The 216,191-nt window shown below is 52.9% G+C and overlaps 25 protein-coding genes, 2 long non-coding RNA genes and 1 pseudogene across 46 annotated transcripts; 15 read left to right on the top strand and 13 right to left on the bottom strand.

The window, feature by feature from the left end:
* The first annotated feature begins 14,510 nt into the window (after positions 1-14,510).
* Positions 14,511-56,176, top strand: LOC128086801 (uncharacterized). Its single transcript, XR_008209533.1, has 3 exons — positions 14,511-14,767; positions 15,069-15,203; positions 53,733-56,176. It is a non-coding gene; the product is annotated as an uncharacterized LOC128086801 (long non-coding RNA).
* A 10,414-nt stretch (positions 56,177-66,590) lies between these two features.
* On the top strand, positions 66,591-69,456 carry LOC128086800 (uncharacterized). Its single transcript, XR_008209532.1, has 3 exons — positions 66,591-66,996; positions 67,383-67,516; positions 68,161-69,456. It is a non-coding gene; the product is annotated as an uncharacterized LOC128086800 (long non-coding RNA).
* Positions 69,457-74,513: 5,057 nt separating this feature from the next.
* Positions 74,514-87,537, top strand: LOC128086789 (proto-oncogene Mas-like). The gene is given in 3 exon segments (XM_052695741.1): positions 74,514-77,086; positions 77,088-79,750; positions 87,440-87,537. Coding segments are annotated over 2 exon segments (1,020 nt in total). The 5' UTR covers positions 74,514-77,054; the 3' UTR covers positions 78,076-79,750; positions 87,440-87,537.
* Positions 82,643-84,892, bottom strand: LOC128086792 (proto-oncogene Mas-like; annotated as a pseudogene).
* On the bottom strand, positions 85,921-92,342 carry LOC128086791 (mas-related G-protein coupled receptor member B4-like). The gene is made up of 3 exons (XM_052695743.1): positions 92,264-92,342; positions 89,351-92,214; positions 85,921-88,827 (listed from the first exon to the last, which is right to left on the bottom strand). Exon 3 carries the CDS (start codon positions 88,789-88,791, stop codon positions 87,802-87,804), a length of 990 nt encoding a protein of 329 aa, XP_052551703.1. The 5' UTR covers positions 88,792-88,827; positions 89,351-92,214; positions 92,264-92,342; the 3' UTR covers positions 85,921-87,801.
* Positions 92,343-93,372: 1,030 nt separating this feature from the next.
* LOC128086786 (mas-related G-protein coupled receptor member H-like) lies at positions 93,373-95,296 on the top strand. The gene is made up of 2 exons (XM_052695736.1): positions 93,373-93,597; positions 93,802-95,296. Exons 1-2 carry the CDS (start codon positions 93,523-93,525, stop codon positions 94,771-94,773), a joined length of 1,047 nt encoding a protein of 348 aa, XP_052551696.1. The 5' UTR covers positions 93,373-93,522; the 3' UTR covers positions 94,774-95,296.
* A 574-nt stretch (positions 95,297-95,870) lies between these two features.
* Positions 95,871-97,030, bottom strand: LOC128086793 (proto-oncogene Mas-like). Its single transcript, XM_052695745.1, has one exon. The coding sequence runs from the start codon at positions 96,990-96,992 to the stop codon at positions 96,075-96,077; it is 918 nt and encodes a 305-aa protein (XP_052551705.1). The 5' UTR covers positions 96,993-97,030; the 3' UTR covers positions 95,871-96,074.
* An 886-nt stretch (positions 97,031-97,916) lies between these two features.
* Positions 97,917-99,257, top strand: RHOD (ras homolog family member D). Of its 2 annotated transcripts, XM_052695749.1 has the most exons (5): positions 97,918-98,140; positions 98,226-98,313; positions 98,439-98,548; positions 98,743-98,847; positions 98,921-99,257. In XM_052695749.1, exons 1-5 carry the CDS (start codon positions 97,997-97,999, stop codon positions 99,086-99,088), a joined length of 615 nt encoding a protein of 204 aa, XP_052551709.1. In that variant the 5' UTR covers positions 97,918-97,996; the 3' UTR covers positions 99,089-99,257. The 2 variants fall into 2 exon arrangements, with proteins under 2 accessions (XP_052551710.1, XP_052551709.1); XM_052695750.1 differs by having other exon boundaries at positions 97,917-98,140; positions 98,845-99,090.
* A 374-nt stretch (positions 99,258-99,631) lies between these two features.
* Positions 99,632-133,106, top strand: KDM2A (lysine demethylase 2A). Of its 2 annotated transcripts, XM_052695708.1 has the most exons (23): positions 99,632-99,728; positions 100,057-100,084; positions 100,728-100,832; positions 110,135-110,273; positions 111,381-111,459; positions 112,754-112,800; positions 113,169-113,347; positions 114,706-114,812; positions 115,421-115,514; positions 117,940-118,093; positions 119,509-119,624; positions 120,395-120,521; positions 121,755-122,170; positions 126,527-126,610; positions 127,059-127,325; positions 127,521-127,652; positions 127,738-127,827; positions 128,088-128,288; positions 128,644-129,356; positions 130,329-130,492; positions 130,783-130,941; positions 131,058-131,273; positions 131,365-133,106. In XM_052695708.1, the coding sequence occupies exons 1-23, from the start codon at positions 99,709-99,711 to the stop codon at positions 131,544-131,546; spliced, it is 3,819 nt and encodes a 1,272-aa protein (XP_052551668.1). In that variant the 5' UTR covers positions 99,632-99,708; the 3' UTR covers positions 131,547-133,106. The 2 variants fall into 2 exon arrangements, with proteins under 2 accessions (XP_052551668.1, XP_052551669.1); XM_052695709.1 differs by lacking the exon at positions 128,088-128,288.
* A 377-nt stretch (positions 133,107-133,483) lies between these two features.
* On the top strand, positions 133,484-138,288 carry GRK2 (G protein-coupled receptor kinase 2). 3 transcript variants are annotated; one of them, XM_052695714.1, is made up of 21 exons: positions 133,484-133,651; positions 133,818-133,894; positions 134,161-134,234; positions 134,432-134,533; positions 134,632-134,706; positions 134,874-134,935; positions 135,180-135,231; positions 135,380-135,471; positions 135,706-135,805; positions 135,890-135,968; positions 136,052-136,182; positions 136,413-136,507; positions 136,581-136,688; positions 136,764-136,830; positions 136,912-137,012; positions 137,098-137,164; positions 137,236-137,331; positions 137,406-137,568; positions 137,678-137,814; positions 137,883-137,993; positions 138,096-138,288. In XM_052695714.1, exons 1-21 carry the CDS (start codon positions 133,539-133,541, stop codon positions 138,255-138,257), a joined length of 2,064 nt encoding a protein of 687 aa, XP_052551674.1. In that variant the 5' UTR covers positions 133,484-133,538; the 3' UTR covers positions 138,258-138,288. The 3 variants fall into 3 exon arrangements, with proteins under 3 accessions (XP_052551674.1, XP_052551675.1, XP_052551673.1); XM_052695713.1 differs by having other exon boundaries at positions 133,485-133,651; positions 137,880-137,993; XM_052695715.1 differs by lacking the exons at positions 136,764-136,830; positions 136,912-137,012 and having other exon boundaries at positions 137,880-137,993.
* An 867-nt stretch (positions 138,289-139,155) lies between these two features.
* Positions 139,156-143,486, top strand: ANKRD13D (ankyrin repeat domain 13D). 6 transcript variants are annotated; one of them, XM_052695716.1, is made up of 15 exons: positions 139,156-139,352; positions 139,760-139,895; positions 139,965-140,089; positions 140,476-140,521; positions 140,622-140,765; positions 140,888-141,110; positions 141,187-141,267; positions 141,561-141,642; positions 141,726-141,787; positions 141,862-141,984; positions 142,061-142,218; positions 142,285-142,416; positions 142,734-142,897; positions 142,979-143,058; positions 143,154-143,486. In XM_052695716.1, exons 1-15 carry the CDS (start codon positions 139,263-139,265, stop codon positions 143,359-143,361), a joined length of 1,854 nt encoding a protein of 617 aa, XP_052551676.1. In that variant the 5' UTR covers positions 139,156-139,262; the 3' UTR covers positions 143,362-143,486. The 6 variants fall into 6 exon arrangements, with proteins under 6 accessions (XP_052551676.1, XP_052551677.1, XP_052551678.1 ...); XM_052695717.1 differs by having other exon boundaries at positions 141,187-141,253; positions 141,862-141,992; XM_052695718.1 differs by having other exon boundaries at positions 140,921-141,110.
* Positions 143,487-143,612: 126 nt separating this feature from the next.
* SSH3 (slingshot protein phosphatase 3) lies at positions 143,613-147,631 on the top strand. 2 transcript variants are annotated; one of them, XM_052695723.1, is made up of 13 exons: positions 143,613-143,791; positions 144,084-144,121; positions 144,195-144,348; positions 144,815-144,933; positions 144,998-145,069; positions 145,159-145,224; positions 145,446-145,713; positions 145,786-145,914; positions 145,982-146,028; positions 146,105-146,251; positions 146,537-146,737; positions 146,897-147,140; positions 147,230-147,631. In XM_052695723.1, the coding sequence occupies exons 1-13, from the start codon at positions 143,738-143,740 to the stop codon at positions 147,500-147,502; spliced, it is 1,812 nt and encodes a 603-aa protein (XP_052551683.1). In that variant the 5' UTR covers positions 143,613-143,737; the 3' UTR covers positions 147,503-147,631. The 2 variants fall into 2 exon arrangements, with proteins under 2 accessions (XP_052551683.1, XP_052551684.1); XM_052695724.1 differs by having other exon boundaries at positions 147,246-147,631.
* A 279-nt stretch (positions 147,632-147,910) lies between these two features.
* Positions 147,911-148,912, bottom strand: POLD4 (DNA polymerase delta 4, accessory subunit). The gene is made up of 4 exons (XM_052695755.1): positions 148,653-148,912; positions 148,295-148,568; positions 148,110-148,221; positions 147,911-148,038 (listed from the first exon to the last, which is right to left on the bottom strand). Exons 2-4 carry the CDS (start codon positions 148,563-148,565, stop codon positions 148,014-148,016), a joined length of 408 nt encoding a protein of 135 aa, XP_052551715.1. The 5' UTR covers positions 148,566-148,568; positions 148,653-148,912; the 3' UTR covers positions 147,911-148,013.
* A 126-nt stretch (positions 148,913-149,038) lies between these two features.
* Positions 149,039-151,004, bottom strand: GLYATL3 (glycine-N-acyltransferase like 3). Its single transcript, XM_052695746.1, has 6 exons — positions 150,914-151,004; positions 150,771-150,852; positions 150,458-150,565; positions 150,265-150,385; positions 149,984-150,104; positions 149,039-149,508 (listed from the first exon to the last, which is right to left on the bottom strand). Exons 2-6 carry the CDS (start codon positions 150,846-150,848, stop codon positions 149,088-149,090), a joined length of 849 nt encoding a protein of 282 aa, XP_052551706.1. The 5' UTR covers positions 150,849-150,852; positions 150,914-151,004; the 3' UTR covers positions 149,039-149,087.
* A 423-nt stretch (positions 151,005-151,427) lies between these two features.
* Positions 151,428-154,843, bottom strand: CLCF1 (cardiotrophin like cytokine factor 1). The gene is made up of 2 exons (XM_052695747.1): positions 154,547-154,843; positions 151,428-153,401 (listed from the first exon to the last, which is right to left on the bottom strand). Exons 1-2 carry the CDS (start codon positions 154,841-154,843, stop codon positions 152,910-152,912), a joined length of 789 nt encoding a protein of 262 aa, XP_052551707.1. The 3' UTR covers positions 151,428-152,909.
* Positions 154,844-162,197: 7,354 nt separating this feature from the next.
* RAD9A (RAD9 checkpoint clamp component A) lies at positions 162,198-164,427 on the top strand. 3 transcript variants are annotated; one of them, XM_052695738.1, is made up of 11 exons: positions 162,198-162,336; positions 162,407-162,477; positions 162,554-162,673; positions 162,748-162,862; positions 162,932-163,031; positions 163,099-163,208; positions 163,277-163,383; positions 163,457-163,521; positions 163,601-163,705; positions 163,816-164,020; positions 164,100-164,427. In XM_052695738.1, exons 1-11 carry the CDS (start codon positions 162,303-162,305, stop codon positions 164,196-164,198), a joined length of 1,131 nt encoding a protein of 376 aa, XP_052551698.1. In that variant the 5' UTR covers positions 162,198-162,302; the 3' UTR covers positions 164,199-164,427. The 3 variants fall into 3 exon arrangements, with proteins under 3 accessions (XP_052551698.1, XP_052551699.1, XP_052551700.1); XM_052695739.1 differs by having other exon boundaries at positions 163,819-164,020; XM_052695740.1 differs by having other exon boundaries at positions 162,554-162,661.
* On the bottom strand, positions 164,272-166,639 carry PPP1CA (protein phosphatase 1 catalytic subunit alpha). Its single transcript, XM_052695742.1, has 7 exons — positions 166,499-166,639; positions 165,963-166,094; positions 165,651-165,881; positions 165,257-165,361; positions 164,956-165,179; positions 164,652-164,786; positions 164,272-164,572 (listed from the first exon to the last, which is right to left on the bottom strand). The coding sequence occupies exons 1-7, from the start codon at positions 166,551-166,553 to the stop codon at positions 164,462-164,464; spliced, it is 993 nt and encodes a 330-aa protein (XP_052551702.1). The 5' UTR covers positions 166,554-166,639; the 3' UTR covers positions 164,272-164,461.
* Positions 166,640-167,525: 886 nt separating this feature from the next.
* Positions 167,526-174,346, top strand: CARNS1 (carnosine synthase 1). 2 transcript variants are annotated; one of them, XM_052695710.1, is made up of 10 exons: positions 167,526-167,624; positions 167,989-168,009; positions 168,290-168,521; positions 169,173-169,262; positions 169,353-169,831; positions 170,077-170,257; positions 170,523-170,608; positions 170,869-171,100; positions 171,182-171,453; positions 172,022-174,346. In XM_052695710.1, exons 2-10 carry the CDS (start codon positions 168,007-168,009, stop codon positions 173,237-173,239), a joined length of 2,793 nt encoding a protein of 930 aa, XP_052551670.1. In that variant the 5' UTR covers positions 167,526-167,624; positions 167,989-168,006; the 3' UTR covers positions 173,240-174,346. The 2 variants fall into 2 exon arrangements, with proteins under 2 accessions (XP_052551670.1, XP_052551671.1); XM_052695711.1 differs by having other exon boundaries at positions 167,549-167,658.
* A 239-nt stretch (positions 174,347-174,585) lies between these two features.
* RPS6KB2 (ribosomal protein S6 kinase B2) lies at positions 174,586-177,727 on the top strand. 4 transcript variants are annotated; one of them, XM_052695733.1, is made up of 15 exons: positions 174,586-174,776; positions 175,295-175,329; positions 175,409-175,529; positions 175,612-175,680; positions 175,774-175,921; positions 175,989-176,046; positions 176,158-176,258; positions 176,329-176,419; positions 176,494-176,584; positions 176,662-176,769; positions 176,853-176,915; positions 176,991-177,068; positions 177,149-177,253; positions 177,327-177,442; positions 177,515-177,727. In XM_052695733.1, the coding sequence occupies exons 1-15, from the start codon at positions 174,705-174,707 to the stop codon at positions 177,663-177,665; spliced, it is 1,407 nt and encodes a 468-aa protein (XP_052551693.1). In that variant the 5' UTR covers positions 174,586-174,704; the 3' UTR covers positions 177,666-177,727. The 4 variants fall into 4 exon arrangements, with proteins under 4 accessions (XP_052551693.1, XP_052551694.1, XP_052551692.1 ...); XM_052695734.1 differs by having other exon boundaries at positions 174,587-174,776; positions 177,146-177,253; positions 177,387-177,442; XM_052695732.1 differs by having other exon boundaries at positions 174,588-174,776; positions 177,146-177,253.
* On the bottom strand, positions 177,722-178,762 carry PTPRCAP (protein tyrosine phosphatase receptor type C associated protein). Its single transcript, XM_052695754.1, has 2 exons — positions 178,666-178,762; positions 177,722-178,316 (listed from the first exon to the last, which is right to left on the bottom strand). Exons 1-2 carry the CDS (start codon positions 178,666-178,668, stop codon positions 177,825-177,827), a joined length of 495 nt encoding a protein of 164 aa, XP_052551714.1. The 5' UTR covers positions 178,669-178,762; the 3' UTR covers positions 177,722-177,824.
* Positions 178,763-179,115: 353 nt separating this feature from the next.
* CORO1B (coronin 1B) lies at positions 179,116-183,607 on the bottom strand. Its single transcript, XM_052695730.1, has 10 exons — positions 183,267-183,607; positions 182,796-182,918; positions 182,590-182,719; positions 182,332-182,513; positions 181,308-181,427; positions 181,133-181,237; positions 180,921-181,066; positions 180,773-180,830; positions 179,922-180,215; positions 179,116-179,697 (listed from the first exon to the last, which is right to left on the bottom strand). The coding sequence occupies exons 1-10, from the start codon at positions 183,465-183,467 to the stop codon at positions 179,572-179,574; spliced, it is 1,485 nt and encodes a 494-aa protein (XP_052551690.1). The 5' UTR covers positions 183,468-183,607; the 3' UTR covers positions 179,116-179,571.
* A 1,137-nt stretch (positions 183,608-184,744) lies between these two features.
* CABP4 (calcium binding protein 4) lies at positions 184,745-188,863 on the top strand. The gene is made up of 6 exons (XM_052695748.1): positions 184,745-186,575; positions 187,098-187,128; positions 187,771-187,914; positions 188,010-188,119; positions 188,460-188,607; positions 188,698-188,863. The coding sequence occupies exons 1-6, from the start codon at positions 186,333-186,335 to the stop codon at positions 188,724-188,726; spliced, it is 705 nt and encodes a 234-aa protein (XP_052551708.1). The 5' UTR covers positions 184,745-186,332; the 3' UTR covers positions 188,727-188,863.
* A 528-nt stretch (positions 188,864-189,391) lies between these two features.
* Positions 189,392-195,366, bottom strand: OSBP (oxysterol binding protein). Its single transcript, XM_052695576.1, has 14 exons — positions 195,059-195,366; positions 193,557-193,765; positions 192,613-192,860; positions 192,340-192,538; positions 192,014-192,116; positions 191,887-191,941; positions 191,665-191,796; positions 191,339-191,584; positions 191,144-191,264; positions 190,959-191,062; positions 190,768-190,863; positions 190,513-190,694; positions 190,215-190,435; positions 189,392-190,146 (listed from the first exon to the last, which is right to left on the bottom strand). Exons 1-14 carry the CDS (start codon positions 195,364-195,366, stop codon positions 190,004-190,006), a joined length of 2,367 nt encoding a protein of 788 aa, XP_052551536.1. The 3' UTR covers positions 189,392-190,003.
* A 401-nt stretch (positions 195,367-195,767) lies between these two features.
* PATL1 (PAT1 homolog 1, processing body mRNA decay factor) lies at positions 195,768-200,939 on the bottom strand. 3 transcript variants are annotated; one of them, XM_052695165.1, is made up of 17 exons: positions 200,852-200,939; positions 200,443-200,554; positions 200,063-200,352; positions 199,252-199,446; positions 199,072-199,167; positions 198,872-198,961; positions 198,572-198,780; positions 198,420-198,503; positions 198,082-198,265; positions 197,765-197,879; positions 197,579-197,676; positions 197,446-197,505; positions 197,207-197,355; positions 196,941-197,100; positions 196,663-196,818; positions 196,497-196,588; positions 195,768-196,416 (listed from the first exon to the last, which is right to left on the bottom strand). In XM_052695165.1, the coding sequence occupies exons 1-17, from the start codon at positions 200,864-200,866 to the stop codon at positions 196,263-196,265; spliced, it is 2,259 nt and encodes a 752-aa protein (XP_052551125.1). In that variant the 5' UTR covers positions 200,867-200,939; the 3' UTR covers positions 195,768-196,262. The 3 variants fall into 3 exon arrangements, with proteins under 3 accessions (XP_052551125.1, XP_052551124.1, XP_052551126.1); XM_052695164.1 differs by having other exon boundaries at positions 199,066-199,167; XM_052695166.1 differs by lacking the exons at positions 200,443-200,554; positions 200,852-200,939 and having other exon boundaries at positions 199,066-199,167; positions 199,252-199,492; positions 200,063-200,230.
* Positions 200,865-205,242, top strand: STX3 (syntaxin 3). The gene is made up of 11 exons (XM_052695577.1): positions 200,865-200,988; positions 201,627-201,850; positions 202,483-202,563; positions 202,638-202,737; positions 202,848-202,922; positions 203,005-203,072; positions 204,128-204,236; positions 204,317-204,390; positions 204,465-204,599; positions 204,929-205,039; positions 205,165-205,242. The coding sequence occupies exons 1-11, from the start codon at positions 200,865-200,867 to the stop codon at positions 205,240-205,242; spliced, it is 1,179 nt and encodes a 392-aa protein (XP_052551537.1).
* A 1,057-nt stretch (positions 205,243-206,299) lies between these two features.
* MRPL16 (mitochondrial ribosomal protein L16) lies at positions 206,300-207,476 on the bottom strand. The gene is made up of 4 exons (XM_052695215.1): positions 207,348-207,476; positions 207,165-207,230; positions 206,916-207,064; positions 206,300-206,833 (listed from the first exon to the last, which is right to left on the bottom strand). The coding sequence occupies exons 1-4, from the start codon at positions 207,427-207,429 to the stop codon at positions 206,348-206,350; spliced, it is 783 nt and encodes a 260-aa protein (XP_052551175.1). The 5' UTR covers positions 207,430-207,476; the 3' UTR covers positions 206,300-206,347.
* Positions 207,477-207,852: 376 nt separating this feature from the next.
* Positions 207,853-209,880, bottom strand: CBLIF (cobalamin binding intrinsic factor). The gene is made up of 7 exons (XM_052695579.1): positions 209,733-209,880; positions 209,462-209,605; positions 209,236-209,379; positions 208,745-209,155; positions 208,201-208,348; positions 207,986-208,104; positions 207,853-207,914 (listed from the first exon to the last, which is right to left on the bottom strand). The coding sequence occupies exons 1-7, from the start codon at positions 209,878-209,880 to the stop codon at positions 207,853-207,855; spliced, it is 1,176 nt and encodes a 391-aa protein (XP_052551539.1).
* Positions 209,881-211,960: 2,080 nt separating this feature from the next.
* LOC128085672 (membrane-spanning 4-domains subfamily A member 12-like) lies at positions 211,961-214,377 on the top strand. 2 transcript variants are annotated; one of them, XM_052693390.1, is made up of 7 exons: positions 211,961-212,094; positions 212,623-212,742; positions 212,878-212,934; positions 213,245-213,376; positions 213,690-213,803; positions 213,887-213,970; positions 214,050-214,377. In XM_052693390.1, the coding sequence occupies exons 1-7, from the start codon at positions 212,005-212,007 to the stop codon at positions 214,068-214,070; spliced, it is 618 nt and encodes a 205-aa protein (XP_052549350.1). In that variant the 5' UTR covers positions 211,961-212,004; the 3' UTR covers positions 214,071-214,377. The 2 variants fall into 2 exon arrangements, with proteins under 2 accessions (XP_052549350.1, XP_052549352.1); XM_052693392.1 differs by having other exon boundaries at positions 211,973-212,094; positions 212,623-212,734; positions 213,887-214,377.
* Positions 214,378-216,191: the final 1,814 nt, after the last annotated feature.

Genomic DNA, 216,191 nt, shown 5'->3' on the forward strand with positions numbered 1-216,191 from the left:
TCCAATTAAGTATGTTTGTACTTTCTCATTTGCAACCTTACCTTAGAGATGATTGCAGGTTTTAATTAAATACTGGTTAGCTTTACAAGTGGCGTTTGCATAGGCAAACCTTAAGTGAAAGTAATGCCTCAGTCTTTCTCTGTTGCTGTGCTAGGCTAGTTTATTATACAAGCTAGTTTGTGGTAGAGACTTATCTGCTCAATGTAGAACTGAATATATCTGACCAAAGCCTGCAGATGGACAGCTGACATGACAAGTGCTCACTGGCAATAACAAAGCCAGCAGATGTCTGAACAGTATTGTTCTTTATTGAATTTTGAGACTGCAGAAGACTAGAGGGCAGATGCAAAGTGAGGTAGAGGTCACCTGAAAATTCTGAGTGGTAATACAATTTTTGTCTTCATTAGAATATAAGATGTTCTATGGGAACATTATGAAAAGCATGATTCTTCCAGATCTAATTATGCTCACAGCTATAATGGTTTTCTCTGAAGTTAGTTTTTTACTGGTGGAAATGGAAATTACACTTTGAAAGTCTCAATAAAGATGTTAATAAATTCAGTTTTCAAAGCCATTTCAGCTAGGACATATCTCTCCCTTTGTGAAAAAGCAATGTGCTGGATATCGCTTGGCTACAGCCTTTGAATTATGACTACTGTCTACAGCAGAGAAGGTTTGATAGCAGGTATCAGAAGTAGAAGCAATGCATTTGGATCCAGAGATGGATCTAATTTGAGCTGCACATCTCCTCTAGTAAGCATCCGTGAATCAGCATGCGCTCCAGTTTGAAGTAATCTTAAGAAGCTGCTATAATCACTTCAGTTGAACATTTGGCTTAATTTTCCCTGAGATGTGAGACTGTGAGGCTTCTGGAGATTTGAGGATAAATGAGGAATTTACTAGTCTGTGATAAACTGTTCACTGTTCTGAAAGAAATTTGGAAAGAAATTCTTTCATGTGTTGTGATTTTGTGTGCGTGTGTTTTATCTAAGGGCAGCAAGGAAATTAATTACTGAAGAGAATATCCAGCTGTTTACAAAATACATCAGCATTTTTTCCATGAATGACTTGGGAATCTGAATTTAGCAACTATCTATTTACTAGCATCTATTTAGCAACTTGTGATGAAATTAGGACAAACTTCAGTGCTTCTTTTTTTTGTTGACTTATTAGGTAGGATTGTTTGCAAAGATTCAAGGGATGAATCTCTCTCTTAAATAATGAAGAAACACATCTAGTGCTTGTCGATGTAGTTCAATAAGGAGCTTTGGAGACAGAAATCCTCTACTTATTCAGAGCATGTGTTGAAAGCAGCCTAAGCTCCTCGTGGTCTATATAATATTTTGATCTGGAGGGCTTACTACAAGTATTAGTGCGCTTGCACTCACCTTTGTGTTCGTTCATTGCAGAGCCTTTGCAAGGAAATGTCTGAGGTTTAGCATTCACTTAGGACCAGAAAGGTGACAGCTAAGGAATGGACTGGAGGGATGAGTACTTCCCAGACAGACAACTCAAATGCTTTTAGATAATGACTTGCAAGAATACCTGGGGGGATTGGTGTTGTTGATGAGAGCTGTATTTTTATCACTAGCAGTATCGCTTCACTCATCTGATGATAAAAGGTTTTAAGAGCAGTCAGAAAGCTTAAAAACACAAGTTGCAGAACTTACATCTGGAAACTGAACTTATTTTTGCTGCTCTCAGAGAACAAATTCATTCTGAGCCTTCTTTGCTGTCGGCAGGGATTGCTAGGGCCTGTCTTTGAACACATGCAGTTTATAAGTGTTTTCAACACCTTGGGATTTTTACTTTCTCACTGCACTTAACTGAAATTTGCAAATGGATTTAGAAGTCATTGGAGTCATGCAGTTTCAGTGCGTAAATCTCGTTTCCTGATCTGGCTCAGAAACAAATTTGCCTGTAACTTAAGAGGAAAAAAATTCAGTGGGAGAAGGATTTTATTTAACAGTTTAGTAGAAAATATCAGCTGAGTCTGACTAATTTAAATGACAGGAGAAATGATTATTACTGTAACAAATACTGTTGCTCATGTAGATCTCCATTTGTTCGACAACGTCCAAGTCTTTGTTCAACTTCAGAAGTACAAACTGCTTTACTGGGAAGTATAAAAACAGCTGCAAGTATAGTCAGTGTGTTGAAAAGGTAGCAGCAGTGGGAATATGCCAAAGAACAACTGGGAAGAGTTGTCTTGTTCTGTCTGAGCTTAAATCTAATTCAAGATGTAATACCTTAACACCTTTTTATTGCTCTTTCTGTCTTTGGAAATGGTGGCTAGGAGGAGAATTTTATGCAATTTAAAAAGTCTTCGAAGAATTTCAGTGAGACTTGTGCAATGATTTTTGTTTTAATTAATTAAAATTAAAATTAATTAATGCCAAGACAGTTTTACACTCATAATGATACCGAAAATAGAAAGGAAAGCTGAAGCACAGTTATTCTGATTCTTATACTCAAAAAGTATAAGAACTAATTAAATAATTGATCTCTATATCTAAGAATTTCTGTACATTTCTAGTAGCAGTGCTCTACTGCTTTATGGTGCTTACAATGACAGTTTTATGGAAGGCTGTTGTGCCTCTCCAGATGAAATTTTTCTTTATTGGTAACAGGCATAATACGGCTTTGTATCTGTTGTCAGAGACTGGGGCCATCTGAGTACAGCATGTTTCTATTGAATTGTGTACCTAGAAGTCCAGTTGACTTTGATTGGTAGAGACAGGGATCTAGAGCAGTTCGAAAGCATTACTAAAGAACTGCTAACAGTGCTGCTTTTAACTCCCCATCTCAGGCTATGAATGCATAGCAGGACTCAAGCCAATTGGAAAGTGCTTGCATGATTTTGCTAGAGGACAGATGCATGCTCTGTTAGATTACAGAATCCCTGTAGTATGCATTGATTTTCTTTCAAAGCAAAGGCTGATCTCTAAGTCAAATGGGTTCTGAATCTAAAAACTGCTTGTCTTCCATATACAATATTTCTTTTCTTTGGGCTTCTTGAAAATCCCCTTTCAATTTTTCCTGTGTGTTATCTGAAAATCCCTAAAATGCTGAGGGCTTTTTATGCTTTCCTCTTTCTTGTGTAGTGACGTTCCAGGCTGGGATTGAGCTTTCATAATATTTTGAAGGATTAAGCCTTGGTGTCTTGCTGAAACCATCTGACTGAAATTCTTCAGCGTGTGCATATCTCCTTATATATGAAAAATACAGCAGAGCAGTGACTGCAACATGATATTGGTGGAATATCTTTAAACATTATTCATTTGTATGCACTTTCTAATTTTATGTTTTCTCCTATATGTTCCTTACTGTGGCTTTTGTTACTGACAGTAAGTATCTGTAGTATTCTCAAAGGTGGTTGGTTCATTTAGTTTTATTAACCTGAAGCAGACGGGCAAGTATTTGCAGCACAATTATATCTCAGATGTTTGAAATTTTCATAAAATAGGAGTTGCCTTATTCTTCGCACACTACTTATCTTACATTTAGGCAAAAAAAATGTATTTCTTGTATTACTGTAATGCTAAAATTGCATGGATTTGTGGAGATGAACTGTAAAAAAGGTGCAGGGGAAATTTTGCTATTGGTCACTTTGTAAAATTAAAAGGGTTTAAAGTGGAAAAAACTCATCAGACTCCTTTTGGGAAACTCCAGCAGAGTCACTTTGAATACAGAGAAAAAGAAAACCCACAAAGTATGATGCAAGGATAATAGAACCCTGCACTACACCAGATGCCTTCACATGGCTCAGTATATGCATAACACAAGCTATTCTTTCCTTGGCATCATCCTTAGAACTAGAGATTCTGTAAAATCCGTCTAATCTCATCCCCCCATACCTGCATTTTGTCTGGAATGCCACGGGGTATGGATATTTTCTGGAAATAGAGATATATCTATGAATAGCTGATGGAAACCTTTCTGGTGAGTAAGAGGCACCATTTCTTAAATTATTTTTTCTGCGTAATAGATGTATGCATCATCACAAGGCCATGATTTGTTTTTGTGAGTTCCTTGTAGTGATGTAATCATGGATTTTTCTTGCTAGAAGAAAGAAGAAACAAATATTGACCTTGTTGTTACACAGAGATATGTACTTAGAAGAGCTTGACTTAAAAAAAAAAAAAAAAAAACCACAAAAAAAAGAAAAGCTATGAGCTCTCCTAAGTGTGTTGCAAAGCTTTTAAGAATAATCAAGCATTTAAAAGTTATTTAACATTTGGTAAGCTATATCTATTATTCATGGGGGTAAAATGAATAAGTAATATCAAATGACAGAAGATTGTTGAATTTTGCCAGTAAAAATACCCACTGTATTGATGGAGACTGCTGTTACCTCACATCATGGTGAGGTAAGAATCTTACAAATTAGGCAAAAAAAGGTTCTGCATTAAAACACAGTCGTCTTTGTTGAATTTGAAGTTGTAGTGATTGTTTAGGGAAAGCACATTTAAAATGAATGTGAAAATTATTTCAACGCAGGAGGATGACTGCCTCTTGTTCAGTAGCAGCTGAATCAGCACACAGTGCTGATAAAGTTAGCTAACATTCACAGGTGTAGTGCTTGCATTACTAAATCCTTGTAGTACTGCATACTCCTTGTAGCTTTGGACAAATGCATGGTGCTGTTTTTGCCAAACATTTAGTTCTGTGGAAATGATGAGAAAGACACTGCTCCTGAAATAAGCAATGCTGAATACTTGTGCTTGACCCTTGACACTGGTATTATTTGTCACTCCGGGACCTGTTCGTTAAGTGTCTGCATGGGCATTGGGTCGCTGTGGTGTGGTCCTAATTATCATCCAGCTCGTCTTCGCGTTTGCCCACCTGATTTTAATCTTCTCCGATATAGCTGGTGGGTTGAGACCTCTGGGTATTGTACTTAATCAAACAGAACTCATCAACAGTCTTTTTTATATAAATCTTCAGAGGCTAGTTGTTGATTGATTGCTGGAAAAGCAACACACGTTTGCTTCCAAATAGTTCAAAGACAAATAAAAAACAGCACAAAAAAAGGACATTTTTTTATATTTGGGGCTATAGTTGAGCAAAATCTGTTTTTTTAGCTGTTAGTCCAGCATTCCTGGGCTCCAGTGTTTCTTCACATCACAGAAGAAGAGTCCTAGCTGTGCAGCTGTCAGCTCTTTCTTTATACCATAGCCCCGTTACTGGGCACAACAAAAGCAGAGACAGCAGCAGTGCTTTCAAAACTGGTACCAAGTCAACAAGTGTAAAACACATTGCTGTTTGTGTCTTCTGAGTACAAGAAATACACTCTGCTGCACTTCCTCCATCACTCATTGAGTATTTCCATTATCAGAACAAGTGTTCTGAGCAAGCCAGTAATAACAGTACTTACATTAATAACCTTGAAGTGTTTGTGTATGTGTGTACATATATATTCCTAGGTTCCACTTGCAAGTTAGCAAGGTAGGAGATAGAGAGGTTAAATCTCCACATGTCACTAAGAATACGAGAAGCAGCCCACAAGGATGAGGGGTATAACTTCTTTAGGTAAGGGAGGTTTCTGCAATAGAGGAAGTCTGTGCAGGAGGGACAGGGTTATGTGAACAGCAACAACATCAACAAAAAAAAGCACAAGGCAGGAGAAAATATAAGTGAGAAACACAGACAGAATGAAGATGAGTCGCAAAGCTTTTCTTTTGTTCCCCCCACTCATCTCCAAATATATATAGAATGAGAAATCCTGCTAGAGGGTAAGGTTGATAGATGGTCAAGGTGCAGAAGGAGCACACAGAGAAAATAAGCCCACTGCAAAAACTTAATCTTCATTTTTTACTTCTGTGTTCTTCACCCAACATAATTAAGCAGTAGAAGTACAGTACAGTGACATAAATTCTGAAAGCTTACACAGCTCTCAAGTCCAGATTGAACAAATTAATAGTAGATGAACTTACTGAGGGCTAAACACAAAGATGTTCTCTGTCTCAGAAACTATCTGAGCTAACGCTGTCAGGATGCTGAGAGAGCACATCACAGCGTGTTGAATAACTTTCTTGCCTATTTATTGAGTATCCAGTTTTAGCTTTGTTTTCTGCTTCTTTTTCTGAGAGCTCTGTGAAGCTTCAGTACGTGTCTTCTGTACCCTTTGTTGGGAAAGGCACTGCAATTCCTGGTAGTTTTCAATGGAAGGACAGGGGGCAGTGGCTGCAAAAGGTGGGCTGCGCTGCACCTAGCTGAGTATGTAGGCATACTGCAATCTTTCTTATCTGAGTTACAGCAGTGCTGTGCTGTCTATCTGAAATTGAAAAAGCAACATTGCCTAGTTTATTGATTAGTTAGAGGGTAAATCTGACATAAGACTTGACACTCTCCTTTTCTGACAATATTTCAGTTTGTGTCTTCTGACTGAGACCTATTCAGTTGAAAACTTTTTGCTATTGCTATTGCAATTCTTCTCCGGTTTTGTGCCAGTCTAATGTAACTGATTTCCATGGCATCACATCAGTCTTACATCAGTGTAACTGCTTACAAATTCTAAAACACATTTTCAAATATATTCCCAATTGCCTTACTACTAGTAGTAATTACCTTACTACTGGGAGATGGCAATATTTGAAATGTTGATGCTAAATTATTTAATGCTGGGCAGGCCTTTTGAAATGTTTATGCATGTCTAGCGTATCACAAGTTGGAGGGTGTGAATTGCAAATGAAACTCTGCTGTTAGGCTTTTTCCTACTGTTTACATTGGTTATTGTAGCAAAGGAACTAAGTGATGAAATTATGCAATGTTAATCTATTCATTTGATAGCTGCCTTCTGGTAGCTGAGCTCATGAGTAAGGAACAACATCCAAGAGCAAACTTCTGAGAATTCTTTGCTTACGTGTTTGTATGTATCCAAAACCAAAAATAAGATTTTAAGATTTAGTGTTTTCAGTGTATCTGACCTTATAAGATGTGTAGTGGGAATTTGTAACTCGCAGTGACTTCGGTTTTTTAATCTAATAATTGTTCTGCATCTAAAGAAAGGAAATAATATTGTTCTCCATCTTGCAAAAAGTGTATTGAAGTGCAGAAAGACCGAAGAGGCAAACCCTCAAAGTTATTTATGCACCCATGCAGGGTAGAGAATTTCCTGCATTGTTTGGATCACGTTTGGCCTAGGTTTGAGCCAGGGCCATCAAATGTTCTCCCTTTTATTGTTCAAGTTAATACTTGATATTCGCTGATGCATATCTTCAGCTCAGTAAGTGGCTTTAGGCTAGTCTATTCTTATTCACTCATTGGTAATTTCCTTCTAAAATCCTTGTCCTAGATTGTCTTCTACACTTCAGTAACTGCAAATTGAGAAAAAAAAAAATTCTCTCAACTAAAACTATTCTTTCAACTCAGCTTTTAGTTACGGTCTCATCTGAGGTATGGTTACTGTCTCAGTGACTACTGACAAACCATTTCAGTGTAGTGTCAAATAGATTAATATAAATCACGGCCAACAGTGGCTCAACCTAACTTGTTTCAGCACAGAAATAGACCCTGTTGATTCAATCAGTTCTGATGAATGCAGTTAAGGAAACTGTTCTTACCATTAGGCCATGAATTTTTTCAGGCTTTCCTGCTGCTCTATTCTGCTCTGCAGAAATGTTAATATGACGGAGCCCAAGCGCACAAGAAGTGGGCTGCCTTCTGCTCTGAGCTCATGGGGGTTTCCAGGCATGCTCAGAGAGTCACCATGCTGGTTGCTGGTGTGGTTGAATGGCAAATCAGTTGGCAAATATGGAGTAATTAAGAGTTAAAAAATTAAACATTCACTTTACTAAGTTAGTATGAATAGTGATAAGTGGTTGAGCTGGAGGTTGTCAGTGATGGAACTATTCACCTATGCTAAACATAAGAATGAATTATGTATTTTTATTAATACGTAATGAATGTCACTATTAAATATGAAAATTAAAAGCTTAGCTAGGGAAATAGTAATTTTGTAATCTTCAAGCCCGTTTAGAGGGAATATTTTATGAATGTTTGCTACAGAGTGAAATTCTAAAAAAAGAAGTAATATTTAAAAAAAAACCCCAGCAACTGTAGACTTGGTACAGAATATAAATACCTTGGGAAGCAAGGCTTTTGTCCAGAGCAATTTATAATTTCTTGCTTGGAGGTGAAATGCTTTCTCTTTTACTAATATACATAATATATAGTTAATCCTCCCTTTTTAGTTATGTTAGTTGTGGACTTGATTGACCACAAGATTTTTCTAATGTCATGAGGAACACAAAGCAAATAAAAATGCAGAAGTACAATGCAACCTTCACTGCGTACCTAAACATTTTAGCACTTGGCTTTGCATCTCTAGTCATCATTTTTCAGCTTACTGTATTTCATTGACTTTTCGAAAGCGTGTTCAGGGAAACAGTTTCAAATTCAACAGAAAACACAGAGATTTGTCAGTGGAGGCTGAAAAATGTTAAAGTCATTTCAGAAATGTGTGCATTTTCAGCAAAGTATCACATCAGGTTTCATTCTCTGTGATGTTTTGGAGATGAGAGATGGGTGGGTGTTCACACAGACAACAAGATATCTGGGGTTTTATCTCTCCAGGTGCTGGACAGAATGAATTCTTACACATACACATCTCAGCTCCATGTAGGCTGATTGTGAATGGTATGATAAAAAGCAATTAGGGTTACTTTAATTAGTTTTGCTAGGGGATTTCATAAAGTTCAGGTCAGAAAAGAAGATATTATTGAGAGAAGATAAATGTAGAAGATTGTAATTCCATCTTTTGCTAATGTAGATTATTAAAGGTGAAGGCAAAGAATACAGTTACTGTACTTAGCTTCTTACTGAGCAACCAGAGGGAGGTCTTGTCTGTTGCTGAATATTTTGTACTTTTAAAATATAGTAAGTGTTTTATGTCTTACTATGTAGAGAGTTTGACAGATGGCTGAAATTGCATCACTGATAATAAGCGGGTTTAAATATGGTACAGTGGCTTGGGATTACATTCAGGTTTGCTATATCTCAAACTAAGAATGAAACAAAACCAATAGCAGCAAAAACAACTAAACAAATCTGTTACTTGAGATGCTTGTGTTTGGGTCACAAGGCGTGCTTCATAGTTGTGCAAGTTAGTTTTCTGATTGTGCAGACCAACCATTAGTCCTGGAGAACTGCCACGTGTGCTCTAATTGCAGCTCTGTAAGAAAACTTCCCTTCCAGCCTGTTATTTTTTTTCTCCGTTCCTTACCTACCGAGAACCACTTCTTGAGACAGGTACTGGCTGTTAGCCAAGCAGCTATGGTCTCAGTGCAAGCTGCTGTGTCACCATACCGCTGATCTTTTTCTCAGCAGAAACCTTGCTTAGTTTGACATCCACAACCACAGCAAAAGAGATACGAGATAGTTAAAATCTGACAGTGTTACCTGCAGAGAGCATGGAAATGACCATAACACATCACTGTGGCCCAGCTCCTGTTCAGCTAGGAGCTCTCTGGTGCGCGTCTCTCTTGAATTTGAAATGCCATGCAGATGGAAGCTGCACGCTCAGAGCACTTTGCTAGTGCAGAGCCCAAAGGGGAGCATGACTGAATGTGAAAGCAGGATACACAGGTATAAGGACAGAGGTCCAACATCACAAGCCTAAATGTTGGAGTTTTTCACTCAAATTTGAGTTAACCTTGGGATGTATCTCAGTGACTACTGTGAAGCTGCTAGGTGTACTGATTGTTTGTGGGCTCAGATAGATTCTTTTTCTTTTTAGTAAGAGCTTTGCTTCTGGGCAGTCTTTGAAAAGCCAAATGCGCAACCAGTGTCCAACTTCATCCCTCAGAAAATGTTGTTATCTATTTCTTTTTTTTTGTTTGTTTGCAGTTGAAAAAAACAATTTTCTTATGCTGCCCTTTACTATGGGGTTGCACAAACCATCCAGTGTGTAAATTCCAAATACGTGATGCTAAGTACTACAAGATAATTCAGAATGTTCCATTAATTTCCATTGCTGAAAACAGTCCGAAAAATTTCTAATGCAATTATTTGTCTTTCTAACTCGTGCATCACAACATACTTCTTAGTGCTTTTTTTGGTCACTCTCTTCCAATTTTAAGAAACATGTATCACACAATAGTAATTTATCATGTATTTTGCAACCGGCCTACACTGGGGAATTTACTTCAGTCTGTTCAAAGCAGGGTCTTCTATTATTTCTTTCATTACCCTATGCTGGTCTGTTGTTCGTTTCCTATATGTGATATTTAATTGTAGTAATGATAGTAAGTCTATAAGGAGTGTAAGCAGGAACAGGTTAACTGGGAGGACAACAAAAAAGTTGTCTGAGCAGCTAGGGATAAGATTAGGAAAGCTAAAACCCAGATAGAAGTAAATCCAGGCAGGGGCATAAAGGGAACAAGAAGAAATTCTGCAACTTTATCAGTGATAAAAGGAAGGTCGGGGAAGATGTGCGCCCTCTCTGGAAGGAAACTGGAGATCCGGTCACAAGGGATATGGAGAAAAATAAGGTGCTCAAAGACTTCTTTCCCTAAGTCTTCACTGGCATGGACTCTAACCACACTGCCTAAAGTGCAGAAAGCAAATGTAACAAGTGGGAGGTAGAAGATCTGCCCTCTGTAAGTGAAGATCAGGCTCGAGACCACCAGAAAAATCTGAAGGTGCATAAGTGCTTGGGACTTAGTGAGATCCATTCACACGTTCTGAGGGAACTGGTGGATGAAGTTGCCACGCCACCATCCATCTTATTGGAACGGTCATGGCAGTTTTGTGAAGTTTCCACTGACTGGAAAAGGGGAAACTTAAGTCCCATTTTCAAGAAGGGGAAAAAAAAAAAAAAAAGATCCAGGGAACTGCAGGCCAGTTGGTTTCACCTCTGTGCCTGTTAAGATTGTGGAGCAGATCCTCCTGAGGGCCCTTCTAAGGCACATGGAAAATAGAGATGAGATGATTAGCAGTAAACAATGGCTTCTCCAAGGGCAAGTCAAGCCTAACAAATCTGGAGGCCTTTTATGATGGAATTACAGCATCAGTGGATAAAGGAAGAGCAACTGATATCATCTACCTGGACATGTCCAAAGCTTTTAACGCTGTCCCACATGACATCCTGGTCACCAAATTGGAAAAAAAAAAAATGGATTTGATGGGTAGACCACTTACTGGATAAGGAATTGGCTGGATGGTCACACTCAGAGAGTTGCAGTCAACAGCTCAGTGTCCAGGTGAAGACTGGTGACGAGTGGCATTGCTAAGGGATTGGTGCTGGGACCAGTGCTATTTAACATTTTTGTGAGTCATGTGGACAGTGGGATGGAATGCATCCTCAGCAAGTTTGCAGATGGCACCAAGCTGAGTGGTACAGCTGACAAGCTAGAGGAAAGGGATGCAGAGGAAATAGTGCTCTCCTGAAAGGAAAGTTACAGAGAAACTTCCTTGACATTAGAAAAGTTGATCCCAAGCCTTCTTTCAAAGAGACAGCTCCTCAAGAATGATAACCAGCCATAAGGGAGAACTTAGATTTTTCATTTTTTTTTTTCCTTGTAAAACATTATTTTTATTTTGAATTGTGAAGACCACAAGTTAAAAATGTGGTACTTCAATGCTTTTTTTTTTTTCCTTTGTAACAATCCAATTGCCTGCCACAGTATTTGCAAATTTGTAAGTTGATGCAACATCAACTCCTTGAAACACTGAATAAGATCAGATAGCATTCAGATTGGTTAGAGAGCCTCCAAAACAATTAAACTTGTGATACTGTTATTGAGGAGATTTTAATTAATAGCATTTTGTTAATAGAGGCCACGTGTGAGTTGTTACTGATTAAAGTCCTAGCAGATCTCTGTAGCTGAAGATTTGGGAAAGCTCAAAACATACAACTTCCAGTAAGCATGGTAAAAATGGACTCAAAGTGGATTATTAGCACAAGTGATAGCATTTTGAGTCAATTTTAGCACAAGTAATATATATCTTTGAGATGTTCATTATCTCAAGCTGATTGGGCTTGAAATGTACCAATTCTGTATGAAATAAGTGTATTAAGCAGAGGAAATGAAGATTCACATATGTGGGACAAACACAGACGTTATGAACAAAAGACCTTGGAAATAAGTAAACGAGCTTGACAGCTACTTGCACCAGATGTAAACATGCATGAGGTACCTGACCAGTACATGTGCCCAAGAGGCTGTTGCTTGGCTATAAAAGGTTGTGAGCACCTGCAATAAAGGTCTTTGTTCTGCACCAGCAATGAAGTCTGTGACCCTCCTGCCACACACCTATATTGTGTGACATAAACATACATGTGTGCATCTATCTAATACAATCATGAGATAAACTTATACTTCACAGCCTGGCAGGAGTCTCCTCTTACTGATATGAACATAAAATATCCTCTTAACGTTGTATGATTTTCTCAGTCCATTCAATTTGGTGCAAGTCCAAAAGCAGCAGGGGCACTGCTGACCTTGATGCTCCAACAGAGATATGAGTGATCTGAAGCAATAAAGCGGCTCAGCAAGAGGAGCCACAGTATTCAGTTCCCTGCTCCTTAAAAATAACTTCTTGTTATTGTTTTATGGACCTTTTGTCAGGAGGGAGCCGCTATCCTAGCAGAACCTTGAGAAGAGTGCACACTTCAAGGTGTAGGTTTTTCTCATCTTCACATTCAATTTAGACACACTGCCTCATGGATTCAGGACGTGAGTCATCGCATGCACCTGGCACAGTTTATTTTTAGGGCAGAAAAGCAACTAAAGCTTCTGCCAAATATTTCCTTGAGTCTTCAGGGCCTTTTCTGTTGCTCATCTGCTACATGTTAACTTTCAATCCCTAAAGGACATACAGAGTCGTGTCTACAGATATGAAGACACTGCCCAATATTCTTGATAATTATTGTTTCACTTCCAAAGAAAGGTGTTCTTGTGGGCTGTGACTGGGTGTAACGGGGCAAGGCAGAAATACCCAGCACAAGGGTTAGCAATGGGGGTGGGACAGGCATTTGGGGAGCTCACGGGGCAGCGGGGCGGTCGCGTGTATGGGCATAAAACGCCTTGTTGAGCAGCATTACATTGGCACTCGCTCTTGACACTGTGTGTGTGACAGCGTGTGGCCCTGATCGGGGGGATCAGATGGACGGGGGGCGGTTTAGTCTGCAGGGTAACGTAGGTTGCTGCTGCAGTTATCTTCCTGCTGGTGTTTGTATATCGTGAAACTCGAGAGCGTAAGTTATTGGCTGAAAGCATATGACAAAACGTCATTCGCATGTAGTCGTAATCTCTCTTCTGGAAAACAGTTCAAGATTTCAATGTTTCACAACCCATTTGAGATCTGGTATTTTGTTCTAATTCTTTGCTGGCCACTTAAGTTGCCTTATTATAGAATTTATTACAAACTCAGCTAAGGATAAAGCCTTAATCTTGTGGTAATGTTGATTCCTCCATTCCTCATTAAATTCTTTTATGTCTACAAACACGCTCAAGTCTGCTCCCGCATCATTTCTTTGCATTCCTTGGAAATTTAGTATGCAGTGTGGTCTTCAATAAGAAGAAAACCTGTAAGGAAATGGCTATATCAAGTCACAGAATGACTGGTCTGGTCCTAGAGAAAGCAAGTTAAGCTCTTGGGAGACTTTCACGATCATATGAGCAAAGAATGGAACAGAGGAAGATATTTGCTTCTTAGTACCTCAAAGAGATTGCCAAACCCAATGTGAAAAATGTTAAGAACAAAGTGAAAATGGTGCCATTTCTGAGGGTGATGGAAAGGTCTTGGTGATGTTATCAAGATTACCAAAACCAATGTGCTTTTCTTCATGTGCATTCTTCCTATGTAGCTGCAGCTGCCCATCTCATACAAATCCTGTAATCGTTGCCATAGAATTTCAAGTACAGTATCAAGCTGTTATCCGCTAAGCATTAATATCAGAAGCAATGTAATTGTGTGCTGCTTCATCAGTGGATGATCGCATAGAGCTGATCACAGAATGTGATTATGGACCTATGTTCTTGCTGCCCAGCTGCTGTTTGAATCAAATAATATTTTCCAGTTGTTTGTAAAAGCTTGAGATTTCACATTAGTAGAAATGGAACATTAATAATAAAATCAGTAACAACTACAGAAGGACAGTGTGAAAAACTGTAACTGAATATTCTTGCCCCAGATATTGCTATCATCTGAGCTTTTAGGGTGCTGTGTAGATGAGTGCAATGGATTCTCTTTCCATATAGCTCAGCATCCAAGTTTACTTGCTTCAATGGGAATAGGACTAAACTCTTTGATAACAGAATTTCCTGAGGAAGAATAGCACAGCACAGTCACGGTCAAATCTAGTAATTTTTCTGCTCTAATCATCTTATGCCTCAAAGAGGCACTTACACCCCATGGGGCTGATATTTACATAATTGTAATTTATTGGGTAAAGATTTTTGTAAGGTAAAGAAACATCAAAGTGTTTGTCTTCTTGCTTGATGGCCGAGGATCGCTGCTTCGGAGCTGGTGCGGCTAGAAGCGCGGCGGCTGACCGCGAGGTCCGGGGGGATACAGGGATCCCCGACAGAGGGCAGCTCTCGGCCGGGCAGTTCTCGCGAGAGCGGCCTCGGCGGCCTCGGCTCTGCATCCACGCTCCCTCGCCTAGAAAGGGCCTCCGGGAAGGCAGCGAGCCGTCACACGACACGGAGGTGTGTGAGAATGTGAGAAACACCTCGGCTAATTTATAGAGGAGAAACAGTAAGGCGCTCCTGCACGGGACTCCCCAGCAAGGACGGCTGTTATCGCTCTGGGGTGAGTGGTAAGTGCGCGGGCTCCTGTTAACGACCCGCCACGGGGCCAGGGCAGAGCCTGCACTGCCGGCAGCAGGCCGGGTGATCAGGCACACCTCATTAACACTGTTTAGTAGCGTTACTGTGCCTGCTGGTTTGCGATGGCAAACTGATTGGTGGTGCCGGTCACTATTGGTCCCGAGATGTTGGCATGTAGCTGAGGCACCACATGGAGCATCTCACCCCCCCACTGCCTTGTAAATAGGTGGGAGAAGGGAAATGGCAGGCTGATGGTGCTGCAGTGAGCCTCCTGTCCTCTCTTCCCTCTAGCAACAATTTGGGAAAGGAGGAGGAGTGAAAATGGGTACCGGCTCGATGAAGTGGGCATCCCCCATCCTGACCATCCTCGGCTCCCCAGATGCCTCTGTGCAATAGGGTTGAAGACCTAGAACTCAAGAGAGAGAGGTGAGTGGGGGTATGGAGGGAGGTTCACCTGTTAGGTTGCCTCGGGTAAAGGAGTCGACCCTGCGCCTCAAGACTGCCGCCACCCGGAAGGTGGAGTGCACCCTCAGCAATTTGCTGACGACACCAAGCTGAGTGGTGCGGTTGGCACGGTGGAAGGAAGGGATGCCATTCAGAGGGACCTCGAGAGGCTGGAAAGGTGGGCCTGGGTGAACCTGATGAGGTTCAACACGGCAAAGTGCAGAGTTTTGCACTTGGGCCGGAGGAATCCCAGGCATCCACGCAGACTGGAAGGAGCGGTGCTTGAGAGCAGCCCTGCGGAGAAGGACCTGGGGGTCCTGATGGATGAAAAGCTTAACATGAGCCAGCAGTGTGCTCTTGGGGCTTGGAAGGCAAATGGTATCCTGGGCTCCATCAGAAGAGGGGTGGCCAGCAGGGACAGGGAGGTGATCGTCCCCCTCTACTCTGCTCTTGTGAGGCCCCATCTGCAGTACTGCGTCCAGGTCTGGAGCCCCCAGTGCAGGAAAGACTGGGAGCTGTTGGAGAGGGTCCAGAGGAGAGCCACAAAGATGATGAGGGGACTGGAGCACCTCCCCTATGAAGACAGGCTGAGGGAGCTGGGCTTGTTCAGCCTGGAGAAAAGAAGGCTGTGGGGTGACCTCATTGCAGCCTTTTAGTACCTAAAGGGGAATCAAAGGGTTGATAACTGCAGGACAAGGGGAAATGGTTTTAAGTTGAGGGAGGGGAGATTTGGGTTGGATGTCAGGGGGAAATTCTTCACAGAGAGAGTGGTGAGGTGCTGGAACAGCTGCCCAGAGAGGTTGTGGATGCCCCATCCCTGGAGGTGTTCAAGGCCAGATTGGAGGGGCCCTGGGTAGCCTGGTCTGGTATTAAATGTGGAGGTTGGTGGCCCTGCATGTGGCAGGGGGTTGGAGATTCATGATGCTTGAGGTCCCTTCCAACCCTGGCCATTCTGTGATTCTGGTACCTTAATAGTTTTGAACATCATATGCAAAGGAAAGGTAAAGGAAAATATATTTTTGGAGTAATTAGGGAGAAATCACACACAATATTTGAAATCATATAGGCTGTATGACTGTTTTTAAAGGAATGCAGTCAGCATTTTGTGATGAGTACTTATCATCAGTGCTGGTATTGGACATGGCTATAGGGCTTGAGTATCTGATTAAAATAATTGGCTATGTGCTTGAGCAGCATGTTTATACTAACTTTACAGGGAGCTAATGCTGATGTGAAGAAGAGCTTTCCATAGCATTAGATTTTTCTCTGAAGAGTAATGTAGGGCATTGTAACTTGAGTTATTATGCCACAGAATGTACGCTCTGGAGAAATGCCGGTTGTTTATTGGTTACCTTGGGCTGTTATAACTTCTGACTGTACTTCATTTCAGTACTTAAGCATAAGCTTGTTTATTTAACACTTTCACACATTTTCTGTGCAAATTCTTGGTATCCTTTTTGTTTGTCTCGGGTAAACTTAATTCAAATGAACCATTGATGTAGCTCTCTGCAGTTTGTCATACTATGATCTCAAACTTCATTAAAGGCATGCATTACTTGAGCTTAATTGATTAAGCTTCTTATAGACATGGGAAGAACTGTGTTTTTGCTTCATGCAGGAAGAGGCAAAATATTGAAGGCCAGGCTTAGGAAATGAAGCAGGAAAGATTCTGAAACTAAAACCATGGCTGTTCTCCTTCAGTGCTTGTTACAGCTTCTGGTCTTGGATTTTCTGTATTTTTCAGAACATAAGTAAGAAAAGTGAGGATGTCTTAAGGGCTTCATGTTTTGTTTCAGTAATGGGAGGGAAGGCTGTTGGGAAGCAGTGTCTTTGAGTAGATCAGCTGATGCAGCTGAGGGATTAGCAGGAGGCTTGCACAACGCAAGCACATGACAAAAATGAGCACAAGGATGTCTTGAGGAGCAGGAGCTGGGAGCAGCTTCCTAAATGTACTCCATCTGAAACTGAAATCCTAGCTTATATGGATTAAATATGCAATATTAAAAATAGCTAAGAGACCCGAACTTTTTATGGTTCATATGCAAGTGGAGTAAAAATCCACACAGATTTGTATAGTTTCAATGATTTTTTTTTTTTTTTTTCTAAAATACTGAAGGGAGAGCTTTAGATAGAAGATACACTTGATAACTTCAGATTCTGAATTAATGAAAAGAATAAAAAAATATGTATAAGCACTAAATGCTGAACTTAATTTCATTTATTTTATCAATTGAAAACAGCTCTCAGGCTCACGCACAAAAAAATTGCCCATAGGGTGTTGTATCCAAAAGGTGATTTCCCATTTAAAAAATCCTCTCAGTGAAAATTCCTGTTTTTTCTCTTAGTAGTGCTAGCAGTAATCACCATCCTCACTTCTAGTATCTCCATGGCTTGCAGCAAATGACAAATTCTCAATGGTTCTCAAGTATTTTGTCAATTAAATGTTATAGTTAAGCAGTTCCACACACATGAAATACAGAGCATGAATGCATCATATATGAATACGGACCTGCTGAAGTCTGTTCTAAGAGAAGATGTAAAAATAAGTTTGTCTGACAGAAATAGCCATGCAAAGCACTGCTCTAGGTTGTGATCCATCACAAGCTGTAATATGTCGGTCTCTATTGACTGTTGTCAGGGGTTAAAATGAGTTCTTATAAGGTTGCTGTTTGTCAGACATTTATGCTCACATCTTCCACTAGGTTTTACAGCTGCAGGAGGTTCGGAAGCAAAGCATTTGAGTTTAGCAACCAAACCCCGAGGGAAGATTAGTATTAAGCATAGACAGTGTGAGAATTCAGATGGTGCTGGGATGAGGTGGACTGTATCGGAAATGCTACTGAGAGATTTACAGGCCTGGCCGTGCTGCGTGCTCAGGAAGGAGACACATTATTTGAAAATGTTTTGGTTGCACATTCTGGCAGCCCCCTGCCTGCTCACAGCCCAAACAAATTCTCTGGCTTCTGATGCTCAAAGTTTGGCAGTTTTCTGTGGAGTTTCTTCCCTGTGCTACCAGCCATCTCTGACCACTGCGTTGTTTTGGTACTACTCACTGAGATGCTGAGTTTTAAATCTTTTTCTTCACTTTCAGAATCTTAATGTGACATTTTTCCAAGATTCTTTGTTCCCTTTGTATGACTGACTGAATCACATTCAGGGAAGCTGCTGTTGCTGAAGGAGTTTCTGGGAAAGAATCCCTTTAGAGATCCTCAATGCTTTTATGCCCTTTGGGTTCCCATGCTAAAACATCCTCTCCACTAGCACTTAAAAATGGGGTTGCCTGTGTGTGGGGAAAATACTGGGGAAAAAGGCAAAAAAAACCTGTACAGTTCACTGCTTGCTCATTACTATGGGAGGGGGTATCTTTTAACATCTATTATAGCAGTACATTAATTATCACTTATATCACTGTCTTCTGACCTATTTCATTTCTGATAACCTCTAATTCAGTTTTCTAATGAAACATCACAACCCTTTGACTTCAAATGGTTGAAGTTGTTACTTTTCCCCTGCCCGCCGTACTTTCTTGTTGAGTGTCCCTACTTGGAGGTGTCTTGGCAGGCCCCAAAAAGGGTGCATGACTGCCATGGGTACAGCAGCACCAGCTGCAAAGGTGATCAGCTGGCAGTGGGGGCAACAGAAACAATGGGCAAATGTCCAATTTCATACAAGTGCAAGTTGTCATCCTGCAGCTTTGGTCAGCTGTGCGTATACTGCCAGTTATTTCTGTGCCTCCTCCAGGTGTGAGCTTATATAACTTTGAATAGCTTTGTTCATTATTTATAGGAAAGGGTTTTTTCACTTAATGATTCCCTTTAATGTCAGGTTGTTTTAGAAACTGTAAAAACAGTGATAGTTATTGAGGTCTAAGTTTGCAAATCATAGGGAGGTATTAGTTAAAGAGCTGAGGAATTAAATGACGACCCAGGTGAACTGTGGTGTATTTGTCTATTCAGATATTAAGAAATAAACAAGTGGACAGTTGCAGACACTTTTAAAATGGGAAATGAGCTCAAAGTTAAGTACTCTGGAGGGAGCAGTGTTAAACTAAACGTGCTGCAAAAAATGCAGGCGTTGTGCTCAGTGGTGGAGCAACTGGCAGTTCCTGAAAGCACAGATCAGAGCAGCAGTCAGAGAATTGCAGTGGTATTGACCAGAGCAGTGCGCCCGATTTTCCTTGCATAAGTAGGAGGGCACCTATGCTGCACATGGAATTAGTAGAGAAAAGGTTGGTGTTTCTGAGGGAGCTGTTGAGGTAGGCTGTCTTTGTAATGTAACTCTGAATGAATCAAAATAACCTCATTTACCTTAATCAATTTGAAAAGAGGATAAATTATTTCAAGGACAGGGTTCATTGTGTTTATTCACACAGTAGTGCTCCTTTGCACAGCAGGCTATTAAACAGGCTGTAATTCAGCACTCCTTTACACATTTTTCATTCTATCTTTGTAGGAGATTCTAGGGGTTATACAGCAAGGAAGCAGATTTAAAGCTAGCTTGATATGGGATTCAGCTTTCTCTGATGTTACACGGGAATTGTTTTTTTTTTCAAGCAATCCTTATTTCTAGTGGAATGGACAGGACAGAAGAACACATTCATTTGCACTGTCAAGGGATTTTGTTGCCAGTAGGAATGAAAATGTTCACAGGTGTCAAGTGTCACATAATAAAAATGTGAGAATGATTTCCCTATGGGAACTTCCCCAGGTCCTGGTTTTTCAAAAAGAGAGCAACTGTGGACCTCCTGTTTCCCCCACTTCTCATTTTGTGTGTAGGATGCAGAATTGCCAGCGAGTGGAGCAGGGAGAATTTGGAGGACTTTATAAACAGAGGCATTACAACGTGATGGCATACCTTTGTTTTTTTCCCAGCTGGAGAACCTTCCCCTGGAGAGGGCTGAAAGCAGTGGTGCTGTGCAGAGGCTAGCTTTAAGTGCCCTCTGGCACTGTGGAAATCTCCAAGATGAAATTCAAGGCAGCTCTATCATGTCTGCTTTGTGTCATTCATTGTTCAAGCAGAAGTTGAAGGATCAGGTTTTATGAAGGGGACTGACCCATGATTCAAAAGATGCGATTTCTAATTGTAGGTTGGCTATAAACTTCAAGCAAGTCCTTTTTATTTGACTTTTCCTGTATCTTCTGCTTGGTTAATTAGTATGGTAAGCTCCTGGGGCCAAGCATGAATTATTGCTATCAGCACACAGCATGTCTGGCTCAGTATGGCTTCAGCCTCAGAGATCTCTTGGTGCAGTTGTAATGTGAATAATACTGCCTTCAGCATAATAGCTTTTCTGAGATGCCTTGAAGATGGCTCGTGCTAGGCCCAAGATATGCTTGAGAGGCTTAATAACATCTAACGTGCAATCAGGATTGCATCACTGGGAGATTTTTAAATCTTATTGAATGGCTCTGTGGATGCTTTCAGAAGCAGTAAAAGTCAGTCCATGTCATCCTGTATTAAAGAAGAGGAAAAACAATCCAAGCTCTGCCTTTGCTGCATCTACTGAAATCGAGTCCAGCATAATGAGGTGACAGTCTGCTGTATGTCTTCTCGTCCACTTACACACTTTTCAGAGAGTCCTAAGGAAGGAGGAGGAGAGTTTTCCACTTGTATGATTCTGGCATTAACTGGATCTAGGAGAAGACAGGAAAGAAGTGTGTTTTCAGAAATACAGTTATTGTGGCCAGTAGTTGTCCAAAATAGTTTGGTTTGTGTTACTTAGGGTAATTACGTGTAGAATTGGCAAGGTAGCTAGCTTTGTGTATAACTGACTACTTGGAAACTAACTTTCAGCAGTGTGATCTGAGATGATCATGTATGCAAGTAGCAACTTAGCAAACTATGATATCAAACAAATGGAATAAACAAAATGATACCAGACACTCAGACTTAATAATTTTATTTCCTTGTAACATTTCTGTTAGGCGATGCATTGCTATGTCAGTATGGCAGCATCACAAGTAGCTATGACAACTTATTACAGTACCAACTGCTGTGCCTTTAATACTTGTTGCTACTCAATCTTAAGCATTACGTAAAGCAAAAGATTATCTAGGGGTTATTAGTGGGGGGGAAATCGTACAAGGACTTTGTATGAGCTCTTCTGCACAATGAGATCACCTGAGACAGTTCTTGATGGCCCAGTTGATGTTTGTGTTCAAGTAATGTTGTTAGTCTTGATGCTTGTAAGTATGCAAGAAAATAACTGCCTGCTGTCACTCAGTGTTGTCAAAGAAAGCACTGTTACTTCTGTAGAGTTTGACATCAACCACTTTCCTTTTGCCTTGTAGTTTTCTATTTCAGGAATTGTACTGCTTGAATGTCTATTTTGAAGTACAGAATGGGTGCTTCCTGGAGGATGTTGACTCAATATTGCGATAAGAGTAGACTGCTGTAAAAAAAATGGTCTCAAATTTTAGAGTGGAGTTCTTTGTATTTGCTGGATCTTATAGAATTAATCTAAACTCGAGTGGTGCTTGTGAGATGTGTAGTTGCTAATACACTAAAACTGTGTGAACACACATGGCTGCTTATGGCCTTTTCCTTCACCTGACCTGCTGCTCCTCCAGCAGATCTGGAGAGACAGATGCAAAGACGTAGGCTTGACGTTTGTGGGAAATGAGATGGTGGTCATTTGCTAGCAAGCTGAAGGCCACGAGCTGTTAAAAAACCCTTTTGTGTTTGTGTTTGTGAGAAAACAGTGCACTTGGTCTCATTACATAGGAACTTTAAACACATAGAAAAGCTAAAGAGCTGCAGCGGGAGTCCAAGCATCTGGAAAGTATGTTGCTAAGTGAATGTGATAAATGATAAAATTGTTTAGAAGAGAAAGTAGGGAAGAGTTAATTAAAGCAAATATGCCAGATCGTTGGTGAATAACTGGTAGGGCTGTAGATAGCTTCTGATGTAGAAGAGTTCTGTATCTCAATAGGAACTGTCTTATCTGACAGTCACTACACCAACCAGGCTGAAATCGAGGGCATGGGAAGAGAAGTTACGCGCATGTAGAAGAGCAGTGCTGACGCTGCGGTGAAGAAATGACCGTAGTAACAAATCAAAGAATATCAAACACAGTGAATAATCTGCAAAGAGAATACTGATACACAGGCAAGCCTAAGCCAAAGAGCATAACCATACCTTTGTAAATCTGGAGGAATACTAGTTTGTGTCACAGCTGGTAGTTTATTTTGTTGAACATGCATTTTAATTCCTTATTTTACAGAGGGTCAGATTTATTCATCTGTTTGTACTTTAGCCAGGATTCCCTCAATCTGATAATCCTTCATATTTGTGTAACATCTTAATCACTTTCATGCTATAATATTTTGAGTGTGCAGAGGATTATAATTTAAAGTGATGAACAAGCAGCTGGAACAGAGAATTCTGTAATAGAAATGCTATACATTACTTTTTACTACCTTTAATCTCAGGTTCTTCATTACTTCGGTGATACTGACAGTGATTATGAAGCATGGGGAGAGAGGACTCTTGCAGGGCAGTTGTGGTGAAATGGCAATGTATGGTCTGTCAGTCCTTGCTCAGAATAATGCCTGCTGGCCCATAGCACCTCCTAAATACAGTTCAGCTTCTGTATTGAGCAAACAGCAACAGAGAGTATCCATAATGTATCAGAAGAATTATGCAAGAATTAATCGTTTTTTAAATACAGTGAGCTTATTTCTCATACAGTAGTTACTGCAGTTTAAAATCTCTTTGCAAACTGGTTGTTGAATAAAGAAAATGATGTTGAATCCTCTTTCCAGGAGAGCACTTTCGGGCCAGGCACTGGACAGGTCAGACAGTGAAAAGCTGCTCTCAGACCTTTTAACCGGTACAGTTAACTACAGGCGTTTGTTCCTCTGAGGAAACTCTGTAGATCTCAGTTATCTGATGTCAGACTAGATTAGTAACATTTGGTCTATTGCAAATGTCTAAGCTCTTTTGTGACTAATGTAACAATAGATGCTTCATGCCGTCACGCAATAGCATTAAAAAAAATGGCTTCTGGGCACTTCTGAAAACTTAGTGGAAATTCTGTGTCTCACGATGCTACTGGAACAAGAAGAGGATGGCACTTCAGCAAAGCATTTCAAAGCATGGAAATGGACATCCCTGGGACCACAGTTAGACCCAAAGGAGTTATTTAGGACAAATAATTAATTAACCAAAAGATGCTTAGCTCGTTAACCAAAAACCATTTATACTGAACTAATGGGAATCACAGTTCTGGGTCAAATGTGCAAAATTGTTTTTGAGGTGTTGTCTTTTAACTCAAATTCTTAATGTGAAAGGAGGGATAAACTAAATTAAATGTAATTTTGGATTCAAGTACTGCATTTTAAATGGAATTCATTTTTTAGTGGAGAAAATGGGAATATTTCCAGTGGTAAGATGACATTTTTCCATGCTTTGTCTTTGGCCACAGAACCGTAAGCAGCATTTGTGTAGAAGTCAGTTCTCAGCACCACGTCAGTGAGTGCCATACAGCTCCAGATGCTGACTGATGTGGGATGAGGAGCCCTGGCCGCCGGCCCATCCCATGCCTGCACCCTGCTGTTCCCAAGCCCTTCCCACTGCTGCTCTCCTTGCTACTCCACTGTGGCTGTGATTTCTGCCATGCTGCTAGTGCTGACCCCATGTCTCAGGGGAAGCCTGTGGCAGTGATGGAGGCAGAACTGGCAGTGCCAGCTGCCACTGAGCTGGTGGCAGGAGCTGGCAGTCTGAGTGGTTCGCATTACAGTAGATAATACAGTAGATAGTGCTTAATCCTCTAGGTCCTTTCATTCGTTGCTAGATTCTCCTGAAGGAGACTGTGAGAGCAGTAACATTTCAAGGACTTTGCCTTCAGAGAGAGGCAACTATTTAGAACTCAATCTGAAAATATCTGCTCAGCGTATGTGCAGAGTTAACCTCCTTTAGCATGCTGAGAGAAGAAGCATCAGCAGCATTTGCCAAAAGCCTCCTAAGGGAAGTAATTTTCAGTGCAAAGTGGTCTTCTTCAGTTGCACACTGAGCAATGCTAAAATGGAATTACGCTTCCAACTGATTTCTGCAGTTGTTCTCCATTCTGATAACATGGGTACTCTGAGTTCTGTGTAAGCTGGTTATCTGCTCCTTGGGCAGCTCTTCTGTTTGCCCTGATATAAAGCTTTAGTTTCCCAGAGATGTTGATGGTATTGTATTGCATCAGGAGGAAATTGCATTGGCTGAGATGAGGCTTGGTTTCAACATGCAGGGTTCGTTCAATAATTGCTCCTGGTTTCAAGAAAGAAAATGAGGATACATGGAGTCAGACGTACAGCTGTTTGACTGTGACTCTATATGTACCATTTAGGCATAATCGATGAGTTTGTCATTTACATAAAAAGGCCATAATACATTGCAGTGTTCAAATACAGCTGTTTTGAGCCCCTGCTGGCTGCAGTGTGTGCAATTCTGACTCTTCCTGGAGAACTATGCATTTGGAAAGTGAATGGTAGTGATTAAATTTACCTACCTCTCATCAGTGTACAGCAACGATGATTCAAGTACTGTCCACAAAATGTGTCACATGCTGCACGTATTGATATATTTCTTCTGCAGAAAACTGTTTGGTTTTGCCCAGATTGTTTTTGTTGGATTTTTTTGGTTGGTTTAATTTTGTTTTGTTCTTTCCTTAATACTACTTAGATTTTTCACTGCCAACAGATTGAATTTATTTTATATTTTGTTTCAGAAAAAGAAATGGTAGGAGAAGAAATTACATCCTGATGAGCTTTAGTTCCTCTGAGTGGCTCGGAAAGCAGGAGAAAACTCTCGATTTTTGTCTCCAAGCGATTCCCAGGTAGCATTGAATTATTCAAGTGATTGTGCTGCTGGCTTCCATCACACTCCGTCAGAAGTGAACTTGGTGGCAGAGATGTGTAATTTGCAGAGGTATAATTAACTAGACATTTAGCTGCTTCACCAGGGGGTTAAGAAAACAGAAGGCCAGACTGACAGTTGGTCAGTGGATTGCTATAGCTGCATGGCTGAAGAGTTTCTGGTGTCCAGAGAGCTCATTCATTCAGGCAGGATTTGGTCACCTCCACTTGCCGCCCTCTTGTTCATTACCTCATTATTTGAAGAGAGCATAGGCTTCCACCAACAGATAGGTCTGGGATAGCCAACAGCTCTTAGCGCTGCCTCATTTTGTACAAACCCTAATCCCTCTCCCCTCGAGGGAAGAATCTGTCACTCTCTCCATTAGGAGAAATTTATACTGCTTTGTTATTAGCTTCTGTCCTCCCTTGCGTTTTATGCTGAAGGGATAATAGGGTTCTGTATTACGAAATCTCCTTCCATTATTTATCAAAACAACCACATCCTGGCATGACTTTGCTTTTCCCTGTGGTGAGACTTCTGAGCCAAAACTTAATAAATGCATCTTGCACGAGCGCTATTTTATCCAAAGTGCTCTGTATCACTGGACTCCAGAGTTGTGAAGCACCTGCTGTGCCTTACATACCTAGCACGTATGTGTGTAAGCTGTCTATGGGTATGCTAAGAATTTACTGAACATAACAAGTTACTATCAACAGAGTGACTTTAAAGTGTCCAGAGATCCAACTCTCTGCTAAAATGAGAAGTGCAATTGAAGAGTAAATTTCTGTGCCGTCTGCTGAAGATGGGTACCTTTGGTATGGCTTTTAGAGGCCTGCCCAGAGTGTGGTTTTCAAAAATTGACTAGAGTGGCAGTGGAATCCCTTCGAAATATCTGCTTGGTGATTTGAGCTTTACCTTAGGAAGTGAAATTGCACCAGTTTCACCCTGAGATGTTTGAAGCCCACACTTTACCACCTCTTGGAGGAGGATGTGCAGTGAGGGAGGAGGATTGGGGAAGGCATTCTCTATTGCTACTGTTGATACTATAATTATGCCAAGACAAATTCAAAAGACCACACGGGAAAAATACAAGGGCTGCTCTGAAAGTAATGCTTTCTATTGTATGATGTTGGCCTATGCTGTCAGAGGCAGATGTTCATGGATACTGATGGTAGTAGAGGTTGAACCTCCCCAACAATGTTCCGTTCCATTTTGTTGCTGTGTGACAGATGGCAGCAGAAGGGCATTCTGACAGAATGGTGTCTGACATGGAAGTCTGGATGAAGCAGAGGAGTGTCATTGAATTCTTCCAAATGGAAAGAATTGCATCCATTGCCATTTGTCAACTCTGGCTGAACACTTATGGAAACTAAACAGTGGATGTGAGCACAGCGAGGCAATGAGTGCTATGTTTCAGCAGTGGTGACAGAGTGAAATTAAAAATATTGCTCTTGATTAATTTTCTTGGTAGCAGAGCTTACCCTAACCTTTAAAGAATATTTGATTTCTGTCTGCTTCTTCAGAGTTTCTAGTAGGAGGCAGTATGGTCAGTACCTAGTTTTTACATTAAACTGTCTTTTATTTATAGATAGATCATCAATAGGTTGCATTTACAAAACTACTGCAGTGTTGCACATTGTCAAGATATTGGGAACTATGTCTAAGGCTAAAGTTCTGCTTAAGGAAATAATAAATACTATTTCTAATGATAAGCCTAAAGGCATGAGGCTGTTTCTCTGAAGCAGAAAACTGTATTTGAAATTGCTCCTGTAATAACCAGCTAAGAATCTAGTTTTCCAGAGATTCCCATGAGACAGATATTTTTAATAAATTCTTCCAAAAAAAAATAAAAAATTTGCCCAAGACCTGCTTTTCAGGGGATGTAATATAATGTGAAGATCTGTAATTTAGCTACTGAATTACAGAACTTTGCATAAGAGATGACATCGTACCTTCTTGCAACCTTAATCCAACCTTTTGTAAATTACAGAAATCATCTTTGACAACTTACATAGTACTTCTGTTCAGATGTAAAATGCTATTTCTCTTTATTTTCATGAAAGTTTCTCTTTAATTTTCTTTTCCTACTACCTCCTTTGTGATCTTGTATGTGGTAGGCATAATATGTGAGCATCAGATAGGTACAGTTCCTCCGTGGGTAATAAATAGGGGAAGAGAGGAAAATAATCTTGCCTCATGGCTGAAGAGATTTTCCCAGCAGACAGAAATGTGTCAGTCTATTGCAGTTTTCTTCAGCGTCCCGTGTGAAAATGTTATATTGCCACAAGTGAGAGAATGTTCTGAGAAGCTTAGTCTTCCTCTTCACTTGTCTCCATCTCTGCCCCACTGGGCACTGGGATAGGTTTGGCTGCTGTACCTTGCAGTAGATGCTGTCTCCAGACTTCTTGTGAAGGCTTGCCTACCCTGCAGCAAAGGCCGGTCCTCTTGGGTCGTGGTGTTACAGGCTTGGTAGTATTGCAGTGGTGGAGTTCAAGAGCCATCTAGCACTAGGATTATGTTTTTATAAAGGTCTTGGTTAATGCACGGATGGCCTCTGGTCAGATTGAAATGCAGCAAGTGATTTGTAGTAGAGGGAATCCGTGATAAAGCCAAACCCAACTTTTGGAGATAAAATGCTTATTTATTCCTTATTTTCATCTCAGTGTGTATTAAGGTCCCCTGCTCAGAGGCAGGTGGGATGAGGGAACACACCCCAGTTATGACATGAGGCATAAGGCAGTACTTTTCTTACGGCACAGTATTTTGACAGACATTTACTTGAGGAAAAGAAAAATAAGAAAGAAAAAAGAAATAGCTTCTACACACGTTAGAATTGGTGGCAGACACTGTGCTAAAAGGATTTCTGGATTACCCGTGGCGGAAAAGGAAGGACTTGCTGAAAGCAGGTAGGGAAAAGAAGTAATTTCCTGAAAGTTTACTGCAATTGGTGTGGGCTCGTGCTCCTCTGGCACTGCTGCTGTGGCCTCATCAAGCAGCAGCACAGTGTAGTTGGATGAGCCACTAAGGTCAGCAAGAGCAGCCTCTGCAGGCTGCCAGCAGCCCACCTAGGGGTGAATTGCAGATGCAAAGCAAGCCAACCTAATGCATTTCAGACCATAAAATATACTGGCATGACTGATAATGTTAGTAAATCATTTTGTCACTACTGATTTTTTTTGTTGTTGTTGTTCACAACAATCACAGCCAGATTTAATGTGAGAATGAATGCAGAAAGCTACAAGTAATAACCTGTGGAATCACAGAGCAGCTGAACTTGTGTGAATGCTAGATTTATGTGATTGGAGTATAAGACAGTTTGGGAATGACCAGAACAAAAGGTCTCATTATTTTTTCTTATCTGTAAATGTTTAGCCATCCTGTTCTTAAGGGAAATACTCCATATTTGCACTCTCTGTCTCTGTGCTTGTGGACAGAATGTTACGTAAATACTGACTGAAGCATGCTTTTTTCAGTCTCTGTATTCCCTTCAAATTCTGTTTGGTTTTTTTTTTCATGAAAATGAAAACAACTATAAAACATCATGTTTATTGCTTTCCATAGTTGTGAAAAACTTTTCAGAAAACCCCTTCTTGACAAGTAATTAAAAATTGACTAACTCATCCTTTTTGAAAGCATCTTTGTGTCTCATTTCTGAGTTTAATGAGCGTGACTTCAAACTAATTCAAGATTGAACATCTACCTTTACTGCTGAGAGTTGTCAGCAGCCGCCCTGGAGAGCCATTTGGTTCATTTAGCAGGCAGAAACCTTTCAGAGTCTGTGCCAAGGCCTCTGTCCTGCTCCTGGCCAAGGTAATGAAGAACGCAGGTTTGAAACTCGACCATACAGGTGTCTGTTAGTACTTGCTATGCATGTTTGGAAGGAGCTGTTTCACACCAATTTTTGAGGTATATCACTTGTTCCAGTCCATCTGTATCCAGCCTTTTGCAGGTAGATGAATACATTGCCTATTCTTCACAATTCTTCCTATCAGCTTCCCTTATACAGTGCGTGTGCACTTCAACCCATGTCTTAAACTCAAAGGAAAGCCAAAAGAATTCAGCAAATGGGCAAGACAGGTTTTTTCATTGGTTTAATTATCTGATGTTGTTTTGCTTGCAGAGGTATTTAATTTAAGCTTTACTGCAGTATGTTGGCCCTTGTTAATATATGGCACTTTACATAGATCCCCCCTGAAACTGCTACGAGCCTAGCTGGGTATGCTGAGCAGCTTGCTTCTTTAACACGCATGATACTGCTGCATCTGCTGATTTGTGTGACAGTGGGTGGGTACAAGCTGCTCACTGTGCTGCTCTGCAGGGTCATGCACAGTGATTTGAAGAAGCTTGGCATGGACTTCCAGTGGGCAATTTTACATGCCTAGCGTGCTCCAAAAGGGGTTCCACAAAACTTTGAGTGTATTACAGATGCGATCAATATAGGAAAAGATTTTTCCCCTTCTTCCCTCTTTTGAGTTGAATTTCAGACAGATGTAGGCTTAACAGTGTCTGTTACTTAGTCTCTGAATCTACCATCTGGGAGACCAGTGGGGAGGTGTGCATGCTCCTCCATAGTCACTGCTGGCTGGCTTTACTCTGCTGATGTCACAAGGATAAGTGTTTCAGTTTCCTGTTTTGTTTTGGTTGTGTTGGCTCCTGCACTTGCAGTGACAAGTGAACATGGCCAACTCCAGATAAGAGGTAGCACCTTCATTATAATTTCTGATTTACAGTGGGCTCACCAGATACAGATATTCTCGTATAAAGTCATTATTAATTACGCTGTTCACTTGAAGTCACTTTGCATCTTTAGCTGGAATATAACCTTTTGTAGTTGTTGACCCTGATCCAAAAATTAGATTCTGATTTGGATGCATTTGGATTCTGATTTATCAACACACATTTTGCATCTCTTTGGGTCCCTGCTCTAAATATATGCACGGGAAGCTAAGATCTGTCAAACATAAGCAGCACTGAGTGTTACAGCCTGGGGATAATATTCTACAGCATGTTAAAACCCAAGATGCCACTTCTCAGTGAGGACAGAACCCAGTTCTCATGTTATTTTCTTGTTGCATAGGGAAGGCTGCTTGAGTGTTGTGGAGAAAGTAGCACAGTTTGCTGCCCGCACATTGCTCCCTGTCCTTGTTACCTGCTGCTGGCACTGGGGGATGCCAAGGACAGGGGTAGATGGATTTAAGATCTGATGGAGAACTGTTATCATAGTGCACTCGTGTGATTGCATATGTGACAGAAAACAGTAATTCCTTTCTGTTCTTCATTACTGCATAATGAATCGTGTTTATTTCTAATTTTCCATTACAGCTGTATATTGAAATTAACTGTAAAAAAAATGGAATATATACATTAGTCTGTATAGAGCTGAATGTTTGTAGTATTTACTGAATTTGTACCATTAGCAATGTGCTCATTCATAACTTTTTAATGTTTTGATATATAAAATAGTTTGAGTAGATTGGTTTTACTTTTTTCTTCACCTGTAGATTTACTTCCTGCTTAATTTTATCTGTGTGGCTCAAACAGACTAAACTTAGAGTTTTAAACTTAGAATTTTAGTTCAGGAAAAACAATGTGTATGAGGTGCTTATGTGTACACTGCATCCTGTGAATGCTGTGGGCTTTCTGCTGTGGGTCTTCCAGCAGCATCTTCTTGCTCTTTGTTTTGCTTTCACACTGACTGTGGCTGCATGCCACGTCTGGGGCCTTTCACGCAAATCACTGGCAGAAGTAAACTCTTTGAGGGGGTTTATGGAGTCTTTTGTGCTCCTTGTTGAGAGCAAATGGAATCAGATAATCTTATTTGTTTCTGGGACGGAAAATATTTGAGCACTTAATTAAGAAGGGTGTTTTCAAGGATTGCAGTCGGGAATATAATTTATATAGTAGTGTACCTAGCCATAAGATAAACTCTCTGCTGATTATGAAGACTTGTTATGGCATTTACTTGCTTTCTATCCAATGGATTGGTAGTGGAAATGTACTGAATACGCGTGTTAGAATATAAAAGGCTTGCTTTAGAAAGTAGAGAGAGAGACATACATCGTGATCATGATCACTGCAGCAATAAAGAAATCTTCCTGGCAAGAGAACTCTGTGTCGTGTGACTAACTCGCAACACGGCAGTGCCTGAAGTCTGTTCTGTAAAAAGTTCTTACTTTAATTGCTACCCAGAACAAAACCCTTTACTTGTATAGACAGTTCACAGTTGCCTTTGCCAAAAAAATACTGCGCTGTTTGTCACTGAAGTTAAATGTTTGCCTTGAGTAAACTGTAAATTGTAAACTGTTACAATAAATTGTGGGTTACTGCAAGATTTCTTCCAGGCAATTGGCTTCTATTATATAGAATAAGCACATGCTAATTTGTATTTTATATATAAACACGTAGAAAGACTTACAGCAGTCAGACTGTTCACAATATGATTCCCACTTGCACTAGGACTCCTACTACTAAACTCTTAGTTGAAGGGAAAAGTTTATGCAGTGCAATTGGACAGAAATGTTCAGCCAGCAGGCATCCAACACCTGCAAGTCAGGAAGAGGAGCATGGTGGATGTACTCCTGGTGCAGAGACCTTGAGCAGACCTATGAGTGGGAGACGTCATGGAACCTGCCTCCCACCTGAATACTCACAAGTGGGGTTCACAACCCCAGAGTTCCTAGGGCCAGATCCTTATGTCCTCATTATGGCATGGTTGTCCCTTTGTATGCAACAGGAACAGATTTCTCTGATGACTAAGGGAAAAATGAATTGCTCCTCCATAACAAAATGGAGCAAAATACAAACGGCAAAAACATTGCAGATATTTTTCCAGATGGCCTGACTTAGATGTGCTTTTCAGCACCAGTCCTTTGGGGGTTCATTATGACGAACCTAACAGAATTTCCTGGGTCTAGGTGGTACCATGTTCATACAAATTATTCCCAAAAGATTGCACCAGTTTCAGCCAGACAGTCAGGTATTCATTGTGTGTTCGTCCTTGAAATCAAGTTGGCTGCTCTTAATCAAGTTTTATGTTCAGTCCATTACTTTTCCAATTATCAGCAACATTTCCAATAAACTTTGATAAAAAGACTGACAATCCACATAGATCAAAGAGAATCATATCAATATTCTTTTAAAAATACAGGCTGGAAAGCCCATATATGCCACGCATCTGACAGCACTCATCTTCCAGTTTTGCAAAATTTTACTCATGCTATAGAAGTAAAAATTTTTGGTTTTTTTAATAAATGAATGGAAAATTCCATTTTTTTCCCCCTAATTTAGTTATGTTTTCATGTATTGTGAGCTATCATCTCTTCAATAATGGGAAGATTTTTTGTTTTTTTTTTTTGAGCAATCATTCCAAGAGCTGCCTTGTACTTGAGTGTCCTGTGAACATTCTCTTGGATCTCAAGTGGGAAGAAAGCCAATCAGACATATATTAAAATGGTGACCTGCAGAAGGGCAAAGAGCACCCTGCCACTGCCATGTTCTCTAATCATTATGTTCTCTTTTTCCTCCACAGAATATGAAAAAACTGCTTGAACAGAAAGCAGAATCCCAAGTCAGACACTCTTCAAGCAATTCTGTTTCCATGGTTCTCTTAGCAGAATTTGAAGAAAACATTTCTAAACTAAAAGCAAACTGACTGACCTAAAATATCAATGCACTTACCACTGTTGGATTTAAATAGTGAAATTATGCAGACATTTTTAGTATTTAGGCAAATTAGTAAACACTAAAAATGCCAGCAATAACACCAGTTCTTGTCCTGTTTACATTCTGTGTTTGAAATCCTGTGTAACCTTTCTGAAACCCTTCAGAAAATGGAAGTGATCTGAGTTGAGCTTCCATTTCCGCAGTGAGCAGTCAGGTTATATGTCTGCTTCTGCTTGTTCCAGCCTGCAGGTACTGCTTCATTTATCATTCTACAAAACTCTTGAAGTAAGATCAGTCCTTTTTACGTGTACAGAAGTTTCATTTTTGACAAGCTATTCAATTGCTAGGCCATTTATGCTTTATTTATTCATAAAGAGAAGTAATCACTCCCAAAATGGCTACTGCTTGACAGCAACATTGATATTTCATCAAAGAGACATTCTATTTCTTCCCTTCCTCAGTACACATTGGCTCAACTAAGAGTCAAGAATTCATGAGCTCTACTCTTCAGTCACAAAATATTTTTCTCTGAAGTTTCCCATTTGTAAAATGAATTCTTCCCTTTTCCATAAGAGTAAAAAAGCAGACAGTAACGATTTTCAGCTGCGTTTTTAATAGTGAGAAGTATTGTATAAAATTTATTTTTATGATTTAATGTTGTCATAAGTGGATAAGCAAAATATTTTTTTAAAGCTGTAACTCACACATGTTCCACTAGAGTATTAGTACATCCAAACCTGTGCATAAGATGGTGTGTGTAAACAGTGAACTCTACTTATGACAATAAATACTTTTACTTTTTTCATTCAATTTCATTCTAAATCTTAGTCTAAGGATTTTTTAAATTCTATGCTTAATTTTTATGTAATCGTTTTGACAGCCATTGTATTATCTGATGTCCTCATTGACAAATAATGTCATATTTCAAAATAGCTTAGAGAGCTCTTGTTTTCTATTGCACTGTGTGCTGGTTGTGCCTGGTGTGAAGCAGTGGAGCGATACAGTGACCTGCTGATCTGCTATTGAAAAAAATGAAACTTTGCATCCTGCAGACAGTTGCAGTAACATGTTGTGTGTCTGAGGTGGTAAGCAGAGATCTGTGAAGCTATACCCATGCCTAGCCAGCTCTGTCTCTTTGTCCACAAGTCTTCTGCATCCAGTCACTGCTTTTTGCTAAGCCTCACTTGGGACAAGTTTTGCTGTTATTTTAGTGAGGGCTTTTCCTGGAGATAGGACTTGTGGCAGAAAACTCTTAGGGACAGTTAAGGTTTCCATGAATCTGGTCTTTGATTTGTTTGTGCCAAGTACCTTGATTGCCTGCAAGTCCTGAGAAACTTCTTCCTGAAATGACAGTCAGAGTTACAGGAGTTGGATCTGTGCAACAGACAGCTGCCCAAACAGCAGTGAGGGGAGCGCTCCATTCTTAAGTAATGTCTTGAAATGGAGTAAACAGAATTCATTGTACATCTGAACAAAAGCAAAGGACTCCACAATACAAATTATTTACATGAATATATTTACAAATACATTAATACATTAGTCTTATATGTATATATTAACAAAAATAGTAGGAGTACATAAGGGCTGGAATCAGGAAAATGGCTTATAAAATAGTGGGTCATTCAACTCAATAGTGGGTCATACTAATGCGGAGTCCATTCCAAGTCTCTGTCCATCACAGATTTATGAAATAATGATAATAAAGTAACAATAAATTAAATATGTATATATCCTAGCAGTGATTTGAGTACCAGGCCATATGCTGGAGATCTTTCCCTAAATTCCCAGGGTTGTACAAGTCACAGTCCTTTTTGTTTTGCTTTACAAAAGGCTGGAGCTTAAAATCTCACAGAGTGGGTTTCACTGAGGGCAAGGTATTCTGATTTAATACTAGCACTGCTATAATACCCAGGTGCTGTAGTCACATTTAGCCTGTTACTCTATACTGCATGTACGTGTTTGTATGTGTGCTTATATATAAGCAAAAAAAAAATGCCCTCAAAATGGGATTACTCTATGAAACCCTAAGCGAGAAATATTACCCCTTACATGCCTCTAAGTGCTGAGGATAAAGCTGCTCAAGTACTCCAACCCCAAATTAAGTGTGAACATGTTTCTCAAACTGTGATACTTAAGCAGATATGTCACTGTGTATTTTTATTCTTCTAAGGCAAAACAGTGTCAGACCACCAGTTTAATTTGGAAGGTGTAATTTACAAGATGATAAGATACTTTCCCTGTATCATTCATATTTGCATCAAATGTGCTGCCTTATTTCTCATGGATCCTCTCTGTATAAGTATTCTATTCGTAATAGCAAGAAAAGAACAAGTGCATATGGCACAGATGTAAATGAAGAAATTACACAGAAACTTAGTCTGTAGACTGACTGTAACAGAAATTTGGGAAGTTTCAAACATCATAGTTTTATTTTCTCACTGCAGGGTGGTGATACATACATTGCTATCCAGAACTGATAAAAGAGAGCTTGTTTTATAAAAATCACCTGATCAGTAATATCATCACCTTTAAGCAACTGAATGGCCATATGAGCAATCCCTCTTATACGAAATGACTACAAAGAGTGCTTAGCTTCATTTACATTTCAAACAGGCTGACCTTAATATACTATCCATCTCATCTGAAAAAAAAAGGCAACCAATGATTGCAGTGTTATTGAAATATGTATCAGAATGCCAACATCAGGGTGTGTCATAGGATCAGGGGTTGCAGTCAAATGTGGGGTGAGGCACTGTTTTTTTTTTTGGGCGAGAATGTTTTTTGGGGAGTGCCACTGAAAGCAGGTTTCCTGTTGTATGTGCTGCCTGGATGCTTGCTAAGTAGCAAGTCCCACTTCTGTAAAGGCAGATGTGTGTGCACAACATCATTCATCAAACTGCTTTGGCAACAGGCAAAGTGCAGCTGATAAGTCACTGCAAATGAATTAACTTTTGATTATATATAATCATATATAATCCTAATATTTGTGTCCCTCAAGTCCTTTTTTGTGAAGCTGGAAAGTCAACTTCATCTTTTGTCTTCACTAGCTGGGGTGGAAGCTTGGTTTTCCTACTGATCATAAAGCGAGCTGAATCCACAGAGATTGTTCACCCCATCAAAAACAAACAAATGCAACAGTTCTGTTCTGTACATACATTATATGGCATTATTTTTTTGTCCTGACCCACAAAAAAAGCCATAAAGCTTCCAGTGTGCAATGCCTAATTCAGTGTTTCACCTCTTGGAGCTCCAATCTGGTGGTCCAGGGCATGCAAGAAAATGGCTGCAAGAAACGTATCTGTGCAGTTCCTTAACTGTTTTTCAGAAGGAATGCTAGAATATGTTTAAAAATTTAATAAATCTCTCTGGCTTTACAATATCATAAATATTTCTGTAGACTGCTACCTTGATGATCATAATGAAATATTTTACATGAGCGTATTCAGTCAAGATCAAATTTTTCTTTAATGAGAAATCATTATAATAATTGTTAATGTTACTAAAGCTACAGGAACATTAATTATTGTTTTCCATTAAGAGTTGTCTATTTAAAGCTGATAATGTGCTTTACATATGTACATTTGTGCATATTGCACTGCGCTGCTCTGCTCTTCCCCGTGGTTCTTTTTCCAGCTTGTTGATTTGCATACTATGCTTTTGGAGGAGTGATTTTTCCTTCCAGCTATGGGTGCCTAAAGTAAACAAGGCACCCATCTTGTTTGGGGATCATATTTTATTCAGTAGAGATGATGAATATGAACTGGAGCGAAGGAACAACTTGGTGCTGTGCCAACAGGCGTGTTTAACCTAGGAAAGGTTTGCGTAGAGTACTTTTCACACACTCCTCAAGTCTGTTTAAAATGATGGGAAGCTGTTGTGTTCATTTATTCATTTTAAGGAGGCTCTTCCCTCTGAAATCAGCTTCTGATTAACAGCACATGAAGATGGAGCTGCTGTTGCTTGTTTACTCCCTACATGGTCTTATAAATAATAATAATTATTATTATATAGAGATTATGTAAAGACTAGATGCATTTCCCCACAGCAATATGAACACTGACTCTGGAAAGCTTTTTCTGCTAGACCAGAAACATGCAATTTAGTTGTAGCCTCAGAGGTAAACACTGGTATTAGAGCAGTACTCCGAAGGCATAATTAAGTGCTTTTGTGGCTCTGTGCTTCATCGATGTAGGCTCAACAATCGCTGTGGAGCTCTGATCATGAAGAGAAAAGCTTTCTCACCATGAGAAATTCTGTGTTTAAAATAATGTGAATCATGCTGCACTGAAGGTTAATGCAATGGGCTTCTGTTTAAATGGCATTCTTCCACATACAGAAGTTTGAATTACAATGATTTTTTGGTTAAGCTAAATTCAGCTGTCTGAAATACCTGTCAAAACATGGCATGTAACATTATACAAGTGGATATCTATACTTCCTCAAGCAGAAGAAAAGTTTCTTTCCTCCGCCTAGAGGGAATGCAGGGTAGGAAGCAAAGCTAGAGGAATTGAGTGAGTGAAAGGAGCATTCAGGTAGGAGACAGGAGTTCATTTCTGCGTAAATATAAACATATCTGACAATGTATTATTGTACCTGGAGCTAAATCTTACACAGAAAAATATGTCAGGCATCTTGGAAAACTGAAAAACAAGGATTGTCGTGATTTGCAGTGCCAGTTCCTGGTCTTTTTGGGATGCATATAGGGTAAATTACTCCTGGTACAGGTTCTTTTCAGAGAATCTGAAGGCAATACATGTCTTATTCACATGTTGTTAGGGATTTATAAGCAGCTGAAGAGCGTCTTTTAACTTTTGTGGTTGAAAAGCACAGAAATAGAAGATCTTGTACAGCTATTGCATTAGCCTGCCCTTTTTAATCTCAAACATCTTTGTTCTATAGAGACTAATAATGTACTGAGAGTGGAGTTTGATTCTTAAAGTCATTATGCAAGGTGGTGTGTATGAGGAAAGAGTGATCCTAGACATATAAAAAATACACGAGAATAAAGCCAAAACACTATTTTATAGAATGGCCTGGGTTGAAAAGGACCACAATGCTCATCCAGTTTCAACTCCCCTGCTATGTGCAGAGTCACCAACCACCAGACCAGGCTGCCCAGAGCCACATCCAGCCTAGCCTTGAATGCCTCCAGGGCTGGGATTGGGGTTAGGGTTAGAGTACCTGAAGGGAGCCTACAAACAGGAGGGGAGTCAACTCTTTGAAAGGGTTGATAACTGCAGGACAAGGGGAAATGGCTTTAAGTTGAGGGAGGGAAGATTTGGGTTGGATGGCAGGGGGAAGTTCTTCACAGAAAGAGTGGTGAGGTGCTGGAACAGCTGCCCAGAGAGACTCTGGATGCCCCATCCCTGGAGGTGTTCAAGGCCAGATTGGACGGGGCCCTGGGCTGCCTGATGTAGTATTAAATGTGGAGGTTGATGGCCCTGCATGTGGCAGGGGGTTGGAGATTCATGATCCTTGAGGTCCCTTCCAACCCTGGCCATTCTGTGATTCTGTGATTTTTTTTTTTTTTCAGAAAATTATATATGTTATTAAATATTAAATTAAAAATTGAGCATATGTTGCATAAATTTACCATTTTTCTTCCTTCAAGTTGTAGCAGTACTGCTTTTTGGCCGGAGCTCTGGATGCTAGGCTGTCATGCACAATACAGACCTTCAGCCAGTGTTTTAAAACGAGCCCAGAAGCCGCGGAGAATTCTTCAAAACTGGATTTTTTTCCTCTGCTTTCAGGGTTTCAAAAAGCAATTTTGTGGGCAATTGAATAGCACTTCTTATTGCTGATCTCATTTCCTTGAACTCAGTCGTCACAAATATTTGTTAGTCTTTGTATTTGCAGATAACAATGAGCTCTTTGTCTGCAGGTGGGTGGGAAAAGAGCTGCCTCAGTCAGCGTGCTGCTGAAGATGCAGATATTTCCTTGAAGACAGCACATTTGTCACACACGTTAACTACATCCTCCTGCCAGGAGCACCCATTGGAATTAAACCACACCTTGTTCTGAAGGTGGTTTTTGCATTCCTTACAAAATTTCACTTGACTGAAAATTTCCTTGAAAGTGTTGTGCACCTCTCGAGGGCAGGATTTGCTGCAACAGCTGATGTGAATACTGTTATTACACTGAAGCATTCGGTGTGAGTGCATCTGTATGGGCATCAGGAAAGCTTCCTGTGTACCTCAGAGTGGTAGCAGAAACAAGTGTGTGTTTGTTAAAACAAAAAAGGAAACAAACCGAAGGCCCGAGGTGATGATTTGAGAATATCTCACAGGGGTAGGCACTACAGGGAATTCTAACTCGAATTCCTTCTCTGATCAGATAGCTGCTCTGAATGCACCAGGCTTCCTTGATGGATAACTTCCTCTGTGGGAGTCCAGAGCTGTTCTCCAGCCCATGCTTGCTTCCCGAATTGAGCTCACAAAGCACCATGAGAATAAGCTTGGTAAAAGGGTTGGATGAGGGAGTGTGTGCTCCAAGGGACCACAGAGTGTTAACTGTCTTTCTCAACTCTCAAGAGCTGTGTTACGTTTTGCCTTTGGTAATCGAAAGGCAAGTTTTTATGCATGCAGAACCCACTTTGTGAAAAAAATGAGCAGTTGGATTTCTATCAAATATTTTTTCCAGAATACATTATTTCTTACTGACTGCTTTATGAGTTGAAGGATGCTGTATCTTCAGAATGGAATAAAACTTTACTTTTGACACTTACACAGCATATGATGAAGTGCTGGAAAACAGTTGTTTAATTCTGGATCCTGTGTTTTCCATCGAAGGCACAATGTTTAACACCATCTATCTTCAGTAGCATCTGCTAGTAACTCCTAAGCTCTTCTTACAGAATACTGCAACATATGTTTTCAAAGCCAATCAACCTCTGAAAATGTAGGAGATGCCAGAATTACAGACATTCCTACCAAGCAGAGAGTGACTTTCACCTCCTCTTTCCCATTTTGGCAGAAGTATTCCCATGTTTGTTGGGTTCTATGAAAGCTGCCCCATCTTTTCTTCAGTCTTCTGAAACCAATGGCTGTTAAACACTGCAGAGCTTCTTCTAGGGCTTATGATTCAACGATTGGATGGACCTGCTCCCCTGAAATTATTTTCAATTATGCAACTTTAATTACTGTATTTATTTGTTACGTAGTATTTCACAGTGTGACAAACAGCAGTGATGAGAGAAGGCCATTTTTTTCTTTGTAAGTCTGACTTCATGTGCTGCTTCCATCCCCTGGGAGGTCTTTCAACATAGAGATCGTCTAATTTAGGTTGGACTGAATAAATGTCGATTTCCTGCATCTCAGTAGTGACAAAGGCAGCTAAAATCTGTGACTGTTTGAAATTGTACCTTATTTCTACTAGGGATGGAGAATTTAATTAAATTGTTTAGCAGATGAAGCTCTTTAGGTAAAATGAATGACTTTAGCTAATACTGCTCTTCTGAGATGGAAGAGAACAAGTAAATTGAGAGACATAGTGTGTAATCTCATCATTTCCATAAACTAAAGTCTTTCATGATTTGCTTGGTGAAATTATTTGTGTGGGAGTATGTGCACAACAAGAATATTTCAGTCAAGTGTGCTATTTAGTTGTTAGAGGCATTATTACTTGTGATCTTGACCAGAATGATGGATGCAGTCAAAAGGGTTAAGCTGAAGCTACTATTATATGATCCACTTATCAGGATCAAGTTGCACTGGAAATAAGGATAGCTGGAAATAACTGGAAATGAGTAGAAAGTGTTAAGTGCTGTGCGCTTGAACATATTTATTAAAATAATCTAACAAACATGCTTTCTGTTGCTCTGTCAGGGTCATTTTTGCTACATCTTCTTTGAGCAGTTGGGAAAACAGGATGCTTAGCACTGGTAGTGTCATGTTAGATTAACTGAGCAGCAGAGTGAACAAAATGTATAGGAGTGTATGTTATATTACAGAGATACTTCAGCAAAGACTGCCCATACAGTCTATAGATTTGACTACCTGAAGTCTATTAATGCAGTCTTGGATTAAAATTATCTGTAGAATAGGAGGAGAAGGACCACTATTACTTGGGAAACAGGACCAGAGTTAGATAAAGAAAGTTCTGCTATTTACCAGGATTTTCATATAGTTGTATAATGGTATGAAAGTAAAAAGTTTTACAGGTTCATATATTCTCTTTTATCACAACCCCTTCCTCCCTTGCCTCTGCAGCATCTGACTTCTTTGCAACAGTAGACAATTTTACCATGGGCAATGGAAAGCAAAGTAGATGGGTGTAATTCTGCATATATGCTACAAGTCATATGTACAGAGACATATTTTATCTGGGATTTAAGGCATCAGAAGAATATTTTACCTGCCACACTAGATAATGTTCTTTTATTGCAGAGAACTCAGCTTTTTCTTCAGCAATTCCTAGGTATCTTCAGAATTGCATTCTTTCCTTACTGATACTGTTCTATGAAAGCAACTCTCCCTTCTGCCTACTCTTTTTCAAGAGAAGCATAAATTGTGGCTCTGCTTTTAGGGCACTTAATCTTTCCATTTAAGCATGTGTTGCATTTGAAGAGTATGAGATTATTCTCTCCTTTCCCCTCTGATCACATCAGTGGTGGGATAAAAGCCCTCGTCTTGTATGAAAGCTAGTTTTGTTTCATTGACAATGACAAGCGCCACATTTACAGCAGTTTGTTGCATGAAATCACACAAAAATTATATGTAATGTAGATTTATTCTGATCTTAGACATGCCAGATCAGATCTGAGGAGAGGTGTCATTGGTTGAGACATCTTTTTGTCACAGTTCCATTGTCTGAAAGCAAAATCACCTCCTTCATTCCAGCTCACACTGAGCGTTTTCTCTGGCATTATTTGTTTTGTAGTATTTTACCTTTAGATTTATTGTTTGCTCATAATTTAACATGAATGTAATATATGTAAGACTGAGGTACAGTCCGAACTAAAGCTTGGCAAAAGATGGGGAGAGTCTGGACAGAAATGTGCGGGGTAGGGAAAGGGAGAGGTCGAGGCTCAGAGGAAGCCTCTGCTTCTTGGTCTCAGCTAACAAAGTAGTGAGCCTTTGCTGGTTTTATTCTGCTGGAAAAGCAGAATGTTGCTGCAGGGAATTCCCATTTGTTTTTGAGAATATGTTTTCTGCCCTGTCCTTCATGGGAAGTGAAGCAAGGATAAACAGTTTGAGCAGAGGAGATATTTCTGTTTTCTTGGAGTAACCCAAATGAAAATTGCCTGCATGACATGGCAGACAAAAAATGCTGTGCTTTATCCACCTAGGAATTAGAACCTGTGTCAGGAGTCGTAAGAGGTTTCCTGTTACCATTTGTGTACAGGAGTAATAGTTTGGACTTAGAACTTGTGAAAAGTTATGTGATATTTTAATATCTTTATCAAAGGACACTGTGGAACAAGTTGATCGTTGCTGGTTTTCCTCTGGTCAGGAGAGTTATGCCATGGATTAGGATAAGAGGGAATGGTTTTAAGCCTAAGGAGGAAAGGTTTAAATTAGATGTCAGGGGGAAGTTCTTCACAGAGAGAGTGGTGAGGTGCTGGAACAGCTGCCCAGAGAGACTCTGGATGCCCCGTCCCAGGAGGTGTTCAGGGCCAGGTTGGATGGAGCCCTGGGCAGCCTGGTCTAGTACCGGACCTGGAGGTTGGTGGCCCTGTAACAGGGGAGGGTTGGGGTTAGAACTTGATGATCCTTGGAGTCCATTCCAACCCAACCCGTTCTGTGATTTTTCTCTTAGCTTACTGGAATACTGAGGCAGTAAGAAGCTTTTAAACTAAACAATCATGCAAACCTAAAGTCATGAGCAACGCTGACAGTCAAACATCCTCCGGAAGAGAATGTACTATCAGAGCAATATTCCCACCTGGCCTATCCTCTCTCTGAAGAGCACAAAGAAGCACTTCCTCCGCAAAAATAAATGAACAAGCAAACAACAACACAAACACCTGAGGACCTATAAATTAAAGCATATGTCATGAAAAGTCTTCTTACTACTAGCTGTTCATAGAACTGACTGGATTAGAATCTGAATACTTGTTTAAAGCAGAGACTTAATTTTATCGCCAGCCCTTCTAGGACCAGGTTTAATTTCAGAGACCTCCATATCCATGCCCAAACAGATGGAAGGGAGCAAACAGCACCGGGCTAAGAATGCATGGATGACACTGCTGCATGGATAGTTGTGGAGGCATGGGAATGCAGTGCAGGAAAGTAGGCAATCAAAACCAACAAAAGCAATTCCTACCAGTGCTTGCTGAAGAATGACATGGGCCCATTCTTCATGGTTTGCATGACTGTGACTCCTTACAGTGGGTGGCCTACATCGTTAAGTGCATACAACATGCACTGTTCAGCACACTCTCAGCCATCATTATCATCAGCTTCATTTCAAAGTATTCATCATTCTTGGGAGCACTGGTATTGTAATGATGAAACATTGTGTAGTTGGGCCTGGATCTCACACTGAAATAGCAGAGCTGCAAATTTTTCAGCTAATACATAAAATAATCGACCTAATAAAATCAGGTAGCATTAATAATGCTGACAAAAATATGAATAAACTCTGGGATGGAACAAGGACTGGACTACCCCTTCTTGTATTTGGATAGAATATTATGGGTATTCGTGTCTGTAACTTTCTATTGTTAAAGCAATTTCCAGGTGTGTATTAAAGCATTTCAGCAGTAAGGAAGAAGTGGTATTCAAAATAAAACTAGAATTTGACTTCATTTCTCCCCCTTTTCTCTTTCATAGCCCCCAAAACTAACGCCAGTGTAGAAGTAGATTACAGGAGATTATATTGCTGCCTTTGGAACTGTTAGATATATATGAGATCAGTGAGTCTTGGCATCGTTTGGTTTTCTGTTTGCTTGCAACATCAAACCATTACTGTATGAATTATATACCCAACATAATAAAACAAAGAATTTCTAGAAACGTTCAGTCAGATTTGTGATTAACAGCTCTGCTTTTAGAAACTTCTGAAAATATCTGAGTCATCTTTGTTTTTGCCTGTCAAATTACTGGCACATGGAGGATACTAATGATTACATTTATTATGCATTTCCTCTGTTTTCTCCCACTGTTTAATTTGTTTTGTCACTTCCTTGGCTTCCATTATATTTAATCCCTTTTATTGTTTCTTTCTAACTTTATAGCCAACTAAAACATTAGATTATGGCTGTGGACATCTGGCACAGGCGGTCTAAATCCTGGCTGCAGGGCATGTATGGGGAGTGGAGAGCAGGAAGGCTTGCGCTCAGACAAAAGGCTGCTGAGCACCTCCAGGGAAACGTCTCCCTCCATCCAACCTTATGTAGTGCCAACCCTTTTCCTGGGCACCAGGAAGAGCAGGACAGGGAGCCATGCCTCAGCTGTGTTTTTCCCTCTTTGGACATGCTGTCCTTTCACTTACAGATGCACAATTCAGTGTCCTTCCCATCCTTATACAAGGCAATTTAAGTGGTTCTGATGAGAAGAACCTCTTAACGTCAGGAGAAGGGGCAGAGATTGTACTTTTTTAAGATGTCCTATTAAATGCTCGTGCAGGTTTGGCCTTCTGGCAGGTGATGGTGGCTGCGAATTTAGATACAGCCTTTTATTGTACGTTCAGGGCATTGTGCATTCAAGGCTGCAAGGAAAAGTTGACACAAGATGCTGATATTTCCTCAAAAAACATTTGTGTTTTATGATGTAGGTTTGGAAAAAGAAAAAGCCCTCACATACCTTATTTTAAAATTGGGATTCATGTTTTTGCTACTGTGAGGTTTGTTCAGTGAAATAGAGTCTTATTGAATAGGGGAAGAAGCATGTTTGCTTTTTTGCTCTGATTCTGCCAGCTGTCCTCAGTTAACACCAAGAAAGTTGAGTTACAATCAGCCACATGTATTATATCATTATGTGCTTCCTGCTCACTTTATTGCAGCCAGAGGTCCCCTCAGTTTCCCAAGGCTCCTGGATCAATTGATGTTTCTCTAAGGATTTAAATAAAAGAATTTAAGAGAGTACTGATGAGTTGCCCAGACAGAAAAGAAGCTTCAAGGAATGCTTATTTCTTCTCTTTGGCAGACTGATATATTGTTCTCAAAATCAATTGGTGATGTGACTTTATCACAGAGTCATGCAGCATGTTCTGACTGAGGGTACTGAACTATATTATGAGAAGAATCCCAAGGTTTTTTTCTAGAGAAAACACAAAAACTACCTTGAAAGCACACTTTATTTCTTGGTAAGATTCCTGACAGCATGTATTTTTCCAGTTCTGAACAGTAGCATTCTTTAAGTTTTTTTGGAGGAAGGGTTGGAGTATGTTCTGCTCTGCCTGGCTGAGCTAGCAGTAGTTTAAAATTGCCAATATGTGGCAACATCTTCTGCCAGTAATCTGTTTGCACTGAATTAACAGGGAATATTCTCTGTCAGGAAAAACAAAGTAAAATGCAGCTGTGCGTAGCATTACAATGCCTCAGAATTGAAATGCTCAACAGAGTCGTTCACGTTCCTGTTCAGATGCCATTGTTGTTAGAGATGCTGGAGTAGATGAATCAGACAGCTATCAGACAGGGTGTTTGTTAGTATGCGAGATACATTTGACTTTTATATAACTGTTCTGCATGCTGGACGCTGTCTGCCACGTGTCTGATGGAGCCGTAACAAATCATACCGTGACAAGCTCAGTTTAAGCCTATTTGTGCTGCCCACCTTTGTTTCTGTCCCCACGTAGTAGCATCCAGCCCCTCAACTCCTTTCATTTGAAGCCAGAGTGGTGTGCTGAGCACAGCTGCACTGAACAAACAGCTGCACCAGCAAAACTGGCCAAAAACAAGCTGTGGAAGGCACAATCTTTGGGCCACCGTCCTTTTTTTTACCACTCAACATTCTATGGTATTAAACTTGGGGGGAGCTATTTAGCAACTAGTTATGTTGATCATTGATGACATTAACAGTTGCAACTCTTCCAAAATGAAGTCCATGCTGTGTATAAATCCTTCCTTCTGTGTTAAAATTACACCTGATCTTGAGTAGCTAAGAGGTTTCTGCTGGCTTTGACATCTTGTCACGGGGTTATCCCTAGACATAAGTCCATGACAGGGGGGCACAGGCAGCAGAAAAGTCACCAAACCACAACATATCTGCAGGAACTCAACAGGGAAAGTACCCAAAAGCCAGAAGAGATGGTTTCACATGCAACAGCAAATCAAACAGTGATTCGGTCTTCTGAGAAAACACAACGGGACAAAAAGATACAGTTTCAGAAAATGAAATCATGGAAGTATCCACTAAGTGCATGTTTACAAACCAGCACTTTGAGGACTGCAGCCAAATTTGTTCTGACCTGTAGGTGCCGAAGTCTTTCTTCTAGTGCATTGGATGATACAGTGGGAAAAAATGTGTAATGGCAAGCATGTGTTTGGATTCTTAAAAGTAAATAGCGTTGTTCATACTCGTAAAGCATTAAACCACTCTGAGGGTGTGATTGTCAGAGGGCAGGTCTTACATGGGAACTTGCAGCAACTTTTCCCTTAAATACTGAGAACATTTTCCATCTTTTGTTCTTCTTTCCCTTTTGGTGATTTTTAATGCTTCCATGAATATCAGATGAAGTCTGCTTAAGTGGCAGACATTTGTAACGTGTGTAGGGACAAATGGGGAGTAGCATGATTGTTAATTGCAAGGCCCTGGGCATGGAGTCAGAGTGCGCTGTCTGCCGAACAGGCTTCCACAGATTGCTTGATAACGATATTAAGATTGATTTCATAGAGCTGCTCTTGTAAGTGATGTGAGCTGACCTACTTTTAAAGGGGGTTAATTTGCAATTTCGCTGTAGCAGATAGAGATATTGGTTTTGTAATGCAATTTACTAAAAGGATTCAAAACATGCACAACTTTAGCCCTCTTTTTGGAAGAAAGTATCATCAGTTTGCATTGTCGATCCTCTTTTCTGCAGAAGGAAATAACTTCGGGGGAGATGATGTTTTCAGACATTGTTACTGAAGCATTGCCTGGAGAACAGGAAGGGTGTAAAGACCCATCGCACTGAGCGACATGCTGTAGGACACTGCCTGATGCAGCCTGCTGCCCTAAATGAAAAGCTGGAGGAGAAATGATGCGTCCTTTCCAAATGAGGCACAGAGGCAGAGAGCGATGGTCCTCACAGTGATTTCTGCTCTGCAGCCCAACTTGAAAGATAGCTGGGAGCCTGGCAGCCCTTCACAGCAGTCAGAGCACCGTGACCTGCTGTGATCTGACATGAGCGCCCCATCCCATAGCAAGCAGCCTCTGAAATCCAGGCAGGGTCTAATATGCTTCTGGAAGAAGGGGTTAATTCAAGGAAAATAATGAATTAATTTAAATGAATTTTTGAGGAAGTAATGAAACACAAAAATAAGCTATCTGTTTTAACTAGAGATATGCTCTGTGCCATCAGCTCTCTTTCTGTTGTTTATTTCTTGTAATTGTTATTTTAGCTATAATTAGACAACGAAGAAAGATCTCTGCAGCAGGATAGAAATGGCTGAGTTGTCCTCAGTTAGAGAAGTCAGTCTGGTTTTGGTTACTATAGAAATGAGGAGCTCTAAAACATGCACCTGGGAGTGAGCAGGACTTCAAGAAAGCAGATGATGGATTGTGCATGCAGTTAAGCACATCCTGCTAGTAGAAGATGGGAGTGCAAAGCTCCAGGCCCACTTTTTCTGCTGCCGTAGAACAACTGCTAGGCCTCAGCTGGTTGAAAAACAGAAAGGGACAAGCTTGTATTGCCCACCAGTCCTGTTATGTCCAAAATGTAAACCTCAGTGGGAAATGGAGCATTTGGAAGGCACGTTACCATGGCTGGGAGTTGTATGTCATGTATGTATACTCACAAAATGAGTAAACAAGCTCTCAAAAATGTGTCACTGCTTAATGATGTGCATTGCATTCTTTGTACATTCTAATTGAAAATGCAACATTCATATCTTAATTAGTAGAGCAGTGCCTGTTGTAGGTGGGAGTTAGTTTGGTAAATGTTACTTGCAATAATATGGCTTTTTCACACTCTCAGTGACAGCTGACATTTTGATTTTTATTCTAATTGGCGAAAACAAAAATAAAAATTGTTGTAACATCTCCTCTTTTTGATAAGAATGTGAAATGTTCTGCTTTGTTAGAGTGAACCACACTAAAATACGTTTTTTTTCCTAATGCATCAAAACAGCCAGATTACTTCTTTATTTACCTGTCAAACTGCTTTAATTGTAGAATGTATCACAGTGTGAAAAAGGAGAAAAAGAGCTCACGGAAAATTAAACGAAACATTTTATATCTTTAAACTCCAGTGAAAATATTCCTAAATTTGTACTTCGCTCAGTGTTCAAGGCAGTCGGTGGCACTGGGCATGTAGGTTCTGCACTGGGCTGGCTTTGGTTATTTCGTATTTTCTAAAGAAAAACCGTCTTTGTTGGCTTCGAGTGCCATCTGGTGGGCTGCAGGTTTATTTATCCGGGTATGTAATGTTTGTGGAAAGAGACTGCAGTCCTGTATGCGTAGCCACACACAAATCTATCAGTATTGCTTTCTGATTTACGCTGACTTACACACCCATCCAAGGGTGTTTATGCTCATTTCTGGCACTTAAGGTAGATACAAATTAGGGCTTAATGCAAGTTATACATAAGTAAAGCAGAAGTAGACTGTATGACAAAAGTTTGTCTTCTTGTTCAATGGAGATTTCTGAGACAGAACGTAAATGTGACCAGGAGGCCCAGGTGGCCAAGAAGGCCAATGACATCCTGGCTTGTATCAGCAATGGTGTTGGTGAGCAGGACTAGGGAAGTCATCCTGCCCCTGTACTCAGCACTGGTGAGGTACTTTAACAAGCACTGTGTTCAGTTTTGGGCACCGCAGTACAGAAAGGACATGGAGGTGCTGGAGCAGATCCAAAGAAGGGCAACAAGGCTGGGGAAGGGCTTGGAGAATGTGCCCTATGAGGAGAGACTGAAGGACTGGGGCTGTTTAGCCTGCAGGAGGCTGAGGGGAGACCTTACTGCTGTCTTCCAGTACCTGGAAGGTGATCACAGCAGAGCAGAGTTGGTCTCTTCTTACTGGTGGCAGCTGACAGGATGAGGAGAAATGGCCTCAAGTTATGCCAGGGCAGATATAGGTTGGATATCAGGAAGAACTTCTTTACAGAAAGGGTTGTTAAGCACTGGAATAGGCTCCCCAGGGATGTGGTTGAATCACCATCCCTGAATGTGTTTAAAAACCGTCTGGATGTGGTGCTCAGGGACATGGTGTAGCAGAGGGCTGTTAGAGGTAAGGTAGAATAGCTGGGTTGCGGTTGGATTTTATGATCTTGAACATCTTTTCCAACCTGAGCAACTCTATGATTCTATGACCCCATAACCATTCTAAGTCCATCCCATATCCACAGCCCATCCCATACATATCCCATTTCCTAAAATCCCATCCCGTATACATTCCATTTCGATATCCCCACACCCCACATCCCAATCCCACATCTGTGAGAAAGGCTGCAAGTCAGAAATTCCAGATGAGGGAGAAATCCTAGTGATAGCAGGCAAGTTTATTCATTATTGCAGTGGCGGGCGCACGCCCCCTATCGGCAAACGAGGAATTGTGCACCGGTCAGCGAAATGCATTCTGTTGCATAGCCCAGACCCAACGCAGGTCATGCTCTCCTGGTGCTCGCTCGTTGGTTGAGCGTCTCAGACTCACAATCTCCCTGATGCTGTGGCTATGATACATTTCCATATGAGGTCTGTTACCAAGCTGTTTGTTTGTAGGTTGGTTTTGGTTTTTTTTATGGAGGTAGGAGGGCAGTGTTTCCAAAAGTTCATATTGGTGTTGCTTTCACAAATAAAGCCTTGCTGAGTTCTTGCTGTACAGGTGCTGACATCAACTGTCTGCCATTTCTTAGCTTCACGATAGGCCCATTCTCAGCATTCAGTAGGGTACAGAACAAACTCATTGTGCTGTATACCAAGGGCAATTATGGGATATATAGTGTATACTGATGCTTGGGCTATGGTCATCACAAATGCTGTGACTGAATCTTGTATTGGGTCATAGGCAAAATTAACCAAATTCCACCAAGACTGGAACCTTCTTTTAAAGTCATTAGCATTGTTCCAAATGATCTTTTGAATCTCCGTGGATAAAGTACCTGCTTCTCCTTCCCTCATCAATGCAGACACCATTCTCTGTATCCATAATTGAGCCTGTATGCCACTCAAAGCCATAGAGATGTTTGTCTGAAGTGTACCTAATCCTTCAGCCATCAACTGATGATCTTGGGCGTTAAATTCTTCCCACTGAGGCAATATATGACCATTGATTATTTCCCAGTGCCGAAAGAGAGGAGTCTGTGGGATGTTCATTCCCCTGCTGTTGAACACAGGCCTTACACTAAGTGTAAGTGGTGATAGAACTGGTACGTGGCTGTTTTCTAAATAAGTCAAAATAAATGGTCAATATTAGTAAATCCTTGGTAAATCCACTCAGAGTTCTCACTGTTGCCTCCTGTTTTTTTTCTTTTTCTTTTTTTTCTTTTTTTTTTTAATCTGCTACTACGGTCCTGTTAAGCAGGTGCCACTCCTGGCTGCTTACTCCAAGAATAAGAGCCGTGAAACTTGTCCCTGCAAGTTTAAGTTACCACCATCCTGTGCTTCAGCTGGAAATCGCCGCTGCTTATTTGGCTTGAGCTCGGGTCCTCCACAGCTGTGTAAACTTGTGAGACCAGCTCTTCAATCATGTTGTGAATTTACCTAAACCCACTTTCAGTTCAGTTCAGTTCAGTTCAGTTCAGTTCAGTTAATGTATTTGGGTTTGTGTTGCAATGTTCAGTTAGTTACTTCTGCTCACTCCCAACAGGGCAGAGCAGACAGAACCTTCTAGCATATTTCTAGCACATTGCTAATAGTCTTTGCTCCCTCATGCTTCCTCAAAGTAATTCTGGCTCCTCCTCTTTTTCCAGTCCCTGTGCATGGATAGTTACTCACAGAGTGCAACGTGTTCCACTGCAGGTCAGTGTGCACCAGTGCAGGCTCAGCATATTGCCTCATTTGCTATTGCACTGCTTGACTTTGTCTCATAGCCACATTGGTATTCCAGCCCAGGAATGGAAGGATTGCACTCGTGAACAGTGCATGCTTTGTCCATTCAAACCTTCAGTCATCTAGAAGCTTCTGTCTGGGGAACTTCAAAAATGCAAGGGCGGAATCCTTGCAGATTTCTTTTCTGTAAAATGCTGAAGTTTGTGCTTCAAGAATAGGTCGTACCCTTACCCAAGCTGTGCAACTGAACAGAGCTTCTCCACAGTGGAGCAGATGTGGTTGGCACTGTGGTGTGAATGTTGTGGGACGGCATCGCTGTATCCCAAAGAATCTACAGCTATGTCATCTTCTTAAATTCTAATGTAATTAGAAATTGAAACTGAGAGTGAATTTGTGAATAATCTGCTCTGCATCCTGATGGAGAGTCAGTTCTCCAACCCATGGTGTTCAGCCCCAGGCAAACCTCTCACGTTCTTCCGTGTAACTAGCAGAACACATAACTCAGCTCTAAGACACATACTGCACAAGTTCTCTTAGCATCCTTCACATGTCTGGCATATCAAACAGCCTTTTGCAGTCTGATATGAACAGCTATTCATTTATTTAGATTTGGGATTAATAACGGTGGAAGAAAGCATTTGGTGAATTTTATAGGACAGTTTCAGTATTAAGAAAAATAAATACCAGGCTTTATATCTTCATGCAAAACAGCTGAGGAGATTTGATAATATTATGATAATTCTGGCTTTTAAAAGTTTAAGTTCTGTAACCAAAGCTGTGGATTTCATTTACATACATGAGACTACGAAACCTATGTCAAAATGTGTCTTGTCACTGGTGAGTGGAATTTTAGGAGTTACTGTTCAAAATGTTCTTTCATCAGCTTCAGCACTGCAATGAATGCATGCATTGACCATATTTAAGTGGGGGGAAAAAGTGACTATTCTCAATAACTGGAATATTCGTATGAACTTTTATGTTAAACATTATTTGATATGCTCTTTCAGAAACAAAACCATGAAGATTGAGTCCAACAGATCCTTGCTATGAAGGCAATATGATTTTCTGTAAATACAGTGTTGATGTGTGCTTAAAAGGTTGTACTGTTACAGGGAGACACTTGAAATCTAAGGAAATAAGCAGAAGACAGAGCCTTGTGTAGTCTGACTTTGTGAGATGTCAGGTAGCATGTGAAGTGTCTCAATTTTTTCATTTGGCTAACGATACTGAGGCACATAGCAACACTCAAGGAGTGATAGACACACTGGAGTGAGGTCACAGTTGTGGAAGCTGTGATAAGGTTACAGTGCCACTGCTACACTGCTATCTATTATCTAGAGCAAGTGATAAAATACACTTACAAGTGATAAGGGATACACTCTACCAGAACAGATTTGTGACCATGCATCACTGAGACAAAGGTGCACTCCAAGAGAGCTAATCTTGACAGTTTATTCTGTTCTGCAGGCAGGTGTTCCACTTGGGCAGTGCGGTGTGCAAATGGAAAACACCCTTTGGATCCCAAGAAGAATTATTATAATAAGCAAGAGAGAATCTGTGATGGGTGAGAGAGGAAAAGTGCACTTTGAAGCAGGGGACGCCCTGCTGGCAATGCCTATCGCATCCACCGCCAGCATGTTCTTTCTGCCTCCTTTTCCACAGCTTGTTGTTTCTCTAGGGTCGATAGGTAATGGTGCCCCTAGTGATGGTCTAGCACATTTGCCCGCTCATATTGATTCCATCTGACATGCAACTTCATAAAGTTGTACAACCATTAATTTCCTATTAGCCCAAAGGCATGGTCGTGAGCACTCTAAAAGCATTTGTTGTACAAATTTTAGTGATCATTCAAAATCAATATATCAGAATATGCGAAAGTTGAAGAGTTTTTCCCAACCAGCTACATATTAACACAGAACTCAGGGATTTATTTCCAGGCTGCGGAAACTTGGGCTGCAGGTGAAACGTGTTTGTCCTTTTGAGTAGGTTAACAGCATTTCTTGTCATTAAGCTATGTTTGCCTTGTCTCCTTTCTCACGTTTAGCTTTGACAAGCTCTAAGAAAGGAAATATATACCTGTTTGCAGCTGTTGCACATAGTGTTTTTTAAGATATTGCTTGCTTGAACAGGGAAAGTGCCTGTGAGAGTCTTAACTCTTAATCTCAGGTGGTTATTCATACTGTTGGAAATACTCAAAATAATTTATGAGGACGGTATCTCTGATAAAGCAGATTTTATTCGCAGTTGCAATGGCGGGCCTCCTGCAAGCAGGAGAGCACCCAGAAAACAGCGTACATCTTTTATTCCCTATTGCCTGATGCTTATCTCTTTCTCCCCTAGTTCCTCGCTGGCTGTATGTAAATCTGTAATTAATTAACTAACTTGTTTCACACTTGATCGTTGTTCTGTGGATATCTGCTTGTCCTCCCTTCCACAAAGATAAGCTCGGAAGGACAGGGGGGAGTATCTTGATGCCTGTCTGTCACGTAACAATCTTCTCGTGGAGTGAGACAGTCCAGCCTTGTGGAGAGGCCCCAACTTCTCTGATGTTTGCTAACTCTGTTTTTCTTTTGCTGGGAGTTTCTTATCCTAACAGAGCAGCTCTACAATATGTTTCCTAATCCCTAACCCTATACTCACATTGTTTGGAACATTTAACAACTATTACAGTCTTGCAAGAAAGAATGAATCACATAATTCAGTAATAATGTTTCTAAAACATGCTGCTAACATAGACAGTATTTCTACTTCTTAGATGAACTATTTCTACGGATAAGGTACAGAATACAAATAAATTATGTTCTACTTCTTCAAACCAATTGCCCTTTTTAATATCTAATGCAGAAACAACATTCCATTCCCACAATATCTAAGTGTGTTGTGTTCAGTTACTCAAATACGTGGATAAGAATGTATTTGTGTGTGCTTTTTTTTCTCAGGCATCAGAAGAATACAGTGTTTAACACTACTCCTGTGAAAGCAGAAAGCTTGGAGGATCTCTGGGAAAACCTGATTTTTAAGCCCCTAAATGCCCTCAAGTAAACATCTCAGAAAGTTTGTCTCATCGAGGGAAAGCAAAAAATACCTCATTTGTTCATGTGGGAGAAGGAAGCACTCATGACGTTACGATCTGGAATACCAATAACCAAAAATCTTAAACCATAACATCAGTTAACAAGCCCAACTGCGTCATGAGCTTGACAGGCCACACAACACCTTTGAGGCGTTGCTGCTGATTCTTCAGCGGGGCTTGGAAAAGTTTACCTACACATCGCTCTGCCTCCCTGAAGACATACGAGCCCATGGCATCTCCTTCATCCTCAGCTACCACTACTGGGATGATGAGATGATCCTCTGGGAGGCCATCAAGAGATGGACTGGAGGATTCAGCAACAATCACTTATGGCTCTGGGGACATCCTGCAGCCTCACTGTCCCTCTTCCTACAACAGGTTTGTCTCCAGGATGGTGGCTTCCTACAATACAGACAATGCAGCGGTGCAAGGTGATGTGTAGCTGCAGGCCTGGGTGATGGATATCTTCACCAATGGTTTCTGGGCCAGACATCCTCAGGTACCATTCCATAGCCCAGTGGGCTCCCGGAGGCTCCTAGGTGTCCCCAGGGCCAGTGGGGGTGCCTTGGATGGGGCCCTGGTGGCTCTTTGCCCCCTGCTGTTCAGGCATCCCCTTCTTGCTGAAGACGGTGGCAGATCTCAACCAGTTTCTTAACCATGCTGATGTTCATTGCTCAGCACAGCATGCAGCTGTCAACAGTGGACAGGTGGGAAAGGACCAGGGAATGTGGCAGGGCACGTTTAATGACATGGTGAGGTTCAACGTAGTACAATATGTTGTTCCAGAAGTAAAAGAACTCTACAACTGGCTTGAAGTTGACTTTCACCCACTCAAGTTATGTAGCCGTGTCAGCAAGGTACTGAACTGGCTGAAAGACCAAGCTGAAAAGGAACCTGAACTGCAGCTGTATGTTCCTCACCTGCAAAACAATACCATTCTTCGTCTTTTGCAGCAGGTGGCCCAGATCTATCCAAGCACTGAAGTGCAGATGTGCACTTCAGGAATCCCCATCTGCCCCGTTCTGGGCAGTTACTCCCTGCTGACCTCTGCACACTGGAGGGAAGTCTCCTACCGATGCCATGGAGGACATCTGTGTCTACCTGCTCTTTATGACAGTGTTCCCTGTTTGTCCCAGTCTGCACTGAAGGGACAACCTTGTCCAGTGCCTTCGTGCACTGAAGAAATTGTCCCCATCTGAAACTTCTGTGCAAGAGTACGGTCCTCTTTTCATGCTGGGGGGACCATCTGTCCCCCACTTACACTGGAAGCACATCCTTCTCATGCACCACTGGGACATCCCCATTGCATGCCAGAGAACCGTTTCACCTCTGTGTTGGAGAGACGTCCCCAGCTCACTTCAGGACAATGTCCTCATCCAACCCGTCCCCACGCCAAATGGATGGCCCTACCCATCCCCTCTGTTGTCTGCAAACTTTCTGCCCACAGTATGACATGGATGCCTTCCTACCCAATGCACCACCTTCCATGCGCCACCCGCCACCAGAGGAGAAGGGAAAGACCTTGCTTCAGCACTTCCTGGACACTCTCCCTGAAGTCAACACCACTGCCAACATCCTGGTGGTTCTCATCCCCCTCAGCTCCCACCTGGAAGACATTGTGAGCCTTCCTCACCACTTGGGTACACCCCAGCCCAGACGGTGGTCACCATTGCCCTGCTGATGCCAGGTGGCTTGAGGCAACCACGCCATGTGCCTGAACTTGACAGAGTCCCCATTCTTTTCTCCCTCCAGAGGCTCCTGGGGCATTATCCAGAGGAGCGTTTCACAGAGGCAGAACCCCGGTGGCTCATCAGGGCCTCCCAGAGAGAATTGGAAGACGTCCCCAAATGCATTGAAGAGAGAAACTTCAAGGCTGAGCTGAGATACAATTACATAAATCCCCAGGAAATCAAGAACAGTACCCCTATCCGAGCTCCCAGCCACACCTGGCAGCCCTAATACCTGAACACAAGCATGCCCAGCTTCCAAAACCAGGATACCCTCAGCACCTAGCACGTATAAGCACTCAGAACTAAGAACCTCTAGCACCCAGCTACCAGCACACGTTGTATTCAGTGCACACAATACACAGAACTTGGCACCTCCAACACTCTTCACACCCAGCAACTGCACCTCACACCAATGCACCTCACAATCCAGTATCCAAAACCCAAACATCCCCAGGACTCAGCATTCTCTGCACCAAGAGCTCAGCACCCACCTCATGTTCACCCTCAGAAGCCCCAGCGTGTGAGCAGCCAGCATGCCCAGCACACAAAATTAGGCACCCCCAGCACCCTCTTCTTCAATAAATGTCATCTGTGAGTCAAACTCTCCATGTGCTGTTTCAAGTGCAAGTGTCTGACCACTTTGGGGCTAACCAAAAGATAAAGCGTATTACTTAAGGACATTGTTCAAATGCCTCTTGACCACTGACAGGCACAAGGCATCGACCAGCTCTTTAGGAAGCATGTTCCAGTGGTGATCACCATTACAGTAAAAACATTTTTCTTAATTATAGAAGCATAGAAAGGTTTGGGTTGGAAGGGACACCTGCTATAGGCAGTGACACCTCCCACTAGACTGGGCTGCTCACAGACCGATGCCTTGAACATGGTGTTCACCCTTGGCGTGACCTTATGGCAATCCCGTGTTATCTCTTACTGGCTGGGCTCTTGGTGCCTCTGTTGCCAAGAATTGGGCCACATTCATATCCAATGAAGTGTGGCCTCGAACACCTCCAGGGAGGGGGCATCCACAACCCCTCTGGGCAACCTGTTCCAATATCTCACCATCCTCACGGTAACAAATTTCTTCCTAATGTCTAGCCTAAATCAATCCACTTCCAGTTTAACGCCATTTCCTCTTGTCTTTGTCGCTACACACCCTTATGAAAGGTCCCTCACCAGCTTTCCTGCAGGACCCCTTCAGGTTGTGCAAGGCTGTTACAAGGTCTGCCTGGAGCCTTCTCTTAATGTCTAATCTGAAACTCCTCCAGCACAACTTTGCGTTCTATCGCTGGTTAACAGGAAGAAAAGATCCACACACATTATGCATCCATAATCTCCTTGCTCAGCCCCAACCTCAAGGAATGAGGATCTGTGACACCAAGTGGGCCACCATTAACCCTGTCAATCACGTGTGAGTCAGGAACAGTGAGTGAGCCAGTCTCACAGAAGGCACAGCTCTCCATCACTAAAGGAGTTCTGCAAGTTTGTTGGCTTGACTGTGAGCATTGAGACCTGAGGGAGATGTAGGTGCAGATTGTCCCTGTGCCCTGTGGTCCTTTTTGAGGCAGTTCTTTGTGCTGGAAAAGGAGTTTCATCTGCATTCTGTGCCCCAGACAGCATCTGCAGCCTGATGAGGAAGTCAAGTCCCGATGGGTAAAAGATCCTGGGGTTTCACTGTGCCACAAGAAAACTGCCATTGCCTCTCCTGGGCACAGTTGGGGTTGTAGCACAGGAGATGGCGTAGGGTGTTGAGGAGTTGGGCCCTACAGCTGGAGCCCTCTGATTTCTTGCCTGCAGCAAAGCTGGAAGGCACAGCAACCTGAGCCAGGACTGCAGCTGGACATAGCATTATGGCAAGGGGCTGGCATTCATTGGATATGAATGTGGCCCAGTTCTTGGCAACAGAGGCACCAAGAGCCCAGCCAGTAAGAGATAACACGGGATTGCCATAAAGTTATGCCAAGGGTGAACACAGTGCACTACAGAGAGAAGAGCCATGCTGGAGACACGGGTGGGAAGGGGCTCCTGTATAATCAACGAGTATACTAATGTATAATCAACAAGCATACAGAGAAGTTAGGCTGGTCTTTAAAGAGTGTATAACTGGAAAGATGATCACGTTGGAAAGGGATAATCAGAATGAATGGAAAGCTTATCCGTGTCCCGGGCTTACAGAAAAAAACACCAAGAGGAGCAGTCTCCAGAGAGAGATCCTTCCTCAGTGCCAGTCATCCCTTAAATGGGGTCTAGGAGAGATGCAGCCAGGCTCCACTCCTTCCAGTCACACAGATGGATTGCCTTCCCCTGTGCTCCCACGGCTGACTCATTGCTTGCCTCAGGTGATCAGTCAGAGGTTCAGGCCATGATTCAATAGTTCCCATACAGCTCCCTTCCACTGATCATGGAGTGGATTGAGATTGGACCTATGATTGGAAGAGGGACGTAGCAGGGTGACTTGGGACTCAAGGACAGATGGTGACATGAGAGAGACAGCGCTCCTGCAGAAGGGATGTGCAAGCTTGTAGGAGGGAAATGGTGCACCCCCATGATGCTAAGGTGAGGCCTGTTACTTAGCAAGGGCCATGGAAATGTTATCTCTCATGGATGTAAGTGGCATGAGAGAAGCTCCCATGGGTCCAATTTGGGCACGCTGTCCCCAGTAAGATCCAGCCTACAAACAGACTGTAGCACGCCCTGAGTCCTGGGCCTCTTTCAGCTTCTGGCACCAACAGCTGTATGGGAAGATGTGTGGGTGGAGAGGCATTGGCTCAGTGACCTCAGATGAGACAGAACCCACAGTGTGTGGGGTTTCTGCCAGTCCCAATTCCCCCCAGACTGGCACCTTTTATAAAAATCTCGTAGCCCTCGACTGCAGTGTTCCACTTGTATGACAAGAGAAATAATATAGACAAAAATCAAGGAAAAATGTTCTTAACATTTTCTGTTACACCCTGTTGCATAAGATTGTTAAGTACCTTGTTGATGCTTTCCAAGTAGTTTCCTCACTACAACCTTGAGCTCCTGGTTCCTCATGCTGTAGATGAGAGGGTTCAGTGCTGGAGGCACTGTGAGTACAGAACTGCCAAGACCAGGTCCGGAAGAAGAGATAGAGGCTTTGGGCTTTGGGCAAGCAATCGTGTCAGTGATAACAGAAAGGGAGACAACAGCCAAGGTGAGGGAGGTACATGGAAAAGGCTTTGTGCTGTCCGTGCTGAAAGGGCATCCTTGACACAATCCTTGAGATCTGCACATAAGACACCACAGTGAAAACAAAATACCCAAATGCTGAAGAGGCAATAAAAATAAGAAGCCACACTTCCCTGAGTAAAGCGTCTGTGCAGGAGAGCTTGAGGATCTGGAGGATTTCACAGAAGAACTGGCCCAGAGCATTGCCTTGGCAGATGGAGAACTAACTTACATGAGCAATGTGCAACATGGCATTGAGAAGCACCCAGCACCAGGCAGCTTCTGCCATGGCAGCACAAGCTCTGCTGTCCAGGAGGGTGCTGTAGTGCAGGGATTTGCAGATAGCAACATAGCAGTCCTAGGCCATAATGGTGAGAAGGGAATCCTCTGTCCTGTATGGGAACTGTTAAATCACAGGCAGAATCAGTGATGGAGTGCATGATGAAGGGGCATAGCCATCTCAGGGAGCACAGGTGGAAGCAATTCACTGGTGTAACAAGAAGGGGAGAAGCCTGTCTCCTCCCTAACCTTATTTAAGGGTTGGCCATGGCAAGAGAAGGAGATTATCTCCTTTGGAGTGTTTGGTGAGCCTCAGTTCTTGGAAAGGGGTAAGCAATTCCTTCTTTATTATCAGATTGTGACCTCTACCTTGCTTAGGTGATCTTAAACTGGTTTAAAGTAACTGTATTTGCTATCATCTTTCTCTGTGTGTCCAAAAAGGAGTTGCTTATGATTTTGAGAGCAACGTCAGAGATGCAGCCCATGTTGAGGATGAGGAGGAAGTACATGGGAGTGTGCAGGCAGTGGTTGCAGGCTGTGGCTGCGACAAAGAGGCTGTTGCTCAGGAGGGCAGCCAGGTGGATGTCCAGGAAGAACTAGAAGTTGAGGAGCTGCAGCTCCCTTGTGTCTGTAAATGCCAGGAGGAAGAACTCAATGATGGCACTTCTGTTGGTCATTGCTGCCTCTGTTCATAGAGATTGCCAGAGGAAGAAAATAAGAAAAAGATCAGACAAGCTTCTCTGAGGGCGAGACAGGGAAGCTGACCCACAAGGGCTCTTGGACACTGCAAAAATCCTTAGAAATGGGCTACAAGAGCTCTGGCTCTGGATCACACAGCTTTGAGAGTAGAGGATGACAAGGTGCTTCCAGACCTTCTGTCATGACAGAAACTGTGCTGGGTAGTAAGGGAGAAATTCATGAACTGAATGCAGTTGTATGGAGAGTCACCAAGATTGTTAAGGCTAGAAAACTTGTATTTGAGAAGAGACTGAGAGCACTGGGCTTTTCCTGTCTGGAGGGTAAAAGGTCTGCATGGAACACTCAGCAGCACTGCATCCTTCCCATGTGGAAGGTTGTGGAAGGTTAATATACATGATACAAAACATAAGGAGAAGAGGCAATGGGCTGCTATATGTTTCTATGGAGAAATTTTTCTAGCACTAAAACTAAAGTTACTGAGTCAAAACTTCATTTTCCTTCTAAACCACGATTCATTTTTTTTGTCTGTTTTGCAGTTCCAAATTGAACCACTTTTGCTTGTGTGTGTACCTAATGGAGCAGTTCTAAAAAAACCAAAAAACTAAAGACCTGATTTTTAGGTGAGTGATGCTATCAGAGAGAAAGTAAATCCCTGGTGATCAGTGGATGCACTTCTAGGATCCAGATGGATGTTGTTTCTCTTTCTTACAACCCAAAGGAATCTAGGAAGATGTGTCATTTGCTACACTAAACGTAACTCATGGTAGTAATTTATATGGTAATTCCAGATGAGATAAATTAACACGCAGCACCTCTTCGCTGGTAAACTGGAACACAGTGGTGTGAATATCATCATGAATTCCATTCATATGAGACACTGAGAAACATCGTAAAAACAAGTGACAAATACTCCTTTTGGCTCATCTGTTCTCAGTCGTATAGAAGCTTCCTTCCTTCTTGAAAGGGACCAAAATCAGGCCTTCACATACACTAACAAACACTTAAGCAGAAATAAAAAGCACGTGGTGCTTTAAATCACAGCATCACTTGGGAAGTTATTCAGGTGAAGTACAGTGGAAGCAACACAGAAAAACTCACTGCAACAAGCAAATAATTACTGGTCATATACAGTAGTCTGTATTCCCAGGAAATCTGACTGTCATATTTCTGCTTTCTACATCCAATTAGAATGCCTATGAGACAGGAAAAAAATTGTTTAACTGGAGCTCTAAGTAAGTAATGAGTTCAAACTTAGCAGCAAAAGGAAATTCAGACAGAATGGTTTGTGTTGGAAGAGCCCTTTAAAGATGGGCAAGCACTGGCAAAATTGCTAGGCTGGATGCAAGACTGTCTCTTTGTCCATAAGGCTTTATAAATATGTGCTGGGGTGTATCTGTGGGGAATGCTCTTGTCTCGTTCTGGTGCCTGAAATCTCACCTATGTATGATATGGCGAGAAGAACTTCAGCAGCAGCTCCTCTGCTGAACTACATGTCTGTCCTGCAATGGTTTACAGATCTTCAGCAGGAATAAACGCAGTTGGTCTAGTTTTTCCTCCGTGCACTGCTGCCAGGACTCCACCATACAACAGAGAGCTATTGCATCCAGACCTATGGGAGGAATTGCAAGTGCAGCCTCCTAAATTGATGCAACGCCCCTTTCTCTGACTGAAAGCTCGACAGTCACCCCTTCTGCCGCTGAAGAGCCACTGGAGGGCGATGCTGCATGCCGAATTTGTGCTGCAGGGAGCTGTAAATGAATGCTTAACCACGACGCAATGTAGTGTAGGAATCCTAGAGCCGAGCTGGGCAGCAGGGAGTGTGTGTGTGTTGTGTGAGACCTTGTGAGTGGCAGAACGAGTGCAATGCTTGTAACGGCTATGTCTGACGTTCTGCTCCGTGCCAGGCACCAGAACCACCCGTGGCTGCCTGCTACCCGTGGAAAGGCAGCTGCATTACAAGGAATGCGTGCACATACAGGCACCTTCAAGGAGAGGTCTGCATCCTGTCTGAAGCTTACAGGGTAGGATGCATTGGCCCGTCGAGGTGGCAGTCGTGCGGTGCCAGTGAGAGCAGCTCGCGCTCTCCACGTCTGGTCCCTAGGTGTGTCCCTGAGCCCATTGCAGGGATGCTCGTAGCTGCACTACTGTAAGTAGAAGCACAGGACAGCATGTCCTGTTTTCTGTTTAGTGAGATCACTTGTGATGCCGTTGGCACGAGGCCACAGACATCTCTGTTTGCAAATATGATACTACCAACTCCAGGATGTAATGCCTGTGATGCATACGTGCCGCTCTCGTGTACCATGTGGAAATGCAGTCTTCAAACTCCTCTGAACATCTCTGCTTACTACTAGCTTCCTCAGCTGTGTGTGTGTCATGCTATTATTGAAATCAGTTTCAGTAATGATATGCTTCCCAAGGCCTAGGGAATTGTACAAAAGTGCTTTATAAGACTCTGCATACACTGGCCAGTGAAATATCTTGTGCAGTAATTGCAGCAATTCTGAAATGTTGCTCAGGCAATAAAAAAAATAGGACTCAAGTCCCAGTGCCTGTACTTGAAATGTTGCTTGTAGAAAAGATATAACTCAGCCTCGAGGTAAAATTCCAGTTTCCCAAGTAGTTTTCCTTACCTTGTAACGCCTGAAAGCAGTCTGGAAATAAGTGGGTGGTGGAAATCCCTCAGAGGTCACGGTCTCGTACATCCAAGCTGTTGGTTATACTGTTGGTTATACACAGTACAGTAGAAACTCGTTATTGTGAATCTTATTCATGTGCAATGTTACGCTCTCAACTACGTTCTCTCTTATAAAATTCAGAATTAGGAATTCCAAAATATTGAGCTGTGTTTGCCAGGATCTGGGAATAAGGAACGGCCACCAGGGCTCTGCAGAACAGGAGCCCTGGGACAGTTCTGAATTGGCCTTATCTTCCCCCAAAAACATTTCCCAGGTTAGGAAATTTGAGAGCTATTTGTCTAAATAATAATTGTCTAAATAATAATGAAGTTTAAACAGCTTTGGAACCAGCTCTGAACAGTGACGTGAAGCTAGCACTGCTTGACCTATAGCTTTCCAATAAAAAGGATTAGTCGAGAATCTCTTCACTTTTCTTGGATTTAACTAAGGCATTGTAGAGATCCCTCTAGTTTCCACAGGACATTTTTCCTTTGAGGCAGTGTCTCACTGTCCCCTATGTTAGGAGCATACAGCTGGGCATTATCAGCTGCTAATTTCAAGGAGAGAAAGCTTGGGGCTCTGATGTGCAGTGGAGCCAATTTAAGCACATGTAAACTCATGTGCTAAGCTGCATCACAGCTGTTTGCCAGACACCAATTTTATAACTGCATCTACTGAGACCTTATTAAAATCATCCCAAGTAGTTTCCCAGAGAGACAAACTAATGATATTAAGTAGTTTGCCTTGGGTCGCAGGCTACAGAAAACTGAATGGAATTTACACTTGACTTGACAAAAATCAGAGTGGTTATTTCTGATAGATGTAGTAATTTGTTTTGTGTTTCCTCTTAGCAATGAGATGTAGCAGACATTTCCTCTGGAAGAAATGTGGAGTTTGTTTGTTTGTTTTAAGTAGGAAATGTTTCAAGATTGCAGTTCAAAGACACAACTAAAATTCAGCACTGGTTCTCTTGGCATCATTATCATCATTCAGGAATTTTCAGTCATTCCCTTATAGTTACCAGCTTCACGTGCCTGTTTTGCACAGTTCTTCACTTCTGCCTCCCAGTAGAAACCATTCTTTTACATAAGAAATACATTAAACACCTGGAGACAAAACTTGACAATCTCACACTGAACTTAGATGTCCATCACTGACAGTCTGTTGAACTGTCATGAACTGAATGTAAGTCAAGATGGACTTACATTTAAAAAGGACTTCCACAGTAAGATAGTTGAAATGTGACAGTATACATTTTGGAGCAGATCCGGGCCCCACAGTTGCCACAAACAAACAGGTCAAGTAGTTTTACAATTCCTGGGGTTTGCTCTGCAGCCTCATGACATAAGGTGTAATAGAAGACCAAGACTTGAATTTTCTTGATGGCTTCAGAAAGCCAAACAACAACTCAGACTGAAAGCACTGTTGACAAGGAAAGTCACTCAACCTGGGCACGCATGCACCTGCTTACCAGCCTAAGTGTCTCTCATTGTGTCCAGTGTGTTAACCTGCCCACTTTGGTCTCCCTGCAGTAATGCCCTCCGACCACTTGCCTTCAGCAGCAGATTAACAGCGGCACCGAAACGCCCATGACTTCAAAACAGGAGGATCCTGGCTCTTGCCATCCTGTGGGAGGCAAAGGAAGGTGGTTATTGAAGCGGGTTGGGGAAGGAAGAGCTGCCTCCCCAGCCTGGCAGTTGTGCCCTGGTTCTCCTGTCTCTTTGATATGAGTGCTAAGTCCCAGCTCCTCAGGGTTGTCTCCTGATACAAGATACAGAATCACAAAATCTTGAGATTTGAGATGGGAAGGGACCTCCTGAGACCACACAGTCCTCTGTACCTGTTCAAACAGGGCCAGCCAGAGTTGATTGCCCAGGAGTGTGTCCAGAGAAGGGCAGCAAAGCTGTGCAGGGTCTGGAGCACAAAGTTGATGAGGAGTGGCTGCGACTATTCAGTCTGAACGGTGTGGACTGGCTCTTGGCCTGGATGTCATGAGCAGCAACACAGAGATAATGGTAGCAACAAGCAGAATGTGCTACAGAAACCTGAGGCTGATATTTGTTTGTTCCAGGCAGTAACACAGGGAGGTGTTCAGAGGCTGCAAAGAGGATGTCATCACCTGGCCTTGGCAGACTCGTACAAGTTTGCAAGGGGACAATTTTCCTCCTAGGCTTATTGTCATCCCCATCCCAAGACTTCCTGAGAGTCCTTTGGTTTTACCCTAAGGCTCACCCTTAGTTCCACGCAGATATGTGGACATCCTTCCTACAGGCTAATACTGGGGGAATAATTACTTTCCCTATTATTTTCAGCTGATAAATCTTGTGTGTTTCAAGTTTGGTGTGATGGACATAAGTGCAAAATTATAGATCATCTGGTTAAATTCCTCCCATTTTGCATTTGGCATCATTCTTCCTTTTTTAAAAAGCCAAGGACTTATTGTGCTGTAGCATCCAGTGGCAAGTTCAGCACAAAGCACTGCCAGCACTGAGATAGAATCTGGGGCAGGTATGCCAAGTTTCTATGCCTTTATGTCAGCCAACCAACGTTTGCAAGCTGATTTCACTGTGAGGATAGAGGAGCTGCCTGTCTCCAACAGTGCAGAGGGAGCTTACTTCAGACAACATTAGTACATGTCACTGATAGATGGCACCTATTTAGGGTGTCTTCACACAAGTGAAGCTGTTTAGACAGTTTCTGTATTTCAGCATCTATTTTTAATATCATCAGTTATATATAACTGTGTTATATTTTGTTAATACCTGACATGAAATTAATTGCTGGTAATCTTCTGTTGTGTTGGACAATGCTATATCATTGCACTGTGCTGTATCTTCATTTGGTGACAAAAAGCTATCAGGCATATTCTGTTCGAATATGAACAGAATATATATCTGAGAGTGAATCTTCCTATAAGCCTCAGCAACAGGCTGCCCTAGGTTACTCTAATTATGGATAAATGCGTTGATTTCTCACCCAAAGATGCACCAGAAGTGAGTCCATCTGATCTTACCATTCTGAATTTCCTTAGTGGCCAAAAAAAACCCCACTTCTCAGGCACTGATCGTCTTTTAGAATAGACACAGTCGTACCCTAGAATCAGATGTACAACAGCAGTGAAGTTAACTTATTTCTGAGATCAGATACCTTACATCGCCAGCATGGATGGAGAACAAAAATGCACACCTTGTCCTTCAAACTGGGGGATCCAGGAGGCAGAATAAAGGCAAACAGACCCTGCTGCTTTCTCATGTGCCCTGAAATGCTGACTGTGTCAGCTATGGCCATGCTACTCTGCTGCTCTGCTGGTCTTCGATATCTGATTCTAACATTAAAAAGAAACTGCTCTTGCTTCTTGTGAGAGGGAACTTATTTTTCTACGCCTTAAACGTTAGTGGTGAAAGACCTGTTTCCTATTTCTTCTTTATGATGGAAAGTCAGATATTCCCTCATATGCAACCCTTAATTCTGCCATAGCGCTGGGTTTCAACACAGGCACAGTTGCTTGTTTTCCAAATGGGGAAATAACCTCAATGTTCATTTCAGAAATTCTGGTGTGACACAAGCAGAGTTGGTGCATAACTGCCCGTAGACCTTTCTAACAAGGACTGGGTTACTCTGGGCTTCCTTTAAAGACCTTTGGCCTCCTGGTGTCTGTACATACACTTAGAAGTTACGCTGTTAGCCTGATGCAAGCCTTTTTGGAGTTTTGTTGTAGCTGCTTTTAATCCGTGCTGAGAATACGAGAATATTTTTATGAGAAATAGATGAGCATTACAGATCCATCCACGGAAAAGCAAAGGTTAGACAACAAGAAAGGCAAAGACTGACAAAGGCCACAGTTGTTAACGTCTTTCTGCTTTGTAGCTCAAGGAGCAGAATGCTGCATGCCTTCAGAAGTCCTGCGTGTTTCTTAATGAGCAGTGGCACCATTGCATAATGCTGGTTCACTTTTTCCAAGCACTGTTCCAAGGCTGCTGAATGTTTCCCACTTCAGCTTACATGATTGTTATTTGGACCCTACTGTATCCTACAACACAATTCCTTTTCTCTTGGAGTTTCATCCCAGACATCTGAGAGTGGTCCACGTTGTCATTCACTCAGTGCTTCACAAGGTTCAATAAATAATCCCATCACATCTCTATACTTATGAGCCTGGTCCTCCTGCCTTCTCTTTGGGGGTGCAAAGAAGGATGCTCTAAATGGCATCAGAAACCACAACTATAATTGGAAAGCTCTGTGAATAGCAACACACTTAAAAATACCTCATCTGTCTTGCAGACTAAGGGGACCTAAAGCATGTAACGCAGACAGGGGTACCAATGAAACCAATGAAGAAATGAAGGTTTGGTAAACTAGTGAACTGGATCTAAATATCATCTGCATTTTAAGTATTGCCCATGTTGGATTCCAGCTCTGTTTCCATGCCCCGGCCTGCCAGCAGTCTGTAGGAAGGCAACCCCATGCATCCTGCAAACCCAGCTTGTCTCAAGAGAATCTGCAGCCGTGCCACAGCTTCCACATGGATTCCTTCTCCTCTTTGTTACTCAGGGTGTAGGTGAGTGTATTCACAACTGGGCAGAAGACAATGAAGGCAATGCAGATCACACCAACATACTGGTTGGAGGAGAAGCAAGAGAAGGGGAAGGTTGGGAAGCTGGACATGAGCCGGCACTGTCCCCACAGTCTTGTGAATAACTGGAAATATACAGCCATGCTTTCCATTCTGTTGGAGTAATTTGAGAAGGGGTTTCAAGATTGTTTCAAAAATAAATAAATAAATAAATAAAATCATTTTGGGGGGTTTGTGATATTTGTGATTCTGTTTTCAGTGGACGTAAATAAATTACCTGTGAACTCTCAAATGTAGTACTGAGCTGCAATCAGGTTATTCAACTCAGAAAAAAAATCTGCTCATGTCTTTTTGCTTGCTTGTTTCTGGAGGCCAAATTGTAGATGTCAGCACAGTGGATGGTGCATTTCAGCAGTGGATGTGGTGATAGATTTTGGTGCAGATTTTAAGGAGTGCGGCCTGAAGCAAAAGAAAATTTGCTGGCAAAAATGCATACATAATGATGGTGAGTATGATGAAAAACAGTGTTTTGTAGCTGAGAACATGCTCTATTAAACAGGGCTATTGTGCTCCTTGTACCTGTTGTAGTTTCCATGGAAATAAACAGAAGGCATTACTTTCACTGCAACAAATGTATATGCAGCCCAAAAAACAGTTCTTATTCACTCGGTGTGGCTCAGGCAAGCCTAAAGATTGGCAAGACCTGCATCAGTGAATGCACAAAGCCTCCCATCCAAGAAGCTGTCAGTAGCCAGCCACAGCCATGTTTATTCATAACACTGGTGTAGTGAAGAGAATTGTCTGTAGCAACGCAACTGCCACAAGCCATCACTGTGACAAGGAAGGACTTGGTGGAGCCAAAGAAATGGCCAGTAAACAACTGAGCAATGCAACCCATAAGATATGGTCTTCTTATCAAGAACATGGCATAAATGATTTGAGAGCTATTATAGTAGAATAATTTACGTCTCTAAAAGACAAGTAGTTTCAGAAGTACATGGGAGAATCCAGCTGGTCTTTATGGTGATGATAAGCAGGTTTCCAGAAAGGTAGTGGAATAGAAGGCTAGGAAGAACAAGAAGTACACTTCTGTTACTGTCTTATTTTGTGTGAGTCACCACTCCATTGTGTTGTTTTTGTTCTCCACAGATACCAAGCAGACAGGACCTGAAGCAATGAAAAGAGCTGCCAGCTGTGGCACTGGGCATGGAATGTTATCTGTACCCGTTAATACTCATCACTAGTATTCTAAATATTAATCATATTTCCTTTCGGGGGGGAGGGGGCAAGCATTTTCCCTTTTAAATCAATCCTTCACTTAAGGAGCAGCAGCAACTATCCAACTCAAAATGTTATTGAAGTGTATCATAAAAAGCTCCGATTCTTGGCAATGCCAGGCCAAACATTCCCAGGTAAGCCAATAGTCACATACAGAAAGAGGAATGGAACTCACTCAACTGGTGAAGGGGCTCTCTGGCTGTGCAGCACTCCTTCATGGGAAGCAGCACAGGTCCAAGAGATGCCCTACCTTCGGTAGCTGGCCTCATGTGAGCACAGGATGGCTCTGCGTGGGGCCAGCCCTTCTGGTCACTTGGGGACCACAGATGCAAACAAGGTGACCCTGGGCCATCCACGGCCCTTCACCAGGTGCTCCATCACCACTTCCAGCTGTGACCAAACAGTTCCCCTACTTAAAGGCCTTTTTCCAGTTAATAAAATGGGCCTCACAAAAGTCGAGTGACACAACTACCTGTTTTTGAAGGTGGCACAGAACAAAATAACAACATTAGGAAACTTAACACGATTTATCAGTCTTCAAGAGTTCACCTGCTGCTGCTCCTCCAATGACCTCCTCTGACCACTTCGGGTGTTTTCACCTAAATAGCCCAGCTGCAAGTTACTGCTCAGATGTCACGAGAGCAGTCTACCTCTCTGCCAATTTTAAAGACTGTGGTGGCTAAAATGAACAACCTGACTCTATCTGTATTTCTCCTTCTGCAAGAACCAACTTGAAGGAGCATCTGCAAGAACAACTTTCTATCACAAATGGGGAAATCGTAGCAGAAATAAGTAAATCACAAAGGAGGAGAACAAGGCTGGCAGGAATAATGAGGTCCTAGAGGCATACGAAGATTTTCAGAAGTCATCAGTGGACAAGGAGCTAAAAATTGTCCAGTGGATTGCTATTAGAGCAGTCTGTGGTGGGTGATATTGGAGTGATCATCCAGACTATGTTGCACTGTGCATGCGTTGGACTCCTGGCTTTTTTTTTGGGGTGGGCTTTTAGTGCTGTTCAGGTAGAAAGACTTTATTTACTGAATGTCTTCTGGAAGCATTTCTGATTCAAAGTTTATTTCTGATTCACAGTTGGCCATTTACAAGAATTTTATTCACCCTAACTTTTCCATCAAATGCTCCTGAAGTAAAGTGGTGTCTTCTTCATGACATGAGTTAAAATTTCTTATTAACTTACCATTGCATATTGACAGTACAAATAAGTGTCACAACTGTGCTGTGGACTATTATCCCTTAGACATCTGGTCTGTACAAGTTTGTAAGGAAAAAAAAAAGAAGCAAAGCGGGAAATCATTCCAAAATTTTAGAAAGGCTTGTGGTAAGTCCTCTCTTCTTAGCAAGTGTTTTTGCTCAGACAGTGCAAAGCACACACAGGAGCTGCTGCTTAGCCCCTTAGAATCTTATAAGAGTCTTATCAGTGTGTAGAGGAGTCTAGTTCCATTTTCAGTGACGCTTCCTGCAAGGTACAGACTTTTGTCCAAAAGGACCCGAAAGTGAAATATCCAGAGAAATCCTGGTGTCCATCCCAAAGCATACGAAAAGAAATGTTTATTATAAGCCCTAGTTTGGGCTAGGAATACTTTGTAACCTTAAATCTTACTTATGTCATGTTAAGGTGCTACGTTGCTATAGCTCATCACTTTGTGACAGCCTTGACTGGTCCTGTGCTGGTTTGGTCTTTCATCCTGACATTTCTTCTCTCCCCTCCTGTAGTAGTAGATTTGCCAGCTGTTCCTCTGCACAATATGCTTCTTCCCTTGCAGAGGTGTGCAAACGTGGCCCTGCTGGAGTAACAAGTATCTTGTCTATGGGAATAGCTTCCAAGCTCCATTTTCCACTGCCATATTACGTTGTGTCTCCAGTGCCTTCCTCAGTGGCTACTTCATTTGTAGTTCATACTGCTGACAACATGTCTTCCACTGGATCTGTGGCTCTGTATCTATCTATACATTAAGATAAAGAATCTGACCTAGAGCTGAAGGGCAGAAGTGATGGTTGGAAGGATGGCATCAGAAGTACACGAGGTACAGCAGAAAAGACTTGTTGCACTGCAGAGGAAGAGAAAAAGCCTTCCTACTGATTATCTGCCTCAGTAAATGACCCAGCTGGCACCCAGTATCAGGGTATTCATTGATAACCCATGGATTCAAGATCCCACAGTGTGATTCTTACAACAAGATTCACACAGTGGGATTGCTGCGAGCAGAAAGGGGCCTCCTTCAGTGTGACTCCTCCTAGCAGCAGATCACGGAGTTGCAGAATTGTAGGGATTGGAAGGGAGCTCTGTTGGTCACAGAGTCCAACTGCCCTGCTAAAGCATGTTCCTGAGTAGGTCACACAGGCCATATGGATCTGGGCTATGTCCAGAGGAAGAGACTCCATAGCCCCTGTGGGCAGCGAGTTCCAGCGCTGTCAGTGACCTCCGTTCTCTATTCCCCAGCTGAATGACTGACAGAGGAGGTGGGATGTCTGCCTGGGAGAGCTCTAACAGATGGGATGTTCAACCTGGACGGCATTTTTGGCATTTTTGATAGTGTTTATTTATTTGCTGGTGTTTCAGTTGGTGCTCGGGAGCCCTAGGCTGGGGCCTCTGCTCATTGGCAAGAGAACAGGAAGGAAATGTCAACTTGTCATAGAATTTACAATGTCCTTCAAATCAAAAGATGAACCTTCAGTGTGAGCTAGCAACAAGCTTTTACATGAAAGTGATTTTGGGGGGTAATTCTTAGAAAATAAAGTACTGTGAGAGTTGCTTGATTTTCTCTGTTCTTTGGAAACCATCGTTCTATACCCTTCCCTTTTCACTTCCCACTTTTCCACTCCACAGCTTTCTCATGGCACTTTTTTCTCATTGCTTCTCATTAGGAATGAATTCCTTTGCACTGCTTGCATTCCCCGTGCTCATCAGTTGGGTAGCCATATGAAAAGCACCGCCTGTGTGCATGGCATAATAAAGATACGTGATTCATCACTGATGTCATTAATGATAATGAATTCTATACCAGAAGTGCACGCAGGCTATGAAATATGTGGGATTGCTATTAAGCTACAAAGTGATTGCTTTCCAATATATATTTTTTTTCCCTAGGTATTTAATCCTCCTTGAAGGAAACTTCATTTAGAGTAACTGTAAGTGTATTGAGAAAGGAGTGCTCTGTGCTCCCTTTCTCCATCCTGGCCCTCCAGGATTTTGAAGGACTATGGTTGTTGTGCTGAAGCAAGGCCAGTGTGCTCATCTCAGTCACAACCAGGACACAGAATGGATCATGCATTCTCTCATACCTTCTCTCACTTTAGACCAAGTGAATACAGTACGTGCCAAAATAGCATCTTCAAGAGTACTTGGAAATATTACTTGGAATGCTGATTTGTTTTATAGTTAAAAATAATCTTTGAATTGATGTTTAGAGGGGAAATTAAGCTACTCCAGGAAAAAAAAAAAAAGTCTCTCTTATGTGTATACATCTTGAAAAAAATTGCAGTGTCATGGGCTAATGAATGGTGTCAGGGAAGCTGTATGCCATGGAGAAAACAGCAAACAATTTGTTTAGTCATGTATGAGTTCAGTATTTATCTTGTGTTAAATCTCAGCAGTGCTACCTGGTGAGGAAGGAAGAATGAAAGGATCATTTCAAAGAGTCTGTTCCAGCACGGTGTGAAGTGTTTCATGGTGTGAAATGCTTTCTTATGCACTCTGGAGGATATTACCACATGTTCACACCTGCTGGATGAAACTTATCTGGATGGTTGTTGGTATAGAACTCCCTATGAGCAGGAAGGCTAAATTGGAGGCCTTCACAGCACCCTTTCTTTTTCCACTGCCCAGAAAGCAGTACATCTTCGCAGTATTTAACCAAAAGTAGGCACTCTTAAAAGTAAATTATCAGTTATGTAGGATGCATTTTAGTTTGATGACGTTCTCAGGTCAACTGCTGTTAATATTCACCATTGCAAGTCTTGGCCAATGAATCCAGCATCAGTTCTCCCTGATATTGTGCAGGTGATCTCTGAGCAGAGAATGATGTGAAATTATACAGCTTATTCAAATTCTGTAGCACGTACTTAAATTTACAGCATAACCAGAAACTCCTGTGTGGGCCAAAAAAAGCCACCATCAGAGATCAAGCATCCCCAGGAAACACTGAAATGGAGAAAACCCAAGATTACTCTCAAACCCGCAAACTAGAGAGGAAGTGGGGAAAGTAAGGGACTTTTCTTGTGCCTACAGTTGTACTAACAGTAGGAGAAAAATATTCAAGCAGAGTAAAATTTGCATGGATACTTCTTTTTCTAGTGTATATCTAGGGGGAAAAAAAGATCACTAAGAACAACATGATATCGATTTCTAATCAAATTGTTGTATCTCCCTTCCTGCTTCTCTCCTTCTCTCTTCTTTTAACTTATCACTCACGCGGGTTTTCTACAGAAAACAGGACAAAAACAGTGCAACAGGCTGCCCTGTATGCAGTGGAAAAGAAACAAATGGACTTCATCCAAGCCAGAGCAGAACTGGAAACAGACACCACCAGTCCCACTGGCAAAGCAATGAATGATTCAGAAGAGAGCGAGCAAAAGAAAAACTAACGAGGAAAACACTGTGTGTTCTGTTGAAATGTCTTGAGTGCTGAGAAGCATGAGATGAGGAAGAGATGTGATCGTGATGGTGAGCAGGGGGAAACTGAAACAAGAAACAGAAGGCATGAGGTTGGAGTCTGTGCAATCAGAAGTGCCTGAGGAGCGGTGAAGGACTGAGCCAAAAGACAGAAGTGGCAGGTAATACCGTGGAGTTTGAAGCTGCATGTGAGGAGTTGATGACATCGGGAGCAGGTTTTGAGTGCTAAGGGCATCACTCCAGAGAGTCTGCCATTGTGGTTCTGAAGGTGTGGTGAGGCTATGGAGGTCGGATGGACCCTCCTCCAGGGGAGGTTGTGTGAAGCAGCGGGGACCAAACTAGAGGCTGGGGGTCAGAAGAGTGATGGGTGTGTTAATGAAAATGTGATGTTTGGCAGTGTGCCCTTGGAGAATGACAAGCTGTGCAGAGGGAAGTTGTGAAATGAGCAGCAGGCGTTATAGAAGGTGACTGACAATTTCTCAACCTGTGTTCCCCAGAGCAGTAGTAAGGCGTTTGCTGCACGGACTGAAAGTGCAGTATTTTGAGGATTCAAATGGGAAATGAAGCACTGGTGCATAAGGCTAAGTATGATTTTGGACAGACAGTTCTTGCTTTCATAGTTTGTCAGACTCGATGGAGAAAGGAGAATTGGTAAAAAAAATCATTTCCAAAGCCATGACAGTGACAGGTTCCGTGCAGAGGGAAAGGGGAAGAAGTTCATATCTAAGTAACCACAAACAACTAAGAAGATGTTTCCCCAAGAGAATGATTGGCTGGTTCTCAGCACATTGAACAGACACGGCTTTTTAGGCAGTGTTTAAATAGCCCAGTGCTGCAGTGCAGACATGAGCGGTAACACAAGTGTTGTATCTGGACCACACGGCATAGAATTCAGGTTGTAATTTTCCCTGGCACCAGGGAATTTTCCCACACCAGGTGGCTGCTGCAAACCAGTCACCGAAGTTCCAAAGAATCCACAAAAAGGTGAGAAATTCCTAAATTTCTCCTTTGCCCTTGTCTAATTTTGTCTTTGCCCTTGCGCTCTGTCTGATGCTTTTTATCATGCTTCTGGAGAAGTGGTAATGAGAAGGGAGGGGAAAAAATGGCAGAGAGGAAATCAAACGTTTCCCCTCTCCTGCTGGTTAGAAACTGACTGTAGGTGTGTGATTGTCTTCGTTATTTTCACAATGGGAAAAGCCTCATTCTGGGAATACCTTTCCATGAATAAGTGCTATCATATTGCTATAAATGCATCTCTGTAAAAGAAGAGGCTCTATTCAAAGACATTAGCAGCTTTCATCTTAGATGATCACTTAAGATTAGCAGAGAAAACACAAGTGCATAACTTTGTGTTCTTGGTCTTTGCGGTATCTTTCCTGACTGACATCTGCCACAAGACCTGCATGCTGCTCAGCACGTAAACCACAGGCAGGATGCCTAATCCCAAGAAAGAAAAAGATCACCTAGACTCTGCTAGCTGTTGTTTGATTCAGGCTTCCATTAACAAATTACACAGAATAGAATAGAGATGTGAGAACTGTAAGTGACTTTTTGGATGTTCTTTCCCCCAGTCAAAGAAGGATGTCTTAATTTCCATAACAGCAGAGTGCAAAATTACTGATGTTTTTTCATCTGGAGATAGAGAGGAAATCCACGATGTTAGGAGGCCACGTCTTTCCATTTGCATGCTATGGATGATCGGGGAGGGGGCAGCTTTGGTAGTGCTGCTGGTCAGGCAGTTTGTGCCCTCTCCAGGTAAGGAAAGCAGATTTCTTTCTCAGGGGTGTTCCACACGGGGCTGACAGACCTGCTGCAAAACGCACTGTGCTAAAACAGAGGTTCTGTGCTTTAGATTGTGCTTTTTGTTTTCCACAATCCCTTTCAGTACATACTTAAACTCTTTCTTCAGAGACCATGGATCTCTAAAGTCCTCCCACTGGAAGCACAGGATGTCATACACATAGATGAGGATGGCAATATCCAGCGTCCTGCAGAAGAATACTGTGCAGTGCCTGCTTCCCTGCTTCCAGAAAGTACTAAAGGTTTCAAATCCTGCAAGCTGTGGCAAAGATCAGCCTCCTTTGGCTGTCTTGTGCACACACTGAGCCCCTCATTGAAGGTGGCACTCTGCGTTTGCTGTCAGCAAAGATAGGCAGCTGACTGCATGACTCCCCAAGACACCTATCTTGAGACTACATACATGACTCCTGGAGGTGTTTATCAACCTCGATTAATTCAAATGGAAAATTTCGGGGTTGTTTTAAATGAGATATTTGTATTTCTAATAGAGAATGCTAGGTGTAATGGCCCCAGCAGAAATCCCAACCAAGCATTGCTGGTGTTTGTGCCTGCTACAGAATAATGCAGCGAGATTGCGTCCTCTACCCAGGCCATCAGCTGGGTGAAGAATCCTTCTGCAGCATGCATTTATCTCACCTCTGTTCTCCACACAGTACTGAAGGCAATGTGTCTGGAGTGGTAAGATGAAACGAAAATGATTTTGTTCATCAATCACACTTTGCCTGTGTAGGTAGTGTGCAAGGTGGCATTTTACAAAGAGGGAAGAGGCCGTTTGTGACAGTCCAATGATTCACTTTTTCCCGAACCTCGCCACTTTGACTTGTTCCTCTCTTGCTGCTGTCTTTCAATGCACTTCTCTACCTTCCTGTGTCTGATTTAAGAGCTGGTGGAGATAAAGAAAAAAAGCAGCAATATTTGGGTTGGGGGTTGGTTGGTTTGGTTTGTCGGTTTTGGTGCTTTTGGTGTTTTGCAAGATTTTCATTCAGATCCCAGTATCATGGGGGAAGGAGTAGGGTGAAAAGCCCCAAGGAATGGGGTGAAATAAATTGTTAAGCCATAATCTCAATTTGAGCTGGCACAGAAAACCAACGACCTCCTGGGATGCATCAAAATCAGCATGCCCTGCAGGGGGAGGGATTCTCCCTCTCTGACCTCTCTGACAGCGCTGCCAGGGCACTGTGTTCAGCACTGGGCCCTCAGCTGGACCAAGGTCTTGGGCCAAGTCCAGAGGAGGGCCACGAGGATGCTCAGAGTGCTGGAGCACCTATCCTATGGAGACAGGCTGAGGAAGAGCAAGGCTTGTTCAACCTGAAGAGAAGACTCCGGGGAGACCTTGCTGCTGTCTTCCAGTACTTCTTATAAGTAGCTTATAAGCAGGAGAAGGACTGACTTTTCACATGGGCAGATAGTGATAGGACAAAGGGGAATTGCTCTAAACTAAAAGATAGGAAATTTATGTTAGATGTGAGAAATCCTTAGCACAGAGGGTGGTGAGGCCCTGGCACAGAATGCACAGAGAGACTGTGGATGCCCCATCCCTGGAGGTGCCCAAGGCCAGGCTAGATGGTGCCCTGCACAGCCTAAGCTGGTGGAGTGCAGCCAGCCCATGGGCAGGGGTTGTGGCTGGGGGGGCTTTGAGGTCCCTTCCAACCCAACCATTCTGTGGTTCTGTGATTCTACGAATTCCTGTGAGTGTCACAGTGTCCTGTGAGGGTCAGGTGCTTTGTCCCATGTGTGGTTCTTACCATTTCTCTAAGAAAATTAAAGGCTGACTCTGTCAGGCCGAACTGCTGATTGTTGATACCCACAGCCCAAGGGGTCAACCCTGTTACAATGAACTACACCTTGTTAAAATCAGAATCAGTCATCTACAATATAGTAGTCTCTACCATGTTTTTTGTGCATTATGCATAGGGCAAACCTCAATGAGCTGTAACACTGCTTAAAGTTGTATGTAGACTGCCTGCAACTTTTACACACTTCTGACAAAACTTATCTCACCTAATCCTACCAGCATGATGCTAAGACACGTGTGCCATATTTGTGAACACTGGGTTCTTCTTTTACTCAGGCAACAAAAAGAGGTACTTTTCAGGCACGATTAACCTGAGATGCTCCTGCTCTTTTTAAAAAAGCATGTTTTCCACTGTAAAAAGGCCTCAGAAGTGAATTAAAACAAAGGAGTGACAAACGTGGTTTAAATTTTCCTACGTGCTGTATAGAATTTGGCCTGAAATACAACATTTTGAGAAGTAAAACTCTGCCCTCTCTCCCTCTGCCATCTAGCTCTGGCTACAGAGAACTGGGATGAATCCAGAAACACCATCGGGTTATCATGAGGGAAACTCACCAGTTACCACCTCTTTCCTCTCTGCCCGCAGGTGTGTGCAAATTCACCCAACATGAGTACTTCGACTCCACCATTCTTCCTCCCAGACACAGACAACCAGGTCCAAGGAGCTAATCACAGCAGCGCTGCAGGAAAGCCAGAGCCATCATATGCCGTTCTCAAGTTCATGGAGAGCTTCTGCCTCATCAGTGCCACCTGTGGGATGGTGGGAAATGGCGTGGTTCTATGGTACCTTGGCTTCTGCATCCGCAGAAACCACTTCACTGTCTACATCCTAAACCTGGCTGCTGCTGACTTTGGCTATCTCCTCTGCATCGCCATCGAGAGCATCCAGTATCTGATGCAGTTCAACGTAGGAGTGCAGTTTGGGATATTCCTCTTCCTGGATCTTTTCATGTACGGGACCGGCTTGTATCTCCTGACAGCCATCAGCATCGAAAGGTGCCTCTCCGTCCTCTGCCCAATCTGGTGCCGAAGCCACCGCCCAAAGCACTTGTCTGCCATCATCTCCGGCTCGCTCTGGGGCCTTTCTCTGCTACTGAACACGGCTGGCTATATTCTGTGCTCCATCCGCCCCTCCGGCAGCTGCTGGATGCTGCTCATTGCCATTGGCGTCTTGGATTTCCTGGTCTGCACACCCCTCATGGTGTTCTTCAGCCTGACCCTCTTCCTCAGAGTCAAGTGCAGCTCCCAGAACTTCCGAACAGGACGGCTCTTCACCGTCATCATGCTCACCGTGCTCTTCTTCCTCATTTTTGCCGTGCCTCTCAGCGTCCTCATCCTCTTTGACTTCTTGGGCTACAAATTCCTCTATTCCCCCGAGATCGGCTTTGTGCTGTCCTGTGTGAACAGCACTCTCAACCCTGTCATTTACTTCCTTGTGGGGAGCTACAGGGACCGGAGGATCAAGTTCACCCTCAGGCTGGCGTTCCAAAGGGCCTTTGAAGATTCGGCAGATGACAAAGAGGAACGGGATACCCGAGACACAATAACTATGTCCTCCTAACACCCTTCTGTGCCCACTCAGCAGCAGTGCTCTGGAGATGAGAGGTGATTGCTCACAGGGCTGAAGAACTCTGAGGTACTGCTGGAGGTCCGTCCCACCCAACCTTAGCAGTCTCCATTCTGAACACCTGCCCTCTCACCAGTTACTTGAGGCTCTGCCCACATTAGGACTGCATTTCTTCTCAGCAGCTATTAAATGATAAGGCGAAATGCCTTGGTGGCTGCGTTTCATCACAGGAATCCTGCTCAGTTTACCACTCAATATTAAGTTCTGTTTCTCAGAGCATTAATATTCAGTCGCTTTTTTTTACACAAATCTCTGAAGATGAGGGCGGATCTATGATCTTCCTGTTGAAATCAGAAAAGAGATTCCCAGAAGAGAGTCCAACTCCATTAATTTTAACTATTTGCACATCAGCAACATATGCAATCTTTGTGACTTGTACGGTGAATGATTCTTTGCTTTCTAATGTGAGCATTTCAAATAGTGAAATGCTTCATGTTCTGGAAATCTCTGTTAATTAGTTAATAGTTATTAGTTAATAGGAGCGTTTCACACTGTGGGTGTAATGTAGTAGAAAAGAGCTCCATCCCCTTCCAATTTGCCTTGCAACTCCATGCACTGTGTTGCATGCACTGTTTTCTTGCATTTCAAGTAAATACAGAGTCAGAGTTGTGTATCATTTTAGCTTTCTCCAACACAGCACAAAAGTACCTGCATTTAACTGCAGCAAGAATTTGTTATTTCTTCCCTTCCCAGACAATAAGAACATGGCATCCAACACGTCTTGACCTACTGGAAGAAATAAGTTCAAAGAAAAGAAAAAAAATAATAAAACAGAAAATGGAAGATAAGTACATATCAGAAATTTGCAAGAAATTCTTTTCAGCCCCAATGACTGGACACATAAGATGTGATTGTTTGAAATGTTAGACTATTACTCCACACAAGATTTGCTCTTTTAACCTAACTCAATAGAATAAGATAATACAAGACATTTTCTATGAGAAAGCTTGCTGATTTCCTCTTCGTACTCTCATCTGCAATTAGTTTCTTGAGGGAAGCTGCATTCTTGTACTGTCTATTCCCTTTTCTCTGTTCATTTGCCTTTTTTTTAAATACTGAAAAAATACCACTTAAAAATAGTGGTCACCCCAGCATCTGTGGTTGCTTTTTACTTCCTCTTCACAGTTTTTGAAAGCCGAAAAATTGAGTCTCGTTTCTATTATTCTTTAATTTTTAATGAGATTTTTCTGCATCATACACATAGTTGATTCAGACTAGGCCTATGTCATCAGTTGTTTTTAGTGAGATTTTCTTTGCTTCTGGCTTCTACTGATGGGGGGAAGAGACCGTCCATTTATCTGAAAGCATGTTAAAATGTATTCTTTTTAATATCTGTAATGATTTTATCACTGGGAGAGAAGAGGCTCAGCTCATTTCCTTTATTATTAAAAATGTTTCAAGGCTTTTTTTTTTTTTTTTTAATGGAAAACAAGCTCTATTAAAAGCTAAATGTTTGTCTTCTCAGAAGAAGCCATCAACTGATGAAAATCTATGGAACGTACGCTGTGAAAAACTTTCCATCCTGGTTGTCCCTACATGTACCCATCATGAAGACAAGCGCCGTGCAGAGCAAACACACCTTCTGGCTTTTCCCTTGGATGTTTAAAAGGTGACACTTGTATGTAGATGACAACTGCAGGCACCCATGTGTGATGTGAGACAGGCATTCTCAGAGGTGGCATCTGCAGATATTTGCAGTGCTTTCTTGTGGTCCAGAAGTCAGCAATGAAATGGACATCCTTGGCAGGATTTTCCACCCTGAACTAGCACAGTGGAAAGCATAACAGTGCCACAGGAAGGAAGGGGAAGCAGGCAGGGAGAAGGCTGTGTTGTGCTGTTGGAAGGAGGAGAGTCAGAATCAGCTAACTGGGAGTGGGAGGAGAGGCAATACCTCTAGACAGTTTTCTTTTGCACTGTTTAGGGGTTTCGTAAGCTCACAGCGAAGTGATGTCTCACAACCCACAGAGCAACTTGGGATCAGATGAAAAGGAGAGCAGGGGAGGTAAAACAGTGCAAACAGGCTTGCTGGTGAGAACGTTTCAAAAACCCCACCTCAGGCCCTACAAGTTGTATGCTTTAAAAGCTTAACATGGTCACTCAGCCCTACCCAGACTGGAGACAGCATTTCAAAGTGTCTGCAGGCAAGAAGTCATGTATAAAAGAATTGTCAGCTTGACATCAAACTCTGCTTGATTTTAACTAATAGAGATGACAAAGTCAAGTAATGACATCACAAAATGTGGGTCAGATCTGCTCAAAGGCGATCACTGAATGTGAAAGAGGAGGAAGACCATTGCTTCCTCGTAGTATGGCACCTGGAGGGTGACCTGTCCCTCTGGGGCCAACACCTATCCATCCCACAACTTGCACAGACACGTTGTTAGAACTCTCTCTTCCTCACCCCATCGGGATGAGCCATTGGTTCTTGTGGGGTGCAGTGAAATTACTGGGTCAAATCCTGAGCCAGTGGTTGAGCACCAGGTGAAAAGGCCTGGCTAAGCCAGGGAGCTCAGGTGCAAACAGTGCACCTGAGTGACTGGAGGACTGAAAGCCTGGATCCACCCCTCCTCACCTTCATTTAAGGGCTGGCAGTGGAGAGAGTAGCATCTCTCTGCATAGAGATTGTATTTCTCTTGAGCTATCACTGGTTGTTGGAAGGGGTGAGCCAATCTTCCTTCTTTATTACCTGTTATTGCTCTGTGGTGCCTGTGTCTCATTTGAAGGCACTGTCATCACCTTCTTTTGCTGTACATGGTGTCAGTGACAGTATGTGGGGTGGGACGCTGCACAGGAAGTGCATTTTGGAGGAAAAGTTGGGAAAATGTATACTTTCTCTTAGATAATCTAATCCCTGTCAAATCTGATTTCAGAAGAAAGACAAAATGAAACAAATTCCATTCCTCTGAGAATTTCTTCTATCTCTTCTTAGCTGCTTGTTTATACATCCCTAGCTTAAGAGCATTTGGCCCTAGTACAAGTGCATAGAAAGCCTTCCAAAGATTCAAGATGTATACCAGCACAGCACTAGTGATGGAATTTCTGGGAGGTGATTTGCTCCCCACCTGATCTAAGAGCAACCAGAGCAGAAACGTGGCTTTGCCTCATGACATAGAAGAACCCCTTTCTCAGTTGCTTCTGACTTCACCCCATCCTATTCCACGCAATAAACACATTCCTTCCTGTCAGAACCTGCTCTGCTGTGCTGGTACTAAAGAACACACATTGAAACCTGAAGATAGAAACATCTTCACCTTCCCAAAAATCCAATGGGATAAATTAGAAACTAAGTGAAAGACAGCCTGAAGCAAATTACAGATGCCAGATTCTTTGAGAGCTCAATTCAGCTGCACAGGTAAGCACTTGAGAGCTAAGTTGACCAATTCCTCACCATCTACATGGCACCATCTACATCACTGGTGCTCTGTCTCCCTGTTGTACCATTTTCTGTCTCCTCTCATAGGCATACATGCACGCACAGTCACTGTGCAGCCACGCCTGCCCATCTCCTATAATTCTAAGTAGCAACATTCCACTTACTTTTCTTTCTTTTCTGTTAGGTTGTCTTATTCTTTTTCCTCTGCACTTATTCCACACTTGGCTGATTCCCATCTCTCCAAATTCTTGCATGATTTTGTCCTCTCCTCAGCATCTTACGTCATGCTGGCTGTTAAGTATATGCCCCTCAAAAGCCAGCTGTCCAAGGCCCTGAAGCCTGGGAATGACCAACATGCCAAGCTTCTTCATGCCCTCTTCTTAGATGAGTCTGCTGCCTTCCTGGGGGTCAGGTGAGGAATATCACCAGGAGACTACCTAGCCTGGTAAAACCAGCAGACCACGTCCCCTTACTGCTTTTCCATATAGGGAGAGATGTGGATCAAGGGCTATCAAAAGGGACTTCGTGGCCTTGGAATGACAGCTGAAGGAGTTTAATGCGTAGATCATCCATTCTTCTCTGCCTCCTGTGTTGGGTAAGGAAATGGAAACCAATTAAAGGACCTTATCTTTAAATTCCTGGCTTCATGGCTGGTGCCATCATAAGAACTCTGGTATTCTTGATAACCAAATGGCCTATGTGGCACCAGGAATGCTCAACATTGCACAACATGTGGGAGAGGAAATAATGTGTAAATGACTGTCAAAGGCAGCACTAAGGATAAGGCAAATCATAATGAGAAGACACAAAGGGAAGAATGAAAACAAGAGATGAAGACCGAGCCAGGTGAATAATTTTTTTATATTAGATACAGGAAAAACCTTCAAGTCACTGTGGGGTGAAAAATGTCAGAAAAGTGAATTTTCTTCTATAGCAGCTGATTCCAGCTATGTTAGTCTAGTATTTAATAGCTGTTCTAGATCTCTGGAGTGAATAATACAAGGTCCAGAGATACTTTCTCTTTATACCTAGATTCGATTAGGCAGATATAGATGCTCCCAGAGAACCACAAACACTTATTTATTGACCAAAGGGAACAAGAATTTATTATACTGGGATGAGGGGAAGGGCTGAAAATGGGGCTTTACCTATTAGAGATTCTTGTCTCACCAAATCTTATTCATCTGAACCATGGGGACAATTCACTGGGGTTTTTTTCTCCTTTCACATGCTCTGTTTCTCCCTCTCTTCTTCCTCATCTCTCTCTCTCCTTCTCTCTCCCTCCCTTCCATCCCCTAAATTGTTACCCCATGTCTTCTTCTCTACCCCGCTTCTCTACCCTTGTTTCCCACTCTGATCCATTGATTTGCCCATTTGTGCAATCCTTTTCGAAGAACCCTTCCTTGCTTGAACAGCAGAGATGTCCTGCGATCCCCCAGGGATTACATGCCATACTCTCCCTCAGCGGATTGTCGCAAAGACCATGAAACTCACTTGCTGACCACAAGGAATCAGAGTTTATTCACAGGACCAGGGCAAGAAGAGTCATTCCCTTGGGGAATACAGCCCATACACGGCACAGCCTGGCTGGGCAGCACTGGCAGCACCTTGCCACACACCCTCCCATCAAGCTCCAGCTGTGTCACCCCAGCAGCCCACAGACTGCCAGTGAGGCTCTGCATCTCCAGGCCTCCTCACCAGCAGTGTTTCACACCATGGTCTCAGCCACTCAGTCCTCAGGTGCAGGGCTCCCCTCCTCACTGGTCGCTTTCTCTTCAAACACTCTGCACAGGGCAGCGGTCACTGAGCACGGGGAGCAACGCTGCCAGCAGCGGCACACCAGGAAGTAAATGACAGGATTGATGCTGCTGTTCAGCATCGCCAGCAGCAGAGAGATGCCTCTGGGAAACAATTGCAGTCTATCTGCAAGGTTCCACACTGAAAGGAATAATGAAAACGAAGAAAAAGATCACGTTGATCAGGACAGCAATATGGTTTCCCTGGGTGCCATCTCCAAAAATTGCACTGGAGTTTGATGAACAGGGACAGGTTGGAAATCAACATCATCAATGAAAAAGCCACACATATTGCAACAGATACAGCTCCAAACGTTTTCATGTGTTCTTCACCAAAGTTAAAGCTAAGATACATGAAGGAAACCAAAGACCCAGTGAAAGACCACAGCAGCCCACTCACGATGCCTGCCAAGTGCTTTGGCTGACGGCATCGATACCAAATGGGGGAGAGGACAGAGACACACCGCTCCACACTGATGGCAGTAAGGAGACCCAGGCTGCCGAGATCAAAGTGGCATAAAAATCCAACTGCGATATAAATTTTCATGTAGGAAAAAAATGTCGAAAAAGAGAGAACAGATGGTTAAGCTCAAAGCTAACAACACGAGCAGAGCAAAGAGGAGGAGCAGAGAGAAGTCAGCAGTGGCCAGGTTTAGAGTGTAAACAGTGGATTCTTCTTCACATGAAAGAACAGGAGTCGCATGACTATCGTGTTATCCACAAGTCCACAGAAAGAAATCTCCATTCAGACACCTAAATTGACCTTATATTCATAATTCAGCGTGAAGCATTCTGACGTGGTGTTTTCACAAGAGTCTGTGTACCCAGAAATGGTGTAGTTCAGCACAAAGCCTGCTGACGTGGTCTCTGCCGTGGTGAAGCTCCTGCTCTGGGGCATGCCTCATCCCTCTCCCGCCACCTCCTATGGAAGATGAGAAAGGGGAGGCAAGTGAGGGGCATCGGAGCTCCCAACACTTGCCATCCCTGCCCACGTTCCTTCATCAGCCCCAGGCCAGGCTGGGCAGGACCCCAACCCCCGCCGTGCCCTTGGACAGCCTCCAACTCCATCCCTGGCCAGGCAGCATCTCCCACCTGCCCGAGCCCAGCCTCCAACTCACTGCTCATCACAGGGCCAGGTCTGCCATGCGATAAGAGCTGCCAGAACACCCCACTTTACTTCATCCTGCAGAGCAGACCTGTGCCGAGAGGCTGTGTCAGGAAGCTCACCCACCTCACAAACTTGTCACACTGCTGTCACCCCCTTCCTTTTCCTCTTCCCATCCACAGCTTTGCCTTGCCACGTGGGGATTGCTGGTTGTTGGTGTGTGCACCCACTGGTGGAAGACTTTCTCCTGCTTTCTTGGGGGCAGAGTTCTGGCATACTTTCTGGTGTGTACTGCAGTTAGATATAGTCACAAAACAACAGAAGAAAAGTCCTGCTGAGCCAAGGGCAAGCAGAGTCTTCTGCTTGGAGGTTAAGGAAGAGGAGCATAGTGCCAAGGACAGACAATGCAGGCTGGGCTGTCCGAGCAGAGAGTGAGAGGTCTGTGAAAGACACATCCCAGCCCAGGAAGATCTAGGGCTGGATTTGCAGATCAATGTGTTACATGCCAGAACAGTGGACTATGCTGAACATCACAGCACATTAACTTGTCCAATTTGAGGCCCTCTGATTCCCCCTTCCATGGTCCTGAAGGCAGCAGCTGGCCTTTATCCTGACCCCTTCCATTCACCCCGACTACAGGGCCATGAGCTTCAGGTAGTGTTAGGTCAGAGTACCCAGGCTTTGGCTGAGCTGTGAAAGAGCTGTACCTGCCTCAACCCCCACCTCCACCTCCATTCACTGTCTTGCTCTAGCCTTGTTTCAAGTCTACCTGTGGTCTCAGGACCGGCTCTCCTCGGAGAGACTCTGGACCAGGTTCCTTACTATGTGTTCAGTATGTGAAATCAGAAGATCTCCTTGGAGGATCTCATTACTGGGGATGACAAACAGGCAATAACTCTCAAAAAAAGGATTCAGAAGATGGAAAACGCATGAGAGAGAATGTAAGCCATGAGGACGACAATGCGAAAGGATGAGACTGTGAGAGAGGAGCCATTTAAATGAATAAAAGCACAGTTGCAGCACGCTGTACCCAACAAAACATAATCTCATGCATGTTAAGAGCGCAATTAGATGCATGGGCAAAGCCCCGGTGCTGTTATATATTTGAACACTAGTGATTTCTCAAAGCAAGCTGAGACAAGAGCCGGCCTCTGCCTGCTTGGCTGCTGCTGAGAAGGTTCTGCTGGCATCCCAGGTGCAGGGTGTGGGTGTGATGGAGCCTGGGGGCCAGGAAAAGGGCTGGCATGGCTGGGAGTGGTTCCACACCTGTGGAACGATGAGTAGAAGGAGCATTATGGCCACAGGATGCTAGAGACTTCTGAGGGCTTTCTGCTATTTTGCCCCTGCTGTTAATGGTTCCTTGCTCAGCTTACTTTCACTGTTCCACCTTCCTCTTGCCAGGCCTCATCCCCACCATCCCCTTGGCGAAACAGGCTGTAAAGCTACAGCAAAGTAGCAGATGAGAGAGCTGGGGAATTCTTCCATCACCACACCACCATCACAGCAGAACACTGAATGCCACAGGAAGATGAAGGTGGAGGACATAATGGGATTGCTGGAGGTGCCCAAGGCTAGGCTGGACGGGGCCCTGGGCAGCCTGAGCTGGTGGGGGGGCAACCAGTGCATGGCAGGAGTTGGGGTTGGGGGGCAGCTTGTCGCAGTTTTCTCTGTTGACAACCAGGTTTCATAAGAAGCAACCTAAATCATTATCTGATTTGAAATGAACTTCTACCAGAACTCTGGCTGTCTGCTTTCTTTAAGGCATCTTTAACAGCCTTTGTTTTATAGCAGTAAAGTAATGTTCTTTTAGTACACCTTATAATTCCCATGGTTTTGTTCCTAAAGTAAGGCAAAGGGAATACACAAGTAACTCAGCCACGATTTCAGTGCCACATTAAAGGATCCCATGGAGAAGTCACTTTAGCAGCCTTCATGCCCCAGGCTGGGCAGAGTTGTGTCCCTCTTAGGCATTAGGAAGGGTGCTGCTGGATGCCATTCCCAGAGGATGGAGATATGGGAATGGCATAGGGGAAGGATATGTCAGAGGGAAGAGATATGTCAGCATTCCTGCTGTGACACAGTGCCTGCTTCTCCTCCCCTGCCTCTGTCATTACAAATAAACCTCCATCAACTGTAGGCACAGCTCCTTGCCCTGACAGCAAAAGAAGCTATGTACCTTTACCAGAACAGAGAACAAGGTGACAGTGATCGGTCAGAAGTATATATATATACTTATATACATATATGTATATATAAAGATATATATATATATGTAGCTTGTTGCCTAAGGTGCCTACTAGTGGGAAAAAGAACAAATAAAAACAGGAGACATCGTTCAGAAAGTTTTGAATGCAGCTAAACAGGTTTGATTTGCAAATCAAAAATCCTGCTGGCCTTTCCCAGAGTCGTTTTGCATGGATAACATTTTTTAAATCATGATTTCTGTATGAGTTGCTCAAAAAAGCCCTGGTGTTTCCAGATATTTTCAGGCAGTCAGGTGTGGAGATAAGGCATTGTGCTCCAGGAGTGGTTACCTGCCTGGCAGGGTTCCTCGGGGCTGGCAGCAGAGATTGTGTCCCTGTGATGGGAAGAGGGCTCTGCTGCAGAGGGGCACCTGTTTCACTTGGCCTGTCTTTGGATGAGACAAGCCGCGTCCTCAAACACTCATATCTGCATAGCTTGGGGTCTACAGGTCTTACTCACATGCAGAGAGCTTCACAGCTGGTGGCTGCATAAAGAAAGCTTTACTTTGCTCCTGAGCCTCTGCCTGGAGAAGATCCTCTGCCAGGATCTGCTCTGATGGACCAGGCTTCCCCAGGCATGTGCAACGCACCCCAGCCAACCAATGACATTTTACAAACAGCAAATGCTGTGCAAGTATGTCCCATAAGTAATTTAATGTAATTCAGTAGTGTGGAGTAGGTAATGTAAGTATGTTACATTCTTTTCATGCTCTTAGCTGCGAGGAGAGTGTCTTTGCAGGAAAGCAGCTCCAAGGATTTAAAGACATGTTTCTCTTTTCAGCATGTCCACAAAAGCTTTGTCCAAAGAGCTGGAAACATCCCAAAGGAGCCTTCATGCTGCTGGTGTAGAGGTTCTTTTGCCTCACTTGTCTGTTCAAGAGCTGAATGGGAGGTCTCCACACAGTCTTTGCACACACAATGGAGATGCAAGCAGAAGAGTTTTGCCCAGACCCTCATACCCAGCAGTACTCAACCCTTCAGCAGAAGCCCCAAGGCAAAGCACCATGAGGAACTGAGAGCCTCTGTGGCTCTGCTTTAGTAGCCCACAGAGTAGCGCAAGCTCCTTTTGAAACAGACACAGCTCAGCCCTGCTGGATAGGCCAGATTCAAACCAAAAGATTCCAAGCAAAAGGTTCAAATGGATTAAACATCCATTTCCACTGTGCTTTCTTGGGAAGCTTCACCTACGTTTTCTGGCTCCATTACCTCTTCAAAAGCTCTCTGGCAAGCAGCCCTCACGGAGACTGTGAACTTCTTCATACAGCACCCAGCAAGAAAGTAAAGGACAGGTTTAATACTGCTGTTCATACATGCGAATAGGAGAGAGGTGCCAAAAGCAAGAGCCGAAAAATCAAACAGCCTTAGCAACAGCCAGTAAGCGAAGTCAGCAGTGAAGAAGGGGAAGGAGATGACAGCAAGCAAGACCGCAATGCAGAGCTTCCTCGGCGGATATTGCCATGAGCAGCAGAAGAGCTTAGCAAAGAGGGCTAAACCAGAAAGAATTAGGATAAGCACCGACAAGAGGTAGCTGAAGACAAAGGCAATTAGCATCAGTGGGGAGAAATAGAGGGTCACAGTGAGCAAGAGGGCAAGGGCCCAGAGCAGGGCACACAGGAGTGCTGGCAAGCACCAGGAGCTCTGGCAAGGGCAGAGGGGCTGTGGGAGGGCAGACAGGCAGGTCCTGGCACCCAGGGCTGCCGTGAGGTAGACACCAGAGATGAAAGCAAAGGTGATGGCCATGTTCAACACTGTCATCACGTCCTGTGAGGCCAGACTGTGACAAAAGCTCTGTGGGCCATAAAATATTATGAGGGCAATGACAATGGAGAACAGGAAGGTGAAGTCGGCCATGGCCAGGTTGAAGATGTAGATGGTGATGAAGTTCCTGCGGACGCGGGTTCTGAGTAGCCAGAGGATGGCCCCGTTGCCCACCAGCCCACAGAGGCAGATGAGCACTGTGACAGGGACTTTGCTCAAAGCACTGGCTTCACAGTGTGTCCAGTCATAGTCGTCCTCATAGGAGCCAGCTTGCCTCAGCAGCCCGTGGTGCCAAGCTCTGCTGTAAGCTATCGTGCTGGGCTGGCTCCAGCAAGCAGGGCTGGCTCTTCCTGCGGTGGGGAGCGGTATGCTCATTGTGAAACCGTGCTGCTCCAGCTTCCTCTCACACAGCTGGAGGGATGAGAGACAGAGATGTGTTAGAAAATCTGATGACCCCTTGTAGAAGGATTTTCAGCTCGTTGTAACTGTGCCCTACCTTTCACGTGGAGGAGCACAAAGAGAAATGAGAGACAGAAGGGGCGGAAGGGGGTTGAGAGGAGTGGATATGACATTCCTTGCACAGGAGTGCATATGAGGCGAGGAGTGAAAGCAAGGGAGATGCCTTCTTCCTGGCTCTGGATGAGACAGGTCTGAAGGAGGGCAATAACAAGATGATGGGATTGTCCCTGGAGATGTCAAAGAGAGAGGGGGCTTGGGGGTGGATCTGATATGGACTCTCAGGTGTGATAATACCTGTTGCTGGGTTCCTTCAGTAAGTCAACCATGTCTGTATTCCCCTACCACCTTTTACCACCAGATTTGTAGCTCCCAATATCCTTCTCCATTCAGATATGATGCAAATTGATCAACCTATTCAAAACCAACGAAGGGAGACACTGATTAGGCTGAAAAAAGTAACCCAGAGAAGTCTGACCTTTCCTGTCGCAGCCTGGAGATCTTCACAGGAGCAGATGTGCTGCAGACTCAGATCATCTTGCCAGCTGTTACACCCACAATGGGATCTTCACACGAGGTTTCCCCAAACTCTCATTTGGAAACTGGACACAAGCACGTCCTGGAGAGCCTGTGCAGCGCCCATCAGCATTTTTCTTAGGTCCTTCCACAAAGCATATTTGTCACATTCTCAGGGATTCTCGAAAAAAAGGATAAAAAAGAAAACTATTTCATTGTATTTGATGGCATCAGGGTTCTGGTAATAATCGTCATACAGGAAATGACTAATAGATCTCAGAAGCCAGACCTATGGGAGAAGCGGATTGTCTCTCCATCAGGTTCCTCTTTCATTTTACTTTAAAGCAACCCTGTTCCTAAAATGGCCATATCTTTGAACTGGAGGAGCCTGTTCAGGAGGTGATCTTTAGGATCCTGTGCTACAATCTTGGCATTGCTGCAGAACTTTTGTCTGATTCCAAACTAGGTGTGCCACAACTTCACAGTGACATTTGGCACTTCCCAACAGCATTCTGCTGTGTGCACAGGAGCTAACCAAGGCTTCCCAGGACAGCAAAGTTCAGTGAGATGAGCCCTGCTCAGGGTGGCTGCAATGCTTGTGAAATTCAGAGAGTTCCTGCTGCACTGGAGAGCGTGCATGGCTTTCTGCTGACATCTCTCCCTCTCTCCCTCCTGGGTGCTGCCTTTGCCTCCCCAGCTACAGAACTCCCTTGCCAAGTGGATCCTTTCAAGTGCAAGCAGATGATCAGAAGGCAGGCTCCAAGGAAAGGCTGCATAATGCTGTGCACATCCTGCTCACTGCCCTATATACACACGTGTTCTGCCAAAGAGCAGACTGTCAGCCTTTCTGTCTGTCTGTCCTCCGTCCAGCTGACACAGTGCTGATCACAGGCACTTGTTTCTTTGCCTGTTCCCTCTTGCCTCCCTGGATAAACCCTGTGATGGTGTAAAGATTTGGTTGCTGAATGATGCTGCCAGCTCTGGTCAGGCTGAGGGAGATGGGCTTCCTCTGCCAGTGGTGCAGGCAGACACCAAGCCAGATGGAGCTGAAAATGTCCCTTATGTCCCTCTCCGTCCTTTCCTCTGGAATTGTGAGGATGAAGGCATCGGATGCTCTGCTTCTGTAGTTCCTAACCAGCATGTAAAGAGCTGAATTAATGCTGCTGTTGATGGAGGCCAGCAGCAGGCAGATGTCAAATATGAAATCAGTGTAGACAAAGAAGTTGAGGAAGAAGTGTACACTAAGTGGGATGGCAAAGAGTAGGAAGAAGAAAACAGTGAGGAAGATCACAGAATAGAATCATAGAATAACTTGGGTTAGAAGGGACCTCAAAGATCATCTTGTTCTAACTTCCATGATAGGTCAGGGTCACCAAGATGACAGCGTACGGCCTCTCTTAAACGGTTCTTCCATGAACTAAACCTAAGCTTAATGGCAGGATCACTCTGTTCCACCATAAAGGGGCCAAAAAAGCAGAAACTGAGAAAACACAAAGTTGCCAGAACAACTCAGCAGCCTTTGGAGTGACCCAAGTCTCACATGAAGTACACAAGCATGGAGAGCACACAGATGAGGGCCCAGAGCACATTGCACTTGGAGGCAAGGAACACTGACATGCACAAGAGGAAGCAGGCATCCACAACAGCCATATTCAGGGTGTAGGCAGAAAAGGAATTCCTCTGCATGTGAAAGCTGAGAAGCCAAAGGATGGCCCACACAGGCTGAAGAGCAGTGTGATGCTAGCGGTGACATTTGGGGAAAATGGGCTGGAAAGCATCTGATTCCATTGGATCCCATTGTATCCATCCCCACAGTCCCTATAAGTGGTGAGGCCGTGGTGTTAGGATGTGGGTCCCTCCTACTCCTTGCAGTCTCCTCATCTGGGGAAAGGGAAGAGATGAAAGGGAAAGCAGTGACTCCCAGTGCTGTGCTCCTCTGGTTATTCAGTCTGTGGGGTTGTGGGGTCTTCGAAAGCCACCAAAACCTGGGCCTGAGCCCCTGCCCTGGCTGGCCCTGCTGGGACAGGAGTTGGGGCAGGTGACCTAGAGGTGTCTCTAGCCTCAGCTGGAGATTTTGTGATCCTTCTCCTCACTGCTCCACATCCCCAAGGTTCACTGAGGGTCCCCTCCCTATGAACATCCCAAGAGAAGGACCAAGAATGAGGTGCCTGCACCCCTGCAGGGCTGGTGGGAAAGGCTTGGTGGAGTCACTGTCCCTGGAGATATTCAAGAAGTGTGGAAATGTGGCACAGAGGGACATGGTGTAGTGGGTATGGCAGGGATGGGTTGGGGTTGGACCTGGGGATGGCAGTGGTCTTTTCTGGCCATAGTAATTCTATGATTCTATGAGTTGTGGGGATGGGTTAACAATTGGATATGATGACCTTAGAGGTCTTTTCCAGCATTAATGGTTCTATGATTCCATGATTATATGTCTACCCTGTAGGACTCCAGGTTTGCTTTGCTTCCTTGTTTATAGCAACATGTCCCTGCATCAGAAAGCTCCCAGCCCAGCAGTACCATCGGGCACCTTTCCTTGGACAACCCCACCTTCACACCTCTGCTAAAAGGCTGACAGCAAGCCCAGGGAGAAACAAAGAGCAGAAAGCAAAGCTGGAGTCTGATGTTTACCGTCTCTTCCACATCCAGAGCCAGCTGGACAAAACTCCAAATCACAGGAACTTATGAATGAACTGAATTTAATTAATCCAAATTCCTCTTGCTGCAATATCCGGTGCACTCTGGGGGTGGCTTCTGCAGGACCTCCATCACTCACACTCCTCCACCTGCAGCAGCACCTGGTTGAGACCATCTCACTGTGAGAACCTGGGACGAAGCTCTGAAGGATTCCAGCAGAGCCATAGCAAGCAGAGACCCTTTCCCCTCGGGCTGCTTAGGTAGCCCAAGTGAAGTTCAAGGATCTTCATGCAGAGCTCTGCTTTGGCTATGTGAGCAGCTGTGCTGCCAAATCTTGCAGCAGTCTCTGTTACTGTCTCTGAACCTCTCATATCCCTACCCAGATGTTCCTCCCCTGACCACAAGCCCCTCCACCCCGCCCGCTCCCAATTCCCCTCGGCACATTCCCAGCCCCATCTTGGCTGTGGAGGAGCACACAGAGCACAGCGGTGCCAGCAAGAGGCTGGAGGCTTTTCCATGTGCCTGATTCTGGTTTGCTTTATGAGGGCAAAAATGGACATCTGGAGGAAAGCTCCATGTTGGCTGCAAAACCTTACCAATTCCCCTGAGAATTCTCCTTTTCCAAAAGGGAAAAGCTAAATGCCTACAAGATAAAATGCACTTCCTCCAGCCTACAGCAAAACTTCTTGTGCCTCCAGCTGTCTGAAATTAAGCTCCAGAAATCCTGTCCCTTTTTGTTTTCTTTCAAGAAAAGTCTATGCAGAGAATTCCAACAGAGCACAGCGCCAGAGAAGGCATTCTTCTGAGTACCTGTGTCATTAAGGGGCACTATCAATAACCAATGGGATCTGTGAAGTGCTGCTTGGTTGCTGTCAATTGTTAGTGTCTGAATTAGACCAACAACAAACAGTCATTCTTCGTTCCCCTCTGGTGGTGTATTTCTGCAGAGATATTTCCCAACAATCCTCCTGCTCTTCCGAGAAGACCTTCTAAGAAGTGCTCCACCACCCTGCCAGACTCACAGGCATCACCATCACTGCCAGTATCACCAACATTGCCAGCATCACAGCAGTAACAGCCCTATGAGGAATAGTGAAATGTGAAGCAGAAGGAAGGGTCTCATAGCTGTCAGTCACAGTGCAGAAAGAAGTGCCTTGAATCAGAAATTCCTGAGGAGCAATTCACAAATGTCTGTTTTCATGGTTTCTGGCAAAAGCCACTTCCTTTGTGGGAAGACAAAAAGGAAAAAAAAAAAAAAAAAGGCCAAGATAAATAAAAACAAGGAAGCAGAGCTCTGACGCAGTGGTGATTACAAAACGTTTCTTGACACTGTCGGGACTCTGCTGTGGCTGGGGGAGCTGGTGTGCATGGCACAGAGGAGCCAAGGTGAACAGCCAAGGAGAAACCAGAGACATTCAAGGGACTGGGGAACGTTCTTCATTGTACGAGTGGCCTGAGGGGATCTGCTTCAGGATACGGCTCCAAAGGGCGCGTGAGATGCTGAGACTGACACCAGTCTGCCCAAGCATGGATGGAAAGGCAGCCCTACGCAGCAGCTTCATAAAACTTACAGTTAAGTGCAATGTTTTCCCTCGTCCTTTCCCATTCTCCTTTGCTCACTCCCTCTCTGCTCTCTCGGGGACCACAAGAACTTCAGGGCTCTTCCTCTGCATTGCAGCAGCCCCTGGCAGTGCCCTGCCCTCTCTCTTCCCTGTGCCTCCGCTCTTCTCCCCACCCATCTCTCAGGGTCCCACTGTTGCCCCGCTCTGCCCACAGCCGGGACCACCTCATGCCATGGAACCCAGCCACGCCACCCCGTCCCCTGCATTGCCGATGGCTGCTGGAGAGAACACGTGTGAGATGGATGTCTTTGATGCGGCTGTGGATGGGGCCACGCTGCTCATCAGCCTGTGTGGGCTGGTGGGTAACGGGGCCGTCTTCTGGTTGCTCAGCTGCCGCATCCGCAGGAACCCCGTCACCGTCTATGTCCTCAACCTGGCCATGGCCGACTTCACCTTCCTGCTCTTCATGCTCACCTACACCCTCCTCAACCTTCTGAAAGACCTCTCCTGCTCCACGCTGCCCATCTTAGTGAAGCACCTCGTATCACTCCTCCTGCTCTCGCTACTTGCCCACAACATGGGCATGTATCTGCTGGCGGCCATCAGCATCGAGAGGTGTGTGTCTGCCTTCTGCTCTGGCAGGACCCACTGCCACCGTCCCCAGCACCTGTCAGCCATGGTGTGTGCCCTGCTCTGGGTCCTCTCCATCACTGTCATTGCCGTGGTGACATCCCTGTGCCTGTCCCACCAGCAAGAGCAGTGCCGCCTGGCACTCATCGCCATGTACATCCTCAACTTCCTTCTTTCTGCCCCATCCATGGTCATTTCCAACATGATCCTGCTCATTAAAGTGCTGTGCAGCTCCAGGCAGCGCCAGCACAGGAGGCTCTACATTGTTATATTTCTCACAGTCCTCTTCTTCCTCCTCTTTGGAGTCCCCCTCAGTGTCTGGAATTTCATGCAGCATTTCAGCTCAGACCCACTTGGGCATCACCAGGTGGTTTTCCTGCTCGCCTGCATCAACAGCAGCATCAACCCCTTCATCTATGTGTTGGTGGGTAGCGGCAGGAGGCACTGCTCTTTGGCATCCCTCCAGGTTGCCTTCCAGAGGGTCTTTGAGGAGCTGGGTGATGATGGTGTGGGCAGCAACAACTCCATGATGCGCACGCTGAGCTCAGCCCCTTGAAGCCTTTCCACTGCTTTACATTAGGAGAATTCTGGGGGGTGAGGGGGTGGGGTTGGTGTTCCTGGGGAGCACGGTCAATAAATATCTGCATTGTATCCTGGTATATCACTCTCTTGCTGCACCCTCGGGTGCGTGATAGTGCAGCCGCGATGTCCCTGAGGTGCTACTGCCAGCCTCTCTGCTTTTTGGGAAGGACTGACCCACATGCAAGAGGATGAAACACATTCAGTGTTCTAAGCCCCCGTCCCCCAACCCCTGGGCAGCCCTTCCCCAGCCGTGCCTCCTCCTGCTGACAGCAAACACCATGTGCACACCCCAGCCCATTTGTGGTGCCAGCCACCCGCGTGCCTGTCCCCACTCCACTGACCATAGAACCCCAACCCGCCCTCCACCCCCGGCCATGCGGAAGAATGAGAGTCAGTGGCAGAGCAGCAGCTTTATTGGGGGGGCAGACCCGGAGATGCCCGCAGCGGAGTGGAGCCCGGAGACGGCAGATCCTCCGCAAAGAGCTGCGAAGCGGTCGGTACTCCTCGGGACTGCAGCAGCAACTGAAGGGCAGCAGCGTTCTACACTTTCCACGCTGGAGGGCAGCAGAGCCCCGCGCTCCGCATCGGTCGGGGCTGGAGAACGCGGGGACGGAACGGGACCGGAGTGGGAATTGGAAGGGCTGGGGATGAGACTGCGGTGGGAGTGAGGGTGGGGATGGGATGGGAATTAGACCGGGATGGGGAAGGGGATGAGGATGGGATGGGATGGAACATGGATCAGAATGGGACTGAGTAGGACAGGAATTGGGATGGGTACAAGTAGGGCTGCGGGGTGGGATGTGGATGAGGATGGAAATGGGATGAGGATGGGAATGGATGAGGATGGAATGAGATGAGGGTGAAGATAGGGACAGGATGGGGAATGGGGTGGGGAAGGGTGGGATAGCAGGGAAGGAACGGGTATTGGGATGGGGAAGGGAACTGGGAGAGGAGGGAATGGGACAGTACAAGACAGCATGGGGACAAGAATGGGGTGGAGATGGGGATGAAGATGGGGACAGACATGGGGGCAGGTCAAGGACAGGGACTGAGACAGGGATAGGAATGGGATGAGACAGGGATGGGAAGGGGGAACATTTGGGGATGGAATGCAGACAAACAGGAGTGGAATGGGACAGGGATAGGGGTAAAATAATGACCATGCAAAGACACATCCTGATATGCAGCCATGGGAGGGTGACCGCAGGCCTGCCCATGTGAGTGTGGGCATGCAGCTAGGATGGGGGCTGTGGCCAGCACAATCACAGTGGGCTCTCAGGCGGAGATCACAGTGACCCCGGTCTCCTCAAAGACCCTCTGGAAGGCAACCTGGAGGGATGCCAAAGAGCAGTGCCTCCTACTGCCACCCACCAGCAAATAGATGAAGGGGTTGATGCCGCTGTTGATGCAGGCGAGCAGGAAAACCACCTGGTGATGCCCAAGTGGGTCTGAGCTGAAATGCTGCATGAAATTCCACACGCTGAGGGGGACTCCAAAGAGGAGGAAGAAGAGGACTGTGAGAAATATGACAATGTAGAGCCTCCTGTGCTGGCGCTGCTTGGAACTGCACAGCACCTTAATGAGCAGGATCACGTTGGAAATGACCATGGATGGGGCAAAAAGGAGGAAGTTGAGGATGTACATGGCGATGAGTGCCAGGCGGCACTGCTCTTGCTGGTGGGACAGGCACAGGGATGTCACCACGGCAATGACAGTGATGGAGAGGACCCAGAGCAGGGCACACACCACGGCTGACAGGTGCTGGGGACGGTGGCAGCGGTACCAGAGTGGGCACAGGATGGACACGCACCTCTCGATGCTGATGGCCGCCAGCAGATACATGCCCATGTTGTGGGCAAGTAGCGAGAGCAGGAGGAGTGATACGAGGTGCTTCACTAAGATGGGCAGCATGGAGCAGGAGAGGTCTTTCAGAAGGTTGAGGAGGGTGTAGGTGAGCATGAAGAGCAGGAAGGTGAAGTCGGCCATGGCCAGGTTGAGGACATAGACGGTGACGGGGTTCCTGCGGATGCGGCAGCTGAGCAACCAGAAGACGGCCCCGTTACCCACCAGCCCACACAGGCTGATGAGCAGCGTGGCCCCATCCACAGCCGCATCAAAGACATCCATCTCACACGTGTTCTCTCCAGCAGCCATCGGCAATGCAGGGGACGGGGTGGCGTGGCTGGGTTCCATGGCATGAGGTGGTCCCGGCTGTGGGCAGAGCGGGGCAACAGTGGGAAGGGGCAGCAAGCAGGGTGGGAGCACTGCGGAGGGCAGTGGGGAGCGGGGGGAGCTGCAGGCAGTCTGTGGGCACAAGGCAAGGTGTGGGTTTGCCCCATCCCTACCTTTCCAGGCAGCAGCCTGGGGCCGGTCCTGGCAGGGCTTTTTCCTCTCGATGAGGAGATCTTGGGTCTCCGGGTCCCCACAAGGCTCCCTCTGGATGATAGCTGCTCTCTGGGTACCGCTGCAGGACCGAGTCAGCTTGCAAGGAGTGCTGGGCAACCCAGCAACAGCAGCTGCAGCACCAAGCCTCTGCACTCAACAAATTTCTGTTGGTCTTGACAGAAATGTTTTGTCTGGGAGAATACCCCTGAGGACAAATACTGCAGCAGCTTCATCTTGCTGTGAAAGAATCTCCGTGCTTTTAGGATTCAACCTGATATCTCATTAAAGTGGCAATTACCACCTTCCTAATTGTTTTATTGCACTGCCATCTCCTCCCCTACTCTTCCCAATGTGTTGGCATCCTTCTGAGATTGTTCATTACCGTCTGCATTTGCCTGCAGCTCACAGGCATGGCACCCCATTGTCACAGGGACGGGGGAACTTTGTTTTGGGTCCAGAACAGGGACACAGGGACACCATGGGAAGCATCTCCTTCCCGAGGGGGTGCCCAGGTGCTGAGCACCTCCTGACCCCAAACTCCTCAGCAGTAGGACAGAGCCGTGGGTGGCACTGGGGAGCACTGGGGCAGGCCCTGAGGAGAGACATAGCTCCCCAGTGCATCACCGGCTGTGACACAGGGTGGCACTGGCAGGGCCGTGAGTCACTCCCTCCCTCCGCCCTGGACTTTGCCTCTTGCGGATGCTCTGGGCAATAAATCTGGGAGCAGGGAGGGAGTGGGAGAGGGGTGAGGGCCGGGCGCAGTGTTCTGGGCAGCCCCGTGCCTGTCCCCACATCCCAGCCCACAGCGTCCCATGCAGCCGCTGCCTGAGAGTCAGAGCTCGGCCCTGGGGCCCCCTGAGCCCACGGTCGCTGAGATCAAAGCCGTTGTGGTCGGGGATGGGGGCTGTGGGAAGACATCTCTGCTGATGGTCTTTGCTAGAGGGGACTTCCCCAAGGTGAGGGGCCTAAAGCCTGCCAGCAGCACCAGGATGGGGACTCCAGCCCCGAGGACCTGCCCGTGCCATCTCCTGTCCCTGCCAGGTCTACGTCCCCACAGTGTTCGAGAAGTACACAGCCTCCTTCCGGATCAGAGGCAAGCCTGCCAAGATCCACCTGTGGGACACAGCAGGTGGGACCAGAGGGACTGCCCCACGCTCAGGGTGTCCCGAGCTGGCACCCCCCGGGCTGGGGACAGTTGGGGCTCCTCTGCAAGGAACCTGTGTGTGACGGGTGGCATCTGCTGGGGCACCGCAGGGCAGGAAGACTACGACAGGCTGCGCCCGCTGTCCTACTCAGACACCAACGTTGTCCTCATATGCTTCGATGTCACCAGCCGCAGCAGCTATGACAACATCCTAACGAAGGTAACGCAGCCCCGCAGCTGCTCCAACCCCACAAAGTGGACATGGAGCCAGGGCCGCTGCCCGCCCCGATGTCTGTCCCAATGTCTGTCCTTCTTCCTGTCACCTGCCTGTCCCATCCCACTGTCAGTCTGTCTCTCTCTCTTTCTGTCCTGCACTTCCCTCTGCCTGTCCCACTCCCCATCTCCTTCCCGCAGTGGTACCCGGAGGTCAACCACTTCTGCAAAGGTGTCCCAGTGCTGCTGGTGGGCTGCAAGACCGACCTGCGGCAGGGCCACCACGAGTCTGTCACCTTCCAGGAGGTCAGTGCCACTGCCTGCCGCGGGAGGGACGCATTCCACGTCCTCCCCCAAGGCTCAGCACCGCTGCCTGCAGGGGGAGGCCATGGCCCGGCAGGTGCAGGCTGCAGCCTACTTGGAGTGCTCAGCGCTGCACCGGGACAATGTCAGGGATGTCTTCATTGAGGCCTGCACCATCGCGCTCCGTGGCGCCCGTCGGCCCCGCCGCAAGAGGTGGCCCCGCAACGGCTGTGCGCTCTGCTGAGTCCCAGCACCATGAGGCTGGCAGGAGGGCAGCCCCGGTGCGCCGGCCACTGGCACCCCCCCGGGGCTGGGAACTGACTTGGGGACCCCTGAGCCCTGCTGGACAGGAACGGATGTATCCCCACGCAGCACCGTTGTGGTGCGGTATTAAAATTCACTGATCAGCGTGATGTGGTGTTTGTGGGCAGCGCCGGTGCACGGGCGGGACGGGATGGGGACAGGCTGGGAATGGCAGCTCCACCCGAGCACGGATTACACTATACGTGTGTGCGCTCCAGCACGCACGCAAACAGAGTCGCAATCGGACGCGCGCGCGGCCGGCCACGGGGGCGCGCTCACCCGTAGAAACGTTCCCCGCGCGCATGCGCGGAGCAGTGCCCACGAGGAGGCGTGGCCAGCGCGCCGCCCCGGAGATACGGCCAGTAAGGCGCCCGCGGACGCGCGCATGCGCGCTCTCACCCCTTCTCTCCGGCGAGGCGGGGCTGGAGAAACCGGGCACGGGGCTGCGCACGCGCACGGCGTCGGCCGATGGAGGGGGCGGGGTGGGAGGGGGGCGCGGGGCGGCGCAGGCGCAGTGCGGCGGCCGAGGCAGTGTGTATGTGAGGCTCTGACGGGTTCAAAATGGCGGCGGCGGCTCCTGTGTGAGGAGGGGAAGCGCGTCCCGGGCGGGGAGCGGGCTGGCGGCTGACGGGAGGGAGCGGGCGGCGGGGAGCGGGAAGAGAGCTCGGCGGGCGGCGCGGGGGACGAGGAGGGGGCGAAGGAGGACGAGGAGGCGCCGGGCCGGAGCGGGCCGGGCGCGGGGCCCGCGGAGCGGTTGCGGGCCGGCGGCTGGCGGGGCTGTCAGCGGGGGCGCGGGGGGCGGCGGGTCTGTGGGGCGGCGGCGGCGGCAGCGGCGGGGGGCCCGCGGCGCTCGGAGCCTGACTCGGGGCTTCTCCTCCGTCTGCTGTGTTCGTGCTGTGCCGGCGGCAGGAGAGGACAAAGGCGCAGGAGGGACCTGGTGAGCCACCGGCGGCGGGGCGGGGGGGTCCGGGGGCCGAAAGTTTGGGGGGCGGCGGGCGGCGGTGACAGCTCCTGGGGGTGACAGCCGCGGGCTGTGGGGAGCGGGGACGGAGCGAGGAGCGAGGACGGCTCGGCGGTCCGCTCGTCCCTTCCCGGGGAGCTCCAGGGGGCTGTGGGCTTTGCCGCTTTAGAAGCGGAGGTGGAGGCGCTGCCTGACACCGCTGCGTCACACGGGTCGGGGGCTGAGTGTGGGAGTCCTCCGGGCTGGAGCTGCGCTGTGGGGGCTGTGCAGGGGGCTCGGTGCTCTGCTGCTGGCCTGGGATGCCCCCCGGACCGGTGGCCGTGTCCTGGGGAGGAGCTGTTTCTGTAACACGCAGCCCTGTTTTGGGGGCACCCAGCTGCTCCCTCGGTGCCTATAGGTGATTAGTAGCAGGCACCCTGTCTGGTCCGTGGTGACAGTGCCAGGAGGAGACCCACTGTGTCACACATCTGCTGCCTTACACAGCAGCCTGCGAAGTCACTCTTAAAGTTAGAGTGTTTGGGTTGGGGTGGGCTTGTCGCTGTGCTCATGTTCAGGAGGGAGAGAGGTGGGTGCTGCATGGCCCCATGCCCTGCCTCACTGCTTGCCTCTAATTTCCAAGGAGGAAGAGGACGACGACAGCAGCCCTGGAGTGTCCTTCTCACTTTCTTCGGAAGAGTCAGAGATGGAGCCTGAGGAAGAAAGGATCCGTTACAGCCAAAGATTAGTCAGTATTGGTCCTTACCAATCAAATTCTTGGTTCTACTCAGCTGAAGGATGAAACGGCTCTTACTGGCAATATATTTAAACAACCAAACAAGTGTTGCGATGGATGGCTCCGGGTACTGGAGGCTCACTTTGTGGGTTTTGCCCTGGTGGAAGGCACTTCTCTGCTGAGAGGGCAGCTGGGGGATGGCACTGGGGTGTGATGCTCCTGGAAGGGGCTAGAAGAAGATACAGCATGAGTGTCTGTGTAGCTTCTGGCGCAGCAGGTTTCTTCCATGTGTTCATAACAACCAGGGAATCTGCAGTGATGTATGTGTCGGCCTGGACTTGATTTGAGTGTTCTGCAAAACTGGGGAAAACCAGCTTTGGCTTCAAGCTCTGATTTGCTTGTGCTCGTGTTTGTGCATGCATCTTGTGGTGCTTGTGTTCATACAGAGTTGTTCTAAGACTTAGGTTCTGGTGGCAGTGCAAGGGGCTGTTGCTCCATCACCAGCAAGTTGATCTCCTGTTGTTTTGAGGCAGTTTTAAGTCCTATGGGAAGCTCAAGCACCATTTGTCTGTGATAGCTGAGGCTGTGATAGGGTTTGTCTGTGAGTCACCATGGCACATGCATCGTCTCCTTCAAGGTGCTGTCTGTGAAGTTAAATCCTTATCCTTTAATGCTCTGACACTACTCAGTATGAGGCAGTGCAACACTCCGTGTTAAGCTCTGCCCTCGGACACAAGTCATTGTTGCTCCTCTGCTGCTGTGTGCCTGACCACAGGTGCTGAGACAGAAGTCCTTAGAGGACAGAAGCAATTGTTTCAGCCCGTGTGGTGGGAGAGTGGTGCACAGGCACCTGTGGCTTCTCTGCAGCCCTGCTTTGCTTGAGGTCTGCTCCTTTTGGAGTTGGTTCTTTCCAGTCTCTTGGGTGGCTTTAATTTGGTAATGCTGCCAAAAGCTGTGGTCCTGCCTTATCCTGGTGCACTTATTTCTTTCCGTGACTGTGGCAAGCAGCTCAAGGTGCTGAAGGCAACCACTTGTAGCCAGCATCATAGCTTCCTTTGGGGAAGGGCTTTGGGTTCTGTTAAACTATGATTGTAGTTGTGCATTGGCCCTGCTGAAGTAACTCAAAACAGCAGGACAAAAACAAGGCTATTGAATGGTACTAGCAGCCAGGAGTTCACTTCAAAAAAAGATGCTTTGAGCTCACAAAAACTGCAGGAAGAGTTGCTGTCTGAATGTACCCAGCCCAAACTCTAGCAAACACACTAAGCTGGATCAGTGGCTGCACGCTGATGAGCTGCACGTTTAAGGGGCTTGGGAAAGCACATGGGCAGCAAGCAGAGGATGAGGGTCACCTCAGCTTCTATGGCTTCGTGCTGTCCCTCCTGGCCTGCAGCCCAGAGGAACTATGGCCCCAGTGAGGTGCAGTTTGTGCTTTGCTCTTTGTGGAAGCCTCCTGCTTGCTGTGCTTCAGTGGAGCTTCCATGTTGGAGGACCTTGCAGATGTCCTTGGTTTTCTTTTCCTAGATGCATTCTCTCAACTCTTTATCCAACTCTGGTTATGGATTATTTGAATATCGTATTCTTGACATACGTGTTGATCTTGGGAGTTGGTTTCCATGTGTCTGCATTAAAACTCTTAGATGGGGAAACAGGTAGTTGGTAGTACAGTTACATCTGTGCTGCTGTAAATGGCGTTTCTCTTGTGTGTGACTGTCAGCAACAGAGGAATAAATATGCTTTTAAAGCTACATCCAAGTGTGGCAGCAGTCCTGCTGGGCAAGCATCCTGGATCAGAATAGTTGATAGTGGTGAAGAGGCTGGGTTAATTGCATTGGCACAATGCTGCACGTGGTCTGTCACCGGGAGGTTGCTGCACTGACTGCACCTCTCAGTGCATCACCCCAGTCTTAAAACTTGACTGGTTTCCTTTGGGGTGTAGAGAGAGAGTTTCAAGCATCTTGTTTTTAGTGAACCATGCTCTATGTTTTTAGTTACTGTACTCTCATTCAACAGAAATGTGATGTATGTTGATTCTTTTTTTGAACAGATTTGTTGGTGGAAGATGTGAAATTTGTCTGTTTGTCACTGCTCCACAGTGCTGTAATGAGGCAGTATGGCGGGACAGGCTTGAGGTGCTGGCTCTGTAAGCTGGAGATGGATGTTTATAATGCTACATGAAGGGGCTGAAACACCGTGTTGTGTCCTGAGGCAGGGATGGTAGAACAGCCTTGGCACTGATAATGCCGCAGTCCCTCTGTGAGACCTGAAAGTGCAGCCTGTGCATGGCGAAGCTGGGCACATGCTGGAGCCAGAGCTTGTTGGAGGCAGGAGTGAGAGATGGCCACCACCTCAAGGACCAGTCCTGCCTGCTGGGGTCTGTAACGCTGCCAGGTCAGCAGTTGTTATCTCAGGCATGGTTCCAGGTAGGACAGCGGCCTGACAAAGCCTCCGTCTGCATTTGCCTCAGAGGCTGGTGTCCTGGAGCTGAATGCTGCTTCAGGGGACACAGGATCGCACCCTAGGTAAAAGCCATCAGGAGGACATCACATCCACATGGCTGGCTCGCCTCCACCTCCAGCAAACCTGGTGAGACTGGAGAGGTGGCAGGCCACAGCGGGGAGACTGGGTGGGGTGGGAACCTCCTCAACCAGCTCTGCTGCTGGAGAGAGCCTGCAGTGCAGCCACACCCTCCACCAGTGTTCACTGGGCTCTGGAGTGAAGCTGTGTGCTGTCTGGGCCCTGGTGCCTGTCCGTGGCTGCTTGGTGGCACTTCATGACAGCTACTGAAGACTGGTGACAGATGATTGGGCTGCTGGAGGATGAGAGCCAAGCTACTTGCTGTAGGTGCTGGAGCATGCCAGGGTTGTGTGGAACATTCTGCCCATCGCTTGGTGCAGCCCGTGTCCTGCCTTAGCATTGCTGTGCCCTGTGATTGGAGCTTTTTGTGAGATTAGAGACAAGGCCTGTCCCTAGCAGCCAGAACCTGAGGCTTCTCCTGTAAGCAGCAGTCACAGGCCTGTCCTTAACTGTCAGTGTCCGTGCTGCCCTGGATGGTAGTTCACACGAACAGTATGTGGAATCATCAGCTGATGATGGTAGAGGTGGGGCTTGGGTGTGCTGTGAGCATGCCGGGGTGCACAGTGTCTATGTGTGGTGGCAACGAGGCTGGCTCTTAGCCTATGGTTTCCAAGTTGTCTGTATTGGTGCTGCCAATGGGGGGAGGGAGGGGTGAAGCCAAGTGCAGGACAGAGCCATGGATTGGAAAGGTTCATTTGTCAGACAGGTCTGTGGTGAACCTCTTGCCCTTCTTGTGCGGCCAAGGGGGCAGATGGCCCCAGGGCAGTGAGAAGAAGGTGGGGAGGGTACAGGACATGGGCTTGCTGCTTGTGCTGGGTGAGGTGGCAAGGAAGAGTATGTATCCTGGGTGAGTGCGAGAGCTGCGGGTGCTGAAGCATGGCAGCCTTCCCATTGCCTGAAGGGTTGGTCAGCTAGAGTCTGGTGCAAAAGCTTGTCTTGGCCAAACATTGCTCACTGCTGGGCCCGCCTCTTTCCCAGTCTGGACTGAGCCTAGGCTGATCAGATGATTAATCTCCAGCATGCCTCTGCCTCAAGCTGAAGACACTACAGAGTCTTTCCCAATGACCCAGGTAGAATAATTGAGCCCTGAATAATTTAGGAATTCTGTTCAGTTTTGTTCTGGACCAGATGTAGGGACTGAAAAGGGGGAGTTTTGCTCTTTGGCAGAAGCAGGCAGCAAGTAAAGACTGTTGCTGGGAAGCTTTGGGAATTCCAGTGAGCGTTTAGGTACTGGAAGAGCCTCACAGTCCCAGGGAGAACATGGCCCTGAAACCAAAGGGGTGTTGCTCTCTTTTGACAGGGGGGATGCAGAAGGTGAGCAGCTCTGCTGACTTCTTGCTGTCCCAAGTCTGAGCACACCTTGTGAGCATCCTGGAAGCTGCAGTTACCAGGTAGAACTTGCAAATTGCACTGATGACTCCTGTTGACAAGCAGCAGGTTTTCTCAAGGTTGTCTTAACTGGAAATGGTGCTAACAAGATAGAGCCATCCCCATGCCCCCAGAGTATCTTTATTACTGGTGAATTACATCCTGAGCCACCCAGACTGGGGGCTGTGGGGTGCTGGTTGGTTTCTGGGGAGCGCCGATTCACTTGGAGCCTTGCTGGGTGGTCTGCTCAGAAGGTGGAGTAACAAGGGAGCTGTAGCTGAGGTGTCTTGCTGCCCTTCTGCCAGCACTTGAGAAGGTTCCCATAGGTCTGGGAAACAGGCACAGTTACGGGAGAGAGGAGCTGGCTTTCGCTCTGCTCTGTTAGCAGGTCTGTGTTTATGCGTCTCTGTTGCTGTAGAAACAGTGCTGGTGGTGAGCAGTGAGCTCTGGGGACGGCACTATGCGGCTGCGCTGAAGGTCCTGAGGGCTTTGGGAGAGGAGGAGCTGTGCCGTAGGAGAGATCAGCAGGAGGATCAGGTCGTTGCTTGCTAGGGCTGTTATCTGGAGAAGGAGATCCCAACTGATGAGGTGTGTTCTCCCTTTGAGAGCATACCCAGCGGGGATGGTCCCTTCTGATGTTGCTTCCTTCTTTGCCTTGTCTCCTCACTGATGATAAAAGCCTGCGGAGCGAGGAAGGAACGGGACAGCACTGCGGAACTCAGAGAGGACGATAAGAGAGTGCTGGAGAAGGATGGGAAGGCAGGGATGCCTGTTCTTGTTGTGTTGTGTTGTTTTTTAAACATTGAAGAGTCTGACCTGTGCTGTTGCAATCTAAGGGAGTCTTGCTTCCCCCTTGCTCTCTTGCGTGCTGCAGCTGTGGTTTTGGAATATAGCTGGGGCAGTCAGAAGGGAAGGGAGCAGACTGTAGGGTTAAGCTATCTGTGTGTCTCTAACTTGCTGTAGAATGCTATTTCCATGTGTCACTGAGCCACGTTTGGAATAAGGAAGGGGCGAGCACTAGACTTCTTGTGGGGCAGAGGGAGGGAGCACATGATGCTGTTATGACCATGTGGAGGAAGGAGGATGTATCCTTTCTGGTAGATGCTCACGCTGGTTGTGTTCATCCCAGTGGCCGTGCGTTGTTTTTCTTCTTTGCAGGCATCTTTGGCCCTTGGCTTCTCTGTTCAGAAGACCACATCGGAGTAGCAGGAGCTGTGCTACAAACCCTTTGCCCAAGCGTGCCTGCAGTCCAGCCTTGTTTTATGGGTGTGTTGGTCAGAACTGGCAGTAGGCTGCTGCAAAGCTGGGCCAGGGCCATGGGAATCCCGCAGGGTCAGCTCTTCCCTGCTGGGAAACCTGAGCTGCCTGATACAAAGCTCAGTAGCCTGGTGCTGTGTGGGTCTGGAGGATATAGGTGAAGTATGTGTCACTTTCATGCCTGCCTTTTTGGAGAAGTTTGTCTGTTTTTGTTTTGTTTTTTGCCTTCCTGGACAAAGCAGAGTGGGGTCATGAGACTGTAATGCTCACCCACCTGACTGTGTGGCAGGTGTGCTGGGGAAGTCCAGGCAGGGATACAATGTATACAATGTTTTTTTCTTGAATTTTGTCTGATGTGGAAAGGCGAGAGGTAACCAAAATAGATTTGCTCCGTTTATTTGAGAAATAACAAAGCTTAACTTTTCTTTTTAAGTGGTTTTTCAGAGTTTGCAATGCTCGAAAGGTTGGTTTTCAGTCCTGGAAGGTGGCATGGAGGATGATTTGATGGTCTTTTCTGAGCTTATGGCATGGAGGCAGGGTGTGTGGGTACTGGGGTGTTGTGGTCATACCATAAAAGCCACTTGGGAAGTTGGTGCGCATGAAGTGGTGGCAGGTGACTGGAGAAGCAGCATCCCTTACAAAAGCAATGGTAACTCCTTGGGACTGTTGCCAGACATGCCCATCTGTGATCAGATCTAGCATATTCTGCCCTGTGGCTGGCAAGTGTGTGGTGGCCTGAGTTCTGTGTTCCCTGTGCCCCTCATCTGTCTCTAAGCCTTGCTCTGGTTCCTCAGTTACTCCTTGTGTACATCCAATTTTGTAATGCAGAAGTGCAAACCAAAGCTCTCTCCCTGCTCATACTGAAAGGCTGCCAGCCCTGCTTGTGGTGGGAATCCCTCCTGGAGCTGCAGAAGTCTGCAAGGGCTCCAGCTCTGCCTGGACTTCTGTCCAATCCTGAGCCTGCTGCTGGGAGCAGGAACGTGCAGCCTGGGCTGCCCCAGGTCACCTGTGCAGGTCTTGAGAAATGTGAGAGATGATGATGGGGGGGGGAGGGGGCAGGGGGCAGGGAGAGAACATTAAGCCTGCTGGTTTAGTCCCTGTTCCTCTGGTGAAAGCAGGAGGCAATCGAGTGAAATCAGTATGGCTCTTAGCCACCAAAACGATGAACTGGACAAGGCATGCAGTGCCCTTTTCCCTGATGTGAAAGATCCCCTGCGTGGCTTTGGGGTGGCTCTCCATGGATAGTGGAGCTCAGTGAAGTGTCCAAGCAGTGTTTGGGAGGAGGGGCTCAGACACAAGTGTGAAATCTGCCCATCTTCTTGTCTACATGCCTACTCCAAAGGTGTGAGGGAGGCTCCCAGGAGGCAAGCTGCCCTGGAAATACAGCAGCAGAGGGAGAGCAATGGGTGTCAGGTCTGATGAAGCAGGAGGCTTGTCCTGGAGACGGGAGATGCTGGGGCATCAAGGAGAGGATGGCAGCACATGGGACGGGAAGTTACTAAAGTGCTGTTGGTTTCACTTTGTAAGTACAGGAGGCTCTTTCAGCTTAAGAATGGCTTGTTCTGTTTTCACATGTGATCTTGTCCTCATTTTTCTCTCTCTCTCAAAAAAAAAAAAAAAAAAAAAATCAAACTCATGGGAGAGCAGTCCTCTGGTTCCCTCACCAGCTGCTGTGGTGGAAGGAGATGTCTGAGGAGCAGTGCTGTGGAGGCAGTTCTCGGTGTCCCTTGGAGCAGGAGGGTCAGAACAGGAGAGGTGGCACTGCAGGATTCATATTCGTGCTTCCCATTTCCTACATTAAGCAAATGGTACCCAGGAGGGCCAGAAAGCAGTGGTGAAAGACAGCTAGCGTGGTGAGAATTACTGGCTGGCTGCTTTTGGAGGGTGAACAAAAACTGCCTTTCTCTTGACCCTGTCTGCATTCTGCTCTGGACTGCTTGTCAGTTCTTCCTTAGGAAAACTCGGGATGAGAAATGGCAGCATCCTAGCACGGATCACAGAGCTAAAAAAGCAGAATTTGAGTATTGCTGCTTGGTGCTGAGCGCTGTGGTTGTCCCATAGGGATGCCTGACGTGCCAGACTCGCGTTGCTCTGCCTCAGCTAAGCTTCCTCTGGGACACCGGAGATTCTCATAGAGGCAGTTTTCAGGTGCCTGTTGTGGAAGTGCCACATCGCTGACAGAGCTGCTGGTTGGCATTGGCCATAAGGGAGAGCTGTGGAGAAGCTGCAGGCTCCAGCAGGGCAGTACTCAACTGCAGAGATCTGCCCACAGCCCTGATAGATACTGTCCCAAAATGTGTGCTTGGGAGTGCAGAAGCTTTTTCTCCCTGTCCTCTGCATGCACTGAAATGTTGTTTTTCCCCACCCTGCCAAGACAACAATGGCATCAAAGCACTGAAGCATCTTGCACTTGAGTAGCATTGTATAACTGATGGGAGCCATTTGTATTGTGATGCTTCTGGGTTCTCTGCAGTCCCTGGGATCCTGTTCTGTAGGCTGCTCATCAGGGAAACTGGGCTCTTTCCTGCCCACAGGAACAACCCAAGCTGAGTGGATCATGCAGCTGATGCTGCGCTGGTATCAGCTTGAGAGTCAGACTTTGGAAACAGTGAGGCTGGAGGAGACAGTCCCCTTTCTTATGTGCTATGCTTCCTGCATGGGAGCATGTACACAGGTTAAAGGACAAGGTTGGGTGTATCTAGTGCTGTTTTCCCCAAAAGCAGCCTGCAGTAAGTGTGGGTGGCACAGCCTAGTCCTCTGCTCACCTGATCCTAAACAGCTGGGAGCCAGGGACCTTAGGGCACAATCACTCCACTTCATTCTGCACATCCTCTAATGAGCCTTGTGGCCCTGGAGCCTGAAGCTTGTCCCATAGGCTTGGGTCTATGGGAGGGATTTGGGGAGCACAGCAAAATTAATGGGAAGAGGTGAGCTGCTCTGCCTTGGTGAGAGTGAGCAGCTTGGAATGGATTGGTTCTGGAAATAGTAGAGTGGGACCCAGGTACTGCAGGGGGGAGAGAAGGTTCCCATCAGGTCCTCACTCAGGTTCTGTGGCATATGAGGCAGCCGTGGGATGGTAGAAGGACAAAGCCAGAGAGGTGCTCTGCTCTTCTCCAGGAGAGTGTAGAAGAAAGAGATGGAACTGTGACAGGAAGCGCACAGGGATTGGGACACCAGAGGTGCACTGCTGTCCCTCAGCGTCAGAGAGGTCCCCAGCTGGGACAGTGAGCTGCTGGGTCTGTGGACCCTAGGCTTACCCCAAGGTGAGGGCTGCTGCTCTGTCACCTCCTGTCCCTGGCTAGCTGCTGCTAAGTGCATCCCCAACTGGGGGAAGCCAGCCTGGCAAATGCAGAGCAGGCTGGCTGTTATCTGAGGGGAACTGGGGAGCATTCCCACGATGACTGCCAGAACACGGCCAGTCTCTGGAGGAGTGGCTAGCAGCTGGGAACAGTAATTTCTTCCAGATCCAGCCATGCTAGAAGAGGATGTCTGTCAGGAGTACAGCACAGATGTACTTATGAGACCCTCTAAGAAGAGGGTTGCTCCTCACGAATGAGTGAGTAAATCAAACTTATGCAGCCAGGTGTAACCAAAGATGAAAACTTGAGAACATTCTGTAGCATGAACCCCTTTCTTTATCACTTTGACATTCTAGCAGAATTTAAGTTCACAAATGCTGTGCGGAAAAATACTGATGTACCCGTTTAAAAAAAACAGATTGATTTTTCTTCCTTTGTCCCAGTTACACCAAGCTGTCTCTCCTTATTCCTTGCTGGTGTTAGAGCTCACTGGGAGCAGGTAGCCTGTCTGCCGTACAGTCCAACGTACACAGATGTGTCAGCTGTAGGAGGAGCAAATCTGATGGTGTGTTTGGGATCCAGGACCCAGGTTGCCCGATTAGATTTCAGCGTATCTGCTGAAAACTGATACCAGCAGTGTTTGCTGGGCAGGAGGCCTGAGGGATAGTATAAAGCACAGTGGCATGCAGTCTCCAGTCTGGGAGCAAACTGCGGGCTCACAGAGTGCTTGCTGCTGGGTGGAGGGGGGACAGCTGGGCGCTGGGCATTCCTCCTGGGATGCAGCTCTCACCTCCCGGCCTGTTCTCTCTGCAGCGTGGCACAATGCGGCGGCGTTACGAGGACGACGGCATCTCTGATGACGAAATTGAAGGGAAGAGGACATTTGACCTTGAGGAAAAGCTCTCCACCAACAAGTTTAATTCTACCTTCGTCATCTTCATGGAAGGCAAAGGTTTGTGCTGCAGCTGTGGCTTGAGCTGTTGCTGTCTGTAACCAGACAGCTGCTGTGGTTTTCCTCTTCACTGCAATGTGATGTGTGAGGTGACCTTTTCCCCAAGCTTTTAAGAGAAAGCTGACAGTGATCACAGTTGGATGTGTTCTCTGCATCTGACTACACACTGAGCCTTCCTGACTGCCAGCATGAAGGGCAGTTGTAGTGATAATCAAATCCCTTTCCAGTGTCCTACACTTTGCTGATTTTTGTTTTCCACTAGAGCTGAAGAAACTGACTGCTGTTCACACTAGCTCTGTGCTTTCCTTTATTGTAAACTGCTTTTGTAACCCATGTGGACAGGTGAGGCTGGAATGTTATGCCTGCTCCCCTGCAAGCACCTTGCCAGCAAAGTGGGGCTTATCAGTAGAAGTTTGGTTCAAGTTTCCGAAGTCCATAAGCCAGGAAACTAGTAACAGGGAGCATGTGTGGGAAATGGCGTGAAGTGAGCTCGCTCTGGAGAGAGATGTTCTGGCCTGCAGCTCTGCAAGCTCTCTAATACACATGGCAGCCAGGAGCAAGAGGGTTTGCCTGGGACAGCACCTGAAATTGCAGCCACATGTCTGCTAGATGATCAGTTGAGAGTACATGAGATCTCCCTGCTGTCTTCTACCATGTGTGCAGCTCAGTGGGATGTCCTTTCATCACACAGCCAGTGCAAGCCCTCATGAGGATTTACTGTGAGGGAGGAGGTCCTGCTTGGCTGTGAGTTCCTTAGGAAAGCGAGGAGCAGAAGCCCAAGCTGTTTCTCTGTCTAGCCCAGCCTCTGGAGCAACTCCCCCTCCCTCCCTCCCAGGCGGCTGTCTAAGAGCTGTCACCAGCACACACCATGCTGCTTACAGAGCTGCCACAAAGGAGTTCCAGGATTTCTGCAGGAGTGTGGGAAGGGCAAGACTCCCTCAATAGACAGCTGTGCCACAGAGATTTGAGGTTTTGAGCCGCCCGAGTAGAGTCTGAAGCTAGTTTGCAGGGAACAAGGTTGAACTAGAGATCTTGTCTAACCTCTGTTTTTATACAATCCTCTGTAGGAGTCTTGCCTTACACTTCTTCCCTTTCTCTCCACACCAGACTTCACAGTTGAATACATCCAGCGAGGTGGCCTGAGAGACCCCCTCATCTTCAGGAGCTCTGATGGCCTGGGTATAAAGTAAGTGTTGGAGCACAGAGCGGTGGGTGGCTCTGCTCTGATTTCTTGCCTGACTTCATGTGATGGGCAATCTGATGCTGGTCACTGAATCTGTGCTCTGCCAGCCTGATAAGACTGTGCTCTGTTCACACTGTTGAGAAAACAGAGAAAAGCATCTTCCATCTCACATATCCTATTGTTACTAGTCTGCTTGGGCTTAAAATGAGAGGATTGAATTTGCTGTATGTGATCACAGTTCAAGCAAATACCTGGCAAATGTTACTACTGCTTTCAGGCAACGTCTGTCTTGTTTGGTGGTGTTTTTTTGTTGTTGGGTTTTTGTGGTTGTTTTTTTTTTTTTTTGCCTAATAATACAGGCAAATGTTGGCAGATATTCTACAAAATGCTTGACTATCTGGCATTTTCCAGAATACAAAACTGGTCTGCCTAACATGTTTACTGCTAAGCTGCCATCCCTTTCTTGCTACAATAAGTCAGTTCAGGTTTACTATTTTGAGTATAAAGCTGTACTGATGGAATACTTTGTACTGTTTGGTGCTGTACCTACTGTTAGTATGTATATACAGCACAGGTAGGATATGTAGTTTTAGGGCAAGTAACACTATCTCCAAACCTTACTGTTGGCAAGTTGGAAGCATGAATTAGATTTAGCAAACTTTGTCAGAACCACCATCAGCAGCACTATTCTTAAATTCCTCAACTAGCTATATGAGAATGGACAGTAGATAATGGAGTGCATGGTACGCTGTGCTGTGATGAATATGTGAACAAATGGTGTCAGGCTTAGTTTTAATAGCTGGCTGACTTGGGAGGGCACATATTTGGTACTGAGGGTTACAGTGTGGGTGAAACAGGATTCCCTTGAGCTTTTGGTTATTTCTGTGGGTCTGGAGCTGCTTGAATGACTGTCTGCCCGTTGTGCTTGTGACAGCAGCATTTGTGTAGATACAGTCAGAGGAGTTATGTTGTGTTACTGAATATACTGCTTCTACTAGTCCAATGGTCTCCCTTGTACTGGGACAAGCCATGCAGAGAGTCTTTAAAATGAGAGCTGGGATTGCTTAGTTCCATTCCTTTGCTGGAAGTCACTGTGCTCTGTATCCTGTTCACAAACCACTCTTGCTTACCCAGCCTTGTGCCACTAGAGACCTATGTGCACAGTCCTTGTCTGTATCTTCACCTACACCCATCAGACAAAAAAGAAGCACAGCAGGGCTGAGAAGAGGTTACGGGTGGGAAGAGAATGCAAACAGAAGTACTTCATGAGTTTTTTAGCGAGGTGTTTGTCTTGCAGGATGCCAGATCCAGACTTCAGCGTAAACGATGTGCGGCTGTGTGTTGGTGAGTGTCTCTCATTGTCTAGGAGTAGCAATGAACATCAGCTGCACACTGGGATGATAGGGAGAAACGGAGAGTCATTGGGTGTATCAAAGCTAGAAGCCTGGTTTTGTGGCACCCCTAGTGCGCAGCTGGTTGAACCTGAGCCGTACTTTGCCAGTGGGTCACAGCTTTTACCTGCTTGAGCAGTCTAGTTTGTCCTGAAAACATCTGTTTTGATGTGGGTGTGGAGGAGGATAAAGTTATGGGAGAGGCAGAGACATTGCAAGCATGTGTGGGTGGGTTCTTTGAGGAAGTGCATCCAGAGCATCTCTTCTGGGAGGCCTGCTGTGCGCAGGAACAGCTCCACTAACATTTGTCCACTCTGGCAGGGAGCCGGCGGATGGTGGATGTAATGGATGTAAACACACAGAGGGACATAGAGATGTCCATGGCACAGTGGGCACGCTACTATGAAACACCTGAAGCTGAACGGGAGAAACTTTACAATGTCATCAGCCTGGAGTTCAGCCACACCAAACTGGAGAACCTGGTGCAGAGACCTGCTACGGTCAGTGCAGTTCTTTCTGCAGGGATGTCCCTTTGTCCCTTCCCTTGTGCTTGCAGTTGCTCTCAGAGCACAGTCCAGTGCGTGAGTACAACAGGAGAGGAGCTGTTCAGAGCATGCATGGGCTCAGCCAGGGCTGTGCTCTAGAAGCTGTTGGAGCTGGTTCTGTGCTTTACTTGCTTTACCCAGCAACTGATCTCACAGTACGCTGGGGCTGGTAGGCCTCGGCTGCAGTGACCATGGTGCATGATTCTACCTTGTTCACTAGCTGTCAGTAATTAGAGAAATGGAAGTGATTTGCAAAGGAATAATTGGAGTAAAGTAAACTGTTCCTGCTGGCTGGATTTCAAGAACAGACATGGAGGTCAAACAAGCATCTGAATTTGGTAGAGAGGTGCAGTGTGTTGAGGCAGAACGGGGATGCTATCTCTGAGCCTCTCCCAGTTAGCTGATCCAATTGTCTCTTTGATACTGGGTGCAGAGCCTTCAATGCCAGTGAGGTCTAGAATCAAGCAACAGCTCAGCAATGTTTGCTGCATTGGTGGAAGAACAGCAAAATCTGGGGTGAATCTTCATGGCTTGCCTGGAAACAACAATTCTGTTAGGATAACACCCTGGTGTCTGACTGCCACGAGGTTGCAGGAAGTGTAGCTGATGTGAAGTGCTGAAGTCCCTGAGGGCAGGGAGTGCCCTGGGATAGGGCTACAGCATTCTGTCTGTCTGCCAGGTGAAGAACCAGCTGACCCTACTGAATTGTTACAAGTACCTGCATATCTGAGGTGAATGTCCTGAACTCCCTCTACACTCAGCAAAGAGAATCAGGCAGCTCTGAGGGCCACTTGTTTCTCTCTGCTAACTGCAAAGGGAGTCTGAATATCTGTGCTTGCTCTGGCTTTGCTGAATCTGAGCAGGTTGTAGCCCATCCCTGCAGATGCTGCCTAGCAGATGTTTTATGTGAGCCCAGTGTATATGTATGTGAGCAGTTTCTGATTGACCACCTAAGTGGAAGAGCAGCATCCCCATGCTGTTCTTGTGATCTTGCTGGGGTGTTTGCTGTTAAAATTCATTCAGAGGCTCACTAGCATGAGAACAGCTGATCTCAAATGCTTTACATGTAGGATTGCAGCAGGGGCACAAGAGAAGTTGCTGAGGTGAGCGGGAGCCAACATGGGAGCATTGTGGCCATTCAGCTAAACCCAGAGGCCCTCCTTTCCTTCCTAGGTCCCAGAGTTTGTTGTGGTTATGCTCTGAACTGAGCTTGCTGGCAGCCTGTGTGCAGCACCATAGTAGTTTTGGTAGTCCAGTGCGGGAGTGTTGTGCCACTTTCATTTATACTCATGTCTCTCACTTTTCTGCTGCAGGTGGATTTGATTGACTGGGTTGATAACATGTGGCCCAGGCACCTGAAGGAGAGTCAGACAGAGTCCACAAATGCTATTCTAGAGATGCAGTATCCAAAAGTGCAGAAGTAAGTGACTTGTTTTGCTGCCTACCACCATTGGCGTAGCTCAGGATCTCTTGCAAGAAATCTGCCCAAAGGAGAAGCAGTTTGTTCCAAGGGGGGAGGGGGAGGAACAGCTGTGCCACCTTGTGCCCCCTTACCCCATTTATATTAGCAGGTAACAACTCTGTTAATAACTCTGCAATTAGTTTCTGAAGCCTGCGCCACGTGCTGTGTGGAAGGGTGGGCATGTCATCTTGAGGCATTTGCTGCACTTTGAGGGAGCTCTTGGTGCTTGCTGCTTTGAGGCATCTGGAGTCCCCTGAGCTGTGGAGTGCTGCCCATCCTTCCCTGTAGGACAGACCTGTGGCTTGAGGGTTTCTAAATGAGTGAGGATGAAAGATCTCCTCTTGCCTGGGCTAGATCTTCTTGCAGGGATGTGACAAATGTGAAGTGAGCTCTCCCACAAATCACCTTCATGCAGCTGAAGTGCTTAACACTGCAGCGATTGGTTTCAGGCAGTGCACTGAGCTATTGGTTGGGGTTTGGGCAGCGTGTTCACTTTGAATGCACTGTATTGATTTAAAAATAGGGATCGCCACCTGTTTTCACCTTCTCTTCTTGGTTCCCACCAGGTACTGTCTGATGAGTGTCAAGGGCTGCTACACCGATTTCCATGTGGACTTTGGTGGTACTTCTGTGTGGTATCACATCCACAGAGGAGGCAAGGTAGGAGGACAGTCCCTGTTGGGAAAGGTGAAGGTGCTATAGGAGAGTGACTCTTAGTGTTGTCTTCTATTGATCCTTGAAGATGCAGGTCCCAGACAGTGAATTCAAGTCTTTTCACCCTAAGCTTGTTCATGTATGGCTCTTAAGAGTAGCTGAGGCACACAGAGGTCCACCAGGCACAATCTGAAAACCCATGCTGTAGAGGTGATGCTGAGAAACTTTGCAAAAGGCTGGATGGTATAGAGTATAATGACCCCATTCATCCAGTGCCTTGGGTTTCTGAAGGATCATTTGGCTACATGACTGATCACCTCTTGGTGTGGTGCAAACAGTAACCCTGGAAGGAGCAACAACCAAAAGAGAAATACCTAAAGGTGAATGAGAGCCTCCTAAAGCTTAACTGTGCACAGATTTTTGAATAGCCAGCAGATGTGTGAGGGTGTCACCTTTTAAAACATCAAGTGATTTCAAAAGTAGAAGCTTTCAAACTGGAGGTGAGGGACAGGCTTTCCGTACAAAACCTATTGTAATGTTTCTCTTTTTTTGTGAGAAGTAGTTCTGAACTGGGACTGTTCAGTCTGGGGAAGAAGAGGCTGAGGGAAAACCTTATTACTCTTTCAAATACCTGAAAGGTGATTGCAGCAAGAGCGAGGCTGGTCTCTTCTCACTGGTGACAGGATTAGGGGAAATGGCCTCAAGTTGCATCAAGGAAGTTTTAAATTGGATATCAGGAAGCACTTGAATAGGCTTCCTAGGGAGGTGGTTGAGTCACCATCCCTGGATGTGTTTAAAAACCAATTGGATGTGGTGCTCAGGGACATGATGTAGCAGAGGGCTGTTAGAGTTAGGGCAGTATGGTTAGGTTGTGGCTGGACTTGATGATCTTGAAAGTCTTTCAACTGGAGTGATTCTATGATTCTGTGATTCTAACAGTGTCAGATGTGAGCTGCTTGTCTGTAATCAATTCCTGTAGCTGAATCAGTCCAAGACTTGAAAACTGAACCCCACTTCTGTTGAGATAAAGTTCACTAGGTTACAAATTTTGTGCACAGTTTGCTTCCCAGTTGGTTGTTTCCAGTCAGTCAAGCAGGGGTTCCTGTATGCCAGGTATCCCTTACTCCAGCTTGATGTTGTATGTGGGCCTGGTTGGAAGGAAGCCCATCTGGAGGGGGAACTGGAAGGTGCCAGTTCTCTCTCCTGCCCTCAACAGGGTGAATTGTACCTTAAGCTCTGCTTACAGTTGGATGTGTTACGTCTCTTCTGTTCACTTTCAGAGAAGAGATCTGTAGCAATTCAGATGCTGTAACACTGAAGGAGCTAGCTAATGCAAAGTCAGATGCCCTAGCTGGCTCTTTGTCTACCCTGGAGAGCACAGTTACAGTGAAACTTAAATGACACCAAGTCCTGGCTGGGAGCAAACCCCCTTCAATAGCCATTGGCTGGATGTGCCCATTGTCACAGATACAGTCTGTGCTTCAGCAGTACTGCTCAGGGGAGCAACACAGCAGACTCAACGTTGCATGAGTGAATTGGTGCAGTCAGAGCAGGGAAACGTGATGGTAGCTCAGCATGCCGTATAAGCAAAACAAATATCATATAGTGCAGAATTTGTCAAAGGCTTCACCTCTGTTGCCCAGTGAAATGCCCCCAGCTACTAAACTTTGCCTTTGAGAGCAACTGGATATTCCTGGAGCTTCTGGTTAAAGCCACTGATCATCTAAGGCTGAATTCATTAAGGATCTTCTGCAGTGGGTGAGAACAGATCTGGGAAGAAACTGGCTAAATGGGCAGTTACTGGGAAATTATACTATCCCATCTTTTTCCACTGACTTGAGCTGTGTTAAGGGATAACAGCAAATCGTCCCTCTTAAAGAATCTGGGCTTTCAACCTACTTCTCCTTGCAAAGGAATTGTAGCTGCCAGACTCTCCCATAATTCTGATTTGTGGCTCCACTGATTTCTCATAAGACAAGCTAACAGTGTCTGAAGAGCCTAGTAGAGGGGTTGATATTTACTGGCCCACCTGTACTGTGCAAAGGCTGAGAAATGCAAATCTCTAGTTCATCTGTGGCTCTGAATAACATGTCAGCATTCAGAAAGAGACAAGTAAATATCTCCTTTGTTTCAGTGCTCTCGTCTTTAGTTGGCTTTATGTCTGTTCACGTTGACTTTGTAAGTAATGCCTTACAGAGCATCCCAGGCTCAGTCTAGGAATGATGCTTGGTGCATGGGGGATGAGGACCCTTGTTCAGTGGCTTGCTCTCCCAGATGGGACAGCTGCTTTGGTCACTTGACTGGGGATTTCTGCACGTCTGCATCCTCTGTAGGTAGGAAGAGGAAGATGTCTGGATATTTGGGGGAGGGAGCAGGACAGGTTTAGAAGAAGCTAACAGTACAGTGACTTATGTGTTTTCTTTACTTGCAGATCTTCTGGTTGATCCCTCCTACACCCCAGAACCTGGAACTCTATGAAAACTGGCTTCTCTCAGGGAAGCAGGGAGACATATTTCTTGGAGATAGAGTGTCAGAGTGCCAGCGCATCGAGCTGAAGCAGGGCTATACGTTTGTCATCCCCTCAGGTACTGCAGGTTGGGCAGTTGCATCTTGTCTTCTGCCAGGTTTGTGGCACAGGAACACCTGAGACACAAGCAGAATCAGGGCAGGCAAAATTTAGCTTTCATGAGTAGAAGAGAGAGGGCAGTGTTATGTGGCTCTGTTCTCTTGCTTGTGGCTCTCAAAACATGACTTTCATGGTACTGCAGATTCAACACAGGTGTCCAAAAGGCTCTGTCTGTCTTTCATCACAAAAGGAGGCTTTCCCAAAACCCACCACACTATCATTCTAAGCCTGACTTGTTTAAGCAAGCAGAACGAACAGGAGTGCATCAGCAGTGTCTTGCATGCGCAGTCAGTGCAGTGCTGTGCTAGGAAACAGCAAAGGCAGAAAAAGATGGGGTGCAGAGTTGGGTCACACAGCAGCCCGAGTTAATTGTTGGCAGGAGCTGTCTCACAGCCTTTTAGGGCTGTGATTCAGACCTGGGATGTCTGTAAAATGCCCTAGCAGTAAGGAATACTTTCTTGTAAGGAGAAAGATGATTGGACCCCTTGCAAGGAATCACTTTCAAGGCTTCTAATAGAACTGCCACATAAAAGTTAGGTCCATCAGGCTGTCTCAGATGGCAGAAGCTGTTTCCTGTTAACAGTAGTGCAGAAATTAGGTGTGTTGTATACACATGTTCCTGTAGCTTACAGCAGAAGCAGGAACAGAAGACAGCAGGGGTTGTACAAGTGACTTGAGTCATGGGGTCTTGACTTTTTGCCCTAAGGGAATGCTGGGATCTACAAAATGTTGGACTTGTCTGGATTAACCTCTGAGACAACGGAACTGGGACTTGATTAACTTTGAGGTTTTTTTCTATTGTTAAATAAACTGTAAAAGACTGTTCTTGGTTCTGCTGATGTTTTTAAGTATAATGCAACTAGGAAGCAACTGACAGACTGGAATGACAAAAAGTTGTGGAGGGGAGGTAGATACTGGCACACTCACTACCTTGGGAAGGTGAATTTAGGTGTGTAAGTATAAATCTGCCTCTAGTTCTTAGATGGGTAAAATGAGCTGAGCATTGAGTGATTCAGTAGTGATGCTTTGTGAGGATTAGACATTGCTGTGCTAATGCAAGTGTCAGCCTTCATCAAAGAGTTGGGATGCAGATGGTCCACTCCTCTCCTTCCTCTGCTGCTAGCCCTGGCTGTTGTGATGGGTCATGGCTAATCTGTTAACAGCTGACCTAGGTATGGTTTAAAGCCTAACTATCAGAATAAGCCTAGCTGAGCAGTGTGGAAGTTATGCAGTTTTGAGAGCCCTTCTCCAAAAACTGCAGTTGGTAAGCGGTTTCAAAGGATGAAACAGGGATTAGTTAGGGATTTAACTGGTTGTGTGACCTTGACCTCCCCTATTCACTCAGCAGAACTCTTCAAACTCTTTCTCCCAAAGGTTGGATCCATGCTGTGTACACTCCCATGGACACACTGGTTTTTGGAGGCAACTTCTTGCACAGCTTCAACATCCCTATGCAGCTCCGGATCTACAGCATTGAAGACCGCACGCGGGTGAGGAGAGCTGGGAGGAAGCAGCCTCCTAGGGTGGCAGGGAGGGCACAGGAGCAGTGGTGTGCAGGCAGGCGAGCTGCATCTCACCCTGTGACATTGCTGGAACTCCCCTGCTAGATGTGCAGGAAGGAGCTTGGGTGAGTTAGGGCTCGCTGTGTTCCTTCATCCTACCTCCAGTCTGATGTCAGGCATCCAAGGGGTTGGAAGCATTGCAGAGAGTGTAGTGGGGATCTCCCCTGGCAAAGCAGCCAGGGAGGAGGAAGGCTCCAGCAGGTCTTCGGGAGTGTATCCAAGCACAATGCCTTTGCCCTTAGCCATTCTGCTCTTGTTTGATGTTGATTGTGGGCTTTAATGTGATAAAGATGGCTGAAACAAAAGGCTCCCAGAAAACTCAAGCCAAGAATGCTGTTGACAAGTGGGTGCTCTCCCTTGTTTCTTGTGGAGATGTGGCTCCTGCAGAGAAGCCTGGGCTGTGGCATCTGCTGCTCTCCTGTACTAAGGAGAAGGAAGCCAGTGGAGAGCTGCAATCCTGACAGAGACAAAGGAAGTGTTAATGTTAATGATTTGCAAGTGAGAAGTACCTCGTGTCTGCTCCACCTAGCCTTTGCTTTCCTTCCACGTGGAGAATGACATCTGGCACAGATGCTGCTATTACACATGTACATGCGTTTCCTGCCTCTGTGGAGGGGATTGGGCTCGCTACAGGCAGCACAGCAGTCTGCAGCCCTTGCAGAAGGCAGTCTGAACTGATCCTCTTCCCTCTTCTGCAGGTCCCAAACAAGTTTCGCTATCCCTTCTATTATGAGATGTGTTGGTACGTGCTGGAGCGCTATGTCTACTGCATCACCAGCCGCTCACATCTCACCAAGGACTTCCAGAAGGAATCACTCAGCATGGGTGAGCTCCTCTCCAGCCCCTGTTCCTCCTCACATGCTGCTGCAGGTCTGTGTGGCAGGCAGGGAGGGCTGTGCGGGACAGAACTCAGGACCCTCACTTCCTCCATTTACAGAGTGGTTTCTCTGTGTGTTTCCTCTCATTTCCCTGTCTGCTGCACTGAGCAGTCAGAGGGTAGACTACTTCCTCCTCTGCTCTTGTGTCAGGCCAGGCTCCTTGCAGCTGCAAAACCAGCAGACCGGCTCCTGGCCTTGCTCATACATGCAAAGCGTGTAACAGAAGAGGGGAGGAATGCTGCCTTGCTGCATCATGGCGCCTTGCTGTGGGGTTGTGATGCTTTCATGCTGATCAGGGCCATCCTGCATGCAGAGTTTGAGGAGCTTTGTCAGATGATCTTCAAGAAGGTCTCACAAAAGAGGTGATTGGCCTCGTTAAAGCCTCTGCAGCAGTTTAAGAGGTTATTTGTTATGGATATACCCTTGTTGAGACTGGGGGAGAGCTGGATAGCCTGAGCCTGAGGGCCCTGAAAAAATCTGTCCTCACTCCTCAGAGGGGATCTAAATGCCCATGACTGGATGCTTTTCTGATGGCCAAAGCCTTTTGGTGACATTGGAGAATTGCTCCCAGCTATTTTTAGGGTGAGAGGAGGGTGCTTTGTTATGCACAGTCAGGCTCGGAGACCTTGTGGTCATCTGGAAAGCCCACATCTCCTGCCTCCCACCAGGAGGGCAGGTCCCACCCAAGACCAGATGGCAGGAGATGCCAAGCCCTCTCAAAATAAATCTGGACCTCAGCTTTGCTATCATCTGCTGGAGGAGGCTTCCCACATCCCTTGCCTGGCCATCCACAGAGTGACTGGGAGTAGGAAGGGGTTTTGCTATTCCTCTCTAGCAGCCATATGCACCATCCTTTTTGTGATCTTGCCCCATGTATATCTGTTGTGCCAGTAATGTGCTTCACTGGTGATCTGTCTCACCATACTAAAGATACAGGAATTATGAACGTCCATCTTAAGCTTGTTAAAAAACAATTACTTTTCAGTTATTTTCATAACAGGTAAGGACCTGTGTAGATCCCCCCAAAGCTTGGAATTCATTTACAGAACTCCTGAACGAGATTTTAAGAAATAGCTAATTAAATCTGGATAAATCCTGAGAGGGTTCCTTTAAAGACTGAATGTTTCCTGCGACCAGTTGGCCACTGGGATCTTGTCTCATGCTTTCTCTTTCATGGCAGATATGGAGCTGAGCTCCTCAGATTCGATAAACATGGAGGAAGAGGAGGAGGAAGAGGAGGATGCAGCAGGAAAGGAACCAAGGAGACCGATCACGAGACGGTCTGTTCTTACCAGCCCTGTAGCCAATGGTGCCAACGTGGACTATGACGAACTGGGCAGGAGCTGCCGGAGCAGCCTGCCGGCTCTGAAGAAGAGCCCATCTGTAGACTCCTCTGACTCTAGCCGGGGCTCCCAGAATGGCCAGGCCTGGGAGCTACATGGTGGCAGTCCACGCAAGAGCAGGAGGGTGCACCTGACACAGTTTGAGCTGGAGGGGCTGCGCTGCCTGGTAGACAAGCTAGAGTCACTCCCTCTGCACAAGAAGTGCGTTCCCACCGGCATCGAGGACGAGGACGCTCTCATCGCCGATGTCAAGGTACGTAGGCTTGGGAGCACCGCTTGTGACGCTGCTCCCTGGATGAGTTCGTTTGCTGGTGTATCAGAGATGAAAACTCCACGCCCTCCCCTCCTCTCCCACCCCCAAATGAGGAATCTGTGTGCATTCGTGGTCTTAAATCAGTCATGGGGTGTTGCGTCTGCAGGTTTCTTTTTTCCAATATGTAAGGCTAATGTTGTGCTGGGTAATGTTGCACCAGCTGATGCTTCAGGACAGCCTTGACTTGGATTTTGGCTGGGTGCTGTGTGGGTCCCTTACAGGTGCCAGAGCTCATTTGCAGTGTGGTTTGTCCTGTTCTGGCTCTGGCCTCCCTGGGCTGCTGGATGCTGTGATAGTTGGAGTGCCCTGTCTTGGGTAGAATTGTCTGTGTTTCTTTGGGTTGTTCACACAAGATGTTGATCCTGGTTTATGTGGGAGTCTTTGTCCAGCTTTACACCCTGTTCTATATCTGATCTGTTTTGCTGCCTCTGCGCATCATAAAATCATAGAATATTCAAAATTGGAGGTGAATCACAGAGGTTGTGGAGTCTACCTCCTTGGTGTTTTAGCCTTTTCAGTGTTGAAGTGAGAATTTCAGCCTGTATTCCGTGCGAAGTCCATCTTAGTTCCTTAATCCACAGTTACTTCCTGCTCCTTCTTACTGGCAGTGACCTGCTCAGCTGCCTGTACCAAAGCTGACAGCCAAATGCAGGTGCTCCTATGGCTGCTCCTTGCTGTTCCTTTTCCAGGGAACTGGAAAGTCTCCAGACTTTGTGGGGCATTTGGTAATCTGTTCTGTGCTGGGGGCAGCTGCGTGCAGCCTGTGGTCCTAACTGACCCCACGGCTTGTAGATGTCGGAGACACTTGGCCACAGGAGCCTGTCAGGCCTCCCTGTTATGGGCTGCAGGTCTTCTTTCTCCTGGGTTTTTCAAGTTTGCAGCATGCGTGTCTGAGCCACCATGGCCCTGCCTGGACTGCACAGTGTTCTAGAGAAACATCAGCTGTGAGCAGGTTTCTCCCTTGGGATTCTTGGTGATCCTGACCAGACGGAATGCCGCAACACACTTCCAACTGTACTCTAATAACCTGTGTCCATAGGCACAGACCTGATAAACTTTCCACACTGTCTCTTGTGTGGTGATGGTGAGTTTCAGGGTGCCCGTGTGCTGGGTCATACAGAAAAATGCGTTTTTGCATCCTGTCATGAGTTGAGCCCAGAGTTGTCACATGGTGGCACCTGGCACTTTGGATGTGACAAAGACCTGCTTCCTGCTCTGTGCTAAGAGGTGCTGTCTGTCCGCTGAGACTCTGCAAAGCCATTCCTGAAAGGGCTGCACCAACACTGAGCAGGAAGAGCTGCCTCTGTCTCCACCTTGACCTCTTAGCTTTGCCTGCATCCTTTGGACAGTTCCTGGCAACACTGCATCACTGCTATTTGCTCTGCCGTAGCTTAAATGAGAGGGCTGTAGGAATCCAAGAGTCTGCTAGCATGAGGAGTGAGGTTGACACATCTGGCACTGCTGTCTTGCTGAAAAAAGTCCATGAATTCGGTGATACTGTAGAATGGTCTGGTTGGAAGGTACATAAAAGCCCCACCAGCCTCACCCCTGCTGTGGGCTGCTTGCCTGCCACCAATCTGATCAGGCTGTTCATGGCCTGTCCAGCCTGGCCTTGAGCACCTCCAGGTGTATCACTGTGCACGGTCTGGTGAGTCACTGAAGGATCACTGGCAAAGATGGGCGCGTGAGAGGTCCTATCACCTGTGGACTGCTTCTGCCCATCACTTTGGATCCCCATTCCTCTAAACCAGTAGAGGAACAGTCACAAACTAGTTGTTGCGTTTGGGCTCTGCCTGGAGCTGCTGGAGCACCAGGCATGTACCTGGTGCAAGGTCTGCCCACATCAGAGCCATCACCTTGCTCTTCTGCCAGCATTGTACTCTCCCCTGTCTGCTCTGTTTATTCCGTGGGTTACATCTGCCCGGAATGTTCCCCATCCCTGTCTCTGGAGATCTGCCAGGTGGAATCTATGTTCCCAAGGCAGTTGGTTTCTCTAGGTGCTCATGTTGAAGCGGCAATTGTGGCATCCTGCTGAAGCCCTTAGAGCAGTGATCGTCCCCTTAGAGGAGTCAGTGATCTCAGGACACTCCGTGGGTAGTCTGGTGCAGGGGTGAGGAATGGGCTGCCCCCACCAGAGCTGGACAGTGAAGGTCAGGCTGTGAGGCTCCCTGTGCTGGTATTACAGCTTTCACAGCACATCTGATGCTTCTCGCACAGTAGGCTGAGCTGAGGACCCCTTTGCTGCCCTTGCTGAGCAGAGGTGACCTCTGTGTATGGTCCAACAGGCTTAGCATAGATGAAGTGCTGGAAAAGCCCCCAAGCTGTGCTACTGGTCTGAGTGTCTCCATTGCACTGCAGCTGACCCTAGAGGGCCTGGGGTGGTGGTGGAGGTGGTGATGGAGGTGGTGGTAGTCCTAGCACTGAGTCAGACAACAGAGCTGGGCAGGGCAGATAAAAGCTGCAGCTGCCTGCAGGAAGCCACACGTCAGGCACGGGAGCGGCTGCTTTCCCCTACTGCTGCTTCTGGGGACTTTAAGTGCCCCTCCACGTTAACGGAGGGGGCACGATGGTCTTGGAGAACTGGGGTGACCTTGCTGCGGGTCTGTCCTCCTCTAGTGCTGAGGTCAGTGGTGCCTTTGGGGCCAGAGCTGCTCCTTAACTTGACGGTGATATGTTCGTGCCTCCAAGCTGGGAGGGCACGGGTGCATTCCCCGCATTCTGGGGCACTCCTCCCCTCACCTTGATTGGAGCCCTTTCTCCCTACTCACGTCCAGCAAGAACCCGGAATCTGCTGTGCAGGAGGCAAAAGGAAGCTTTGGGGTGGCTCTCCCTTGACCTGGGGACATGGCCGCGTTCCTCCGTTTGCGGTGCGGCGGCGGGCGGGCGGTGGGCCACGTCGCCGGGCCCCTCTGCACCAATTGGCGCAGCGTAACCGCCGTGCCGCCCCTCCCGGCTCTGCAGCAGAATGGCTCTGCCCTCTGCTCGCTCGCTCTCTTTTTCTCTTCTGCCATCTTCCCGTTGCAAAGCATTGCTGGGAACCGCATGTGGGTGACGCAGCAGCATTGTTTCAGGCTCAGGAAACTGCCGCTACTGCCCAAGGGCTCGAGAGGAGCACGCGGCTGCCGGCGTGGCTGCTGGATGGAGCCGGGGAGGAGCCGGGGACGTTCGGGGCGGGGGGCGCGGGCGCGCTTCTGGCCATGTCCCTGAGAGCTGTGGATCCGGCGCGGGGCCGCATAAGCTGAGCCAGCCCAGGCAAAAAGGGGAGGGGGGGCAGCCCTTGCCGTGTGGGCACCGAAACAAAGAGGGCTCGTCAAACTTCGCCTCGGAGTAGCAGCCGCTCAAGAAGCGCAAGGTCAGGCGATTGGCGGTGCATGCGGGACAGGGAGGGGACACAGGGATGCTCGGGGACTGTGGGGGGACCGGGGGCTCCGGAAGCTGGGGGTCCCTGCTTTCCTTCAGCAGGCGCTCGGGCTCGCCTCTCTGCTTCCTGTCCTTGGGATGTGCAGCCAGGGGTCCCGTCCTCGCTGCACCCTTGAGGCACCTGGGTTGAACCCACCGCCACCCCCCGCCGCAGTTTCCTGCACGTACCCACGTGTGCGTGCATGCACCCTTGGTCCCTGACCTTCTCTTTCAGCCCGTGTCCAGGGACGGTGGGCTGGGAGGCGGAAGGGCTGCAGGCAGTGCGCCGGCGAGGTAGTGGCTTCCTGTCTGAATCAGTGCGGGCTTGCGGTGTTGGAGCCAGTCCCTAGGGATAGGGATGGGGTCACTATCCCTGCCTGGCCGCGGGGATGCTGGCTAGAGGCTCCTTCTGGCGTGGCCATGGCAACGCCACGTAAATAAAGCACCTTTGCAGCAGGCGTGTCTGGTAGGCAGGAGGCTCAACCTCTTCGGATAACGCAGGGTGCTCGGGGGATAACTCACAGCGGGGCACAGGGGTGCCATGTCCCGAGGCTGTGGGGTGGGGGTGGGCCTGTATGCGTCCACACCCCTGCAAATCCCACAGCATCTCTGGAGCTTGCTGCTCTCTCCCTGCCCCTGTGCAGGGCCTTGGGGCTGAAACGCAGTCGATGAAAGTGCTCGTGCAGTCAGCTCAACGGAGCTTGTCTGCAACACGGGGAGGGCTCGCTGCTCGTGGGCAGGGGGGAGAGTTCCTTGAGATCCTTGCCAGTCCTTCCTGAGGCACGCTGGCCCTGGCATCTGTTCAGAGCCCACCTGGCTGGCAGGGGCATCATTCTGCTCTCCTCACACTTGTCCTTTTTTGTCTTTTGTGCTTCTCTTCCTCTCCCTTTCCATCAGCTGCTGCTAGAAGAATACGCAAACAGTGACCCCAAACTGGCACTTACAGGCATCCCCATTGTCCAGTGGCCCAAAAGAGACAAGGTAGGAGCTGCAAAGAGGACTGTGGGTGGCTGTTCCTGGGGGGAATGGTGTGTGGTTTGTCCAGTTCTCCGCCTGCTTCTGGGGCTTGGCAGCACTACCTCCATACTGACCAGGGAGCGCTGCAGGGGCACAGCACAGGGCTCCGTGGGCAGCCCCAAATGTGCTGGTTTATGCCTTGTCTGGGGAGATCTGCTGTGACTCCACAGGATACTTGTATTGGTCAAGGGCACGGGCCGCTCCTCTGGGGTAGAAGAGCAGGAGGTATTTGCATGCTGCAGGTGTGGCATTCAGATGCTTGGTGCATCCAAAGCTCTGTTCTCCTGCTGGCTTTCTTAGCACATGCAGCATCGCGGCTGCTCCCAGAAGGATGCAGTGGGGGAGATGTCTGCTGTCCCGTGGGGCGTACTGCCACCCACCCACCTCAACTCCTTCCCTCTTCTATCCCCAGCTAAAGCTGCAGGCCCGGCTGAGAGTGCGCCTGCCCACCATACCCATTACCAAGCCTCACACGATGAAGCCAACCCCTCGCCCAACGCCCATCAGGCCCACGATGTCCCCCATCGTGTCAGGTGCCCGGCGGAGGCGCGTGCGCTGCCGGAAATGCAAGGCCTGCATGCAGGGCGAGTGTGGCATGTGCCACTACTGCAGGGACATGAAGAAGTTTGGTGGACCTGGTCGTATGAAGCAGTCCTGCGTCCTCCGGCAGTGCTTAGCGGTGAGTTTGTGGTACAATCCCATTCACCAAAGACTGCTGCAGCCCGGCAACAGTTCTGTGTGGCTGACCATGCTCAAGATTGGTTTCTGCAGGAAGGTTTGGGGTCTTTCCCATTGTTTGGGTGGCGGAGGGAGGAGGAGGAGATGGAAAAGCTGTCCCACTCTGCCCTGGTTTCACCCCTACTTTCCTTTGTAGCCCAGGCTGCCTCACTCGGTCACGTGTGCGCTTTGCGGGGAGGTGGATCAGAATGAGGACTCGCAGGACTTTGAGAAGAAGCTCATGGAGTGCTGCATCTGCAATGAGATTGTTCACCCTGGCTGCCTGCAGGTGAGCAGCAGTACTGGTGAGAACTAGGGCCAGCAGGGCTGGACTGTGGGGAAGGGTGCTGCTGACTGCCCTTTGCTCTTTGCAGATGGATGGGGAAGGGCTGCTCAATGACGAGCTCCCCAACTGCTGGGAATGTCCCAAATGCTACCAGGGTGACGACACAGAGAAGGGCCAGGTAGGAGGCAAGCCACACTGAGGCAGGGGAGGGCATTTGTCCTGTGTGTCCTGCTTTGGGTAAAGCAGGATTTGGGCCAGCCAGGGCATGGAAGTGACTCTGGAAGTGCATGGGCAGGGTTGTGGGGTGGGCTGGAGGCTGGGGGACCCCAGCAGGTAGCGACCAGGGTGCAATGCTGGGGTGAAGGAGCCAGCAGACACTGCTGCAGCCTGACCTCAGGGCTGACAACTGACATCTCCTGCTCTATCTCTGGCTCCTAGGGAGCCCACTGGCATGCCAGAGCCAGGCTTCTGCAGAAACGGCGAGCACTACCAGGTCCTTCTGGCAGGCAGCGAGCAGAGCGCACATGGCAGTGTTCAGCCCGCTGGCAGCTGCTGATGCTACCCAGTACGCTGCCCTATCGCTACAACGCTGCCTGTAGGATTGTGCCCACTACTGTGGATGGAAGCAGGGCAGCCAAGGCAAGCTAGGCACCAGACAGCGTCCGGCAGCGTCCTCACTTTCTCCTGGGTGATGTGCATGCTTGGGGTGCACGTATGGCTGGCTCTTGGGTCCCCCAGCACTGCAAGCAGCCAGAATGAGCACCCTTTCACCCCCTTGGTGCTTTGTGCTGAGCTGTGATCTTGGGAGCTGTGAGAGGCAGGGGGCCTTTGTGCACAGAGTGGACACCAGCCCCAGCCTCAGTGGACACTATTTCTGCAAGAGGAGAAGGAAATGCCAATTTTTTTTGCTGTGGGTGTGGTGCATGACAACCGTGAGGGATAAGAGGAGCGCGTTCCCCCACCCCTGCTAACCTGCCATCCTGCCTCTCTGCAGAAGCGCAAGGTAGAAGAGAGCGATGATGACATGGCACAAGCCAAGGTGCTGCGGCCCCTGCGGAGCTGTGAGGAGCCCCTGACCCCGCCACCCAACTCGCCCACCCCCATGCTACAGCTGATCCACGACCCGGTGTCACCGCGAGGTGTGGTAACGCGCTCGTCCCCAGGCGCTGGTCCCAGCGAGCACCACAGCGCCAGCAGGGACGAGCGGTTCAAGCGGCGCCAGCTTCTGCGGCTCCAGGCCACTGAGCGAACCATTGTGCGGGAGAAGGAGAACAACCCCAGTGGCAAGAAGGAGCTGTCAGAAGTGGAGAAGGCTAAGCTGCATGGCTCCTACCTCACCGTGACGCTCCAGCGCCCCACCAAAGATGTTCATGGCACTTCCATTGTCCCCAAGCTGCAAGCCATCACCGCCTCCTCTGCCAACTTGCAGCACTCTCCCCGTGTGGTGATGCGCCACACACCTGCCCGGATGTACCCCCGGGGTGGGGGGGAGGACGAGGCGGCTGCTGAGGAGGACGAGGAGGAGGAGGATGAAGATGATGAGAACATGGAGGAGGGAGGGGCTGCCCGCCTCAACGGCAGAGGGGGCCGGGTGCAGGAGGGTGAGGAGAGCTGGATGCAGCGCGAGGTGTGGATGTCTGTCTTCCGCTACCTCACCCGCAGGGAGCTCTGCGAGTGCATGCGGGTGTGCAAGACCTGGTACAAGTGGTGAGTATGGGAACAGGCAGTGCTGCCAGGACCACTTGTAACTCCGCAGAGCCTGGGGCCTGATGGGCAGCTAAGAGGGGAAGGGCCAAAGGATCATTCACCCCCTAACCTATCCGTGCCTTCCTCCTCTCCCCAGCACTGGCATTTTTCAGGCAGCATCATCCCACTGCCTCTTCTGTCTGTGCTTGACTGTCCCCTCGGTGGGAGATGGTCACATGGTGTAACTCAAATCCCACACCGTGTTCCTGTGAGGTGCTGGTGCTCTTTCCTCACCCGATGCCCTGTGCAGCCCTTGCCCTTCCTGGCCCCACAGCACGAGTTGAGTGAGGATGGGTTTGCTGCCTGGGAATGCCTTAAGGGGCACTGGCTGAAGACAATGCTGGCAGCAGGACAGCTGTGGATGGAGAGCTGGGAACAGACAAGGATGGGGAACTGGGTTTCTTGATGCCAAGAAGTGGGAATGGCACGGCAGGGAAGGGCTGGCACGCTTTGATCAGCAGGCATTGGGCTTGGCAGGCTGTAGGGGACGTGGCATGGCTGCTCTGGGAGTAGGGCAGCATCAGGTCCCCAGCTCTTGTGACAGAGGAGGGATTCACTCCACCTTCAGGCTCCATAACAGCTCCTGGTGATGCAGAGAGCACTGCTATGGCTGTGGGATGGGACTAGGTGGAGCATTTTGCCCCCTGGAAGCAGGGATACTGAAAATCTTTGCCGTATCTGGGGAGCAAGCAGGCTGGCAGTTGCCGTGCAGTTCTGTTACATGGCAGCAAAATTCTGCTGGAGCTGTTCTGGGTATCCTAGGTGGCCAGGCACCTTCAGCATCCTCACATGTCTGGGAAGGCCCAACCAACTTGAAGGAGTGGCTTTGTTCTATGGCTGGAGCTATGCCAGGGCTGGGGTCCTCCCAGAATGACTGCCTTTTGTTCCTGACACCCTCAGTGCTCAGCTTTCACCCTTATCCTCGTCCCCCAGGTGCTGTGACAAGAGACTGTGGACAAAGATAGATTTGAGCAGGTGCAAGTCCATCACCCCCCAGGCACTGAGTGGTATCATCAAAAGACAGCCTGTCAGCCTTGACCTCAGCTGGACCAACATCTCCAAAAAGCAGCTCACGTGGCTTGTCAACAGACTGCCAGGTGAGTGTGGGCTGGGCACTGGTCTGCTGCCAGCCTGCTCCACAGCTCCCCAGTGGCTGAAGCATAGCAAGAGGGGTACCTGCCTGCAGTAAGACTCCTGAGTTCCTGTGTCCCTTTGCTTGGGGAGCTGCTGTCATGGTTTCCTGCAGCTCTTCTCAGCGTGGAGCCTTGCTCTAAGTCCCACCTCAGGCAGGGAGAGAAGCTGTTTCCTCCTGCACCTGAGACCTGACATGCCTCAGAGCTGGCCAAGCCCAGCTGGCATCTTACATCTCTCTTTTTTTCCCCGGCAGGCCTGAAAGACCTCATCTTAGCAGGCTGTTCCTGGTCTGCAGTCTGCGCTCTCAGTACCTCCAGCTGCCCCCTTCTCAGGACCCTTGATCTTCGGTGGGCAGTAGGAATCAAGGACCCTCAGATCCGGGACTTGCTCACACCTCCAACAGATAAACCCAGTAAGCCGCTGCCACGTGGCCAAGATGACCGAGCCAGGCACAGGGCAGGAGGTGTCACTGCATCTGCACGGCGCAGCACCGTGTGTCTGATCCCGGCTTTTCCCCTTCCTCCGCAGGTCAGGACAATCGCAGCAAACTCCGCAACATGATTGATTTCCGGCTTGCTGGCCTGGACATCACTGACGCCACGCTGCGGCTGATCATCCGCCACATGCCCCTGCTCTCCCGCCTTGACCTCAGCCACTGCAACCACCTTACAGACCAGTCTGCCAACCTCCTCACGGCTGTGGGCTCTTCCACACGCAACTCCCTCACTGAGCTCAACATGGCAGGTGGGTGCTGCTGGCCTTACTGGCACGTAGCGATTTGCTCCTCCGCTCGGTGCTGGCGCTGCAGCTCAACCTTTCTCTCCTGTCCCTGCAGGCTGCAATAAGCTGACAGACCAGGCCTTGCTGTACCTGCGCCGCATCTCCAACGTCACTCTCATTGACCTGCGAGGTTGCAAGCAGATCACTCGCAAAGCCTGTGAGCACTTCATCTCAGATCTGTCCATCAACAGCCTGTATTGCCTGTCCGATGAGAAGCTGATCCAAAAGATCAGCTAGAGACCCTCCCCTGGGCAGGCTGAGGAGAAGGAAAAAAAGCCCACCCCTCTCAGAGAGCCGCTCCTCCGCCTTCCCACCTTGCCCTCCATGTCCTGCCCCTGCCTCCTCGTGGGCAGGGCCGGTACTGGCCTTGCTCAGCTGTCTTTTCTCCTCCTACCGCTGGGACTTGTGCCGATGTGGGCATTCCCCCGGCTGGCCAGTACGAGAGGAGGACCGTGCCCGCAGCAGGGAGCTCCCAAGGCGGAGGTTGTCGCAGACATCCCTGGGTGGAGAAATGGGGCGCACCCTCTTCCCCCCGCTTTTCCCCAGCTCCTTGCCTTGAAACACTTGTCACTTCCCCATTAGCACAAAGCTTGAGGCCTCTCCAAGGAGGAGGGAGCAGAGCTGGGACGGACCCTCTCTCTCGGTGCCACCACCAGCTTGAGCCCTGCTCTGAGCCCCCTCACCTGGCCCTCGGATCCCGTTCTTCCCCTGCGGTGAGGGTGAGGGCAGGAGCCCTACAGCCTGGGCGTGGTGGCAAGGCTGGGATGGAGCTTCCACCCTGGGGCTTCCTCAGAGCCCTGTGCAAGGCTAGGCTAGGGGAGCAGCCCCCAGAGCTCAGGGAGGACTCGAATAATCAGCCAAGGGTGAGTGAGTACAGGGGGAGCAGGAACTGCTGCTTCTCCCTCCCCAGCTGCCTGCCAAGGCCCAGCACTGCCGAGTGCTGAGATTTGTGTGGCAGGACTGTCCTGCTGCCTTGTCCTCTCCTCTCCCCCTGCCCCATTTTAGCTGCCGTTTTTTCCTTTGCAATGAGCGGTTGGTCCAAAGAACCTCTCTCTAGGGCAGCAGAGAGCTTTTTGCACTTTAAGAAAAAAAAAAAAAAAGCAAAAAAAAATTTAAAAAAAAAATCAGAAAAAAAAATCAAGATGTGAGGAAAAAAGAAGAGGAAAAAAAAAAAAAAAAAAAAGTTGGTATCTTTTGGGTCACTCTTTTGTTTCCCTCCCTGCCCGCGCCCGGCTGCTGCTCCTCTCCCCGGTGCATGGCACAGCGCAGCCCCGTGTGCCCCTGGGGCCCCAGAAGCAATAAGGGAGGAGAGGAGGCTGCGGGGGTGCTGTTAGTGGGGGGAGCAGAGCCCCCCACCTCTGTCCTGGTGGTGGTCGCTGTGTAAGGCAGCGGAAGAATCAGCGTTTTCCTTTTTTCCTTGGGTTCATTTGTTTCTTGATTTTCGCCACCAGAAGGACAGAGGCACGGGGAGCGGTGCGGGACCTCCCTCCTTTCCCCCTCCCCACCCCCTCTCCCCCACAGCCCCGCAGGGACAGGCGATCTACCAGTAAGCGAAGAGAGAGTTCTATATGTGAAATCACTCAGTGATTTAAAGCACCCGGACTGCTCCCGGCCACCTCCCGCAAGAACAGTTCCTATTGTTTAAGGGTTTGGTTGTGTTTTTGTTCTGTTTCGACCTCCCCTCCCTTCTCCCCCTCGGAGAAATATTGTAAATATATATTTTTTGTTGGCAATTTAGAGTCCATCTCTGATGTTTGTGCTTTAAAATTAAATGTAAGCATTAAGGGTTAAAGCAAACCATAGCGTGCGCTCTCTGCGTTGGGGCTTGGGGGGGCGCACGGCGGGGCTGCTTGTTTCTTTTTGTTCGGTTGTTTTTCGTTTGTTATTTCACCGTTGTTCTCCAAGAGGTGGTTTTGGAGATCTTTGCTCCTACGGCATTACTGCGGTGATAGGCGAGAGGGGCTGGGAGGGCCTCCCAGAACTGTTCTGTTCCTGAGGGTGGATTTTTGGAATTAAAAAAGTTGAGGAAAACGAGAACACAAAACGCAGCGTCTGAGCTCTGCCCCACGGCTGGGGGGGGGCGGTTCATCCCCCTCTGCGCCGCGCGGGCCCTCACCCCCTCCCTTCCCGCACGCCTCGGGCCCAGCCCAACGCACTTCCGGATGCGGCTACTTCCGCTTCCGGGTCGCTGCTGGGGTCGGGCCGGTGCCGGCCTCGGCCCCGCGCAAGATGGCGGACCTGGAGGCTGTGCTGGCCGATGTGAGCTACCTGATGGCCATGGAGAAGAGCCGGGCCGCGCCCGCCGCCCGCGCCAGCAAACGGATCCTGCTGCCAGAGCCCAGGTGAGTGGCGTCGGGCCGGGGCCGCCGGGCCGGGCCCTAGCGTCCCTGCCGCCCTCAGCCCCACCGTGCCCCTATCTCGGACTCTCTGGCGCCCCAGATACTATTGGGGCGCACAGGGGTACGGAGGGGAACAATGAGCCGACACTGACCCCCGGCTGCCCCCCAGCATCCGCAGCGTCATGCAGAAGTATCTGGAGGACCGGGGCGAGGTGACGTTCGACAAGATCTTTGCGCAGAAGATCGGTGAGTGGGGGCTGTGGGGCTGCAGAGGTGCTGGGTGCTGTCCTCCCCCGGTCTTCCCCGCCCTGTTGCTTCCCCCAGCGCTAACTGTCCTGGGCAGGAAGCGCCTCTTGCTTCCTTCCCGCGGCTCTGGTGGTTTCCGGCACCTCCGCCTCATGGCAGCCCCAGAGCCCTCGGTCTGCCGCGCCCTTGCCGTGTGGCACTGCGTCCCTCGGCCTGGGTGCCACACCGTGGCGCAGACACCGCTCGCAGCGCTGCCTCTACCCCAGGGTACCTGCTGTTCCGGGACTTCGCCCTCAACCAGGCTGAGGAGGCCAAGCCCCTGATGGAGTTCTACGAAGAGGTGAGATGGGGTGCTGGGGCCGGGGTGTCCTGTGATGTGCCTGGGGGAGATGATGTCCCACATGCCTGGAGGTGATGCCCTCAGCGCCCAGGGTCCTGATATCCACAAGTGCCCACGAGATGTGGTCCCCCACTGTGCACCGTGTGCGCCCTTTGTGGAGCTGTGCCCCTTCACCACGCAATCTATGCCCTTGGCAGATCAAAAAATATGAGAAGCTGGACTCGGAGGAGGAGCGAGCCACTCGGAGCCACTACATCTTTGACCATTACATCATGAAGGAGCTGCTGGCCTGCTCCCACGTGAGTGCCATGCCTCATCATGCCGCACCACAGGGGATTCCACCACCATGTCCCCATCCCACCTTCTCATGGTGATGTGGTGGTGTTCTGCCCCGCAGCCGTTCTCCAAGAGTGCCACAGAGCATGTGCAGAGCCGCCTGAGCAAGAGGCAGGTGCCCCCAGACCTCTTCCAGGTAAGCTCTGTCCATGACACGGAGGGGATGACAGAGACAGAGACAGCTGGCCTCGGATGGCAGAAGGTGGCAGTGGAGATGTGAGAAATGCCACCTAACTTCTGCAGGGAAGGGGGCAGACCTGGGTGGTACTGGGGATGTAATGCTAACCCCCGTGTTACCCCTAGCCCTACATCGAGGAGATCTGCCAGAACCTGCGTGGGAGCATCTTCCAGAAATTCATCGAGAGGTGAGACAGGAGCACAGCCCGGGGAGAGCTGTCTCTCAGGGTGCTGCAGGGCTCCTGCTGAGAAGCTCCAGTGCTGTCTGTCTCCACACCTGAGACTTGGGCTGATGTCATGCCCAGCTCTGGCCTGGGGTCTCTGTTCTCACGTGAGGGTCCTGTCCACATCTGGATCCCTTCTGCCCCACCATGCGTCTTAGAGGTCTCCCCAGGGGTCCCTCACTCTCACCCTCTCTGTGCTTCCTTGCAGTGACAAGTTCACACGGTTCTGCCAGTGGAAGAACGTGGAGCTGAACATCCATGTGAGACCTTCCTCCTTGGGATACAGGGAGGGAATATGGGTCCTGGTCCTAAGGGAGTTCCAGGGGGCTGAGGCTGGGCGTGGGACCCCCGCAGGACACACAGGGGGTAGCTACGACGGGGTGATCCCCTCTTTCTGATCCGCTCTAGCTCACCATGAACGACTTCAGTGTGCATCGCATCATCGGCCGCGGTGGCTTTGGGGAGGTCTACGGCTGCCGGAAAGCGGACACAGGCAAAATGTAATGGGGCCAGGGAGGTCTGCTTGTGATGTGAGACTGTGGTTCTGTGGGCAGGGCGGTGAGCGGTGTTGCTTTGATGATAAGCACGCAGGAAGGCCAAAGTGTTGCCATGGCTCCACCTTCCCGGGGGATACGTTGTGATGGCTGGGGGAAGGAGCTGTCTGGCCACAGGCACTGCGGCACAGGCGTGGTGGGTACAGGCAGCAGAACCCCACAGGGACTCTCTGCCCCCAGGTATGCCATGAAGTGCTTGGACAAGAAGCGCATCAAGATGAAGCAGGGTGAGACGCTGGCCCTCAACGAGCGCATCATGTTGTCCCTTGTCAGCACTGGGGTGAGGGGATAAGGGCACAGGGCAGGGGGTGACGTGGGCTGCTGAGGCACCGCTGGCTCAGCATGACATCTTCTCCCTGGCCAGGATTGCCCATTCATCGTGTGCATGTCGTATGCTTTCCACACACCTGACAAGCTCAGCTTCATCCTTGACCTAATGAATGGTGAGAGCCCTCTAGCTGCTCCCCAGCCCCCTGGGACCTTGCTATGGCATTCCCAGGGTGACTGCTGGTGCCTGTTGCTGCAGGGGGGGACCTGCACTATCACCTGTCCCAGCATGGCGTCTTCTCGGAAGCAGAGATGCGCTTCTACGCATCAGAGATCATCCTGGGCCTGGAGCACATGCACAGTCGTTTTGTGGTGTACCGTGACCTTAAGGTGACCGTCCCCCTGAGCACCCACCCTCTGTGTGGGCTTGTAGAGGCCCCACAGTCCTCCAGCAGGGCACCCCACATCCAGCAGGAAGCCCCCAGGCACCTCTGGGACCCTGCAGGCGCCCCTGCATCCTATGTGTCACCCATCCCACCATGCACAGGCACCCCCAGCCCAGGTGCCACCCATGCCCATGGGCTGGGCTGGGGCTCAGGGGTTGCTCCATGTCCCGGCAGCCAGCAAACATCCTCCTGGATGAATTTGGACACGTCCGTATCTCAGACCTGGGCCTGGCCTGTGACTTCTCCAAGAAGAAACCCCACGCCAGTGTGTGAGTGTGCCTGCCCCCCCCAGTGCCCTCTGTGACTCCTGGGCGCAGCCCTGACCCAGCTCTGTGCCCCCAGGGGCACCCACGGCTACATGGCCCCAGAGGTGCTGCAGAAGGGGGTGGCGTACGACAGCAGCGCCGACTGGTTTTCACTGGGCTGCATGCTCTTCAAGCTGCTCCGCGGGTGAGTGCACACACAGAGGGCACTGGGAGGGCTGGGCACCAGGGGCACGGCTGAGCCCCACTCCTGTGGCTGCAGGCACAGCCCTTTCCGGCAGCACAAGACAAAGGACAAGCATGAGATCGATCGCATGACCCTCACCATGGTGAGCCGGGGGTCCTTGGGACACTGCACTGCAGCACTTGCATGCCTGCGCGGCTGTGAGCAGCTGAACCTTTGCCTGCAGGCTGTCGAGCTGCCCGACTCCTTCTCCCCTGAGTTGCGCTCGTTGCTTGAGGGGCTGCTTCAGCGTGACGTCAACCAGCGGCTGGGCTGCATGGGGCGTGGGTGAGTCCCAGCAGATGTGGGGAAGGGGCCACGGGCGGCATCACCGTGGGCAGCACTGCCGCATTCACCCTGCATTGCCCCGCAGCGCTCAGGAGGTGAAGGAGGAGCCCTTCTTCAAAGGCCTGGACTGGCAGATGGTGTTCCTGCAGAAGGTGAGAGGGGCACGGGGCACAGCCGCAGGGCACGGCCGGGCACCCGCTCACTGCCTCTCTCCTGCCCGCAGTACTCCCCGCCTCTCATCCCGCCCCGAGGTGAGGTGAATGCAGCTGATGCCTTTGACATCGGCTCCTTTGATGAGGAGGACACAAAGGGCATCAAGGTATGGGGCTGGGGGGCTGGCACAGCAGCAGGGGAGTGGCACGGGGCAGGCCCTGACCCCCGCCTCCTCGCCAGCTGCTGGAGAGCGATCAGGAGCTGTACCGCAACTTCCCGCTCACCATCTCGGAGCGCTGGCAGCAGGAGGTGACCGAGACCGTCTTCGACACCGTCAACGCGGACACGGACAAGCAGGAGGCACGCAAGAAAGCCAAAAACAAGCAGCTGGGCCACGAGGAGGGTGAGTGGGGCTGGGTGCCCCCTGTGCTGTCCCCGGTGTCTCTGCTGGCACCGCACAGTGGTGGCAGTGCTCGGCACTGAGCCTTTCCCCTGCGTTGCTGCGGCCCCAGACTACGCCATGGGCAAGGACTGCATCGTACACGGGTACATGTCCAAGCTGGGCAACCCCTTTCTGACACAGTGGCAGCGCCGCTACTTCTACCTCTTCCCCAACCGGCTGGAGTGGCGTGGGGAGGGCGAGTCGCCGGTAAGGCGGGCGGGGGGGGTGTGGGGTTCAGCCGTTGGGGCTCGGGCTGAGTCTGTCCCCCCCAGCAGTCCCTGCTCACCATGGAGGAGATTGACTCGGTGGAGGAGACTCAAGTGAAGGAGCGCAAGTGCATCCTGCTCCGCATCCGTGGCGGCAAGCAGTTCGTGCTGCAGTGCGATGTGAGTGTGCCGTGGGCCCTCCTGGGAGGGCTGCCCCAAGCCGCCGCGTGGCACGAGGGTGGCTTGAGGGAGCTCTGCTCTGAGCCGTGTGCTTCCGCACAGAGCGATCCCGAGCTGGTGCAGTGGCAGAAGGAATTGCGGGATGCCCAGCGCCAGGCCCAGCAGCTGCTGCAGCGGGTGCCACGCATGCAGAATAAGCCACGCTCACCTGTGGTGGAGCTCAGCAAAGTGCCCTTCCTGCAGCGCTCTGCCAATGGGCTCTGACCCTGCGCCCTGCCCCCCCTTCCCACCCTACTTCTAATTTATTGGGTTGGGTCCCGCTCCTTCGCCCTGTCCCTGAGCAGAGCTCTAGGAGGACACCTGGTGCCAGTGCCATCCCCGTGCCCACGGTAGGGCACAGCCATGGCGCCGCTGTCCTGAAGCAGAGCTGGCACTGGACATGCAGCACTGCTCCCTGCTCCCTGATCCGGCTCAGATGAAGGCAGTCCCGTGCCCCCCTCCCGTCTGCTGTCCTGCTCCCGGTCCAGTGCCCCCTTCGCCACCAGTGTGTGCCAAATGGGGCACCGCCCTGTGCCCCGTGTGCCCCAGCCCGGCTGTGCCCGTCTGTGGGTGCCAAGTCCTCGGTGTGAATGACGGTGTGCATGCGTGCCCAGGGGGCGCCCTGTAAATACTGTGCCATGGGCCCCCTGCGCCCCCTGAGCCGGCGGGTGAGCAGGGAGGAGGCAGCTGGGGAGGAGAAGCGGGGACACAGAGTCTGTGCCCGTGACCCCAGCGCATGGCACCAAGCGCTGTGCCCCCCGGCTCTCCCCGCTGTGCCCGCTAGCATCTGTAAATATGAGCGTGGGGAGGAGCAGCGGGCAGGGCACGGCTGCGAGTGAAGGTTGAATGAGGAGAAACGTGAGAATGCATTAAAAAAAAAAAAAAAAAAGAAAGAAAAGAAAAAATAAGGGGAAAAAAAAGTGGTTTTTTTTTTTTTTTTTTATAATAAAAATGTGGAAAACCACAGCCAGGCTCCGATGTCAGCAGGGGGGCACAGGGACCCGCCAGGGGAGCGGGGAGCGCATCGCCTTGCTGTCGGGGAGGACGGGGGGGGGGGGGGGGGGAGGTTACCCGGTGCCGGCCCCGCCCCGCGCCGCCGCGCTGCGATGCGCCGCGCCACCGCCGCCCCCGCGCGCAGCCATTGCGGGCAGGCGCGGAGCTGCCAGTCGGCTCCCTTGCGCTGTCCGGCCCGGCCCCGTCCGGCCCGGGCCCCGGGGACATGGTGCGGGAATGGCCCGCGCCGCAGACACCTTCCTGCTGCACCGCCTCGTGTGGCACAACCGGCACCAGGCGCTGGACAGTGCGCTGCGCTCCGGCACGGTGCGCGCCGGGTGCGGGGGGGGTGCGGGCACGGCACCGGGCACGGCGCGGCGGGGGGGATGCGGGCGGCAGCGGTACAGGGACCAGGAGGAACGGGGGGCGCCGGCAGTACGGGTGGTACTGGGGAGAGAGGGGAAATAGGGTCTCTGGAGCGCCGAGGCGGCAGCGCGGCGGGTGCAGGGAAAGGGGAGAGCGAGGGGGAGAACGGGACGTGGAGACCGGAGGGAGGAACTGGGGGCACCGGACGCGGTGCCGGGGGGGTGAGGGGACGGGGAGAAGTAGGGGCGCTGAGGGACGGGAGGTCTTGGGGTCGGGGTCTGCGAGGCTGGGGATGAGGGCGTGGGAGAGCGGGGGCACGCGGCTGGCACCGGGCTGCGGGCGGCCGGGTGACGGTGCGCGTGCCCCAGCACGACGTGGAGTTGACGGACCCCCGAGGGCGGACCCCGCTGGAGCTGGCCGTGTCCCTGGGCCACCTGGAGTCGGTGCGGGTGCTGCTGCGGCACAACGCCAACGTGGGCCGGGAGAACGCCAACGGCTGGACAGGTGTGTGGGGGAGTTTGGGGTGCAGGGATGGCGGCGGCACCTGGCTGATGGCAGCTCCCTGCCCCACAGTGCTGCAAGAGGCAGTGAGCACGGGGGACCCCGAGATAGTGCAGCTGGTGCTCCAGTACCGTGACTACCAGCGGGCAACGCGGCGTCTTGCTGGCATCCCCGAGCTGCTCAGCAAGCTGCGCCGGGTATGGCCGGGTGTTGGGGCGGTGGGTGGGCACCCCTGGCACCGGGCACCCGTGGCACCGGATACCCCAGAATGGGTGCTCCAGGCACCTCTGTCACTGAGCTCCTGTGGCACCAGGTACCCCTAGTACCAGGCGTGCACCCAGCATGAGCGCCCCCATCGCTGGAGCACCCCCAGATCTGGACACGTCCAGAACTGGAGGCTCTGCGTGGGAATTAGAGGGTGCAGAGGCAGCTGGAAAGACCCTGGGTACCCCATCTCCCCCAGGACTCCCTGTTTTTTCCCCTCAGTCCCCTTCCCAAGCTCCCCAAGGGGCCCCGCGGGCCTCCCCGACACCCAGCAGGGATCTCCGAACCATAGCCCTCGTGACCCCTTCGTCTCCTTCAGGCCTCTGACTTCTACGTGGAGATGAAGTGGGAATTTACCAGCTGGGGTGAGCAGGAACAAGGACTGGGGCGAGGATGGGGGATGGGGATGAGGTCTGGGTGGGGGTCACCCCCCGTGACGCCACTGATGGGTGCTGCTGCCCGCAGTGCCTCTGGTGTCCAAGGTGTGCCCCAGTGACGTGTACCGCGTCTGGAAGCGGGGTGAGAGCCTGCGGGTCGACACCACACTGCTGGGCTTTGAGCACATGACGTGGCAGCGGGGCCGCCGCAGCTACATCTTCAAGGGAGAAGGTTCGGCTCCAGCACCCCAGAAAAACCCCGGGACCCACACAAATCCCAGATCGCCCATAAAGGCCTCGGGTACCCCTGGAATGTGGCATTCCCCAAGGCCAGGGGTTGCCTGTGTGCTGCAGAGTGCCGAGTGCTGACTCCATCCCCTCGTGCAGAGGAGGGAGCGGTGGTGATGGAGGTGGACCACGACAAGCAGGTGGTGTACACTGAGACGCTGGCCCTGGCCCTGCACGAGCCTGACCTGCTGCTGGCGGCCATGCAGCCCTCAGAGGAGCACGTGGCTGGGCGGCTGACGTCGCCCATCGTCTCCACGCACCTGGACACCAGGAACATTGCCTTTGAGCGGTGTGTGCCACGGGGCAGGTGGGGCTGGAGGGCTGCTGGACACAGGCCTGATGCCACCCTCTGGCTGCGCACCCAGGAACAAATCAGGGATCTGGGGATGGCGCTCGGAGAAGATGGAGGTGGTCAGCGGCTATGAGGCCAAGGTGCCACTGGCAGGGTGGGGTTGACCCCATTCCTTCCAAATCCCATCCGCATTCCATCCTCTTCCCTCTCCCCATCCCCGCCTCAATCCCATTCCCACCTCCATCCCCCTCCATTCTCATCCCCATCCCAACTCATCCCATCCCATTCCTTCCCCAACCCTATCTCATCCCCATCCCACACCCATCCTGTATCCATTCCAATCCCCATCCATATTCCACTCCCATCCTATTGCTATCCCGTCCCCAATCCATCCAATCCCTATCTCCATCCCATTCCCTTTCCAGACCGTCTCGTCCTCTCCTGCAGGTGTACAGCGCCAGCAATGTGGAGCTGGTCACCAAGACGAGGACGGAGCACCTCTCAGACCAGGACAAGTCTCGCACTAAAGGTGTCGCTGCGCCACCCACCCTGGGCGGGTACCAGGCTGGCACTGTTGCCCCGTGCCCACCCACACCGGGTCTTTCCCCACAGGCTCCCGCACCCCCTTCCACTCCTTCCTGGGCCTGGCACAGCAGCACGGCACCCACAATGGGGTGAGTGGCGGGCAGGAGGGCTGGGGGACGGCGTGGGGCTGTGCTGAGCTGCGCGGGGCCATACCTCCCCCCAGGCACCCGCACCCCCAGCCGCCAGCCCCACCAATCCCACGGCCATCACCCTCGAGGAGTACTTTGACCCACACTTCGACCTGGAAGCACGCAACATCGGGCGCCCCATTGAGGTGTCCAGCAAGGTGCAGAGGTGGGCGCTGCACTGGAGGGAAGCAGGGGAGCGGAACCGTGCCCGTGCCCATACCGCTGCCCGTGCAGGTTCAAGGCTACGCTGTGGCTCTGCGAGCAGCACCCGCTGTCGCTGGCCGAGCAGGTGACGCCCATCATCGACCTGATGGCCATCTCCAACGCGCACTTTGCCAAGCTGCGGGACTTCATCACCCTCAAGCTGCCCCCTGGCTTCCCCGTCAAGATTGGTGAGGGCAGGGGTGGGGGGGATGGGGCTGTAGCGAGTGGAGCTGCTGACCCGCCGTTCCCCCCAGAGATCCCCCTGTTCCATGTCCTCAACGCCCGCATCACCTTCAGCAACCTCTGTGGCTGTGACCAACCGCTAGGCTCCGTACGGGTCTGCAACCCCACTCAGCCCCCCGGTGCCAGGGCGGCTGGGCCTGGAGGTGGGGGGGAGAGGGGGGGGGGAATGGGATGGGGTTGGGTTGGGTGGATAATGATGTGGGGCCACAGTGCGGATAGGATGAGGATGGAGATGAGATGAACTGAGGGTAGGATGGGGATGGGGATGGGGATGGGGATGGGGTGGGACGGGATGAGGATGGGACAGGGTGTTGTGGGGTGGGGTTTAGATGGTATGAACGGGGATGGAGGTGGGAATGGGGTGAGCCCACCAGAGGGGCAGTGACGGGTTGTAGGCGGGAACAGAGACGGGGATCCCCTCGGGTCGGTGCCGGGGGTGCCCAGCGGTGTGCCGCTGTAGGATGGCCGTTCCCGTGCGAGGTGGAGCCGGCGGTGTTCGAGGTGCCGCCGGGATACACGGTGCTGGGCGCGGGGCGCAGCGAGCCGCCGCGGGACGAAGACGACGACCTCCTGCAGTTCGCCATCCAGCAGAGCCTGCTGGACGCCGGCACCGAGAGCGAGCAGGTGGGAGCGCTCCCCGCCAGGCCGCGCCCACCGCGAGGCCGCGCCCACCGCGAGGCCACGTCCCAGCCCCGCTCCCCGCAGGTGACCGTGTGGGAAGCGCTGACCAACGCCCGCCCGGGGCCGCGCCCGCCGCCCTACGACGAGGAGCTGCAGCTGGAGCGGTGCGTGAGGCTCCGCTCCCGGGGCTCGGGGGGGCGGAGCGGCGGCAGGAGCGGCGCGGGGTCCGAGGGGGCGCGGTCACAGCGCTGTCCCGCAGGGCGCTCCAGGAGAGTCTGCTGCTGCAAGCGGGGCCCGGCCCGGCCGACGGCGAGACCGCCCCCAACCCCGGCTACGGCGGCTTCGCGGAGCAGCTGCGCTTGGCCATGGCTCTGTCGGAGCGCGAGCAGGAGGAGCGCGAGCGGCGGCGGCGGGAGGAGGACGAGGAGCTGCAGCGCATCCTGCGCCTCTCGCTCACCGACAAGTAGCGGCCCGGAACGGGGGAGCGGCGCCCGGCGCTCCCGGAGCTGAGCTGCTCCCCCGTCCCCCGCCTCGCCCCAGGGGAGGCGGCTCCCGTCGGATGTACATGGACATATACAGAGCTTCATCGACAGCCGCGTGTGGCCTTTGCCTGGGGCGGGGCGGGGCCTGCAGCAGGGGGCGGGGGCGGCGGGCCGGAGGCGTGCCTTGCAGCAGGGGGCGGCCCGGGGTCCCTCCCTCCCATTCCCCAAAGTTCTGCCCCGTGCCCCCGCCGCCCGCAGGGAAGTCCCGACACCGGGCGGGGCGGGGCCGTGCCCGCTGCCCCTCCCGGGCCGTTCCGTGCCTGCTGCGGGCGGGGCCGTGACGGCGCTTCCTGGACGGGGCATGGCGTTGGTCACCGTGAGGCGGGCGCCGGGCTCCGCCGGGGTTCCCCCCGTGGTGAGTGCGGCCGGGAGCCGCCGGGAGCGGGGGGGGAGCGCCGTCGAACGGGGAGGGTCGGAAGGTGCCGCCAGATCGGGCTGGGGCAGTCCCCGTTGTCGTCGTCGTCCCCCCACTCGCGAGCGCTTCACCCGGGGGAACGGGGTCGAGACCCCCCCCCGAGCAGCCTGGAGCTCTCGGCCGGCAGCGGAACCCCCCTTGCCGTGCCCGTGCCGCAAACGGCGGGGGGTTCGCGTCGTGCCCGAGCCGCCGCCAGGTTGGCCGTGCTCACTCCCCGCGTCGTGCTTTGCAGGAGGACGATGCGCCCAGGCGCGGCCACCTGCAGCGGCGGTGAGATGGGGGCACCGGGGGCTAAGAGGTACTGGGCGGTGATCCCGTCCCGCTCACGTATCTCCTGCCCCAGGCAGAGCTTCGCGCTGGTCCGGGGGGCCGCGCTGCTGCTGCCTGCCGAGGAGCCGCCAGCCTCTGGACCGTCCCCCGCCGTGCCCCCCGGGCGGCAGGAGCGACACCTGCAGCTCATGATGCAGCTGCTGAGATCGCAGGACGCCATCCAGCTGGTGGGGCCTCCACCGCGATGGTGTGGGGTTGGGGACGGTGATGAGACGGGATGGGGAATGGGTTGGGGATGGGATGGGGACGGTGGCAGGGATAGGAGCAGTGTGTAAGGAGGATGCAGATGGGAATACAAATGGGATGGGGATGGCAAAAGGGACAGGATGGGATGAGGATATGTGTGCTGATGGCGATGGGAATGGGGACCGAATGAGGATGGAAATGGAAACAGAATGGGAATGGGACGGGAGTGGAAGTGGGGGACAGGATATAGATAGTGATGGCAGTGGGGTTGGAATGTGTTAGGAAAGGGATGCAGATGATGATGGGGTGCGGATGAATTGGGGACAGGGACAAGACTGGGATGGGGTATATGGAAATGGGATGGCAATAGCGATGGGGGTGTGCTGGGATCCAGCCTGGCCCAGCCCCTTGTCCGCCTGGGGACACCCACTCAGGCCCCAACCTCAGGCAGTGCGGCTGGAGTCAGCGCAGCCACAGCGGGTGCGGTACCTGCTGGTGGTGCGGCCAGAGGAGGAGGGTGCCGAGGGACAGACAGCACTGCTGGGAGTGGACTTCCCACACGAAGGGTGAGCGGGGCTGCGGGGTCAGGGGGACGGGTGGTGGTCACACTCTGACCCCTGCCTGCCCCAGGGCCGACTGCTGCACCCTGGGCATGGTGCTGCCCCTCTGGAGCAACACCCAGGTCTTCCTCGATGGTGATGGGTAAGGAGCGAGTGGGGTGGATGGGGTCTGCTGGAAGGGGTGCAGCAAGAGTGCCCACCCTGAGCCACGTGTGTCCCTGTGGCGCCCAGGGGGTTTAGTGTGACATCCGGGGGGCAGACGCGCATCTTCAAGCCCATCTCCATCCAGACCATGTGGTGAGCCGGCTGTGGGCATGGGGACGTGGGCACTGCCACGGGGATGGGGATGTGTGCATTACTGTTTTGGACAAGGGCTCAGGATTCAAGGGTGTGGGGCAGCGTCATGGGCACCATGACCAGAGACGAGTCGTGCTGGGCTCGAGGGGACGTGGTGCTGGGGAGGGGCTGGCATGGCTGCAGCCATGGAGCAGAATCGATGTACCAGTGCTTGTGTCCAGGGCCGTGCTGCAGGAGCTGCACCGTGCCTGCGAGCTGGCAGCCCAGGGTGGGCACATCCCAGGGGGTCCAGCGCTGGCCTGGGTGCAGGAGTACGCAGCAGCACTGGACTCGGAGCAGAGCTGCCTCAATGAATGGCTGGCCATGGCCGACTTGGAGTCCGTGCGGCCTGGCTTGCTGCTGCCCACAGAGCCAACAGAGCGCGCAGTGCGGGCACTGCTGCGGGACGTGCTGACATCTGCTGACCTGGAGAGCATCACCTCCAAGGAGGTGAGTGCTGGGGGGGACGAGGGGGTGACACAGGGGTGCCATCACCATCCCTCACTCCTTGGTGGGTGCCAGGTGAGGACAGAGCTGGAGCGGCGCATGGGGCACAGCCTGGAGCAGCACAAGGACTTCATTGACAACGAGATGCTGCTGGTGCTGGCGCAAATGGACCGGCCTTCACATGTCTTCCCACACATCTACCTGGTGGGCATGGGATGGGCTGTGGGGTACCGCTATTCCCGCCCATCCCACAGCATCACCGCCATCTTAGGGCTCTGAGTGGAATGCAGCCAACCTGGAGGAGCTGCAGCAGAACTGGTGAGCATGGGTATGAGATGGCAGTGGTGGTGGGCAATGGGACATGCGTATGGCCTCAATGCTCGCTGCCCCACAGTGTGACCCACATCCTGAACGTGGCACGGGAGATTGACAACTTCTTCCCAGCACTGTTCAACTACATGAATGTGCGGGTATACGACGAAGAGACGGCCCAGCTGCTGCCCCACTGGAATGACACCTTCCTTTTCCTCTCTGACATCAAGTTAGTGGGAGCGGAGGGTGCTGTGGGGTGCCAGGGGGCATCTTGGTGGCTGGGAGCTTTGGGGACAGTGGGGTCCTGGGGCACTGAGAATGACATGGCTGTGGGGCAGGGGGGACGCTGGCGGCTTTGAGAGCACTGTGAGAACTGGAAGCAGGGGGAGGCACTGGGAGAACCGGAGGCCTTAGGAGCAGTGCGGGGCAGTGTCCTCGGAGCGCTGGGGACACAGGTGGCACTGGGAAGCCGCTGGGTCCCCAGGAGCTGCATCGCAGTGAGGTTACACGGCAGGGCTCGCGGGGGCCGGGCGTTGGTGCACTGCCGCATGGGGCTGAGCCGCTCGGCAGCCACAGTGCTGGCCTACGCCATGAAGGAGTTCGGGTGGTCCCTGGAGCGGGCGTTGCGCCACGTCCGGCGCTGCCGTCCCGGCGTGCAGCCCAACCCCGGCTTCATGCGCCAGCTCGACTTCTACCAGGGCATCCTGAACGCCAGGTGGGTACAGCGGGCCGGGCACGCTGCGGCCGCGCCCCTCTCGGGGGCGGTGGGCTGTAGGACGGCGTACCTGGGGGGGCAGGCGGGGTCCCGCTCCGACGGCAGCAGCCGGGACTCCGTGCGGACGGGGCTGCGGGTGACCGCGGTGCTCGTGTGCAGCCGGCACAGCAGCTTCTGGGAGCCGCAGGCGGCGGAACGGGCGCCGGAGCCGGAGGAAGCCGTGCCGTGGGACGACGGGGCTCTGCCCCCGTCCCCATCCGCGTCCTCACCGCCCCCCGAGGAGGACGGCAGGCCGGGGCTGGTGGGGGCCGCCCGGCGTCCCCGCATCTCCCTGTGTGCCGTCATGCGGAGCATCAGCCAGATGGAAACCCCCGAGAACCTCGGGGAGCCCCTGGGCGGGGAGGTGAGCGCTAGGGGGCGGGGGACAGCGGGGCTGCAGGTGGGTGACGGTGGGTGTGGGGGGAACAGTGGAACGCACGGCTCCTTCTGGAGACTCCCGCTCCCACAGGTGCCCGAAGGCGGCCATGGCCTGGGGGACACGGAGGGCTTGAAGGCGGCCCCACAAGGACCGCGGCCCAGGTCCCGGCCGTGCCGCGTGGTTCGCCAGGCCAGCGTGGATGGAGACGGCGTACCTGCGGAGGAGCACAGCCCTACGGAAGGCTCCGCCCCCACCCGGGAGCCCGGCCCCCCCGACGCTCCGTAGCCCACGGGGGCACCGGGCAGAGCTCCCACGCGACAGCACTGCGAGGCGCGGCCTGGCTCTGATGGGGGCGGGGCCCGGGGAAACCACGCCGCTCTGTACGCACTTCGTGTCACCGCAGGGCCGCATCGCACGGCACTGCCGCTATCACCAGCACTCACCGGCCACAGAATAAACCTCGAGAAGGGATGGCAGCGATGTGCAGAGCTGTGTCTGCCGGGGAGCGGTGGGACGGCACCGTCAGGAGGGCTCAGAATGAGCACGTGACTGCGCCCCAGCCCCGCCGCCGCACACTACAATTCCCAGCAGGCCGTGCGTGCGGCCACCGGGCCCGCCCCGCTCTGTCGTTTGCGGGGCACGACGGGAAATGTAGTCGCGGCGCCGCGGCGCCATCTTACGAGCGACGCAGGCGGGCGCCTTCCCCGGTTGCCGTGGGAACCAGGCGCCGGCCTCGGCTCGAGCAATTAACGCAATTAGCGCACTCACTGCTTTATTCACCCAGCAGCGGCCGCCCGGGCTGCGGCGCTGCGTACCGGGACCTCGGCGTCGTACCGGAGCCGCCGTCTTGCCGTCCGCTCACAGACCGTACTCGTGCCACAGGCTGCGGGCACAGCGCACGGTCAGCCCGCCGCCCCGCTCCCGCCCCGCTCCCGCCCCGCTCCCGTCCCGCACCTGTACGTGACCGCAGGGTCGTCGCGGTGCTCCAGAAGGGCGTCGCGGATCGTGGCCGGCGGGTTGAGTCCCAGCGCCCGCGCCCGCTCCCAGCGCTGCAGCCGGGTGATGCCTGCGGGGGGAACGGCCGTGAGCGGCGGGGATGGGGTGAGGGGTGGGTTGGGGGTCGGTGTGCGACGGCTCACCGGTGCACGGCCCGTACTCCCAGGCCAGATCGAAGCGTCGCAACATCTCCAGCAGCTCTCGCGGGGCCTCGCGCGGCGGGGCAGAGGGGTCCCGGGCGTCGTCCTGCGCGGGGTGGGGGGGGGTGGGCGGGACCGGGGCCGGCGGGACCACCCGGTGGCGCCCCTCTCCGCCGCGCCGCCGCCGCGCTCCGCTCCGCTCTTTGCCGCCGGCGCGTGTCTGCGCGCGGTGCCGCCGCGGGAAGCTGTCGGTGATCCGTCCGGCGCGCTCCATAGCCTGCAGGACGGCGGCGGCGGCGGCTTCAGCCACGCACGTTTCCCCCCGGCCCCGCGTTTACCTCCCGCCGCCCCCCCCACTCACCCCCCGTCGCTTTCCCGTCCCCGTCCGGCAGCGCCGCCCGGCCGCCCTCCCGCCGCTGTCGTCCCGTGGGCAGCGGACGAGGCGGTTCGGTTTCGGTTTTGGTTCGGGTGTTTTTCTCTTTGCTTTGGGGGGTGTGGTTTCTCTTTAATCGTTTTTCTTGGTCTTTTTTTTGTTTTGTATTTTTTTGGCCGGTCGGGCCGTTCTGTCTCGGTTATTCTGTCAGGTCATTCATTGGCGCTTCGCTTTTTGCACCTTTTCGGTTGTTTACGTCGTTCACCATTGGTCGGTTGGTTCGTTGGTGTTTTTTTTTTCTCAGTGTTTCTTTGCGAGTTGCTGTTTTTTGCTCGTTCCTTTTTTTATTTTGCAGTCGGTTCATTCGCGGCGGCTCTTTTCGGTTCGTTTGCTTTTATTCACACATTTCTCCCCGGGGGGCACTCAGGGCGCAGTCCGCGCCAGCGCAGGGTTGTGCAGCACGAAGCGGCACAGCCCCGGCAGCCGGAGGTACCCCAAATTCTCTTGCAGCCGCTGCATCCCCCGGTTCCCTACGGCCGTGTGGCCATACATCGGGAAGCCGCGGCCGTGCGCCCGCCGGGCAGCTATGATCGTCAGCGCCCGCATCAGTCCGCGGCCCCGCTGGGAGGGCACCGTGTAGCCGTGCGCTCCGGATGCAAAGCCGTCGCTCAGCATCCAGCTCACGAGATCCCCGGCCGGGTCCTGAAGGCATAGGTTGGGGAACCGGCGCAGCAGCTCCCCCAGGTAGCGCCGGCTCCACGCGTTCCCCCCGTATGCCCACGTTGAGTCCAGCAGCTCCACGTGCGCCGGGCTCAGTGTGCCCAGCTGCAGGTCAGGGTCCAGCCTGCAAGGTGATGTTGGGTGTTGTGGGGAGGGGAATGGGACAGGAGCCAGGGGGCGAGTGGGGGTGGGGTTGGGGACATGGATGGGACAGGTTAGCGTTAAGGTTATGGTTACAGTTAGGGTTAAGGTTAGGATGGGGACATGGCCATGGATTGGAATGGGACTGAGGCCTGACCATGGCTGGGGATGGGATGGAGCTGAGGACATGCGTGGGATGGAGCAGGGATGGGCTAGAGTTACCATTAGTTACATTTAGGATTGGCATTAGAATGATGACATGACCACGGATGGGTGTGAGATGGGGACAGGGCTTGAATGGCTGCTGGATGGGATGGAGCAAGAATGAGCTCGGGAGAGGGTTGTGGACAGGAATGGGATGGGGTATAGGACAGGGACTGGAATGGAAACAGGACAAGGACACAGAAGGGAATGGGAACAGGGATGGAGACACAGAAGGAGATGGGGCTGAGGCTCACTGTGGCTCTGGTAGAGTGCTGGGGTCGGTGTGCAGGTAGGTGTAGTACTCAGTCACCTCCAGGTCTATGCCCTTGGCCAATGCAATGTCCTGGGACACCGTCAGCACGCCATCCTGCAGCCCTGGGGACGGCAGCGGCAAGGGCTCTGCTCCCCTGTGTTCCCCTGTGTTCCTGCCCTCCATGCCCCACACATTCCCAGCACCACCCGTTCCTGACACAACCACCCCCGCTCCCGTCACTGCTCGTTCCTCCCGTGTTCCCGTGGTTGTCCCCACAGCCACCGAAGATGTGGAAAGCGGAGTCCCAACGCAGGCAGCCCGGGCTCTCCAGCAGGGCGCGGTAGGCACCCACATCCCAGTAGAAGGCGCTGCACAGGTTCCTGTAGCTGTCATTCCGCGGCGCCTGTGGGGCGGGAGGCTGAGCCCCTCCAACACGGGCATGGGGCCCCTCCCTCCCCACAGCCCCTCCGGCCACCTCTCCTCTCTGCCGCGCCAGCACAGCACCGAAGTTGGGCCAGGCATCCACTGCCACCTCGAAGTCCCCAGGGTTGCCACGGTTGATGTTCAGCACAGCCCCGTACACCTGCAAAGCCCAGCACCGTGCAGCCCAGCTGTGGCAAAGATGGGCTGCCCTTGAGCAGGTGGCAGAGCTCAGGCAGGTTGGGGTTGGCTGGGGCAGGCTCATGGTGCTCGAGAATGGCCCAGCAGATGTGTGCCCCGGGGGTGTCAGGGAGGGAACGGGGTGGCCCACGACCCCCATGGTGGAGGGGCAGCTGTGGGTGACTCACCGGCAGGGCACGAGGCAGGCTGCTGCGCAGGGCGGCCTCCAGGCGCTGCAAATGGGCCGGGCACGTCAGGATCTGCATGGCCCTGCCAAGGAGTCAACGGTGAGGGGACCCTCAAGCACCCCATCCCCATTGCCGTTACTCACCTTGTGGCTGCGGGTCCCTGTGGGCTGTGGGCAAGCAGTGATGGTGGTGTGTCCCAAGGCTGCCAGTGGCCGTCACGGGTGGGCGACTGCCCTTTGGACAGAGTGTTCCTGGGGGTGGTGATGGGCAGGGTCCATCCTGCTGGGTGCAGGGCACGTGGCACCCCGCTGCCTCACATATCCTCAATCGGGATAGGGACCTGGGGGTCCCCATGCCCTCACTGTGATGTTGACGGGGACACCCATAGCCCTGCTGTGATGGTGACAGGGTTGGCCGTGAACTGAGCCCTGGTTGCCATGGGGGTCACCGATCCCATCACCACCAGGTGGTACAGGGGTCCAAGTCCCATACCCTGGTGGCACGTTGGTCGGCCCCCAATCTCATCCGTGTCTACACGGCACATTGATGCCCAGTCCTACCCCGGGTGTCTCTGCCCCTACTCAGGGCATTAAGAACCCCCCCACCTCCACCCTGGCACGTGGCAGGCTTCTATGGGATGCCAAACCCCATCCTCAGTGGGGCTGTGGGGGCACAGAGGAAGCGGTGCTGACGGGCCCCTCCACGCACGGCAGGGCCCACGCAGCCGTGTCCCTGTGGGCAGCTCTTCAGGGCCCCTCTGCTGGGGGACACGGGCCAGGGGGCAGAGGCACTGGAGAAAGGCTTTTATTTGTTAATACAAGAATAGATCTTCTGCAATAAATACCCTAATAAATAACATCTCCAATAAATAAACACGCATAGACGCACCGAGACGGCGGCCCTGGGGCTCTGCCCCGGCCCCGCCCCCAGAACAAGCCACGCCCCCAGGGCCAGTGGGCGGGAGCCGCGGGTTGCTAGGCAGCGGTGGTGACGGGGGCGGAGCTTCGGGCACCCAGCTGTGCTCCTGGCGGGTGGGCGGGGCTTACTGCACTGGGGGCGGGGCCTATTCCTATGCAGGGGAGGGTTTGGTCCGTTCGTGGCGAAGCGGAGCTTACTGCTGCCGGGGGGCGGGCCAGGAGAGCGTGGCTCCCAGCCCTACAGGGTAATGGGTGGCACAGCGCGGCCACGGGGACGCCACGGTGTCACCACCCCTTGCGTCAGTGCACTGCAAGGTGATGGCAGGGTGGCACTGGCTGCAGTTGGGGGCAGGAGGCCGCCCCCCGAGGCACGGCAGGGTGATGAGACACCATGGGAACCCTCTGGGGCCGAGTGCCTGTCCCTTAAGGTACTGCGGGGCGATGTGGGGAGGTCTGTGGGTCTGGGAGCCCTGTCCCTTAGGATTTTGCGGTCAGGAGCCCCATTAAGGCACGGTGGTGACGGGGGGATGCCGGGTAGCTTTGGTGGCACTTCGGGATCAAGATCACCATCCCTTGAGACCTAGAGGTGATGGTGGGGACATGGACTGGCTTCAGTGGCACTTTGGTGAAGTGGGAATCCTATCTGTCAAGGCACAGCAATATGATGGTACGTATTTGGGGTGGTTCTGATGGCCCTTTGGGACAGACAGACCATCTGTTAAGGCACAGTGGTGACGTGGGAAAGCTACGATGGCACTCTGGGATCAGAAGACCTGTCCCTTAATGAACAGTGGTGATGCTGGGGATGTGGGGTGGCTTTGATGACTCTCTGGGGATAGAAAAGGCATGGCGTGGCTTTGGTGGCACTTCAGAGTCTGGAGCCCCACCTGTTAAATCAGTGGCGACAGTGGGGATGTGGAGTGGGTTTGGTGTCACTTTACGATGAGAAGACCTGTCCCTTAACACACAGCGGTGACGGAGGGGACTTGGAGTGGTTTTGGTGGCATTTTGGGATCGGGAACTCCATCTCTCAAGGCACAGTGAGGTGGTGAGGAATACGTGGGGTGACTTTGGTAGCACTCTGGGGTCAGGATCCCCATCTGTTAAGGCCAAGTGGTGATGGTGGCTTCGGTGGCACTAAAGCGATCCCCATCCATGAAGGCCAAGTGGTGACATGTGTGCGGCCACTGCTGTGGGGATGCCCTCAGCAGGGCGGGGGCCCTCAGAAGCCCCTGGCCTCGATGCGCAGTGTGACCACGGCTGGCGGCACCTTCTTCTTGAGGCGATTGAAGTCCTTGGCCGAGCGCCACAGCCACGTCTGCAGCTCCTTCAGCAGCCAGAAGTCATCCATCTTCTTCAGAAAGTCGTTGGGGGCTGCAGGGGTGCCAGAGGAGGGCGGGGGTCCGGCGGGGCCTGCGGGCAGCGGGTAGCCCAGGGAAGACATGACGCCGGCGATGCTGAGCACCAGGCCCTGCAGGCTGGAGCAGAAGTGGCCGAGGCGATGGCGCAGCTCCACCGTGCCCACCTGGCCGTCCAGGCCACGCAGATATTTCAGCAGGCGGCTGTAGGCCCGGTAGTTGGCTGCCAGGCGCGCATTGTCCGTCAGGCCCCGCCACAGGTCCAAGTCCACCGTGGCGCTGGGCACCCGCTCAGCCCGCGCCAGCCGCGGGGGGTTGAAGTCGGGCTCATTGAAGGGCGGGCCCAGGTAGTTCAGCTGCAAGGAGGGGAGGAGTTGACAGGGGGCCCACGTGTCCCCGGCACCCACGTCCCACACACCACCAGTCTCTGCGCCCAAGGCACCCCAGGTCTCTGCGTCCCCCTGCACACCACGTCTCAAGTCTCCACGCCACCGTGTCTCCAGTCTCAGATCCCGCTGCCCGTCACGTCCCAGGTCTCCAAGCCCTCCATGTCCCTAGTTCCCCGTGTGCGCAACCACAGGTGTCCACAACCCAGGTCTCCATGTTCCCCAGGTACGGGTGCCCGATACCGCTCCTGTCTCCGTATTTCCCTGCACACCACATTCTCCTTTACATAATTTTCCAGATCTCCACAACCTTCATGCCCCCAGTCTCCCCATGTCTCCCTGCATACAGTACACCCCATGTCCCAGACCTTTGTGTCCTCTACCTGGATGTGCCCACCGTGTCTCCCTGTCCCTATCTTACCCCTGGTTTCCACATTCCCCTGCCCACCATGTCCCTCAGTGCCATGCCCCCATGTCCCCACGTTCACCATGCTCCCCCACATCCCAGGTTTCCATATCCACATCCCCTACCTGGACATGTCACCTTGTCCCCACTGTGCCCCTGGTTTCCATGTCCCCAAGTTCATCATGTCCCTGAGCACCATGGAGGTCCCCAGTCTTCCATGCACCCATATTCCAGGTGTCTGCACCCACATCTCCCACCTGCCCACCGCCTCTATGCAGATGAGGCAACCAGGGGAGCTCAGCCAGAGCTCACCAGCAATGTGGAGACAGCAATTCCACCCTCTCCATTCCCACAGCATGATCATCAGCAGCAAGGGGAGGCAGATCAGGGCAGAGACAGCAAAACCTCCACCTGGGCCGGTGCCACTGGCAGGCAAGGAGAGGTGGGGGGGAGGAGCCAGGGGTGTGAAGATGTTCACACCCTGTGCCAGGACCAGAGTCCAGGGCCTCCGGCACAGGGAGGCTCCCCTGGCCGCTGCCCTTGTCTGATGAGGCATTTCCTTGGCCTCCAGCATGGGTGGAAACACGCAGTCTCATGTATACAGGTGCACTCCCACTTACATCCCAGTGCCGTGCCCTGGGGATGCTGGAGTCTCCCCAAGCTGGGGGGATGAGCAGTTTAAGGGAAGGGGCAGTGGTGAGCTACTCACATAAGTGCCGGCAAGGGTGCGGAGCTGGTGTTCCAGGTAGCGGGTCAGGTCGTAGGTCTTCTGGATGGACTGGCCAGCACCCAGCTCCTCCGTGCCGTTCAGCGCGGGCACCGCCGGCAGATTGCAGAGTGCGGCACACAAAAAGGCAAAGATCCCCCAAGAGTCTCCTGTGGGGACAAGGCACCTCAGAGAGGACCCTCCTGACAAGGGGACCGGGGGCACCCCAGTGCGGTGCGATGGCACCAAGGGCGCTGAGGATGCAGCAGTGCTCCAGTAACTCCACTGCCCACCCCACATCCCCTGGCTCCCCAGGGGGTGGAGACCTAGGGTTTGCCTGCGGCACCTCCTCCACCCATGAGGTGACTGGGGCCGCCCTGCCCTTGGGCGCCGGCACAGCACTCCTGGGACCTCAGGACTCTGTGCTGCCAGTGTGCTCATCACCACCCTGCATATGGGGAAACTGAGGCAGGGAAGGGCTGGGCATGGAGTGGCAGTGCTCAGCACCCAGCACAGGGAACAAGGAGCAGTGCAGCAGGAGCCTCAGGGACACCATGTCGTCCCCACCAGTGCCACCATGCCCATCCGGCATGGCCTCTACTCTGTGCACTGCCGACCATGGGCTGCAGAAACAATCCTTTATATGGTCTCAAGTGAGTGCTGCTTGCTGTGCTCCCGCCGGGACGCCCGGGTTATATTTGGGAACGCCGAGTCACCTACCACCAATGCCGAAGCAGGCTTGGTTGCCTTCCTAAGCACAGCACGCCGGGCGCCCTGCAGGGCTGCAGCAGCACATCTCATCCTCGTCCCTATCCCCATCCCTGCCCTGCTGGGAGCCAGGGGCCAGGCAGGGCTGAAGGCAGCTGGGCACGGAGCAACCTTTACTGAGGCCTCTGCTGGGAAGACCTCAGCTCAGCATGGCACAGCCTGCAGTGGGCTCCCCAGGGAGGCAGGGGCGGCCGGGAGCCCTGCAGTGCCCTCGTGCGTCACCACTCCCCGTCAATTGCTGCTGGGAGGCTTGGGAAGTGAGGAGTAGCCAAGTCCTGGTGACGCACGTGGGCCCACGGGGACATCCCGGCTGCGGCAGCACCAGCTCCAGTGCGTGGCACGCGTCCCGGCTTTGCCCACCCAGCACCGGGCTCACAGTGGCGCATGATGCCCTGCGGGCACGCAGTGCACACAGCGGGATGTGCGTCACGCACACGCGGCACAGCGTGTATGGAAACACCATGGAGCAGTGAGCACCATGCAGGACGTCCCAGCCACGACGTGCCGCGCCATGCGCACGGCAGCACGCATGCTGGTGACCACACGGGTGCCACTCCGTGCCTGCAGCTGTGCCACGTGAAGCTGCCTGTGCACGACCGGTCTGCGGGTCCCGGGATGGTGAGCGTGGTGTGCGACGCTGTGTGCGTGCGAGTGAGCGTGTGAGCGTGGGCTACGGGCGGCAGGGGGGCCGCGTGGCGCTGACTCACCCGCCCCCGGGTGTTTGCTTTGGCTCGGCCCCGGTGCGTCCAAGCCCGGCACAGGCACTCACAGCCCCGCGCGGCGCAGCAGGGCTGGCCGGACCCTCACCCACCACCAGCTCGGGTTTCCAGAGTGGGATTTACACCCGGCCCCAGGCACCGCGTGGCCAAGGCAAACAGAGCTGGGGGGGCTGGGAAAGGGAAGGAGACGGAGCTGGTGGCTCCCGGGCATTGATGAGGATGTGGGCACTGGGGCGTGGATAACCAGAGCTGGGTGACGGTAGGAATCTGCAACCGCGGCGGTGGCAATGACCCGACCGTGGCGCAGCCCTGCTCACTCAGCTGTGGCCTCACGGCCCCGGATGGTTCCCACAGTGGCACAGTCACACTCCCCTGCCCGTCTCTCGGGTGGAAAATGACTCAGCACCAGCGCAAGGCAGCGGCCGCGTTGCCCCTGTGCCAGAGGGAAGGAGGAGACCAGCACAGCTGGATCCCAGTGATGTCAAGAGAAAGAGCCCAAGGATTTCAAAACCGTCCCTGGAGCGGGGCCAGGATGCTCCCAGCCCACGTAAGCAAAGCACAGGGCAGCTCCGGGGCAGGTGGAGAGCTGAGGTGGCCCCCCTGGCAGCGCACGTCACCCCACGCACACGTGCCGGACACTGAGGGGGCCAACAACAAGCGTCAGCAGGACAGCTCATCCGACAGTATCCCTGTGCGTCACAGCAGGGAACGTCACCCGTGGGTGGCCTTGGAGGCGCGGAACAGTGCAGAGCTGTGAGCCCCCCCCCCGCCAAGCAGACCCCCCATGAGCGACTGCTGCCATTGTGCAAGCTGAGCTGTTCCCCGGGCACGCAGTGGGCAGCGAGCTGCTGGGGTCAGGCGTGACCGCAAGCCGCAGGCGCCGCTTTCCCAAAAGCACTGAGCAAAGCAGAGTGTGGGCTGGGGAAAGGGGACCCCTGCCCCCTGAACCCAGGGAGCAGCTCTATCTGATGGGCTAGCGGCCAAGGGACAACAGAGCCCTGCACTGTGAGGTGGAACGGAGCTGGGATGTCCCAGCGTGAGCACGGCGCTGAGGAGCGGGGACCAAGCAGACAGTGGCAGTGGCCTCGGCTGCCCCCAGTGTGGTTCTCCCCACACACCTTCGTGAGGATGGCGCTGACAGCAACACCTGCACCCTCCATCCCTGCAGTCCCCGAGTGCTGGCAGGAGAGAGGCACGCATTCTGCCCTCACTGTGCTTCGACAGTCCTCGAAGCAAGTGGGGAGCAGGGGGGGCCCCCAGACCAATCGCAGCCCCAGCCACAGGGCTCTGTGCCATGCCCCCGCCCCGCTGCCTTACTGAGAGCAAAGCCGCATCCCTGATGGTGGCCAAGAATTGTGCAGGAGCACAGGGGTGCAGGGGGAGACCGGCTCCACACCCCCCTGGCCACGCATGTACTCGCAGCTCACACTGAATGTTTACATCCTGTCTCCTCCGAGTGTTTATAAATGCATCCGTGCATGGGAGACTCCAGCGAGGCCGTAATTAGCGGGGCCTGGATTTCCCATCTGGCCCCAGCCCGCGGCACTGTGTCACCCCCCTCCTGCCGGAGATGGGGGCTCAGCCCCTAATCCTGACCAGATCCCACACCTCGGCTGGCGCCCACCTGGATCCCAGCAGCACCAATGGTGGCAGAGCCCTGTGCGGCCCACCGGCACCCAGAGCCACCGGCACCCCATACCCGCACAGGCACTCAGTGTCCCTGCTGGCACCGCAGACGCCCAAACCCCTCCCGTGTCCCCAGCAGCGCCGAGGGCTGCGGAGCTGTGCTGGGAGCGGCAGCAGAGCCAGGGACAGCGCAGCGCCAGAGGCAGCCTGGCCCCTCTCCGGCCTGCAGCGGAAACGGCTTGCGGGGCCAAGAGCGGGGGGACCGGGGGCTCCCCTGCGGGCAGCACGAGGTGCATGGGGTCACCGTTAAGGAGGCAGGCGGATAGTCCCGGTGCCAGCCCGTGTGGCAACACAGATCCCCACGCACCCCCCACCCCCCGCCGCCTCTGGACGCGCTGCCATCGCTGCCAGCTTCCTCCGGCACCCTGTGCCGAGGGCACACCGGCAGAGGCAGGGCCGGCGGCTCCGGCGGGATCCCCGTGATCTGTGCCAGCCACACGTTCGCCAGCAGTGCCAGGTATGGGTGCACACCCGTCACCAGGGATACCCGGAGCCGGCAGGGCTGGCATGCCGGACATCCCAGATGTGCCAGCACAGGCACACCTCCACATCCCTGCTGGGATGGCTCCATTGGCACTCCGTGGGCGCCCAAGGGGCTGTGGAGTTGGGCTCACTCTTACAGCTCGAGGCAGGTGGGCACGGGGCAGGGGGTGATTTATGGTGCACCGTGCCACTTAGCAGGGCATAAATCTTCCCCGGCGCAACCCTGTAAGCAGAGCCCTCTGCATTTCCCTTCGGAGGCTGCTGGCGGGCTGGGGCTAATGCAGCCCAGATGTGTGCAGGACCGTGCCCTCACGCCGCCTGCTAACGAGGCGCAGGGACACCGCTTCCCGGCAGCAGCACGGCAGCCCTGAGCCGTGTCTCCGGGCTGTCACTGGGCTGCTCTCGGCCTCGACCGTGGCAGCAGCTCTTGGTGCCGCCGGCCGTGCTGTGAGCGCAGGCCACGGCCGGCAGCCTCCCGGTGCCACTGGTTTGCCACCACCTCCACCATGTCGGGCCAGGATCAGGGAGCAGCGGGAGACCCCTGGCTACCAGCCCCGCTTTTCCAGCTCCCCCCAAATGGCTCCGGCTCCACGGGAGCCAGAACAAAACGTGGCCTCGGCCTCGTGTGCCCAGCCCCGGGGCCACCAGCGCCCACAGTCTGACCTTTTAAGGGTTGTTTCCCAACTTTTTCCCCGTCCTTTCCGTGCCCGGCAGCCCCGCTGCCCTTGGCTCCCCATGGCCCCAGGGTAACAAAGCCTTCTGGTGGCCGGAGGGAGCTCCGCAGAGGGGGGGGATTTCCTGGCACCCTGAAAGCGGCCACCACGTCCCACTGGGTATTGCCCTCTGTGGTGCCCGCCTGCCCCACGAGTAAAAGCCAAGCTTGGGGACTTTCCTTTTTCCTCCCCTCTGTCAGTCTCAGGTTTTAATTCTCCATGCTAAGCAGCGTTTCCCTGCCCGGTAATCACAAACATGCATGGAAAAGAGGCAACAAGAGAAAGGAGAAAAAAAAAAAAGCCCCGAGAGCAGAGGGGGGAAAAGCCTTAAATCAATCCCGAAGCCAGACGGACGTTTGAATCAAACGGAGTTACAGTCGGCAGCAGTCGGCGCGGCGGACCCCCACCCCATGGCCCCGCTCTTACCTGGGGGCTCCCCAGCCACATTTAGCATAGTAGAGTCAGGGCGCGGGTCTGCAGGCGTGGGGAGCCCAGCAATGTGCTGCTGCAGCGCTCAGCCCCGCACCGATGGACACACGGCCGAGGTTGCTGCTCCGCTCTGCCCCGGCTCTCCTTTGGTTTTTTTTTCCTCTCTCCCTATTTGTTTTGGTTTGTGTTTGCTTGAGTGTTAGGTGGCAGAAGCAGTCTGGGCAGCGTGTTTTTGGTGTGTGAGTGTGTGCACGGTTCGCACCACGCTCCGGCTCCCTTGCTTGCTGCCTTTCCCCCTTCCACCTCCCTTGATTTGCTCTTTTGATTGGTGTCCAGGAATGCAAGAATAAAAAAAACGCGAGCTTGCATACACCCTCTCTCCAAGCTGCTGCCTCTCTTTTTTTTCTTTTTTTTTCTTCCCTCTTTTTTTTTTTTTTTTTTTTTTTCCTCCTCTCTCTCTCGAAATTCAAGTGTTAAGCAGAACCAGGTTGCTTTCAAGAATGTATTTGATGCAATTGGACACAAGAACGGGCTCCATTCATTCCCCTCCTTCTCCCCGAGACTCCCCCAGGGCTCCCCAGGCATGCTGGGGAGGCTGTGGCCACAGCAGGCTCCCCCGAGGCAGGGAGCAAAGCCCAAGTACTGGGGGTCTGCGGTAGACGGGGTGAGGGGGGGGAGTGACTCCCTCTCCACATCACCCCCCCAGGTGCTGGCTGCCTCTTGCCTTTTGTTAGTGGCCGCGATAGGGAGCAGGACAGGGTGGCGGGCGGGGGGCTGCTTCCTACCTGCTCGGAAATCCATGGGGGCAACCCAGGGGGTGGCAGCAGCACGGGGTTGGGGGGGGATCCCGCCCTCCGTACTGGGGGTGCCGTGGGGCTGCTCGCGCCGGGTCCGAGCTCCACACTCCCATTTGTCGGCCCTGCTCCCCACGGGGGCCCGGGGCCGGCAGGCCAGGGGCTGCGGGCTGCCTGAGTGCTCTCACCGCCTCGGAGAGGGGATGGCCCACGAGGGGGGGCGGGGGGTGCCAGGCAAGGGAGGGGGGGAGGCGGAGAGAGGCGGCGGAGGGGTGGAAAGGCGGCAGGGAGGGCGGGAAATAGGGGGACGGGGCAGCGCGGCTGGACAGGCACGGCTACGCGGACCACCGGCATAACTCTGCTTTCTTCTGCTGGCAGCTCAGGGGCAGAGGCAGGTGAGTGAGCCCCGGGGCGGAGCCCCTCGGGAAGCACTAAGCAGCGGGGCCAGCAGGTGACTGCAGCCAAGGGCAGCACACACAGCCCGGCATTGCCCCGTGCACCAGGTGCCTTCCCGCTGCTCTCTCCCCCCACCCAGCATCTTCCCCGTGGGGCTGCCGGCTGCCAGCAGCCAGAGTGGAGGAGCAGCCCCAGGAAGGTGCAGCGCCGCTCTGGTTGCCACCGGCACGCAACAAACAAGGGGGAATTTCATACTGGGGATGCGGGGCCGGCACCCCGGTGTGTACACGAAGCACTGGGTGCCAGGTGGAGATGCACGGCCAGGATGGACAGACAGAAGACAAGACCCTTGTGAATCACACACAGCAGTGCTGCTACACGTCCCCTCGGCAGCAGGGCAAAGCTTCGGCAGCCCCAGTGCTAAGGGGAATGTCCCCACCTCTGCCAGCCGCCCCAAAGCGTTGGGGAGTGCCCGGCAGGGCTGCAGCTGCAGGCACAAGCATGATACCGCTGCCCCTGCACACGTGCCAGGGGATCCCAGGGACTCGCCCCACAGCGTCGGGGAGCTGCTCACCTCCCCCTGGCCACCACGACAGAGCTGCCTGCTGACACACTGTGCTCTGGCTGCGTGTTTTCCCCCTCAGCCTTCAGACCCCTGGAATGCAGGTTCAGGAGAGCCGTGCCCCTGCCCACGGCCACGGCACCGGCAGCCACTTCGCCCTCGCCTCCCACCGACGACCTTTTGCAGTACCAGGAAGGGTTCTGACCCCAAACACCCACAGCCCCGGATGCTGGGAGGCTCTCCATTGTGCGCTGAGGAAGGCAGCCGGCTCCAACTGGTGCACAGGGGAGCCCCGGCCCCCCCTGCATTGCGGACAACTGGTGGGGAGCTGCTAAGGGCCCAAAGGCCTCAAGGCCCCGTGGGTAGAGCAGGAGGAAGAGCAGCTGCGGCTCACGGCACAGCACTGCTGACGGCACAGCGTGACCCACGGCGGCAGAGCCAGCCCACGGCACTCACCTACAGGCACTGCAGACAACTGAGCAGCCCTTCCGCGTCGGGTAGTAGGAAAGGCGCAGCACCGAAATTGGGCTGCGGGAAACCAGAGAGGCCCGGAGAAAGCCCCGCCTGAGGCGGAGGGCCTGGGGGGAAAACCGCGCCCGGGCCGGCGCCGCGCGGCACCCCACCCGACCCACGAGTCCCCATCGCCTGAGGGGAGCGCACTCGGCCTCTCCCCGCCTCTGCTCCTCGAGGCCCCATTGGCTACACGGCACGTCGCTCCGGCCACTCTCCAATCCGCGGTGGCGCCTGTGTTCCACCACCCAATAGCGAGCGGGCCGGCCGGAGAGGGCCCGCCCCCGAGCGCTCCGAGGGGCGGAGGGGGCAGGGCTGGGAGCGAGGCCCTGCCCCCGGTATCACGTGAGGCACTGCCCGCGGCTTGGACGCCGTCACGAGGCCGGGGCCACCAATGGGCCGCCGGCGGGGGCGGGAAGAAGGCGAGCTTCCGCCCAATGGGAGTGCGGCGGGCGCGGGAGTGGGGAAGGTGGCGGCGCAGCGCGGCAGTGAGGCGGGCGGGGGCTCCGCGGGGCCGGTGGGGGCGCAGGGGCGGGCGGGGCCGCGCAGGGCGCTGCCGGGGGGGCGCTGCGGGAGGCGGACGCGACCACCGAGCGTCGGGAGGGGGAGAGGCGGGGCCACCAGCCGGCCCCCCGAGGGGGTGGGGGGCGCGGCCTGGCGGGCCGGCCCTCCACGTGCTTTCCCCGCATCCCCGTCGCCATGAAGTGCGTCATCGAAGGCGGCAACGTGAAAGGTGGGATGGGGAGGCGGAGGGGGGCCGCGGGGTGCCGTCTGCCCCCATCTGACCCCCCCTCCACCCACAGCCCTCGGCCATGCCGTGCACGCGCTGTCCCGTGTCGGCGACCACCTCTACCTGGAGCCCTCTGACACTGGGGTATGGGCACAGGGGGATGCCGGGACGTGGCTGTGGCGCCCCCCGGTGCCCGGTGCCATCCCCTGTCCGTCCTCAGCTGTCCCTGCGTGCCGCCAGTGCCTCCCGCTCCGCCTTTGCCTCCTTTTTCTTCATGCCGCTATTCTTCCAGCGTTACGAGCCAGGCCCCCCCAGCACCCGCTGCAAGGTGCTGATGAAGGTGCAGACCCCCCCAGGTCCCCCTACGTCTGTGCCTCCAGGAGGGACAGGCAGTGATGCTGTCCTTATCCCCAGTCCTTCCTGGGCGTGTTCCGCTCGCTGCCAACTCTGGACAAGTCGGTGGAGCGCTGCCTGGTGGTGCTGCGGCCCTGCGCTGGGCACCTGGTGTTACAGCTGCACTGCAAGCACGGTGAGGGGGAGGTGACAGCACTGGGGGGGTCACGGGGCTACAGCGGGGCTTAATGAGGCTGTCCTGCAGGTGTCACCCGCACCCACCAGCTGGCCTTCCAGGAGTGTGAGCGGCTGCAGGCCGTCTTCGACACGCAGAGCTGCGCCAGCCGGCTGCGTGCTCCTGCACAGTGAGTGCTGGGGGATGTGGGGTGGGGGCCGCTGGGGGGGTCATGGTGCTGAGTGCCCTCACTGCAGGGTGCTGGCGGAGGCGGTGGTGCACTTCCCGCAGACGCTGGCAGAGGTGACGCTGGGAGCTGCTGCTGGGGGCCGAATCGGGCTGCGCAGCCATCTGGAGGAGGGCAGTGGTGAGTGGGGATGGGGCACAGGGACAGGGAGGGGTCTGCTGGAGCTGGCACTGACTGCTGCACTGTAGAGCCCGGCAAGGCCATGGTGACAGAGCTGTGGTTGGCGCCGGATGAGTTCCAGGAGGTGGCAGTCGTGCCCGGCTCCTGCATCACTTTCTGTCTCAAGGAGTTCAGGGTGAGTGTGACCGTGACCCTATGCCCCACATCCCGGTGGCCCCTCAGACCCACTAAGCCCCATCTCCCCCCAGGGGCTCCTGAGCTTCGCCGAGGCCTCCAGCCTGCCCCTCACCATCCACTATGATGAGCCCGGCAGGTAGGAGCCAACGCCACAGTGTCCCTCATTCACCCAGACCCATCCTTCAGGACTTCCCACAGTCCATGTGTGCCCCCAGGCCAGCCATCTTTAGCCTGGATGACTCCCTGATGGAGGCACACCTTGTCCTGGCCACCCTCCTGGACCCAGAGAGCGACTCGCAGCCACCCCTTGCCGCCAATGGGTAACGGCCATCAGACAGGATCAGAGTGAATGGCCCCATGCTGCCAGCACTGGAGACTAGTGTACAGTCCTAATGCTGCCTGACATTTACTCACTCACTGTCCCCTCCAGCAGCGTCTCCCACCCACCTCCCCCCTCGGATGACTTTGCTGATGACCTTGAGACCTACATGGTGGCCTTGGAAAGTAGTGCCTGTGAAGGGGAGGCAGGGGCACCCCCCAGCCCCACCTTCTCCCTGCACACACCTCACCCTGCAAAAAGTGACGCTGAGGAGGAGGAGGATGGAGCTGTGCCAGGGACACCCCCTCACAAGAAGGTGTGGCATGGGCACTGACGTGGGGGGGGGGTAGAGGACTAGCATGGACCTCTGACCCTATGTCTTTTCACTCCCCAAGTTCCGCTCGCTGTTTTTTGGTTCTGTGCTGACACCAAGGGGGCCTGGCCCAGCCCCCAGCCAGGAGGTATTGGCAGAGGACAGCGATGCTGAGTGCTGAGAGCCCCCATTCCGATGCCACAGCGCAGCAGCTGGCACTGTCTGGCCATGCAGGATAATCCCAAACCCACATCTTAAGACCCATTACAAGTTTATTCCCCAAAAAAGCCTCCTGCCCTGCCTCCACTGCCATCCAAGGGGCAGGTCCTGCCCCAGAGGGCGCATTTGGTACAGTAGAAAGTGGCAGGGGGGACAGGATCTTACAAATAAAAAAACAAATGGAGAGAGGAGCAACCTGGTGCTGGGGCTGCTGGTGACGGGCACTCACTTCTTGGCTTTCGCAGAGTTGCGTGGCGGGGTGACAGGGCGGCCAGCGGGGTTCAGCCCACTGAACTGCCCATACTTGCCCTTGTTCTTGTCTGCCGGTTTCAGAATCTGCGGGGAAGAGGGTGAGCGGGGGGGCTGCGGGCAGAGCCCTGCGTGCTGCCGCCTCCCCAGCAAAGCCCTGACTCACCTGGAAGGAACACATGAGAGTCTCATCCACGCTCATCATGGCGCCTGCGTTGTCAAACTCCCCGCAGTAGTTGGGTGCAGAGAAGAGGGTGACGAGCTGGCGCTTGGCAAAGAACTCGTAGCCATCCTCCACCACCTGCAGGGCGGCAGCACTCAGATCTCCCTGTGCCCTGTCCACGGGGCCCACAAACCCCCCAGGGGACAGCATCCCCCTCAAAAGAGCCCGACCACATCCTCAAGTGTAAATGTCCGCTCCTGGGAAAAACTCCACTGGTGTGGAGCTGGGTGGGGCCTGAGCCCAGTACCTGGTGTGCCCGGCAGATGAGATCCAGGTCGTGCTTGTGCAGGAACTTGGCCACCACCTCAGCCCCAAAGGTGAAGGAGACACCGCGGTCGTTCTCGCCCCAGCCCTGCACATCCTTGTCAGGGTCAGACCAGAGCAGATCACACAGCAGGCCCTGGTCAGGCACGTCTGTGGGTCGCATGATGCGCCGGATCTGCTCCATCGACTGCAGGTCAGGGGACAGCCCTGCATGGGATAGGAGCATCAGGTTATGCTGTAGGGCAGCCTCTGAACCCAGGCAGCATCCCCAGCCCCGTGCCCACCTCCGTGGCAGCAGAAGATCTTCTCATCCACAATGGCAGCAATGGGCAAGCAGTTGAAGCAGTCGGTGAAGGTCTTCCACAGCTTGATGTTGTATCGCCGCTTGCCTGTAAGGCAGCAGGGTGGGTGCTCACAGGAGCCCTTCCTGCGGGCTATGCTCCACCTTCTACACCCCCCCATGTCCCACACTGCACACAGGGTGGCACTGAACCTTCCAGGGGGGTAGGAGGCCATGGAGGTGGCTGGGATGGGGGCATGAGGTCTGCAGGAGATGGAAGAGCTGCAGACAGGGACGGCAGTGGGGACTTCAGGCTGACTGCATGTATGGGGTTGGTACTGGGGTGAGAAGGCGGGGGCAGTCCTGTTTGTCAGCAGTGGGGTCGGTGTGGCACTCACACTCGTCATAGAAGCCATAGATGCGGTTGATGCTGGCACACTCATGGTTGCCACGCAGCAGGAAGAAGTTCTCAGGGTACTTGATCTTGTAGGCCAGCAGCAGGCAGATGGTCTCCAGCGACTGTTTGCCCCGGTCCACGTAGTCACCCAGAAACAGGTAGTTGCTCTCGGGGGGAAAGCCCCCGTACTCAAAGAGCCGCAGCAAGTCGTAGTACTGCCCGTGGATGTCACCTGTCAGAGGATCGCAGGGGACACACAGTGACGCTGGCACCCAGCCCACCCCCTTCCCGTCCCCCCCGGCCTGCTGCTCACCACAGATCTTGAGGGGGGCTTCCAGCTCCAGCAGGATGGGCTGGCTCAGGAATATCTCCCGTGACTTCAGGCACAGCCCCCGGATCTCGTTCTCTGTCAGCTGTACGTTCTTCCCCGGCCGTGAGCCTTGCACTGTGCAGGGGTGGCCTTCAGCGAGACCCACTCCAGCCCCGGAGCTCCCGGAGACAGCTGTGTCCCAGCAGTCCCGCGTAGCCCCCAGGGCCCCCGGCCCTCTACAGCCCCCCGCTCACCCGCAGCCCTTCTCTTTCCCACAGCCTCCCGGATCCCCCCACGGCCCCCACCCCCCGGCTCCCCACCAGTCCCCCGAGGCTCCACGGCCCCCCCGATCCCCCGCAGCTCCCCGGTGCCCCGCAGCCCCCATACTGCCATTGCTCCCCGCGGCCCACGTTTCCCCGCGGGCCCCGGCTCTCACCCCCGCCCTCCAGCTCAGCGGCTGGAGGCAGAGCCCTCGCGGCACACCCCGGCCCTTCCCGCCCCTAGCCGCGCCCAAGGTCGTCTCGAAGCCCACCGCTCACCCTCCAGGAGGCGGCCGATGATGGAGTCGAGGTTGAGCTTCTCGGTGTCCGCCATGGCCGCCGGACGCTGCTTCCCCCCCGGCCCCGGCCCGCCCCGGCCCCGGCCCCGCAGCCATAGAGAGCGGCCGGGGCGAGCGGCGGGTGGGGAGGGCGCCCCCTGCCGGATCGGAGGCCGCGGAGGCGCGTCGTGGCTCCGCGCTCCCACGGGGCGCTGCCGGGACGGCCGCGCCGTGCCGTTCGTTGCCCGGAGGCCGTTGCTACACTCGCGGCGCGGGGACACGCGTGGGGAGCTCCGCGGGGACGCGTACCAGCGGTGCCACTTGCGCCACGGGCTCCGCCTGCGTCACTTGTGCCATTTGTGCATCAGTGCCACTTGTGCCGCCATGCCGCTGCTGCAACCCCCCACGTGCCATGCGAGCCGTGCGGTGCCGCCAGACCCTGGCCCGGCGCCCGTGGTGACATTTCAGCCCCGCGGTGTCAGCTGCGCTGCTGTCCCCGACCGACCCCAGCAACTGTCCCTGGCTCCGGTGCCGGCTGCGTGCCCCGCTGCTCGTGTCCTGTGTCCCCAAATCCGTGCAGCCTCACATCCCGCTGTTGTCATATCCCCATGTCTCCGTGTCCCGTGTCCTCGAATCCAGCCGTCCCCATTCCGACATTCCTCAGCCGCCATGTCCCCTATTCTCAAATCCCGTTTCCCATATCCTTGCGTTCCCTTACCTCCATATCCTCCTATCCACCTGTTGCCACATCCCCATACCCTTGTCTCCACGTATCCTCATATTCCCAAATCCTCGCTTCCCCAAATTCCTGTAACCCCATAAACCTTTCTCCCCAGGCCTCCATGTGCCCCATCTCCATTTCCCCATACTTCTATGCCCCATATACTCGTGCCCCCGCATCCTCACTTCCACGCCCCCATAGTTCCCTCACACCCCACACGCCTGAACCCAGGTGCCCGCACACCCCGCACATCCTTCGACCCCTCTCCCCCGCCTCCCCGCCCCGCCCTGCTCCCTCCCCCGGGGACGCCCCTCTGCCTCTGGAGGCGCCTTCGCCGCCGGTGCAGAACGGGCGAAGCTCCGCGGGCACCGCCGCCACAGCCGCCCGACAGCGACAGCGACCGCCGGTGGGTGCGGGCGGCGGCGGCACCACGCGTGTCAGTGGGTGTTCGCGTGCGCTGTGCCACGCGTGTCCGGCGGTGAAATCGCGGGCAGCCGTCGCGCTAAGCCGAGGGACGTGCGGGGCGGCACCGCGCGGCGCCGGGGACGGGCGGGTGGAAGCCGGGGACAATAGCTCTCTGTGCCGCTAAGCCGGGGCACGGGGCTACCCCACTGCCAGCTACCACGCGTGACTACGGGCACGGCTCGTCCCCGCGGGGCCGCGGGGCCGCGCGTGCCTCGGTTTCCCTCCGAGCGCACCGTGGCACCGCGGGGCGGCTGACCGCGCCGGCCGCGTCCCGCTCACTGTAACCCCCCTCCCGTCTCTTGCAGCCCTCCGACGCCCGCGGCATGGTGAGTGGTGGCACGGGGCGTGAGGGCAGGGGGCCCCTTCCCCTTCTCGGCGGGGCTGGGCGGTGCCGGCGCTCCGTGTGGCAGCGCCGTGCCCACCGCCTCCGCGTGACCCTGCGGGGACAAGGGGACGCTTTGTCCGGGGGCTGGCACCGCTCCCGGGCACCCCGACACCACCGCCCCAGCGACGTCCCTTGGCTGCCCGATGCCCCCCCTGAACCTACGGCCCTCGTGCCCGTTGCGGTGCCCGTTGCGGTGCCAGCTCGGCCGTGCCCTGTGACAGCTCTCAGTGGACCAGCTGAGCACGGAGCAGGCTCTGGGCATGAAGGAGCAGGAGTGGACCGGCCCCGAGGCGCTGTGCCCGGGCTGGCAGGAGGAGGAAGTGTCCGACGGCGAGGGACCCGAGGACAGCGAGCACCCCGACCCCACTGCCCATGCCTATGAGGTGCTGCAGCGCACCCTGCGCCTGGAGGGGATGCCCCTCACCGTAGACCGCACCGGCCAGCCGCGCTCTGGTATGGGTATGGGAGGCACTGGTATGGGTATGGGTGGCACAGGGTGGTGGGGTGCTGGGATAGGGCAGTACAGAGTCTTGGTGTGGCCTGGGGATGCAGTGCCAGGCTGGGGTTGTGGTACAGCACCATGGTGCCAAGCTGGGGACACCAGGCTGCTAAGAGGTGGGTTGGCAGCAGGGCACAGTGCTGGTGTCTTGCCAGAAGAAAGTTTATAGGACTTTCTTCTTTTCGCTCTGTTAGTGTGGCACACCTGGCCCAGCAGTTAAGCCAGCAGGAGGTGGTGCCTTCATTGCCACACAAAGCATTATCACCTTTGGCAGTGGCAGGTCCTTCAAGCTGCACCCTGAAAAAGACTGCTTGTCCCCTATCTGCTTATGTTTACAATCGTGAGCAGCAGTCCTGGAGCACGGTGGCACCCACCACTTGCCCCTCTAGATAATTAGCAGTTGTCAGTCTTATCACCGAAAAGGCCTCACGAAGCGAGCTTGGTGACAAAAAAGAACAGTTTTGTGTTTCATAGCTGGGCTGGGGACTGTGGTGCCAGCTTGGGGTTGTGGTGCTGGGCTGGGGTCACAGTGCCGGGCTGAGGACACGGGCTGCTCACATGGGGTGGCAGCAGGTCCCATGCACCCTACCACTGCCTTGCTGCAGGATTTGGCCAGCTGGATATGACTGTGTGCATCCTGGGCTCCCCCACCGCCTTCCTGCCCATCTTGCTGGAGGGTGGCTCCCGCTGCCCAGGTGAGTATGGCCCTGTCCCCCAGGCCTGGCTGCCAACAGCCCCCCTGGTGTATGGGGACACAGCCACTGCTCATCCCGTGCCACCCACAGGTGCCATGGTGCTGTGCCTGGCACCTGCCTGGGCCAGCCGCGTACCCTCAGAGACATCACCAGGCGCGTGGTCCCTGCTGCTCTCCAGGGGGGTCTCCTTCGAGGCAGGGGGCTGCACTGCCCTGGAAGAATTTGTGCCTCCCCGGCGTGCTACTTACGTCACTGGCACCTTTGGGTCGGAGGGCAGTTGGGAGGGTGAGCTGGCCCGTGACCTTGATTGCCCTACTGGAGGCTCAGCACCACTGGCACGCTGGCTGGAGGACCCCCTGCTCTCTCGCTGGTTGCTGTCTGCCCGTGCCGGCCTGCCTGTGCCCCCCACCCTGGCCTTCACCACGGGGCTGTGGGAGACCCTGCCTGAGGAGCCCAAACCCCCCGGGGTGCGCCTGGTGAGGCTGCAGGACCCCCGTGGCCAGGAGAGCCTGGTGCAGGATGAGGTGGACGCCTTCCTGGAGGGCAGCACCATGCAGCCCTATGATCAGGTGGGGACAGCAGGGGGGACATGGCACAATGTGGGGGAGGGGGGTGGCAGAGGGGGGGACAGAGTGTCACGATGCTCGGGTGGAGTGGGTTGGGATGACATGGGACAGGGTGACATGGTGCTGCATGGGACAGGGGTGGCAGGGTGGTACAGTCTGGTGGCGTGGGGTAACATGGCACTGCAGGGGACAGGGTGGCATGCAGTGCTGTGAAAGGGTGGCATGGGGTGACACTGCCCTGCACACAGGTGGCAGTGCGGCTGTCAGGGTGGCGGTGGCGTGGAACGGACCCTCGCAGCACCCACAGGAAGGTGGAGGGCAAGGCAGTGGCACAGGCAGTGGCAGCCCTGCTGAAGGGCCTACGTGAGGAGGAGAGCGTCCTGCTGGAAGCCCTGGTGCCCACCGGCCGCCTGCCCACGCTGCCCCCACGTAAGACCCCCCTCGGGTACCCACCACTCAGGAAGGGCTTCTGGGGGCTCCCTCGTGTCCGCTCGTGGGTGGGAGGTGGCCACCTCGGACTCAGTCCCTAAGGGTGGGGGGAACGTAACCTGCCCCTCCTGTCCCCTGGGCTGGGGGTGAGCATGGCACTGGGGGGGGACCGTCCTTGGCCATTCCCTGGGGCTGGGGCACCGCAGGGTGAGCTGGGGGCTGCGGGTGGGATGCTGCTGTCCCTGCCCTGTCCCTCACCCCTCAGGCAGCGCAGCCCCGCGGCTGCCCATGGCCCTGCGCATCTGCACCGTCGTCTGCCGGTCCTGGGGAGACCGGCCCCAGCTCTGCCAGGTACGGTCTGGGGACGGGGCTGGCGGGTACACACCCGTGCGTGGCATCCGAAGCCTCCACCCCCTTTCCTGCAGCCCCTCTCCTTGGGCCAGGTGTGGCTGGGGGTGGCTGCGAGCATCCCCTGCCCCGCGCTCTGGGTGCCAGCACAAGGCCCCATGAGTCCCCGTGTCCCAGGGGCTGGCAGCCCACATCCCTGCCTCGGGGACACCCACCTGCATCCCAGTGTCACCCTGTGTCCTCTTGGTGGCGTGTCCCCACAGGTGGCCTGTACTGTGGGGCGGGCAGAGGTGCCGGTGCGGCACGGTTCGCTGCTGCCCTTGGGCCTGGACTCCAGCCTGCGGCAGTGGGGCCTGGCAGATGCGGCACAGCGGCAGGCACTGGCAGGGCGGCTGCGGGAGGCCGCCGAAGCCAGCATGGCTGCCGTCCTAGCTGCGGAGGGCGAGCTGAGCCCCGCTCAACGTGGCGGTGCCCGTGCCCGCACCGACGTCCTTGGTGAGCTCTTACCTCGGCCTGCTCCCTTGGAGGCAAGTGGGGCTGGTGGCCTTGTGGCACTGAGTGCTCTGTGTCCCCAAGGTGTGGATTTCCTGTTGGCGTGCGTGGATGACACCCTGGAATTGGTGGCCCTCTCTACCAACTGCCTGCGCTGCCTGGAGACGTGCCTGCTGGTTGAGGGCATGGGGCATGATGTGGGGCAGCCTGCCGGAGACGTGCCGCGACTGCTGGCCGAGTGCCTGCTGCACCGGGCGCAGTGCCGCCTAGTTGAAGGCAAGGACATCCTGCTGATTGGGGCTGGAGGAGCCAGCAAGAGCTTCGTCTGGGAGGCAGCACGCGAGTACGGCCTGCGGGTGAGCAGATTGGGCCAACAGTAGGCTTCAGAGTGAACGCTGGGTGCTGTGGCTTTCAGTAGGCTTCAGAGTGAACGCTGGGTGCTGTGGCTTTCAGTAGGCTTCAGAGTGAAAGCGAAGCTAGGGAATGACACCGGGAATGAACAAAGAGGACCTGTAATGGCTGGGGTCAGGGAAGCTAGGATAGAGACTGTGGGGACCTGGTTGTGGTGGGAATGGGAACAGAGATGGGTAGGGCTGAGGACAGCCTATTTATGTGGGAACTGCATTGGGGACAGGGGTCTTAGGGCCAGGGATGAGGGCGCGGACGATCAGGAACTGGAAGGACGGGAACAGGCTGGGTACAGGGGTACCGGTAGTGGCTGGAGACTGGGAATTAAAGATGGGGATGGGGAGACCAGGACTTGGTGGGGATGAGGACAGACTGGGGATGTGGGCAGGGCACCAGGACCAGGGACAGAGATGATGGAGCCATCTGTAGGCTTCACAGTGAACGCTGGGTAGCGTTGCCATGGGGTGGGCACACTGTGTCCCACCACTCCGTGGTGCCACCAACTTGGTGCTGCAGATCCACCTGGTAGAGTCGGACCCCGAGCACTTTGCAGCTGGGCTGGTGGAGACCTTCCTGCCTTATGACAGCCGGGAGCACCGTCGGGACGAGGAGCACGCTGAGCACGTGCTGGAGATGCTGCGTGCCCGCGGGCTGCGGCCCGACGCCTGCCTCTCCTACTGGGATGACTGCGTGGTGCTGACAGCGCTGCTGTGCCAGCGGCTGGGCTTGCCCGGCTGCTCTCCCACCGCCATACGCCTGGCCAAGCAGAAAAGCCGTACCCACCAGCACCTGCAGCGCTGCCGCCACGGCCGCCCGCCTCCGGCCGCCTTCGCCGTGCCTTGCTGCCGGCTGCGCAGCCACGGCGACGTGGAGCAGGCGGCGGGCACCGTGCCCTTCCCCGCTGTGGCCAAGCTGGAGTTTGGGGCGGGGGCGGTGGGCGTGCGGCTGGTGGAGAGCGCCGGGCAGTGCCACGCGCACGCAGCCCAGCTGTGGCACGACCTGCGGGCCGACGCCGACCACCCGGGCATCGGGCTGGGCTGGGGCAACACCATGCTGCTGATGGAGTACGTGCCGGGCACCGAGCACGACGTCGACCTGGTGCTGTTCGAGGGCCGGCTGCTGGGCGCCTGGGTGTCCGACAACGGCCCCACGCGCCTCCCCACCTTCCTGGAGACGGCGGCCATACTGCCCTCCTGCCTGCCCGCTGACCGGCAGGCCCAGCTGGTGCGGGCAGCCCTGCGCTGCTGCCGGGCCTGCGGGCTACAGCACGGCGTCTTCAACGTGGAGCTGAAGCTGGGCCCTGCCGGGCCGCGCCTGCTGGAGATCAACCCTCGCATGGGCGGCTTCTACCTGCGTGACTGGATCCGCGCCGTCTATGGGCCCGACCTGCTGCTGGCCGCCGTGCTGCTGGCGCTGGGCCTGCCACCCGTGCTGCCCTCCCGGCCTTCGCCCCGCCAGCAGCTGGCGGGCATCATGTGCCTGGCGTCAGAGCACGGCCAGGCCCTGCGCGGCGGTGTCATGGAGGCCCTGCAGGGCATGCAGCGGCAAGGCCTGGTGCGCCTCAACCCGCTCTTCGAGGAGGCGGGCGGGCGCTACGAGGAGCCCTGCCTGAGCGTGGCCTGCACCGGGGACGGCCCCGCCGAGGCCTGCGGACGGCTGCTGGGGCTGTGCCAGGCGCTGGGCATCGACTCGCCCCAGTACCCCGTCAGTCATTTCCTCTCCCACTTCAAATAGCCACGGCGGGGCTGGGGACGCGGGGCCGGGGCCGGGTTTCACGTCCCCCAGATCCCCCCCGGAGGCCCGCACCCCAATCTCAACCCCCCGCTCTCTCGGGGTTGGGCTGTGGGCTGTGGGCCTGTAGCAACACGACGGCCCCACGACACCCAGCGTGGCCCTCGATGCAGCATGGGAGCTGCAGCAATGGGGAGAGCCTGCATAGCAGGCTGTAACAAAGCAGCCCATAGTAACAGGCAAACGTGAGGAGCCCCTCCTAAAACCACTGAGTGTGGGGAGATCCCGTTGTAACAGGCAAACATGAGGATACGATGCAGTATGAGGGGAGCACACAGTAAGAGATGACCATCGTGAGACCCTGTGACAGAGGATAAATACTGGGAGATCCTACAAGAACACCTGTGTGAGGGGAGACCCCACAGCGATAGAACAGCACGGGGAGATCCCACAGTAACAGGCGTACAGCAGAGATCCACTGCAGAAGCGGGAGACCCTACAATAACAGGAGCGGGAGGCACCTGCACTGAGAAGTGCGCGTGGGGATATCCCGTGAGAACACCCCGTTGCTGGGGAGACCCTACAGTAGCAAACCTGACAGTGGCAAAGCAGCGTGGGGAGAATCTCCCCGTGTCTCACAATCCCAGGATGATGCCACGTGATAACAGCGTGTCACAGCCACTGCCACCGTCAACGGGGAAACGGCACCTGCAAGTGGCAGCAAGAGACCCTACAATAACAGCAACCCTGCAGTGACACACGGCCCACGTGGCTGAAACCATACAGTAATAGCAGTGTTCGCAGCAGCCTGTGTAGTGCCTGAAGCCTTATAACAATAGACCACGTACTGCCCGAGACCCTGCAGTAACAGCAGCGACCCTGCAGTAACACAGCCCGCATAGTGCCTGAGACCCTGCAATAACAACACAGACCCCACAATAACACAGGAGCGCAGTAGCAGCCCGAGGCCCAGTTGGAGGTTCTTCTGGCGGTCGCCTCCAGTCCGACCCCCCCAAGCACCTCACGACCCGTGGAAGTGGCAGGATCCCAACCCGGGCCGGGGGAGCACCCCCAGAGCCACGCGCACCAATAAAGGCTGCAGAGCGCCAACTCAGTGCGTCAAGGCCCGTGTTTATTTCGGGGAGGTTCCCCTCTCAGCAATCCCCCCGCGGGGCTCCGTGCGCCAGCGCTGACATTTGGGGCCGACCCCTGCCCTTTGGGAGACACCCGAGACGGAGGGGCGCAGCCTGGCCTACGGGGCGTAGCAAAGACTGGAGTTGCTGGTGCTGGTGGGCGTGGCTCAGTCTGGTGGGCGGGGCTCAGTCTGGGGGCGGGGCGAAGCCTGGGGGCGGGGCCACGTGCTCGGACTCCACGTCCCGGAGTGCCCCGCGGCGGGGATCCCGAATCCCTCTGGTGATGCGACGCGGCCGTGACCGGGCGGGGCCCGCGGATTCGCTGCGGCTCCGCAATGGCGGGGGTGTTCGACATCGACCTGGAGACCGAGGAGGGAAGCGACGGGGAAGAGCCCGAGCTGGGCGCCGTGAGTCCACATGGGACGTGGGGACGTCGGGACCTGGGGGGGAGACGGCGCGGGGACGGCGTGGGGAGCTGATCGAGAGTGGGGATAAGGGGCTGGGACGTGGTGGGACTGGGGACAGGGGCACGAGGAAGGCAGTCGGGGATCCTGACAGAGGTGACTACGACCTGGTGGGGGGGGGGATAGGTGAGGAATACAGCTAGGAATACCAGGACTGGCTGGGGATGGGGGCACGGGAGAGGGGACGTGGGGAACAGAGCCTGGTGGGAAGAGGGATGTGGGATAAGGACAGGGCAGGGATGGAGCAGAGTGGGGCTGTCTGGGTTTGGGATGGGGGCTCAGGAGTGGTGAGGAGCTCTGGGTCCTGGTGGGGATCAGAGGTGATGGGAGGGCTGGGATGCGATGTGGATGGGGACCAGGGACCTGGGCTAGGGATGGGAGGAAAGGCAGGACCTGTTCCAAGGATGAAGGACAGGGCTAAAGCCACCGTGCCGTGTGGCACTGATGCCATGTGCCCACAGGAGATGGAGTTGGAGCCCCGGGGGAACGGCCTGGAGTGAGTGTAGGGTGGCACTGAGGGGCGGCTCTGAGGGGGCCCCATCCCTACTCACCATCCCCACACCGCCACCCCACAGGCCTGTGGGGCACTACGAGGAGATAGAGATCTCAGAGAGCAGCGTCAACAACGGCCCCGAGCACATTGGGCCCCACTGCTTCGAGCTGCTGCGCGTCCTGGGCAAGGGCAGCTATGGCAAGGTGGGAGGGCTTTGGGAAGGGGGGCTGCTCACGTGGTGAGAGTGTCAGGAAATTTGCCTTCCCCCCCCCCCCCATCCTGCAGGTCTTCCAGGTGCGCAAGGTACAGGGCACTAACACAGGGAAGATCTTTGCCATGAAGGTGCTGAAGAAGGTAGGAAGGTGCCATGGAGCGCTGCATCACTGTGGGACCCCCCCCTATCATTGTGTGATGCCCTCCCTTCACCATGTAACCCCCCTGTCCCAGGCCAAGATCGCCTGCAATGCCAAGGACACAGCGCACACACGAGCTGAGAGAAACATCCTGGAGACCATCAAACACCCCTTCATTGTTGACCTCATCTACGCCTTCCAGACGGGTGGCAAGCTCTACCTCATCCTGGAGTGCCTCAGTGGTATGGGGGAACGGGGGGGCAAGCATGAAGGGGGCACAGCTCACGGCCCCCTGGCTGTTTGTTGCAGGTGGGGAGCTCTTCATGCAGCTGGAGCGTGAGGGTATCTTCCTGGAAGACACCGCCTGGTAAGGCCAGCACACGTCCCTGCGTATCCCCATGTGTCCCCATGTATCCTCAGCCTGGAGGAGGGCACTGGGGGCCCCGACTGCTGCTCACCCCCTTCCACCGTGGCACAGCTTTTATCTCAGTGAGATCACACTGGCGCTGGGCCACCTGCACTCCAACGGCATCATCTACCGCGATCTCAAGCCAGAAAACATCATGCTCAACAGCCAGGGTGGGTACGGTGCTGGGGGGCCACTGTGCAGTGCCATTCTAGGGGCTGACCCCCTCTGGAACCCCCCCAGGTCACATCAAGTTGACGGACTTTGGTCTGTGCAAGGAGTCCATCCATGACGGAGCAGTCACCCACACCTTCTGCGGCACCATTGAGTACATGTAAGCAGGGAGAGAGGTGCCAGGGGGAGCCTGGGGGGACCACGCACTCAGGGCGTCCCTCCCGTTGCCCAAAGGGCCCCAGAGATCCTGGTGCACAGCGGGCACAACTGCGCAGTGGACTGGTGGAGCCTGGGTGCCGTGATGCACGACATGCTCACTGGATCGGCAAGTCACCCAGGGGGGGTTGAGGGAGGCACGTGGACAGCATGGAGGGCTCATTGTGGCCAACCTCCGCCTGGCAGCCCCCGTTCACAGCAGAGAACCGCAAGAAAACCATTGACAAGATCCTGAAGGGGAAGCTGGTGCTGCCACCCTACCTGACGCCTGATGCACGTGACCTGCTCAAGAAGGTGCCTCCACCTGCCCCCGATCCCATCACCCCGTGTGTGTGTGGAGGGGGACAGCTGGGACCCCTATTTCCTTTCTCTTGCAGTTCCTCAAGCGCAACCCCAGCCAACGCGTTGGTGGGGGGCCGGGAGATGCAGCCGATGTGCAGGTAGGGGTTGGGGAGGGGTATAATGATGTTCCTCCACTCCCCCCACTTCTCAATATAACATTACTTCCCCTCCAGAAGCATCCCTTCTTCCGGCACATCAACTGGGAGGAGCTGCTGGCACGCCGCCTGGACCCTCCCTTCAAACCCTGCCTGGTACAGGGGGGGCTCTGGGGGGCAATGGTTGAAGGGGGGGCTCAGAGGACAGCAGCCACGTTCCTTCCCCCACACAGCAGTCGGAGGAGGATGTCAGCCAGTTCGATGCCCGCTTCACACGCCAGACCCCCGTGGACAGCCCCGATGATGCCATCATCAGTGAGAGTGCTAACCAGGCCTTCCTGGTACGGGGTGGATGCACAGGGAGAGGTGTCCCGCTGCTCCCCCGCCCCACCCTTTGCCACTGCCTTCCTCCAGGGCTTCACCTACGTGGCCCCCTCAGTGCTGGAAAGTATCAAGGAGGGCTTCTCCTTTCAGCCTAAGGTGCGGAGCGCACCCCGCCGCCTCAACAGCAGCCCCCACACCCCAGTCAGGTACCCGTGCCAGGTTTGGGGGGCACTACGGCAAAGCTGCTCCCCCCTCACCTCCCCATCCGCCCTCTGCAGCCCTGTCAAGTTCTCCCCGTTCGAGCCCTTCAGATCCGCAGAGACCATGGAGCTGGGGCTGGAGGGCGGCACCCCGCCCGAGGCCACGGCCCCGCTGCCTATCGCCTCCGCCAAGAAGATGCGGTGGGGTCGGGGGCGGCCGCCCAGGTAGGGGCGTGGGAGGGAGAGGATTCGTGAAACGGTGCGCGTACCATTAAAGCATGGATCAGTGCGGCTGCAGCGTACTGAGCTGGGGGGAGCTGCGCCCCGCCCTGCCCACCGCGCCGTGTCCGCCCGGAGGAGCGCTGAGCGCTTTATTGGGGCGGCGCCGTCACAGCGCGGTGCTGTCCGACGGCCGCGCGTCGCCCCACGCCGCCGTCCCCGCGAGGCTGTGCGCGTCGCCGGGCAGTGCGTGTGGCTGCTCCGCCGGGCGCTGCTCCTCTTCCTCCTCCTGCGGGGCCTCTTCCTCTCCGTCCTCCTCCTCCTCCTCGCGGCGCTGCCGCTCCGCGCCCCACGGCATCAGCTCCTCCGCTTCCGGGGCTTCGTCCCCTTCCCCGCTGGGTTCGGCGGTGCTCTCCTGGCCCCGCAGCCGCCGCCATCGGCTCCGCAGCACGGCCAGGGCGCGACGCCCCGCGGGCCGGGGATGGTAGCGGCCGTCCGAGAGGCGGCAGAGGTGCCGCCAGGCCAAGGCCAGCCCCACGGCCAGACACAGCAGCAGCCCCAGCAGGGCTCCCACCGCCCGGTCGCTGCGGCTCACTGCGGGCTCCCCCGCTGCCGCCAGACCCACCAGCAGCAGCGTGGCTGCGGGGCGCCAGGCGGTGTCCTGTGAGACGGGATGGGTCCTCGTCAATACCCGCAGTGCTCGGCCCTGTGACCCCCCAGGCCCTGACCCCCAACCCATTGGGCTGCCCCGAAGACCTGTGGGTTTTTCCCCTTCCGCCCAACGCAGCGTCTGCAGATGGGGAGTCGCATGGGAACAAAGTGCAGCCCTCTGCTTCGCTCCCCACCCCAAATCTATAACGGGGTAACCGTGGCAGAGAGGATGCATGGGTCTGTGGGCACTTGAGAATCCCCCCTCCCTGGTACTCTCTGGGATGTTCCCATTCTCAGGGATGCCCCCACCCTGCTCTCTGACCCCTTCTTCCCCCCCACTCTGTTTTTGGGGTGCTCACCATCACCGAGCGCTGCTAGAGCAGGTCCTGTTGCTGCGGTGTGAGTGGTGCAGGGGGGCCCCCAGCACTTCCTGCCCCCCCGGCAGCGGATGTATCAATGCGGGGGGGGCTGGGGGGAGGGAGGGTAACAGCATCTGCACCTGCCATCCCTACCACCCGAAATGCACCCAGCAGCTGAGAAACCTACAGCAACGCATCAGCCTGGGTGAAGAGTGAGAGGGAGCGTGGCCCTGCGAACACCGACTGCTATTACTGCTGTGAAAGTTTGTGCCTGAGCCCCCAGCTATAGCTGCCGCCTCTTCCTATCCCCTACATCCCCACCGTGGGCTGGGGACATGCACAGACCCCCGGCCCCCCGCACACACACCTCATGACACTACAGCAAAGCCCCCATTGCCCTCACGCCCCCAGCCTGACCCAGCACCTTTATTATAAAGAGCTTTATTCGAGTGAAAATATAGATTTGGACCCTGCCCTGGAGGGAGGGCAAAGGAGAAGGGGATCCCGTGGCTGTGCCGCATGGTAAAGGGAGGTGACCCTACCCAACCCCGCGGGCACGGGGGGTGCAAGGGGCATTAGTGTTTGATCCCAAAGACCTCCCCACCAACACTTGCGGGCCACTGCGGGGCGACACGGGGCAAAGTGGTCCACGATCCACAGGTGGGCAGCACCCAGTAAGGCAGTAAGGGTGATGGGGAAGCTGCCGGAGGAACGGCTGGGTAGATGGAACGAGGGGCACCAAGCGGGGCGGGGACAGGACCCTGAGTGGGGGGGAGACGCGATCCCCGAGGGACAGAATATAACCCAAGGGGAGGACACGAGGAGGGCTCAGAGGATACAGGCTTGGTCCCCGGCTGCGGGGGGGCAGCCCCCACGCAGTCACTGGGTGTGCGGGCCGGGCTGTCCCTAGACGTGTCCGTTCTCCAGGCGGCTGAGCTGCTCCTCCAGGCGGGCGATGCGCTGGCCCTGCTCCGTCACGAGCGCCCGCAGCGCCGCCATCTCCTGCAGCACCTCGTCCAGCCGCCCGCCCACCTGCGAACCGGGCACGCCATCAGCGAGACAACCGGGCCCCAACCGCCCCACTCAAGACCGCGCCCCCTTTGTAAGTCACGTGGCTCAAAGCCACGCCCACCACACCCAAGTCCACGCCCCCTTCAGCAAACACGTCTTACGAAAGCAGGCCCGCGCTACCAAAAGGCCACGCCCCCTTCCAAAGGCCACGCCCCCCCTCCAAAGGCCACGCCCCCTGCACTCACCGCCGGGGCGGCGGTCCCGGTGCCCAGGGCCGGGGGCGCGCTGAGACGGGAGCTGGGGGCGACGGGCGCCGGCGCAGCGCTGGCGGTGGCGGCGGCGGCGGTGGTGGCGGAGCGGCCGTCGTGCAGCAGGGAGTGGCGGTTCACCTTCAGCTCCCGCTGCTTGCTGGGGACGTAGGCCTGGCGCAGGGACACCAGCAACGGCCCCGCTGTCTGCCCCGCCACCCACTCCTCGGCCTCCAGCGCCGGGTCGGGGCCCGCCGTGTCGGGGTACAGGTCGTCCTGGAATAGGTCCGACTGCGCCCCACAAACAGCGTCACTCAGGGCACCCCTGCATGGGTACCTGTCCTACCCAGGGAGCTCCGCCCAGCTAGGAACCCCATCCAGCCCCTGTGCAGGGGCTTCTACCCAGGGACCTCCCCATCTGCTGCAACGTGAGTGGAGACCGCACCCAGCCTGAACAGGGGCCCCCAACAGACCCCTGCCTGCTTTGCCCAGGGAGCCCGCAGCCCACCAAGAGACCCCTCCCAAGTTACTGTGCCCTGCTCTGGATCCCACCCACCTGATCTGGGTCCCCCACCAAGCCACAATGCAGAAAGTCCTGCACACAGACCCCCCTCCCCCACTTCCCCTAAGGATCCCCAAGAGCCCCCCGTTGCTCTGCCCTGCCCGGGGACCCCCATAGAGACCCCTCTTCAATCACTGCATACTACCCAAGGACCCCCACCCAGCTACTAAGCATTACCCAAGCCCCCCTCCCCCCACTTACCCAGGGGTTCCCACCTATCACTCCTTGGCATCACCATTCCCAGGGTCTCCCTCAAACCAACCTCCCCCCACCAGTCCCCACTTACCTTCCTTGGCACCGTCATGATGATGGGCTCACACTTACGCTCATGCAGCTTGTAGAACCTGATGAGGCAGGGGGGAAAGGGTCATTAGAAGAGGAAATATGGGGATACTGGGGAGGACATCGGAACACCCTGGCACCCTCCGCCTCACCTGGCAATCTCACACTTGCTGACGTCCAACCCACGCTTGGGCATCCAGCCCATGCCGCGCTGCGGCTCCTTGCTGGTGAATGTATTGAGGAAGTGGATGTAGGGTGGCTCCTCTGTGATCTCGAAGTAGCGGATGCTCGAGTCGCCCTACAGGCAGCTGGTGAGTATGGGGTGGGTGAGGAGGGGGCAAGGGAGGGAGGCGTGGGGTCATACTTTGCCACAGACGTAGACCACATTGGTGTCAGGGTCGTAGAAGGGCAGCAGGGCCCCGTTGCTAGAGTCCAGCTCCTGCAGACCCATGGGCTCCTCCAGGTTCTCCTGGGGGGTAGAGCGTCAGCCCCATGCTGCACCCCATACGGTCCCCCAAGGGACCCCTGCAGCCCCTCACCGTGTCCCACAGCGCTAGCTGCCGCTCGCTCATGCGGCTGAAGCCAGTGGTGAAGATCTTGCCATCAGCCAGGAAGATGGCACGCATGGGGCGTGCACCCTCGTGTGCCCGCTCTTTCTCCTGCAGGGTGGGAGCACAGCATGAGGGCAGCGGCATGAGACAGGTGGGGTGCAGCATGGGGCACACAGGGGTCAGCAAAAGTGCCCCGCAAACAAGGGATGATGGGGAGACCCCATGGATGTGGGATACTGGGGAGGGATGGAAAAGTGTCCCAGGGACAAAGGGATGCGGGGGGACACCCAAGAGGTGCAGGGAGCACCTGGGGACAAAGAGACACAGGGAATCAGGGAAGGATCCAATGTGCCCTGGTGACAAGGGGCAGGGATACTCAAGGAATCCAGGATAGCAAGGAGGAATGGGAAGCATCCTGGGGACAAGGGATGGGGGCACCTGAGGAATGCAAGGCAATGGAGGGCACCAGGCAGCAACTGAGGACAAGGAACTGGGGGCACACGAAGGATACAGGGAAGGATGTGGTGTGCCTGAGGGGCAAGGAGTAGGGACATCCCAGGGGATGCAGGGCATGGGGGGAAACAGGGAAGGCACTCTGGGGACAAGGCATGGGGACATCTAAGAGATGCAGAGTGTCAGGGAGATAGGAGAAGTACATCAGGGATGAGGGATGGGGACATTCAAAGGATGATGACAAACTGGAACAGGTTGCCCAAGGAGGCTGTGGATGCCCCATCCCTGGTGGTATTCAAGGCCAGGCTGGATGTGGCTCTGGGCAGCCTGCTCTGCTGGTTGGCGACCCTGCACATAGCAGGGGGTGGGAACTAGATGATCATTGTGGCCCTTTTCAACCCAGGCCATTCTGTGATTCTGATTCTATGATGGGGAGTATCAGTGAACATCTGGGGACAAGGAATTGCAAGCATTCAAGGACAGCAGGGAGCACCAGGGGACAAGGGATGGGAAGCACCCTAGGGACATGGGGACACTGCCACTCTGCTGTGTCACTTACCAGCAGCACGGTGCCGCGGCGGGGGTCGATGACACGCACACTCTTGTCCTTACAGGCAGTGCAGAAACGGCTCCCATCGCGGCTCCAGCTCACGCTGTAGATGAGGTCAGGGTGCAGGCCCTCCAGGCGGTACAGCTCCTCTCCCGTACCCACGTTCCAGATCAGCACCACGTTGTCACAGCCTGCACGGTATGGATGCAGCTCAACCACCTGTCCCAGCGTCACCCAGCACCCTGCGACCCCGCACTGTCCCCATACCTGCACTGAGCAGCACGTTGCGGGTGCTGGGGTGCCAGGCGATGATGCCCACACGCTTCGAGTGCCCCTCCAGCACCACCACTGGCTCTGTGAGCGGCTGCACAAGGCCCCCCTCAGGCACCTGCCACACCTACGGGGAGTGAACAGCGAGAAGGTGTCCTCTGTGCCACAACATCCCAGTAACCCCTTTCCCATCCAGCCCTCACCATGACAGTGCAGTCCTCGGAGCCACTGGCAATGACGTGATCGTTGTGGGGGCACCATTCGATGTCTAGCACAGGGCCTGTGTGCCCACACACCGTGGGATACGACTTATCAATGCGGCCAGTCTGGGGATGTAGGGACAGTGTGAGAGGTGGTCAATCCTTGTTCCATCTGAGCTCCACACACCCATCTCCATCAATCTCAACACAGCCACAGCCCCATTTCAACGCAGCCCCATCTCCATCTCAACCCAGCCCATTCCCCATCCCGTCCCCACTCCATCCCTGTCCCCATCCAAACTCCATCCCAAGCCTTCCCCCTCCCATCCCACCCCCGTCCCCATCCCAGGCCATCTCCATTCTATCCTATCCCATCCCATCCCTCTCCCCAACACATCCCATCCCAAGCCACTTCAGTTTCCATCGTGTCCCCATCCCAAGCCATCCCCAGCGCCATCCCCACCCCCAGCCCACCTTGTGCAGGGGCAGCACCAAGAAGGCTCCGCCGCCGCTGGCCTCCACAATGATGGCTACAAAGGAGGGGTTGACAGCGCAGAAGGTGCTGTCCCAGGTGACGCGGGACACACGGATGTCATCGTAGCACTGCTCTGTCTTCACCGGCTGCCCGAAGACGTGCCGGAATTTGCTCTGCCGCACCACCTTACGGAACGACATGGCTGGGGCGCACCCCGGCCCCGTGTCACCGGGGGGACCCCAAAACAGCTCTCCAAAGGAGCAGCCCTAGGATGGTGGCACTGAGCGGGGGGCTCAGCCCCATCACCCGCCCTGGGTAAAGGGCAACGGTGCTCCTCCCTGCACAAGCGGGAAACCGGCACTGGGCAAACAAACCCTGCCCTGTGGGTGTGGGGCGTGGATGGGGGCAGGGATTGCCTCCGTGGGGACAGGGAGGAATGGGGACAGGGACTGGGATGGGAAGTTCTCTTTCCGGGTCAGGTGGGTGTCATCCCTATGGAGATAGAGATGTGGACAGGGGACAGGATCATTCCTCCCTGGAGAGGGATGGGAAAGGCAGTTTTCCTATGGGGACAGGGCTATTTTTCCCAGGATGGGGATAGGGACAAGGATGGAGATGAGGACAGAAATGGCTACTTTGGGGACAAGGATGGGAAAAAAGGGATTGCTTTATAGGGACAGGATTGTCCTTTGTGTATTAGGACAGGGATGGGAATAAGGATCAGCTCTGTGGGAACAGGGATGGGGACAGGGATTGCTCCTGTAGCACCAGGACAGTTCTTCCATAATAGGGATGGGGACAGGGATGGAGACGGGGAGAGGGATTGTCCCTATAGGGACAGCATTGTCCTTTGTGGATGAGGACAGGGATGGCTGCTGTGGGGATAGAAACGGTTACTGAGACAGGGAGAGCCTCACTGCGGACAGGGATGGGGACAGGACCGTCCTTCCCAGGACGGGGACAGGGACTGCTCCGGTGGGGACAGGGACGGGGACGCGGACGGTCCTCACAGGGACGGGGGTCGCCCCGAAGGGGACACGGATGGGGCCGGGATCGCCTTTCTGTTATGGGGATGCGGACAGAGACCGGCCCAACAGGGACACCGACGGGAGAAGGGCCGAGGGAGCGGCGTGGGGATGGGTACAGCGCGGGAGAGCCCCGGGAGCCGCCCGCCCCGCACTCACCGGCGGCCGGGCCGGATCCGGTGCCGGTACCGGGACCGGGGCCGGGGCCGGGGCGGGCGGGCAGGAGGCGGGGCGGCGGTACGGAGCGGCGCCGAGCCGGGAGCGGGCGGGGGCACAGGAAGTGAGCGGGGCGCCGCGCCTGCGCACTGCGGCACGGAGAGCTCGGGGGCGGGGCCACCCGTTTGGGGGCGTGGTTACAAGATGGGCGTGGTCAGTGAGGGGCGCGGCGGCGGCGGCGCTGGGCGTCCCGGTGTCGGCCGCTTTCCCGTCCCCGCGCGGCGCTGGCGGCGCGGTGCCCCACGCTGGTGTCCAGCGGCAGGTCGAGGTAGGAGCTGACACAGCTGCCCAGGTGCAAGGCCAGCCCCAGGGCGTACAGCCGGCGGGTGCTCAGCAGCCGGGCCAGCTGGAAGGGCGCGATGGCAGTCGTGTAGGCGCCCAGCGTGGCTGCCACCAGCTGGAACCCCGCAGACGGCCCGCTGCCCATAGCTCCCCCTCCCATGACGTCTCCTCCATAGCTCCCCGTCTCGCTGCATTCTCCCCCATTGCTTCCCATCCCATAGGTCCCCATTCCTCCAAATCCCTCCCATTGCACCCGTCAGTCCCCATCAGTCCCCACCCACCTCGTTTTATCCTCTTCGCTGTATTTATCCCTTTGGATATAACTCCCCGTAGTGTTATCTCTGCCACGTTGCTTTCCATTCCGTAGACTGCCATCCCATCGAACCCCCCCATTGCTCCCCATCATCTGGATGGCTCCCATAGATTCTCGTCCCTTTGGATCCCCTCACATCACCCCTTCTCTCATTGTCCCCTCTCCCTGTTGTTCACCATCCCATTGCATCCCTGCCATTGCTCCCCATTATTTGAATCCCAAACGTAGCTCCTTTGCATGTCCTCCATAGTTCCCTACCCTATAGCTCCCATCCCTTTGGAGCCCTCCCCATTGCTCACCATCCCCATCTCACTGTCCCACTCTCCCCATCCATCACACCTGGCCTCCCTCTTGCCTCTCCTTCCCCACTTTACCCCACAGCATTCCCTCTCATTTATGCTATGCGGCATCCCGCTCGTGTGCCCCATCTCATTCCTGCCCCATAGACCAGGCCAATAAATAGCATCTGACCTACTGTAACAGCCGTGTGGGTGTAGGCTTGCACTGGGGACCTCCTGGGCTGCCCTATATGTGGGGATGGGTGGGAGGGGCTCCTCCCTGGCAGTGACACCCCCAATCTAATTTCCTGGAGGGGGGACAGGAAGCTGCTGCCGTGGAGGGAGGAAGCGGCTCCAGTATCTTTTTTGGGGATGGTTGCCCATCCCCCCACCAGGATTGTCATTCCCTGTGTGCTGGTACTATAGGATGGCCCTTGTGGGCTGCCAGCACCAAGGTTGAACGTCTCTGGGCAGATGGACCCTTCTGGGGTGGCCATGTTGGGAACAGTGCCATGGTGTCCCCAAGATGGCATCTTCCTGCCAGGCACTGCCCACATATGCTGAGCTGGGGCGATGCTATCGTGGGGACACAGGGACTGGGGAGGGGACAGGTGCTGCTGCTTGCTGTCACACTGTCCCTGCTGCAGCCAGGAGATACCTGGGGGGCTGGATGTGGGGATGTAAGAATGGGGACCAACAGGTGTCTGGGATGGAGACACGGGTGGTAGCGTTGGGGTGCTGGAGTTGGCTCGGTGTGAGTGTGGGGAGGTGGGCAGCCCATGTGTGAGCCCACAGTGGGTGGCTCATTTCCTGCTATGGTAATCACTGCTAATTGGCTTTGCCTTCCCGGGGCTGGGGGGAGGGGGCAGGTAAGAGGATTTCCTGGCCTCCTTCTTAAGGGCTGGCTGACCCCCGGCCCTGCTCCTGCTGCCACCACCAGCCCTCAGCCCCATGCCACGCTCGAGGGGGGACAAGGGGGCTCCCAGGAACACTGAAGCCTCAGGCAAAGGGAAGCAGGGGGAGGTGGACGAGAGGCCCCCCAAAGCCCCTGAGGCGGGTGGCCCCCCGGGCAGCCCCAACACTGAAACCCAGCACGGATGCCACGGGCGGAAGAACAGCAAGAAAGGGGCCGGGGACCCCCACGCTGCCAGCACCAAGGCGTATTCACCATTCCTCAACATGGTGTTTGGCAAGGTGGGGGCACGGGGGCACAATGGATGGAGGGGATATGGGCAGCTGGAGATGGGGCTGGGTTCAACAGGGGTGGAGGGGACGTGGTGCCATATGGGTACCATTGGGCAGAGTGGGGAGGTCTGGGGGCTCACCGACATCCTCCCCTCCCTCTGTGTGTGACTGGGGAGGGATTGGGGTTCACTGGGAGGGGGGAGCAGGGGGGCTGGGCTTGGGGATCTCTGCCCTGTCAGTTCAGGAAATACCTAACATCCAGCAATGGGGCAGAACTCTGTTGGAGCTCAGAGGTCCTGGGCTGGGGGCATCAGGGTGTGTGCAGGGAGAGGGGCTGACAGGGAGAGGGTCCGATGGGGTCGGCGGGCAGGGGGCCCAGGCAGGGCTTTGTCTTCAATCCCTCTAATCCCTCCTGTGGGAGTTAATTTTGTTCCACGCTTAACAAAGGTGACACTGTGGATTGCTTGGGTGGGGTGGGGGGCTGAGCCAGGTCTGATTCTACCACCACTACCCCTCTGTGCCCTGTCCCAGGAGCGGGAGCTGTCACCGGAGGAGCTGGATGGTGAGCAGTGGGGTCGGGGCATGGGGGGACATGGGTGTGTGGTGCCATGGGATAAATGCCAAGGAAGGACCTGCCGTAGAACAGAGTGCTGTGGGACAAGGGCCATGGGTCAGTGCGCCATGGGGACGTGTGCCGTGGTGGGACCTTCCATGGGACATGGTGCCAAGTGTTATGATGGAACATGTAGATGTGAAGGTAGTCACCATGGGACATGATGCTGTGGGACATGGTGCTGTTGTGGTGCTATGAGACACGGTGCCACGGAGATGTGTGCCATGGAGGGATCTGCCATGGGACGTGGTGCCGTGGGATGTAGTGCCATGGAGGCTCGTGCCATGGAATGTTGCACGATGGGGACATATGCCATGGAGGGACTTGCCCTTGGGCACGGTGCTATAGGACAGAGTATCATGGGTTGCAGTGCCATGGATTATGTCGGGATGCATCATGGAAGGACCTGTCATGGGACAAGGTGCCACTGTGGGCCATGTTGCTGTGGGTCACGGTGCCGCGAAAGGTTGTGCCATATGGGGACTCATGCCACAGAAGAATCTGCTGTGGGAAGGGGTCCTGTGGGGCAAAGTGCCTTGGGGTGGGGTGCCATGGTCCCATTCCCGATGGGTCCCTGTGCCCACGGAACAGAGCTGCTGGATGCCTTCAAGGAGTTTGACACCGACCAGGATGGTTTCATCAGCTACAAGGACTTGGGTGCCTGCATGCGCACGCTGGGATATATGCCCACTGAGATGGAGCTCATCGAGATCTCCCAGCACATCAAGATGAGGAGTGAGTGCGGGGATGGCCTCTGCAGGGCCAGGGCAGTGGCATGGGAATATGGGGACAGGGCTGGGGCACTGAGGCTGTTCCTTCCCTTGGTACAGTGGGTGGCCGTGTGGACTTTGAGGACTTTGTGCAGATGATGGGGCCGAAGCTGCGGGAGGAGACGGCTCATATGGTGGGTGTGAGGGAGCTGAAGATCGCCTTCCGTGAGGTATGGCTACGGGGATACTGCAGCCTCGGGGACACTGCGGGCATGGGGACACCAGGGCCACAGGGACAGGCATTGGGACACTGTGGGCATGGAGACACAAGTGGCACTGACACAGGGACACCACAGCCATGGGGATGAGCACAGGTGTGGGAGGGACAGCAACCATGGAAAGACTGGGAGGGGACTGGGGAATGGTGACCACAGGGACACCACAGACATGGGAAGACCACGAGGGGACGATGGCCACGAGAGGCACCACCGGTGTGCCACGGACAACGAACACAGGAAAAGCAGGGGTTGAGGGACGAGGTGGGAAAGAGGCATGGCGTGTATGCTGCAGTTCGATGTGAACGGGGACGGGGAGATCAGCAGTGCAGAGATGCGGCAGGCCATCGCGGCGCTGCTGGGCGAGCAGCTGAAGGCACAGGAGGTTGATGAGATCCTGCAGGATGTGGACCTCAACGGGGACGGCCGTGTGGACTTCGATGGTGAGGTCCAGCCCTATTTCCCCTCATCCCCATTGGGCACGGCCTGGGACACGTGTCCCTGTGCCCGACGCCTGCCACATCGCTCCACAGAGTTCGTCATGATGCTGTCCTCCCGGTAATGAAGCTGTGGGGCAGCAGGGGGCCCAGGGCTGCCTCCTCCCCCTAGCGCTGCTCCAGCCATCAGTAGGGCTCAGAGCAAATGATGGGAAACACAGTGGGGCAGGGGCCCCCCAATAAAGCTACTTGCTCAGACTGGCAGGATGGTGGTGGTCCTTGGGGGAGGGGAGAGGCAGGATATGGGGTGGGGTGGGGGTAGCTACTATAAGGGGGCCCAAGGGACTGCCACCCCAAAAAGGGACAAGGAGATCCCAGGTGCCTTGAGAACTGCACTGGGGGAGGACACATAGCTCTTGCAAGGGTCAGATGGTGGGCAGAGGAGATGGGACCCTGCAGCAGGTGACGAGGAGAAAGAAAAAGAGAGGACCTCCCGATGGTGATACTTTCATCCAGAAACTAAACCAGGTAGCTCAGTCAACAGAGAATTAGACCTCTTAATCTGATGGTCCAGAGTTCAAGTATCTGCTCAGCGGCTGCCCCCTCTTTTGGGACTGGAGGAGTCCTGTGAACCAGCAGTGACAGATCTCAGAGGGCCTCCAGAGTACAGTGCCTGCTCTCCCAAACCCTGCAGGGGGAACCCTTCAAAACCAGCACACGCACACACACACACACACAGTGGTTGGGGCATTCACAGATTTTAATTTAGCTGTTTTCCTAGAGATAAAGAGGGGGAGGGGAAAAAAAAAAATGAAAAAAGGAAAAAAAAAAAAAAAAAAAAAAAGGCATCATATGCCCCCACTCACTGCCTCCACCCCCCCCCCCCCCCCTTCACGGGGTCAGCTCAGCCCCGCAGAGTCCCCCCCACCATCCTCAGGCTGCTGTAGTGTTTAGGCGTGGGGAAAGGGAGGAGGGGTCCCTGCCCCACTGCGGTGCCCCCACTGCCCCAAATGCCCCAGGAGGAAGGCACCGTGCTGGGGGCACAGGGGCAAGCATGGAGAGGGTGCCTCCCCCCCACAGCTCTCTACATCATAACCATTGTGGGGCGAGTGAGCCTAGCCCCCTGCCCCCGACAGAACCCGAATGCCCAGCAGAGGGCTAAAATAACGGGGTGGGGGGAGAGAGACCAAGGCCAGCCTCGGGCTCGCCCCGATGCGCTCCCTGGGAGCCGCTCCTGCTCCAGGGCACCGGGGCTGAGTGCACGTATGAGGGCAGAGGGGGGGAGCTCCCAGGGTCAGGAGGGGCCTGCTTGGCTCCCACTCCCCACCCCGGCATCAAGGTCAGTGTGGCTATGGGCTAAGGCAACCCCGGTGGGTGGGTGGGTGCCGACAGCACGGCGTGCTCAGAAAATGTCCGGGCACCCGCTCCAGTCCTGCTTCTCCTTGCTCTCCCAGTAACCCCCCCGGTAGACGTGCGCCAGCTCCTGGGTGACCGGGTCCTTCTTGCGCTCGAACCACAGCGGCTTGTAGGGGTCATACGGGGTGCCTGCGGGCACAGCCAGGGCTCAGCGCCGCGGCGACAGGGGGGCTTGCGGTCCCCCAGTCCCTCCTTACCATCCTCGGTTGCACGGGCAGCTTCGGCCTCGCGACGCTTGCGGGCCAGGCGCTGCTTCTCCTCCAGGCGCTGCTTCTCGGCGTTGGCCTCATCCCAGCGGCCGTTCTCCATGAGGCGCTGGTCGGGGCGCCGGCGGCTGTCGGTGGGCGCCGTGCCGCTTTCGGGCGCGTTGAGCGTCAGCGCCAGCTCCGAGAAGTAGTACATGTTCTCTGCGTACTTCCTACACGCACACAGAGCTCAGCCCCTCTCCGGGGGGCTCACAGCCCCTGTCCTGGCCCCTCCATGCCCCCAACTCACGGCAATTGGTTCCTCTTCCACAGCGGCACGCGGCTCTCCTCTGCTTCGTGCAGCCGCTGCCGGCCCTCAGCCCCGTTGTCCCCGCTGCCCGCTGCCACCTTGTAGCAGTCCATCTTCTCGTCCCAGGTGCCCAGCAGGAGGAAGTGCACCTTCCCCGCAGGGTCCATCACCTCCCCCGTGACCTGATGGGACGGAGACCCCCCAGTGACCCATGCGCTCCCCTGCTGCCACCCCACAGGGCGCACCGGTCCCTACCTTCCTAGCCACATCCCGGGAGAAGTAGCTGTAGGGGACAAACTTGAGGTTGCACTTATCACCCGTCTTGTGGTTGACAATTTCAATTTCACCCGACTACAAGAGACCACAAAGATGCGCTCAGCTCCACCCTGCACCTCTTCCCTGCACTGCAGGGAAACTGAGGCACGAGGGACAGCCCAGCGCCCCACCTGGTCGATCCACAGCTTTCCCACGATGATGTTGTGCACGGTGGTGGTGACCTTTTTCCACGTGTAGTGGTTGCCAGAGGCGTGGAAGACGCAGTGGATGGTGCCTGAAAGGGGAGAGGGGCGTCAGATCGTCACCTTCTGGACAGGGCGCAGCCCCCAGCTGCACCTCAGCCCCCACAGCTCACCCAGAGGCATGATGGAGAGGTACTTCCCCCGGAACTTGCTGGTGATCTTGATCTCCTGACGCAGCGTCCAGCCATGCTTGGAGTCAGCGTGGTGGGCGGCAGCCGGCGGGTGGTGGCTCACCTGTGAGGACAGAGAGGACGCTCAGCCCGGCTGCAGCACTTGGCTCCGGTGCTGGCGGTGCGGGGCAGCGGTACCTGCTCACAGAGGGAACGGTAACCGTTCTCCTCCAGGCGGTCCAGCTCAAAGGTCTCCCCCAGGAGTGGGTTGAAGGGTTTGCTGGTGCGGAAGACGGTGGTGGAGTAGGAGGAGACGGTGAAGGCAGCCACGTAGCACAGCTGCTCCAGCGAGCTCTCACATTTGGCTGCGTGGTCGAGCAGCTCGTGGTACTCCAGGTCCTCCGTCAGACGCTGCAGCATGGACAGAGGCTCGTTGAAGTTCACCTGGAGGGGAGTGAAAGGTCAAAGGAGGGCACAGGGCCCACAGCCCCCACCAGCCGGGCCCTGGCTGCGTCCCTGCTCACCGGCATGGGGATCTTGGACAGCTCCTTCCCAATGCAGTTCTTCATGATGCTCCAGAGGTTGAGGCTATAGTTGGGCTTGTAGGGAATGCGAGTTCTCTTCTCCTTCTTGGTGTCCTCCACCTGGTGCTTGTACTGAGGGGGTAAGACGAGCATCGCTGTGACTCCCCCACACTCACCTCCGCATCCTCAGAGCTAGCTCAGCTCTGGAGCACCACCTGTTACCTGCTCCTCCAGGCTGATGTCACTGCTGGTGCCGCTGATGTTGCTGCCAGTGCGCCTGGGGTGGGCAGGGATTGGCATTAGGCCCAGCTCTGCCTCTGTCCACCCTGGGGGCAGCCCCTGTACTCACTTGTGGCCCATGCTCTCTGGCACAGTGATGATCTCCGGGGCATCAAAGAACTCATTGTCATCGTCCTCATCACTCAGGTCTCCTTTTGCAGAGCAGCAGGGATCTGGAGGTGACAAGGACAGAGGGGGCTGTATGCCTGCACTCTTAAGGGTGCCTGCTGCCACCCTGTGGGGTGGTGGATGGGCAGAGTTTGGGCACGGTGTGGAACAGAAGATAGGGGACAGCGGTACTGGGATGCCCAGCAGCACTCATGGCTTCCCTGCTACTGGCCGCCCCACAGCAGCCTCACCTCCACCCCCAGTCGGCCCCAGGCTGTGCTCAGGTACCTTTGGCAGAGCCACCACTGCCAGCAGCACTGGCGGGCAGAACGGTGACACCACGGAACGCCCTTTCCAGGTGGTTGTGCTGCTTGGCCAGCTGCTCCAGCGTCTCCTCCAGGCGGATGCGCTGATCCCGCTCGTGCTGCAGCGACTTCTGCCACTTCTTGCTGTGGGTCTGGGCCAGCAGCAGGAAATCCCGGCACGCCTGCGTGGAGGTGGGATGGGATCAGCTCCGTGGTGGCAAGGAGCAGAGCGGGGCCGTCCCCTGGTGTCACTCACATTGATCATGGCGTTCGAGGTGATGCGGAAGAGCGTGGCGCGTTCGTTGACCTGCTTGATCTTCTCAGTGCTGTCGGCTGGCAGGCGCAGGCTCTCCAGCTCACTGAGTGAGCGCTGCAGGGCCGTGCCGTGCTTGGCAATCAGGTCGTTGCAGGTGCTCAGGTCCTCCACCTTGCTGGACAGTGTGCGCAGAGTGCTCTGCAGCTCCGTCTTGTCAGTCTGGGACACCGACTCGTCGCCGGAGTCATCTGGTGGCAAGACAGGGCGTTAAGGAAGGAGGTAGCAGGCTGTGCCTGCGGCAATGGCCCGGAAGGCCAACTGTGTTTTGGGCTGCATTAAAAAAGGGGTGGCCAGCAGGGAGAGGGAGGTGATCATCCTCCTCTACTTGGCTCTTGTGAGGCCCCATCCGGAGAACCGTGTCCAGGCCTGGGGCACCCAGGACAAGAAGGACGTGGAGCTCTTGGAGCGGGTCCAGAGGAGGGCACTGAGATGAGCAGAGGGCTGGAGCACCTCTCCTGTGAGGAAAGGTTGGGGGAACTGGGCTTGTTTAGCTTGGAGAAGAAAAGGCTCTGGGAAGACCTCACTGCGGTTTTCCAATTCTTGAAGGAAGTGTATAAACAGGAGGGGGAATGGCTGTTGATGAGGGTGGATAGTGATAGGACAAGGGGGAATGGTTTCAAACTGAGACAGGGGAGGTCTAGGTTAGATACTAGGAGGAAGTTTTTCACACAGAGGGTGGTGACACACTGGAACAGGTTGCCCAAGGAGGCTGTGGATGCCCCATCCCTGCAGGCATTCAAGGCCAGGCTGGATGTGGCTCTGGGCAGCCTGGTCTGCTGGTTGGTGACCCTGCACACAGCAGGGGGGTTGAAACTACATGATCATTGTGATCCTTTTCAACCCAGGCCATTCTATGATTCTATGATCCAATGTTTAGGCACTACCTGACTCCTCCAGCATCTTGACAGCCTTGGCCTTGGCCAGTTCCAGTGCCGTGACCCAGCGCTGCCGCTCCACCTCAGAGCTGGCCTTCAGGTGGTAGGTCTGCGCCCCGCCGTTGGAAATGATGAAGTTGCACGAGTCCTCCACTGTGATGTTGGCTGTGGCCAGGTTGATGGTGCCACGGCACGTGTGGCGCATCTCCGCCTTGGAGCTGCAGGGACAGCCAGCTGCCACCCCCTGCACTGCGTGGGCACCAGCAGAGTACAGGGAGGAGACTGGGGGGTGCCAGAGAGGGATTGGGTGGTTACTAGGGGACACCTAGAGGGCACAAGTGAGCACTGGAAAGAAGCAGGTGGGCAGCAGGGGGCCACCAGGGGAAAATGCGGGGCAGCAACAAAGCATCGAGCAGGAACAAAAGCGAACCCAGTGGGCAATAAGGAAGAATTGGTGAGTGCTAGGAGGCAATGGGGGGAGACAGAGAAGCACTGGGAGGGCACCAGGGTGGCACTGAGGAGCACCGGAGATCACTAGGGAGGGTATAGGGTGGGCACTGAGGGAGTGCCTTGGAGACAGCTGACCAACTAGAGGGGATCAGGTAGGCACCAGGGAACAGCAAGGGGGTGCCACGGGGCACTGGGGGGCACTGGGTAGCATAGGGAAGACCAAAGGGGGAACAGGGCAGGCACTGGGTGAGCACTGAAGGTATAGTGGAACAGTAGAAGGGAGCAGTCAGGCAATTGGGTGTGGGAGGGGGTAAGAGTACACCAGGGTGGTACCAGGAGGGACCGAGCAGCACCGGAATGCGCCAGACAGCAGAAGGGGGAACCAAGGGATCAGCAGGCAGGTACTGTTGTGAAGGCACCAAGAGAATACTGGGGGGTACCAAGGGGCACCTGGGCATAGTGGGGAGACCACAGGGGGACCAGTTGGGTACCAGGGGCCACTGAGGAGCACTGGTGGGCAGCAGGAGGCATAGGGGTGGGGACTGAGAGCAACCAAGAAGGCACCGAGGACAGTGGTGTGGCACTGAGGGCATCAAGGTGGCACGGGGAAGACACCAAGGGAATATACCAAGTGATACCAAGGGGCACCTGGGGAACTGGGGGGGGAAACTGGGCAGCAGAAGACATTGAGAGGGCAGCAGCAGGGACCAGGAGGGTGCCAGAAATATTGGGAGGGCCAAGAAGATACTGAGGAGGCACCAGTGTGCGACAGGGCGGCACTCAAGGGCAATAGGAGTCACCAGGAGGCACCGGGCAGCACCAGGGAGGACCGGTGGGGAACCTGTCAAGCAAGGGGAGGGCACTGAGCGGGTACCAAGGAATACGGGAGTGTACCGGGGACACCCAGAGACACGGAGGGGGCGGCGGGGAACACCGGGAAGCGAAGGGGGAAACAGAGAGCGGCTCGGGGGCGGCGGGTGGGACCCGCGGCGGGGAGCGCGGCCCCCGCACCTACGGAGCGGGCGGGGCGGGGCGGGGAGGGGCGGGGCGGAGCTCCGTACCGGTAGTAGCTGAGCAGACCGTTGCTGAGCACGAACCACCGCCGCTGGTAGCCCTTGATGTAGTTGGTCCACTTGAAGAGCCAGCCTTCCCGCGCCGCCCCCCCGCTCCCCGCCGCCGTCGCGGGGCCTGGAGCCGCCCCTTGGCCGCCACCTCCTCCGCCTCCCGCCGCCGGGGAGGGCAGCGTCGGGGCCGCGCCGGGCGCCGCGGGCAGCGCCATGGGCACGGGCAGCGCCGCGCCGGGGCCCGAGCCCGCCCCACGCACCTCTGCCATGGCCGCCGCCGTCAGCCGCCACGCCCCGCCACCCATTGGCCGAGGGGAGCGCCGCTCGTCCTGCCCCGCTCAGCCGATTGGTGGAGAGGCGAGCGCGGCGCGGCGCTGGCTCTCCGGTTGGCTGACGCCGCGAGTCTCGTCCCGAGCTCCCATTGGCTCGACGACACGCCCGTCGCCGCGCCGAGCCAATGGGAAACGGGAAGGAGAGCCACGCGGGGCCGACACCGAGAAGCGGTGACTCATCGCGCTGCCGATTGGCCGGAAGGCGAGGCCTCCCGCAGCGCGCACGCTGATTGGCCTCGAGGGCGCTGCCACGGGGCGCTAACCTATGGCCTTTACCCAGGGCGCGGCGCGGCCACGTAGACCTGACGTCACCGCTTGGGGGCGTGGCCACGGCCGTGACGTTCCTGGGGGCGGGGCAAGCAGAGGCCAGGCGGGACCGTACAGAATCCGACTTTATTTACATCCTATAAAAATGTAAAGTTAGAAACTTTATTCTCCTGAACCAGAGCCGAAAACCGGGCAAAACCGAAAAAAAAAAAAAAAAAAAAAAAAAAAAAGCACAAAAAAATTCAAATAAAATATATATATAATAACAAGGGATCTCCACGGGATGGCGTGGGCCTACGGGGCTGTGTGTGTGTGTGTGTGTGTGTGAACTGCAACTGCGGTGGGGGCGGGGTGAGGAGGCAGGGGGTGTGCAAACAGCATGGGGGGGCTGGAACCGGGCGCTGGAACCAGAAGACACCAGAACCCAGCAGCAGAACGAGCTGCCAGGTGCTGCCAGGGGCTGGGGCCAGAACCAGGCACCGGCACTGAGGCTCAGCGCTAGGACTGAGCAACAGCACCGGCGCTCAGCCACAGAACTACCCATCTGTGCCCGCCCCAGGGCACCGTCCTGCCGGGGGGGGGGGGGGGGCTGAGCACAGCACTCACTGCAGCTTGGTCTGCAGGAGGTTGAGCTTCTGTTGGTCGACGTAGCGGGAGAAGAAAGAGAGCAGGTTGGAGGGGGGGGGCACCGGCTTGGGCAGGGCAGTGGGTGGTACACGCAGCAGCTCTTGAGTGGCCAGCAGCATCAGCTCCGTCCTGTGGGCAGAGGATGTGTCGGCATGGGGACAGCGCTGGCTCTTCCCCCCGCATGACGGCCCCGCCGCTCCATCTCTCACCACTGGTTGTCCTGCATCAGCTCCGTGCCGCCGTCCGTGCTCTGCAGCTCCTCCCCACGGCTCAGAGCCAGGTACAGCAGGGACAGGCCGAACTGCGGGGATGGAGATGAGGTGTTGGGGACCCGTGGGGACGCAACGGAGCAATGCCAGCCCCGCGGGTGCCCACCTTGTTCTGGAGCACTGTGGTGAGGTGCAAGTTGGTGGAGGTGGGTGCGGCAGCACTCTGAGGTAGGTTGGTGAGCTGCTGCACCAGGCTAGTGACTGTCCCTAGGGGGAGCTGGTATAGGAGGTGTGAAAAGGGCCGCAGCAGGCAGGGCAGCACCTGGGGGAGCATAGAGAGCTGGGATGCAGGGTTGCCCCATAACCATCACCATTCTCCCAAGGGGAGAGGTGGGGGCCTGCATTGTGGGGCGTGGCAGGAACGCTCTGAGCCGCAGAAGTCACCTCATCCTGAGCATCCTTCTTGATGAGGAAGGGCAGGTTCCGGGCCGTCGCCAACAGCACGTCGGCCGCTTGCTCAGGGGACAGGAAGGGGAGGATGCGGGCCACCAGGCGCTTTCCTTTCCGGATGCACATGATCTGCATGAAGTGGTCGTCGCTCAGCCTGTGAAGGAAATGACTCAGCCAGCATAGCGATAGAAGGTGCACCCCACAGCGACATTGAGGTGCAAAAGTGAGGTCATTTCAGCCCCCAGCCTCCCCCTGCTCACCTTTCCTGCCCCGGTGCTTTCCCACGCAGATTGTCATACATGTTGCAGATCTTCTGCTTCCTCTCACCTATCAGGGCGGGCCGCTCACCCTCCAAGCTCAGGAGGTAGCGTCTCTCGTAGTCCTCCACATCCAGGAGGAGGCTGTACGTCTACAGGACAGGTGGCCATCGCACAGGGCAGAGACCCACAGTCAGAGACCCACAGACGTGCCCCGTACAGAGTGGGGACACAGCACTTACCTTCTCAATGGTGACAAGTGTCTGGCGCCGCTTGTCCCGGACCTGCTTCTCCTTTGTCTCCTGCCCAGGGGAGAGAGGAGGTCAGGGTACAGGTGCAGGTCATGGAGGACTGGGAGGAAGGGGCAGCACTCACATCATCCTCTCCACGGGAGGTCACCACCGCATCGATCATCTTCCGGGGGTTATTCACACTTGAGACTGTCAGCTTCCCAAGCGAGCCCTCAAACTGCACTGCAGGACAGGGCAGGGGATGCAAGGAGCCAGCTTCCAGGACAGGACTGCTCTCCCTGCCTCCAGACCTGGGGAAGGAAGCGCTAACCTGGCTTGTAGGTGTGCTCCAGCTTTGCCACCTGAGGGGTGATGAGTTTCGTACGCTCCTTCTTGGGACCGTCTTCCTCAGCTGCTGACAGCTTCTCCAGCTTCTGGAAGTAGTTCTGGAACAGAGACAGGAAAGGTCAGTATCCCAGGAGCAAAGCCCTCTCCCCACTGCTTCTCCTTCACGCAGCAGTGCTTCACAACACTCCTTCCCGGTACATGCAGAGAGTGTGATGTCTTCTCTGATGCCCTCCCTTTCCCAAGGCAAAGCATGACAGCTCTTCCCTCATGCTGGCCCCATCCCTGCCCCTCTCCCAGTACCTGATAGTAGTAGTCATCCAAGTAGGGATCGGTGCTCTGCAGCTGCATCATCTGGATCTTGGACACCCAGTCCTTCTCCCGCTGCAGCATGAGGTTTGCGTAGGGGTCCTTACGTGCCTGCTCCTGGTGGCTGCCACGGTGGCCCCCTCGTTCCCCCATCGAGCCGTTGAGGCCACGGTGCTGGCTGGCAGGAGGCAAGAAGAGCACCCATGAGCACACAGGAGCTACAGGAAGGGACAGAGAGTGGTGCACAGGCTAGCCCCGGCTGCACGGCCCCCAGGACAGCCGGCACCGGGGCACCGCCCACCTCCTCGCGCTCCCTCCCGCCCGGTGCTCACTTTCGGTTCTGCTGCTGCCGCTGGTGCAGGAGCCGGCGATGCTGGGGGTGCAGGTGGGTGGTGTCCGGTCGGAAGGGCTGTGGCCTGTGGGGAGCACACGGGATTACAGGGCTGTACAGCAGGCGCGCGACCCCACGGGGGTCAGTGCCTACCTCAGGCCCTGCAGGTGAGGCACGGGGCCCGGCGCAGGCTGCGGCTGTGAGGGCGGAGCGGGGCCAGCCCCAAAGAAGGCACGGAAGCCGCCAGTGGGAGCCATCATCTGCCCCATTCTGCCCTGCAGCAGCTTGGGATTGACGGAGGGTAGTGGGTTCCCAACGAGGCCTGAGACTCGAGCAAACTGGCTGGGAGAAATTCGGCCGGCCTGAAATTCGGGGCAGAGGGAGTGTGAATTCCATCAGAATGCTGGACCCTCACCCCTAAGGGGCTGGCGGGCACAGAGTCCAGGGCTTTACCTGCGCTCCTCCCAGCAGCTGCGCCCGCTGCAGGTGGGTGAAAACGGGAGAGACACTGGTGGGGAATGGGTGGCCCAGCAACGAAGAGTTCTGCGAGAAAATAAAGGAGCAGAGCCCCCAGTCATGGTCCTCCCAGGTGGGATGATGATGCAGTCGGGGCATCAGAAGGGCTTGGGGGTGGGAGCAGGGAGTACTGGTACGTTGCAGAGCTGGTTGGGGGACATCCTCTCGCTGTAGGGAGCAGAGTAGCGCTGCTGCATGGTAGCCCTGATGTGGACAGGCTTTGGACACAGGATCTGAGAGAAGGAAAGCAGTGGGGGTCTGACGTCTGGCTCCTCACCACGGGGCGTGCACCTGCTTTAGGGAGCTGGGGGCCATACCTGCTGGTTAAAATTGGGCATAGCGACCTGCTTGGGAGGGGTACCGATGGGGACTGCTCGTACAGGGGGGCTCCCAATGATGGGAGAGGATGAGCGACGTGGCAGTGCCCGCTCCGAGGGGTCCCGCTCCTCCTCCTGAGCCTGCAGGGGTCTCTGGGGCAGAGCATAGTCCAGCACGGACACTGATGGCATCTCCTGCAAGTAGAAGTGGGGAAAAAAGCCCTGGAAAGAAGTCTCAGGGCTGGACACGGTGGCAAGGACATTGACACTGACGTGGTATAGTGCAGAGGAGCTGCCGCATAGTGCTTTCCCAGTGCTGGAGATCCCCACGCCCCAGCCAGGATTCTCAGGGAGCCCCAAGGATCCTGTGTATGATTCTTAATTAAGCCTCACTCTCTGTCACCTAGCAATTAAAACAGTTATGGCTCAAGGCACTGACAATCCCAAATGCTGAGTGCTGACACCACGAGGGATTGAGTGGCACCACCCAGCCCAGAGAGAGCATATGCAGGGTCAAGAAGTGATGTCCAAGCGCAGCTCACCCAACAGCCACAGAATATCCCAAGCTGGGAGGGACCCACAGGGACCACCACCCCTGACCCCACATAAGAACACCCAAAACCCAAACATACGTCTGAGAGCATTGCCCAACACTCCTCAAGTTCTGGTAGTGTGAGGCAGTGCCTGCTTCTCTGTGAAGCCAGAAACCTCTGCTCCACGCCTACAACCCTCTGGTAAAGAGCCATTTCCTAATATTTCCTTCCCCATTCCTGCAGCCCTCTACTGAGTGGTGACAGCATTATGCCCCTACCTGGGTGAGCAGCGGCGTGCAGATGCGCTGCAGCACAGAGGGGCCATCCCAGATGCTGGTGTTGAGTGCCATAGTTTGTGCACCAGGCCCACGGGTGTGCACAGCTCGCATGATGGCAGGGTCCTCCAGCTCACTCTCGATCACCAGCCGCGTCAGCCGCTCTGCCAGTGCATCCTCAGGTTCACCCAGCAACTCTGCATCTTCACTGCTCGGCGCGGTCTGCTGCCCAGAGCCCAAGGGTTTCTCCTCCAGCTCAGCCAATCGCTCGTGGGCCTCCTGCCAGTCATCATCTGCATGGGAACGGTGGGGTGAGCGTGGCAGCAGAGAGCACCAGGCACCGGGTGGGCAGTGAGGGCAAGAGAGAGGGACCAAGAGCTCACCGACAGCCCCAGCTCCAAAGGTGTCATCGTTGAACTGATCAATGTCCTCATCCTCCTCGCCCAGTGCCTGGAAGCCGTCGTCCTCCTCATCCAGCGGGCACTCCTCCAGGGACTGTGGTGGCAGACAGCACGTTTGTACCACCACCACTGCCAGCACTGCCATCAAGCCCAAGGCCCAGCCCTGCTCAGCAGCCCCAGTCCCAAGCCCAGCGCTCAGCACCCAGAGCTGACCCTGGGCCTTGAACCAACGGCCCCACGGCCCCACGGCCCCACGGCCCCGGCCCTCAGCTCTGAGCCCACAACCACGGCCCCAAACCCAACTCCGAGGCCCGAGCTTGAGCCCCAGCTCCGGTCCCTGCGGCCCGACCCCGCCCCTCTCAGCCCACGCCCCGCCCCGCCCCCCACTCACCGGGTACCGGAACATGGCGGCGGCGGCGGCGGCGGCGCCCCCCGCCCGCAGGCTCCGCGCGGCCCGCTCCGGCCCCGCCGAGCATGCGCCGCCGCGGGCGCACGCGCATGACGTCACCCTCCCCGCCCGTCCGTGGGGTGCGCATGCGCAAATGGGAAGCACCGCCCACTCGAAGGCTTTAGTACGCCGCGCCCCAGTGCGGGCGGCTCTTAAAGGGGCAGGCGGCCTTTTTCTGCCTGCCTCCGGGCACCTGTGCCCCGTCCTGCCCCAGCGCCGGCGCTGCTGCCCCAGCCGGTGCCCCCCACGCCAGCCGTGTCTCAGTCCTCCGCTAAATCCCCTGGGTGTTACCCTCTAGTCGTGTCCTCCAACCTGTGTCCCACCACCTGGGTCCCCTGCCCGCAGACATGTCCCCCAGCTCACGTCCCTCAACCCGTGTGCCCTAACTTATGGCCAAGTCTGCCTCATGTCCCCTAACCATGGCCACAACCCCGGTCCGTGTCCCCTATTAGCCACGTCTCCAACCTGCATCCCACCATTTGTGCCTCCCATCCATGGTTATGTCCCCCAAACCACATCCCCTACCCTTAGCCACACCCCCAACTCGCATCCCAACACTTGTGTCCTCTACCCGTGGCCATGTCCCCGTTTCATACCCCAACACCCCTATCCCCTATCCATGACCCTGCCCTCCAACCCCTGTCACACCACTCATATCCCCTATCCGTGGCCCTGTCCACCTGTCCACCACCACCTCCTGTCCCCCACCCGGTGCCAGGGTCATCTGTAAGCTGTGGAGACACTCGTGTCACTGGCACCTTCTCCACCCCCCCCTCGGGTGTCTGGAGCACACGTGGCGGGTGCGGGCAGCCCCGCCTCAGCCTTGCTCTCATTGAGTGCCCATCAGTGGGGATTAGCGGGGCTGATGTAGGACGGCAGCAGGCGGGCGACGAGTCCTGGCAGCCCAGCACCATGCGGGACCGGCTGGAGCAGCTCCGGGCGGTGAGGGGTGCAGGGCACCATGGGGGGCGCACTGGGGTCATCCAGGGATAGGTCGTGCCCTACTGCCAGATGGGACCACGGGTCTTAGCCCTGGGAGGATTCGGGGTGGCTGCAACCTCGCTGTGGTGCGCAGGAAGCGATGCAGAACACACACAGGGCCCCGTGCCCTGCTTTTGGGTTCTTGGGGTGCTCCCCACGCTGCGCAGCCCTGCAGCCTCCATGCTGCCCCTTGGGGGATTTAGCAGGGATTAAGGGAGGCACTGCCCACGATCAGGCCCTGCGGGGGGAGCAGGGGATTAAGCATTATTTTTACCCCAGGAATAGGGGGCTGGGGCACAACACCATGGTAATGGCAAGGGTGGTTGTGGGGCAGAGGGGAGCTTGTGCGGAGCTGCTGTGGGGTGATGTTTGGGGCCGCAAAGCTCCGTGATGGAGTGCCTCATCTCTGTCCCTGCTCCTCCCACTGCCCAGCCCTGCAATCCGTTAATTCCCGCTGGTCAGATGTGAGCAGATGGCACCCGGCTGGACCCCCCCTCACTGCTTGGGGGCCATTGCATCCCTCCCTGTCCTCGTCCCACACCCACCGGGTGTCCCCAGCTGTCCCCTGAGCATCCCCTCGCTACTTCCCACAGAAGCAGGATGCTGAGGATGACACCGATGAGGTGGAAATCGCCATCGACAACACAGCCTTCATGGACGAATTCTTTGCTGAGGTGTGGAGCAGGTGGACACAGGGGATGTGGGGCACGTGGGGGACACAGGTGACATGTCCTCATGGCCCTTCTAGATTGAGGAGACGAGGCAGAACATTGACAAAATTTCAGAGAACGTGGAGGAGGCCAAGAAGCTCTACAGTGTCATCCTCTCGGCCCCCATCCCTGAGCAGAGTGAGCATGGCTGTGTGTCGTCGTCCCTCCCCCCCCATCAGGGCCATACATCCCCTCCTTGGACACACACCTGTGATGGCATCCCCATCTCAGTATCCCCTCCCCTGCAGAGACCAAAGATGAATTGGAGCAGCTCACAGCTGACATCAAGAAGACGGCCAACAGCGTGCGCAACAAGCTGAAGAGTGAGTGGCTGTGTCCCCGGCCCTGGGGTCACCGTGGTGGGTGGGAAATGCACCTGACAGGTGGGGTTCTCACTGCTGGCAGGCATGGAGAGGAACATCGAGCAGGATGAGGCCCGCTCCTCTGCTGACCTGCGCATACGCAAATCCCAGGTGAGGTGACTGCACCCTGCCGTCCCCTCCCGGAGGTGGAATGCATCACGGCTGCTCCCACACTCGGGTTTGTCCCCTGGGGCTGAGGCATGCTTTACCTATGGTGTCCCTGTTCCCGTATCCCTGTTGCCATCCTTAGCGCTCAGTCGTGTACCCTGATGTGGGACACACTGTGCTTGGGGGTTCCCCATTCACAACTCCAGCACCTGGTCCTGTCCTCATGGTCTGGTACATGACACGCCTGCAGTGTTCCCATCCCAATGTCCCTGTCCCAGTGTCCCCATCCCCAGCACTCAGTCCTATCCTATAGGGCTGAGGCTCACCATGCCTGAGGTGTCTCCAGCCCAATCTCCCCATCCCCAATCCCAGCACTTGATCCTAACCCCATGGGCTGGAACACAACATGCTCAGGTTATCATCATGCCAATGTCCCCATCCCTGTATCCCCATCCCCAGTTCTTGGCCCTGTCCCTGAGAGCTGGAACATGCCATGCCTGAGGTATCTGCTTTCCAGTGTTGCCATCCCAATGTCTCTGTCTCTGTCATAGCACTCAGTCACGTATCCTGTGGTCAGGCACATCAGAATGTTCCCATTCCCAGCACTCAATCCTGTCCCCCGGGGCTGGGACACTGGGGTGTCCATATCCCAGTGTCTCTCATACATAACTCCAGAGCTTGATCATAATACCAGGAGCTGGAACATGCCATACTCGGCGTTCCCAACCCAATGTCACCATCCCAATATCTCTGTCCCTGTCCTCCACACTCAGTCATGTATCCTGTGGTGGGACACATCACGGTAACCCCACCCCAACATCTCTGCCCCCTGCCCTCAGTCCTGTCCTCTAGGACTGGGACACACCACACCTTGGGTGACCCCAGCCCAATGTTCATATCCCCAGTACTTGGTTCTGGAAGCTGGAACATGCCATGCCTGGGGCGTCCCATCTCAATGTCCACTTCTCTCTGTCCCCATGCCCAAATCCAGCACTCAATCCAGCCCCTGGGGCTGAGCTACGCCATGCTCAGGGTGTTCCCAATGTCCCCATCCCCAGCACTCAGTCCTGTCCCGCAAGTTCGTTGATGTGATGACCAAGTACAACGAGGCACAGGTTGACTTCCGGGAGCGCAGCAAAGGCCGGATCCAGCGGCAGCTAGAGATCAGTGCGTGTCCCCTTCCCCACCTTATGCCCCACTCATTCAGTGGGGTGGGCAGAGCTTGTGGCAGCGCTCACTCCCCACAGCTGGCAAGAACACGACCGATGAGGAGCTGGAGGAGATGCTGGAGAGCGGGAACCCCGCCATCTTCACCTCAGGGGTGAGCCCCATGGGGCCAGGGGTTGGGGGCCTGGAACTGCTCCTCTGACGCCTCTTGCCTTGTCTCCCCTGCAGATCGTGGACTCGCAGATCTCAAAGCAGGCACTGAGTGAAATCGAGGGGCGGCATAAGGACATCGTGCGGCTGGAGAGCAGCATCAAGGAGCTGCACGACATGTTTGTCGACATCGCCATGCTGGTGGAGAACCAGGCATGGCTGCGGGGCGAGCTGCGAGCCAGCATGGGGCAGGGGAGACAGAGGGACTGAGGCAGGGGAAGGGAGGGGACAAACAGGGGTCTGGACATAGAACAGCATAGAGACAAGTAGGGACAGGATAGAGATGGACAGGGACTCATGCATGGGACAGCAGGGGAACAAGGAGGGACCCTGGGGGCTGGGACCTGGCCATGGAGCACCACAGAGCCATGGCACCGAACCCCCGGGAGGGTTTCCTCCCCATCCCCTCTGAGCACCCCCAGTGCCCCACGCAATGCGAGGAGTCGTGCTGTGCCCCTTGTCTCTCCTTGTTGCCCCCATAGGGAGCCATGATCGACCGCATAGAAAACAACATGGACCAGTCTGTCGGCTTCGTGGAGCGAGCTGTGGCTGACACCAAAAAGGCCGTCAAGTACCAAAGCGAAGCCAGGAGGGTGAGAGGGACCAACAGGATCCCACATTGCTCTGAGTCGCCCCCTGAACCTCTGTCTTCTTGTCCCCTGTTCCCCTTCCCTGCCCTGCCCATGTCCCAGCCTCACAGTCCCTCTCTCCCGTGCAGAAGAAGATCATGATCATGATTTGCTGCATTATCCTTGTCATCATCCTGGCTGCCAGCATCGGTAGCATCTTCGCCTGACATCCCAGCCACTCCCCACAGGTGATGGGGTGCCCATGGGGTTCGGGCCAGCAGCACTCACTCACAGATGGGGTAGCAGTGCCAGCCGCCTCTGATGCTTCCCGCTTACAGGTGGCCTTTCCCCATCCTGTTCGGTGATCCTACCCGTGGCCCTGGGACCCACCTGCCAAGCCTTGAGGACGTCACCCCGAGGTCCCCTCTCACCCGCTGTCCTCACACCAGGGTCCCACAGCTCCCTACTCACCAGCACGGAGCCAGCCACAGCCAGGGCTCTGCTTTGCCCGGTGGTGAAAGCAGCTCACCCCTCACTCAGAGCTCGTGTGCAGCCATTCCTCCACGGAGCTGCTCTCCAGATGTGCCGACACCTGCACCACAGCCCTCCTCCCCAATAAAGAGATGACTCACACTCCACCCCATGGTGCTGTGTCAGGGAGTCGTGTCACTCACCTCCGCATCCCATCCCCACATCTGGGCCTCCACAACCCACAGTAATCGCACCCAAAGGAAGGTAATGAAGCTGGTGAGGGGTCCGGAGCACAGGTCTTATGTGGAGTGGCTGAGGGAGCTGGGATTGTTCAGTCTGGAGAAGAGGAAGCTGGAAAAGTATTATTGTTCTCTGCCTCTCCCTGAAATGAGGTTATAGTGAGGTAAAGTTGGCCTCCTACCACAGAAAGAGTGAAAGGATGAGAGGCAATGACCTCAAGCTGTGCCAGGGGAGGGTCAGGCTGAATATTAGGAAAAACCTCTTTTCTAAAAGAATGGTTAGACATTGGAATGGGATGCCAGGGGGGGTGGTGGAGTTACCATCCCTGGAGGTGTTGAAGAAACGTAGATATGTGGCATGTGATCATGACATAGCGGGCAATACTGAATCACAGATTCACCAAGGCTGGAAGAAAACTCCAAGATCATTGAGCCCAACAGTCCACCTACACCAATATTTCTCCACTCAAGCAGGTCCCCCAGTGCCACATCTAAACATTTCTTGGTGGTAAGCGGACAGATGGACTCAATGATTTTAGAGGTCTTTTCCAACATCAAAGATTCTACAATTCCATGCTTTCACAGAAGGCTTTATTCTGGTGGCTTCATCCCTGCCTGCGGGCTACACCCTGTGCTTGAGGAAGAATTTCCCCCAGTAGCGTCCCTTCAGCTTCAGGTCGTAGGGGCTGAGGTACCTTCGCATGCCCAGCATGTTGGCGGTGATGACACGCTCAAAGGTCCAGGGGTTCTGGTTGTTGCGCCTCTTCTCCTCCTCCTCTTGCCGCATCTGCAGCAGGCTCTGCCGGCTGACAGCAACAGCAAGGAAGGGCAGCTTGTTGGCCACCTGTGTGAGGAAGGGTTTCACCTCCTCGAACTCGCAGCGCCCACCAAGCTCCACCACGAGCTGTCCGCTCTTCACTGCGGTCACGTAGCGGTCGATGGGGCCTTTGCCACCCCCCATGCGGTGTCCGAGGCTCTTCTTTGTCAGTGGTTTGTAGGGAGGTGGCACGCGCCAGATGGCAAACATGTTCTTGGGGTCCATGCAGCGCCCGATGGTCAAGCGGATCATCTCCAGGTGCCCCCAGTGCAGGTAGCCACCCCCCAGCGCCTGTGGGACGATGGCAAGGGCTGACTGCTGGGCACCGGAGGTGCTCTAAGCCTGGTGCAACCCACCACAGCCCAGTGCTCACCAGGATGCCGTACTGCCCCTGTGTGAAATCGGTGGCCACATGGGAAGGCCCGCGAATGTCCCGCAGCTGCCGTGGTTCCCGTCTGGCCTTCGGCACCGCCGGCACCTTCTCCATGAATTTCAGCTTCGGCCTCTCCGGGAGCGTGATGCCTGCAGGGAGGGGAAACGGGAGGATCATCGCAGAGGTGGGTGGGGAGGGAACAGACAACTCCCTCAGGCACCGCCGCCAGACGCGGGGTCCCGCACTTACCACTGTAGTCAGGGGGCAGCACGAACTTCTTAAGGCCTGCCCGGGGGACGGCGCTGCCGCCGAGGCCTAAGGGCACAGTGAGCACTCAGGGCCGGGCCGGGCCGGGGGCACCAGGAAGGCCGCCCCGGGCAGCGCCCCGCACACCTGACCCCCTTCCCCGCCCTACAGACCCCTCCTGCCTACCCCATAGTCTCCCTCGGGTCCCTCCCGGGCCCCCCCGGCCTCCGCAGGCCGCCACGGGCCGCCCCAGCCGCCACCACCCCATGGCCGGAAGTGCCTGCCGGGCGCCGCCATCGGGTCCGTCCCATCAGCCGCCCGGCGGGAAGCACTTCCGGTCACACAGCTCCTTTTCCCCCTCGGCCGAGGGGAAGGGAATGCGGGTTCCGGCTCTCCAGGGCGTCTCTGCCGGGCAGAAGCCTCAGCCCGCCCTCCTTCATCCCATGCTGCCCAGGCGGCTCCCAGGCCGTATGTAGGAACACGGAACACAAAATGTCGCACGTTGGGAGGGACCCACAAGGATCACATAGCCGCAGAACAGTTGTGTTGGGAGGGACCTCGAAGACCACAGAACCACAACGTGGCTGTGTTATTCGGGGGGCTGTGGGAGCACGCAAAGAAGGACGTTCTGCAAATGACTCTTTATTGCCACGTTGTAGGGCCCGGCAGGGCTGTTTCTCCCCCGGTACCATCAGTAGGTGCTGAAGACAGCCTGGATGTGCTCCCCGTCGTGCGGCTCGTATGTGCCAACCCCTGCAGTGGGGAATGGGCGTGAGGCTGTGGCTCCCCACCACAGCCCCTGCCACCCCCCCAGCACTGCCCACCTTCCTGCAGCGCGTCACTGCCACTGAAGAACTGCCAGTAGGTCCTCTCAGTCTCACTGGCAGCCAGCCCGTGGATGGACACCACCATTGGGCCCCAGGATGTTGGTTCTGTCTTAAAGCTGTGGGGCAGATGGGTGGTGGGACTGCGGTCTGACGAGCAGTGGGTTGGGGCCCAGGTGGTGACACCGACCCTGTTTACGCCCCCCACTACTCACCCAAAGATGGTTTTGTCGGACTTCTCTGCCTCCTCCAGCACGACCAGGAGCACGGAGCCATGTGGGACATCCACTGTGGTGGTATAGGTGAAGAACTGTCCAACCAAGTTGTTGGTGATGGTGTACTTCACTGTGATGGTGGATCCCACTGAGAAAATACGACAGGAGCTGTGAGTTCATTGTCTTAAAGGGGAAATTGTTGTCCAACAAGGAAGTAAGCAGAAATAAATGATGGCAAATATGCAAAGAACAAACAGAAATGTGACAACGTGACCAGAGGTAGGTCAAGTATGTGGCAATGGCTGGTGTCAACAAAATGGAAAGGTAATGTTTCCTGCTAGGGACCTTTAGTCTCATTAAGGGCTAATGACATACCAAAATCCACATCCATCAGCATGGACATGAGAGTATAATGTGACAGCAACCACACCTTTCCAGTCTGGACTCTTCCAGCCCCATAAGGTGCATACCCAATTGGAGTAATCCCTTACAAACTATAAGGAGAGCAGGGTGGTGGCCCCGTGGGGATGGAGGCAGCCAATACCTTCCTGAGCTGCTATGCCCTGGCTCGGCTTTGGGTCCAGCTGCAGGCTAGTCGTTTTGGATGCTTCAGGGCTGCAGTCCAGACTGGCAGAATCCAGGTAGGTTTTGCCCACCAGGGCTGGCAGTGCCTGAGCAATGGCCATAGGCTGCTGCAGGTGGTGTTCGGTGATGGCAGCCACGGGCTGGGTGCAGTCCCACTTCCGCGGGGCATAGAACTTGCCTGCAGCCAGCAGCAGCTGCATGGCCAGACCTGTGCTGTAGATGTTCCCAATGAAGCCATTTCCTTTATTCTGATTTTCAAGGAATTCGTTGGTCACTTTTGACAATGTTGATTTCAGCAGGTCCTGCATACCCTGGAGCTCATTCCGGTTATAGGCACACACCAGTGGCAGTGCCATCATGGCCTGCTCGTCTGCATAGTGACACTGTCACAGCCTGCTTGGCTTGGACAGAGCCAGCTGGACTGTGGTGTTGGGGTGGGGGGACTCTTACCCACAGAGAGCTTGTCCTGGGAACTCTGCAGCTGCTTGGCCAGGATGGTGACAGCACTCTGGTAGCCACCTGCTCCCGTCACACACAGCGCTTGTGCATCCAGCCCCACACTGAACAGTGTGCTCAGCGGGATGCCTTCCTCGTCTGTGGAAGTACAGGGTTCCATCAGCCAGCACAGGCCAAAGCAGCATCCCTGTGTTGCCATGTGCCATTCTGAGCCCCATACCCCAGTGTGCCACCTCCTCGTCCATCTTCTCCTGAAGGATACTGAGCAGGTCAACGCTCTGCCCGTGTGCCTCCACATGTCTCAGATCACAGCAGGAAGAGAGCAGGGCCAGCGTGTACAGGGCCACCTGGCCCGAGGACATGTCTGCGGGGACAGAGAGTGGTCGGGGCAAACAGCTGGGACCCAAACCCACTGTCCCCAGACTATGGACAGCCAACTCAAGGCACTGATGCCACAGGGTTCTGGGATGGCCCCTGAGGCACCCTCCTACCATTTGCTTGCTTCACTGCTGTCTCCTTGATCCGCTCGAGCAATTCCTGCTGGGCCTTGCTGCTGTCCCCAGCCAGGTTGAGGGCCAGCAGCACACTGGGGTTGGGCAGTCCACTGTCCATAGCTGAGAGCTGCAGTATCCCCAGCATGCGGGCACGCTCCTCAGCGTTGACGACTGTGGTGAGAGGGAGTGGGCTGGGATGTGCTGGGCACCTCGTCTGTCCCTTACTGGGCTTTGCACCCATTCTCCTCCCCGATATCCCCGTGTTACTCACTGCAGTCCTGGGGGACCAAGCCTTCCGCCCCACAACCTGCAAGTGCCAGCAGCACCGCAACGCTGAGAGCCACGCCAAGCATCCTCAGAACCTCCGTGCCAGCGGTGCCCCTCTGACGCCGGATCCTCTCTGTTCTCAGCTGCCTCCAGCAGTGCTGCGCTGACCTTCTGCTCCTGGGGGCTTATCTGCGTGCCTGGCTTTAGCACCCAGGGGTGGTGCTCGCTGACCAATGGGGTTGTGGTATAGCAAGGCCCTCTCCCTTGGCAGTGAGACCAGCCAGAACCTGACCAACAAGTCTGGTGCCTGGCACTGTTCTCATGGTCTGTGCCCATGCCTCGCCCCAGGAAGCACTTTCAGCAGGATACGTGTCCCTGTAGGTCTTCCTCTGCTGTCTCCTACAGGCGGTGGAGACTGCTGGCGGTGGGGCCTGCTAATATCTCCATGTGACCACTACATGGCTTTCTCCAGATGGTGTTGACCGCTCCTGCTGCAGCACTCCTGGGGGGCTGCAGTGCCTGGCGCCAGTGGGACAGCGGTGTGGTAAAGAGCTGGGGTTGTGGGGACGGAGAGATGAATGGGTGGCGTCTCCTTGCAGGGCTGCAGGGGGAAGCCAGCCTCAGCCTGAAGCTACTCTCAATGTTGCCCACCGTCCCACAGACCCCTACAGCCTCCCAACGCTGCTCCACGGCCCTGGTGCTGTGTGGCAGCCAGAGGGACTCAGATGAATGCAGGGTACCCCCCGGGGATGTGTGTCCCCTGTGCCCCTTATCCTCTCCCTTGCCTCTTCCCACAGGGCCAGTGCTCCCCATTCATGCCACCATGTTGGCCATGGTGGCCGTGGGCTCCAACTTCACCTCTGTGGGCATGCTGGACTGCCACTGTTCTGTGCGGTGCTACTGCTGCCAGCACAGGAAGGTGGCACCAGGAGAGCCTTGGCCCCCAACGTGGCCTATAGGGGCTGGGATTTTCCCATTCCTGCAGATCCCACTGCTCTGAAGACTGAGTGTTTTGGCAACAGATGTGGAATGGAGGTGGACGGCTGCAGAGTAGTGAATCCCATGCATGTGGGGGCTTGGGGCTGGGGGGTTGTGCTGCACTGTGGCATAGCTGGGTCTGCTCTCAGTGACTTGGGATTGGCGGCCAGCTGGGTGGCCATTACCTGCTGGGGGGAATGTGGGGCTCAGGCTGGTTGCCAGTAGAAGGGCAGAGCTCTGTGCCCACGGGAATGTTCAACTTTAGAAAAACCTTGGGAAAAATGCCCAGTACTTGTAGCTGTGTTGCTGGGTAGGGGTGTTAAGGGGGAGAGCCTTTTGGGGACTGTGCTTTGGGATGAGTTGGTGGGATATCCCCCAGGGTGGGGGTGGGTATCCCCCAGGTTGGAAGGTACGGAGGGGCAGCAGCACTGTTATCCCGCCTCCCTTCCCAAGGAGCAGGGCTGGAGACTCGGGAGCTTTCCCAAATTGAGGTGGGGGGCAATGCTGGCACCCACTTGTCCTCCTTTCCCTCAATACAGAGGTGCCCTCCCCTGTCCTAGCAGCCCCTTCAGCTGCACAGATCTGCGGGGAGGGGGGCTCTTTTCTCCGCAGCCTACCCCGCAGGGAGGAGATGTTCCTGTGCCTAATGGCTTTGATGGAGCTTTCTTCCAGGAACTCACTTTGAGCCGCTGTAAACAGAACAAAGAGACAAAGATGGGTTGCTGGTTTTTTTTTTTTTTGGGGGGGGGGGGGGGGAAAGGAGTGCTGTGGGGAGATTCTGAGCACTCAGCGCCTGCTCCCCCCTGCCCCATTGTCCCCCCTTTCTCCAGCAGCACGCACACCTCGGACCCTCCCGACGGGCACGCGTGGTTGCCCCCTGACATCACGGCGGAGGCTCCAATCGCAGGAACGGGGGCGGCCCCCGGTGCTCGGGACCGAGAGCGAGCGGGGCGGGCTGGGGGGGAAAGGGGGGGGAGAAGATGTAGATGGAGACGGGGGGGGCTCCGGTGTCGGCTCTGTCTCCATGCAAGGGATGGGGACGCTGCGGCTGGGGAGCCGTGCTGTCATGTACACGGCCGAGACACTGCCCAAGGGCAAGAACCGAGTGATGGGGGTGAGTTGGGAGTGGGGAGAGGGGGGGGGGGGGGGAGGAAGGGTTCCCATCCCTATGACACCCCTACACTGCCATTACAACTCCTCGTACCCCTGCTGACCTCTCCAAAATGCCCACCCTTAGCATCCCTGAGAGGTTCTCCATCCCTGAGAGGTTCCCCATCCCCGTGGGTGCCCTCAGACCTTAGTGTTGGTGGGGGGCACAGGGACCTTCCTCCCTCTCCCTCCCCATGCTCTGTGGTGAAGGAAGCTCCCACTGGAGCTGGGGGAACGGAGGGGTTAATCCTAGGCATGGGGGTGCTGGGGGCACTGAAGGATTAACCCTTGGCTTGGAGGTGGAGGGATGAGGAGCATAGGGGCTGTGTGCCTCCCCCAGCGTAGCACACAGCAGGGATGCATCCCCCATGCATGCACATGCCATCGATGTGGGAACCCCTTCCTAAACAGCAGGGTTGGAACCCTGGGGGTTTGGCTCCTAAAGCTCAGGGGCTGCCCCAGGGGGCCCATCCCTGACTCACCGTCCCCTCAGACTATCCAGATCATGACCGGCTTCATGCACATTGGCTTCGGTATCGTCCTGACCACACTCACCAATGTCTACTCCTCCATCTTCATCACCGGCGAGATCCCCTTCCTGGGCGGTGTGTCTGTGCGTAGCATGGGAGCTGGGGGCTGTCTACTGGCCCCCCCACTTCCTCTGGAGATGGGGAAGCTGGGGGGGGGGGGGTGCTCTATGGGTCTGGGGACACGGGACTGAGTGCCCCCCTCCCCTCTCCCGCTGCAGTTCATCATCTCAGGCTGCCTGTCCATTGGGGCAGAGAAGAGTCCCACGGAGTGTGCGGTGAGTGTCTGTCTGCCCCCTGCCCCCTTCCTGGCCCCCAGATATGAAGTGGGATGTGGGGAGCAGCACGTGCACGGGTGGAACCCGCTGGGGCAAAGCTGTGTCCCCGTTTGAAGCTTGTACTGAGGTTATTTCTGTCAATGAGCAATGGGAAAAGGGGAATTAGCAAAGCTGTTAATTCCGCTGTGCCAGCAGCAGTGCTGAGGGAGTGCTGGGATCCCACATCAGGGCTGGTGCTGGGGATGGCCCTGAGATGTTACCCACAGCTGTGGGGTAAAAAAGGCCAGGAAAAGCCTCTCCATGCTTGCAGGTGAAGGGCAGCCAAGCCATGAACATCATCAGCGCCATCTTTGCGCTCCTGGGCATCGTCGCCTTCATCATTGACCTCAACTTCAACGGGCTGTACCGCTCCAGCGATGACTACTACAGCTACCTTGTCCTGGTAGGTGGGGGAGCCCTGTGGGATCCTCTGCACTCTGGAGCACTTCTCTAGACCCATTGGGATCTTGGCTCTATCGGGGCTCCCACCATCCCTTGGGCACGGTGCCACTGCCTGATCTACACTGGGCTGGTGCTGTGGGAGATGACTCATGCCCTGCATGTGCCTGGTTCTGCCTGAGCTTTGGGAAAGCAGAGAGGCACAAAAAAAAAGACACAGAGCAAGACCCAGGGCTGGTGGGAGATGGGAAAAGATCTCAGTGCACGGGGGATGTCAAGAACTGGGCACTGCTGATGGAACCTTCCCCACTTTGGAGCTCGCAGGGAATGGCATCTCCATCGTGCTGCTCATCTTCACCGTCCTGGAGTTCTGCATTGCTGTTGCCACTGCCAACTTCTGGTGCCGAGCAACACGACTCAGCCCCAATGAGGTAACAGGGGAGCAGCAGGCAGAGCACAGGGTCCTCGTTCCCCTGGCTGGGGATAAGCATGGGATGCTATTTTCCCCCTCCAGGCCATGCTGATCGTGCCCAGCACCACCAGAGTGGACCTGGCTGTGGTGCAAGCAGAGCTGCCACAGCCGCCCAGCTACTCGGAGGTGAGGGGGCTCCAGGAGGGCCGCTCTGGGCCCCCAGCTCTTTGTGCAACAGCCATCTCTGAGCGCTTCTCTTTCACAGCTGGCAGCTCCTGAAGTATAGCTGGGCAGCAAGGATGTCACAGAAGCCACCTGCAGCTCCAGGGCATCGGCCCCTTCTGCTGCACTGCAGGCTGGGCCATGCTTTGTAGCCCCTGAACTCAGCCCCTGTCGTCGTCCCCCAGCTCGCTCCTCCTGACCCCCATACCCTGCCCAGCTCTCACCTCCTGGCTCTCTGGGAAGGGATGGAGGTGGTCCTGCCCCATTACCCCAGCCAGGTGCTGGGCACCACACAGCAGTTCCATTGTCAGCTCAGCCCCTGCTGGCTTCACTTTCTCTTGAAAATAGAATAATAAAATGCTGTGGCCAGACCCGGCTCTGCTCCTTTGCTGGGGGGGGGGTTGCCAGAGGAGGTTACAGCTCCGTATGGATTTCAATACTTTGTCCCCTGCTGTGGGGGCTTGCACTTAGAAGGGGCTGTGGGGATGAGCCCCAGCACAGGAGGATTCATTGGAGAGTATTTTGCACCTTCCTCCAGGAGGAGTTTTGGGTCAAGTTCCGTGTTTTCCTGCTCATTTCACCACCCCCCTCCCAGTGCTTATACCATTCAGCCAAAACCTCATGGATTATTCACTCGCTCTGTTATTTCTGGGCCTGGTGCTGAAAAAATAATGAGCAGGTTTGGGAGGAGAAGCCCCAGAGGTGGGGGGAGTGCAGGGGGAAAGGATCATACTGCTCGCGTTGTGCTCACAGCACAGTCAGTTCCAGCTCCCAAGGGTCTCCCTGTGCCCATCCAGCTCCGTGCTGGTGTTTTGCCCACCCTGTGGCCAGTGCTCTTGTGGGGTCCACGCACACCCCACAGAGAGCTGAGGACCTGCACCCAACCTTCACTCCTGGGCAGGCTGCATCCCTGGGTCAAAGTAGACCAGGAAGCAGCTGGGATGGGCTTGAGGAGCAGCAGCGCAGCAACTCTGCTGAGCAATGGGTGCGGAGATGAAAGCCAGCTCTTCCTTTTTTCGTTTGCTGAAGGCTGCCCCAGAAAACACGACTTCCTCTTTAAGTAATCAGTGATCTGGAGAAAAAGCTGAAATCTGTCTTTTGGTATTTTTATGGGGATATAAAGTTTTTCACAGGAAGCAGAAACTTGCTGTGAGAAGCATTTACCCATCATGACTTGTTTTCCTTGGAAAAAGCAGGGATTTGGATCGGAAAGAGCCTGCAGCATGCAGGGTTTGCTGCTTCCCGGCATCTGCTCAGCCTGTGAGCTTCACCTCCTCTGGCATCTGCTTCTAAAATATCTTGTAACATCCTACCTTGGGCTCCTGCCATCCCCAGCTGGGCCTGGCTTTATTTAGAAAGAGAAGAATGCTTTCTCCACGAATCCCCCCTTTCAGAAATGGATTTTAAGGCACTTCAGTGAGCTCCCACTGCTGGGATGAGAGCTGCCACAGTTGCTTCCAGCTGAAAGGCTGAAACTCCAGGGATGCTTTCAGAGCCTGAAAGCACGGATTTGGGAGGAAATCCACCGCAGTGAGTGATTTCAGCTGGGAATGCAAGCTGCTGCTGCTCTTGACAGGGGACACCACATGTGTACAAAGGATAAATAGGGGATCTGGGCATTTCCACAGGTGCTGAAGCATCCCTGGGTAACCAAGCACCAATAGCCACCAGGAGCGTAGCTGATGGGCAGAACTCTTCCACCTCCCAGCTCTTCCTGGAAAGCTACCTCCCTAGATGAGACATAACCCAGCCTGCTGTGGGGAACTGCCCCTTCTCCAGACCCCAGGTGTCTTCCCCAGAAGGATACTGCCATGGGGACACTTTCTAGGCTCATTTCCACACAGAAGCCACCCTCCATCCTGCATACTGATCTGTGGTCATCACCCCTTCAGAAACACGCCTAGCAGAAAACAATGCATTGCGGGGATGTGTGACAAAGCAGCCTTGTCCCAAGCTCTCTGTGAAATAAAGCGGAGAAGTTGCTGGTCCCCCATGCAAGTGGGGATGCCAAGAGGTGGCCCCCATGGGCTCGCAGTGGGGCCAGAGCAGGTGTCCCAGCTCTAGGGCCAAAGCAAAGCAAGAGGTGCTTCCAAAAGCTACTTTTGGGATGCAGCCCCGTGTCTGCCCCTGTCGCAGGGGACACCGATTTCCTGGGTCAGAATCCCCACCGTCCTGGCTGTTCTTC

This window comes from Tympanuchus pallidicinctus, unplaced genomic scaffold, assembly GCF_026119805.1.
Source record: "Tympanuchus pallidicinctus isolate F22 unplaced genomic scaffold, pur_lepc_1.0 scaffold3, whole genome shotgun sequence".
NCBI lineage: Eukaryota > Metazoa > Chordata > Aves > Galliformes > Phasianidae > Tympanuchus > Tympanuchus pallidicinctus.

Excerpts from the sequence above, each read along its gene's own strand:
- LOC128086791 (XM_052695743.1), bottom strand. The coding sequence starts at position 88,791 with ATGAGCATACCGCTCCCCACCGCAGGAAGAGCCAGCCCTGCTTGCTGG.
- PATL1 (XM_052695164.1), bottom strand. Across the intron at positions 198,781-198,871 it reads AGCTGCTGGGAGGAGCGCAG|GCCGGCCGAATTTCTCCCAG; the intron begins GTAAAGCCCTGG and ends CCCGAATTTCAG. Across the intron at positions 198,266-198,419 it reads CGGCAGCAGCAGAACCGAAA|CCAGCACCGTGGCCTCAACG; the intron begins GTGAGCACCGGG and ends GCCTCCTGCCAG.
- OSBP (XM_052695576.1), bottom strand. The coding sequence starts at position 195,366 with ATGGGTGGCGGGGCGTGGCGGCTGACGGCGGCGGCCATGGCAGAGGTG. Across the intron at positions 190,695-190,767 it reads CCCGGGATGTGGCTAGGAAG|GTCACGGGGGAGGTGATGGA; the intron begins GTAGGGACCGGT and ends CCGTCCCATCAG. Across the intron at positions 190,436-190,512 it reads TGGAAGAGGAACCAATTGCC|GAAGTACGCAGAGAACATGT; the intron begins GTGAGTTGGGGG and ends GTGTGCGTGTAG.
- POLD4 (XM_052695755.1), bottom strand. The coding sequence starts at position 148,565 with ATGGAGCGCGCCGGACGGATCACCGACAGCTTCCCGCGGCGGCACCGC. Across the intron at positions 148,222-148,294 it reads GGAGTACGGGCCGTGCACCG|GCATCACCCGGCTGCAGCGC; the intron begins GTGAGCCGTCGC and ends TTCCCCCCGCAG. Across the intron at positions 148,039-148,109 it reads GACCCTGCGGTCACGTACAG|CCTGTGGCACGAGTACGGTC; the intron begins GTGCGGGACGGG and ends CTGTGCCCGCAG.
- ANKRD13D (XM_052695716.1), top strand. The coding sequence starts at position 139,263 with ATGGCCCGCGCCGCAGACACCTTCCTGCTGCACCGCCTCGTGTGGCAC. Across the intron at positions 141,111-141,186 it reads AGGAACATTGCCTTTGAGCG|GAACAAATCAGGGATCTGGG; the intron begins GTGTGTGCCACG and ends CTGCGCACCCAG. Across the intron at positions 141,788-141,861 it reads AGCACGGCACCCACAATGGG|GCACCCGCACCCCCAGCCGC; the intron begins GTGAGTGGCGGG and ends ACCTCCCCCCAG.
- GLYATL3 (XM_052695746.1), bottom strand. The coding sequence starts at position 150,848 with ATGCAGATCCTGACGTGCCCGGCCCATTTGCAGCGCCTGGAGGCCGCC. Across the intron at positions 150,566-150,770 it reads GCCTGCCTCGTGCCCTGCCG|GTGTACGGGGCTGTGCTGAA; the intron begins GTGAGTCACCCA and ends TGGGCTTTGCAG. Across the intron at positions 150,386-150,457 it reads TGGCGCGGCAGAGAGGAGAG|GCGCCGCGGAATGACAGCTA; the intron begins GTGGCCGGAGGG and ends CCCGCCCCACAG.
- CARNS1 (XM_052695710.1), top strand. Across the intron at positions 170,258-170,522 it reads CCTGCCCACGCTGCCCCCAC|GCAGCGCAGCCCCGCGGCTG; the intron begins GTAAGACCCCCC and ends CTCACCCCTCAG. Across the intron at positions 171,454-172,021 it reads CACGCGAGTACGGCCTGCGG|ATCCACCTGGTAGAGTCGGA; the intron begins GTGAGCAGATTG and ends TTGGTGCTGCAG.
- KDM2A (XM_052695708.1), top strand. The coding sequence starts at position 99,709 with ATGGCGGCGGCGGCTCCTGT. Across the intron at positions 111,460-112,753 it reads TCTGATGGCCTGGGTATAAA|GATGCCAGATCCAGACTTCA; the intron begins GTAAGTGTTGGA and ends TTTGTCTTGCAG. Across the intron at positions 113,348-114,705 it reads TGGTGCAGAGACCTGCTACG|GTGGATTTGATTGACTGGGT; the intron begins GTCAGTGCAGTT and ends TTTCTGCTGCAG.
- CORO1B (XM_052695730.1), bottom strand. The coding sequence starts at position 183,467 with ATGTCGTTCCGTAAGGTGGTGCGGCAGAGCAAATTCCGGCACGTCTTC. Across the intron at positions 181,067-181,132 it reads TGGTCTACGTCTGTGGCAAA|GGCGACTCGAGCATCCGCTA; the intron begins GTATGACCCCAC and ends AGCTGCCTGTAG. Across the intron at positions 179,698-179,921 it reads CCGGGACCGCCGCCCCGGCG|GTGGGCGGGCGGCTGGACGA; the intron begins GTGAGTGCAGGG and ends CCCGGTTCGCAG.
- GRK2 (XM_052695713.1), top strand. The coding sequence starts at position 133,539 with ATGGCGGACCTGGAGGCTGTGCTGGCCGATGTGAGCTACCTGATGGCC. Across the intron at positions 135,232-135,379 it reads ACGTGGAGCTGAACATCCAT|CTCACCATGAACGACTTCAG; the intron begins GTGAGACCTTCC and ends GATCCGCTCTAG. Across the intron at positions 135,806-135,889 it reads TGTCCCTTGTCAGCACTGGG|GATTGCCCATTCATCGTGTG; the intron begins GTGAGGGGATAA and ends CTCCCTGGCCAG.
- LOC128085672 (XM_052693390.1), top strand. The coding sequence starts at position 212,005 with ATGCAAGGGATGGGGACGCTGCGGCTGGGGAGCCGTGCTGTCATGTAC. Across the intron at positions 212,095-212,622 it reads GCAAGAACCGAGTGATGGGG|ACTATCCAGATCATGACCGG; the intron begins GTGAGTTGGGAG and ends CCGTCCCCTCAG. Across the intron at positions 212,935-213,244 it reads AGAGTCCCACGGAGTGTGCG|GTGAAGGGCAGCCAAGCCAT; the intron begins GTGAGTGTCTGT and ends CCATGCTTGCAG.
- CBLIF (XM_052695579.1), bottom strand. The coding sequence starts at position 209,880 with ATGCTGGGGATACTGCAGCTCTCAGCTATGGACAGTGGACTGCCCAAC. Across the intron at positions 209,606-209,732 it reads AGCAGTGAAGCAAGCAAATG|ACATGTCCTCGGGCCAGGTG; the intron begins GTAGGAGGGTGC and ends CTGTCCCCGCAG. Across the intron at positions 209,380-209,461 it reads CGAGGAGGTGGCACACTGGG|ACGAGGAAGGCATCCCGCTG; the intron begins GTATGGGGCTCA and ends GTACTTCCACAG.
- LOC128086793 (XM_052695745.1), bottom strand. The coding sequence starts at position 96,992 with ATGGAACCCAGCCACGCCACCCCGTCCCCTGCATTGCCGATGGCTGCT.
- SSH3 (XM_052695723.1), top strand. The coding sequence starts at position 143,738 with ATGGCGTTGGTCACCGTGAGGCGGGCGCCGGGCTCCGCCGGGGTTCCC. Across the intron at positions 143,792-144,083 it reads CCGCCGGGGTTCCCCCCGTG|GAGGACGATGCGCCCAGGCG; the intron begins GTGAGTGCGGCC and ends CGTGCTTTGCAG. Across the intron at positions 145,714-145,785 it reads AGAGCATCACCTCCAAGGAG|GTGAGGACAGAGCTGGAGCG; the intron begins GTGAGTGCTGGG and ends GGTGGGTGCCAG.
- RPS6KB2 (XM_052695731.1), top strand. The coding sequence starts at position 175,278 with ATGCCATGTGCCCACAGGAGATGGAGTTGGAGCCCCGGGGGAACGGCC. Across the intron at positions 176,585-176,661 it reads ACGACATGCTCACTGGATCG|CCCCCGTTCACAGCAGAGAA; the intron begins GCAAGTCACCCA and ends TCCGCCTGGCAG. Across the intron at positions 176,916-176,990 it reads GAGATGCAGCCGATGTGCAG|AAGCATCCCTTCTTCCGGCA; the intron begins GTAGGGGTTGGG and ends CTTCCCCTCCAG.
- STX3 (XM_052695577.1), top strand. The coding sequence starts at position 200,865 with ATGGCGGCGGCGGCGGCGGCGGCGCCCCCCGCCCGCAGGCTCCGCGCG. Across the intron at positions 203,073-204,127 it reads TGCGCATACGCAAATCCCAG|CACTCAGTCCTGTCCCGCAA; the intron begins GTGAGGTGACTG and ends CCCCATCCCCAG. Across the intron at positions 204,237-204,316 it reads CCAGCGGCAGCTAGAGATCA|CTGGCAAGAACACGACCGAT; the intron begins GTGCGTGTCCCC and ends CACTCCCCACAG.
- CABP4 (XM_052695748.1), top strand. The coding sequence starts at position 186,333 with ATGCCACGCTCGAGGGGGGACAAGGGGGCTCCCAGGAACACTGAAGCC. Across the intron at positions 187,129-187,770 it reads GTCACCGGAGGAGCTGGATG|AGCTGCTGGATGCCTTCAAG; the intron begins GTGAGCAGTGGG and ends CCCACGGAACAG. Across the intron at positions 188,120-188,459 it reads TGAAGATCGCCTTCCGTGAG|TTCGATGTGAACGGGGACGG; the intron begins GTATGGCTACGG and ends TGTATGCTGCAG.
- MRPL16 (XM_052695215.1), bottom strand. The coding sequence starts at position 207,429 with ATGGGGTGGTGGCGGCTGGGGCGGCCCGTGGCGGCCTGCGGAGGCCGG. Across the intron at positions 207,065-207,164 it reads GCTGCCCCCTGACTACAGTG|GCATCACGCTCCCGGAGAGG; the intron begins GTAAGTGCGGGA and ends CCCTCCCTGCAG. Across the intron at positions 206,834-206,915 it reads AGGGGCAGTACGGCATCCTG|GCGCTGGGGGGTGGCTACCT; the intron begins GTGAGCACTGGG and ends ATCGTCCCACAG.
- CLCF1 (XM_052695747.1), bottom strand. The coding sequence starts at position 154,843 with ATGTGGGGTGGGCAGTGGAGTTACTGGAGCACTGCTGCATCCTCAGCG. Across the intron at positions 153,402-154,546 it reads GCACCCTTGCCGGCACTTAT|CTGAACTACCTGGGCCCGCC; the intron begins GTGAGTAGCTCA and ends CCCTCCTTGCAG.
- RHOD (XM_052695749.1), top strand. The coding sequence starts at position 97,997 with ATGCAGCCGCTGCCTGAGAGTCAGAGCTCGGCCCTGGGGCCCCCTGAG. Across the intron at positions 98,549-98,742 it reads ATGACAACATCCTAACGAAG|TGGTACCCGGAGGTCAACCA; the intron begins GTAACGCAGCCC and ends TCCTTCCCGCAG. Across the intron at positions 98,848-98,920 it reads AGTCTGTCACCTTCCAGGAG|GGGGAGGCCATGGCCCGGCA; the intron begins GTCAGTGCCACT and ends CGCTGCCTGCAG.
- RAD9A (XM_052695738.1), top strand. The coding sequence starts at position 162,303 with ATGAAGTGCGTCATCGAAGGCGGCAACGTGAAAG. Across the intron at positions 162,478-162,553 it reads TGGAGCCCTCTGACACTGGG|CTGTCCCTGCGTGCCGCCAG; the intron begins GTATGGGCACAG and ends GTCCGTCCTCAG. Across the intron at positions 162,674-162,747 it reads GCTGCAAGGTGCTGATGAAG|TCCTTCCTGGGCGTGTTCCG; the intron begins GTGCAGACCCCC and ends CCTTATCCCCAG.
- PPP1CA (XM_052695742.1), bottom strand. The coding sequence starts at position 166,553 with ATGGCGGACACCGAGAAGCTCAACCTCGACTCCATCATCGGCCGCCTC. Across the intron at positions 165,180-165,256 it reads GATCTTCTGCTGCCACGGAG|GGCTGTCCCCTGACCTGCAG; the intron begins GTGGGCACGGGG and ends TATCCCATGCAG. Across the intron at positions 164,787-164,955 it reads TCATCTGCCGGGCACACCAG|GTGGTGGAGGATGGCTACGA; the intron begins GTACTGGGCTCA and ends GCCGCCCTGCAG.
- LOC128086786 (XM_052695736.1), top strand. The coding sequence starts at position 93,523 with ATGCTGAGACTGACACCAGTCTGCCCAAGCATGGATGGAAAGGCAGCC. Across the intron at positions 93,598-93,801 it reads GCAGCTTCATAAAACTTACA|CCGGGACCACCTCATGCCAT; the intron begins GTTAAGTGCAAT and ends CTCTGCCCACAG.